The 288,358-nt window shown below is 48.6% G+C and overlaps 4 protein-coding genes and 1 non-coding gene across 16 annotated transcripts; all 5 read left to right on the top strand.

Moving 5' to 3' along the window:
* Window positions 1-149,841: 149,841 nt before the first annotated feature.
* Window positions 149,842-237,780, top strand: CSF3R (colony stimulating factor 3 receptor). 7 transcript variants are annotated; one of them, XM_012439378.3, is made up of 18 exons: window positions 221,706-221,870; window positions 221,962-222,041; window positions 222,664-222,877; window positions 224,654-224,737; window positions 227,930-228,226; window positions 229,719-229,842; window positions 229,984-230,171; window positions 230,933-231,102; window positions 231,228-231,381; window positions 231,480-231,553; window positions 231,988-232,201; window positions 234,044-234,226; window positions 234,628-234,729; window positions 235,650-235,796; window positions 235,908-236,048; window positions 236,219-236,312; window positions 236,555-236,636; window positions 237,034-237,780. In XM_012439378.3, exons 4-18 carry the CDS (start codon window positions 224,674-224,676, stop codon window positions 237,502-237,504), a joined length of 2,505 nt encoding a protein of 834 aa, XP_012294801.3. In that variant the 5' UTR covers window positions 221,706-221,870; window positions 221,962-222,041; window positions 222,664-222,877; window positions 224,654-224,673; the 3' UTR covers window positions 237,505-237,780. The 7 variants fall into 7 exon arrangements, with proteins under 7 accessions (XP_064219760.1, XP_012294809.3, XP_012294770.3 ...); XM_012439386.3 differs by lacking the exons at window positions 221,706-221,870; window positions 221,962-222,041 and adding an exon at window positions 221,071-221,298 and having other exon boundaries at window positions 222,664-222,718; XM_012439347.3 differs by lacking the exons at window positions 221,706-221,870; window positions 221,962-222,041 and adding an exon at window positions 221,071-221,298.
* LOC105709268 (large ribosomal subunit protein uL14-like) lies at window positions 157,085-157,543 on the top strand. The gene has a single exon (XM_064363710.1). It carries the CDS (start codon window positions 157,085-157,087, stop codon window positions 157,541-157,543), a length of 459 nt encoding a protein of 152 aa, XP_064219780.1.
* A 2,135-nt stretch (window positions 237,781-239,915) lies between the features above and the next one.
* MRPS15 (mitochondrial ribosomal protein S15) lies at window positions 239,916-248,148 on the top strand. The gene is made up of 8 exons (XM_012439407.2): window positions 239,916-240,155; window positions 240,447-240,488; window positions 242,115-242,190; window positions 242,969-243,017; window positions 243,500-243,584; window positions 245,943-246,001; window positions 247,580-247,771; window positions 247,993-248,148. Exons 1-8 carry the CDS (start codon window positions 240,026-240,028, stop codon window positions 248,128-248,130), a joined length of 771 nt encoding a protein of 256 aa, XP_012294830.1. The 5' UTR covers window positions 239,916-240,025; the 3' UTR covers window positions 248,131-248,148.
* A 4,818-nt stretch (window positions 248,149-252,966) lies between these two features.
* Window positions 252,967-284,486, top strand: OSCP1 (organic solute carrier partner 1). 6 transcript variants are annotated; one of them, XM_012439455.2, is made up of 11 exons: window positions 252,967-253,167; window positions 259,931-259,960; window positions 264,666-264,820; window positions 270,671-270,778; window positions 271,319-271,399; window positions 278,935-279,038; window positions 279,817-279,945; window positions 280,483-280,552; window positions 282,078-282,217; window positions 283,351-283,414; window positions 284,140-284,486. In XM_012439455.2, the coding sequence occupies exons 1-11, from the start codon at window positions 253,056-253,058 to the stop codon at window positions 284,254-284,256; spliced, it is 1,110 nt and encodes a 369-aa protein (XP_012294878.1). In that variant the 5' UTR covers window positions 252,967-253,055; the 3' UTR covers window positions 284,257-284,486. The 6 variants fall into 6 exon arrangements, with proteins under 6 accessions (XP_012294878.1, XP_012294850.1, XP_012294841.1 ...); XM_012439427.2 differs by having other exon boundaries at window positions 270,611-270,778; XM_012439418.2 differs by having other exon boundaries at window positions 270,608-270,778.
* On the top strand, window positions 283,803-283,931 carry LOC135269550 (small nucleolar RNA SNORA63). The gene has a single exon (XR_010337808.1). It is a non-coding gene; the product is annotated as a small nucleolar RNA SNORA63 (small nucleolar RNA).
* Window positions 284,487-288,358: the final 3,872 nt, after the last annotated feature.

The raw sequence follows: 288,358 nt of genomic DNA, 5'->3' as shown, positions 1-288,358 counted from the left end.
GCCCGAGCAGGGAGTCACCCGGGCCACAGGCACCCATGGCACAATGGGACAATGATACCCCACAAGGCAAACGGACTTGCCCAAGGTCATACAGTTATTAACTATCAGAGTTAAAACACGATCAGACATCTGACTCCAATACCCTAAATTCAGGAATCCCCTCTCACTGCCCAGGTGGTGCTAGATAGTATTAACTGGTCAGCTTAGGGGTCTTCACAGATTGTAGCCCCACCCCAACACACATGCCATCAACAAGTTCTGCTCAAGTCCTTCCTCCCAAGAACTCATTCATCCCTGGACTTTGTCCCAGGTCTCTGAATGGCAGTTAAGACCCCTTGTCACTGAGAGGCATGGGGGAGAAAAGTGCCTGGCTGGCTGGGTGCGGTGGCTCACACCTATAATCCAGCACTTTGAGAGGATGAGGCAGGTGGATCACTTGAGGTCAGGAGTTTAAGACCATGACGAAAACCCGTCTCTACTGAAAATACAAAAATTAGCCAGGCATGGTGGTGCACGCCTGGAATCCCAGCTACTCAGGAGGCTGAGGCAGGAGAATTGCTTGAACCCGGGAGGCTGAGTTTGCAGTGAGCTGAGATCACAACACTGCACTCCAGCCTGGGCGACAGAACGAAAAGTGCCTGGCTTATGAAGCAGGTGATCACCGACCTCATCAGCACAATTTTCCAGAGAATAAGCCATTGTGAACATGCCCAGATCCCAGCCAGGTCAGGAAGCCGGCTGAGCATGTGATGTGGAGAGCTGAGGAGGCCAGACAAGAACGAGAGAGATGAGGCAGGGAGAGGCAAAGGGGGCCCAGGAAGGAAGATGAGGGGTGCCAACAACACGAGTTCAGCCCCTCTCACGTGCTGGGTCCCTCATAGATGCATCCCTATGCTCTTCACAGAGAGGAAAAGAAGATGGGGGCAGGGCAGAAACTTGCCAGCCTCTTAGGATCTATTCTCTTCCCTACACTCCCCGCCCTAGGAGAGACAGCAGACCCAGCGAGAATAGAGATCCCATTTCAGAAGACCCCAGGAGATGGGGTAAGAATAAATGCAGTGGTGTTGCAGGACAGCCCCTAAAATAAAGAAATTAAAATTAGGGGAATGAAAGATGGGCAGTTTCAATTCTCCCCAAGCCGCCAGCAAGTGTTCAATGAATTGACCTCTCACTTCTGGCACTTTCAAAGGTGGCGATTTGTCACTTTTTTATTTCCTAGTCAGTGATGTGCAAGTCTAATCACTATTCTCAATTTCTCTCTATCACCTGGGCAGTGGAGAGGGTACTAATACTTAGAAATCATTTACATATTTACTTTACAGCCAGGTCTTGCTCAACCTTGTGGGGTCAGGAAACGCAACCCCACCAAGTGCCCGGGGTACTGAACTAGAAATACCCCTATTACACCATAGGGAATGAGTCCTCTGATGGGAGATTTGGAAGAAGAAACGTGGGAGGGGGATGGGCCCTGAGACTACCCCCTGGGGAGAGGCCTGCCGTGGTCCAGTTCTGCTTGTGCCTGGAGGGTAAGTGTGGAGAAGGAGGTCCTGGAGGCCCAGTTATGACCACATTTCCAAGCCACATTCTCTATGACTGTAGCCAGGAATCCCCTCTTACTGCCCAGATGGTTTTCGATAGTATTAATTGGTATTGGTAATATTCATGGTAAAGGTGATACTTTGATCTCCATCTGCCTCATTCCTGTGTAATTGTTTAGCTTGTCCCAAACCAGCTGGGGGAGGGGGAGGGAGGCAGAGTCTGATTAATTATCATCCCAAATAACTAAAATTAAATTCACTCTTGTTTCCTCCTCCACTCAAGGTGAGACAGTAACAAACAAAACTTGAAGACAGGTCCTGTACCGATAAATACGGGTGGGAAATAGGAAAGGGAGAGAGACAGGATGGGACTAGAAAGATGCAGGCTGATGTTGGATAGGAAGGGACGGGGTGGGGGAATGAGGCCAAGTGGCAGAGGCTCCTCCGTGCAAAGCTAGAGTCTCACCTCAGCACACACCCTCACAGCCCGTGGCGCTGGCCAGACTGGCTACAACCAGACAGCCCCTTCCCCGATTGCTCGGCAGGTGCCAGAGCCAGGAGAGAGGGAAGGAAGCAAATGGCTCTTCAGGAGGCTGGCACGGGTCCCAAGCAATCTGTTCCCAACTTCCTCCTGCGTGGGCGGTGGCGGCACGTCCCCAGCCAGCCCCCGCGCCTCTCACCAGCCATCAACGCGCCCTCACTCTCTCCTTGTGTGTGTTGTCAAATCTTCCCAATATAGCAGCCCGGAGTCTGTCAACAGTTCTGTTCCGTGCCCACTTTCCCTCCCCAAAGGATGCCAAGTCTGCTGCCCCCTCCCCAATGGGTGCATCTCTCCTCATGCCTCAACCTCAGCACTGGCAAGTGGAGACCCCCACTGTCTCCTGAGAAGAAGCTTGCTTGGAGAAGCCCTTCGAGCTTCCATGGTCTGGCTTACCTGGCACAGGTTTGGACCTGTGCCAGGGTGTATTTGAATGATATTAAGGAAAAGGAATCTAAGAGACTTGGTGATTGATTGGATTTGGGGCAGAGGGGGAGTGGAACTTGAGGGCGATGCTCAGATTTCTGACTGGAATGATTTGGGAGAGATGCCTTCCACGGAGAGGGCAGACCCCCAAGAAGGAGCAGTCTGGGGAAAGGAGGAAGAGCTGACGGGTTGAGAGCTAGGGAGTCTGAGCTGCCTGCGGGCTTTCTAAGGGGATGTTCCAGATGCAGATGCACATTGGAGCTCAAGAGCTAGACCTGGGTGTGCAGAAGGCGCCCAAAGACGGATGCAATCATCCGCAGGAAAAGTCAACATGCACCCACTTGCTCCAAGAGCATTCAGCAGTGGGGAACCCTCAGTGCAGCAGCCTGGGGGACTCACTTTACAGAGCTGCCCTGCACTCAGGGTGCTGCCAGGCCTGGACCTCAGTGCTGCCTGCCAGATGGGCCTCCATCCCCAGGTGTCTAGGCCTGTGTCTCAGCAGCTGCCTTCTTTTTTTCCTGTTCCAGATGCCTCTGTTCCACCTTCCAGAGAACAGAGAGTGGCCTGGTTTGGGCATCAGGAAACCTGAGTCCCAGTCTCAACTCTGCTGACTGACTTTCGATTTCTAAACAAGCCAGTGTCTCCTCTCTCTGTTTCCTCAACTGTAAAATGGAACCAAAAGCTGGTGGGGTAAAACATCGTGGTGCATTTGAATGCTTTACACATGTAAGGAATTGGGTAAAAACTGCCCTAAAGTCGGCCAGGTCTGGCCAGGTCCCTCAGTCCTGTGCCAGGGTGTATTTGAGTGATATTAAAGAAGGGGAATCCAGGAGACTCGATGACTGATTGGATTTGGGGCAGGTGGGGAGTGAAACTTGAGGGCGATGCTCAGATTTCTGACTTGAATGATTTGGGGAAGATGCCTTTCCCCGACCACCAGACTCGTGGCAGATCCCGCACCAGATGCGTGTGGCACCACTCTCCCCATCTTTAGTTGCCTCCTCCTCCGGGGGCTCCAGGACACTGCTTGGGTCTCCTAAAATCTCCACAGACCCCCTATCATCTTTGACTCACCAGATAACCCAGCAGGTCAGAAGACACCAGAAATAATGTTCAGATGATGACATTTATTGCAACGCTAGGCAGCCCCTGCTTAGCTTTCAGGGCTATCAGGAAATGTCGGGCACAGAGTGATTCACTCTATACAATGCATCTTGCAGAACATCTAATTTGCTGATCCTAATTGAGGCCTCACTGAGGTACTCGGACCCCTTGTCTACTCTCCTGCCCTTCAGCTCAGGCACTCTCTCATGATGACCCCTTCCTCGAGCCCACTTTCACCAAGGCAGAGAGGTGAATTTAAGACGGAGAGGCACAGCCAGGAGTGGTGGCTCATGTCTGTAATCCCAGCACTTTGGGAGGCCGAGGCGAGCAGATCACCTGAGTTCAGGAGTTCAAGATCAGCCTGGCCAACATGGTAAAACCCATCTCCACAAAAAATACAAAAATTAGCCCGGCGTGGTGGTGGGTGCCTGTCATCCCAGCTACTCGGGAGGCTGAAGCAGGAGAATCACTTGAACCCAGGAGGGAGAAGTCGCAGTGAGCTGAGACGGCACCACTGCACTCCAGGCTGGATGACAGAGCAAGACTCCCACTCAAGAAAACAAAAAGAAAAAAAAAAAAGATGGAGAGACACGCTTCGGTCCTCCTGGGACACTGTCCCTTCATTTCAGGAAGTGGAGGTGGGTGAAGTTGCCACCCTGATTTCTGAAAGTCAGTTCACAAATCTGAGACATGGGCTGGTGCCATTGTGCCGAAGGGAAGGTGTTGGACCCCGCGGCAGGCTGTGTTGATGTGAATGGCTGTGTCTGCTCAGCGCCCATCTATTCCTCCACAGAAAGGGCCCTTCACTTGGAGAGCGCTCCGGAGGCAGCCCTAGCTCCCAGTCAGAGGACACCACCCCAGCCACAGAGTGAGAGCAGGACTGCACTCCGCTGGGACAATGGAAGTCCCGCCCCTGAGGTTGGTCCCATCAGAACTCAGGGAAAACAACAAATCATGGAACATCCGAGCCAAGAGTTGCTGGTGGCGGTGGTTCCAGTCCCTGGAAAGAACCAATCTGCAGGCAGAAAGGATACATCCCACACAGACAGAGGAGGGAGATGATCCTGATAGCATTGGAGCTCCCGGTTGCAGTTCTCCCTGGAAGCCGCGCTCCGTGAGACAGAGAGTCTTCTTTTTGCCTTGCCTGGTTCAAACTGAGTCTCCGTCACTTGGAACCACCACGTTGTCACACCGTTACTGACATGTCCTCTCCACCGGCCTTCTGGAAACAGTTCCCACATCTTTGCTGTCTAATCCAGGCCTGCCCAGAAAGTGTGGCCTGGAGATCTGGGGCAGAGCAGACCCAGTGGCCACGGGCTTCGCCCAGGGCCCCTCTCCGCAGCTGCTGCACCACCCACCCGCCCTCTCTGCTAGCCCCTCATGCTTCTGGCTCTGCTGCCCTCTGCTGCCCCCCACTGGCCACAGGCATCACTGCGCTCAACTCCTCAGGCCCAGCACGGATTGGGGCCTTTATCACAGGGACTGGAATTAGGAAGCAGAAGAGGCCGCAGGTCCGAAGGGAAGCAGCGTCTCCCAACTCCAGTCCCAGGTAAAAAATGTATCTTCGGAAATGAGAACTCGAGAAAATCTTTACTATTACATGTGGGCTAAAAACACTCTTGTCTTCCCTAGGGGTGAGAATACTCGTAATGTACGATGGGAGTTGTTGCCGCAGGTATTTTCTTCCAAGTGTGGACTCTAGGCAGGGTTCCCAGGAGATTGGGGCAGTGGGAGAGAAAGACGGAGCCTGGGAGAGGGAGCCTGGAGAGTCTGATAGGCAAACTAAGTCAATAAAACAAGAGGGACTATGGGGACCGCATAGTGATGCTGGATGTAAAGGAGCCCACGAAGAAGCAGGATTGAGCCCCAAAGAGCAGCGCAGCCTCTCTGGGCTCATATTTTCCACAAATACTGCGAGAGGAAAGAACCATTTATGTGTTTACAGTTTCCAGGATACTTTAGCACATAATATTGCATTTGCTTTCACGCCACCTGAGATAGTCGGGATGTGTGTTCCCTCCAAATCTCATGTCGAAATGTGATCCCCAGTGCTGGAGGTGAGGACTCATGGGAGATGTTTGGATCACGGGGGTGGATTCCTCATGAGTGGCCTGGCGCCCTGCCCACACTCACCGGTGAGTTCTCCCTCCGTTAGCCATCGCGAGATCTGATTGTTAAGAAGAGCCTGGCACTTCCTGATCTTTCTCTTGCTCCCTCCCTGCCCATGCGACACACCTGCTCCCCCTTCACCTTCTGCCATGAGTAAAAGCTTCCTGAGGCCTCACCAGAAGAAGGTGAGGGTGCCCTGCTTGTACAGAGGGCAGAACCATGAGCAGAATAAACCTCTTTGCTCTATAAATTATCCAGTCTCAGCTGGCCACTGTAATCCCAACACTTTGGGAGGCCAAGGCAGGCAGATCACTTGAGGTCAGGAGTTCGAGACTAGCCTGGCCAGCATGATGAAACCCCATCTCTACTAAAAATAAAAATAAATTAGCTGGGTGTGGTGGTGCATGCCTGTAGTCCCAGCTACCCGGGAGGCTGAGGCAGGGAATTGGCTTGAACCCAGGAGGTGGAGGTTGCAGTGAGCCGAGATTGTGCCATTGCACTCCAGCCTGGGCGACAAAGCAAGACTCGTCTCAAAAAAAAAAAAAAATCACCCAGTCTCGGATATTCCTTTATAGTGACACAAAATGGACAAACACACCTTCTAATGTGGTCATACTGTTGACACTTTTTTTCTCAGAAGGAAACAGAGATTCTGGGAGATTTAGTGGCTTGGCTGAGGCTTATTTTTACAAACAGCAGAGCCTAAACTCAAAGCCAAGTCCAACTCCAAGTCCAGGGCTCTCTCTTCCTGCACATGGGTGAGGCTGTATTGCACAACGACCTAGCCACGCAGGCTGCAGTCACACCACCCTGAATGCACCTGATCTCATCTGCTCTAGCCATACAAAGTAAAAGCACAGGCTTCTCCTACATCAGGGAACCAGGGTGCAAAATGTGGCCCTCCTATTTACAAGCTGTGTGCCTTTGGACAAGTTACTTAACTACTCTGAGTCTCCCACAGTGTGTCTCCACATGGGTGTGTCTCACAGGGTTGTTTTAAAAAGCAAACATGAAGCAGGGCATAACACATAGTAGGTACAATTATGACGGTCACAAAACTTACCACGTGCATGTTTCCCAGTGCAATTTCCCCATCATGTTTAGTCTGATTTTGTGTTTTCCTAGTAAATTCAAATTCAGCCCCATTTTGTTATTTCGGCTGTAGGAGAGAAGACCCCATGGACGCCTCATCTCCAAAGCAAGTTGGTTGCTTTAATCTCTATTCTACAAATGGGGATCTGAAGCTCAGAGAAGGTAAGTCATTCCCTCGAGGTCACACTGATAATACATGGTAGAACCAGGATAGGAACGCAGGTTTGACTTTGAAGCCCCCACTCTTTCCAAGTCCCTGTGGTCTGTAGCTACGGGAAGGATTGTGGAGGCAAGCGAGGAAACAGGGACCAGCTTGGCGTGATAACAGAGGAGATGGTCAGAAAGGGGTAGACTGAGGGTAGGTTTAGGGATACAGCTTGCAGGCCTAACTGATGGATCGGCCTGCTGAAGGGTTTTTGGCTTGAGGGACTGAGTAAGGATGCTGTTTTCTGAAATGGAAAGACCAGAGGAGAAACACATTTCACGGAGGGGACAATCAAGGATCCTGCTTTGGTCTTGTTAAGTTTGGGTGCCTATCAGTCACCCACGCAGAGCTTTTGGATAGATAGCTGGGTAAGTGCATCTGGATCTCAGTGGCAAGGGCAGGTCAGGAGATATTAGCCTAGAGATGACACTTGAAGCTGGCGGATTCCACAAGCTCCCCCGGGAGAGAATGAATACAGAGAAGAGGTCCAGGACTGAGCCTCTGGGCCCTCCAACATTTGGAGATCCAAGGTGGTGGGGGTACTAGTGAGCTGGAATGTGGTATCCTAGAAGTGCACAGGAGTCAATGTGTCAGGAAGGAAAGAGTGGACAGTTCAATGTCCATTAGAGGCTGTGTGAGAGGAGGACCTGGAAGCGGCCAGTGGAGTCTGGCCTATGACCTTCATTAGTGCAGATGCCCCCTGAGCCTCACCCAATCCCCATGTTCACCCCATTCCCTGACTTTTTATGTACTCTTTGGGGCTAGGCCGTCCCTCTTGCTACTGTTTTTAAGACTGAAAAGACATTTCCACTTTAACTCTCCTTCATGTCATGATTCAGCAAATAAACATTATGCAAATAAACATGCAGGTCCTATGTCGGTCACTGGGGACATGGCCATAAGATGTGGCCTTGACTTGACGCTGGGAACTTTAAAGGGAGAACAGATATGTGGGCGGTTCCTTACAGTACATTCTGCTCATGTTCTGATAGAAACACATCCTGGCGACTCTGGGAACACAGAGAAAGGCCAGGGAGAGCTTCACAGAGGAGGTGATACTTGGTCTTGGCCTTGAGGGATGAATAGGAGTTCAGCCAGTGGGTAACAGGGTTCCCTTTGCCCTGACAGAGGGAATGGAGGCACGAGAGAGCACGGTGATTGGGAAACTGTGCTTCCTTGGGCAGCTGGAGCAAAGAGTGAAGGTAAAGGGCATTGAGAGGCTCAGGGCCCAAGTCTTTAGGAACCAGAAGCATAAGGCTAAAAAAACTTGGACTTTGTAGGCCAACATTTCCCCAAGAACTGCCTCTAACCATAAATCCCAAGTTTGATCTGCAAAATCAATAAATCCCAGGGTCAAATACACGGGGCCTGCTGCAGAGGAGACCCTTCCTCCTGGAGATGCTCTGTGTCCATTAGCATTTAAAAGGCCAGACAAACACTACAGGGGAAAAAGAAAGAAAAGAAAAGAAAGGAAAGGAGAAGGGAGGGAAAGGGCAGGAGAAGGGAAGGGAAGGGAGAGAAAGAGAGGAGAGGAAGGAGAGGAAGGAAGGAAAAAAGGAAGTCAGGAAGAAGGGAAGGATGAGAGGGAGGAAAGGAGGGAGGGAATTTACCTTCTGATTTTCCAAACATACATCCCATGCGACCCTTGGTCATGTAATGCATACTGGCATCCCCACACAAGTAATGTTGCCCAGTCACACAGTGGGAAAAGTCGTGCCAGGGCTGGGGATCGTGCATGGTTTAAGCAGGAGAATGGCTCCCCTGGAGGCATGAGAGTGGAAGGATGACCATTCAGGGGCCTCATTAGCCCTGGAACCCATAGATGAAGACCAAGTTCATCCCTTCACCCTGGGGCTAAGAACACCTTCATTTATTTCTTCAGCAGATATCTATTGAGCACCTTCTCTAGCCAGCTGTGCTGATGCCGGCAGAACAGTGCAGAAAAAACTCAGGCACAATCCCTGCCTCATGGCGCTTTCTGGCTTAAGACACTATTCACATAATCACATAGATTGAGATTTGGAGGAAAATACACAGTCCTGTGAGAAAGGAACCTGGCATCCAGGATGGTTTTCCTTAGTAAGCCATACCTGGGCTGAGATCTGAAGGACAGGCAGGAATAGGCAAAGAGGAGAGGTGTTGGGGGAATGACATTCTGAGCAACACATGCAAAGGCCCTGGGGCAGAAAGAAAAATACTGCAGCTGTGATACAAAAGGGAGAGACAAAAATGGTTGCTTCCTGATCCCTTAGCAACTTCTTATCTACGCCTGGATATGCCTGGCCACACATTAGAAGTCAAGTGCCCCCCCGTATCGGAGATTTGAATGCTCTAGAAAGAACATCCAGAAAGCTAACCAGAGGAACAGCAGCCTGCACTGGCATTTTCTGCTTAACAAAGGAGAGAATGAGGAGTGGAGAGGGCTCCCAGAGGCCTGGCAGGTTAGCTCAGGGGCTTCAAATTCAGCTCTCTGAGGCTACGCTTCCGTCCTCTTGTGAGTGCCTGGCTTTGCACAGAAAACTTCCTTTCTCAGAAGGGGCCTTCTCTCCCATCTCTTGAGCCAGGAGGGTGAGTGAAGTACTGTGCTAAGTGTCTCCCACACATAAATTCAAGTTTCCAGGCACCAGGATGTCCCTACAGGGTCCAGTCTTAAGGTTCACCCTTCACCTAATATGTGAGCAAAACGGTCCCCACACGCATCCCACATATGGTAGGAAATCCTGCAGCCCCGACAAGCCCTGAAGAGACTTATGTTTCTCCTCAATATCATTACCATCCAGTTTCTCCTGTGGCTGAGTCTCTGTCTCACTGGGGTCTTGCCTCCTGTCAGCAGAACCTTCTCTCTCCCCTGAGCTAAACCAAAGAACTCTGCAGCCTCTCTTTCCATTCCCCAAAGCTCCCGGGAGCGCAACGCTGTCCCATATGAGTGAGTTTCACTGGAGGTTTGAGGATGATGAGAGTGGTCAGACAGCCCAGCACATGACTGAAAATCAAACCCACGCTCTTGAGCCTCAGCCATTCCTGGTAAGGTTCATTGGCCATGTCTCATATTCAAGCCTATCAGTTCCCACCACGTTGCTCAGACTCCCGGTCTCTCAAAGCCCTTCTTACATCTCTTCTCCTATATCTTGGGGAGACACCCATCATCTTGGATGTCTTCAGCTGAATTCACCAAGAAGGAGACCTGAGGTAAGGATGTGAGTGCAAGTCATTTTTTCGGAGGTGCTCCCAGGAAGCATGGGTAGGGGAATAGGGAAGACAGAAGGGAAGGGGAGGGAAGGGAAGGGAAGAGAAAAAGAGAGGAGAAGAGGGGGAGGGAGGGAAGAGAAAGGGAAAAGGAAAGGAAGAAAATGGGGGGGAGGGGAAGGAGGGGGGAGGGGAGGGGAGGGAAAAAGAGAGGGAAGAGGGAAGGGGAGGGGAAGGGAGGGGAAGAGAGGGGAGGGGAAGGGAGGGGAAGAGAGGGTAAGGGAGAGGAGAGGGGAAGGGAGACAGAAAAGGAAGGAGGGGGGAGGGGAGGGGGAGGGGAGGGGGAGGGGAGGGGGAGGGGAGGGGGAGGGGAGGGGGAGGGGAGGGGGAGGGGAGGGGAGGAAAGGGGAGGGGAGGGGAAGGGAGAAAAGGAAGGGGTATGGGAAGGAGAAGGGGAAGTGAGCCAATACAGAGTACTGATGAGCCATCACTGTGGGCAACAGGGGCTCCATTTCACTGGAACCTCTGTGAGATGGTGTGGAACACATCTCAGAGTCAGCCCACCCAAGGGTCAAAGAAGCTGTGTTTAGCCTCCAACTTCCATCCACTATTGGCTGAAGGCTGCTCCCAGTGGCAGTGACTCCCTGGCAGGTCCAACCCGCCTCTTGGGCAGGCCCTGAGAAAGCCCTCATTTGGAGGATTTCGGAACCCCGCAGAGGCTGAGCTTGGAGGGCTGGGGCACAAGGGCAGCAGCAGCATCTGCTCCAGTGGAGCGGGCAGGGCTGCCCTGCCTTGCCACGGCCTGCGGAGCCCATGCTCTTGGAGGAGGGGAAGCATTTTTCTCTCTAAAAGCAGCCATCAAGGCATGTTGCTAAACAAAGGACAACCCACCCTGGAGAAAAATTACGCCTCTTTCCCAAAAGACAAAGGGTCTGCACACAGCGGTGGTTTGAACAAAGCAGTTGCTTCTGTATACCATGAGGTAGATCCTGTTATTACCCCCATTTCATAAATTAAGTAACTGAGGCAGAGGGAGGCAGTGAGGGAGTAACAAAAGCCGAGATTCAAACTCCGGTCTCCCTAATGGAATAATCACACGCACTCCCAACTGCTCTGTAGGGCCTGGGAGCAGGGCTTGGGTTAAGTGTATGAATGCACAAGGCTTTGCCTTTTATAATCACATCCTTCTCCCGCCTCCTGTGTGCGGGGGGTGGAGCTGCTCTTGTTGTGGCCATTTTACTGAAGAGGAACCAGAGGCATGGACAGATTTAAGTCATGTGTCCAAGTTCCCATAGACTTGAACCACATCTGTCTGACAGCAAGTTGTTGAAACCACCCCCTTTAACATCCTTGAAACACAAGGTTCCAAGTGCTGATGGCTCCAGGCGAATCCATCCCCACCATCAAAGGCTGCAGCTGCACCAGAGCGGGAACCAGAGAGAGGCGTGATCTTCTGAGACGCCTCTCTCGTAGGGTGATACCCTACGTGTCCCCATCATCACCACCATCATTCCCATCATGCATGAGTGGCGGGCACCGCCCAGCCTTCTGTTGTTGAGTAATCAGTAGATTCACAGAAGGAAACTGGATCTGAAGAAGAGATGGCCATGAGCCAAGAGGAGGGACTCAGAGTGGTGAAGAGCACAAGCTGCCTGGGTCTGAATCCCAGCTCTGACATCTGCCAGCTGTGTGAGCTTGGGCAAAGTACTTAAGTGCTCAATGCCTCAGTTTCCCCATCTATAAAACAGATAATGCCATCTATCTCAAGGGTTGCTGGGAGACTGTGTATAGAGGGAGGCTAAAATGCAGGGTGTGCCATGGAAATACCAGCAAATATTAAATTGGTATTCAGGGTAGACTCCAGTCCCTTTGGGAATTGTGAGAGCTAAGCAGGGAATCTGAGGCAGAAGATAAGTCATATGGAGTTAACTTGAGACAAAGATTGAGGGGAGAATGGCTGGGACCTCCCCAGGCACATGGTTAAGACACAGATTTCATGCCTAGTGAGACAGGCCTCCTCAAGCCCTCCCTCCCCAAGGGCGCCCCTGGATTGAGGACTGAACATGGATGTCCTGTGGGTAACCAGCCTCTGTAGGTAGAAGCGTAAGCGTAGCCAAGAGTCTGGCCTTTGGAATCTGCTAGAGCCAGATCTGACTCCCAGCTCTACCGCAAGTTATTTCACTGTTACATCTGTGAGATAAGAACAGCAAAGGCTTCCTCTGAGGGTTGACCAGTAGGCGGTCCTTGTGGTCACTCTCCCTTGAAGTCCTCTCCTCTGACTGCTCCCTTCCAGACTCCAGCATGGCCGCCTCTTCATGCCCCACCTCTCAATACAGCATCCCTGATGGCGCTGTCCTGGGCCCTCCCCGCTTCTCGGTCTCACACCATCCCTCTGCAATCGCGTCCACACCACGGCTTCAGTCACCAACTGCAGCACAGGTCCTTCCAAGTCCACCTTCCCTGCACAGACTTCCATCTATCCCTAGCTCCAGGTCCTCCTTCCGACTGCCCACTGGACATCTCCATCTCCCAAGCAAACTCAACATATTTAAAACCAACTCATCAGCCAGGTGCGGTGGCTCAGGCCTGTAATCCCAGCACTTTGGGAGGCCGAGGCAGGCAGATCACCTGAGGACGGGAGTTCAAGACCAGCCTGACCAACATGGAGAAAACTCCTCTCTATTAAAAATACAAAATTAGCCAGGTGTGGTGGCGCATGCCTGTAATCCCAGCTACTCAGGAGGCTGAAGCAGGAGAATCACTTGAACCCGGGAGGCGGAGTTTGCGGTGAGCCGAGATTGTGCCATTGCGCTCCAGCCTGAGCAACAAGAGCGAAACTCTGTCTCAAAAAAAAACACAAAAAACTAACTCATCATCTTTTTTCCAACCTACTCCTCCCATCTCAATAAACAGCATCACCTTCCGCTTAGCCACCAGGGCTAAAACTGCACTCCATCTTCCACCACTTCCTCTCCCTTAGCCAAGAAACTCTCTCCAAGCCATCCACTGCCTTAGACCAGGCCACCATCATCTCTTGCCTCCATCTGCATCCAACCTTCATCCTGCAGCCAGAGCGATCTTCCCAAAACACAAATGTGAACAACATCTCCCAGCTCACACTCTTTTACGACTCACCAGTGTCCTCAGGATCAAGGCCAAGCTTCTGAGGCTGGAATGTGTGATTTTCACCACTAGGTTCTGCCTCTCTTGCTGGCCTTATCTCTTACCTCCCCATACAGATACACCCTGGAGCCAGGATTTCAGCTTGGCTGCTCCCAGGATATGGCCACCCTACACCCTGCCAGGTAGGGCCAGATCTGAGTCATCCCTGCATCTTCCGCGGCCAGCAGGGAGAATGAATAACCTGCATTGTGTCTTTCTAGGTGAGAGGGTTTATGAAGCCCGGGAGGCGTAGAGGTAGTGACTGGTGGCACAGATGTGGCTTCTGTAGGATGTAGTCCTGGCACTTTGTCTTGAAGGAGGGAGGCTGGCGCAGGAAGGACAGGTGCTGTCAGCAAGAATGCCACCTCCCTCTCGTGACCTTTACCAAAGACATTTTCTCTGAATGTCAGGTTCATTAGACACAGGATGGAGGGTGGAGGAATTGCTGTAAAACTGAATGAGAGAGAGGACAGACAGACAGACATTACCTAGATTGTGATAAACCAGCCTGTAGGGTGAGGAGACAGCCCCTCTACAGGCATGTCCTCCCTCCATTCAAGGGACAGAGCCATGCTCATCCTCCTCAGACTGAAGGGCTCTGGGTCAGGGCCACGTCTCTCCTTCAGAGTGGAGTTTCTGACCAGGTGCAGTGGCTCATACCTGTAATCCCAGCACATTGGGAGGCCGAGGTGGGCAGATCACCTGACGTCAGGAGTTTGAGACCAGCCTGACCAACATGGAGAAACCCCATCTCTACTAAAAATACAAAAAATTAGCTGGGTGTGGTGGCGCATCCCTGTAATCCCAGCTACTTGGGAAGCTGAGGCAGGAGAGTCAGTTGAACCCGGGAGCCGGAAGTTGCAGTGAGCGGAGATCGCACCATTGTACTCCAGCCTAGGCAATAAGAGCGAAACTCCATCTCAAAAAACAAACAGAGTGGAGTTTCCGCCACCTCCCCTCACCTCCATATTGTTCTCTGCCCCAGGGTCTCAGGGAAAGCACCAAGAGTGGGGCCTCAGTCCATAGTGCTCACCAGCTGACCCATTAAGATTTGGTTTCGTGATTCTCAGAAGGGGCAGCTACACTTACCCCACCACCCTGCCCCTCCCTGGGACATTCAAAATAGGTCCCTGGACCTGAAGCATCTTTTCCTGCCCAACCCTCTTTCTCTTGCCCAGTCCATCAGCTGAGGATCTGTGTGTCTGACTCAGAAACCCACTCCAGGTTCACCTCATGTTAGACATTAGAGAAATAAATCACATATTTGCCCCACTCTCAAGGAGCTCCTAGTCTCATGAGGAAGACACACAGATATATAAATATTACCAAGTGGTGGGCTCGGTGTCATGACATAAACAGGTGCAAGGTAGAGATGTGCTGCAGAAGAGAGTCCCTGTAGGTGGAGAGTCATGAAGGGCTTCCTGTGACAAGGTAACATCTGAGCTGGGCTTTGAAGGATGAATAGGAGTTTGTCACTTTGTTTGTGTGTTCTTTCTAGGAGACTTGGTTTCTGAAAACAGAACAACCTGCTTCTGTGAGCTGTGAGCTCTCTGAAGAACACAAGGTGACTCTGAGTCACTGTCCTTCAGGCCACTGTCATTCCTGTGCAGCATGGTCAGAGCCCTGGAGAGCATGGAGCCCACAGATCTCACTCCTGCTCCCTGCCTCCCAGTTCCCCTCCAGAGCCCTCAGCATAATTGACAGTGCAGTGATGCATGCTGGGTACCTTCTGCTCCCAGACTAGCAGCTCTCTCCCAGTTTGCTGCCACCAGAGCTCCCAGAAAATGGGCTCCTATAACATCAGCTAGGGTTTCATGTGTTAGTTCCCAGGCACATGCTGGGTTGGGGGAGTCAGGGACAAGACCCAGAAGAGCAGGCTTCTCCTGTCTGGGAGCTTCCAGGCTTTATACACACATACACGCGCCAGCCTCAGAACCTCATCCCCCACCCACCCCGTCTCCACCTCCCTGAAGACCTTGGTCCTCTCCTGGGGATAACTGACCCTGACCCCACAGCTCTTCCCAGCAGCTCTGCCTCCTCTTCCTCTTCCTGCCCCCCGAGGGGCTCCTCTGCCTTCCCAGAAGCCGCCATCGCCCATCCTGAATGCAGAGCAGCTCCACTCGGTGCCTGGCTAGGAACCCTCACAGTTCCTCGGCTGCCAACTCCGTCTTCACGCCTCCCAGAGGATTGGCTGTCGGCTGGTGCTGGGGATGGGGGAGACAGAGACAGGGAGAGATGCAGTACAAGGAAGGGAGAAACGAAGAGCAGAGAGACAGAAGGAGGAAGGCAGAGGCAGAGGCTGGGAAAGAAGGGCAAGAGAGAGAGCCAGAGGCTCCATGAAGGGGAAGTGGAAAGGATAAGACAGGTGAGGGAGAGACAGAGAGAAAGGGAAAGGCTGGAACAGAAGAAGGCGGCAACCCTGAAGGCGACTCATCTGCCAAAGTCCATTCCTGCCATTAGAAGTGACTGAGACACAAAAACTCAGGTTTTTACACTCTGTGCAGAGAAGACAGGGAAGACATGACCTGCAGTGCACCAGAGGAGGGGCTGGGTTTCCAGGGAGGTGGGGGAGCGGGAAGAGCACTTAGAGTTTAGCACACGAGCAGCACAAATACACACCCATGCACACGCACACACACAGAGATATATACATATACACATGCATGCACACACACAGAGATATATATACATATACACACACATGAACACACACAGAGATATATATACATATACACACGCATGAACACACACAGATATATATACATATACACACACATGAACACACACAGAGAGATATATACATATACAAATGCATGCACACACACAGATATATATACATATACACACACATGAACACAGAGATATATATACATATACACACGCATGAACACACACAGATATATATATACACACACATGAACACACAGATATATATATATACACACATGCATGCACTCACACAGGTATATATATACACATGCATGCACACACACAGAGAGATATATACATATACACACACATGAACACACACAGAGATATATATATACATATACACACGCATGAACACACGCAGAGATATATATACATATACACACGCATGCACACACGCAGAGATATATATACATATACACACGCATGCACACACGCAGAGATATATATTCATATACACATGCATGCACACACACAGAGATATATATACATATACACATGCATGAAGGCACACAGAGATATATATATACATATACACATGCATGAACACACACAGAGATATATATACATATACATATGCGTGAACACACACAGAGATATATATATACATATACACACGCATGAACACACACAGAGATATATATACATATACACACGCATGAACACACACAGAGATATATATACATATACATACGCATGCACACACACAGATATATATACATATACACATGCATGCACACACACAGATATATATACATATACACACACATGCACACACAGATATATATACATATGCACACACATGAACACACGCAGAGATATATATACATATGCACATGCATGAACACACACAGAGATATATATACATATACACATGCATGCACACACACAGAGATATATATACATATACACACGCATGAATACACAGAGAGAGAGATATATACATATACACACACATGCACACACAGAGAGATATATATACATATACATATGCATGAACACACACAGAGGTATATATACATATACACACGCATGAACACACAGAGATATATACATATGCACACGCATGAACACACACAGATATATATACACACGCATGCACACACACAGAGAGATATATACACACACACATGAACACACACAGATATATATATACACATGCATGCACACACACAGAGGTATATATACATATACACACACATGAACACACAGAGAGATATATACATATACACACGCATGCACACAGAGATATAAATACATATACACACGCATGAACACACAGATATATATACCTATACACACGCATGCACACACAGAGATATATATACATATACACACGCATGAACACACACAGAGATATATATACATATACACACGCATGAACACACACAGAGATATATATACATATACACACACATGCACACACACAGATATATATACATATACACACGCATGCACACAGAGATATATATACATATACACACACATGCACACACACAGATACATATACATATACACATGCATGCACACACACAGATATACATATACACATGCATGAACACACACAGAGAGATATATATACATATACACACGCATGCACACACACAGATGTAAATATATATACACACATGAACACACACAGATATATATACATATACACATGCATGCACACACACAGAAATATATATACATATACACAAGCATGAACACACACAGATATATACATATATACACGAATGCACACACACACAGAGATATATACATATACGCATGCATGAACACACAGAGATATATATACATATACACATGCATGAACACACAGATATATATACATACACACTCATGTACACACAGAGATATACATATACACACATGCACACACACAGATATATATACATATACACACACATGCACACACACACAGATATATATACATGCATGCACACAGAGATATATATACATATACACATGCATGCACATGGAGAGAAAAAGATATACATATACACACACATGCACACACAGAGATATACATGCATGCACACAGATATATATATACATATACACACATGCACACACAGATATATACATATACACACATGCGCGCACACACAGAGATATATACATATACACACAATGCACATGCACAGATATATATATACACGTATACAAAGAGAAAAAGATATACATATACACACACATGCACACACACAGAAATATACATATACACACATATGCACACACAGATATATACATATACATATGCATGCACACAGAGAAAGATATACATATACACACACAATCACATGCAGAAAAAGATATACACACACATGCACACACACAAAGATATACATATACATGCAGAGGCACACACACAGAGAAAGATATACACCCAGAGGCACACACACACAGAGAATGATATACACCCAGAGGCGCACACACAGAGAAAGATATACATATACACCCAGAGGCACACACACAGAGAAAGATATACATATACACCCAGAGGCACACACACAGAGAAAGATATACATACACATCCAGAGGCACACATACAAACATGCATGCAAACATAGACACACACACACAGAGATCTTGTCAGAGATACACATGCAAACTTAGACACACATACACATGCATACAGCACAGACACTCATATACATCAACACATGCAAACACAGACACACACATCAACACAGTCACACAGGTTCTTCAGGGACTGAGTGGGTCAGTGGCCCCACTCTGGGGAGGCTCAAACCTGTCTGTAGCCCGGAATGAGGGATCTCTTCTCCTCCAAAGAGGTCACAGAGGCCAGGTCAACCCAGGTTCCCCCCTCCCTTTAGAGGGTGTGTCCACGCAAGATGCAGTGTACCCCCAGCCAAACAGTTTCACACCAATCCGAATCCAAGCACCCATCATGACGGAGCTGTCCCCAAACCCTTTTGTGCAGAGGATAAGGAGGCCTAGATAGGGAAGGGACCTGCCCGGGATCCCTCAGCCCAGCTGCACCGGGCTGGCCCTGGAGCCTGAGCACCTGACCCTTAACCCCATCTGGCTCTGCAGCTTCAGGGATTGCAGTGGGAACTGGGCAGGCTGTGGGCACAGGAGGTCTCCTGCTACTCACACCCCGCTCCCAGGAGAAACTTCTTTTCCAAATCCCAGCACAAAGGTCCCAGCCAAGTGGAGCCCCGACCCACTGCACCCTAAGAAGAGTGCAGCCTGGCCCTCTCTCTTGGCCTGTCTCAGGTCAGGAGCTCTCTGGGCTTGGTGAGGCTGTCGCTGCCAGCAGGGCAGGTGAGTGGGAGGCATACCCAGGCACCCAGTCTTGTCCCCCACCAGTCTGGATGAATTCTGCTCTCGGACCAGCTTTAGGGGGGTTTTGAGATACTGGGAAGAGGGGCCTCTCTACCCCTAGAGATGGTACAGAAGGGAAGAGGGGGCTCCATGGTGAGAGAGAACCCACCTAGAGGCAGGAAGATGAACAGGGTGGACCACAGAGAAACTGCACCAGAAGCCAGCCCAGAAGACTCAGAAATGCAAACTAACAAGGTCTTTCCGATGTTACTTGTGCAAGGCCTCATGCTGGGAGATGGGGGCAGAGATACTGATGATAACAGCCACCCATTACTGACCACCCACTGACCCAGGCGTGCCTGTCATATCTCTTTTGACCCTCACAATGCCTTGTGTAGTGTTACTAACCCATTTTACTGGAGGGAAAGCTGAGTCTCAGAGAGGTGAAGAGCCAGGCCTGAAATTCCAACCTGAGCAGCATCAAAGTCCACCTTCTTTCTTCCACACTTCTCTGTCTCCCTGTGTGCATAGAGAGATGAACAAAAAAGGAACAGATTAGAGCAGGAATTGCCCTTAAGCAGAGATCACATGTTTGTTGGGAAAAGATTTTCCATAAACTCATGTAGATGTAAGTTTAGCCTCAGTGCCTGGAGCTAAGGTTTCAGAAGAAGCCAAGGAGTGCAGTGGTAGAATTCCAGGCTCTGAGACCGTACTATCTGGACTGTCTCCTGTATCTGCTGCTTCCTGGCTGTGTGGCCTCTTCCCTGGTCCCCCAAATGGCAATAGCAAAAGCTCGTCCTTGCAGATGTCTCATGAGGTTTAAATGCGGTGATTCTATAAAGTACCTAGAACAGCTCCTGACCCATAACAAGCACTTGATAAATGGCAGCTACCGGTGTGGCTCAGAGAGATGCTCCTCTGCTTCGCCAAGGGAGGAGAGGGACACTTGGGGAAGAGTTGGAAAGCAGGAGGGGAGAGGATGGGGAAAGGAGCAGTGAGAGAGCACCGTGTGCTGACGGACCCTCCCCAACAACACCCCCACTGCCACCACTCAAGTGTGGGCACATCCTGAATGCTTGGTGAGACCAGATTTGTTGTAAAAACCAATGAAGTAGCAGCTGAATTCTTCAGCCCAGTTGGACTCAGAGCAAAGGGATTCGAACCAGAGATCTCAAGTCTCCAAGATGTCATAGCCATCCCAGGGAGGGAGTGGGACTTCTCCAAGTCATAGAGACTGGAAAGTTCCTCCAAGTCACATGTAAGAACATGGAAGCACCCAGCTGGCATTTGGGTTATACAAGCTAGTGAGGTTTGTACAGTGTCAAGGGGTTGGTGTAATAATCACCTCAGCTGATACTCGCTACATGCCTGCATTATTCAAAGCATTTTACACACTTGATCTTTCTTAAGCTTCAAAACAATCCTGTGAGGTTGGCATCATTATTAGTCTTGTTTTACGGGCTGAATCCAGAGAGGTTAAGCAGACAGCCTAAGGTTACACAGCTAACCACTGACAAGGCTAGGAGGCAGAAACAGGAAGTCCAGCTCCAGAGTCTGTATTTTTAGCCACTACTCCTATTACTTCTTGAGGGGAACCAGTGGGAGAGAGCCACACTGGGCTTCCAGGAGAGTGCCCGTTGAACCTGCCTCATCTCAGGTCTGCAGGTGTGGTCACAGCACAAAGGTGACCCATATTGTAGATGTGATAACCCAGCCAGGACCCCTCATATTCCTGACTCTGGGCTCAGCATCTCTCAGAGGCTCCATCGAGCTCAGAGTCCACACCACTCCCTACTAGGCACTGATCCATGGGAAGTGACAAGTGCCAGGACTGGGGCAACAGTGCCAACCTCAGCCAAACCTGTCACAGGCCAGCAGCTCTGAACCTACCAGGCACCAACCCTCCAGCCTGAGCCATGCTCTCCACTGAACACTTGGCTGACCAAGCCTGGCCCACCTCTCCCAGCACCCCTCTCCTGGCTCCATCCCACTGCTCAGATAATGCCACCATCTGGGGCCCATCTGCAGGGAGCCTGCCTGCTTGTTAGAGAGGGGGCATCTTCCATCTGCATCCTGTGGGAGCATCCTAGGACTCCATAAATTTCAGGTTGGGCAGAACAGTACCTGCCAGCAAAGGGCCAGGGCATGAAACAATCCTGTTAGCCTCCTTCCAGGGAGGACACAGGCCATGCCACACAGGGTTACTCCAGGCAATCAGAAAGGCAACTCATGTAGTGGAAGGAGCAAGCTCTTTGGAATGGGATCCTTCATTGGAGGGGGCTTCAGGCAAGCCGGTTCAGCGATCTGAGCCAGTTTCTTTATCCATAAGATGGAGATAATATAGCACAGATGTCACTGGAACTCCATCTTAGTCATTTGCATATCTTTTACACTTAGAATAGGGCATGGGAAAGATGCTGTGGAATGAGTGGATGCAACCAACCTGATGGCCATCCTGCCTTCATTCTTGCTAGCAGCACCCTGCTTCAGGCCAGAAGACAATTGTGCCTGATGGCTTTGAACAAGTCATGGCAACCCTGTGTGTCCCTTTGTGGCGATTGGTATGGGCGGGGGTGGTATGTGACCCAGTTCTAGCCAATGGGATATAAGGGAAAGTCTGCTGGGAGTTCTGGGACAGATTTCCATCCCTGATCAAAGAAAGGAGGTGTGTGAGGAGAGCACGCTTGCTCTTGAAGCCTCCTTCCTGCTGTCAAGATTGCTAAGGAGAGTGAGGGATTTGGTGACGAAGTAACCAACTGGCAACCACTAGTGGAAACACTACCATCATCTGAGGATGACAGAAGAGAAGGAAAAGAGCATGGATCCTCAATGATATTACAATACACTGCGCTGCCAAATCAGCCCCATGACCGCCTACCATGAAATTTTTAGTTAATTAACAATAAATGTCCACTAAGTTTGAGCCATTTCTAGTTCCTACGCAGATGCTTGCAGCCCTAAGCATTCCTGTCTGATACAGCGAAGGAATGAATAAATGTCTTGTAGCTTGAACAATGCTATGCAAATGTTTGTTATTCTTGACAACATTAATACGGCAACACCTCATTTATTTAGCATTATCAGCAATGGGCTTTGCTCAGAAGGAAAGGTTCAAGATAATTGAAGTTTATCCCCTTTAGGCACCAAAGTATTATTTTGATTTTAACTGATTCTGATTTTTTAAAAGCTGAAATGTATCACAGCCCCATCTATCTCTCCCCTCTCTCTTTACCTCCCGCCTCCTCCTGTGCTTACACCCATACACAGAATGCTGGTGAGAATTCATTGAACTTGGCCTGGATACAGGGCTCACCAACAAATGCACATCACCAAAGTGAGATGAACCTAGCAATTGCCCTGGAGCCCACAGAGGTGGGGGTGGGGCTGCGGGTGGGGCGGGGTTGCACAGTCTTGCTCTGATTTCCAGAGTCATTGCCCCTTCCAGTCATGTCCCATCAAGCTGCCGTCACACAATGACTGCCTCTTAGAACTCTCCCCAGCTTGGACAGATTTCTCAGTTCTGAGCTGTAAAGCCAGACCACCATGCTTGCTAGACTTGTGTCCAAAATGGATTCTTGCAGCAAGCTCTGACCAAGGAACTGCCCTAAGATACCCAGGTGAGGAAGGCCAGGCTTCACCCCAAAGAAGGGATCATTCACTCACTCAACAAATCGTTACTCAGTACTTATTAATTGAGACAATAGAGGCTACGAGCCAAAGACCTGAGTGCAAATCCCAGTCCTACTGTTTACAAGCAGTGTGAACCCGGGCAAGTTACATCTCCTCCCCAAGCCACAGTTATTCTCATACATATAATGGAACTAAAAATAACCCTTCCACATAGGAATGAGGCAATGAATAAATAAGTTACTGTGCCTAATGCCCTTAGAACATAAGCTTTTGTTTTTTTTTTTGAGACTGAGTCTTGCTCTGTCGCCCAGTCTGGAGTGCAGTGGTGCAATCTCGGCTCACTGCAACCTCTGCCTCCCAGATTCAAGCGGTTCTCCTGCCTCAGCCTCCCAAGTAGCTGGGATTACATGTGCCCACCACCACACCTGGCTAATTTTTGTATTCTTAGTAGATAGGGTTTCACCATGTTGACCAGGCTGGTCTCAAACTCTTGACCTCATGATCTGCCCACCTCAGCCTCCCAAAGTGCTGGGATTACAGGTGTGAGCCACTGCACCTGGCCCCAGAACAGCAACTTCTACTTGTAAAGGTAAAACAAATGTGAGTGATTGTCACCATTCTTACCATATGCTGGGCTTTTTTCTGTGCACCAGAGCAACAATGGTTAACAAGAACAGCGTGACCTCTGCCCCAGGAAAGTAGCAGTTATTCAGCTAGATAGATGTATTTCTAACACATACGAATATGTTCTAATAGGAGAACTTACTCCTTCTTCACCTGCCAGGGAGATGTCAGAAGCCCAAAGGAGTGGCTATACCCCAGACTAGAGAGGCCAGAGGAGGCTTCCCAGGGGTCCAAGCTGGGACTAAAAAGTTAGTATGCACTTAATTTCCTGGGGCTGTCTTAATAAACTGCCCCAAACTGGGTGGCTTATAAGAGATATTTAGTCCATCACCACTCTGGAGACCAGAAAAAGTCAAGATATCAGCAGGACTGTGCTCCCTCCGAAAGCTCAAGGAGATGAGAGGCCTCTCCTGGCCTCTGGTGGCTGATGGTCTTCCTTATGATTGCATCACCCCAATCCCCACCTTGGTCTTCACATGGCCTTCTCCATCCGCTGTGTGTCTGTGTCTTCTTCTGTCTCTTATTAAGACATTTATCAGATTGAGTTTGCCCAGGGCAATCCAGTATGATCAATCTCATCTTAAGATCTGTAACGTGATGACATGTGCAAATACGTTTTTTCTAAATAAGGTCACGTTCACAAGTTCTGCGGTGGGGTGGGGGTGAGCAGGATGTGGACATTTCTTTTTAGAGAACATCATTCAACCCACCATGGTGGGGGTGGGCCAGGCAAAGAGAAGCAAGATGTGGGCCTCCATGATAGAACCCTGTGGGAAGTAGAAAATTTCCTTTTTAAAGTTTTCTTTCTTGTTAAAGAATAAATTATAACTGTGCTAATAACTTTGTTAAGCCCTATCCTATGTAGCTGTAAAACATGCCATGCTTACAGGCACGTAGTACACTCTATGTCCTTGTACTTTAACCAAGACATCTGTGCTGGACGTGCTCACAGGCATGTCCCAGCTCTCCATTGCGTTTACCTGTTTAGTAAAGTTTTAAGTTGTTAGCCAATTGGGTTTTAGTTTAGATTGTGAGGTCTGGCTCCAGCCAACAGAGATCAGACACAGCAGTAAGGACGACCCCAAATGCATAAGGGTTAAATTTGTGTGTTTCCCTTTGTTCATTGTACTCTTGTGGCATGATAGCTAGCAAGGGTACCCTTCCTGCAGCCCAGGAAGTAAAATTTGCATTGAAAGATCCTTTGTCTCAGTGCTAATTTCTCTTTGTGGCACCAAGCATCTATTTCCAACAAACCCTCAGCAGACGGTGAGAAGGGCTATGTGAGAGGGGACGCTGGGCAGAGAGGAGCTCGCCAGGCCTGGGCAGACAGACAACATAGAGGCAAGCAACCTGAAGTGTCAAGACTCAGAGAAGACACTGGGTGTTGGCACCAAAGTCTGCAGGGAACCCCAGACCAGACCAGTTATGAGAGGTAGACACTGGGGAGGGCTGCAGCTTGGTGGGCTCATGAGTGCCCAGGGGATGGCTTTGGACACTGAGGTTGCCAGTTTAATTCTAGACTCTTCTCCTTCCCCAACACCTGGAATGGGATTGGACCTCTGCTTTTGTGACAGTCCTGACTGCCTCCCTGGCACTGAGCATTGATGTCTAACTGTAATACCATGAAAGCCTGGTGACTCTGACCCGCTCTGTCCCAGGCAGCCCTCCAAGCATCCACAGGGCTCTCCCCTCCTCAGCATCTACCAGGAACCAGCTCCACAGGCATCCACATCCCAAACAGTTTTTTCCAGCCACCTCTGCCAGTTCTTTTAAAATGGCTACAATGTTTGCATTTGGCATGTTTGTTATAAAGTATATTTCTGTATCACTGCACTAATATTTTACATGTATTATAAAACATAATTAAAATTATTTAGACTTAAATTGACAGGATGAAGATAAAATCTTTTAAATCATTTTATTGCACATAGTTATTAATATTAATGGTTCAAAGCATTTTTGCTCTCACTAAAAGAATAAATGAAGGCAAGGCGCAGTGACTCACACCTGTAATCTCAGTACTTTGGGAGGTGGGCGGATTACCTGAGGTCAGGAGTTTGAGACCAGCCTGGCCAACATGATGAAACCCCATCTGTACTAAAAATACAAAAATTAGCCAGACGTGGTGGTGGGCACCCGTAATCCAAGCTACTTGGGAGGCTGAGGCAGGAGAATCGCTTGAACCCGGGAGGCAGAGGTTGCAGTGAGCCAAGATTGCACCACTGCACTCCAGCCTGGGTGACAAGAGCGAAACTCCAGCAGGTCAAAGGCCTGGTTCTTAATTTAGATGGTTTTGATACTTGGTTTTACTGCTGTTATGGCTTAGGGTGCAGGGAAAGATAACTTGCAAAGATGCATTGTTCTAAATGGAAAAACAGCAATGCTGGCTGTGCTTACTAAATAGTTATTTTTCATTCTCATCCACCAATTATGCTAAGTTTTTTGTTGAAATTCAGCAAGCAAATTTCCATCTTCCCTGACGTCAATCAGTGACTCTTGCAAACTAATCAAAAGGTGTTATATTTTTGTATTTTTAGCAAATCAGTTCTGAAACACTTTGGAAGATTTTTTTTAAAATAGGTTAAAATATTGTTTCCAAGTTTTTAAAGTTTGCATATATAGGGGTCGTTATCGGTGATATATATATAACATTTTTCATCACAAAAATCACCAAATAATGACAGCATTTCCAAATGTTTGTTTAAAAAAAATGCTCTCCCCATAGCACTAGTTGCTTTCAGAAAGTAATTTCTCTTTCAGTCACTGTTCACATGTCAAATGTACCATGAAGAGACAGAAAATGTGTGTGCTTTTTTTTTTTCTTTCAAAATCTCTGTTACCTAAATGCAACATGGTATCCTGGATTGGATCCTGGAACAGAAAAAGGGCGTTTGTGGCAAAACTGGTGAAATCCAGAGTCTGGAGCTTTGTTAATAGTAATGTACAGTGCACATTCTTAGTTTTCGCAAATGTATCATGATTATGTAAGAAGTTACATTATGGGAATCTGGGCACAGAGCACACAGTTACTCTCTGTACTATCTCTTCAACTCTTCTGTAATATAAAATTATTTCAAATTTTTTAAATTCGCTTTAAAAATTTTTGGGCCAGGTGTGGTGGCTCCCACCTGTAAATCCCAGCACTTTGGGAGGCTGAGGCAGGAGAATCACTTGAGCCCAGGAGTTCAAGAGCAGCCTGAGCAACAAAGCGAGACCCTGTCTTTAAATATATGTGAGAGATATATTTATTTATTTATATTTAGATCGGGCGTGGTGGCTCCCACCTATAATCCTAGCACTTTGGGAGGTCGAGGCAGGTGGAACACTTGAGATCAGGAGTTCGAGACCAACTTGGCCAACTAATGAAACCCCGTCTCCACTAAAAGTACAAAAATTAGATGGGTGTCATGGCGCATGCCTGTAATCCCGGCTACTCAGGAGGTTGAGGCAGGAGAATCACTTGAACCCAGGAGGCAGAGGTTGCAGTGAGCTGAGATTGAGCCAGTGCACTCCAGCCTGGGCGACACAGGGGGACTCCATCTCAAATATATATATTTATTTATTTAATGTTTGGTTGTATAGCATACTTTTGACAGCCATTTATTTAAATGGTCAGCAAGTTTACAACACTTCTTTTTTTGTAAAAGAAAATGTATAACATCTTAAAATTCCACATTTCAGTATTTTGCCATAAGATAACCATCAAACTTCTTTATCTCGTTAAAAATAATCAAACCTTTATATCCTCATTATAAAATATTGTAAGGATTCTACTATCTATTTAAGGTCTTATTTTGATAACATAATCTCATCAATAACATCCTGCATTATTTTATACAATTCTGGCCTCAATTTCTTTTCTTCAACAGTTAGTTTTCTGATGAATTTCACATTTGGAATAATCTCAATAACTTTAATCCAGGCTACTTCATGGATTGCAGTTAAGCATCCACTCTCTCAATGGCTATATTTATATTGTGTTTCATAAAAAAAGTTTTTATTAAGTAAGTCATTGGTTATTAAAACTATATCTTCTTCAGTACATCTCATAAAAAAGTAATTCTTTGTGTATTTCATTATTGAAACCCAAATCTCGTGCATACCATAAGCTGAGACATGCTAGAAACATCTGTACTTTCATTTGATTGTGGAGCAGGTCTCCTACACTGAATAATTTGTTCAGGTACTTGTTTCTTCACGTGTTTAACAGTACTCGCTTTGCATCTTCCAACTACATTTGCTGACAAGGGAATGCATTTTAGTTTTTCTGTGGATTGTGTTCTGTGGATTATTTCATCCATTTTTTCTGAAGCAGGAAGAACAAGCATTTCTTGATGATATGTGGCTTTTTATCTGTCACTGTTAAAAACAAAAATCTCAAAAGAGGCATCTAAACATTTGTGACAAAGTATCAGAACTTATGTAAAGAACCAGCAGGAGCATCACATAACTTTAGATATCACTGGAAAAAATTAGGGGTTTGTCTTTGTGTTCTGGATGCTTCATTTTAAAAGATATTATTATATTAGTCAGAAGGGACTTGGTTTTGCTGTGATAACAAGTATTCCCACTAGCTGTGCCATAAAACAATAGAAGTTTGTTGCCCACTGTGTGCACATCACAGGCAAGCTCTGGCTCAGCCTCACTCTGGAACCCAGACTGACTGAGCTTTTTTCCAGAACATTGCCAGTCCTTGTGGCAAAGGAAAAAGGGAGGATGATAAACAGCACATTGGCTGTTAATGCTTCTGCCTGGAAGTGACACCCATCACTCCTTCTCATATTTCAATGACCAACACAAGTTGTATGGCCACACTTAACTCCAAGCAGACCAGGAAGTCAATCAATCAAAAATAATCAGAGAAAGTGTGGTATATATATTCCATGATGTATATATCATGGAATACTACTCAGCCATAAAAAGGAAGGAAATAATAACATTTGTAGTAAACTGGGACCATTATTCTAAGCAAAGTAACTCAGAAATGGAAAACCAAATACCGTATGTTCTCACTTATAACTGAGAGCTAAGCTATGAGGATACAAAGGCATAAGAATAATACAATGGACTTTAGGGATTTGGGAGCAAGAGTGGAAGAGTGGTGAGGGATAAAAGACTACACACTGGGTGCAGTGTACTCTGCTTCAGTGATGGGCGCACCAAAATCTCAGAAATCATACAAAAGAACTTAGTGTATTCACATAGCAGACACCACCTGTTCCCCAAAAACCTATTGAAATAAAATAAAATAAAACGATCTTTAAAAAAGAATCAAAAATATCTGGTGCATGCACCAATGACATCCACACATGCTAATTGCAGACACTTCATATTCTCATTAGCTAATTTCTCAAGGTTTATCATGAATGGTCACATGTACATAGAAAAATCTTCTTAGATTTTTCCTCCTTTTTTGGCTAATTTCTTACTGGGTATGATTAAGTAGTCATCATTGGTCCATAGCTTTCTATTTGGAGTAGAAGTATCATGCTTTCCATTTTCTTGCTGTTTGATGAAGTCTTGCATTTATTAGTATTATCTTCAACTCATGGTATCTTTGCAGGAAATTTGTAAGCCATCTGCCCATCTTGTGAGGATTATTTTAATTAAAAGTAAATTATCTCATAGAAGGACATGTATAAGAATGTTCTTAGTGGCACTATTTATAATATCCAGGACCTGAATGCACCCAAATGTCCATTAACAGGAGGATGAATGTATGCATCCAATGCAATGTTGTGCAGCAATGAGAATGAACAAACTACAAAGTGGTGTGACTGGATGAGCCTCACAAGCATAATGTTGAATTGAAAGAGTCATTCAAACATATTATTTCATTTATACAAAGTTCGATCACATGTAAAACTCATATGTGGTTCTAGAAATCAGGATAAGTGTTACCCAGGGGTAGGTAGTGATGGGAAGATGTCATAGAAGTAACTTCAGGGGTGCTGGAAACTTTGTTACTAATCTGGATTATATAGTTATAAGGGATGTGTTTACTTTGTGAAAATCCTGTGACTGGTAGCCTTATTTTGTATACCTTTTTGTATATAAATTATCCTGCGATTAAATCTTTGCTTAATGTCAAACTAAACTTCATAATCCATGAATCCCTTAGTCAGCCACATGTAAACTGGAATTATATGACCAGGAGGGGCATATGAGGGTAGATACCACCATTAATCCCATTGCTCTGTGGAATGCCATCCTCCCTCAGCACACCTTGGCCTCCCATGTACCCTGACTACCCAATATATAAGAGGACATCAATATCAATCCACACATTAAATACTACTAAAGCTGAATTTGGACCTCTTTAAATAGATAAATCACTGTAAATCATCATTTTTATATTTTCTTTTCACTTCCAAAGGATGATCTTGAGAACCCCACACTGAAGAGAGCTGATCCTATAGAGCTTGAGTCCACATCAGGACCACGGACAGGGCCCACAGTCGCAGGTGATGAGAAGCAATGTAGGACCTTCCCCAGTCAGTATGTCACAGGGGTCCCATGCTACCCAACAAGCATCAGAAACCTGTGAACAGATACTCTGATAATTTTAAGTATATGGGAAACATGGGCTTCAATAATGTGAAACTAGAGGTCCTCACTAAACACCATGCACTGGGAAACCTCTGGTATCTCAGCAGATCATGAAATATATGCTCTGGTGAAGCACATATTCTGCACGCTAGAATTTATATGCATAGATTATCTATCAGTTTTAAAGAGCAACATGAAATGCACTTTAATACCACACTAGTCAGGGAAAAAATGTTTTGGACGATGCAGAAGATATTTCGGAAACTTGTAGTGCTTTAAAACACACAATCCATAAGAAATTAAGTTTGCGGCTGAATCCATGTCTTTCTGGCTCCAAAGCTCATGTTCTTTTCTATATTATGCTGGGTTTTTTTTTTACATAAGTGTTAAAGATAGAAAATTCAGAGGACTCCAGAGAAAGAAGGAAAGGAAAATATACCAATAAATCTAGGCTAATATGGTTCTTGTTTCAGTTCATGTTTCCTCCCAAACAGACTCTGAAACAACACTTTGGGTACAAGTAATTTATCAGAGGTGATCCCAAGGAGAGTGTGAGGAAGTAGGAACACAAGGAAGGAAGAGACCCAATGAAGATGTGTTCATGAGTGGGTTATGCTCTGAGCAGCTGGGATTCAATCCTGCTGGGGATCTGCTGTGAGGCTGTAGAACAAACCACAGAATTGCCCCATAAATGGGACAGGGGAGCTGAGACATATATTGTGGCAGGCTGCATCACAGCCCCTCCCAATGGTGTCCACATCCTAATCTCCAGAATCTGTTAACAGGTTACCTTAGATAGCAAAAGGGACTTTGCAGATGGAATTAAGTTGATTTCATTTACAAAGAATATCTTGGATTACCTCAGTAGGTTCAATATAATCATAACTGCTCTTATAAGAGGGAGACAGGATGGTCAGAGTCAGATAGAGAGAGAGAGATTGGGGGATACTATACTATTGGTTTTGAAGGTGCGAGAAGGAAGCACAAGCCAAGGAAAGCAGGTATCTTCTAGAAAAGGCAAGAGAGCAGATTTTTCCCAAGGAGACTCCAGAAGGAATGCAGCTCTGTTAACCCCTTAATTTTAGCCCTTAAGATCAATTTTAGACTTCTGACCTCCAGAATTGTAAGATAATAAATGAGTGTTTTAAACCATTGTTTGTGATCATTTGTTGCAACAATGACAGCATATATATATATATGAAATCAATATCGGCATGTTTGGAAACTATCAGCATGTGATTGAATGGTAAATTTGGGTGTAAGCTTCCCAGTAACCATGGAAAACAAAAAAGAAAGGATTAAGTTTCGGGGGTCTCTCTCATAAAATGTCCTTCATAATTTTTACTTATCACTGAATTCTTAAAAAAACTGATCAAATAAGATCTCATGTAGGGGACAATGTTTTCAACAAGAATGTAAAAGAAAGTATAGAAATTCTTTTCAGGTGTTTGTTTCTCAACCAGCTCTATATAAAAGTAAAAGGCAGAACATTCACCCCTAGTTTAGGGAAATCATCTCTGTGGTGGGTGAGCTATGTGGGTCTCTCCCTAAGGTGGAGCTTCGGGGACATTCGGGAGTGAATGTCAATGACTTTCTTTTGCAAATATCAAGTGTCTCTCTGATTTGGGACAGAGACTAGACATCAAAAGCTAATTATTTTGAGGCTGAGCTGTCAGCAAGACCCAAGAAAGCAAATGCTCTGGGATGTATAGGACGGAGGCCAACAAGCTGGGGTCCCCCATGGAAGCTTTGTCTGGCCTTCTCCCCCAAAGGGGATCCTTAATCAACAGTGTTTGGTTGCAAAGAATAGGACCCCCATCAGACTTTCTCAAACAAAAGCAAGGGGCATATTATAAGGAAACAGAGGTTTCATTGAGTTCAAGGACAGAAAACAAAGTTCAGGCAAGTTTTATGGAAAGAGGAAAGCACCCGGAGCCAGTCCACTTCTCTCTTTGCCTCCTTTCTGTACTTACACAGTCTCTCCATTCTCTATTTCTCTCTGAGAGTCTGCTCTGCTCTCTCATCATGATCTCTCGGTTTCCACTCACCACTGACTATTCTATCACCTCTGGGCCCAGATTTCAAATTCCCAGTAGAAAAATGTGGTGGCCCAGCTCATTGTCTGGCGAAATCCTACAAGGCTCAGATCACTAGAAGCCAGTGGATAAGCCCCTTTGGGTTAGGTGTTCACCTCTGGGCCAATTATCCAAGGGAAAGAGGCATTTATGAGGATTTGAGACCAGAAAATGGGCTCCGCTGCCCATGTGGATACAGGTCTCAGGTGTGCAGGGTCAGAAATCAGCCCAGGATACAGCTTTGGCTCTGCTAAAGGATCCAAAGGAGGCAGAGGCCCCAGCAACTCTCCCTGAAAAGCAAGTGTAGTTTTTCCTCAATCCTCCACTCTTCTCTGAACCAAAACCTTTGCAATTTGACTTTCCAGCCCCCTCCATCAGGAAGTAGGGTCTGTTTTCTCCCTCACTGAGTCTGGGCCGACTTCGTGACTTGTTTGGATCAATAGAATGCAGCAGGACTGACAGTGCCCCAGTTGAAGCTGTGGCCTCAGTAGGCTTTCACATGCAGCTTGCTACCTCCCTCTTTCTCTCTCTCTCAGAATCCTGATGCTGCCTTGGAAACAAGCCTGCTAGAGGGATATGAGAGATAAATGGACAGAACACCTATTTGAGCCAGTTCTCCCAGCCAGGACCATCCTAGACCAGCCAGTTGACTGTTGAGGTATGAATATGTCCAGCCAAAGCCAGCCAAGGCTATCCCAGATCAGAACCATCCACTCGACCCATAAACTTATGAGCAACAATAAATGTGTATTCCTTAAGCTTTGGGATATTTTATTACACAGCAATAGCTAACTGATATAGCAAGTCCAGGGAAATGTAACTATGAAGAAGGTGGTCTGTCAGTTTGGCTTTAGTGGACACCAGCTGCCCCTACATAGTTATTCATCTTCCACTGCAGCCCCAACGCCAGCCAGGTTGCAAACACAACCAACATCTCCATACAAAAGGAAAAACCAGCCTATACATAGCCTGTTTGAAACTGACTTTTGGGGGCTTTACAGAATATTGGTCAAAAGGATTTTTGCTCAGACAAAGATGATCTCCTCAGCAGAAGTCAGATTAGCCAACAGGAGCAGCTGGACCTCAAAACCATGATCAAAAAGAGATACCCTGTTTGCTCCAACAGTATGGAAGACTAGGTCACCTAAAAAATCAAATCAGAGTCCAGTAAGCAGGAATAGGACCGGGGCACCAGCCTGGATTATGCCTGGCTGTGGATGGAAGTCTGATCCCTTAAGAGATTATTTCTCTTTTCTCTGATTCTCAAGTATTTGAATCTGGGACATCTGAACACTAAATATCAGACCAGAGGTAGGGCTACATGGATGCAGAATTTTTTCCCCTTATAAATGCATTTGGGAAGGTTTTTGGTTTTTTTTCTAAGAAGAATATCCATAGCTTTCATAAGATTCTCAGAAAAACTGTAACCTGAAAATGTAAGAACTCCAACTGTAGAGAGAATGCTGGAAGCAACATTGCCTGCTCTATATCAGTGTTCCTACAGGTCTGCCTCTGCGCATTACTCCATCCATATGTTATTGGACCTACACATTATAATTCCTGTAAGAAAATGTAACCATATAATAGGATCTATGTATTTCTGTAGTTGTCTATCTTTTATAAGGAATGTCACTCTACCTGTGACTCACCATATCTATTTTAACTCTAAGTTGATGTATCTATAGATTACTGTAACATATATATATTACTATAGTTGTGTGATACTGTATATTGATACTACAGCTGTTACTTTGTTATTTATCATCCTTAGTGCAGCTAAAAGTTATTATCTGCATATGTAACTGTGGCTATACATTATTGAAATTACACTACTACGTTTGTATGTTACCATTTCCATGCAACCATTCTGTTATTGTGTGTAGGACTCGAATGGTATTACCATAACTATGTGTTACCATATTTATGTTATTGTATCAGATGTTACAGCATTTAACACTGAAGTCATGCTTTACTGCAACTAAATGTGACTGTGAATATGCATTTACTCCAATAATAAAACTTCAGTAGCTACCATTCCTTAAGCACATTCTGGGTATTGGACCCTCTTCTGCTGCATGCTTTACATACAATGACCTTATTAATCATACAGTATGATATTGTGCAGGTCTATATTATCATACCCATTTTACAAGTCAGGAAACTCAGGTGCAAGTCGGCTAAGTTACTTGCCCAAGGTCATACCACCAGCATGCAGCAGTGGAGGGCAGGGGAATGACTTCAAACCCAGGTCTAGCTGACTAGCTATTTGTGACAGCAGCTGTGTAACTCTATAGACCATTCTGTGTTTAGGGGCCAAGTACAGAAAATGGCTTATTGTTAATGATAGGAATGGTACTTGCTGGACATAAAATAAAGGTTTTTAAACTATCAACTTCATTTTCTGACATTTTTGTTGAGTTAGGAGTAATACAGAAACAATTAAGTTGCTAAAAGAACCTTGACTGAGTTAGCAGACAATATATTTAAAGAAGAATAAAATTCATTCTCCTAAATTTCAATGAATTGACAGAGAGATGGTTACATGAGCTTAATTGTTGATGAGCTCTGTGCTTATGAACTTTATCGATTCTAAAACTGCCTGCAGGTTGGGAAACCCTCAGGCCTATGAATGCTCTCCAACAAAACCACCACCAGCAGCAATGGAGCCCCTTACTCACACCCGGCCACTCACCTCCTCCCCACCTTGAACACTATACGGACTCAGGTTTCCAAGGAGACTCCAAAAATCCCCTTCCACTTTCAGAGCTTCCAATGCTTCTGACCCCAGCCAATTCCTCTTAGCCTTTGCTTCCTGCCTGTTTTCTACGTCCAGTTCTATGTGCAATCTGTTAGGAGTGAGGCCAATATGGCCAGGGCCTTCTGCTGGAGTCTACAGGAAGAAGTAGTTCCTAGGGAAGAGGCTTCCTGTGTCCCAGCCCCAGCACTGGTCCTCCTCTGGGCAGAGCCTGCCCCAGGCACACTTACAAGATTTTCTCCCTTGGTCTCATTGACTACTCCCCCAACCCCAAGCCTTAAAACTCACAGATAATCCTCCCATGCCTGGCTGCTCCACAGCATCTCATCATGCTTGCCACCCTTGCCACCTCCCTGGCTAGGTGTCACCCCTCATATGCTTCCCAGTCCCCTTCTAGGTTCCACTCTCTAGAACCAACGTCCCTTACCCCTTCATGGTGACCAGAAGCTATATTTACAGGTATCTGGGACAGAGCTATGGAAGATCCCTCTCCCCCTCAAACCCAGGTAACACTGAAACTCAATGAGTAGGGCTTCCTGGGACCAATGCCAAGATCATGTCTGTATTGTTAATGAGTCTCATTCTGAACATGCACAGCACTAAACAACTTTAGATCAAGGTGGACCCCTTAAAAATCAAATGTCTAGCTTAGGGATGGCAAACACAAGAAATGCTGCATATCACTCCTCTATCCCATGTCTGTTGCAGATATCACTCACCAATCACAGACACTCTGTCCTACAGTGCCTGGACACAGCCTCAGAATCCTTCTCCATGTACATCTCCAGCTACCACCAGCTGATCTGCAAAGGCATATGGAATAAAATCCATTTCCCTTCTAGGCCAACTCCTTCACTGTGCATGTCGAGAAACTGAGGTCCAGAAGGAAAGAAAATTACCCAGGTTTACACAAGTCAGATGCAAAATCAGGATAAGAGCCCAGAGTTCCCAGCCTCTAATCACAGCCATTTGCACAGGACATGCAGCTACACAGCTGGGCAGAGCTGGGGACATTTGAGTCTCACTCTTTTTTTTTTTCTTTTTTTAGATGGAGTCTTAGTTCTGTCACCCCAGCTGGAATGCAACGGCACGATCTTGGCTCACTGCAACTTTTGTCTCCTGGATTCAAGCGATTCTCCTGACTCAGCCTCCAGGGTAGCTGCAATTACAGGCACGTGACACCACGCCCAGCTATTTTTTGTATTTTTAGTAGAGATGGAGTTTCACCATTTTGGCCAGGCTGGTCTTGAACTCGTTGAGTCTCACTTCTAAGAAGCCCCCAAACTGCCGGTCAAAGAGCAGCCAATGAGAGCCTGCTACTCTACCCCATGCTTTCCACAGCAAGCCTCTGGTCTCCTAGTTCAGGGTGAGGAGAGGGAATATAGCTTCTAAAGTGTTCCAGTTCAGATAAAGGATGAATGAAACCAAGCCTTTACATATATTAACATACCTGTACTCATCATAACCCTGTGAGTAGATACTATTATTATCTCTACAAATGAAAAAAAAACTGAGATATGGAGAAACGAATGACTTGCCCAAGCCCACACAGCTGGCAAGTGCCAGTGTTGGAATTTTAACCCAGTCTGGCTTCAGAGTTGATGAACGTAACCACTCATACTACCAAATTGCATGCACACACACACATGCACACACACACACACACACACACACACACACACACACCAACTACCACATGAGAGCTCCTTTTTCCCGCAGCATTGCTATGGCAAACGCTTTTCCATTTTTCATCTATGTGGTAGGTGAGAAGTGGCCATCTGTGGAAGACTGGTCCTGGACTCAGTGCAGACTGTGGGCTCACATTGGCAAAGAGCCCCCACCAGGGTACAAGTCCCAAGGCCTAATGGTTTATCTATACAAGAGAAGGGGACAGAATGCTCCTGCCCAGTGGGCTGGGGTGGGTTCTGCATCTGCAGAGAAAGGCCGCTTTTCCAGAGACCTGAGCTGGGAACAATAGATCATCCGTTCACTGGGATTAATGAGGCTTCCCCATGTTTGTGAAGAGGTGATTAAGGAGCTTGTAGCTGCTTCGCCTCCTGTCAATAGAACAAAAGCCTCTGCAGCCACTGTCTTCAGAGGCTTTGCAGGGAGGGGAGCACAGGGAATAGGGTTCAGGGGTGCACCTTGCTTTACTTTGTGCTTTCTCTCATGGGCACCTAATGCCGGGGCATTTGTCCCATCTCTTCCCAATCTAGAATTCCTCCCTACTGATGCCTGGGTACTCCACAAGTATTTGTTGAGTCCCTAACATATACCAGTCACCATGCCAGGTACTAGGGACACAGAAACAACCAGGACAGAGACAACCCCTGCCTTCACAAAGCCCACAGTCTGGCAGGAAGATAGACATTAAATAAATACATGTATCATGAGTTATTGATTGCAAGTTGTGACAAAGTGCTGCCCAGGAGAAGCACAGCAAGCCACACATGCTTAAAGGCCGGGGGCCCTGCCTCTCTAGACGTCAGAGAAGGCTCCTGGGAGATGTAGGAGAGAGAGGTGAGGTCTCAGCCAGGTATCTTAGGAAGGTCGACTTGACGGGAATTGACAACTGATGATACATCAGAGGCGAAGATGAGATTTCTGACCCCAGAAGCAGGATGAACTGCCCCACTAGCCTGCATACAGAGCACAAACAGTAGAGCAGGCTTGGAGAAGGCAGGACGATGGGTCTGGGCACCCCACAAAGTGCCCAGTGGGCAGTTATCTAGATGGGCCTGGGGCACAGGAGCTAGGTTTGGGCTGAAGACGCAGATCTGGAAGACAAGGTAGAGATCACACAAGAGTTAGTGTTGTGCAGTTAGATGTCATTTCCAAAGAGGGAGTTAAAAGGGGGCTAAGACCAATCCCTGAAGGGAGCTTCCAGAAGCAGAGAAAGGGACTAACAAGAGAGGTGGGGGAGATCTGGGCAAAGAAGACATTTCAAAGCAGGGGAACAGAGAGGCGCAGAGCGAGACAGTTGACAGTGTCAGCTGCTGCCAAGAGATCTCGTAAGATATGGGCTGAGACATGTCATTGGATTTGGTAAGTGGGTCGCTAGAATCCTTGACAAGAGTGGTTTAGTGGAGACGGAAGCCGGAATGGAGCTGGTGAGGACAGCAAGCCTGGTGAGGAAGCAGGAAAGGAGTGTTGCTGGGAAGGGAAGGGAAGAAAATGGGGCAATCGCTTAGGAAGTATTTAAAGGGCTTTCCAGTTGGGAAAAGTGTGAGCAAACGTGCAGACTGAGGGCTTAATGCAGAGTTGGAGAAGGAGCAGGGGATGTTGAATGAATGAGCAAATGAACAAAGAAATTAAGATGTAGGAAGCTAATTGTTGGAGGAGGGTCTTGGAGCCAGTTGGAGGCAACATGATCTAGGGCACTCTGGAGAGGAAGGAGGATGATGGGACAAGAGGAGGGAGCCCCTCCCTCTGAGGTAGAACAGGGGAGGACACTGAGAGGGATGGACAGAAATCGAGGGAACTCACATCTGATGACCCTGATCTATCCAGTAGAGGGCAAGTCAAGGTTTTCTGCAGAGCATGACTGGTATAAGGAGGGTGGAGGTCGGGGAGGGTGGAAAGGTTTGGTGGGGACAACTGGGGAGATGTGATAGGCTGACAGAGCTGGCTATAATGATGGCCAAGGAGCAGTAAGGGCCCAGGTGATGTTGGAAACCATTCTTGTTACCCACAACGACTACCATAGCTCCCATCTGTTGAGGTCCTGCCTATAAGTTACTTCACTAGAGTCCAGTGACAGAGGCCTCATTATCCCTTATGTACAGACAAAGATACTGAGATTCAAAGAAATTGAGTAACTTGTCCAAGATCACGCAGCTGCTAAGGAGCTGGGATTTGAACATGAGCCTGTCGATGCCAAACCCCATGCTCTTTTCACTGACCTAGGAACCAAACTCCGTAATTATCCTCAGCACCACTTAGCAGCCCCAGAGTGAAAGGGGAAGCAACAGGTGTAGAGTCTGCTTAGGGCTGGGGACTGTGCTGGCCAATGATGTCATGGGGCCAGGAAACCGGAGGAGCCATGAGATCAGGAGAGGACGACTGCCCAGGGGTCTGGGCCAGTGGGTTGTTCCTGTGTGGTGGGTCTGTGGTCTTGCGCTCTGCTATTGCTCAGAGAAGGACATGTGGGTTCCTACAATTCAGGGGATGTGCTGCCGGCTGGCAAGGGACTATGAAAGCAGGGGTGAGCAGAAGGGCCTTTGACCACATGGACAGTTGTGCAAAGGATAGGAGGGAAGTGGGGAGAAGCAATCAGCACCAAAAACCTTGGAGACAGGATCAGAGCATGTCACACTGTAAAACTGAGGCCAACAGACTTGACCTAAGGGGAGGAATTCAGACAACCATTTCATGGCTCAGACAGATCTGGGGTCTGATACCACTCTGTCACCTTCCTGTCTCTGTAATAATGGCCAACTTGCTTAACTTCTCTGGAAATTTAAAATATTTTCTCCTATGTATACTATAGGATCAGTAACCCCTACCGTATCCTATACCTGGAAAGTAGAACCCATCAAAGGCTTCCCATCCAAGCTCCTGACCATGCCTTGACAGCTGCTGCAGAAACTGGCCCTGCCCACCTGTCCAGCCTCATCCCAGTCCCCTGGCCCCGTGGCTCCCTCAGCTTCCATGTATCAGTTTAGTTAGTGCCACAGTCATGCCCCAAACTCAGTGACTTACAACAAGCATGTCTGTGGCTTCACTGGGGTTTTGCTCATCTAGTCTGGGCTTGGCTGATCTTAGCTCTCAGCCACCAGTTGAGTTCAGGTCTCCTATACATGTCTCTCATTCTTCAGGGACCAATGTGCCCCTGGGGCATCTTGGGACGTGTCCTTCTCTGAACAATAGTAGAGCACAGGACCATAGACCCAACCACACAGGAACAATCCAAGTTTCTACAATTCAAGATGTCTCCCAACATCTCGTTGATTAAAGCCAGTCACATGGTCAAGCCCGAATTAAAGCTGTGAAGAAGTGTGCTCCTGCCACCGTGAGGCCATGGCAAGTCTGTGGGTGTGCAATGCAATTACAGGGGAGTGATGAGTTGGTATCAACAATTCCACCAAAGAAATCCAGTCATCTTTGTCTCTGTCCGTGCCCAGATCCAGCTGTTGCCTCTTTATTTTTTATTTATTTATTTTTATTTTTTATAGAGACGAGGTTTCACCATGTTGATCAGGCTGGTCTTTAACTCCTGACCTCGTGATCCACCCGCCTTGGCCTCCCAAAGTGCTGGGATTACAGGCGTGAGCCACCGCATCATAGAGCTTTGATCCAAGCTGTTCCCTCTGCCTGGAATGCCCCCTCCCACCTCCTCCCACTCATCATTTGGCTGGCGTCTTTTCATCTTTTGAGCCTCAACTTAAACACTATCCCTTTGAACAGGCTGGGAAATGTAGTCTTCCAATTTGCCCAGGGAGGGAATGAAATAGGATTTGGTGAGCATATCCCATTGTCTCTGCCACAGCCCTCTGATTATACACAACAGGGGCCTCCATCTGCTGAATAAAAAACAGCCACCAAAAATGGACAGAGGATGAGGCAGAGCCCCCAAGAAAGAAGTCTGGAAGTTAGAGACCAAGAAACACAGACGTGAGAAACAAAGGCAGGGAAAGGAGGTGCGGGGACAACAGGAGGATGCTCAGAATGTAGACAGACACAGGCCAAGGGAGGCCCAGAAAGAGACAGCGGCCAAGAAAGGGTCACAGAGCAAGCGGCAGAGGCCTTTGCAGTCAGAGAAGTCAAGGGGCTGTCGGAGAGAGGACGAGCGAGCGCTTCCTCGCACAAACGCGACGTCTGCAGCTTCCTCCTTGCTGTTTCATTCCCCTCGGCCTGTCACCGACACACAGCTACGGAATCCGAAATCTAATTTGGCCCTTGTCAGCTCCATAAATGATGTTCTTTAGGGGTGATTCTCTGGTAAATGGACAGAAATTCTAAATTGGAAATCCGCATCGGCCGTGCGGGACCCGTTCTCCTGAACTCCGGGCATGGGAATGCAGCGGACAGGTCATCCTGTGAGCACTAATGCTGGTGACAAATGGGAGGGCGCCCTTACTGCTTAGGCAGCGACTTCAGACAGCCCAACTGCTGCTGGCCCGGGAGGTCTAATCAGCTCAGGTCTGGCCCCCACTGCCCCCACCCACCTCATTACTACAGCAGGGAAGTAACTAGGCCCCAGGAGGACAAGAACCTGGAACTAATTATCAGAGCAGGGGAAGGCGGGTATTGGCCTTCGAGGGGCTTGGGGTTCGGACAAGGCACTTCCTGCTCCCTCTTCCTGGGGCTGTAGCAACAACCTCAGCTCCGCCGCTCACTCCTGCACTCAGACCTCACTAGTTACCAGAAAAAAAAAAAATCTCTAACATGTACAGGCTGTGTTCCTTTCTGCTCAAGTCTTGATAGCAGACACCTCTCAGCCCAGTGTCACCTCATCTAAGCCCACCTCTGATGGCTGTGAAGGGCAGCTGTCTGCAAGCTCCAATTCATCTTGTACTGAAGAGTCCCACCTCGAAGAGCCATTCTGGGTATCTTTCTACTGCTGCCCCAGAATCTTCCAGAACCTTCCAGGAGCCTGGGAAATAGCTGGGTTGTAGGGAAAGTTCAATTTAGAAATGCAAGAAAGAGCCAGATGTAATGGCTCACCCCTGTAATCCCAGCACTTTGGGAGGCCAAGATGAAAGCCTCGCTTGAACCCAGGAGTTTGAGACCAGCCTGGGCAACAAAGTGAGAGCCTGTCTCTACCGAAAAAAAAAAAAAATGAAAAAAAATTAGCCGGTATGGTGGCATCCACCTGTGGTCTCAGCTACTTGGGAGGCTGAGACAGGAAGATCACTGGAGCCATGATCATGCCAGTAAATCAGCAACAGAGCCAGACCCTGTCTCAAAACTGGGTGACAGAGCCAGACCCTGTTTCAAAAAGAAAAAAAAAAGAAGAAAGAAATGCAAGAAAGCTAGAACCCCCAAGGGCATCCTTCAACCAATGGAGTTGGGGGTTGGTAGAGAAATGCCTCAGCTCTCAGTGTTTCGGGCAGAGATTCTGGGGCATTCCCAGGAGGTTGGGTGGGATCATGATCCCATAATCCCCAGAAACAACTCTGACAGCTTACTCTTATGTCGGCTTCTCCTCCGCCCCGTCCCCCCTCCCTGCTCTCTCACTCCTGCTTCCTGGGGTCAGGTAAACCACCTGTACCCAGGTCCTTGCCTCAGGCTCTACTTTCAGTGTTTTTCAGGCTGTATACCTCAGAACCCCAGGGCATCTTAGGATGTGTCTACCCCTCTCTCACCTGCATTTGATTTAATGCTCTGTTGTCATCATCTTGAAATGTTTAATAAATTTTGAACAAGAGGCCCCATATTTTCATTTTGCATTGCACCGCACAAATGACATGGCTGGTCATCCTCTGAATTTCTAGTACTTTATACCAAGCCTGGCACTTGGACGCAACTGAATTGAATTGAAGTGAGCTTTGAGCCTCTTGTCCCTCCCTCTCTCCTCTCTTGCTCCGAGCTCCTTCCCTGCTTCCCTCCTGACCTGGGTCTTAAAGGTTGCAAACAGCAACAAGAGCAGCTCCTCTGCTTTTCCCCTGGAGCAGGAAGGAGCAGGAGCCTGTGGCCTGTGTACTTGATAGTCCCAAAGCCCCCTCAACGAGACGGCATCCCTCACCATCTCAGAGATCCCCCACGGTCACAGCTCCCTATGAGGAAACCGTACGTTTTCCTTTTTCAATGTCATTACACAGTTCTCATGATACTTTAAAAAGCTAAGTCTGAGATAATTTGGCATCGCCCTAACTCTAAACCCTGATAACAGAGAGCAATGTTCCACAGAGAAGAGGTCACATGAGCCAGAGCCTTACAGAGACACAGGTCAGTGGATGACCTCGAGAATTAGAAGCAAACATATTTTAGACAAGATACAGCTCCAAAGGTGGACGAGTTTGGCCAGAAGAAGGGGTCAGGGTGAGAAAGTGTTTTTCTTAATTGGAAAAAAAGACTGCCCTAGGAAAATACAGCACACGCGTAGCATGATCTCTTTCTCTCTATTGAGTTTCTCTGTGAAAAGGAGAAGATGTAGGGGCTGCCAGCACAGACAAAGGGGACCAGGGGATTTGCAGAAAGCAATCACAGATAAGGTTCTTCACTGGGGCAGTTAAAGCTGCAGAAAGGAAAGGCGCCAGGGTTTAATACCGCATCTAGCTGACCAGGGGTCTCAGGGGGTCCAGAGAAGCCTCCGAGAGCCAACGTTAAATGGCTCTGAGAATGACAGAAGTTAAGAGTCAATGGAAAATTAAGCTTAATTATTAGCAGTTAAGGGCTAATGAGGATGCCCGATTTACCTAAATGTTGGGCTATTTCTATATCTTGCTCTAAATTAGCTATCGCATTTTATATGTAGTCATTAATTAGATTAGTTGTTATGCTTTGTTATTGAATAAATTCTGCTACACACACACTCCATATGTCTATAGGTTATATGTGTAATATGTATTACATACATATATTTTGGCTTTTGTTTTCTGTTTTTGCAATGCATGTATCTGAGAAAACATTAAAGGTCCACAATTATCCACACCATGGAGAGGTTCTTTGTTCAAGGTGACTCTAGCCCAGACACTACAGTCCACCTAATGGCAGCTATCCAGATTGCAGGCATGATGTCCTAAAAGACTAGAACAGCCTCTAATGGGGGAGGCGGGCGTGAAAAGACAGAGGAAGAGGGAAAGGCGCTGCCCCCGGGCCGGAGGGGAGCATGAGGTAGTCATCGGGGTGATGCTTCATGGCTGCTTGTGGAGGGTTCTTAGAGGCCAAAGAGTTTCCAGTGACTACGAGGGATCAGAGGCAAAGAAGCCACCAGAACCAAATCAGCCTTCCTTCTCCTGGGCCCAGGGACCAGAGTGGGGGCCCTGGCTGAGCAGCAGGGAAGAGGGAAATGGTGAGATCCCAGAGCCCAGGCCCAGCATAGGGAAACTGCATCTCCAGGAGGACTCTGAGGAGCCAGAGTGAGGAGAGGTACGGGGAGGACTCCTGGGAGGGGTAGGAAAATGGCCTAAGCCAGGCCACGGGGAGGCAGGAGTTGGAGGAAACCAAGTTTCTACTGACTTCATCAGTTTCTACTGACTACACCAGACTTGGTGTAGAGAGACAGGGAGGGCCCTTAGTCATCAGATGAAAGAGAGTGGATAACACACGTGACCCAGCAAGGCCCTCGCTCAAGGCACCCAACCTCCCACACTGTCTGCATCCAACAGTAGATCTAATCCCAGCCACAGCCGAAGCCACCAAAGTGCAAAGTTTTGGGGGCACCTGGCTTCCTGGGTAGACACTACTAGCCAGCCTGAACCTTAGTCACTCTCATGGTGGCTCCTTTTTGAAATTCAGTGACTCTGTCGCTTCGCAGCTCTGTTATCGTGGGCAGGTTAGTGCACCTGGCCACTATCAGTTTCCACATCTGTGCACTCAGCACAGTCGTTGGTAGAGAGGAAGTCGCCTATCATAGTGGCTCAAAGGCGAGGGGGAGAAACAGGAAGGGGAGAGAGATTCAAAGATACCCAGAAACGAGCATCCTGAGGACAGAGACCCCAGACAGCAATTTAAGCCCGCAAGACTGAGGCAGAGGTGGGTTTGCCAAGGGGGAAACAGCAGGAAGTTTTCGGGAGAAGACAGCAGACGGGAGCGAGTTGGTTCTCACGGCCGCTGAATAATTCACAGGGCAGCCGGGATGGCATATGCTTCCTCTAAGCCCTCAGTAGCAGGAATGCCAGCCTCCCTCCCTCTCCTCACTCACCACTCCTGTCGTCGCCCAGGAAACCAGCTACCTCCTCACGAAGGAAAGGCCACCTGGGGTCAGAGAACTGGGCAATGGAGGGGGAAATGGAAGGGAAGTCATGCCCCCCAACCCGCCAGGCAGATCCCAGTGGTGAGAAAGTCAGTTCTGCTGACACTGCCAGGCGACAAGGCAGGAAAGCCTAGGTAAGGAAGAAGCAGAGATGCTGGGGACCCTCCCTCCTCAAAGCCACCAGAGATGCTACAAAATGAAATAATAAAGGTACAGACACAGGGACTGAGGACAGTGAAGGCTCAGCAATGAGGCTGGTTTGGGTGGCGCATCCAGGGACAAAGGTGTGCTCAGGGACATCAGTCTGTTTGGCCTTAACTCACTTCGATGCCTTGTGTCCGGCCTCCCCCTGGAGCCAGCTCTTCCCTTTACCTTGTGCTCGGCTCTAGCCCTGTGGAGAGCCGAGTCATCTCTTAAGCTTAAAGTAGATTTTCAAGAATACATGCTGGCTGGGCATGGTGACTCACGCCTGTAATCCCAGCACTTTAGGAGGCTGAAGTGGGCAGATCACGAGGTCAAAAGGATTGACACCATCCTGGCCTACACGGCGAAACCTCGTCTCTACTAAAAATAGAAAAAATTAGTCGAGTGTGGTGGCATGCACCTGTAGTCCCAGCTACTCAGGAGGCTGAGGTGGGAGAATCGCTTGAACCCGGGAGGTGGAGGTTGTGGTGAGCCGAGACCGTGCCCCTGTACTCCAGCCTGGGCGATAGAGCGAGACTCCATCTCAAAAAAAAAAAAAAAAAAAAAGAGCCTGCCCAGCTCACCCCTTGCACACATCCTGCATCATCTTTGGCCTTTTGTAGACCAATACGGGCAGCCCCTGGCCCAGGGATTCTGCACCTCCTCTGTGTCCCTCCCTTCCAGCTGCCCTCCCCATGGGTATCTGCCCCCAGGGCCCTACCTACTACCTGAGGCCTGGCTTCCCCAGTCTTGCATCCTCAAACTGCCTCCAGGGCTCAAGACCCCTGTCTTGTCCCTCCCCTAGTTCCTGTAGGGTCCCAAGGTGCCCTCATGTTCTCAGCTTACTTCTCAATGCTAAAGGAAACCATAGCTGCCTCACACAGTAAACAACACAAAATCCAAGGAAGAGAAACTTCTTTGGCCTGGACAGTGCTGATGACAGAAGTGGATCCCTACTGATAGGTGAACTGAGGTTCAACTCTTAATGCATCTGAGAGCAGCCAGGTACTGGTTGTAGGACCTTGTGCATGTGGCTTAACTGCTCTGATCTTCAGCTTCCTCATTGTAAAATGAGACTATTTTAAGGATTAAGTGAAAAGGGAGTATAGCAGCACCTAATCAGTCATAGACGTGCTGTTTAGAAGTATTGCTAATATTAAGTATGCTGCTTTATTGTCTATAACATACATGCACGTGTGTGCTGTGTGTTCATCATTCTTCCTGGTTCACTGATATTGTTTTCTGTTCATCTCAGTGGAGCACATACTTAAAGTGCAGCTGCACAGAGTTTCATTTATCACAAAGCCTAAAACACCGAAAACTTCATTCAATTAGCAAATTTATCATTATTGTCTGAGCAAGCTATAATTTTTGATTGAATTTGCCAAACATGATAATTTTATTGAGCAAACCAAATTACATAAGGTTGCATTTGCACTCCTAAATTAAGAGAGTGACTTTAGATATGAAAAGGGTGCTACAAAAATAAGTATTGCATATGTTTCAAAATTTCCCAAAATTTCTATTTTTCCCCATAAAGAAAAATAAAAGGTTTGGGTTATTTTTTTTTAACCCAAGCTTTTCAAGTTCCCAAAAATGTTGTATTTCACAGCCCCGTAAGGTGAGGAAACTATGCCAGGAGCACGGGATTGCATTTCTAGGATGCCCTCAAGCTTGGCAGCCCCATCTCTGAGTCACCCTACCCATTGCTGAACTGTGTAGGGTTGAGCTAGAAGCCCTAGTCCCCTCACCCCCAGGTCAGGGCCTCAAAAAAGAAGCCAAATTTTGCCTGGCTCCTGCCCCAGGCAGGCCCTGGTCTTCCCTCCCAGTCTTCAGTTCTAAGCCTTTTCTGTCATTGTGGCTTCTCATATCAACTGTAGTTGGGTGAATGAGTCCCCAAAAAGATATGCTGAAGTCCTCATCCCCAGCACCTGTAAATGTGGCTCTATTTGGAAGTAGGTTTTTGCCGATGTAATCGAGTTAAGATGATGTCATACTGGATTAGGGTGGACCTTAAATCCAAAGACTGTATCCTTATAAGGAAAAGAAGATTGAGAGAGAGAGAGGTGCACACACACACGGGGAAGAAGGCCAGGAGAAGATGGAGGCAGACACGAGTGATGCAGCTACAAGCCAAGGAATGACAAGGGCTGCTGGGAGTGACCAGCCAGGAAGAGGCAAGGAAGGGATCCTTCCCTAGATCCCTTCAAGGGAACATGACCTTGATGACACTGATTGCAGACCCCCAGCCTTCAGGACTGTGTGTGAGAGAGAGTGTGTGTATGTGTGTCTGTGTGTGTCTCTGTGTGTCTGTGTGTGTGTCTCTGTGTGTGTGTATGTGTGTGTGTGTGTGTGTGTGTGTTTAAGCCTCCTGGTTTTTAGTCATTTGTCACAGCAGCCCTAGGAAACTAACACACCAGCTCAAGGAAAAGCAGGCAAGCATGACTTCCCTCCATTGCTGGTGGACAAACAGAGGCAGGGAGGCTGGGCACATCCTCCAGAGAAGGCTTCAATCCAGGTCTGCTAATCACCCTGGGGGAGATGAGATGAGCAATAGATTTGAATCAGAAGAACTGAGTTTAAGTTCTGCTCTTTCTGCTGATTTGCTATGATCAAGAGAAAGCCACATCCCCTCTTGGGGCGTTGAAACTTAGATTAAATCGCCTCCATCTTTTCTAGCCTAAGATTACACCAGATAAAGACTGGAAGCCCCAGGATCCACTGCCCTTAGCCTGGGGCTTCTGCCTCTCCACCTAACATATACAGAGAAAGATACAGATGGACCAGTGGGTGGGGAAGAGGTCTGTGAAATGGGTGTGCCCTTCAGACTTTCCCCATGAACCAGTCTAGAGAAAGAGAGGCATGCAGGGACTTCTGTGCATAGGCCTGAAAAGCTGGCTGGGGGTGGTGGCTCATGCCTATAATCCCAGCACTTTGGGAGACCAAGGTAAGTGGATCGCTTGAGCTCAGTTCGAGACCAGCCTGGGCAACATGGCGAAACCCCATCTCTATAAAAATTAGCCTGGCGTGGTGGCACACACTTATAGTTTCAGCTACTCGGGAGGCTGAGGTGAGAGGAGTACTTGAGCCTGGGAGATTGACTCTGCAGTGAGCCATGATCATACTCCCGTACTCCAGCCTGGATAATAGGAGAAGCCCGAAACCCCAACTTATCCATGCAAGAAGCAGGAGGTTGGTGATAAAGCCCAAAGGAGTCAAGCAACTTGTCCAAGGACACAAAGTGAGAATGTGGCTAGGTCTCCCTGCCAGACCTCTAGCTGAACACTCTCATCTCAGACCTTGCAAAGAATCTTCCACACACTCACTTGCTCACTAAGTGGTTGGAGACTCACTCACCAAGGTGCCAATTTTCTTACCATGGTAACAAAACCAACTAAAAATTAATCTGCATTTTATTATCATGCACAGAGACCAATCTAAAAATGTCAGTGATAAAATATATCTCCGTCCAGAGTAGATCGCTCCACGGCTACCCTACCTCACCAAGCCACTGCTGCAGGTATGCTGATCTTTTCTCTGCTCCTAGTTCACTTCTGCCTCGGGGCCTTTGGACCTCTGTGGCTGGCTCCTTGTCTAATTCAACCACTGCCTCCCTAGTAATGCACTCTCTGACCACTCAGCCCAAATTAGCCACCACTCTGCTCCTATCCAGTTTCCAATGCATCGCCCTGTGATGCTTTCCTCACAGCATTTTCATCTCCTTAAAATCATCTTGTTTGTTCGTTGTGTCTCTCCCTCCACCCACCACTAGAATGTAAGCTCATGTGGACAGGGATCTTTGTCTGCTTTTGTTTACCGCTGTACCTCAGTATCTTATCCTCAAACCACAATTTGCATACAGGAAGCCTAAATAAATATTTGTTAAGTAAATGAATTACACTCTGCCAGGCCTTGTCAGGCTACAGGGACATGTTAGACATGGTCTTGAGCTCCCAGACAGTGGGAGAAGCTGACGAAGACACTGATCATGATGACACCCTATCATGCGTGTTCTGGCAGAGAAAAGAATGAGCTGGTGCAGGGCTCAGCAGAGGGGGGCTCTGCTGGGACGGGGTCAAGACAGCTTTACCAAGGAGAAGACCAGTGAATGGGCCTTAAAGGATGACTAGAAGCTCCCTGGACCCAGTGTAGTTTCCCACGGCGTTTGCCATGCAGAAAATGGTTGGCCCTGCACCGGAAGGAGATGGGGATCTACCAAGGGTTTCAAGCAGAGGAGTCACAGCAGGACTCGATTCGCACTTCAGAGCCATCTTTCTGGCTGCTGTGAGTGTGGGATGGTTTGGAGGGAACCGCCAAGGGTCTGCAGTAACAACCCAAGTAACAGATGACGAGGCCAGAACCAGGAGGGTATGTTGTCTGGGACAGATTCAGCTGAACGAGTGGCCTGTTAGACACTGGACGGAATGAGTGGGAAGGGGAAGAAGTCCAGATAACAGGGCAGAGCTCATGGCATCATGTCCAGGAGCCTGGTGGGATGAAGGTGGGCTCCAGGCTCAGCTGTGTCCTGATGGGCCCTTGATTTGGCTCATGCAGGTGTGTCAGAACATCACATCTCATCACCTTCCTGGCTTCCAGGCTGGGCAATTTGGGGACATAATCTCCATGCTGACTCAAGAAAGGAGAGAGGGGTTTTGCTTTTGCCAACCCTCAACCTGGGAACTGGGTCTGAGATGTTACCGTGGAGGTTACTGGTAAGGCACCAGGAGCAGCTCAACATGGAGAGTGGGGACAAAAGGGCGGAAGATACCGTGAAAATGAGTGCAGTTTGCCTGTAAAGGAGAAGAGGATGGAGAGGATGAGGGAGAAACTTAGATGCATTTTTAGACTAGAGGGAAAGAAACAATAGAGAGGAAAGGACTCGTGGCACCTCAGGGGAGTGTCTGGGGAAACAGATGGGAAGGGATACAAGGCAGAAGCAGCAATATTTGTCTTGGACTGAAGGAAACAAAAAATATAAGAACAAAGAGATGAACTGTGTCTGGGTGAGAAAGAGCACAGCATTAAGGCACATTCCCAACTACCAGCCTCTTTGTCTAAGGAGGCTGGAGGGGGGTGTGTCTTCTGAGACTCAGGGGATAAGCGGGGACAAGGGATCCCAGGAAGGTCAAGGTGTTTGGTGCAGCCAGTGAGAAGAATGGGCTGCCAGGAGGAGGCAGAGGGGCTCTGATGGTGGAGGTCCTGAGTGAGTGAATTCCCCACCAGTGCCCGGGGACCCAGGGTACAGGGTAGAGGAGGTATTGCTGGATTGATCTGGGCTTGGTCCTATGTCCTACAACCACGTTTAGACTTGTCAGGATGTGTGTCCTGATTTTTGAGTGGGAAAATCTGTTGCCTGCTGTATCAGTTAGGGTCTCAGCAGGAAACAGATGGCACGCTCAAATTGGGTAATTTAAGGAGAGTTTATGAAGGGTCTATTTACAAAGGTGTGGGCAGGGTGTGGGGGAGCCATGGGTTAGTGCAGCTTCCTCAGGCTTGTATGGGGAGAGGGGACCATGACTCTGCTGCCACCCTGGGGCTGAAGGAGCAAGGGGAGGGATGGCCATGGGACCCAGAGGTGGAGGAGGCTGGCCAAGGGGACCAAGACCTTTGGTCGGCCAGCAGGGAGGAGCCAGGAAATAACTACCCCAACCCCCTCTCCTCCCTCCCTCCAATCTCCTGCTAGGCTCCCCATTGGCTGAACCCCACAGAAAACCTAAGGGCAAAGGAGCTCATTGTCAGGGCCAGAGGAGTCAGCAGGGTGGAGGAACCAGAGCAGGGTGGAGGGACCAGAGGTGGGGGGTGGGCAGAAAGTGGGTCCAGAGGGACAAATAGAAGGCACCAATCAAACCCGGCCGTAGGGATCCATGCCTTCAGAGCCACTGTCCTACCTGTGCAAGAGGGAACAGACTAGTCCTTGGGGCCCCAGAGGGCTCAAAGGAGGAAGGTATGTTTTTGTGTGTGTCAGGAGGGGAGGGTGGAGTGAGGGGGCCAGGAGAGGCTGCTCATCTTCTCTTCAGTATCACAATCTGTCCCCTCTCCCTGCCCTCCCCAGCATCTGATTTCTAAAGTGGAGGCACTCCTGTTTAGAAAGAGGTAGTGATCAGATTCTGTGATTAGGAGGTTAGTGTGGGAGCCAGAGAGAGAGAAAAATAAAATGCTATAGGGGGTCAGAACCTCTGGGGCTCAGTGGACAGCCAGATGGACAGGCAGATGGACCAAGGCCACCCCCCACTGACCCCTGCCCTGCTTCTTGTCCTATCGAGTACACTTGAGTCAAAGGTGCTAATAGATCCCTGAGAAAGATAGATGGAGTAATCAGGGTAAATGAAATTAACATGCACAGGGTAATCAACACTCATTAAGCCAATTTAGTCAAGTGATGACCTCAGTCAGCTTTTATTTAATCATATACTTAAATGTCAAATCAATATGCAAATTTCACCCAGGCCTTTTCCAATTATAACCCATTAAAAACTTTCCAGTAAATCAATGCCACCAGGCAGGGCGAGGACGGCAAGGCAGCAAGAGCAAGCTGCCCAGATGACTGGACAGTGGACCTTTTGTCTACAGCAGTCCCCCTTCCCCTAGGCCCTTTTCCTAGTCCCCACCATCCACCATCAAAACTCACCCATCCAGGCCAGGTGCAGTGGCGCATGCCTGCGATCCCAGCACTTTCGGAAGCCAAGGCGGGGGTGCGGGATCACTTGAGGTCAGGAGTTCCAGATCAGCCTAGCCAACATCATGAAACCCTGTCTCTACTAAAAATACAAAAATTAGCTAGGCATGGTGGTGGGTGCCTGTAATCCCAGCTATGTGGGAGGCTGAGGCAGGAGAATTGCTTGAACATGGAAGACAGATGTTACAGTGAGTCGAGATTGCGCCATTGCACTCCAGCCTGGGCAACAAGAGCAAAACTCCATCTCAAAAAAAAAACTCAGCCATCCTATGCCCCCTTACTGCCACCACTATGGCTCTAAGGAATAGCAGCCCACAGGCTGACTCTTCCCTCAACAGTCACATAATCACCTCATTCACACTCCTGGGTACTCAGCACCTTGTTTTTGGCACTGAGCATCAGTGCTCATTATCTTCTTGGAACCTACCAAAACTCCTAGCAGGTAGACATCAATATCCCCCAAAATAACAAATTACAAATGACCAAAGGGAAGCTCAGAAAAGTTTGGACGCTTCTTCCAGGATACCAGCTCATCAGTAGAAAATGGGGACTGGAGGCAGCACCCTGAAGCCGTGCCCTGCCTGGAGGCCAGTCTGCCACCCACATTTAGGCAAAAGGAAGAGGTGAAGGTGTGAAAAGAGGCCTCTCTTCCCTTCCAAGACTGAGTCAGCCAAAGCCCTCAGGCCCCACCTCCAATGCTCTAGTGAAGCTGGGATGTGATTGGTCCACATTTAAAAGGCTCTGTTGGAGATGAGGACAATCCATTGAGTCCAGGAGTTCAAATCTAGCCTGGGCAGCATAGCAAGACCCCGTCTCTAAGATAGATAGATAGATACATAGATACATAGATAGATAGATAGATAGATAGATAGATTAGATAGATAGATAAAAGGCTGTTCAAATTAGGTTAACTTGTTCCTTGAAACAACTCTAGCAGGCAGGTGCTATCATTCTCATTGTATATGGAAGTGAAGAACATTCAAATATATCATCTCATCTAATCTTCGCAACAATCCTAGCGGGCAGGTGCTATCATTTCCATTGTATAATCAAGTGAAGAAGCCCAGGCTCGGATCGATTAAAGAATTGACCAAAAAAAAACCTGTTTTCTGGAGAGACTTTGGCCAATAACTCACCCCTGGGGAAACAACAGTGAGTGGAACAAAGGGGCTTACCTGTGCCAGCCCCTGTGGGTCCAGAGAGAAGAAAAGCAGGACTTAGTCTGATAAATGCACCTCCTCCAGAAAAAGGCAGACTTGAAAGCATCTTCCTCAGAGAGAGATGCAAGCGCCTGTCTGGATCTTCAAAGGGGAAGACAGCAACAGAATGGGGACAGAAATATCGCAGTCAACCAGGACCTAGAGGTGTCCTGGTAGGGAAGGACAGGCAGGTCTGAAGGAGTCTCAGGAAGCAGATCCCTGGTAAGCCCAGATGTAAAGGGTTTCTGCACAGACAGCAGGGGAGTGCTGGCCAAGCAAAGAGCTACATAGACCACAGGAAACCAGTCCCAGGGCTGCCAGAAGCTCCAAGGGGACTGAACTGTAACCAGCAGGTGCTTAAGACGCATCTCCAAACCCCAGAAAAATTCCTATCTGAGAGATGAGAAAGCCAAGAAATCCTGAAGGACAGAAGACAACAAGAAAACTCCAAACGAGCAAAATGTCTTCATTCTGGCAAATGTAGAAAAGGAGCATTTTCCTAACCTGACCTTCATCCTGCAAGAGTCTAAGACATCGGTTTGCGTGCACAGGGAAGGCAAGTCTTGGAAAGAGACCTGCCAGACCCACCTCATTTCTTATTCTATCAAGGGGACCACCAACCTAGTGAAACTCCAAGGGTTTGAAGACGTCTCCCAAACTCCCTGTGAATCAGACAGTAAGGGGGAGTTGGATGGCGGAGCTGCTTGGGGCATTCATAATGGCTCGGTGGGCAGGGTCAGCAGGATTTATCCCTGTGGTTCTGGGACTCAGGGGGTCACAGGGAATTCCAGGCAGAGAAAATGGCAGAAGCAAAGGCATAGCAAGTGGGAAACAGAAATACTTCCTGATCCTTCCCCCCTGAGTTGTAACAAGGCAGCTTCCTGCTCGAAGGCTGTTATACTCAGATGTCTCAGCAGCTTGAACTTCCCGGCTCCTATGACACTCATTTACCTCCTTCCTCAAATGAGCATGTATGGAGCAGTTGCTATGCCAGGCATGGTTCTAGGCACTGGCAAGCAGCCATGTATGCGGGGCAGACAAGGGCCTTGCTTTCATAGCACTTAGAGGCTAGCAGAGAAGATGACGCTGAGTAAAAGAAACCCCACTCTCTCGGGAAATTCCCACCCAGCCATGCAGATTTAAATGTTCGTGTACACTGATGACTCCGAATTTGTATCTCCAGCCCAAATCCCTCCTCTGAACACCAGATGTGCACTTTCCGCTGCTTCCTTAATACCCGCACTTGCATTTCTAAAAGCCTTTTAAACTCATAGTCCCTAAGACAAAATGAGTCCACAAACTTCTCCCTCCACAAAACCTGTTTCTGCTCTTTCCTCAGCCTTTCTCCCCAGTTACTCAGGCGAAAACCTGGCAGTCATCCTACATTGCTGCCATCGTGCCTGTGCATGCATGTGTGCATACACACACATGCACACGCACATGCACATGCACGTGCACACAATCCAATCCATAGCCAAGTTCTTCTGGTCCTAATGTAGAAAAGAAAAACAAATCCCAAATTGGCCACCTCTTCCGACTGTGTTCCACAGCTAGCATCCTGGTCAAAGCTACCGTCGTCTCTCTTCTGGACCATTAAGCTAGTCTCCTCACTGGTCTCCCTTCTTCCCACAACTTACCACCCTAGGATCTGGTAGCCACACAACATCCCGAATGATCTTTTTAAAAATCTAAATCAGACCATTGCTCTTCCTTGCTCAGAACCCTCCACAACAAGCCATGCTCGGGTCCCTCCATCATGAGAAAAAGCACTGTCCCAGGCCAACGCTTCATCTGCCCCCCTCACAGCAGGGTGTTTAACTGTCACTCTCTTTACTCCCTCCCCTGGCAATCTCCCACCAGTCAGCCTCCAGCCTCCAAAACCTCTCTCAGCAAGATGACCCAAAACTAGATCCTGGGCTCACCCTTCAACCTCCTGGCTCTTCATCCTCCTTGGCACTGTGCCCACAACCCTGCCGACCATTCATTTCCTCCCTGGGGTTTCTGCCCTCTAGCTCCTCCTGTCTCCTCTCTGACTGTTTTTCTATCACCTTCTCAGACTCTTCTTTCTCCAGCTGCTCCATACATGGTGGGGGTTCCTGGGCCCAAAACTTGCCCTCTTTTCTACTTATTGTAAACACCTTATCTACTGTTACTAACTCATCACTAGTTCACTATCACTAATTCTCTGATGGTTCCCCAGTCTGTGTCTTCAAGCCCCAGACTTGTAGTTATCACTTTGTCCTGGCGAGAGCACTGCAAACCAACACAACAAAGCTTGTCATTGCCTGACCACTTTATCCACATGCGCACCTTATTCTGATGCAATTTCCAAAGCCAGAAATTTTGGCACCATCCAAATCTCCTTTGACCCCTCTAATGTGTAACTTAGCTTTGTTGTATGGTCTGCCTCCTTAACACTGCTTGTATCTGTCTCCTCCTTCCCCTGCTCCTGCTTTAGGGACCTCAACACCTCTCACCTGGACCTCTGCCTGCAGAATCACCTCCTGCAATCCACCCTCCAGCACTTCAACACTGAGGAGGTTTTCCTAAAGTGCAGACCTGGCCACGTCACACTCTTCACTCCCCTATGAACCCTCATTGGTGTGTCAGTCAGCTGCCACTGCCGCATAACAAACCACCCCAAAATTCAGTGGCTTCGAAGACCTGTCATTTGTTTTTGTATGATAGCTCATGCATTTGTGGGTCCGCTGCATCAGCTGACCTTGGCTGAAGTCACTAGTGATCTGTGGGTGAACTGGGGGCTTGTCTCTAATCTGGGCTTCTCTAGGACACAGTGATGAGTTTACTAACTCATCACTAGTTCACTATCACTCATTGCAGGCATCATCCAAATCTCCTCTCTCCTTTGACCCCTCTAATGTGTAACTTAGCTTTTTGTATGGTCTGCCTCCTTAACACTGCTTGTATCTGTCTCCTCCTTCCCCTGTTCCTGGTTCCTCCTGGAACCAGCAGAAACGTGCAAGGTCCCTTGAGACCGAGGCTCAGAATTGTCACCTGGTCAATCCACATCACTCTATTGTCCAAAGCAAGACACATGCTGAACTAGATCGCAAGCCAGGAAAATATACCTCTCACCTTGATGGGAGAATGTGCAAAGACACCTAGCAAAAGCCCGGACACAGGGAGGGCTGAAGAATTGGAGCCATTCATGCGATTCACCACAATAGCTTCCCATTGCCCTCAGGGTCAAGTCTCAACTTCCTGACCCGAAGACCCTCCATGAGCTACGCTAGCCACTTTTCCAGCCCCCTCTCTTATTGCTCTGAACTTCTGTCCACTCCCTAACTTCCCACAGCTCCTCAAGTATGCCTTGTTATTTCACACTCCAGGTTTGCCTTTGCACCTGCTGCTTTTTGTTCCTAAAGCCCTCTCCTCCTTCCCTTTGCACCACTGCCCATCTGGGAATCCTTGCACATCCTTTGCAGTATAGCTCAGCAAGCAGCCGCTCCTCAGGGAAGCCTTGGCAGCATCTCCCCAACCCTGCAGGGTCGATCACATCCTCTGTTATGCCCCTCCCCCTCCTGCTGTACCTATTAAAACACCAGTCCCTGTGCAAATGTGTCCATTTTCTCCCCTAGTTGTTGAGCGCCTTAGGACAGTTATATTCGTTTGCTGTGGCTGCTGTAACAAGTTGCCACAAACTTAATAGTTTAAAACGTGACCAATGTATTCTCTTACAGTTCTGGGGGTCAGAAGTCTGAAATCAATTTCACTGGCTAAAGTCAAGGTGTTGGCAGAATTGGGTCCTTCTGGAGTCTCTAGGGGAGTATCTGTTTCCTCGCCTGTCTCGGCTCCTAGTGGCTTCCTGTTTTCCTTGGTTTGTGGCCTCTCCCTCCATCTTCACGGAGAAAGACATCCTTCAATCTCTGCTCACATCACCATCTCCTCTTCTGCGCCCAATCTCCTTCTGCCTCTGCCCTTTAAGGAGCCTTGTGATACCACCAGGCCCATGTGGATAATACAGAATAATTTCCCCCTCTCAAGATCCTTAATCACACTTGCAAATTCCATTTTGCCACATAGGGTAAGATTCGCAGGTTCCAGGGATTAGAACATGGATATCTTTGGGGGCTATTCAGCCTATTCAGCAATTTTCACGTCTGTTCTTCTGGCTCAGGATCTGGCACGTGATGGGTGCTCAATACTTTTGATGAGTGGGAGAATGAATGCAGTACCAGGGTGGCCACTAGAGGTGCTAGAGGTCCCCAACAGGCTGGCTGCAGAGTCAGCAGGAAAAACTGAGGCCCCTGGAACTCCATCCCCTGCACTCACCATAACAGAGAATATTCTCTGTAATAAATAAGAGATCAAACCAGGCAACTCTGTGCAATGCAGGCATCAGGCTGCCTGAGCTAAAAAGGAAAAAGATTCCTCCCTGGAAGTGCAGAGACGGAGCTGTGTGCTCACTCCATGAGAGCATTAACCCCTGCTCCTCCTCATAACTGCACAGATGGGTCAGAGCAGGTTCCACATGAACATTCACCCCTGTCCTTCTGTTAATCCTCAACAGAGAATCATGGAGACTACTCTGCACTCATCAAAGGAAACAGGGTCTTGGCCCTCAAGGGGGTGCCAGTCCAGATTCCTTATGAAAATCTTTTGAATGGCCAAGTTTCAACCCACAACCAACTTCCAAGCATGCTGGAGCTCATGGGAGCCCCAGTCCTTGACTTTCAGAGCTCTTCCTGGGAGGGCTCATCTACTTACACGCAAACACTGAGCACCAACAATGTCGCAAACCCCATATCAGGTTCTTCATTCATGTGAGGCTGGTCCGTGAGCTTCCCACTGGCCACCGGCTGACATTCCCACAGGACTTCTACAGGTCTTCAGCCTCGTCCTGATCATTTCCTACCATATCAGGTATTGCAGAGAAGCTGGGAGGGTGCCTGGGAAGGGCGTGGCCACTGGGAAGTCATTGGTGATTCAAACCAATGTCAAATATTGCAAAGAAACTGGGAGGATACCTGAGAAGGAAGATGGGGAATGGCCATTGGAAAGTCATTGGTGATTCAAACCAGAGAGGTTTTTGGTCAGGTGGTGGGTGTGGCAGGAGAAAGCCAAGCCGTAGCTGATTGAGGATAACACAGAAGGGAAGGATATAACAACAATGATAACCATACTAACCAATTATTCAATTAGCTCTAATTATTTAATTAGCCCTTACTATCTTCCAGACTGCACTATGTGCTTAATGGATGATGTAATTTAATCTTCCCAACATGCTGTTAAGGTAAAGAATAGCAAGCCCAGTTTACAGATGACGGAACCAAGGCACAGAGATATCAAGGAGCCTGCCCAAGACACACAGCTGCAAGTGAAGCCAGAATTTTATTAACTACCTCTAGGCTATTTCTTCTAGAAATTTGACTCTGAAGGAAAGGTAAGCTATGTATGAGGGGGAGGTGCTATGTTCAAGAAACTTTGTGTTTGAGGGAAGTTGTTTTCTAGGTAAAGAACATAAACATGTTTGTATATAAAATGACAGACGGGGCCGGGGGCACTGGCTCACACCTGTAATCCCAGCACTTTGGGAGGCTGATGCGGATGGATCACCTGAGGTCAGGAGTTGGAGACCAGCCTGGCCAACATGGTGAAACCCTGTTTCTACTAAAAATACAAAAATAAGCCAAGTACAGTGGTACATGCCTGTACTCCCAGCTATTCGGGAGACTGAGGCAAGAGAATCGCTTGAACCCAAGAGGCAGAGGTTGTAGTGAGCCAAGATCGTGCCACTGCACTTCAGCCTGGGTGACAGAGCAAGACACTGTCTCAAAAAAGAAATACATAAAATAAATTTTTAAAAATAACAGACTGGAAATGCACTGATGGGTGGGGGCTCAACAGATGGAGGGAGCAGGATCCAGGACATGCATGCGGGCTGGGCCAAGCCCAGGAGAGGAGGAGAAGGTGGTTGATGACCAGAGGCCAGTAAGGAGGTCAGAGGGCCTGGGGGGCAAATGCAAGGTCAGGGGCAAAGGGCTTTACTATTCAGCATTTATAATGGCCCTCATACACTCTTTTTTTATCTCCGTAGGTTTTTGGCATAATCGGTGGTATTTGGTTACATGCATAAGTTCTTTAGTGGTGATTTGTGAGATTTTATTTCACCTGTCTCCAAGCAGTACACACTGAACCCAGTTGTAGACTTGTATCCCTCACCCCATTCCCACCCTTTTCCCGAGTCCCCAGTGCCCATGGTATCATCTTATGACTTTGCATCCTCACGCTTAGCTCCCATGTATGTTCATACACTCTCTTGATAGATCTTCACAACAAACTAAGAATACATTTAAACAAAACAACAGAGGTTCAGAAAGGTGATATGATTTGTCCAAGGTTGGGAAGTTGGTGACAGAGCTGAAACTCAAACCCACAAACACTATTCTACATGCCTGTACTCCCAGCTATTCAGAGTACTAGAATAGTACTATATTTCTAGAAGAAATACAGCTATACTGTATCCAGCCTCATTCTGCACATGGGTCAGATCCTGTGCAGAATGAGGCTAGATACAGGATACTCAGACATAGCCTATCCTCTGGGAGCCCCTGATCCAGCGACATGAAGCCACTTCCCTTCTGAGAAGGAGTTCCTCATCAACGAGTGATGGGTCCCTGAGCAGTTCAGGGGTCCAGGCTCTAACCCAGCTTGAAGTGGAGCGTGTGATGGTGTGGGATACACAGCAGCCTGCACACTTTGCATTCTGTAAAGCATCTTCTACCCATCATCTCATCTAAAGCATGGGAGGCATGATCAGCCACACCTACAAATGCCCAGAAACATTAAGCAAGCTGCCCAAGGCCTGAACCTGACTCTAAGTTCAGTGTTCATTCACCAGTTCCAGGTCTTCCTCAGGTTGAGGAAGGTAACAGACAAGAGGTCCTAGGGTCCTTGGTCTTTCTGGGGACCAGCCTCATCCTGAAGCTAGCTAGGGTTCTCCAGCCACCGGTCATCTTCGTAAAGGTAACAGACAAGAGGTCCTAGGGTGTGGGAGAGATAAACCATTGATGTGGCCAATCTTGAGACAAACGCCTGGTCTGATGGATCCTGATTAGGGGCAGGGGGCACATTCAATGATTGCAGGTCCCCAAGAGACATCTCTAGGGGGTGAGAGGGTAAGAGACAAGCTCTGCTCAGAACGGGTAGTTACAGAACCCCAAACCTTGAAAATGGGGCAGCTCAGGGTGAAGGTAGAGTTCAGTGGGCATGAACTCTGCAGTCACACAGGCATGGGTTTGAATTGTGGATCTCTTGCCCATTCTGTGTGACCTGAACCATATGACTCCATCCTTCTAAGCCTATTGGCATCTCACAGCAACCCTATGGGGTGAATACTGCTACTCCTGTCTCTATTTTGCAGATGAGGAAACTGAAACTCAGATTGGCAACGTAACTGGCCCAAGGTCACACAGCTAATACACAGAGTAGCTGAGTTTAAAATCCAGGACTCCAGGGTTGCAGGGGCTAGATTGGACAGTGAGAAAAGGCTAAGAGAGACATTAAAAGTCAGTAGAAGAAAGGAGACCACCTGGGGATCTCTCAGTGGCTGCAGACAGACTCATTCCTTACTTCAGGGAAAAGGGGATTTGTTGAAATTACACAAGTGTATGGGTACGATACCAAAGTCAATACTTGGGTCTTTGTCCCAGTTCCTGGCACACAGCTCCTAAAAGGCTTGGCATCTCCAGAGTGAAAGGAGTGTCTTTTGTATGCTAATTAGATGACTGGTGGCTGGAGACCCCTAGCTAGCTTCAGGATGAGACTGGTCCCCAGAAGAACCAAGGCATAATTAGAAATTTGGAAATTTCAGCCCCACTCCCAGACTCTGGGGAGGGGAGTTCAATCACCAACTGCCACTGATATAATCAACCGTGCCTACCTAATTATAGCTCCATAGAAACCCCTAGATGACAGAGTCTGGAGAACTCCAGGTTGCTGGGAAACGCCAGGATAGTGGCATACTGGAGAGGGCACGGAAGCTCCACGCTCCTTTCCTCCATACTGTGCCCCATGCAACTCTTCATGCAGATGCTGTACCCTGAGCTGTATCCTCTATCATAAGCTGGTAAACACAAGTAAAATGGTTTTCTGAGGTTTGTGAGTCATTCTGGCAAGGGATCAAACCTGAGGTGGAGGTCGAGGGAATCCCAATTTCTATCAGGTCAGTAAGAAGTCAGGAGGCCCAGAACTTGCAACTGGCATCTGAAGTGGGGTAGTCTTGTAGGAAAGAGTCTTTTAGTCTGTGAGATCTGACGTTAGCTCCTGGTAGATAATGTCAATTGAATTAAATTGTCAGACACCCAGTTGGTGTCCAGAGAATTGGAAAATCAGTTGCTGGTGTTGGAAAACACCACACTTTGGTGTAAGAAGCATTGTGAGTAAAAGCTATTCAGTGGGTCACGACCAAACTATGGAAAGGCGTCTCTTACATAAAGCGCCCATTTATGGTTGGTTGTGAGCCGGGGCAGCTCCTATGGCCCTCTGCACACGCAGCAGGCGGTGGGGGTGAGTGCTCCCCTAGAAGGTGCTGTGAGCAGCCTGAACCCTGTCTAGTGCACTGGGGCCTGTGGGAGAATTTAGGGGTAAGGAGTGGGGACGTGGCCCAAGGGTGTGGGAGCAGGATGGGGCAAGGTCAGTGCAGAGGGCTCTAGTGAGGATGAGCAGACTGGATTATGGAGGTGGTAGGCAGGCGGCTTGAACATGTTAGTGACACATGGAGAAAGAGAGAAATGAAATTTCAGTGAAATTGAAGGGTTGACCAACCCTGACGTTCCAATAGGAAGGTCAGCACATGGAAGGGTCAGTATATTCAAGCCCCGAGAGCATCCAGGAGGCAAGACACAGTGCGGCAGGGTGCGGCTGTGGCCAGAGTCTATGTTTCTCCATGTCAGTTCCGTGGAATTTTGCTGCGGCAAATTGTTAGCGAGGCGGACAGCTGACGCATCAGAATGACAGGGTGGCAGAACGCCTGTGTGTCAGAAGGGCAGCGTGGTGGAAGAGCTGCATATTGGAGTGTCAGTTGAGGGAATGCTACTTTGACGGGCTGTCTGTGGATGGGACGTCAGCAAGGCTTGACCTCTATTCCCTGGGACCAGGGCCGGTAACACAGAGGCAGGAGCTTGCTGTGCTCCTAGCATCAGGGAGGCAGCCCAGGAGGCATTGCTCTCCCATCCAGAGCAGGGGTTTGAAAAAGGGAGAAGGCAGTGTCTTAGTTTGCTAGGGCTGCCATAACACAGTATCACAGACTTAAGCAATAGACATGTATTTTCTCACAATTCTGGAGGATAAAGTCCAAGATCAAGGTATGGGTAGAAATGGTTTCTTTGGAGGCCTCGCTCCCTGGCTTGTACATAGCCATCTTCTTCCTGTGTCTTCACAGGGTCCTCCGTTTGTAGGTGTCTGCGCCCTAATCTTCCCTTCTTATAGAGCCTCCAGTCATACTGGATTAGGACCCACCCTAATGAGCTCATTTTACCTTACTAATCACTTAAGACCCTACCCCCAAGTACAATCACATTCTGCAGGTGGGACTTCATCGTGTGAATTTGGTTGGGGAGAGGCCACAATTCAGCCCATTACAGGAGGCAATTAGGAAAATGGGGCTATCTGATGTCAGGACTGAGCAGAGAGACAGGCAGCCACCAGGTATCAAAGGCTCAGTCAGGAAAGACCTCTTGGGGGAGGCAAGATGGTAGACAGACTTTGGTGTGGACCCGCAGAGACTCCAAGCAACCCAAGGGTACATGGTCCATGGAAAACCACCCCTAAATGTGGAGACACAGAAAATTCAGGAAGAAGCAAGCACCCAGAAAGTTCTACTCTAGGGGTTACCTTCCAAAGGAAGCCATAGGGGACTGAATTCAAATCTCCTCAAAGTGGGGCTAGATGTAAGAAATGGTAACGCTTTTATTCCCATTTTCAAGAGACCCTGAGGTACTAAGAGCGTAGAATTAGGGATCTGACCCCTATGGATTCCAGTCAGGGCTCTGCCTGTTACACCATGGACAGTCATATGACTTCATCGAGCCTCAGTTCGCTCACCTATTCAATTGTATAATTCTACTCCAGACCTCCCAGGGTTATCATGAAATTCTTGAGATGTCATTGTGGAGATGCCAGGAAAAGATCATGGTGGGTAACAGCGCTCAGTACGTGGCGGTGGGATGATGAATCTGTCGGTCTTTGATTTTATCACTCACCCCCCAGCTCTAAGACCCCACAGAGGAGTCTCATCTCACCATGTGCCCTCAAGCCAGAGGAGTCCACCAGCACCCGCCTGGCCCTCTCCTCCCCTAGGAACCTACGCGACTCCCTCCTGCCCTTCCTTTGAGTCCTAGCTCACATCTCTTCCCTGGGCCATGCTAATTAAAGCTGCAACCCTTAGCCCTCCCTACCCTGCATCCCAGCTTCATTTTTCTTCATGAAACTTGTCACATCTCACATATTCTCTATTTTACTTATTAATGTTTGTAGTCCATCTCCCCCGCCTCCTAGAATGATGGCTCTAGGAGTACAAGGGTTTTTATACGCTATGTTCCCCAGCACCCAGAAAAAGACCTAAATCAAAGGAAGTGCTTAATAAATACCCATTGTCTGAGTGAGTGGAAGTGGCGTGCCGATGCCCTGAGGTGGGAGCTGCCCAGGCCGGCCGTGGGAGGCCACGGAGTCCTCAGGTCTGTGGGAGCCAGGAGAGGGGATGGTGTGCCTGTCCTCTCTTTTCCCAGGGCTTAGGGATGAGCAAGGGGCTGTGTACCCCAAGTCTGCCCAGGCCTCCCTGCGTCAGGCCAGCCAGCATTTTGGGTAGGGCGGAGAGCAGTGGCTGCTAAGGTGCATAGCCTGTGGCTGGAACAGCTGTATCTGAAAAGCAAATCACCCTCTCTGTGGCTTGCACATTTCTGGCTCAGGGAACTGAAACACCTCATTTCACGGCTTCTGGTTACCAGGGGACAGCTCAAGATGGGAGGCTGCAGTGGTCTTAGCCCAGGACACACTTCATCCCTGCCCACACCCCTGAGCTGAGTAGAGAGAACTGCCCTCTGTACCCAGAGCTGGTGACCACTGAGCCTGCCCTCCACAGTACCCAAAATCTTCCCTCTCTGCTCCCTCCATCATGAGTCCCTCCTACCCCAAATCACCAGAGAAGAGGTGACTTGGGGTGGAAGGGACTGTCTCCACTGGAGACTGTGTGTGTCCCTCCTATGACTGGGACTCAGGAGTGGCCCAGAGCCCAGGTGTGCTCTGAGAAGTGCAGGTTCAGAAGTATGTGCAGACACGACACAGACGTGCATGCATTCAGATCTTCACATACACACCCACACACCGAGGCACCCGTGCTGCCCTGGGCCTCAGGGCAATATCACAAGGCAGGCTGCTGCCCATGAGAAGTGACCTTCACACCAGGAGGAGACCAGCTCCAGCCCCTCAGCCCACAAAGAAGGCTGGGAATCTGAAAGCACCCTGGCAGAGCAGGCTGGAAGTGGTCTCAGGGTGCACAGACGGACTCTTGCAGGGATGGCATAGGAGTTGGCAGTCTCCTGTTTGCAGACTTGGCTGCTGTGTGGTGGGACTGAGGAGGCAGAGTGAGTCCTCAGATGAACCCAGAGAAAGTGAGCCCAGGGTTCTCAGGCTACTGTGGCCAGAGATCCTAGAGCCATCAGACCCCTGCAGGCTAGAGATGGATTGGGCTTGTGGCTGGGAATGGAACTGGGTTGAGCTGACTTTGGAGCTGGGACTGAGATTGACGTCAGGGCTGGAGCTGGTGTGTGCGCAAGGCCCTGAGTGTGTCCTAGGAAGCAGACAGACGGCCTTGAGCGTGTCCTAGGGAGCAGACAGAGGGCCCTGAGGCTGCCGGCTCCAGCAGAGCTGCAGAGCCAAACAGCAAGCACTTGGTTGCAATCAGCCCAGCTACACAGTAAGTGGAAGCTGATCAATGACTTGATTTTTTCGGCTAATGAGGTGAAATAAGACTGAAGCAATGACACCCTGAGCCTGGGGTCTGCCCTGAAACATCAACAGCAAAGAAGCCAACCTCTAGCCAGCCCACCCCCTTGCCTACCCCGAAGCACGTGGTTGGGGCAGTTAGGCACCTGCAGTGCCTACCCAGGAGTGTCTGTGACTGAGAGCAGCCCCGTGTCCCTTGACCCTCCCGCTGACATCTGAGGGAACAGCCTCCAGCTTTCCCTATCCCAAGAACCACCAGCCCAAGACTCATTTCTCTCTCCAGGAAGAGCCCTGTAGGCTGGGAATCCACAGTCCTGGGACAGAAGAGGGAACTAGACGGAGCAAGAGTCAGAAAGACCTGGATCTAAACTCCACTTCCACCAAGCTGTGAAAATCCCATTAGAATATAAATAAACACAAACAAACCAGCCATGTGACCTCTGGCAAATCACTTAGCCCTGCTGAGCCTCAGTTTTCTCATCTATGTAATGGGAAAAATACTCCTCACCTCTCAGACCCTCCATGCTCCTGGGGTGGAGGGCCACATTCAGATCAGGAACCCCAGATCCCACCACCCCAGCTGGTCCTTATTCCCATTTTCAAGAGACCATGAGGTATTAAGAGCATAGTATTAGGGGTCTGACCCATCTGGATTCCAGTGAGGGCTCTATGACACCTTGGACAGTCATGTGACCTTCTCGAGCCTCAGTTCCCTCATCTATTCAATTGGAATAATCCTACTCCGGATCTCTCAGGGTTATCATGAAATTCTTGAGATTGCATCTCGGAGATGACTGGAAAAGATCATGGCAGGTAACAGAGTGAGCTTGAGCCTCAGGAGCAGACAGCCAAGGCTAGAACAGGTGTCGAAGTGGAGGAGATGGGAGAACTAACTGCTTTTCATCGCCTTTCTCTTTTTTAATTTGATTTTGAGACAGGATCTTGCTCTGTCGCTCAGGCCGGAGTGCAGTGGCACAATCACGGTTCACTGCAGCCTCAACCTCCCCAGCTCAAGCGATCCTTCCACCTCAGCCTCCTGAGAGATTACAGGCACGCACCACCACACCCGGCTAATTTTTCATATTTTTTGTAGAGACCAGGTCTTGCCATGTTGTCCAGGCTGGTCTCAAACTCCTGGGCTCAAGGCATCTACGCACCTCAGCCTCCCAAAGTGCTGAGATTCCAGGCGTGAGCCACTGCACCTAGCCTCACCTCCTTTCTCAAAAACATCTAAGATCTGTAAAGGAAGAAGGCAGGGCCAAGTTCAACAGAAACTGCCCCAGAGTCTTGCTTAGAGATAAGAATTTGTGTCATATCCATATAAGCAGCATTTACTGAGCATGCCCTGAGCCTGTCCAGTGGTGTACATGGGGAGCTCAGACATGAACAAGACAGGTCTGCCCTGTAATAGCCTCAGGAGAGAAAGGAGAGGCGCAGACTCAAATGACCAGTACACAAGAAAGACTAAGCAATGTGGGCCGTAAGGTTGACAGCTAAAATACAGGACATTCAGTTAAATTTGAATTTCAGCAAATAACTTTCTGGTGTAAGTATGCCCCATGCAGTATTTGGGATATAATTATGCTAAAAAAGTGATTCAGTATGTATCTAAACTTCACATTAAACTGAGCATCCTATATTTTTATTTGCCAAATCTGGCACTCTAGCCATGAGTGAGATAGACGTGATGTGACGAAATCATGCACGTGGGTCAGACATTCTCAAGTTCAAATCCCAGTTCTCCCTCTAATTGGCTGTGTAACCAGGAGACAATCACTTACCCTGTCTGGGCCCATGTTTCCTCATCAATCAAATAGGTTCTCTTTTTTTATTTTTCATATTTTATTTTGAGAGTATCACTCTATCACCCAGGCTGGAGTGCAGTGGTGCGATCTCAGCTCACTGAAACCTCCACCTCCTGAAATTCAAGCAATTCTCCTGCCTCACCCTCCCAAGTACTGGGACTACAGGCATGTGCCACCACACCCAGCTAACTTTTATTTTCTGAGAGATGGTGTTTCACCATGTTGGCCAGACTGTTCTCCAACTCCTGACCTCAACTGATCTTCCCACTCAGGCCTCCCAAAGTGCTGGGATTACAGATGTGAGCCACCACACCAAACCAAGTTCTATTTCTTGACCTGGGTGGTGTTTACATGGAGAGCTGCGTTATCATTACTTGTTATATTGTACATTTACATATCAGGTACTTTTTGTGTACGTGTTAAATTTCTCAGTCACAAAAATAAATAAAAATTACGTATTAAATGAGAGAATGTATGTAGAAGTCCCTGGATGAGGCTTCATACAGAATAAGTGCTCAATTTTTTAAAAAGAAACACACATAGTCTACTAGATGTTCCAAAGGTTGTGACGGCACAGAAAAGACAGAGTCCTTCCTGCTGGGAAAATCCTTGCAGACTTCATGCAGGTGGTGACGTCGGAACTGGACTCTGCAGGAGGAGCTAGATTTCACAAGAGGGAGGCAGGAGGAGGGTTCTGCCAACAAAGCAGGCTGCACGGGCAGAGCCTGGCTGAGGCTGACGGGCACCAGGGTTTCTAAGCATTGGAACGTAAATGTTGGTAGGTGGGATGCGCGCTCTCAGTAGTTTGCTGTGGTCACCATCACTCCCTGCTGCCATACGCCCAGACCGCTTCACTCTGCAGACCCTGAGTCTGTTACCCGGCTAGAGGCAATGAAAGGAAGGAATGTTCAAGGCCCCTGCATGGGCAGATGGAGGCCTGGGAGAGAACATTCCAGAACCCAAATCTGGAGCGGTCAGCAGGGACAGGCCATGCTGGACCTTGTACGTCAGACTAAGGAGTCCCCAACTCAAGACACTGGAGAGCCAGTGAAGGCTGTTAAGCAGAGTAGAGATGTGATTGAATTTGCATTGCCAGTTCAGTGCAATCCGCATTTAATGAGCACCTACTAAGTGTCTGGGGGCAGGATCCTCAGATCTCACCCTCCTGAGCTCAGTCTACAGAGGACATCAGCTGGTGAGCAGGTCATGTCAACATGACAACACGTGTGCAGTGTGAGAAGTGCTGCAACAGGGGAGTTTTGAAAGATCATGCTGGCAGCCATGAGTGGAAAGAGATGGCCTGGAGTGAGCGGAGACAGGAGCTGGAAAACTGCTGGGGAGCTGGATGGGAGAGAGCAGGGACTGCAACACTGGGCTTGGGGGGGAACAGTCCAGAGAAAAGGGAACAGAGCTGCAGGAGTGGGGCCGATGCGATGGGGGTGACAGAGAGGCTGGGGGATGCACGCATCAGGACACGAGTGCCCAGAGAAGAAATGCCAGAGGCAGAAGGGACCCACCCTGCCATACAGCAGCTGTGGCCAGGGCCTGGTCCGTGTTCCCCCAGCTCACTGCCAACCCCAGTGACTGGCTGGCTGGTGGAAGGAGCATGCTCCAACCACACGCAGGGCCGGATAGAAGTAATCAGAGTGATTGACAGCTAAGGACTGATGCAAACATCAGTTTCTTCGCCCCCTGATTGGGATAACGTCAAGACATGTTCCACATTGTGTCCAGCAGAATTAAGCTCCAAGTGCCCACAGCAGCAATGTACTTGCACGGCACTCTGTATTCGCCATGAGAATCCAGCCATGCCCCAGGAAGTGGCTGTGCTGGGAAACGCTCACAGTCTTGCTGTCTTTAGAAGTCAGAGCCAGCAGGATTTGGTGACAGGGCAGATACAGGGATCCAGGGGCTGAGAGAAAGAGGAGAAAAGGATGACACCAATGTTTGGAGCTGAACAACCAGAAGGGAGCAGCACCATTAACCATGATGGGAAGACTGCAGGAACAGCTTGTTCCAGAAGGAAGCCAGGATTTCCCAAGAAACGAAGAAAGGCGAGAGCATAGAAGGGCCCAAACACATATGATGTGGGCTGGGGGCCCCGTGTAACTGTGACGGTTTGCTAAAGCCTGACAGCATGGTGGGGGTGGGTGGGAAGTGGCTGGAGATAACGCTGGAAAGGTCAACTGAGGCCAATTTGGAAACGAACCTGAATGCCACACAATGCATTTTTGATAGAGCCCATCGGAGAGTGGGGAGCCTGCCAAGGTTCTAAGCAAGATAGTAAACATGGGCATATTTTCTTTTTAGAACCATCACTCTAGCCACTGTACAGAGGCCTCACTGGGGAGGCTGGGGACAGCAGCTAAGTAGCAACCGCTGGGCATAGCATGGCTGGGTGGGCAGGAGATGGTAAGGCCTCAACTAGGGCAGCAGCAGTGGAGGGAGAAGAGGCACCAGAAGCAAGCTGGGTGTCAGAGGCCTCTCTGTCAGGGACTCTGAAGGGCCTGGTGGTCTGAGATCACTTAAAGGAAAAGGAGGAGATGAGCCAGCCATTGGGGATCACAGGTCACGAGTGTAGGCTGGCTGGGAAACCACATGGCATTTCCCAAGGCGGGCATCCCACAGGGCTGAGCAATGCCAGCTTGGGGTTCTGATGCAGGAGACCCACCCTGCCTACCTGGAGAAGAGGATGCTGAAGGGGCCTTGGTCAAATGGATCCTCAGCCCCAGAAAGTCCAGGCCTGCAGGGGATACCGGACTGGGCCACCCACACGGTGTAAAGGTTCCATTTCCAAGGTCAATTTCTGGCCCTGGCAGGACCCCCTCCCCTGCTTTCATTTCAGGGAATAAACTAAATGGCGCTGGGCCTGTGTGTTCTTCACATCAGCACAACAAGATGCTTAGTCAATAAAATAGTTGAGCCAAGTGAACCCAGCATGCGACTCCAGGAGGAGTTTTTTTTCCAGGGGAAATGTTATCATTTTCCATTCCTGTTTAATGAATCATGGGAATTATAGCAACATTACAAATGGCTTTCTGTGCAGGCTATTACTTTGTTTCTGCAGGGTTCTAATGGCAAGCCTGCTTCTGTGAGGGTTCAGCCTGCTCCCGGCTAAGGAGAATACTAGTATTGTTATCAGCGGTTCCCAGTACAAGGCTCCAGCCCAGGAGGGGTGGTGGCCCTGCACCTTACAGATTGGGTCTGAAGTGGGAAGCCCCCAGTGATTGATTCGGGAATTTCCTGGAGAGTCCTCACAGCCATCCCAGGAACTTTCTGCTAAAACCGGGCACAGCTAAGCTGGGACTCCCAAGGCTGAGTCAGGAAAACCCAGGGTCTAGAAGAGGAATGGAAGTGAGAGAGGTTTGTAGGCCTCTTTTCTGAGCTATAGAATCAGGGGAGGGCCAGTGAACCAAACAGACTGGGTCCCTAGGGGCATGGGGTGGTCAGAGATGGAGTGTGGGGAACAGATGCATCACAACCCTCACCATGACTGCCCCTGGGCTGGCTTTTGCTGTGGCAGACAGCAGAAAGAGCAAGACTGGTCCCTGCCTGTGGAAGCTTCCAGCCAGGGCAGGTACAGAAGACATCAGAAAGGGGAGATGTCCAACCCTCTCCCCCAGGCCCTGGAGAGGCAGGTCTGGTGTAGGGAGAAAACTGATGGGGTGGGAAGACCTTCCCCAGCCCCCCTCCTCCTGCTCAGAAGCGGAGGATCCAGACAGCCTGGGGGACTCAAGATGAACGAGCTGCTCCTGGGAAACACCCTGGCTGCCCAGAGCCAATGCTTTCTGTCTCGGTGACTAAATGGATTCAACCACGCATTATCTCTTGGAAGCCCACTGCCTGCTTTCTGCAATGTCAATCCAGAGCTCATGTGTGTCTTAAAAAGCAATTCGATCATTGTAGTAAAACTCACTGCCAGCTCACGAACCCCACCTGGCCACAACCAACTGGCTTAGAGGTGGACACCTAACCCAAACTGAGCCAGTCAGGTTCTGCCCCCACTACAATGTAGGATGCAAAAGAAGGATTTTTGTCTCCTTGGATGGCTACTGTATCCTTAATGCCAGAATTCTGACTACCACACAGTAGGGGGGCTCAATGAATAATTAATGAACAAATGAATGAATAAACAGGTCTTCATGAGGAATTTGGAACTTTTCACTTGGAAACAGAGACTGGGGGCTGTGGGAACGGACTCCCACTAGCTGTATAAGCTGAAGACCCACCTCTTTCTACTTCTGGGTTCCTTGGGGCTACCTCAGTCCTGACTCTTCCCAAGCTGGTTGATCTCCCCTTAACTTTGAGACAAACAGCCCAACATCCTGATCATAAACCCTCTTTCTTATGTCCATTTCTGTTGCAACCAAAAAACCTTCACCAACATGAGAAATTTTGCTGCCTGAGAAGTCACATTTCCCTACCCTGTGAGCTTCTCCAGGAGTCACACAGACTCTTGGCTGTGCCTTGAGCTGCACCCAGGTCTACCCACTGCCACCACTGCCAGTTCTGGTAGGCTCTGGTTCTGAGGGGCCCAGAGGCAGCAAGGGGTGGCATGGTGGAATACTGGGTCCTTTAGGGCAGGGCGAAGGGGGTGGTACTGTGCCCTCTCCTTTCAGGGCCCCTCATCCCACCCCAGCCTCAGGTGTGGGCTCTTAGGTCCCTCACTCAGGCCAGAGAGTCCCAATTCCTTATCCATTCCCACCCGACACACACAGAGGGGTAGGGGGTGCTGGTGGAATCAGAGCCCTGAGAAAATCTGAGTTACAAGCTGCAGCTGGAGGAAGGGGTGCCCAGCCCCCAGCCCTACAGAGGCCGCTCTCCGCCTGGCTGGATCAACTCTTCCTTTCCTTCCTTCCACCTCGCCCCGGGTGCCCGGATACTAATTATAATGACCTGGTGAGTTACAAGACGGTGAAATTGCTTCCACCTGAGGTTGTCACGGGCTAGGAAGAAATACCAGGGCTGGAAATTAAACTGTGCCAGCAGGCCTGAAGGGGTGGGAGCAGGAGGGAGGGCGGGAAGGGGGTGGGGAGAAGTACCTGCAGCTTATAATGCAGTGTTAAAGGAGTGTCGGCAAGAAGTGTCCTTGGCCAAGACACAGAAACGATTGGAGGCTGGTCACTGGTCACAAAGTGCCACAGCGGATGGTAAAATGACCATGAAAAGGCAGAAGCCTCACGGCCTCCTGGAGACCCAGAGACAGAGAGAACAGCAGGCTACCGTTGTAGATGGTGGGCAGACTCAACTGCCCAAAGGAGGAAGATAGGCAAAGGGTGCTCGGAGCCCAGTCCAACCCCCGCAGCCTACCATACACCTAAGCCCAGCCCGAGGAAATGTTCTCCTCCAAATCCAGCCCAGTTTGCCCTGGGTTGTGTCTGCACACCCAGCTTCACTGTGACCTTTTCATTTGAAATGTTTGTAGGCCCACCCAGCATGGAGATCCAGGATGGTGGGAGAGAGGACCTGGGGGTCCGCACCTCTGAGGTTGGTCCACACCCCTGAAATTGTCCTGCTAGATGAACTGCAAAGGTCACAGAATCATCTGAGTCATCGAGACCCTCTTCCCAGGTACCAGCAGCAGGTGGAGGTTGGCACCCTGGAATTCAACCAAATCTTTAAGGAATGGATCTCTCTAGTGCTATTTAAACTGTTACAGGGCATAGAAAAAGGGAAGTTTCTAGATTTTTTTATGAAGCTGGTGTAACATTAACACTAATACCAATACCCAACTGAAAGAGCACACACAAGAAAGGGAAAAAAAGAATAATCTCACTTATAAATTTCACTGCAAAAACTCTAAGTCAAAGAGTAGCATGCAGAATCTGGCAGCACAGAAAAAAAGAAGAATATATCATGTCAAGTGCAGTTAAAGAAATGCTAGGAGGTTAGTGTCAGAAAATCTATTAATTTACCATATTAGAGGATTTAAGCATTGATTATCTGCATAAATCAGCAATCATTCTTAATTCCTTTAAACTCTTATGAAATAAGAACAAACAGCTACTTCTTAACATGATAAAATATATCTGTCTTAACTCCCAATGAGGAAATATTAAAAGCATTCCCATTAAAGTCAGAAACAAGATTGGGACATCCAATATCTTCATTATTACCTTGCTTTGTTCTATAGGTACCAGCTGCTGCAATAAAGTAAGAAAAATAACTACATAAAAATTGAGAAAGGAAGGTAAAATTATTATTTGCAGAAGATATGACTGTATGCTTTGTACACCAAAGAGAATCGACTAAAAAACTATTACCAAAAATAAGGTAATTCAATGATGTGACCAGCTACAAAATTAATACGCAAAAATCAATGGCCTTCATATTTTACAATGGCAACCAGTTGGGGCATATGTTGGAAGAACAGATGATGAGAAAGATAAAATGCCTAGGAGTGTGCAAAACATAAACCCAAAAATGCTGCTGAGGGACCCAAAAGATGACTTGAACAAATGGAATGCCGTATCATGTTCTTGGACAGGACTAATCAACAACACGAAGTTGTATCAGTGTTCTCTTAATCTATGACACTTACATTTTCCAATAAAAATATCAACAGGCACCTTTTTTTGTTTTGAGACAAGGTCTTGCTCTGTCAGCTGGGCTGGAGTGTAGTGATGATCATGGCTCACTTCGGCCTCAAAATTCTGGATTCAAGCAGTCCTCCCACTTCAGCCTCCTGGGTAGCTGGGACCACAGTCTTGCACCACTATGCCTGGCTAATTTTTTTTGTAGAGATGGGATCTTAATATGTTGCCCAGGCTGGTCTCGAATTCCTAGGCTCAAGTGATCCTCCCACCTCAGCCTCATAAAGTGCTGCGATTATAGATGTGAGCCACTGAGCTTGTCTCCAATAAGAATGTTGTGTGTAATCATGCAACTTTGAAGTTCGTATTTTAAAAAAGAACATGCAAAAATAGCCAGAAAAATTCTGAAAAGTAATGAGACAGGAGACTAGCCCTATCAGATTTTTTTTTTTTTTTTTTTGAGATGGATCTTACTGTGTTGCCAAGCTGGGGTACAGTGGTGAGATCTCAGCTCACTGCAACCTCCACCTCCCGGGTTCAAGCGATTCACCTGCCTCAGCCTCCTGAGTAGCTGTGACTACAGGCACGTGCCACCACGCCCAGCTAACTTTTTGTATTTTAGTAGAGACAGGGTTTCACCATGCTGGCCAGAATGGTCTCAATCTTCTGACCTCGTGATTTGCCCGCCTCAGCCTCCCAAAGTGCTGGGATTACAAGTGTGAGCCACCACACCCAGCCCAGATATTTAAACGTATTATAGATCTGCACTAATTTGAATAGTATGGTAGTAAGTTGTGAGTAGACAAACATGTCAATGGAACAAAACATTTTAAAATGTGAGCATTCAAAATCATTAAGGATCAAAAGAAGATATACAAATGGTCAACGGGTATATGAAAAAATTCTCAACATCACTAATCATCAGGGAAATGCAAATTAAAACCATGAGATACCACTTTACATCTGTTAGGATGACTGTTATCAAAAAGACAAAAATAACAAGTGTTGGCAAGGATGTGGAGCAAAGGTAACCCCTGTACACTATTGGTGAGAATGTAAATCGGCATAGCCATTCATTATGGAAAACAGCACCGAGGTTCCTCAAAAAATTAAAAATAGAATTACATAGGATCCAGCAATTTCAAAGAAATTTGGATCAATTCCAAAGGAATTGAAATCAGAATCTTGAAGCAACATGTCCATTGCAGCATCATTACAATAGCCAAGATATAGAATCCACCTAAGTGTTCATCGACAGACAAATGAATAAAGAAAATGTGGTATCTGGGCCGGGTGTGGTGGCTCGTGCCTATAATCCCAGCACTTTGAGAGGTCGAGATGGGCAGATCATTTAAGGTCAGGAGTTCAAGACCAGCCTGGCCAACATGGGGAATCCTCGTCTCTACTAAAAATACAAAAAATAAGCCAGGTATGGTGGCGCACACCTGTAATCCCAGCTACTCGGGAGACTGAGACAGGAGAATTGCTTGAACCCAGCAGGCGGAGGTTGTAGTAAGCTGAGCTCGTGCCATTGCACTCCAGCCTGGGCAACAGAGCGAGACTCCATCTTAAAATGTAAATCAGAAATTAAGAAAATGCTGTAAGTATATGCAATAGAGTACTAGTCAGCCATAAAAAAAGAAGGGGAGCTTGGCATTTTTGGCAATGTGGTTATACCTGAAGGACATTATATTAAAGTGAAATGAGTCAAGCACAAAAGACAAATACTGCATGACCTCATCTATATGTGAAATCTAAAAAAGTTTAACTCATAGAAGCAGATTGTGGAATACAGGGTCTGGGTAGGGAGAGGGAGGAATGGGGAGATGTTGATTAAAGAATACAAAGTTTCAGTGAGATAGGATGAATAAGTTCTGGAGATAGACTGTATAGCGTGGTAACTACATATTTAATAATGTATTGTGTACTACTGTATACTTGAAAATTGCTAAGAGACTAGGAGTTTAAGAATTCTCACCACAAAAAAAAAAAGTGAGGTGATGGATATGTTTATCAGCTTGATTTAGTCATTTTGAAACATATCAAAACATGTTATACACCATAAATACAAACAATTTTTCATTGTCAATTATACCTCAATACAGCTGTCGGGGGGGGTCATGGAGGAGAAGATGAACTATTCAATCACGTTATTAGGACAACAGGACAACCATTGAGAAAAAAATTAAAATTAGGTCCATTCCTCACCCCTTATACCAAAATAAATGCCAGATGAATTTGTTAAAATTCGAGGACTTAAGTATGTTTAAATGAAGTAATAAGCAGCCTAGAAGAAACCATGGGGAAGTTTTTAAAAATAATCTTCATGTGAGAAGGCCTTTGACAAGACACCCAGAAGCCAAAAAAGAAAAGGACTGCTAAGGTTTGAGATATAAAAATGGAAAATTTCCTCATGGCAGAAATCACCATTAGCAAAGTCAAATGACAAACAGCAAACCAAAAGAAATATCTGGTGCTCATCACAGGTAAAGGGTTCATTTCCCACTCGGGTAAGAAAGTCTTACAATTCTATTGAGAAAAAGACCAGTAACACAAAAGAAAAATGAACAAAGGATATGAAATACTTCCCAGCAAAGGAAATAGATAGGTCTTGAACATTTGAAAAGATACTCAACCTCACCCCTAAGAAAAACGTGAAATAAAATCACCTGATACACCTTTTACCAATCAAACTGGCAAAGATCAAAAAGCTTGCCAACATACTGTGTTGGTGAAGATGAGAGGAAGTTGGCATCTCACATTGTGCCTGTGCAATCTCTATGGAAAGATAGGCAATTTGGTAATGTCTATCAAAAGTACAAATGCATACACCCTTTGCCATAGCAATTACACTTCTAGGAATTACACAAAAAGATATGCATGAACAGGTGTGAATTGGTGAGTGTGCAAAATTATTCCTAGTATCATTACCTGAAAGAATTGTTTGAATGGGAAAATCCTTAATGTCCATCCATAGGTGATTGCTTAAATAGTGGGGTATGCATCCAATGAGATATAGGTAGCCATAGAAAGAATGAGGAGTGACCCCTCCCTCTGTCTCAAATGCCTCAAAAAGATGAAGGTCAAGGGATGTAGGGCATAGAGAGACATGGGTTTGAATTCCAGTCTACCACTTTCAGACCGTGTGAACTTGAGCCAGGCAATTCACCTCTCTGAGCCTCAGTTTCCTGCCCATCAGCTAGGAATGTGAAGAGAAACCATCTCATAGGACTTCCAGGAAGACAAATAGGATCATGCATATACAGGCACCTAGTGGTCAGTGACCACACTTAATTACCCCCATTTTGCAGATGAGAAAACTGATCCTGAAAAGAGAGCAGGGAAAGCCCAAGGATCTGCCACCTCCGTCTCCTAACCCCTATTAGTGAGGCTCTCCCTTTGCCCCGAGGTTGGGCCAACCTGCCGAGGCAGGAAAGCAGTCTTTGGAAATCTGGGCAACATACCTGTTTTCATAATCTCTATACTGATTGCCAGTTTGAGAATACCCATGGGAGCCCTTTTTTTTATGGAGAGGCACAAGGAGGATGTGCAGGCCTGGCCACTCCTCACTGGTGCAATTTTTGGCCCTTGATCTGTGAGCTCCAGGCACTCAGGCTTCTTTTGAGAACAGGAGTAAAGGCAAGCCGAGGCACTTGGAGACGCTGAGGCTGATTTCAAAACACACCAGCCTGGCAACCCATCCTTTCCCCAGCAGACCAGCCAAGGTGACCCAGGGCCCAGCCACCGCCTCCCCTGGCACTGGGACCCAGCCTCCTGACTCCCAGCCCTCTCTGATTCCCCTGTCAATCCTATATCTGGGCCCAGGACTCATTTTCAAACCAACCAAGAATCAGAAAGTCACACATCAGGCTTATCTCTCCTGCCACTCATCTCCGGAAAGCCCTTCTCCCCGTCCCCATCATTCTCAGACAAATAGAATCCCTCCCCCGACCCCCAATACTAATAAATGTCTGCGCTCAAGGAGTGGCACCAGCTGTGCAAAGCCCCCAGCCACCCCAGCTGTGCTGAGTCTAGATAGCAAATCCAGAGCAGGCCCGGATGAGGTAAGGAGCCCACCTGAATGCAAAGAAAGTCATCATTCCTCTCCCAGCCCCCTACCTCCACCCCAGCTACTCAAAACTATGCTCTGTCTCTATCCACAGACCACAAGAGGGGCTGGGGTGGGAATGTTAGCAGCTCAGATTTAATGCTGTTCATTCCATAGCTGCAATCGGGCTGAAACAGATTCACTGGGACCCCAGGCCTGAGGCTTCCTCTACACAGGAAGACCCCACCTCTGGACACGGCATTAGCCTTCACAGAGACAGTCAGCGTTGCTGCACGGGCCACAAGTAGGTCATAGGGCTTTTTGTTTGTTTGTGTTTTTTGAGACAGTCTCTCTCTGTCGCCCAGGCTGGAGTGCAGTGGCACAATCTTGGCTCACTGCAACCTCAGCCTCCCAGGTTCAAGCGATTCTCCTGCCTTGGCCTCCTGAGTAGCTGGGACTACACTCACACACCACCATGCCTGCCTAATTTTTGTACTTTCAGTAGAGATGGGGTTTCACCATGTTGGCCAGGCTGGTCTCATACTCCTGACCTCAGGTAATCCAGCTGCCTCAGCCTAGGTCATATTTTTTGAACCAAACAACCCAGTTGGAATCCTTGCTCTGTCCATATTAGCTATGTGGCATTCATTCATTCAACAAATATTCGTTGTCTGAGACACACAAGGGAATAGGACAGACAAGATCGCTGTCCTCATGAAGCTTACACTTTAGCAGGGGAGGCGGAAGATAAACAAGGAGAAAATAGAAAATGGTGAGATGGGGAAGGAGAGGGGTGGACTGGAAGAGGGCATAAGAGAAATAGGCAGTCGGGGAAGGAGTCTCTGAGAAGACGACATTTGAAAGAAGACCTTGAGCGGTTACCTATCTACCCAAAAAGCTGGGGTAATTTTAATCACGTGTATCTTTCCAGGTTGATAGAGAATTAAATGTGTTAATATTTTAATCCTAAAAATACAAAAATTAGCCGGGCGTGGTGGCACATGAGTGTAATCCCAGCTACTTGGGAGGCTGAGGCAGGAGAATCGTTTGAACCTGGGAGGCAGAAGTTGCAGTGAGCCGAGATCACACCCCTGCACTCCAGCCTGGGCGACACAACGAGACTCTGTCTCAAAAAACAAAAACAAACAAACAAAACCCCCCCACGAGCTGCTTGTGTTCCCTGCGGCGATGCTGACTATCTCTGTCAAGGCTGAAGCGTAAGTGCTGGCCCAGGGCCTGACGCATAATGAGTGCTCAATAGACTGTAGCTCCGTGTCTAGTTAAGAAGAGAGGGACTTGTAGAGGCCCTGCAGGCCCTAGCCCAAAGGGAGGCCTTGTGGCCTGGTTGCATCCAGGCCAGCTTCCTGGAGGAGGCTGTTGGCAATGGCCAGCTGCAATCCTGAGGCCAACCCAGACCTCTACATCAATAATGTTCTTGTTAAGGCAGAGAGGGCTGGACTGCCGCAGCCTGGACCGCTGAGATCCATGATCCCAGGAGGCCTGAGTCACAGCCTCTGATTACCTGCTCCTGGACCCGAGCTGCTGCCTCAGTTTCCCATTTGGCCTGGAGTCTGTCATGAGCCCCCATGTTCCTGCTGTGAATGACGCAGAGCCACAGAGTTGAAGGAATCCAGAGTATTAAGGACCTGTTTCAGGAGCACCTGCTCACACAAAGCTCAGTGCCCTTCTGAACGATGGCCCCACTGCCCTGCCACCCCTGCTCCCGGCTCAACCCCTCCATTTAGCCCAGCCCCGCCTCCCCTTGGCCACTCATCTCTCCTCATCCTCCTGGCTGCAGAGTCCCAACCAGAGGAAAGAGCAGACAGATCTGAAGGACAGTGGGCAGCCCAGAGCATGCAACCACAGAGGAAAGGCACGGCGGGTCCCTCCTTCCCCTCCCAGGCCTCAGCGCTGCCCTACAAATGCCACCCCTTCTGACTGATAGCAGGAAATTGGTCCCTGCTAAGCCCGTCGACGCAGGAGGACTGATAAATCCTCACAGAGAGTGGAGCAAGACTTGGGGAGGGGAGCAAGATGGAGCAAGGGGAGGGCTTATGGGGGGAGGGGCACAACACCCTCTTCCCAGAGCCAGGCACTTATGGGGCTGATGGGGAGGGGAGAGGCCCTGCTCTACTAACATAGCGACCCCCCATCACCCCAGTCCTCAGAGCCTCCCCCTTTTCCTCTACCAGGACTGTGGTGGGACAGTGACAAGCAGACAGCCAGCTCCTATGCCTCCTTTTATAATTATGAGCATTCCCTTACCCTCTCCACGCACTAAAGTCCTTCGCCTCCTTCATGGCCTAGCTAGCATCCCCACCTCCTCCCAGAGGCCTTCTCACATCCTCCAGTGGGATGCTAGCTCCACGGCTGAGCACTTGCTGTGCGCCAAGCCTGATGCTAACCATGTTATATAACAGTATCTCATCCACCCTTCCAACTCCCTAAGAAGCAGGAAGTGTTACACCCATTCCACAGATGAGAAACTGAAGCTCAGAGAGGTTAAGTGACTCACGCAAAGACACACAGCTGGTACACAGGTGGAAAGATCAGGCTTTGAGCCAGGCCTCTCTGAGTGCCTCACCATGACCTTCTCCTGCCCTTGGTCTCTTATCAGCACCTTTAGCCTCTGTTATAAACCCTGGACTTAGACTTCATTATGTTACAGGTTGTCATGACTCTGTCTGCCTCCCCCATTAGACATGAGTTTTTCAAGGATGGGGCCATGTTTCACATCACCCATATAGCCCCAGAGGCCGTTTGAATCTTCACATCATAGGCGTCATTCCTTTTTTGTTGGACTGGATCTGACCTAGGCCAACAGAGGTCAGCATGCGACAGAGACTGCAGGTGCACATGTCCTCCGCCCTCCCCAACAGAGCAGGAACTTCCCCCGCCCTCAGCACTCCCCCCACCTCCATCTCAGTGCCCGCTAAATGTTCCTCGCAGCTTTACTGAGACTCCCTTACAGTGTTCCAAAATCTCCACAAGCCTTTGCATTTTAAGCAGACGCAGTTGTATCAGATTTCCCCCGTCTTTCCAGCGGCTCAGCTCTTCCCAAATTTGATGAACTGATCTCAGCTAGATAAATCGCATCAGCTGTCGGCTTTGCTGAGACTCAGGGAATGACATTTCCCTGGTTTGTTCAGGTTTAATGCGAAGGAGCCGTTCCTGCCGCAAACCTTCAAGGCCAGGTGAGATGAATAAAGAGTTTTACACAAATAGTCCCACTCCACCAATCTAGGCCATCCCAGCTAGCTCCTTAGTCCCTGTGGTTTCTGGAAGGCTGGGAGCCTGCAGACAGCCTACTGGGGAGGGCATGCCAGGGGATGCAGCCTCCTCTCTTGGCTTGATGGTAATTGGCAGCATTTCCATGCATTTCCATGCGGGATTATGCCATAAATTTACTGGGCTACAAATAGGGTTGTTCCCAGCAGAGACTGCAGTAGGGGAGAGGGGAGGGGGTGATAGGGGCGTCCTCCCAGATTCTATGCCTAAGCATCTATAAGACACCCCCAACCCCTTCACCGCAAAACCCTACTTCTCCCTAATCCCACAGGCAGACTTGTTGCTGGCTGATTCTCCCAAGGGTAGGAGTGAGGATGGGGGTAGGGGTCGGGGCACAGCCTGAGGATCTGCAGCCCAGTCAGAGAAGCAGAGGGGCCCCAGGTGGAACAAGGAGGGGTGGAGGCTCCCAGCATGAGGAGGTGGCACACAGGTAAGGCGACACCTGACAGGCTCTTTAAATCCTCAGATTGGACCCAAAGGATGGCCCGGTAGTGGAGGCACTGCTATCCCCTGGCTTCTCAGCTGGTTGGGGTACTGTCCTTGCCACAAGATCCAGAGCTGGGGACACTAGGCAAGCTGGTGCTGAGCAATGGGCACCAGACAAGCAAAATGCCAGGCAGAGGAAGGCTGATGTTTCCCTGCAATTTGGCTCCATTAGAAATAGTGACTTGTGAGAAAGGGAGGAGTAACCGGCCTCTCAAGGACCCCCTGGAGATGAAGAGGTTGTGTGAGCACAGACACAACATGACACTCACACACAGGCACCTTCACATTCACTGCAACCCACACGCACAGCACACCCCCTCGCATTCACCTGCACTCCCACAACGCATCTGCCTTCACAGCACACACAAGCACAAACTTAGCAAGGACCTGTGTTTTGTCTGTGATTAGTTTGGGTTTTTTAAATGAAGATTTTTTTTTTGCAAAACTCATTAAGAGGAAGCACAGAGTAGAGCTAATGAGCTATGCAAATATCCTGGCATCAACCCCGCTGGTGAAGTTCGGGGATGTCTTAAGTCAGTCAGAGGGAGGAGGTCCCATCCTGCCCAGGGTTCTCTGCAGCCTGGAGATTCAGTATAGGCCTTGCAGCCTCCTCCCTCAGAGGAGCCCCCAGCTGGGAAGGAGGAGGAACCATGTGGAAGGCATAGCAGTTCTCAAATTTCAGCATCAGTATCACCTGGAGGGGAGGGCTGGCCCCAATGCCTGAGTTTGATTCACCAGGTCTGGGATGGGGCCTGAGACTCTGCATTTCTGAAACGCTCCCAGTGGCTGCTGCTGGCGCAGGCCCTCCTCTCTGAGAACATCTGCCTTCAAGGCTTCTAAATGCAGCCTCTACTCTAAGAACACGCCTACCTGGGACTTGCGTTCACAGGGTTTGCATGAACAAGGGGTTGGCACCAAAGACTCTGCAGACCCTACCCTTGGATAAGAAAAGGCCCATCTCATCAAAGAGGACTCCAACCCTTCCAGGAGACCAGTGAGTATAGAGGGCCCCCAGCTCTCGCCCATCCCCACAGCAGCTGAAGCGCATCCACAGCCATTAGCTTATCTGAACCTACACAGCTCTGGCACCCCTTCGACCAATAAGGAAACTAAGGCTCAGGGAGGTAAGTTATGTGCCTAAGGTCACCCAAGGGGAGCTGGGATCTTCACCGGGCTCTCTAGCTCTCCTTTCCAATGAACTCCCTGCTCTGTCTCTGGAGGGTTCAGAGAGTATAATGATGAAATACACTCCCATCCCCCCAAAAAAACATGGCATGAGTAGCATGAAGCTCAAGGAACACGGCTCCCAGCTCTTCCCACTTTGTCCCTCTAAGACCCAGATGAACTGGAAAGGAAAAACCCAACTCCCCACAACCTGCAGCCAGGCCGTGGAATCACGCTGCCCACATATGCCAGGGAGGGAGGCTGATACAGTCAGAACAGAATCTGCCCTGCAAACCCAGGCAATTTCCCCTCCAACTGCCTAACTCGCCCTCCAATCACCTGCCCTGACCACCAGGTGAGATGCATTGATCTCTCCCACCCTAACACCTGCCTGCAGAACGCGGCTGTCACCAGGAGCAGCAGAGAAGTCCAACAGGGCAGCGATGGGGCTGACAGGAGGGCACACAGACAAGACCCATCTCTGTGGTTCTGAGACTCACTCGGATGAATGTCAGTTGCCCATGCAACTGACTTGGGAATGGCAGAGAAGGGAGACAAAACTTCCCCCTCCTCACCTGCTCCCTCAGCCGTGCCTCCAGGCTGAGCCTGGCGGGAACCCAGGTTCCTTGATGTGTAAGTTAATCATTATCGGCTGGTCAAGTCAATGAGTGCAGTGAACTTGGCTGGGCTGAGGCAGGAGACAGGAAAGAGCTTGAGCTCCATGAACATGACTGAGCCTACAGAATTGGCCATCCACGCTCCCCACACATCAGACCTTTTTGGTGCCAGACTTCTGAACATGGACACCCACAAACGAGGATTTTTGCTTACTGTGTATTGAATACCCACAGCCTGCCAAGCACCTCACAGGCATAATCGCCAACAATCTTTACAGTAACCCTGTGGAATAGTGGTTTTGTAATTCCTAATTTACAGGTAAGGAAATAGCCCCAAAGAGGAGAAGTGACTTGCAAAAGCTCACACAGCTAGTAACGGAGCCAGAATTTGAAACTATGTCATTTTTTACTTCAAAGCTTGTGTTTTTGTACTTTGCCGCACTTTCCTCATGACTTGTCTTCCTCAAGAACTTCTACTGTGGCCGGGTGCGGAGGCTCACACCTGGAATCCCAGCACTTTGGGAGGCCAAGGTGGGTGGACCACAAGGTCGGGAGCTCAAGACCAGCCTGGCCAAGATGGTGAAACCCTATCTCTACTAAGATACAAAAAACTAGCCAGGCATGATGGCACACACCTGTAGTCCCAGCTACTTGGGAGGCTGAGACAGGGAAATTGCTTGAACCCAGGAGGCGGAGGTTGCAGTGAGCAGAGATTGCACCACTGCACTCCAGCCTGGGCAACAGAGAAAGACTCCGTACCCTCCCCCCCAAAAAAAAAGTACTTCTATTCCTCTTTCAAGACCCATACAGTGTTACTTCCATGCAAAGCCCTCCCTGGTTTTCTCTCTCTCCCCCTCACCCAGGCAGAGTTAGTCATTCGTACTAGTATTCTAACTGAAGTTTTGATTTAGTAGGTGGCCTTTGACTGGAGATCCCAGGAATTCATGCATTTTGTTCTGCTAATTATCCCTCCTTAAACTACACACCCAAGGAAAAACAGCAAAATGTCCACTCATTCTTAGCTGGGTCAGTATCCAATGTCCTAACCCTAAGTCTAAACCTTTACCACATTAGTGGCTGTAGTGGTTTTTAAAAATGTCCAAGAAATTCTTGCTATTCCTTCCTTCAAGTGACAGAGCCAGCCGGGTGTGGTGGCTCACACCTGTAATCCCAACACTTTGGGAGGCTAAGGTGGGTAGATCACTTGAGCCCAGGAGTTTGAGGCCAGCCTGGACAACATGACAACATCCCTTCTCTACAAAAAAGCTGGATGTGGTGGCACACACCTATAGTCTCAGGTACTTTGGGGCTGAGGTGGGAGGATTGCTTGAGCCCGGGAGGTCAAGGCTGCAATCAGCCATGATCGGGCCACTGACTCCAACCTGGGCAACAGAGCAAGACCTTGTCTCAGAAAAAGAGAGAGAGAGAGAGAGAGAGCCAAATTTCCTTCCCCTTGAGAGTAGGCTGGATTTGGTGACTTGCTTCTAATGAATACAATGAAGTGACATTGCCAGTGAGCAACTTCACTGACTAGGTCACAAAAGGCACTGTGGCTTCCTCCTCATTCATTCCTTCTGGATCGCTTGCTCTGGGAGAAGTTATCTGACATGTCATAAGGATATTTAAGTATAAAGAGGCTTGTGTAACAAGGAACTAAGGCCTCCTCCCAGTAGCCAGTGAGGACTGTGGCCTCCTGCCTGCAGCCATGTGAGTGTGCTGTCTTAGAAATAGGTCCTCCAGCCCCAGCTGATGTCCTGACTACAACCACGTGACGGGCCTGGGCCCAGGGCCACACTGGCTAAGCCAGGGGTCCCCAACCCCCTGGCCTGTTAGGAACCGGGCCACACAGCAGGAGGTGAGCAGCAGGCAAGTGAGCCAAGCTTCATCTGTATTCACAGCCACTCTCCATCATTCACATTACTGCCTGAGCTCCGCCTCCCATCAGATCAGCAGCTAGAAGCACAAACCCCACTGGGAACTGAGCTTGCGAGGGAACTAGGTTGCACGCTCCTTATGAGAATCTAATGCCTGATGATCTGTCACCGTCTCCCATCACCCCCAGATGGGACCATCTATTGCAGGAAAACAAGCTCAGGGCTCCCACTGATCCTACATTATGACGAGTTGTGTCATTATTTCATTATACATTACAATGTAGTAACAGAAATAAAGTGCACAATAATAAACGGAATGCACTTGAATCATCCCAAAACCATCTCCCCGACCCGTCTACAGAAAAATTGTCTCCATGAAACCAGTCCCTGCTGCCAAAAAGATTGGGGACAACTGAGCTAAGCCATTCCCAAATGTATGAACCCCGGAAGACTGTAAGGTAAAACATGTTTGCTGTTTTAAGGCCACCAATTTTGGGGTGATTCGTGATGCAGCCGTAGAGAACTAACACAGTGGTCAAGCCCAAAGCAATGGAGACTCTGCAGAGAATTGCTTGAAAACAAAGTGAGGCTTGATGCCTGGCCCCAGTCTTGGTTCCAGGATTTCTACATGGGCTTAGGGTTGACATCTCAGTCAGAACAGGCAGCCGGAGGACTTATTTTGAAGGCATGTTTGAATAACAAGCACACTGTTTTGATTTCAAATTTTATTCCATGCCACTTCAGAGGGGAAATACTGATGGAGGGGGGTGTGCTGAAGTTCCCCCAAAGCCACCCCATAACGCTGACACTGCTTGGCTCAGCTTTTAATTCCACCATGAGGACCAGAAGAGAGTTTGTACCATGCGCCTGGCCTCCCATTCACAGGAATCCTGCCCTCTAGTAAGCAGGACACAACATGTGAGTCTAACCGAGTCAGCACGCCTTTCCGGGAAGCCATGTTAGGGATCGGACATGTTCTCCCCCAACGGTTCTCCCCCCGTGGTTCTCTGCTCCACTGCACCTTGTTAATTCCTCTCTCACTGTGTTCCTTCTCCTTATCCAGGTCCATGTCTCACCCATCTGCATGTCCTCAGTGTCCAGCCCAGGGCCTCGCCTGATGGAGAAGAGACAGTGAGGGCAGATTTCAGGGGATGGGGATCAAAAGATCTGAGTAAGAGGTGGAAGATCCTTCTAAGAAGTCAGAACCAGCATCTTCAAAGGCCACGAGGGGAAAAGGAACAAAGAACAGACTTGAGATCAACATGTCTGGAGAGGATAGGTTGGAAGCAAGTAGGACCTTCTAAGCAATGAAAAGCACAGGCTTTCTATCCCTGTAGCTGGGAGAGGCACAATCAGATTCCAGAGGTTGCAGTGGCTCTTTGTAGGGAATAGATCAGAAAGTGGCCAGGGGGATGCAGGGAGACCTGAGCACTCCTGCATGTCCCAGTCAAGGCCTGGAGGGAATCGGTGGCAGGAGTCGCACAACAATGTGAATGTATTTAATGCCACTCTATCAAACACTTAAAAATGATACATTTTATGTCATGTATATTTTACCACAATTTAAAAATATCCTACACTCTGGAGCCAGCCAGACTACTGTATTACTAGCCAGCTAATTATTAGCCAGCTAATTTTTTGTAGAGATGGGGTGTTTTCATGCTGCCCGGGTGGGTCTCGACCTTCTGGGCTCAAGCGATCCACCCACTTTGGCCTCTCAAAGCGCTGGGATTACAGACTACACTAACAGAGGCTCACCCAAACTCTCATCTGGAAGGAGGCTCTCAGGCAGCAGCACAGGGTGGTTGGACCAAGCTGTCCAGCCCTTCCATGAGGTTCCCCTTCTCCTCCTAACCTCGCTCTTGGGTTCCCTCTGCTTCACCACACAAGCCCCAAAGAGCTCCACCTGCCGAGCCTGGTCCTCCTGCAGTTCCCCACTATTCACTGTTCAGTGATGGTAAACAACAGGGGCAAGGCACAAGCAGCAGAGGCACGTGTGACCCATGCTTTCCCAGGGATGCGGACAGCCCATCCTATGACTCCAGAGCACTGGCCCTGCTTCACAGGCCCCCAGGTTCTGGCCTGCTGCTAATAAGGATAATAACCAACCACAAAGCATGTGATACATTCTCAACACTGCACAGATACTAACTCATTTTATCCCCTCGGCAGCCCTTAAGATAGGTATTATGAAGGTATCCATTTGACAGATGAGATAACCACATCGCAGAGAGAGGTTCAGCAACTTGCCCAGCATCACACAGCTTGTTTGTGAGACAGCTGAGATTCAAATACAGTAGTCTGGTTGCTCCAGAGTATCTTATTTTTTTAATGGTGGTAAAATATGCATAACGTAAAATGTATCATTTTAGGTGTTCGATACAGTGTCATTAAATAGATTCACATTGTTGTCCAGCTGTCACCACCATTTATCTTCAGCACTTTCCCATCCTCCCAAACATGTATTCACATATTCATTAAACAATGACACGCCTCTCCTGCCTCCCCCCAGCTCCTGGCAACCTCCATTCCACTTTCTGTGTCTATGAATCTGACTACTTTAAGTACTTCACTGAAGTGGAGTCATACAGTACCTGTCCTTTTATGTCTGGCTTACTTCACTCAGCATAATATCTTCAAGGCTCATCTATGCTGCCACGTGTGTCAGAATTTCCTCCCTTTTTGAAGCTACGTAACATTTTATTGTATGTATACACCACATTTTGTTTTTCCATTCATTTGTTAATGGACATTTGCTTCTATCTTCTGGCTGTTGCAAATAATGCTACGAGGAACATGGGTGCACAATGTCTATTCCCGTTCCTGCTTACAAATCGGAAGACATGTACCCAGAAGCAGAGTTCAGAGTCTTAATTACCGTGTAGAACCATCCCTAAACAGTGTACATTGCAATCAAGGCAAAGAAAGGTGCCCCTCTGTCCCCGATCGACTCACCGGAGCTGGTTTCCCTCCCAGTTCTGGTTTCCACTCTTCATAGATCCCTGTCTCCAGCTTAAACCTTCCTTCCTAACTCCAGACTTTGGTCTACAACTGCCTCCTGGACATTTTCACACCCTGTGTCTCGAATGCATCTCAAACTTGACATGCCCAAATTAGAATTTTTCACTCCTCTCTCCATCTGAGCATGTGCTCCTCCTCTTGCTCTGCAGTCTCAGACACTGGCACTTCCAACAAGCCTGAAGCCAGAACCAAAACCCTGGAGTCATCCTGGACACCTCCATCTCCTGCCCTCATAGGTACCGCCCACCACCAGTGCTTGTCAATTCTAACCTCAAATTAGTCCTTGAATTCTCTTTACTTCTCTCCATCTTCTCCACTTCCCACCACTGGGCCAAGCCAACACCACCCTTGCGTGGACCACTGCATCAGCCTCCCCTCTGATTTTTTTTGCTCAGCACAGCAGCCATGATCAGATGGGAACTCTCCCTGCCTTCTGCTGCCTGCAGGGATCCCAAGCCTTTGTCATGACCTAAGGGCCCCAAAGATTTGGTGCCTGCCACTTTTCCAGCCTCCTCCCTGGCCTTCTTGCACTTTCTCCAAGAAACCTGCTCTGTTAGAGTCTTTGCACATACTGTTCCCTCTGCCTGAACACTCTTCCTCCCCCGACCCATCTGCTCTACCCCTTTGCCTAGCCGATTCCTACTCATTCTTTAGGCCTCAGCCTAAATGTCACTTCCTCAAAGAACCCCTTCTTAACCTTCCCCCGCCCTCAAGCTAAATGAGAACCCTTAGGTCTCATACAACCATGACTTCTTTGCCTTCATAGAAACTATCACAAATTATAATAATGTAATTATTAGGCTATCCTATAATTATTATTTCCTCCCTGTCTTTTCCACATGACTGTCAGCTCCAGGAATGCAGATTCTTTGCCTGTTTTGTTCCTCACTGTATCTGCAACATCAGTGCTCAAAAAATTATGTTTGAATGACTGTTCTTGAACACCCAAGTGCCCGACATCAGAAATGACCTTCAACAAGGAGTGAATTCCACCACCGCCACTCTGCCTCAACAGGAGTGTGGCTTCTCACCAAAATACATAGCATCAGGCCCACACAGGTGCCTGGTGACATGCACACTTTGGTGGCATGCACACATACACACGCGCACACATACCTGCACAGGCACACAAGACACGCTGTCACACACAGCCATACACAGGCATATGGAGCCACTTGACCATACACAGCACATAGAGCCATGTGGTTCTTCCCAGACCCACACACTCACACTCGTAGGCATGCATGTGCATGAACATATGAAATCACCCAAGAGAGCCACCCACGACAGTCGTATATTGTTACAAGGGTGCTCATGCACCCACAGCCATAGTCACACACTCACATGCAGACACTGGTACACATGTGCCCCACCTGTAACACACAGTGCCACTCACACCATCTCACACCCGTAGACACAGCATGTGCTTACAGGATGACACGCCTCACCCAGTCACTCTCCTAGATCCCCATGTGCACTTCTACACACACGGCCAGGACAGCTGGCTTCGAGTGATGTCTGGGAGGTAGTTTCTAGAAACCTGAGGATGAAGATAACCCTTCTCAGCCCTTTTTGTGTTTGGTCATTTTCTTTATCCACTCTTAAATGTGGGTCTTTTTGCAGGGACTTTCAGGAGCTTCTGCCTCCTTCCAACACATTCTGCCCCTTCCCTTGCCTATCTGCCCGGCAGCCCAGTTCATTCAGCTCCCGGTTTTAGGTTCGAGGCTGGAGCAGGAGGACGTGAAAGGCATAGCTAAGCATGGATAGGACCCACTCAGCAGAACTGTTTACTACTCCACACCCACTGGTAATTATTGTTTTTTTATACATTTCCATATAAAATTACTCATTCTGATTGTCGGGATGAATTCAAATCAGAAAACCCCACAAACAATTAAACTGGATGGATAATGAGGACCCATTGTCATTTCTCTGGATGTGAGCACTTCTCACCCCAGAAAACATGGATAATTACATCCAGAGCCTGATGTGGGGGTGGGGGCACGAGGAGAACTGAAATCAGGAAGGGACCCAAGTGCCTCTGAGAGAGATGGTCTTGCTCTGAGTGTGTATCTCAGCATGTGTGTTTGTGGCATGTGTATCTAAGCATGTGGGTTTGTGGTGTGTGTGTATCTAAGCACATGTATTTGTGGTGTGTGTGTATCTAAGTACATGTATTTGTGGTGTGTGTATCTAAGCACGTGTGTTTGTGATGTGTGTGTATCTAAGCACATGAATTTGTGGTGTGTGTGTGTATCTAAGCATGTGTGTTTGTGGTGTGTGTATCTAAGCACACGTGTTTGTGGTGTATGTGTATCTAAGCATGTGTGTTTGTGTTGTGTAACTAAGCACTTGTGTTTGTGGTGTGTGTGTATCTAAGCACGTGTGTTTGTGGTGTGTGTGTCTCTAAGCATGTGTGTTTGTGGTGTGTGTATCCAAGCATGTGTGTTTGTGCTGTGTGTATATAAGCATGTGTGTTTGTGGTGTGTATATCTAAGCATGTGTGTTTGTGGCATGTGTATCTAAGCATGCGTGTTTGTGGTGTGTGTTTATATAAGTATGAGTGTTTGTGGTGTGTGTGTATCTAAGCATATGTTTGTGGTGTGTATATCTAAGCATGTGTGTTTGTGGTGTGTGTGTGCTGATGTGAGTATGTGTCTACTCCAGTTCTCTGTAGCTGCATAACCACTCCAAAATTAAGCAGCTAAAGCATTAATCACTTAATCATAGCTCGTGGTTTTGCGGATCAGAGCTCCAAGATGGGCTCGGCTGGAAAATTCTCCTGTGTTCCATGGAGTGTCAACAGAAGTGGCAATATTCAGTTGGAGAACTGCATAGTCTAGAGGGTCCAAGCTGGCTTCGCTCACTGATCCAGTGCCTTGGCAGAGATAAGGAGAGCTGGACTCAGCCAGAACTTTCAGCTAGAACACCTAGGCATGGCCTCTCCAGCAGGACAGTCTGAAAACTTTTTGCATGGTGGCTCAGAGAGACAATTTCCTCATGGACTGGAAGCTACGAGGCTTCTTACGGCCAGCCTCAGGAGTCTCCAAGCCCAGCCCAGATTCATGGAGAGGGGAATTAGACTCCACCTCTCAACAGGAAAAGTGGTGGAAATTTTGCAGCCATCTTTAATCTACCATCACGTGTATCGCACTGACAGTATAGTGAAAAAACCCTGGATTTGAGAGGGTTTTAGAGATGGGTTTGAATCCCAGTGGCTCCATTCACAAGCTATGTGACTTTGGACAACCTAAATAACTTCTCTGAGCCTCAGTTTCCTGATCTGTCAAATGCTGTTGTTGTGAGCATTGTATACATAAAGTTCATTATTCATAAAGTCTATACTAAACTTTATGTATACCACTTGTACGGCTAGTATACATAAAGTTCAGCCATCAGCATTTAGTGAGCACCTAATATACGCTAGGTGCCCAATGCATGTGCATCTCCTCCTGTTTTCCCCTGCCCTCCTGCCCTGGGGCCACATCTTAGGAGGCCCTTAGGATGTGGATGGATAGGAAAGACAGACACTCCCTTGAGGCACTGACAGCCTTCTGCAGTCACATCAGGACCCAACCCGCGGCAACCTGCTCTGCCAGCCTCCTGGTGATCCTGTCTACACCAGCGCCAAGGGCCAAGGTGAGCCCAGAAAGCCTCCACCATCTGCTGCAGCTGGGCTGGCTAGAGGCAGCTTCCTCAGCTCGGGAGCATCCCTGGCTAACAATGGCGTTAATTTTTCATTTGTTTGTTTGATTTTCTGCAGCAAATGAGGAATGTTGGAACAACATCTGGAGCTGCCCCAGGCTGAGGGACGCAGAGCACAGTGGCAGCGATGACAGCTCAGAATACAGCACTCTTCTGGTGTGCACAACCACATCCACAAACATACGCAGACTTTGCACACACATGCACATCTGCACATGCACACACATATGCATACATAGATGCTCCTGCAATCTACAAACACACCAACCCTATAAACATGTGTCTGCATGCATATAAACATGTGTGTTTGTACACATACCTTCACACACCTGTAAGCCTGTATGCCTGTGGGCACACCTACATGCATATACACACACAGACCCACAAACACGCATAGACACACACACTTGCACACACACACACTAACATGGCCACCTCACCAGGACCAGGTGAAGGACTCCTGGTCCTGAGTAGGAGCTTGGGAAGGCCACAGCCCCAAGGAGGCTCCTGCAAGCCCAGATTCTCTGTGCCAGATTCAGGCCAGTGACAGCTAGGCTTGACTGATAGCCTGCAGCAGGAGTCCAGCTTCCACAGTTTCTCCTGCTTCTGACCTGCCAGGAGCCTTGCCATGGCCCCTCCCTGTCCTGGAGCCCACTTGCCACAGACCATGCTGGAGACCGGTCACCTCCCTTCTCCCCCATAATTCTTTCCCCAATTATAAAATGAGAGGATCACTAGACAACAACACCTGGGGGCCACCAGCAGGACCCCTCTGCCAGGACCCCTTCTGCACTCAAGCTCAGCTCATGTCAGAGCCCAGGGCAGTGTCTGAATGGAGCTGTGTGTCTGTGCATGTATGTGTGCCCAGGTGCATCTGCACCTGTGTGTGCGTGTTCATGTATCTGTGCTGCCCATGTCTGCCTTGGCATTCAGTGAAGGTCTGCACACCTATCCACATGCATCTGTGAATGTCTGGGTATTTGTGACTCTCCGTGCACATCTGTTACCTGCATTTGTGTGTCTGTGCATTTCTGTGTCTGTGTTTGTGTATTTCTGGATCATCATGTCTGTGGGTGTTCTTATACATTTGTGTGAATCTACATAGCCATGTATGTTGGAGCATGTCTGCATATGTATGTCTCTATGCTTCTGTACATATGTAAGTGTGTCTGCACCTGGGTATCTGCCCTGTGTGTGTGTGTAAGCACAGCTGCATATATGTCACTGTGTGTGTGTATGAGCATGGCTGTGTATGTCAGTGTGTAGTGTGCATATGTGTGTATGTCATGTGTGTGTTTGTGTGATGACCATATTAGTGTCTGTGTATGTCAGTGTATCTGAGTGTGTGTCAGTGTATGGGGCTATGTGTATGTCATTGTGTCTGTGTGTCACTGTACCTGTGTGTATGTCACTGTGTGTATCAGTATGTCCGTGTGTCTGTGTGTTGGGGTGCATCTGTGTCTGTGTGAGTGTGTGTGTATGTCAGTGTGTCCACCTGTGTGTTGATGCATAAGTGTATGGCTGGGTGTATGTCAATGTGTCTATGTGTGTGTGTCAGTGTACCTATGTGTGTGTCACTGTGTGTATCAGTATGTCTGTGTGTGTGTTGGGGTGGGTCTGTGCCTGTGTGAGTGTGTCTGTGTGTATCTCAGTGTGTCTGCCTGTGTGTTGATGCATATGTGTATGTCTGTGCATATGTCAGTGTGTCTGTGTGTGTCAGTGTACCTGTGTGGATGTCACTGTGTGTATCAGTATGTCCGGGTGTTGGTGTGTGCCTGTGTCTGTGTGGTGAGTCTGTGTGTATGTCAGTGTGTTCACCTCTGCAGATGTCACTGTATGTATCAGTGTGTCCGTGTGTGTGGATATTGATGTGTGTCTGTGTCTGCATGAGTGTGTCTGTGTAGATGACAGTGTGTTCGTCTGTGTGGATGTCTGGGGTCAGACATCCACATCCCTCCTGACGGCAGGAGGCAGATCAGTGTCCAGGCTTGAGCACTGGCTTTTCTCCTGATCCAGCTCCATCCAGCAGACGCCATCCAGCCAGGTGGGTGGGAAGGAGGCAGCCAGAGAGAAGGAAGCTTCTCCAGACTGGAAGAGGACCTCTGCCCAGCTGGGCCTTGTGGCCACAGAGGCAGAAAGGCACAGGGGCTGGGTCTATCTGAGTCCCCTGCTGTAGCCTGGCCATCTGCAGACCCTTTGACCCCCACAGGTAGCAGGTGGGCAGCCTCTGGGGCCGGTGGCCAACGGGGAAAACCTCGGACTTTTGTTCTCTGTGTGCCCTGCGGTGTCCTCCATGGGTCTCCTTGCTGCTCCCTCTGCTGGGGGGGCCTCTCTTGACTTTCCCGCATTCTCTCTCCCTCTGCACGTAGGTGCGTGTCATTGATCAACTTTACGTCTCTCTCACTCGCTCTTTCTCTGTCAGTGTGTGTGTCCATGTCTCACACACAAACACGACCCACAGACTATTGATCTCTTTGTCCTACTCACACTCCTTGTAAAATACTCTGTCACATACATTTGATTGGACCTCCATTGCTGTCTCTTTCTGTCCCTGGCCCCTTCATCCTCCTTCCCCTCCCAGCGCTGGCAAGGGCAGGAGCCTCTCCTAACAGCGGCACGAAAGGGTTTTGGATTGCTAGAAACAGAACCTGAAGGGCACACACAGGATGTTTTAAAAGCAGAGTGTTATCAGATGTAGGGGTGTTTATGAAACCCCAGGACAGGACCAGAACCCAGCCTCAAAAGGACTGCAAAGCTGATGGGAGCCCTGACCTTCTCCATCTATCTCCCCTTCCTTCTCTTTCAGCTTCTCCATGCACAGTCTAACCAAAGATGGCTGCCTCCACTCCTGAGCCTAGAGTGTCTACGTTCAAAGAGCACCCCAGACTGACCAGTATCAATCAGCTCCAAGACTGGGAGAGAAATCTGAGTGACCACACTTGAGTCAGTTGTCCAACCTGGTCCAATCACCAATGAATGGCTGTGGGGGTGGAGTCATGCAAAACGCACCTTCGGGTACGCTGGCAGTTCTCGGACAAACAAGTCTAAAGGACAAAGGTCAGCGTCAGACTGGCAAATGAGGCGCCCCAAGTCAGCCAGGTGTGGTGTCCTGCTGGACTCAGATGAGCAGGCCTGGAACTCAAGAATGCACCTGATGGTGGGTCAGTCTGTGTCAGAGTCATCCTAAGGTAGGTGATGCCAAAGCTATAGGAACTGTGGGATCACCAGGGCTAAGGATGGGACCTGGAGGACCGCACCGAATGACCCCCATCCCCAGGAGCACTCTTAGTTTCTAATTAGACTCGTACCCTCCACAGCTTAGAGCAGCCTTGGATGCTGCCTGCACAGCCCCATTCTCACCTGGCTGCCTCTGTCCTAGCATACGGCTCCCACCCTCCCATAGCCTGCCCGCAACAGCATCTCTTCCTCATTGAAGACCTGCGGTCCACAGAGTCTTCCGGCTTCATTCAGCCCCTCATCGCCACCTTCCCCAGCCCCACCCTCCTGCATATCATGATCTAAGAAATCTCCCAGATCAAGGACCACAGATAACTGGGTTGAAACAGGCACGCGTGCCCTCCCAGGCAGGTGATCCTGTTACTGGGATCTAGAACCCCAAACCATGGCGAGAATGGGAAGAAAGTCTTCTTGCATTCAGAGGTCCAGTCACTGAATGTTCCTCCCTTAGATGAAACAAAACAGTGAGAGACTCAGAGTCCTGCTCATGGCTAGGAGCACAAGTACATTGGTTCAGGCCCCTCCACCATATATGCTTCAAAACAGATGAAGAGCTCTCAGCCTCAGAATCCCTAAAAGCAAGCCGATTGATAGAAAACTTTCAATGTATCCCGGAGAACACTTACTTTAAAGTACATGCTCTCTCCAACATTGGGTTAAGAACTGGGTTCACTGGTTTGCCAAGGATCATTCTGGCAACTGATGATAATAATTATCATAGCTGACATTTAATGAGCACTTACTATGTACCAGGCACTGTGCTAAGCACTCTGCAAGCACTGTCTTATTGAATGCTCACAGCTGCCCTGTGGGTAGGTTTTATTAGACCCATTTTTGGATAAGAAAACAAAATCAAAGGTTAGGTAACTTGCCTAAGGAGCTTCCAGGACTCAAGTAGAAAATCTGTCCAAATTCAAAGGCAAAACCCTGGACTAGGACCTGCATATGTGGCTGAAACAATAGTTAAGGACAACTGTGCATACTGAATGACCCACCCTCTGTTGCCAACAGCTGACAACTATAGGTACTGACCAGACAAAAGCTACCCATTCCCTACAAGAACAAACAAGTTCCAAGATCAATCCAGAGCCCGCCCTTACTATTCGGCAATTCTATGCAATCTTGTTCCCTGCTTTACGTTTTTTGTTTCCAACTGAACTATAATCCCCTGGAGGGCAGGACCTGTGTTGACTTTTTCACCCACACTCCCCAAGGCTGCACAAGGAATTCAATACAGACTTTCTGCATGGTTTTCTACTGGTGGGTTAGATGAATGATGAATTGGTTGCTTGGATGCTTGGATGGCCAATTAGTCAAATGTTGGTTAGCTAGTTGGATGCTGTCAGAGTGTGGGGTGAGGTTAGGGAGGTTCCCTGAGTGGGAAATCTACCACGTAAAACCCAATGGGGGTTCTCTTTGGTTTCTAAAAAACTCTCTCAGGGAATAAAGAAAGCTTCAAATCCTTCCCCCTTTCCTTCTTCCTTCCCTCTGCCCAGCCAAGCCAGAGCTTGCAAGGAACAAGGAGGTGCTCCTTTCCCATCATCAGCCCCGATGAGGAGGACCCAGTCCATGGAAGGGGCACCGAATAGCCCGGCATGGCCGCCCCTGGGAAGCACACAGGTAACTGCCATCCTTGGTTGATTGTGTAGGGCATCGGGTGGGTGCCTAAAGGCTAGGATGCCGCAGTGTGGAGAATAAGGAGCCCAGTGCTTCAGAGCAGCTCGTTTCATCCTGCCCGGGAAAAAGGTCATGTGCTCTGATATGAGTAATTAATTTTCTCCGAGCTGCATTGAAAAGGTTAACCTGATTTATAGGACGCAATTGAGTGTAGAATGGGTTGTGTATCTTGTAAAAGGCCCGTTCCAGCGTCTGGGTCTATAGACTCACCCGTGGCTGGGCATCAGCTGGGAGCTGGCCCTACCTTTTATGCCTTTATGTAGAATCCAGGTGAAAAACCCAAAGAGAACCCCACTGACCAGAAAGTGGCTTCCTGAGCTCCAAACCGTAGTGAGAGGTCACTGGAGCATGCTGAGAAGGGTGTCTGCTGCTCCAGTGACAACCCCAAACTCGACAGCAGCCTCAGCCTTTATCCCCATACAACTCAGGGCCCAGGGAGAAATGCCTTGCACTAAACTTGAGTTCTGAGTTTGAGGTCAGGCTCCTCCACTGACGCTCTGGGATTGGTACTGGGCTATACAATTTCCCCATCTCTAAAATGGGATGAAGAATCCTTGCCCTCTCTCCTTCCTTTTCATCAATTCCTAGCTGTGTGAGCTTGGGAAAATTGCCTAACCTTTCTGTGCCTCAGTTTCCTCATCTGTAAAATGGTAATAATAATAGTAACTGTGTCATAGGATTGTTACGAGGATTACATGAATTAATATTTGTAAAGAACTTACAACGGTGGCTGGCCACACGGTATGGTGCATAAGGGTTTGTTAAATAAATTAATAAAGTCTGGATCTCCTCAGCAAGGTGTCAAGCAAGGCCAGCACCTGGTCAGCCCTGTCACCTGAGGCTTGGCTCCTGGTTGAGGTGGACACCGATGGTCCTAGGGCTCCAAGGCTATATTGAACCGTGTTAGACAGAAAGGAACAGATGGGGAATGGGGATGTTATGGCCAGACATTTTTTCTTTCACGTATCTATTCTTCACCCACTGTATAAGCTCTGCTCCCCAAAGTCGGCCAGGACTCCGCCCATCAAGCCACAGATGCTAGTCTAGCACCACCTAGTGGAAAGACTGCAGTCCAAATGTGGGTGACTTTCAGACCCCTCCTTGCAGAGGGAAGAAATTTCTTGGACTTACCCACCAGCCAGGCACTAGAGGAAGGAAAAAAGAAAAACACTCCACCAGAAACCTCCCTGAGAAACCCACCCAGTTGAGAGCACTTCACTTCGTGCCCCTGCAGTATATATGGTGGTGTAGTATTTTGCAGAAGTTCAGTGGTATGCAGGTCAGCTGCATATATCACACATGTGTATGTCTATAGGAATACCAATTAAGTGAGTTCATATGTATGAAAAACTTAGGCCAGTGCCTGGCACATAGAAAGCATTCAATATATGTTTGTCCTCATTATGATTCTGGGTATAAATGTGCATATACCTGTGCCTGAGTATTCAGGTAAATGTGGATGTACAGATTGTTTACATGCCTCTGTGTTTATGGGTGTATGCATGTATATGTGTGTGTGTATATGTGTGTGTGTGTTCGTGTGTACCTAAGTATTCATATGCCCTTATGTCTGTATACATGTTTATGTAGGTAAATATGAGTATGGTGAGTGTGGTAGGCATGTAAATGGAAATATGTGAATGTCTGCATGTATATACATCTATGTATGTGTGACTGCATGTATATACGTCTATGTACACGTGAACGTCTGCATGTATGTACGTCTGTGTACACGTGGACATCTGCATGTGTGTACGTCTATGTACACGTGGACGTCTGCATGTGTGTACGTCTATGTACACGTGGATGCCTGCATGTGTGTACGTCTATGTACACGTGGACGTCTGCATGTATGTACGTCTATGTATATGTGGATGTCTTTGAGTATATTTGTGACTTTCCCTGAACAGAATGCCTATGCATTCATTTTCTACTGCTGCACAGCAAATCACTACAGACTTAGCTTAAAGCAACACCCAATTATTATCTTACAATTTCTGTGGGTTGGGAGTCCAGACACAGCCTCGCCCATCTTCTGCTTAGGATCTCACAGGCTGCAGTTGAGGTGTTGGCCAGGATTGCAATCAAATTTGAGGCCTGGGGTCCTCTTCCAAGCTCTCGTGGTTGTTGGCAGATCGTGTTTCTTTATAGCTATAACCTCATGGAAGCTTTTTCAAGGGCAGCAGAAGACACCCTCTGACCTATGGAGCCTCTTTTAAGGGCTTACCTGATTAGGCAAGGCCCACGCAGGAGAATGTCCCTCTTGATTAACTCAAAGTCAAATGATTAGAAACTTTAATTATATCTGAAAAATTATTTCATCTTTGCCATAAAGCATAACCTAGTCACAAGAGTAATATCCCATCATTTTCACAGGTCCCACCCACACTTAAGGGGAGGAAATTATACAGGGAATTCTGCCCTCCACAGTGTATATTATATATATATTTATATGTTATACACACACAGACGTATGTCTGGGTCTATGCATACATGTAGTTGTAAACTGGGGTGCATATTTGTGTGTGTGTGTCCATGAGTGCATATATGCACTCCAATATGAGACACACATGTCCATGAGACACACACACATACATATGTCCAGGTCTATACATACATGTGATTGTATATTGAGGTGCTTGTGTGTGTGTGTGTGTGTGTGTGTATGTGTCATGGACATACACACCCACGTCTGCCTGGCTCTATGCATATGTGGTTGTATATTGGGGTGCATATTTGCATGTGTGTATGTCCATGAATGTGCTTTTCTGTGGGCTGTTTTCTTCCCAATGGGATTGCAGATTCCTTAAATAAAGATTGGGGCCCCTGAAGTCCAGAACTCCATCAGACCAGGGACTGTTTAATGTCAGGATTTCAGCTCTCCTGCTGATGGGGAGTTTCCCAAGATGGAGTCCTGTACTCTGTGTCATGTGCCACGTGCAATGTCTGGTCTGCATCTCAGAGGTGCTCAGTTATCATTGTACCTGGCTCACATGCACACATATGTGCATGTACACAGGTGTGAACACACACACACACACACTGGCATAACTCACTCCAAGGCAAGATCAGCCTGACTAGGGACAGATCTCACTCCTGCTCTTTGAAAGAAGCCACCCCCTGGCATCTCCCCACCCCAACCTGCCATGGGATTACAAAGTCACTGCTCTCTCCAAAAGGAAGTCAGAAGGCTGAGACACGTCTGCCCCCAGGTCGGGCTGAGATCCTGTTTGGGACCCAGATGGCCTTGCAATCAGGTAATGAGCTTACAGGCCTCATACCAACATTATCCAAATGGAATATTAGCCCAGGAGATGCCAAGGCCAAGATGAACTGCAGCTAGAAAGTTGCCTGTGGCCAAATAAGTCATGAAGCCCTGCCTGCTTCAGCCTCCCCACCTGCCTTGGAATTCTGCATCATAGATTAGCAGAGCAAAGGCTCTGAGAAGGCCTGCAAGAAAGTGGGGCAGGAATAACATTCAGCACAGACACAGATAGGAAACAGATGCCCACTCTTACTAGCTCCAGGTCTGCAGTTGTTGTGGAGAAGTTGGCATCTCCAGACTGTTTTCCAACCAAAAGTCTACGCCTCAATAAACAGCAAAGGTAAGATGCCTCCTGCCATGAAGGTGGGGGACAGGAGAATGTTCCAGCTTCTCCAGGGACAGACAGATGAAGGGAAGAGTGCAGCAGCTGAGCTGAACCAACAGAAATACTTAGAGCTAATTTCATGTGTGCAGAGAATAAATCTGGGGGTGGAGCTGTGAGCCAGAGCGGGGGTGTGGGGTCAGGATGCAGGAACCACATCTGTGCATCTCCCCGTCATCCTGCATTTCGTATTTACTTCTGTTGATGAGATTTCGTCATGCTCGATTACAATTCATAGACTCATGTTTCCAGATTTTATGCATCAAAATGCTCTGATTTACAGAGTCACCCTAAGCCTGACACCAGCCCCTCAAGGTGCTATTGCTAAGCATGGGCACTGAGGCTTGTCCCGGGGTCACCCGGGGGCCTCATTTCTGGGTACAGTGGCCTCTGAAGAGCCTCAGGAGGCGGTGCCTGAGAGAAGGCCTCTTGGAGTCTATGCGGGAAATGCAGAGGGGTGGGCACGGATACCGAGGTTCGTGTCAGGCCCTTGCACAGGCCGGAGGAACAATGGGGCCGTGGGGGCAGCCCCTGGCAGCCATGGATAGGCCCAAACTGACCCTGCACCTCACCCTCCCCTCCTTCGAGCCTCTCCCCAACAAAACATCACCAACAGCACTAGGAACCTTCCATAGCAGGGTGTGGGCCAACTGGCCCAGGAATAGAAGCAGGTCTCTGAGCCCCTATTCATCACCCAGAAATGCTCCCATCCCCCCGCCATGCAGCCCCATCTGGAGGGGCTGTGAAAAAGCAGTCACTTACTGGGATGGGCCAGCCCAGTTCAGCCAACCCAGTGCCCAGGGATGGTGCACTGCCGCTTGGCCTTGTCTCTGCACATGCTCCCCTCCCTAGTGGGTGTGTGTGTCTCTACGTGTGTTCACATGCACACACATTTGTTTCTCTGTGTGGATGTGCCTCTCTGTGTGTCTGCTTGCATTTCTCACTGTGCTGCCTCCGAGTCTGGGTTCCCATGTCTGTGTATCCTTGTGTGAATTGGGTTCTGTGTCAGTGTGGACCCAGGCCTGTGTCTCTGCAGGTTCTCTCTGTGAGTGAGTCTTTGTCCCCTGTCAGTCGTGTGTCCCTGTGTCTTCCTGTGCATTTCACTTTATGCACACATACAGTGTGTGTCACTCTGTTCTGACCTATGTCTGGTTGTTTCTCTTCCCGCATCTTCCATCTGCTTCTCCGTCTCTGTGTTTCTCCATTTCTCGCTGCCTTTTGTCTATAGGTCTCTGCGCTTCTGCATCTCTTAGCTTTGGTTTATGGTAAGAAAGCCCTGTGCCTGCCCCATCTCTGCCTCCCTCTCCTGTGGACTAGGTCCTTGGGCCACCCAAGCTGCTGCAGAAACTCCTTCTCCCACACACACTCCCAACTGTACTTGCCTATCTTCAACCACTCATCCTCACTCTTTCCAACTCCTCTAAGAGAAGAGACATTCAGTGAGTGATTTTCCCATTTATAGTTAAGGAGAATGTGGCTCCAAAGTGCACCGATGCTGCTTTCAAAACTCCAGCAGTCTCTGAATCCATGCAGCTGGTGTGATTCAGAATCATGTGGACTGGGCTTGGAGATCAATCCTTGGGAGCCAAAGGCCCAGGGCTCTGGGGGGAGTGTGTGTGTTTGAGTCACATAATCTTCTCTCCTTTCTGTACCAGGGTATGAGGACCAGCGGGGCTAGTCAGGGCCATGGAACCTTGCCCCACCAGGGACCGGGGCAGGGCAGGGCCAGGCCCCACACGGCATTAGGCAAGTAACCAGCAGACTAAAAATACAACAGTAATAACACAATCCTTATGGAGCACTTCCACATGCCAGCACTGGACTCAGTGTTTCATATACTGTTCCTCGCTATATGCGTCTATTACCACATAACCATATCGCTACAAACTTAGCAGCTTAAAACAACACACATTTTTTCTCTCCTGGGGTCTGTGGGCCAGGAGTGTCGCAAGGCTGCTGTCAAGATGCCAGCCAAGACTGGGCTGGCACCTGGAGGCTGACCAGGGAAGGGTCTGCTCCCAGCTTCACATATGTGTTGGTTGAATCCAGTTCCCTGAGGTTGCAGGACTGAGGGCTTTAACTTCTTGCTGGCTGGTGGCTAGAAGCCACCCTCAGCTCTTTGCCACGTGGGCCTCCCAGCATGGACACTTGCTTTATCAAAGCTAGCAAGGGAGAGAGTCTCAGGGCAGGACGGCATTACCACCTTGTGATATTAAATACAATCACAGAAGCAATGGCCTATCCATTTCACATATTCTCTTGGTTAGAAGCAAGTCATAGATCCAGCTCTTGCTCCAGAGTGGGGATTATGTGAGGGCATGAACACCAAAAGGCGGGGGTTATGGGAGCCACTTGGACTAGAGTCCGCAACACTCAATTCTCATAGCAACTTTGAGAATTGGTAACACCACTCCCATTTTACAAGAAAGGAGACTGAGTCTTATCAACAATAAGGACATTACCCAAGGTCACACAAGCAGAAAGAGGCAAGTCTAGGACTTGAACCCTGATCCGTTGGCTTCCACAACCTGAGCTCTTTGTCACAGGGCAATGCCACAAAAGGGAAACCCAGATGTAAGCCCATAGCTACCTACTTGGCAGGAACAGGTCCTGCCATTTAGGGATTATGCAGCACCCTCAGCCTGCCCCAGGACACAAGGTTCTGAGCCTTTTTAAACAAGAAAGACTCAGTCAGGCACCCAGGTCCTCAGTCACTGATCTGACTTTGACACCTAAGGGTACAAAAGGCTGCTAAAGCCCAGAGCCAAAGGCTGGGGCTGCCAGGCCCCAGAGGAACAGAGGACATTTTCCTCCCCATCCTCAAGCTGGCATCTGGACCATGACTGCAAGGATGGGCCCCTCTTAACTTTGCTAACTTGGAGCTCTTCTTGCCAGCTCTTCCTGGGAACAATATGATGAGTCTGTCCCTTGGCTCCTGCCTACCTCTCTGCATCCCAGATCTCATAGCAGATCCACTTTTCCACTCCTGGATAGGCTTGGGGACATTTGTGAAGGAAGGTGACCTTGAAGAAATTGAGGATGTCACCCCTACTGAGCACCTATTTTTTGCCTTGACACACATCAGCGTATTTAATCCTCTCAACATCCTTTCAAGATAGTTATTATTATTCCAGTCTATAAAGAAGGAAACAGAATCTCAGGCTAAGTAACTTGCCCAGGATCATATAGATAACAAGAACCTGTATTCACAGCCAGGTCTGTCTGGTTACCAAGCCAATGCTTGTTCTACTTTCCCAGCCATCTCCCTTTGAGTGTCCTCTCATCTCCCGCTTGGCCTCTCCATCCAGGTTCAAGACTCCCCTTCTTTCTAGCATATTTAGGGCCAGGTTCAATGCTGTTAGGATCTGTAGAATCCCTCCCCCTTCATCCACCCTCCCGTGCACTTATCCATTATTTTGGGGAATCTTGAGTTTGTCTCCATGAGGCAGGATGTCTCCATTCTACATTCTGCTTTAAGCCAAACCACACAGACAGATTGTAACCAAGCCATGGGTTTGGTTACAACCCATGGGTTTGATGGGTCCCTTCCAGCATCACTGTTCTCTGTCCATGGTGCTATTCTGTATTTCTCTAATTCCCAAAGCCCAACCAGAGCATCTTCCTGACCCTTGGATATGGTGAAGGAATCTGGTTTCCAGTCTGTGGAAGAAATTGGCCCAATTTTACAATTGGTTTTTGGAATCCCTGTTGCCTGCTCAGCTCCCTGCTTGGGATCCTGATTCTATCCAAGCTGTTTCCCTGGTATCCCAGTTTTGCCTTCACAGACTTTCAAGGCCCAAAGGGGCCTTCAACACCCCTGGACTGCTGAGCTGGTGACTCTCTGACTAGCTTTAGCCAGTGGTTCCTTAAAATGTCTCTTCCAACCATGGACAACTCATAGGGTTCAAAGTGGCTCTGCCTTGGCCATCCCCTATGGGTGATAACCATCACACCGTAGTTACTATCACCAACATCACCTCTCACATCCCCACCACTGCCACCATCACCACCAACAAAACTGCCCCTTTAGTCACAATCCCCATCACCTTCACTACTCCCAAAACATCAACACCATCACCTGTAACTCCCCATAATCATCATTATCACCTTTTCCTCAAGTCACCTCTGTTGACAGTATAACCCCCCAACACCACCATTCACCTCCTGATCACCACTGTTATTCAATCCGTCACTACCTTCACCATTCCTAGCACCACCATCATCCTTGTCACTTACTAGAGCACTTAGTGTCCAGATATCTTTTTTTTTTTTTTTTTTTTTTTTTTTGAGACAGAGTTTCGCTCTTGTTACCCAGGCTGGAGTGCAATGGCGTGATCTCGGCTCATCACAACCTCTGCCTCCTGGGTTCAGGCAATTCTCCTGCCTCAGCCTCCTGAGTAGCTGGGATTACAGGCACGTGCCACCATGCCCAGCTAATTTTTTGTATTTTTAGTAGAGACGGGGTTTCACCATGTTGACCAGGATGGTCTCGATCTCTTGACCTCGTGATCCACCTGCCTCAGCCTCCCAAAGTGCTGAGATTACAGGCGTGAGCCACCGCACCTGGCGTGTCCAGATATCTTAAAATGGGACCTGAACTCAGTGAGAAAGGCAGAGGGGCCCATCTCAGACACTGCCTAGGATGATGCTCATTTGACACCAATCCAAGATGAGTCTGCCCACCCCTGTGCCGTGCTCACTTACATCCCCCACACTTCTGCACAGACCCCCGCCCAGGCTATCCTTTATCCTCAAGCAAATAAAATCCTCATCTTTTCTGATGCCACAGCCACCCTCTGACTTTACACCTTTCCGAGAGGCAGTTGCTCAAACGCCAACCTCCCAACATCTCCCCTATCTAAGTGGGAGGCAGGAACCCCAAACAGATCAAAGCCATTCCTGGGCCAGGCCCTCCTGATCCCGGCTGTCACTACCACTTCCAGTTTTTCCTGGAGCCCAGGAAAAGCCATACCTATGCCACTCCCACCCTGGGCAGCCAAGTGTCTGGCATTGATTACCAGCCCCATAATTACTCTGCAGGCACTGGCAGGGATTTCAAGGCTGATTGACTTCAAATGAGAAATCCATGGGGCTTCGGAGAGGGCGGGGGACCCTTTGCTGTGGTGGGGGTGGGGGCAGGGGGAACTGCCCTCACCTGCATGGGCCTCTGTGTCTACAACCACGGCTCTGACAAAGAAGCATCCACACACCTGGTTGATACCTGGGAGGCCTCACCTTGAGTCTGCAAGGGGAGGCTGTAAAATCCTCCTAATCTTGCTTCCAGCCTTCCTAGGGACCCATGCAGAGTGCTGAGGATGGCCAGGCCAGTGGATCAACCAAAGAAGGCTCCGTGTCCACTGGCACATCAACCCTTAGAGAGAAGCCATCCCGAGGGAAGCAGGGCAGACTTCAGGGAGGTTGCGGGGAGATGCTGGAAAAACCTCTCTAGAGTAGCCAAATGCAGGATCTCTTCTCCATGGGCACAGGGGAAAGCTAGAGGGGTAGGATGAAGGTTTGAGGGATAAGTGGCAGCTCCAGAAGACCACCCAAGACATTAAAAGAGACTGCTCCTGGCCCAGGAGAACTCAGAGGTAAGGACCCATTGAGAAATGCCCTCTGAAATAAGACACATAAATACTCATAAATCCTCTGATCTCACACATATTTACAAGCCTGTGAATTTACTCTGGGAGCCTGCACACATATTCATGCTCATGAACACACTCATCCACCTCCCTCACCCATACACTCTCAAGCTCAGAGGCAAAAACACAAAATGAAGGTCATCACACTTGTGTACATCCATACATGCATGCATGCACACGTGCACACACACACACACACCCCTAAATCTGTATCTGCATTCCCCATCCCCACACATGCACACCGACACACTTCACACCATCACATATTCACATCCTCATAGACATCTAAGTTCACACATCTTTAAACACATTCTCACATACTCCAAAGCCAAATACCCTGAGAAAAAGAGAGACATCACTTACACACTCATGTGCTTCTCGAGAAATTGCGGAACGAGGTGAGCCGCTTGTTCTTTTCTCCCTCTCCCCCCTTGCAGAGGGGTTTTCATTTAAAAGTTGCCTGAGCCCAAGCTTTCAGATTACAGTCTAGACTATATAGGTTTCCTAAAGATAAGGCTGAGAAATTGATTTCAATTACCAAAGTAGAGAGGCTGCACTTCTCAGCCTCTGAGCAGAGCATTAACCCTGGAGAGCCAGGACCTGGAGAAGAGGAATCCAGCATGGCAGGCACTCATGGAGACAGCAAATCTGCACTTGCAAAGACTCATTCACACCCACCTGAGCAAAGAGCCCAGGTCTAGGGTCAGGAGGCCTGGGTTCTAGCCTCAGCTCTGCCAATATTTTGCTGTAATCTTGGACAATCCCCTTTCTCAGCTCTTGATTTCTCTTCTTGGGCCACATTCCTGCTCCCCAGGGCTCATGAGACCTCAGCCTCACTGCTGGCTGAGCGCTTTCTCTGTTGAAAATCCCAGGAGGCCTGAACAGGCATTCAGATGCCTTAGAACCCAGTCTCTGTTCCATTCTGCCTCCAGGATGGAGGTCCCTGCACCCTGGTAGCCACAGGGCCTGTGTTAGTCTGAGGGAGCATCATTAGCTGCTTCAAGAGGCTATGATATACTTCTGGCTTAAAAGACTTTTTTCTTTTTTTTAAGAGACAGAGTCTTGTTCTGTCACCCAGGCTGGAGTGCAGCAACATGATCATAGTTCACTGCAGACTCAGACTCCTAGGTTCAAGTGATTCTCCTATCTCAACCTCCATAGTAGCTAGGACTACAGGCATGCACCACCATATCTAGCTAATTTTTTTAGAGACTGGGTCTCATTAAAGAGAGACCAGGCTGATCTTAAACTCCCAGCTTCAGGTTATCCTCCTGTCTTGGCCTCTCAAAGTGCTGGGATTACAGGTATGAGCCACCATGCCCCGCCAAAAGTTTTTTCTTATGTACACGAAGTCCTAGGTGGGTGTATTAGTATTCTCTTGCTGCCATAACAAATTACCACAAAAATTAGTGGCTTTTAAAACAGTACTCATGTATTATCTCATAAAAGGTGAAAAGTTCAGGCTGGAGTTTGACTGGTTCCTCTCCTTAGAGTATCACAAGCCCAAAATCAATGTGAGAGCCAATAGGTCTTGTATCAGAAGGCTCCGAGAAGAGTCACTTTCAAGCTCATTCAGTTTGTTGGCAGATTATAGGACTAAAGCCTCCATTTCCTTGCTGGTTGTCACTCAGGAGTCAATTTCAGCTTCTAGAGGCTATCTACATGACTTTGTTCACGCCCTCTTCCATTTCCAAAGTCAGCAATGGCATGTCATTCTCACACTTTGAATCTCTCTGACTTCCTCTTCCACCTTCCTCTTCCTCTTTTAAGGATTGATGTGATTACACTGAGTTTACCCAGATAATCTAGGATGATTTCCCTATCTAAAGTCATCTGATTAGTAACCTTGATTATACATGCAAAGTCCTCTTTGCCATGGAATATATTACATAAACTAAAGAGCAAAGATCACTGGGGCCAAACTTCTGCCTACCCCAGTGGGTTGAGTGGCTCTCCCCCAGTGGTGACTCAGGGATCCTAGCTCCTCTATCATGTAGCACTGCCATCCTCAAGGTATGGCCTTCACTGTTGCCACAGAAAAGGAAAAGAGAACTGGATAATTTCATGAGATGTTTTCAAAAGCCATCCTGGAGGACTCATCTCATTGGCTAGAACCAGTCACAAGGCCTCAGCCTAACTTGCAAGGAAGGCTGAGAACGAGCAGTAGCACATGGGTATTTGGAGCACACAACTGGTCTCTATCATAGAGCCTGAGTTCTAGGGACTCAAAAGTCAGGGAATTGGGAGGTAGAGAATAGCCTCTCTTCTCTTTACAAAGAGAAGCTACAGAAACTAGTCTCAGAACATTGTCTGTGGTTCTCCTGTTTAGGGCCTCCAAGCAGGCTCTTCAAAAATATGCCAGTCTGCAAATATGCCAGTTTCCATGGGCTGAAGGTTCCTGAGAGGGAGAGAAAAGAGGCTAGCTCCATACATTGCCATCCTCTCCTTAGTTCAATATGAGAGATGTATAAACTCAAGGCCACATCCGGGGCATAAGACAGAATTGAGAGGACTCCTGGGAGCACCTGATGTGGAGCACCTGGGAGGTTCCTGATGGTACCAATCCCCCAGGTGGCCCAGTGGGATCTTCTTAGAGAGTAAGCCTGGCCCTGGATAGAAGGTCGTTCTACTGACCACACCATTTCTCTCTCCTCCCTATGTCTTCCCCCGGTTCTCGGTAACCATGACCTCTTCTTTCTTCATCCTTCCTTCCATCCCCCATCAAGGACCGATGATGAGGGGCAAATAACTCATGGAGCTGTGTGGGTCAAATGGACCTGACCTTAGTAGAGGGACAAGAAGGGGAAAAATGCCCAGTCCCCTTCCACTCTGTCCCAATCTAATTCTCTTGAGTCATGACCATCTCAAGGAGAAAAGCACAAGGACCACCATAGCTACTGTTCATGAGCCAGTTAGTTAGAAAGCTCTCCTACCACCACCCAAGCTGCTCCATTAAGGAATTCTGCTAACAATGAGAAACTGAGTCACAGTTCAGAACACTCAACAATCAGCAACATAATCAGTGGGCAGAGTTTGAGGTCAATCAGGACCGATGATTTGGGTTTGAAACTGGAAACAAGATTATGATATGTAAAATCTGTTTAGGGGAGGGCTGACCAAATTACTTAGGATGGTACCTTCAGCTTTAAGGTTCCTGGGCAGCTGTGATGGGGGAATACGACCGAGAAAACCAATCAGGAGGAGAAGACACAGGTGGTGGTTACACTTGCAAATGAAAACTGAAATCAGTCATAGGGGAAAGTTGTTAGAATAACAGGAAAGAGACTAGCAGATAGTGCCCAGGCCAGAAGATATTCTTTTTGCTCCCTAAACTGACTGAATATTTTAAAATCCTTTCCACTTCTACAGAAGGCGTTCCAAGACAACACAGGAGTCATTGCTTTGGGAGGACTCTGTACAATCACAGCTCGACACAGAAAGAAAAACCACGGGAATAAAGGCAGAGAGATGGCACGCCCCGGGCAAGGTAAGCAAAGATGGTTTGTACTTAAAGAAATGGTCTTAGCTTGTGCCCCCACCTGCAGAACTAAAATCTGAAACAAAGGTTTGCATGCAAGCCATTTATTTTGGAAAGTATCCCAGGGAACAGGAGTGGGAGGCTGAAGAGTATAAAGCAGAGAAATATGAAAATTCAAGACAAAGGTCACTATCTGACCAGCCATTGCTGTGGGAAACTGGAGCTGGACTCTGCTGGGGCCTTCTGAGAAGGGGCGCTGTGTAGAACACACCTCAGAACGATCCATCTGAAGAATGAAAGGGGAGAGTATCCAGCACCCATTGGTATCGGCTGGTCTCAGAGGCTGAATGGTAACGCTGTCGAGCAGCGTGTTGGTAATTCGGCTCTTGGGGTGACGGGGAGACTGATTTGTATTATTTGCCAATTCCCGTGGTATAAATACCCCCACCATAGTTCATTTCGAGCTGTCACTGGTTTAACACCTGTCTAGTAAATTTTCTGAATCTCTAACAGTCAGCTCTTGCAAGCTAGTATGCGCTGGCTCACTGACTCCCACTCCCAGGTTCACATATATGTGGGTGCTGAGTGTGTTCCTATAGGAATCTCAAACTCTGCACAGGGAAGCGCCGGGGCAGAAAGTGAGAGAAGTATGCTATAGCTGCCCAAGGTACAATAGCTTGAAGTTGGTTGTGGTAGCAATGGCTGGAGTGAAAGGTGGGCACGGGAGATGCCCATACAAGATCATACCCGGAACAAGAACAGGCAGACGGGCAGCAAGGACCCTGATAAGCTTAGCAGGAAGCAGCCCGGCCACATCAGATGGGACATAGGAGTGAACAACGTAAGCGAGAAACCCAGACCCCAAGAGGCAAGTGGAGGGGGGGCTGAGGTGGGCACTGGGAAGAAAACTAGCCTTGAGACCGCTGACTACAACTCAGCCCATACCCTAGTGAGGAGGGACGAGAGGTCAAGGTCAGAGCTACACTGTAGTTAACCTGTGGGTGACCAGCAGGGGACAACAGCGCTACACGACTTAACAACACAACTTAAAGGTGGCCATGGGGCTCGTGAAGGCTGACAGTTTGGTATCAGTCAGGACAGAAGGCACCAGGAGCCAAGGAAGCAAGAGATACCCAAGTGTCAACAGCCAGGCTCCCAGAGGAAACAGTCACACAGGATACACACAGGAAGAACCTCGGGGGGCAGGGGAACTTCTCAACAGCCCAGAAAATTCTGGCAATAGGTCTTCCAAGTGTAGGATGCATTTACATGTGGGCACTCACCTTCCCAGCACACTGAGCCTAAAGGGCAGGGAAATGTGGGCCCTGAACCAAGCCACTTCCTCTCTGCAGCACAGAAGAGGAGCTCCCTTCTGTAAGCATTTATAGTCATAAAGGGACATAAAACCAAGAAAGCTTTCCTTACCTGACAGAATACACTGTCATGGAGGAAATTTAGGTCCAGGAGGGCACTTTAAGGCAGGGTGCTTGCTGCTTATTACTCCTCCTCACTGTCCACAGCCAGGGCTGGGCCTGCTTGGGATGGTGGTGGGCTGGACAATAAAGAATGGGGGCCGGGCGCGGCAGCTCACACCTGTAATCCCAGCACTTTGGGAGGCCTAGGTGGGTAGATCACTTGAGGCCAGAGTTCGAGACCATCCTGGCCAACATGGTAAACCCCCGTCTCTACTGAAAATACCAAAATTAGCTGGGTGTGGTGGTGGGCACTTAAACTCCCAGATACTCAGGAGGCTGAGGCAGGAGAATCGCTGGAACCCGGGAGGCAGAGGTTGCAGTGAGCCGAGACTGCACCACTGCACTCTAGCCTAGGTGACAGAGCAAGACTCCAGCTGAAAAAAAAAAAAAAAAAATGGAGCATTTACATTTGTGGCAAGCTGTAGCTTGGGCCCAGACTTTAGGGCCCCTGTAGTTTTCTCATCTTCAGCACCTCCCCCTCAGCCTCCTGCAGAGGAGGCTGCAGCCTGAGCAGAGGAGACTCAAGTCTCGCGGACTCTGCAGCTGCCCGCTGCCTTCAGAGGGGAGATACCAGTGCAGGGAGGACACAGTGTTCCCTTTCCGCTCCTCTGCGCCTTAATTAAGTGCTTTCATTTCCCTCCTTCCTCTCCACACAGGCCCGACTGAGATAAGGCATTGATCCCCTCCCAGAGGAGGAGGAAGCCAGCGGGAGGCTTGCCGCTCTCTCTTTATGGGACAAGATGGATGGCTTATTAGCGAGCCCTTAATTGTGTGGTTTGTAACTTGGGGAAGTTCAAAGAGAAAAGAAAAGAAGTCTGAACCGGGGGCTGCCTGGGAGTCCAAGAAGTGAGCCATTTCTCCCCTCAATGGGGGTTCTGCTCAGCCTCCCTTACAGGAGAGCCCAGCCCAGCCCAACCCAGGCCCGTTACAGGAAGAGGACTCAGAAGTGATCTCACTAAAAGGGGCCAAGGAGATCCTCTCACATAGCCAAAATGATGCTCCTTGTCCCCTGATGCAGCCAAAGATGCAGCCCTGAGCTGGGAGTCCAGAGCCCTGGGCCTAGGTGCCAGCTGTGCCACTGGGTTAGCTGACTGACCTTGACCAAGGCTCCTCAGTTCCCCTTCTCACCAGATGAGAGGGTTGACCCACATCCACAGTGCTTGAACTACGTGCTAGGACTGTGTAGCAGGGAGGGGTTAAAGGGAAAGCCAGAGCCCCCATTTCTTCTTTAAGGCCCATTTAGATCCTCCTCATGTATGGGAATTTCACATAAGCTCTGACATTAGGAACATTCTTTTTTTTTGAGGCAAAGTTTCACTCTTGTTGCCCAGGCTGGAGTGCAGTGGGTACAATCTTGGTTCACTGCAATCTCCCACTCCCGGGTTCAAGAGATTCTACTGCCTCAGCCTCCCAAGTAGCTGCGATTACAGGCATGCGCCACTATGCCTGGCTAATTTTTGGTATTTTTAGTACAGATGGGGTTTCACCATGTTGGTCAGACTGGTCTCGAACTCCTGACCTCAAGTGATCCACAAGCCTGGGCCTCCCAATGTGCTGGGATTACAGGTGTGAGCCATCATGCACAGCTGACATTAGGAACATTCTTTAACCTCCTTGTCTCAATTGCTTCAGCTGCAAAATGGATATAATGGTAGAATCACAGGATTATTGAGAGCTGAAATTGTTTCCAGGCCATAGTAAGAATTCCATCATTATTACTTATTTTACAAACAGTTTCTTGTTTAAAAAAAAAAATTTTTTTTTTTGAAAAACCAATGGACTCCATAATCCCTTTTTGCTCTGGTGAGAAGGGGCTGAGGACAAAGGAGAGCATCAGCACAGGTACGAGCAGCGGGGCCAGGGATCCCGTGCAGCCCTGCCTCTCCCAACCAGCAATCCTTCCAGCCAGCTCCGTAGCCTTAGCAACCAGCCCAGGGCCCAGGGCTTCAAATCAACATTTGTTGAATAAAAAATGAACACGTGGAGTTAAGGACTAACAATTATAGAGCCTTTCTTATGAACCAGGAACCTGGTCAGTCACCTGCATGCCCTTTCGTTCACGGAATCTTACAACAACCCTGGTCATGCTGTGGGGCCTGTTTCAGAGGTGAGCAGGCTGAGCTTAGCGCCGTTAATTGCCTTGCCAACAGACACACAGCTGCCCCCAACAGCCCAGGGCTGAGAACCCAGGAGTCCTTCCCTTTCCGGGATCCAGAGGAGGGGAGGAAGTCCCTCACAGACTGGCTTCTACTGCTCACCGAGGGGAAATGCTGACACTGTCCAGCTAGAGAGAAGGCACGTCCCAGAAGATTCCAACCCACTCAGAGGCTTGATCTCTTCTTGACTCTTTCTTCTGAAACCTAAGGGCAGCTTCTCCATCCTTTTTTTTTGTTTGAGATGGAGTCTCGCTCTGTCACCCAGGCTGGAGTACAGTGTTGTGATCTCAGCTCACGGCAACCTCCGCCTCCTGGGTTCAAGTGATTCTCCCTACCTCAGCCTCCTGAGTAGCTGGGACTATAGGCATGCACACCACACCCAGCTAATTTTTTGTACTTTTTTTAGTAGAGACAGGGTTTCATCATGCTGAACAAGTTAGTCTCTATTCCTGACCTCAGGCAATCTCTCCACCTCAGCCTCCCAAAGTGCTGGATTATAGGCATGAACCACCACGCCTGACCCTGTCCTTTCTTAGCCAATGCTCACAGTGGAAGGGGAGGCAACAAAGCAGAATCCCAAAATTCTGGTTGGTTTCCAAAACACTAGAGTCCAAACTTCCAAATCTTCTTCCCCAAATGCAGATATCTGCGGAAGTTTTTTTTTTTTTAACTGGGTGCCATAGAACCCTAGGGTTCCTTGAATGAGTTTCAGGGGCCAATCAGAGCGTGGGAGGCCACGAGACTCAGCTCCTGCCAACCTGCCAACCACACTTCCATGGAGCGTCTCCGCTTTATCTGTTGTCTATGTTAAGTTTCTGTATTCGATTCTATAACTTTTTAAAAGCTTGAAAATATCAATTTACTGGGAAAGTATGGAACAGGGAGCTGGGGAGCCTGTTTCTAGCACCAGCTCTGACCTGTGAACTTGGGCACGTCCTTCCTCTGTCTGGACCCCTGTCTGTTTCCAAGGGGCATTTCCACCTGTGGGTCTCTAACCCAGTTTGACTCTGGGCTGCTCTGCCTGGGGAGCGGGTGAGACCAAGGAGGAGGTGAGCCCACCCCCATCAATCCTCCCCACAGTCTCACCAAAGCTACCAGAGGACTCATAAAGCCTGGGATTGTTTTATTTGTCATATCACTCTGGAAATATTGATACTGCCTTGCCAAACAGAAAAGCAATTCTTCTCTCCTTATGGCAAGAGAAGGGCAAGGAAAATGAACCTGCTCATTAGCAAGGCAGGCCTGAGACGCCACTCCCCTGTTCTCCAGGATGGCTTAGAGAGTCGGAGTAAAACACAGATGAGAGATATCCATCTGTTTGCATTTAATTTGAGGCTGAGTTCCCAGCTCTTGACCACGGAGAGCCGCATTCCAACATACAACACCAGGACAAGGGCAGCGGAGGAGAGATTCCTGCCTGTGAGGTGCAGTAATTCTCAATTAAGGGCTTCTCAGTCGTATCTGGGTCCCTTCACTGTTTCCTTGGTGATTAAAGTGGCACCGATAAGTCAGGGCAGAGTGGCTGATTTAGAGGGGCATCAGTGAGGACTGGCACTTCCTAGAGCTCTGGGAAAACCCTGTCTCCCATCAGTAATAGAATACAACAGCTTTCCTGTATCAATTGCCTACTATAAACCAAATTCTGAGTTCAGAGCATTATAACCTTTATCTCAATAAATCCCTGCAACCGTCCTGAGGCGAAATGGGAGAGTGACAGCCCCATTCTACAGCTGTGGAAACTGAGGCTCAGAGAAGGTTAGTAATTTGATCAGTCACAAAACTTGAGCCGGAGTCTAGCCAGATCTGTTTTGCTCCAAATTCCATAGCCCATGCTCTTACAACCCCCGACTTTCCCCCAGATTTCAGAGCACGTAGATTAAGAACAATAATAAATGGTCACTTACTGATATTGACTGTGTGCCAAGCACCTTGTTCGTAGTATTTTTGGTTGTCTCATCTATTCTTCTCAACAATCTATGCGATATTAGTGTGCCCATTTCACAGATGACAAAACTGAAGCATGAAGAGGCCACATCATCCATCAAGGTCACACACCAAGTTAAGGATAGAGCTGGGATTCAACATTCTGTAGTTTACTCAGATTGACGATTTACTATCAGTCTTATTGCCTGACGGCCAGTGTGCAGGGAAGGGCTAAGGGGGCCCCAAGGGCTCCCCTAGATATGGCTGGCTCCGGACACCCTGTTGCCAACCCTCCCAGTCATAGGCAGGAGGCAGATACGTGTCATGCATCGGGAGTTTTAAAAGAAGTTTTCAAGGAGGCACCAAGATATGACACTGCCTACCAAAGTGTGGGGCCTGCCCAAAACTCCATCCTGGAGTCTAACTCCTACCTTAGGCAGGAGACTATGGCAGAGAAGCAGCTGCCCTGCGGGTGGTCTGCATGCCCAGTGCATGAAGGGACAAAGGCTGTGTGCTCTCTGCAGAGCCAAGGAAGAGAACAGCTCGGGATCACTTTGAGTCCTGCCCAAGGGGACTTCCAGGAAGAGCTGGGACTCAACAGCAAGAGCCTGTGTGGAGAGGATCCGTCAGAGACGCGGAAGCTGAGGGGAAACGGATGAGATGTGTATCGTCAGCCAGCACCCGAGAATGAACAGAAGGGAAGTTCGCTGCCCTCCTCCCCTCCCCACCCCCTCCCCTGGCCCTGGAGGGCTCAGTTACAGCATGCCCTGTCCCCTACAATCTGTCAGCTGTTCTGGCTTGTGGAGGGAAAAGATTCAACATTAAATCAGATCCAAAATGTGGATTATTGTCTGGGACTATACATCCTCATTTTGTGACTAAAACCTATTTTATGCCTGAAGTGACTTTTTAATGGACTTCTTACCTGAAAGTGAACCAATAAGCCCTGAGGATAAAATGTAAAAGCACAGCAGGAGACACAAATAATTTTGCATTTTGTTTACGTCCAGAAGTTGCGATTTGCCATTTTTATCGGTTACCCTACCAAATCCAGGATTCTGTGGGATAAGGCAGCCGAAAGTACAGAGAAAGATTGTGAAGCCCAGTCCATAGGGGAAGAAAGGGATTCACCCCCTAATGAACCATGCAAATGAGCCAGCCCCTCTGGCCCAGCCCTGAGCCAGTGTGTGTCCAGATCAGTAAAAATGTAACCTTGAGCACCTCCATAGCAACACTGTCATGGGGTTGCCCTGTCCTGGCTCTTGCCTTGAGACCTCTTGTACCCTGACTAGCCACAAGAGGCTAAAATGAAAGAACTCTGGAATTCAGGGGGAGCCTGCGCTGAGCTTTATTCTGCAGGCAATTACAAATCATTAAAAATGTTTAAGCAAGGAAGTGGCCTGGAACTTCAGGTACCTGAGACTCCACGGGGACAGGAGGGCTGGAGAAGGCTCCTTGGTCTCTCAGGGCAGTGACTTGTCTCTGTTTTAAGGCCACACCCTCCCGCCCGCCCTCCAGCTCCAGGTTAGGAACTTTTGTCATATCCCACAGCCAGCTTGAAGGCACACTGGGATCTCCCCCAGCCCAGGAGTAGGAGACGGGGCTACCCATGACTGAGAGCACGCTATTCCTGATGCAAATGCCCTTGCTGCTACCAGCCCCTTAGAGCAGAACACAGCCCGGACCTGAATATCTCCTCCCTAAATATCTGACAAGCAGACTCTGTCCTGGACCTCAGTGGAAGCAAGTGGTCAACCATCCAGGCAGGGTGAGCCAGGAGTGGTAAAGGCAGACCATCTCTCAGACCTCCTAGCCCTTGAGACTCCAGTGAGAGGAAGGGATCCCAGGAATGTGAGCTCCATGTCTCCCCCATAAGCCTACTGGACACAAGGAAGAATAGGGAGTGTTCTCTGCAGGCGTGAGTTCCGGGCAGCACCCGTCCACAAAGCTTCAGCCAAGTCTCCACATCAGCGCCAGCTCCTGGTTGTATCCACTTCCCGTGTAGCGCCGGCGCTGCCCTCTCTTGCAGCATGGTGGTAAGCAGCGCTGCCGGGGCTCCAGGCTGCCTGGGTTCAAATCCCTACTGCCCCACTTAGTGGCCCTGTGACCTTATGCAAGTGGCTTAACCTCTCTTGGGGTCTATCTCCTCATCTGTCAAATAGGCATGATAATAACACTACCCAATAGGCCAAGGCAAGGCTGATCCCTTAGATTACCAGGACCAGGGCTAGCACAGTTTCCTCTCTGGAAGCGTTTGCCTTACCACCATTCTAGCACTGCCTCCAGCCCTCTCCAGGTTTCCTGGCTTCCTGGGCTCAGATAGCTGATTTAGTTCCCTCGCCTCCCCTCTCCCTCTCCCTCTCCAGGGTGGATTGGTTTGAATGCGATCTGTAATCTCCCGAAAGGCCCCAGAGGGACCCATCGGCTCCTTCTAAGGAGCATTAACTCAAACCGTAACCAGCTCTCCAAGCGTGCTGGGGAGGCCAGGTCCTCTGGGAGTCCTTCTGACTGCTGCGGAGGAGCTGGCGCTTCCAGGTGGGGAGGAGGAATCGCATGGCCTCTGCCCTCAACTCAGCTCATGCCTGCCCAGGAGGCCCCTACTCCTCAGGAGCCCCCTGCCCTGTGTCCAGCTGAGTCCACCTCCCACAGGTGGTTTTCTATGAGGGGACATGACTGCAGGGCCACCTTCAGCCTCCCAGCAAACTGATTCCCTATAGGTTTGACTGCAAATCCTTTACCCGTGCCCAGGAAGCCCTGCTTCCCCGTCCTTCTCCTGGGGTGGGGCCCTCATGTCCTCAGTAGCAGGGACAGGGGTCTTATCTGGAAGATGCTGCTGGGGCCTGTGAGAATCCCTCGAGTGAACCAACAGGAGTACAGAGTACAGAGATGAGCAGGGAACATGGGCAGGGAGGGGCTGGGAGGGGCAGGGAGGGGGATGGGAGGGGCAGGGAGGGGCTGGGAGGGGCAGAGAAGGGTGGGGAGGGGGGTGGGAGGGGCTGGGAGGGGCAGAGAGGGGCAGGGAGGGGCTGGGAGGGGCTGGGAGAGGCAGGGAGGGGCAGGGATCCCTGGTGCTGGGAAGGGCAGGGAGGAGCAGGGAGGAGCAGGGAGGGGTTAAGAGGGGCAGGGAGGGGCAGGGAAGTGCTGGGAGGGGCAGGGAGGGGCTGGGAGGGACAGGGAGGGGCAGGGAAGGGCTGGGAGGGGCAGGGAAGGATAGGAGGGGCAGGGAGGGGTAGGGAAGGACAGGGAGGGGCAGGGAAGGGCAGGGAGGGGCAGGGAGGGGCCTGGAGCACTAGCCCCACCAGGACTGACCAGAAGTCCTCACTCACCTTTGTGCTGGGATCATCGGGACTGGGCTCCAAGAGAGCTCAGGGGCGATCCACCGGGGAAGCCAGAAAGAGAGGATTGGGAGGAGAGGGGGAACAACAGAAGTTTCTGCCATGTCTCTCCTCAGACAGGGCTTTTCCGGGGTTGGAACACGGCTCCCCTCACACTGGGACTCCTTCCCTCAGGCTGGGGCTTCCTGAGAACAGAGCTGGGTCTTTCCTCAAGCAGAGCATCTCATACCGTTTACTCACTTACTGGAGACGAGTGTGCCCTTTATCACTCACCGAGTGCCTACTGTGTGCCAGGCCCTGAGCTGGGGCCTGGGATTTGGTGGTGAGCAGGGCAAATATGGCCCGGCCTTCATGGCATGTCGCCTCCCTCTGCACACCACAGGGGGACCCGTGGCCCCCACCCTGTGCCATGGCTCCCATTAAATCCTCCCCGAAGCCCTCCACGTCCATACCTCATTACTGTCACTCTCGGGTTACAACTGAGGCACAGAAAGTTCAGGAGGCTTCCTAAGGGTGCAGGGCTAACAAGAACACCACAGACGCAGAGTGTGGCTCTCACCTATGACATCCTCCCCGAGCCTCACAGGGCTCTTACAGCCTTACTGTCACCGATTCCTCCAACCTCCCCATGTGGCGCGCACTGTTCCTGTCGCCGTGAAACAGTGAGAAAGCTGAACTGAAGCTGAGGAACAAATTCCTATGTAAACTCCATGAAGGCAGATCTGACTCCAGTTAACTGCCCCCTCTATTCCCAGGCTCCTAAGCCATACCTAGTATTGAGTAAACACTCAAACACATTTCTTTTATGTATGTATGAATGAATGAAACAACGAAGAAACAAATGAATAATTGCTTCTGGGGTCAGCAGTTGGCCTCGTTGCAATCATCCTAGTTGACAGATTATCTCCCGTTAACCCCAAGACTCAGGAGCCTGCACGGCCGCACCAAGGCCCAGCCTACGGCCCCAGAAGGTCTAGAAAATGAGAACATCTAGGCTGAGCTGGGGCCTCTGTGGGGTTTGATGAGTGTGGCTGAAACAGAAGAAAATGCAGTGGAATCGATGCCCTGAAAGCCAGTGTAGCGGAGAAGCGCTGAAAGCGAGGCCCCTTTGCCTATCTTGTCTGAGAGTGGGGAGTGGGGGTGGGGACTCTGCCCAGCAGCAGGTAGGCCTGTTATCTGTCCACTGACTCCTTGGTCAGGGCCTGCCCACCCCTCGCTCAGCTCCCCTCGGAAGGAGGTCAGAAGCTGGGCCTGGGGAACCCCTCCAATCAGTCCCTATGGTGCCCAGAGCCCCCTATCTCTTACCCCAGGCCTGAGCCAGGGTCCTGCCTGGCCAGGAAGGAGCTGAGCCCCAGGGAGGAGAGAGAACAGAGAAAAGTAAATGAAAGCCTGCCCCGCCCCCTCTGATATGCACAGATGCAGGTTGCCACTCAAAAAGCAATCTCTCCAAACGTTTAAAAACTGCCTGCAATTTATATCTTGTGCTTGACAGAGCATCTCCAAGTCATTTCCTGGCTCATAGACGTGCAGACTCCCAAGCCAGGGGGCTGCTCCACCCCCAGCTTAGGTCAGTCTGTTGGGTACCTCCCCATGGGGGAGAGGAGGAAACAAAGAGAGAAAATTCTCTTTCATCCCCTCTTCAGCCTCAAGAGAGTCACGGGGATATCCCAAAGGCAACAGCTGCAACCCCAGCCAGGAGTCCCCTGAGAAGTCAAAAAGCCATAGACAAAAAAGGGATCTCCTTCTTGGACTCATCAACAGACATTGATGAATAAGGCCCCACCTCCGGGAAACATGATTTTAGTGCAATGCATCCTGAGCTCTAAGAGAGGAAGCCTGGGGATGGAAGGACTCAGAGGAGGGGGTGTCAACTCTGTCTGAGAAGGTCTCATTTTAGCTATGTCTAGAAGGATGAGCAGGAGTTTGCCAAGCTGAAACAGAGAGGCATTCCAAATGGAAGGCATAGCCTGGGCAAAGGCGCAGTGCTGTGAAGAGACTGGATTCTGGAATGCAGAGCTGGAAAGGCAGCGGCAGGTGAGGCCAGAGGGTGGAGGTGGGGACGAGGAAACCCTGGCCCCAGGAGCTGGCTGTGCCCCTCGGGAGATGGGGACGAGGAAACCCTGGCCCCAGGAGCTGACTTGAAGGTGTCAAGCAGAAAAGGACATTGACAACGGGGTCAATGTTGACATTTGACAACACGCAAAGAGGACAACCCAGAGAAGAGCAAAGCCACTCAGAGAAGAGGTAGGGTCACTACTCCCACCTCATCTCCTTCTCCCCTCCCCTCACACGCCTTCCAGCCACACCCCGACACCGTCTCCCCTGCCTAGATGGCTGGCTTCTCCGCTGCAAGTCAGCGACCAAATGCCACCTCCTCTGGGACGCCTCCTCTGACTTGAACATCTAACAACGCCTCCCCAGTCCCTCTGCCCCACCAGCCTTTTCCATTGTCTTCAGAGCATTTACCCTCTGAAATTAGCTTCATTGTCATCCCTGTGGGATTTTAAACTCCAGGCCAGCGAAGACCTTTTTAAGACAAGCAAAGGCTTGTTCTTAGCGATAGCTCCAAGCACCTAGGAAAAAGCCTGGCACATAGTGGGCCCTCAACAAATATCTGCCGAATGAATGAACAAGTGCTTCATCACCGCACTGGGGCTCTGGCTCCGTGTTCAGAGCGGGGTCCTCCGCCTGCAAACTCCAGCCCTGGCTGTTGTCTGTGCACTTCCTTCTGCAATTAATCATGTTCTGTCAGGTGATACCCTTTGTGTTGTCATTAGAGGCTGCATCTCATTCATCTCTGTCTCACCCCAGGGCCTAGCGCGTAGTAGGTGTTCAATCAGGGGTTCCCTGTCGTTAACCCTCCCCACCTCCCCTGCAACAGTGATGTGCTCAGCAGAAGACATCCCTGGAGCAGAAGCAGCCAGCCACCCCACCTCCATGGGTCCCCTGGGGCAGAGTGGAGGGGCCAGAGGGAGCGCTGTGGGGAGCAGCTCAGAAAGGCGCATCAAGGACTTCGCCATTCTTCTCCGCAGGAAAACTCTCTTCTTGGACAGGAAAGCAGTTGCTACAGCCAGAAGGACACCGGTCTTGGTCTCAAAAAGACCTGATTCCGGCTCAGGAAAAAGCTTTACCACTCAGGAGCTGAGTGACCTTGGGCCAGCCAGTTCACCTCTCTGAGTCTCAGGTCTCTCATCGGAAACAGCGCTGTGTTGTTGGGAAGATCAAATGCTGTCCTGAACGTTGTGTCCAGCACAGCACGCCTAGTGAGGGCGCAATAAATGAACACAGTGAAAAGAACCAGAGTAACAACGATTACACATCAATGTGCTCACTGGGTTTACGCTTACTCAATGTTCATCACTTTGCTCTCAGTGCTGTATTTAGAACTCACAACAGCCCTGATACACGTACGATTCTTAATACCATTTTGCAGTTGAGGACAGGGTGATCCAGAGAGGTTAAGTAACTTGCCCAAGACCACACAGCTGGCAAGTGGAAGAGCAAAGTTTCAAAACCAAGAAGTCTGGCTTCCGAGTCCACCCTCTTAAGTTTACTATTACTATAACAGTGGAAAACTAAAGCATAGCCTTGCCTCTCTAAGCCTCAGTTTTCCTGCCCATAAATGGGTGGGATAACACTGCCTACCCAGAATGATGAGGGTAGACAGCATTAGGAGGATTGGATAACATGCAAGCAAGCGTCTGGCACACAGTGGGTGCTCAGTAATTGCGGGTCGCCTCTCCTTCTTACACCCAGAGGGACAGCAGCCCACTCGGAGTGCTCTGTGCAGAAAGCCGCGTGGAGAAGGAGCCAGCTGATAAAACAAGTGTCGGCTGCTCATTTGGTAAATGAGATTTGGTTAGAAAGATGAACGCTGCCACTTCTGGCTAATGTGTCATGTAAATTCTAATGATAATACAGCTCCCGAGCCCGCACCCACCCCGTGCCCGCCGCCTCTGCCGCCGCCACTCAATTATCTCCCCGGGCTCCTGGCAGAATCCATGCTTCACTGGGATCCTCGCCCCAGCCTGCCTTCCCCAGCCGCAAATAATGAAAACCCGCCTCGTCCGCGAGATTGCTCACTTACATTTTCTATTAATTCTTTCCTTTCAGAGGAAAAATGAGAGGAGCTGGGGAAGGAGGAGGCAAGGTAGGGGGTAGGGCTGAGCTGCAGCCTTTCAAGGCCAATCAGCTCTGTCCCAGGGACCGACACTCAAACAGTCTGGAGAGGGTGGTCAGGACTGGAAAGGTTCCCACGTCAGGGCCTCAGTCATCCAATCCTTGAAACAAAGGAAGCGCACCAGTCAGTGAGGTCCAGAGGTCAGAACCAGGACCTTCGGTGGGGAAAGGAGCAGGGATTCCAGTTCTCTATTCACTTGCTGTGTGACTTTGAGCAAGTCACTTAACCTCTCTGGGTGCAATTCTTTCATCTGTGAAAGGTGAGGTGAGCTGGTTGGCTGGCAACCAGAGCCCATCCTGAGCTGACTGGATGTGATTTCCAGTATCAGGGACAGACCTTGGCTCTTTGCAAGGAAGGATTTCCTAGCAGGCAGGAAGGGGCTATGTGAGCGGTGGTGAGTTTCTCATCCAAAACGGCCTTCAAACTATGACCAAGATATGCAGAAACCACCACTCTCTCTGACAAGGTTCTGAGACCACCTGGATATCTATGCAGGACCCATTGTCTGGGGCAAGATGGAAAGAGGGGGAGGGCAGCAAGAATTGTCCCCATTCTAAAAAACAGAAGGGGCGGGGGAGGGGAACAGCCCAATCCAGGTCCCATCCTGAGTCCTGAATCTGCTTGGGGCCAGCAGGAAGCTGTACTCATTTTCGGAGCCAGTGTCTTCCAAGTGCTAGAAATGGTAGGGACAGATTTGAACCTGACCCCAATGTTTGTTTTCAGGGAGCTGTTTACAGTCTGCTGGGAGGTAGTGGGGGGACGCACAAACAGGCCATAGCTCTGAAGGGACACATAGAGGAGTGAAAAGAGCACAGAAGTTCATAGCAGCAAGAGAAAGACCCCCATTCACCACTACCCAAGGAAGGCTCCCTGGAGGAGGTGGCATTTAATCCAGGTAGCACTAGATCATCTGGTATACAGCAGGCACTCAGTAAGAGATAGCAGTGCCCTCCCCCTCAGCTCAACTGGGGAAACCGGGGAGGGAGGCCCACAAAAGAGCCGTAGGGAAGAACGCAGGATCAGACACGCGGCAGTGGTTCAGTGCCCATCTCAAAAGTGAATGGGTGAGTGGGCGACTGGGCTACTGGGGCAGGGGAAAGGGAGTGAGTGAGTGGGAGGATGAGTGAGTGGTGGGTAGGTGGGTTGGGTGGGTGAGTGAATGAGTGAGTTGGTAGGTGGGTGGATGGATGGAAAGTGGACGAGTGGTTTGCAGAACTCTCTTCATAAACAAAAACATGATCCCATTTTTATAAAGATGTATCATAAACCCTCTGGCCTCATTTGTATGTATGCGGAGAAAGGTCTGGAAGAATACACACCAAGCTGCCGACTGTGGCTGCTCCTGGAGGACGGGCCTGGGGGAGGGAGGAACATTCACTCTGTTCTCTACACACTTCTGTGTTTTGTTTTTTATAGTGAGAATGTCTTATTTTTGTAACATTAAAAACGAATTTTAAAAATGTTAGAAATGTTTACGCTTTGTCAGCTAATTAAAAATTAAATATATATCAGAAAATAGTCCCTTGTCCTCCACTCTCCCGTGCAGTGACTGCCTCTGCCAGGAAGTCCTGTCAGACCTCAAATCTAAACGCTTCCTCACTACTTGGGCTGTCTCCAGGTGAGCGGGAGGCAGGAGCTGGCAGGATTCTCCGCCCAGCCATTAGTCTGATGCACTGGCCAAGGCCTCCCTGCTGGCTGCCTTGGGACCTGCCCCCACCCCCATGGAAATGATGAGGAGGAGAGGGAACAGGTTTGCCTGGCCTCATTCTGGGGAGAGCTCCCCACCTTCAAGGAGGAATTTTCCTGGCAGAAGCAGCAGCCCCTTCAGCTCCCAGGACGCGTAGGATGCCTTCAGGCCCAACATATGTGGGATCTTCTAAAACAGGGACAGGAAAGGAGGAAAAATAAAGTCTGTTCCCCCAGGTCTGTTGTCTCAACAAGCAGCGGCCTCCAGAAACGCTTTCCACAGAAGCAATGGGGGGCCAAGATTTAGAGGCAGAGTCCCAGTGTACAGATGGGCAAACTGAGGCCCACCAGATGAGAAAAGACCCATCCTGCATCACCCTGCACAGTGGGTTAGAGGCAAAGCCAGGACTGGAAATTAACACCCCTGGATTGGAGCATAAGATGGAGAAGGTGGGCCTAAGAGAGGATGAGCAGGGAAGGGCAGAGACAGAGACAGAGCTGGAGAGGCTGGAACTGGGTTGAAGAGGGGAGGGGAGGGGCTGCCCCAGGCTGGCTCTCTAGACGGCTCCCATCAGGGACATAGTGGAGCTCCTGGACCCCATGGTCACATGCAGTTGGCAGAGACTGGACGTGACTGGTGCTAGGTACCTAACATTTCCAATTCTGCCCCTTCTTGGCAGGTGGTGAGATTCGCTTCCTATAGGTGGAAGCGAGGCATGCAGCTAGTTCTGGCCAATGACTGGGAACAGAGTGGCGTGGTCACTTCTGGACCACAGCATTTCAGTGGCAGTGCACCTCCTGAGTGCTTGTTCCCTCGGCCCCAAAGCTGACAAAAGCCAAGCCAGGTCCTGAGTGACTAAGATGAGCAGAGATTCTGCTGACCCTTGCTGGACACGTTGCAGAAACAAGAAATCAATCTTTTTTGTTTTAAGCCACTGAGACTTGGGGATGTTTGTTAAGGCAACGTACAATCTGGCTGATCCTGACTGATACACAAAATATGAGCTTTGGAACCAGATCGCTCAGACTCAAATCCCAGAAACCCGCTGACTCTCTCATGACCCTGAGCACATCATTTTTCCTCCAGGCCTCCGTCTTCCCTTTTATAAAATAAAGGACCCAAGTATGAGATTACCTCCAGCTCCCAGAACTCCAGGACTCTCTAGACTTGTCTTAGAACTTTCCCTACTCCTGGCCAAGATCACAGAGTCTTGAGGATACCAGAGACAGCACATCTCTGGGGATCCCCAAAGAGAGAGGTCTTTCTATGGACGTGCAATATTCTCTACTCAGGTTCCCAAACCTGGCTGCTTATCAGAATACTAAGGGAAGTTTAGAAATGCAGATTCCTTGGCCCCACTCAGAGAAGCAGGTCTGAGCTAGCACCTGGGGATCTGATGCAGGTCTACAAGTCCCAAATCAGAGAACCTCAGATAGATAGCCTCAGACCTAGCAAGAGAAGACTGGACCCTGAATCCCCACAAAGCCTGCTCCCCTTCTTTTTGTTTTTTTCAGGAGTCCCTGCCCCCACCACCCTCCCGGCCCTCCCAAAGGGCCTCCTTCTCAGCCAGTCCTCGCTACATTTTAGATAAAAGTGGAACAGGGCACTCAATAATGCAGCTCAAACCCAGCTCACCTGCAGCAGCCACATGTCTCCCCAGCCGGGTGCCAGCTAGATGAATCTAGCCCCAGGCCTGACTCCTCCCACCGGCTCCCTCCCCAGCCTCCTTCCTCCTCCCTCATAGTCCTCCCCAATCCCCCAGCCCGCCAATGGGAGAAAAACACCAAACGGTGAATTTCTGATTAAAAACCAGCCTCTGCTTATTGCCTTGGCTGTTCTTGCGAGGGGGGAAGGGTTCGGCTTGTGCATGTATGCGCGTGTGTGCTAAGGTATGTGTGAGTTACTGATGAGCGTGTGTGCCTCTGAACAGATATGTGTGAGCCTGGGAGTGTGAGAACGTGTGTACCCATATGTCTGTGTGTAAGTACATGGTTTGGGTGAGTGCATGTATCCATGTGTACATATGTGTGTGCAGGGTTGTATATGTGCAGGGGTATATATGTGTAAATGTGTGTACGTGGATATGCGTATGAGAGTGTGACTCCACGCGTGTGTGTGTGTGTGCACGTGTGTGTGTGTGTGTGTGTGCTGATATGTACTGACAGAAAAAGCCTTCTGGTTAAACTAATACAATTAGTTTGAGTAGCGGGATAATCCAAAATATTGGTTCTGGGGGAAATTGTAAAAAAATACACAACATCAACATTTTCTTTCAAAAAGCATATGTTTTTTACCTTTTTAATTTTCTCTAATGCAGGACAAAGTATTTCCTTTGCCTATGGTTCTGATGATTGGAGCTGTGCCCTCTTTCTCGGGTAAACCAAACCCCACAACACTTCATCCTCGATTTCCAATTTCAATTTCTCTAAAGTGGAACAAGAAGGTAAAAAGACTCTTGTAAAGGGATATGAGTGCCACATCTTCCAGGTTTTCACAATTTTGTTCCCAGTCTTATCTTAGAGTTGCTTATCCACACCGAATTTGACAGCAATTTTTTTTAAGCAATTCACCTTTATAGAGTCTTTCTAAAGACTTCAATTTCGTTTTATAGAAACAACAACTTTTTGTGTGCTCACAGTATTTTGGTGTATTTATTATTTAATTAAATTGTAGAATTTCACTAACAAGGGCTAGTGGCATAAACCAATTTGGAAATAAATACAACTGACTCTTAGTAAGCCCATAACTCAGCCTGAGGAAGCAGAGGCCCTCGGGCTAGCTTATTAGAGAGCAGCCTTGTGCATGATGAGGTCTGCGTAGGGTGGACACCAGGCTGTGTTTTACAGAGAAAAGGCGAAGCTCAGGCGAGGGTCGAGGGGAGATGCGTTAGAGGAGCCTCCTATCTGTGTGGGTGTGTGCATCTCACGTGTGGGCTGAATGCGTGTGGATCCATCCCCAGGTATTTATGAGAGCACATTTGAGTGTCCCCATCACTTACCCCAGCAGACAAGCCTCAGCAAGACCACCACGAAATACGGATTATCCAGCCTACCATCCGTCTGCAGCAGATGAAGGTGACAAGTGAGTTGGGCCTGGCTGTTGGGACGTCGATGTCCCCATCACTTACCCCAACAGCCAGGCCCAACTCATTTGTCTGAGTCCCTGGCCAGGAGATAAAGCTGAGGGCAGGGCACAGCCAACATGTTCTGAGTGTCTACTCTCTGCCATCTCTCTGCACACTCACAATGACCTAGGGGATGTCCATCCTTTTCTCCCACACTCACAGATGAGGAAACTGAGGCCCTAAGAAATTAAGGACTTCTCCAGCTGGACAGTGGCAGCACTGGGCTGTAAACACAGGCTATTCAGGCCTATCACTGACCAGGGCTCCCCCGCACACAGGAGGTTTCAGTGATTACTGATTTCCTGTGAATTGTTAAGTGAGAACCCTTCATGGATACCAGCCTGTGCCTGTGGGGTGATGGTGGGCAGGGAGGCTCAGCAGTGGGTGCCCAGGAGATGGAGACAGGGCTGGGGTCAGGCTGGCAACCACCAGTAACCGGACTAGGGCTCATCTTGGCAAGGCTGTCTGGATTATTCAAAAACACAACTAACTGGGTATTGGATACTGTGTCATCCCTTAGGAGGTCAGAGGAGGAGGTGGTTCTTCCCATTTGACAGATGAGGAAACCGAGCCCGAAGAGGCAGCCCTAGCAGTGAGTGGCAAAGCTTGGGCATGATCCACACACATCCCCGCTCTCTTCCACCCAGTTCTCATCTCTCCTTCTCCAGCATAATTCCTGGAAATTAGTAAACGCACAATGCAATGCATTCTACTGACCAGGATTGCTGATAAACAATACGTAATTCTTCAGTATAGATAGCTCTTAACTATTGCATGGAACATACTTATAAATTTATTCGTCGTTTGGCATCCTGGATATTTAACTAGGCATCCTGGATTTTTATTGGCTAAATCTAGAATTCTACGATAACCCCTCTTCCACTCACCCACTGCTAAGCCTCCTGGAAAGGCATTGGGAAAGAAGCGTCAGCCTCCACCCCCACCAACCCAGAGGAAGAGCAGAAAACCCAAGGGAAAGCACAGGGGAGGAGCGAGGCCGTGACTTCAGACAGTGCTGGGTCTCAGTTCTTGCCCCTTGGTGTGTGACCTTGGCCAAGTCACTCGCCCCCTTGAGTCTTTGTTTCTCCATTGGGGGATTGTGAGCATTAAATCAGATAATCCACAGAAAATGTTGTATCTTGTGTAAGCGTTCAATGGAAGTGAGCCGTTATTATTATTATTGTTTACCAGATGGTGAAATTAAGGCTGAGAGAGAGAGTGAGTCGGTGAAGGTCACCAGGAACTGGCAGCTGACCAGACACCCACACTCAGGCCTCAGGCCTCCTGTGTCCGAGCCCTGGGCATGGCATTGTGCAGCTGCCTCCTCGCTTTGTGGCCAAGATGCCAGAGGCTGGCTGGGCGGTCAGGGCTCAGTGACCAACCCCAAACATTCTCCTTCTAGAAACAGCTGGGGCCGTGGCAGGTGGCTCAGGGCCCCACAGTCTAGACTCACCCGTTGTTTCCTCCCCAGAGCACCTACAGACCAAAGATGGTCTTTTTTTTTTTTTTTTTTTTTTTTTTTGAGACGATGTCTCGCTCTGTCTCCCAAGCTGCAGTGCAGTGGTGCAATCTCGGCTCAGCTCACTGCAACCTCCGCCTCCAGAGCTCAAGCAATTCTCCTGCCTCAGCCTCCCAAATAGCTGGGAGTACAGGCGCCCACCACCAAGCCCGAACTTATTTTTTGTATTTTTAGTAGAGATGGGGTTTCACCAAGTTGGTCAGGCTGGTTTTGAACTCCTGACCTCAAATGATCCGCCCGCCTCAGCCTCCCAAAGTGCTGGGATTACAGGCGTGAGCCACTGCACCCGGCCCCAAAGATGGTCTTTAGTCCCCTCTCCCTTGTGATCTGGGAGTGCTGTAAGTTCCCACCCTACATCAAATCTATCCCTGGCCTCCCAGCCCCCAGCCCAGGGAAGTTGAGAGCTGGCCTGGGATAACCGGGGTGAGGAGGGGCACTGCTATCCAGCCCGCACCAGCAGGCCAGGCCCTGGGAAGAACGGAGGATGCCTGTGAGCTTCTCAGCCCCCTGAGCCCCCATCTCACCTCCAGATTACTACCAGATGCAGCCTCCTGGAGAGGCTGGGGTTTCTCCCAAGCCTCTCACCTGGTTGGAAAGGAATTGAGAGGAAAGACTACACCGCCCTCCCACAGTAGTCCCTGCCTGGGACTCCACAGGGACCTGGCCAAGAACTCTGCCCTCTCCAACTCCTCTCCTCCCTCTCCCGCCCCAGCACCCCATCTGTAACCCTAATGAGTTGCTGACAGTTCCCATCTGCTCCTCTCTGGCTTCCTGGGGAAAGGGAGAGAGGGGAGGGGATGCTGAGGAGGGGAGGGCAGAGCAGAAGGTGGGTTCCTCACACTGGGGCTGCTAGGCATCCCTGGCCGCATGGGTGTCCACTGCCCTGCTGCCAGAGACACCGTCGCGCCCACACCCTGGAGGTCCTTCTCCTCAGGGTGTGAGGGTCTTTGAGAGAAGAGGTTCCAGCCACAGTGTCCTGCCCAGCTGTTGACTTCCAGATTCAACAGCTGGAAATCCAGCTCTCAGAGGGACTGTCTCAGGAAGAGAAGGGATCAGCCTGACTCCCCAGTCCAGGAATTCCCAAGGTGCCTTCTTCCCTCACCCCACCCCCACCCAGGTTCTGCTCTCAGACCTTGGGAGAGGGTGTAGGCTTAAGGACAGGGTTTGCAGTCTTAGACCCCGGGCCCAGCCCAGCCCCCTCCAACCTCTCCCACCTGGCTCCTGCTCGCCAATGCTGCCATCTAGAGGTCATCTGGGGCACCACAGGATCTGATGCACCGTCCAGGAGCCCCCGGGATCCGCACTCCCAGGCCCACCGTGGAAGGTTGGACCAAGGATGGAGTGCCCAAACACCTTGCCTGGAGGTGCTGGGAAGTCATTTCATCCACCCCTACTTCCAGGCAGCTGTATGGCCATGAGCTGTTTCCTGGGTCCTTGCTCACGGAGTGACCCTCTTCATGGAAGTTTGGGCCTATTGGAAGGGAACATGAAGTCCCTATAAGAAGGGAAAACGCAAGGAAAAGCCCGGGGCCTATAAGAAGGGGAAACGAAGTGCTAGGCCACCTCATCTCAGACTCACTGAAGCTGCTATGTGGATAATAGCACCCATTTAAACGTTGAGGACACAGGCACAGGCAGATAGAGGGAACCCTTCATTTAGAGTGATCAACACATACACCCCGACACAGAGTCTTCCTGGCTTGGTTTTCTGGAGTGAATCACTTCATCCTCAAAGGTTCGCTAATTCACGTGCCAGTCCTGTGCTGGAGGGTGACCTATTGTGTGTTGGAGTCTGTGCCAGGTCCTGGGAAACCCAGAGATATATCAGATGCTGCCTTAGGCACACTCCCCAAGGGGTTAGGGGCATGGGCAGGACTCCCAGCTACACCAGGAAGTCCCTGAGAGGTGAACCATGAGGTCCCTGTGAGAGTCACCAGCTGTGACAGCAGTGCCAGTGGAGCCATCCTCAGCCAGGGCAGACCATTTGGCAGCCTATGCTTCTTAGGCAGGTCTCTGTCCTGAGCACTGCTTCAGAGACTTCCCCATAAGGGACTAGGAGAGGCCACCATCCACCAGTCCCCACAGCCAAACAGCCCTCTCCTCCAGAGGAACCAGTCTCTCCCAGAACCAGTGATGGCCACCCCAGTACCCCCCAGCCAAGCTAGAGAACCCCCAAGGCCTGACACATAGCAGGTGCTCAACCTATGTTAGAAGAAGGAAGAAATTAGACACTTAAAGGACGGCTCACACGAGAGCTCCCAGCCATATAAAATCAGATTCACCGCTCCTTCCCCCCCTGGCTGCCCTTGTCCCAGTGGCCAGTACGTCCTTAGAGTAGAGGAAACCCAGGAGACTCGCCTTCTGATTCCAATGCTGCATCTCACTTGCTGCATGACCCATGGCAAGCCTCGCCTCTCTGGGCCTCCATCTCCCCATATGTATAAGGGGGAATTGGACCAGACAGGTGGCATCTAAGACCTTGGTAGAGGGGAGAGTGACCTAACCCTACCAGCCACCCTAATTCTCTTGCCCTTTCCACACCTCCTCCCCCAGAATCAAAGGTGAGGCCATACGCAAGTACCACATGGAGAGCTAGAATTGCTGCGCAACCCGCCAACATACACAAAGTATGCACATTACATACAAACATGCACACATGTGCATGGAGCCACATACATGTGTGCAAGCATTACAAGCACCCGCTTACACACCTACCTGTGTCTGCACATCACACACTCAAACACATGCCCTGTGCTCAGTGCTGCAGAGCCTCAGGAACAAGTTTAGGGACACGCCAAAGTTATGAAATTGATTTCTCTGGGAACAGTTGGAATTAGTTTTAATTATCTTTATCTTTCTTCCAATTGTGCTTTCAGCCTTCCCCTCACTGCGTAATCCATTGCTATTGACTTCCCCGCAGGCATGGGGATGGGGGAGGCTGGGTGGGGGAGGCAATATGTTCATTTCAGTACAAATAAACAACGGCAACAATCACCTCCCACCCATGTCTCCCTCTGCACCAGAGGAACCAGCCTCTCCCAGGGGGACAGCAGGACTTCCTGCTCACATGAACACACTGACAACGTCCCAACCTCATTCTTCAAGGAAGCCCTCCCTGGTTAGGATGAGAAGGTGCTGAGACATGTGATCTGTTCATATCTCCACACCTCATAAGTTTGGGCCTTCAAAGTGGTCTCCTGAGGAGGCTGAGCTTCATTCAGGAGGCTCAGATGCCCTGCTGAAAAGCTCTTTCTAGCTCATCCTCCAGGATGAGCTAGAAAGAGATGTCCGCTGTACAGCATCTACTATGTTGAGGGCAGGACCTAGGTCTGATTCATCTCTAAGATCAGGCACATAGTAGGTGATCAATAAATATTTGTTGAATGAATGAATGAGTCAATAGAAAATTCCTTTTTGAAACCTGCCTTTAGAGTCTAGCACATCTACCCATTCATTCAACCAATACTTAGCACCAGTGCTGTTTCAGGCCCTGTGCCAGGCACTAAAGATACAGAAATGAATCGGAGCTGGTCCAATCCTTGTACAACACACCACCTAGGAGACAGAACAGGGTGGTGGGGTCCTCAAGCAGAGGTGGGGTGAAAATATATCTGAGGGAGAGAAACAAGGGCAGAAGCTTTTATTTTAAGAACTCTTGATGAAGGTAGATCAGTTTTGAGGAGCAGATTGCCCCTAGAACTGGGGGGACTGATGGGTAGGATGCCCTGTCCTTTGGGGGCTCTCACACTGTGCCCAGGCCTGGGCCAATTCCACAGAAGGCAAGCAGGAGGCTCTGCTGCCCTGGGTGTGGGGGAGGGGAATATCGGCCCCTCCTCCATGGGGCACTCCCCCGGGACCACGAAGGGGAGGAGGCCATCTCTCAACAGCAAGGTGCCAGTGCTAAGTGCCCTGCAGCTCTAATATTTTATGATTAAAAACCATTAAGGTTTAGACCGTGAAAATCCGAGGGACACAAAATCAATGGCCCAATATTGCTTCCCCCGGTAAGTTGTGTAAATATTGTGTCTTTTATTGTTTGGCCGATGGCAAGAGCAGAGATACAGGTGCAGATTATACTAACGAATCCTGTCCTGTTCCAGCCCTGACCTGGTGGAATTAACATCCTGGCTGAGAGAGGCCAGGACAGGCCTGGTGAGCTGGCCGCAGGGAGGTCCTGGCTGGCCCATGGTGGAAAGTCACCCTATTCCCTCCTCCACCCCTCTCCCACACCCCCATCGGACTCCCCAGAGGCAGCAACACAGCCCCAGGTCCCTCCCCCACACTGTGTCCCCACACTAATCACACAGACACACATACATCTCATGGTGACGTGCTCTCCTGACAGCCGGTCCATCACCCAGCTCTGCCATCTGCTTGAATTTGCATATTTAATCAGGATCTGTCTTTTCTCTTCTTGGGGCTCCGATGAGGATGGAGAAGATGATTCCAGGAGTTGTTCCTGTCGAGATCGGGCCGGAGATGTTGTGGGGGTGCCTCTCCTACCTGGAGTTGAGTGACTGTGGAATGTTTGGGCTCCCTTCTGCCACTCCGGGAATGGGGTCGTGCCAAGTACCCCCCAACACCAGCTTCAAGAAGGAATGGTGATGATGTTGGGGTCCCTGCTGGCCCTAGGGGACAGGGATGCCCGAATGCCTCCTTTCTTCTTCCAGCCATGGGTGCTTCCTCCCCGTGCCCTGTCCCTCTCAGGGAAGAGCCTGGTGTGACTCTAGGATTAGACACCACAAGCCAGGCCCCTGGCCCCACATTGAGGAAGTAGGAGTAGAGCAGGGGCACCCTCTAGCAATGCCCAAGAAGCCACCGGTGGGACCCAATAAAGTCTTTTCGCTGAGAGGGCGCCCAGACAAGAGAACCAGTGCACCTGTGTAAGGGGAGACGCACCCGCGACAGGGCCAGTGCAGGTGATGTGATGGGAGAAGAGCTGCGTGGATGTGGAAGGCGGCATCGAGGCTGACCTGAGGGGGATGAGCTGGGCAGCTGTCGGGGAGAGCCGCTGAGCAAAGGGGTGGGAGTGCCTGGCCTGGGGCAAGAGCAGAGCCACCGGCATAATAAAAGGAAGAGCTGGCGGGCACAGGAAACTGCTGAACTGATGGGGAACAGGTGGGTGGATGTGAGAGCACGGAGAAGCTCATGTGCAGAAGCCGCCACGCTCCGTGCTGCTATGGGAGGACTTTGTGACTCATGTTGAGGAACATCTAGGCTTATAATACTGAGAGAGTAGTTGGATAAAGCTGGGGAGACAGCTGGGCTGAGGGGAGGGCACAGCTGGACTGGGGTGGGGACAGCTGGGCTGAGGGGAGGGCACAGCTGGACTGGGGTGGGGACAGCTGGGGTGAGGCGGGGGACAGCTGGACTGAGGCTAGTGACAGCTGGGCTGTGAGGGGACAGCTGCAGCTGGGCTGAGGCGGGTGACAGCTGGGCTGAGGCAAGTGACAGCTGGGCTGAGGTGAGGGGACAGCTGCAGCTGGGCTGAGGTGGGTAACAGCTGGGCTGAGGTGAGGGGACAGCTGGGCTGAGGCAAGTGACAGGCTGAGGCGAATGACAGCTGGGCTGAGGCGGGGGACAGCTGGGCTGAAGTAGGGACAGCTGGGCTGAGGCAAGTGACAGCTGGGCTGAGGTGAGGGACAGCTGGGCTGAGGCGAGTGACAGATGGGCTGAGGCGGGGACAGCTGGGCTGAAATGGGGACAGCTGGGCTGAGGCGAGTGACAGCTGGGCTGAAGCAAATGACAGCTGGGCTGAGGTGGGGACAGATGGACTGAAGTGGAGACAGCTGGGCTGAGGTGGGGACCGCTGGACTGAGGTGGGCACAGCTGGGCTGAGGTGGGAACAGCAGGATTGAGTGACCGCTGGGCTGAGGCGAGTGACAGATGGGCTGAGGCGGGGGACAGCTGGGCTGAAATGGGGACAGCTGGGGCTGAGGCGAGTGACAGATGGGCTGAAGCGAGTGACAGCTAGGCTGAGGTGGGGACAGTTGGACTGAAGTGGGGACAGCTGGGCTGAGGTGGGGACAGCTGGGCTGAAGTGGGGACAGCTGGGCTGAATTGGGGACAGCTGGGCTAAGGTGAGGGACAGCTGGGCTGAAGTGGGGACAGCTGGGCTGAAGTGGGACAGCTGGGCTGAAGTGGGGACAGCTGGGCTGAGGTGGGAACAGCTGGGCTGAAGTGGGGACAGCTGGGCTAAGGTGAGGGACAGCTGGGCTGAAGTGGGGACAGCTGGGCTGAAGTGGGGACAGCTGGGCTGAAGTGGGACAGCTGGGCTGAAGTGGGGACAGCTGGGCTGAATTGGGGACAGCTGGGCTGAGGTGGGGACAGCTGGGCTGAGGTGGGGACAGCTGGGCTGAGGTGGGGACAGCTGGGCTGAAGTGGGGACAGCTGGGCTGAATTGGGGGCAGCTGGGCTAAGGTGAGGGACAGCTGGGCTGAATTGGGGGCAGCTGGGCTAAGGTGAGGGACAGCTGGGCTGAATTGGGGGCAGCTGGGCTGAGGTGGAGGGCGTCTGGGCTAAGGTGAGGGACAGCTGGACTGCGGTGGGGACAGTCAACTGAGGTAGTCAGGACACCTGGCCATTGTCACAGCAGCAGAGACACTGGCAGTGGACAAGTCCTCATATGTTTTCTGTTTGGACCACATCCTACTTTTCAGAATGCTTTGGGAAGGCCTGGCCCGGCCGTGGCCCTGCAGCCTCCAGGCCACAGTCGGGGTGGGTTACAGGTGAAAGCACTTTTTCCCACCCTAGCCCCAACCACAAATGCACAGGCAATGGAGTGGTCAGGCAGGCGACTGGCCATGTGGGCCTCGCCTTCCACCACTGCCCTCAGAGACTTCCCCAGGGGCTGGGAATGACCCCGAACTCTCGGGTTCCATGGTGTCCAAATGGAGCAGGTCCTTGAGGGCATTGACCCAGGCCCACATTTTACAAGTGTGTCAGATGACCTTCTTAGCTCCATTTTTCAGATGGGGAAACTGAGTACTAGAGAAGTTAAATGACCTTCCTACGGTCAGGCAGAAGTGGTCCGGGCTGAATAGGGACGGAACGTGGTCAGTCCAGCCTGGTTTCAGGCTCTTCATCACTGCGGCTGCGCTTTTCCAGAATTTATCTGAAGAAGTAAGACCTTGAAGCCCAGCTCACTGCTGTCTTGATTCCTGACTCACTTGTCCTCCTCTGTTTGAGAAAATCTGTTTCTTGGCCGTGTTACTCCCCCAGGCCCTGGTCCCTGGGAGAACCCAGCTGCAATAAGGCAGCCATTGCTTGGGATGTGGAAAAAAGTTCTAGAGCAGCCGGGCGCGGTGACTCAGGCCTGTAATCCCAGCACTTAGGGAGGCCAAGGCAGGCGGATCACGAGGTCGGAAGATTGAGACCATCCTGGCTAACACAGTGAAACCCCGTCTCTACTAAAAATAGAAAAAATTAGCCAGGCGTGGTGGCATGCACCTGTAGTCCCAGCTACTCAGGAGACTGAGGCAGGAGAATCGCTTGAACCTGGGAGGCGGAGGTTGCAGTGAGACAAGATACCGCCACTGCACTCCAGCCTGGGTAGCAAGAGTGAAACTCCATCTCAAAAAAACAAAAACAAAAAACAAAAGTTCTAGAGCACAGCAGAGGAAGGGGACCGGGCGACTGAAGACTAGGCCCAGGAGAGCTGCTCTCTTCAGTGGGACACCTGCCGGCCCCGGCATCCCCTCCTGTGGCAAAGAGTTCCCAGCCCTGCTGCCCAGAACTCCTCTCCAGGGATTTTTTCCAGCATGAGCTGCCTCTCCCCTCTGGGGTGGGTCAAGTAAAGTCCTCCAGGCACACAGCCATCACAGGAGAGTGACCAGGTGCCAACAGGGGTGGATTTCCCCCTAGTCTGTGGATTTCACAGACTGTGGGTGCAGACCATGGGTGTGTGTCTGTGTGAGTCTAGGCCTGTGACGGTGCCATGTGGGTTTTTTCAGCCAGAAGCAGGTGTGACGAAATGATCTTTATAGAAGTTACACTGAAGACTCTGGAGCCTGAAGGCCTGAGTTCAAACCCTAGCTCTACCACTTCAAAGCTGTGCAACTTTGGGCAAGTCGCTTAACCTCTCTGTGTCCATGTCCCTCATCTACAAACTGGGGCTAATAATAGAACCTACAGCCAAAGGTTGTGAAGACTTGTGTTCTATGTGTAAAGCGCTTAGACCAGCAAGGGGCATATGATCAGTGCTGTAGATGAGTCTGCTGTAATTATGATGTGGTTCTATGTACTGTTTGAGAGCCCCTCCTCCCCAACCAGAGGCAAAGCTGCTCGAAAGCTGAGACTGAGTTTTACTCTCCTGTCCAGCCCCAGCGCCCCAGGACACAGCAGGAAGAGCGATCCATAATCGATCCATAATGACCAGGCACTGAACACAGGAAGCCGCCAGTGTGCATGTGTGTGTGTGTGCGCGTGTGTGTGTGTACAAATGCACACACAGTGTGCCTCGATATTATGTATAGGTGTGTGTGTTTTGTGTGTGTGCATCATTAACTTGTGTGTTAGTAATAGGTGACAATTTTCTAGGGCAGTATCCCTACTGTGTTTGTTTCTGCTGGCGTTAGGCTACCGGCATGGCACATGTGTCTCTTGGATGTGGATGCTGGTGGGTACTGGGTGTGTTTGCAGTATGAGGTCCCGTGAGCATGCGTTTATGTACGTAACAGTGTTAGGAGGTGTCAGTATTGTGGATGTATATGGGTCAGCATCTGGCATTTCTGTGTGCCAGTGCTGTACGTGGTATCAGCATCTGCATATGCGTGTCTGTGTCGGCATTGTGTGCATAAGTGTGTGTCAACATTGGACGTATATGTGTGGCAGCCTTGGGTGTATATGTAGGTCCATGCTGGGTAAGTATGTGTGTCAGTGTTGTGTGTATATGTATGTAGCATCGTGTGTGTATATATTGATATATATATACACACACACACACACGTACACACACATATAGAGAGAGAGAGAGAAGGAGAGAGATGGAATCTCACTCTTGTTGCCCAGGCTGGAGTGCAATGGCACAATTTCGCCTCATCACAACCTCCACCCCTCGGGTTCAAGCGATTCTCCTGCCTCAGCCTCCCGAGTAGCTGGGATTACAGGCATGCGCCACCATGCCCAGCTAATTTTTTATTTTTTATTTTTTTTCCAGTAGAGACAGAGTTTCTCCATGTTGGTCAGGCTGGTGTCAAACTCCCAACCTCGGCCTCCCAAAGTGCTGGGATTACAGGCGTGAGCCACCGCACCAAGCCTTATGTGTATATTTTGTCCATATTGGGTGTACGTGTGTCAGTGCTGAGTGTTTGTGTGAATTTTTGTCAAAGTAGGTTCACATGTGTGTCAGTGATGGGTGTATGTGTTGCTGTGTGTGTACTCATGTAATCTGCATCAGCATTCTGTGGGTGTGTACTGTGTGCGTATATGTGTGCATCAGTGTTGTATGAGTACACAAGATAGTGTTGTGTGTGTGTATATATATCTGTGTCAGTGATTTATATAGATGGGAGTCAGCACTGTGTGCATGTGTGTGTTGGCATTGTGTATGTGAGTGTGCCCATGTCAATATATATACACATGTCATCGCGGTGTGTTCTGTGTCAGCATTGTGTGTTTGGATGTGCCAGCATTGTATGCATATGTGTGTCAGTGTTGTGTATATGCATGTACTGGCATTGCATGAGTGTGTCTATCAGTTTTGGGTGTGTGTGTCAGTGTTGTGTGTCTGCATCTGTGTCAGCATTGAATGTGTAGCTGTGTGTAGACAGTGGGCTCGCTGTATGTCAGTGATGGGTAGAAGTGTCACTGTGTGTCAGCATGCTTGTATATTTTTGTGTCAGCATTGTGGGTGTCAGTATTGTGTGTGTGTATGTGCATCAGCATTGTGTGTATGTGTGCATCAGTGTGCCATTTGTGTCATTCACCTTTGAACCCTTGTCCCCCATCCGCCTTGAGAGGGGAGAGAAGGAGAGGCTCCCTCGGACGCTGGGTCTGATCCTGGCTCCCCAGGACCCTGGAGGCCTGGCTTGCCAGCCCCGGCGCCTGCGCCTGCCCAACCCCGGCCCCCACCCCAGCCTCTCCCTGACTGGCACCCAAGTTAATAAGTGTTGCTTTTCTCCTATTCTACTCAGGCTTGTGATGGAAAATCCTCAGGCTGGAAGTGAGCCCCGAATCGATAGTCCATTCCATTTAACAGGGTGGCTGTCACCATAACGAGATAAAAGTGGATTAGCTTCTGCGCTGCTGCGCGTCTACAGGGAGCCCATCTGTTCTCTGCACAGCCAGCCTGCCTCAGAGTGGCCATGCAGCCCGGCCAGACCTGGTCATGGGGGCCCCCACCAAAACCTGGGACGGGGAGAGTAAGGGACACAGAGGCCTCAAGAGTGGGACCCAGATGGGGCTTAGAATGGGGCTCAGGATGGAGTAGATTAGGGTGTGCTCAGGATGGAGATGGGACAGGGAGGAGGACAGCATGACATCAGGCCAGCTGTGAGCCTCTGCATCCAAGCTGACAATCTGGTATGTCCTTCTGAGAAGTCTGTGCCCTCTTGGACCTCAACTGTGGCTGAACCTCTGGCAATACATGCAGGGGCCAAGGCCTCCTGACCTGGACACTCTGGAGGCCACACACTGTGTGTGAATTTATTTCGAGGAAAGGCCCTCCCAATCCCCTAAGAACTGAAAGACAGAAGAGGCTCTTGTTGCCAGCAAGAGGAATGCAGGGTGGACATCAGGAAGAACTTCCTCGTCATAAGGGTAAGTAAGCACTTTGACAAGTAGATGACCAAATGCTTATTTGCCTTTTCATGATATGTTCTAGCTCTTACTGATTTTTTAAGTATTTGATACTAGGTGTCCCGAGCAAATGAAAACAAAGGTTAATTCACCTAAACCCCATTCAACTTATTTGTGGTGTTGCTGATCTGCAGTATACACAGCCAATATATTTCCCACTTCATCTGCCTTTTGACTTTGGGATCCTTTATTTTTATTTTTAGTTTGTCAGTTCTTAGTGTCTTATCTGTGGTCTTTCCTCTCATTTTTATGCTTGGAAAAGCCCAACTCATCGTGCAGTAATCACCTTTGTTTCTTCTAGCTCTATTTATTTATTTATTTTGAGACGGAGTCTCGCCATGTTGCCCAGGCTGGAGTGCAATGACACAATCTTGGCTCACTGCAACCTCCGCCTCCCAGGTTCAAGCAATTCTCCTGCCTCAGCCTCCTGACTAGCTGGGATTACAGGCACCTGCCACCATGTCCAGCTAATTTTTCTATTTTTAGTAGAGATGGGGTTTCACATGTTGGTCAGGCTGGTCTCGAACATCTGACCTCAGATAATCCACCTGCCTTGGGCTCCCAAAGTGCTGGGATTACAGGCATGAGGCACCACGCCCAGCCATGATTTTATTTTTTATGTTAACATTTTGATCCACTTGGAATTTGTGTGAAGTAGGTGAGTTTAAAATAGTTAACTAATTGTCCACCATTATTTCATGACTAACTTGTCTTTTCTACACTCATTTGAAATGCCACTTTTATTATTCATTAGGGTCCTATTTCTGGTATATCTGTTAATTTGTTAATTTTTGTGCTAACCAGTACAAGTTTTGTTGAATGTAGCTTTGTGATATATTTTGATATGAGAACGTATTTTCTCCTAACACGGATGCCCTATATCTTTACAATGTTGTAGCTATGTTAGTGCCAAACTTTATTTAACGAAAGTACCAGAAAAATATACCATACCCGAAGAGGCCTGTGGCAACCCCTTTTCAAATGTAAATAGCAGTCCCCAAATGCTGTATACAGTCGGGTTTTCTGGATCAAAGCCCACGGGCATTAGGAATACCTCCCTTTCAGTAGCAGCAAGAGTTGGAGCATTAGGGATGTGCTCCCACCCCACCCTCAACCTGCACAGTCCTGAGAGGGGCCTGGCCGAGTCGGACGTACACGCAGGTCAGACAGAGTGAGTCCTCCTGGAAGCAGACTCTGAGACAAGGATTTGAGTGCAATCAGTTTGCTTGAAAGGAGATCCCGGGAAACACAAAGAGGGGCGTGGAGAAATGAGGAGGGAAAGAAGGCAGCTGGCAAAGGGAGCCTTGATCAAGCCGGTTCCTACCATGGAAATGGAGCTTCACTCCACAGGGACCTCAGACATTCGCAGGGTAGACCATGGGCCTCTGACTCCTACCCAAGTGGAGAAGCTGGGGTCTTTACACACCAACTCCCAGCAGCCATCGGTTGAGAGCAGCTCTGAGAAGCAGGGAGGGGCATTAACTCTCCAGCACTGCCTGCCTGCCTGGATGGAGGGAGCAGCTGCAGCCCCAGAGAAAGGCTACAAGCATTTGGCATGGGACAGGCAGGCACTCTGATGGGAAGGCCCAAGGGCACCTGAGCAGGACATCTGCCAGTGAGGAAACAGATGTGGTGGCCCAGCACGAGAGGGTGAACCCTAGATGGGGGCAATGGGGATGGGGAGGAGACAGTAAAGTCAAGAGCCTTTTAGGAAGCAGAATAGACATAGCTTGGGGACCTGAGCCCCTGAAGGCGTTGAAGAAGAGGAGGCCAGGGTGACCCTCGGATTTCTGACCTGGGGAATGGGATGGATGATGGAAGGAGGCACCAGATGAGGGAGCATCGCACTTCAGAGAAAGAGGCAGGGCCGGGCATGGGGAGGAGTTTGGTTTGGGTCATGCTGGATGAGGAATAGTGAGCATCTCTCTGACAGATGTCCAGGAGACAGCTGTGTACATTTCTGGGCTCAGGAGGCAGAGTTAGGAGGCAGGTGGAGAGCAGAGAGTCATCACCGAAGCCACTGATGCTGGGGGCGTATACGAGGTTTGACCGATGCTGAGGAAGTTTCCAGGTTAAGACCAGAGGGGTTACAGGGAGCATTCCACAGATGTGCAGAAGTGACTGAGTGAAGCTTGAGTGGCTTGTCTCTTCCCTATTCCCCAGTGACTCAGAGGCCCCTCCCATCCTTATGGAGTGGGGAGGGGGAATGTGAGGGAAAGGATGGGAGGGAAGGGAGGAGATGGGGTGATGGAAATTCTAAAGGAGCCGACAGCTGTCAAATAATATAAAACCTCATATGTTAATAATTCTTACAGTTTTGCCAAAGACTTAATGGCTGGCCTGTCAAGAGCAGTGACAGAAGCTATTATGGAAACAAGATGGGAATATTTTGGTGGCAGCATCAAGAGCACTGCCCACTGCCAGGGCTCCGAGGACAAGGAGGAGGACAGCCAGACCTCCTGCCTGCCACCCCCAGGAGGTCCATGTGCTCGGCCAGAGAGGAGCCGGGTCATTGAGGATTCAAGCCACTGACCATGGATTGATCGCCTCTGAGGACATTTTAATTAACCGCCAGTTCCCAGAGCTGCCCCATGCCTTCTTTCCCCACCCCCACCCTGGTCTTGGGCCACTATCATCCCCGACACAGAAGCAAGAAGCAACCAGTCAACAACACAATACAGTGAGAAGGACCGCTGCAGGATTGTAGATGGGGGACAAGCAGGGGAGAGGCTCCAGGACCCCGGTGGCAGCCTGGTCTGGCAGAGCTAAGAGATCTCACACAGAGCTAAGGGGTCTCGCACTGGTCAGGGACTCAGGGTCTGACAACTAGACCCAGTTCTGTAGCTGACTGGTTCCACGAGCTTGGACAAGCCCTTGGTTTTGAAATGCCTCAACTTCTTACTCTGTAAAATGGGAACAAAGCCAGGTGTGATGGCTCATGCCTGAAATTCCAACACTTTGGGAGGCCAAGGCAGGAGGATAGCTTGAGGCCAGAAGTTTGAGACCAGCCTGGACAAGATGGCAAGACTCCATCTCTACAAAAAGTTGGCCAGATGTGGTGACACACATCTGTACTCCCAGCTACCCAGGAGACTGAGGTGGAAGGATCTCTCGAACCCAGGAGTTCAAGGCTGCAGGAGCTGCAGTGGCACCACTGAACTCCAGCCTGCCAACAGATCAAGACCCTGTCTCTAAAAAAATGAGCAAAATAAAAATAAAGTGAGGTGGGAACAATAGCAGGAACAGCACATAAAACATGTACAAAAATGTTTTCAGAGCTTCAAGATCTCAGGATCACTTTCCACAATTCTCTGAAGCACCTTCTGCTTAATCTTATTTAACTCTCAAATCAACTCCAAGAAATGGCACCATTATCTCCATGTTAATAGATAGGGAGCAGGAGGCAGGGGAGAAGGCTGAAGTGGGCACAAAATACTAACTTGCAGAACCAGGATTGGAGCCACAGTCTTCTCTCTGCCTCAGTATGAGGGATTCTTATTAGACTAACAATCGTGGCAGCTCCCATCGCCTTATACCAGGAGTTACACTCACGCAGATCTTCTCAAACTTCACCGCACGTAGGGAACTCCTGAGCATCTTGTTGAAATGCAGATGCAGATTCAGCAGGTCTGGGATGGGGACTGAGTTTCTGTGTTTCTAATAAGTACCAAAGTGACACTGATGCTGCTGGTCCAAAGACCACACCTTGAGTATCAAGGTGCTAAGGCTTTGTCTCATTCAGCTGGCACAGTACCCAGTAAGGCAGAACTATTATTATCATCCTTGCTTCACAGAGGACACTGAGGCTTAGAGAGATGGAAGAAGTTCCTCACCATCACAAAGCTAAGCAGAAGAACCAGGGCTGGGACCCAGGTCGCCTGGCCTAAGTCTGCCCACTGGGCCCCAGTGCTAGACTGTCTATCTCCCCAGCGTTCGCCTAAGAAGTCAATGACCTGGAATTACATGAGCCACACCATGAGTGAGGCCGTGAGGATGGGCAGGAGGGCTCAGATGATATAAGAGCAGAGGGCATTAGGACATACAGATTTCTTCAAGAGAAACCATGGCCTCAGCAAGGGAGGAAACTGTAGTTTGGAAAGCAGATGTTGCTGTATCTAGAAGAGAGAGCTGCTGGTTCTGGAAAATTCTCTCACTTTGATGAGAGAGCTCTGAGCTGCGGATGGTTAGCTTCGAAGAGAAGAATTTTTAACTGGACTGGTAAGAGGTCCTGGAGCCAGGATGAGAAGGAGGAGCCCCAGCCTCAGGGATGAAGAACTGGGAAACTTGCCCTGGCTTCGGGCTCAGGAGATGATCTCACAAGGGCCACAAGAAAAAATACAAATGTGGGAAAGTGAGCAGGCCTAGAAGGGGTGCAGGGAGAGGAAGACAAGAACAGGGGTTACGCACTCAGGTGCCAACCGGTGCCAGGTAGGTGTCTAAAGTGAGTGAGGTGGCCCTCTGTCACCAAAGCTGATTCTTCAAGTGAAGTGGGAAGTTTACGCTCAATGGGAAATCTCCATTTTTTCAATGCTACCAACTATTTCCAAAAATCCACTTTTTTATGTTACCTACTATTTCAAAATATATATGTGTGAGACAGTTCAGACCTAATAAGATATGTCTGTGAGCAAGATAGGCCCTTGGGTCACCATTTTGCAACCTCTGGGCCACAACCAGCACAGGCTGGGTTTGGTGGGAAGGAGGAGTTTGTGGGAGTCCTGAGACAAAGAGGGGAGAGGTTTGAGGGACAGCAGCTGTGCATGATAGATAGATAGATAGATAGATAGATAGATAGATAGATAGATAACAATTAGCTTAGATATGTAGACAAATAGATGATAACAAAAATTAGCGTTTTAAGATGAAATGCTGGCCGGGCATGGTGGCTCATGCCTGTAATCCCAGCACTTCGGGAGGCCAAGGCAGGAGGATCACTTGAGGTCAGGAGTTTGAGACCAGCCTGGCCAACATGACGAAACCCCGTCTCTATTGAAAATACCAAAATTAGCCAGGCATGGTGACACACACCTGTGATCCCAGCTACTTGGGAGGCTGAGGCAAGAGGATTGCTTGAATCCAGGAGGCAGAGGCTGCAGTGAGCCAAGATTATGCCACTGCACTCCAGCCTGGGCAACAGAGCAAGACTCCAAAGACTCCATATTAAAAAAAAAAAAAAAAAAAAAAAGATGCAATGCTGCTTGTTATGAACAGAATCTTAGACTTTGATAAACATTCAAGTGATTTTTCCATTTTTTGGCTCCCAAACTGGTGTGTCTTTGACTGTGACAACGAGCAGAGACGGAGATGCAGCTGCTCACTCTTACATAGGTTCCACAAGAAGGCCAAACCACAGGAAGCTGGAGCCCAGAGGAACCACAGGCTTGGAGTGGAGGCCTTCCCAGGGCACCAAGAAGCATGTCAGGACCCTGAGCCACTACAGACCCATCGACACCAAGGGGAAAGGCCGTTAGTACAGACTCCCAGTGGCAGCTGCCCCCAGGTGGGGCAAGCTGCCTCCTCTTTACAGGTACAGGTCTAAGGCAAAGGATCTGAGCAGACGGAGTGGCAGGTATAGGTGGGAATTCACCTATGGATAGACATGCAGGAGGAGGACGAGAAGGAGAAAAAGGAGAAGGAACAAGAAGAAGAAGAAGAGGCAGGGCGTGGTGGCTCACACCTGTAATCCCAGCACTTTGGGAGGCCCAGGCGGGTGGATCACCTGAGGTCAGGAGTTCCAGAACAGCCTGGCCAACCTGGCGAAACCCTGTCTCTACTAAAAATACAAAAATTAGAAAGGTGTGGTGGCACGTGCCCATAATCCCAGCTACTTGGGAGGCAGAGGCAGAAGAATCGCTTGAACCTGGGAGGCGGAGGTTGCAGTGAGCCGAGATTGCACCACTGCACTGTAGCCTGGGAGACAGAGCAAAACTCCTTCTCAAAGAAAAAAAAAGGAAGAAGAGAAGGAGGAAGGAGAGCTAAACATTGTTGAGCATGAAGCGCTACTTGCGTTGTGTCATTGACTCTCCGTAACATTTTTGGCACTTGATCTTCTTATCCCCAGTTTGCAGATGAGGAAACTAAGTCTCAAGAAGATAAAGTGGCCTGAAGGCACCTGCTAGAAGTGACAGAATAGAACTGTGATTCCAGGACTGTCTGGGTACAGAACCCAGCCTCTTAACCATTTATGCGACATAGGCCCTCACCCCAAGTACAGCCACCTGCACACTGGGTCACAGACAAGGCTGAGCGCCTATGTCACGTAAGTGGTTATAGGACAAAACTGAGGCCACCATAACCAGTTTTACTCAATACTGCCAGACCCGCCAAGCAGGGCCTGTAGCAGCCAAGCACTGAATAGACCCTATGACCTCGGTTAGATAAGGGCTAGAGTTTGGGAGCCTCTCCTGGTACAGGACTAGGGTGCTTCCCATACATGACACCCCCAGGGACCTCTTTCCCACAAAGAACAAAACCAAAAAGCTCCAGACAGCCCAGGGCCCTGTTTCACGTGGCCAGGAAATGCTGGAGAGGAACCCTCACTGGGTCCTCCCGGTCCCCACCTGTCCTTGTGCCGGGTCCCACTGTGCCTGTGCCCAGCCTGCTGGGCTGCCCGAGCCCACACTGCCTGTAGCCACCCGCCCAGGAGCATTAATTGAAAATTAATCCACTCGGTACGTGCCGGCATGCAAATCAAAGCTAAGTGTCTCAATTAGGAAGAGAAATGGAGTCGGGCACTCTTCTCAGACACTGGCTTATTTACGGGGATAATATCATTTTTAATGAGGGAAGCTACTAAAAGGCACAACAAATGCAACATTTAATAGAAAAATATTACAGCATTCCATCAGCAGAACACAGCCGGGAGAGCGGGCTCCAGGGAGGCAGGAACACGAGGGTGTCTCTATGGTTGTGCAGGCACCTTGTACGAGCATCTGCGTGTGCACATGTGTCTCTGTGAGCTCCCGTGTCTGCGTGCACATGGTATACGGATGGCTGCATGCATATCCTTCTGTGGATATGTGTGTATGTGAATATTAGCGTCTGAGTCTGGTCTTTGGGGAGTAGTGAAGCTTTCCGGTGTTTTTGCTGCAAAAGATGAATTTCCCATCTGCTGCCTAAAGAACCGTCATTCTGGGCCCCAGGCCAGCCAAATAAAAGTCTAAGGTATTTTCCAATACTAAGGAGTCCTGGTCCGTTTGGTCCCTGGAGAAGTGCAGTTCTCTGGCACCAATCTCCATGGAGGGTCTTCAAGTGCACGTCAGACCCTGGGCCTCGGCCTCCTCTACACTCCTTCTGCCACCCGTGGGCTATGGTTGCCTCAGCCAGGCACACCGCTAACAACTGCAGGACGAGCCCCTCTTGTCATCATCCCTCTGCCCCAAGCTGGCACTTGGGCCAGCTGCCTGCTTTGCCCTTGGTCTCAGGTTCAAAAGTCAAGGACTTTATTTGGCAGGCCAAGTCCAAGTTCCTGGGCCTGTTTTCCCATTCCTCCACCCAGGTGCGGCACACCGGCAGACGTGGGCTCTGCAGCTCCAGCTCAGGATGGCCTCAGCTCTAGCATCTGTGGAATGAAGAAGTGATTTCATTGGGGGTGGCCAGCTCAGAATCTAGCCCGGCCTCACCCTAGCCCAGCAGAGAACACCTTCCCAGCCCCCAATCCAGCATCCACATATCTGTGTCTTTGCTCACGTGCAACCCCTACTAGAATACAAGTCCCCTCACGCCTGTAATCCCAGCACTTGGGGAGGCCGGGGCGGGGGGGATCATGAGGTCAAGAGATTGAGAGCATCCTGGACAACATGGTGAAATCCCATCTCTACTAAAAATAGAAAAATTAGTTGGGCATAGTGGCACACGCCTGTAGTCCCAGCTACTTGGGAGGCTGAGGCAGGAGAATCACTTGAACCTGGTAGGCAGAAGTTGCAGTGAGCCTAGATCGCGCCACTGCATTCCAGCCTGGTGACAGAGCAAGATTCAGTCCCAAAAAAAAAAAAGAATGCAAGTCCCAAACCCTGCCTTCGCTCCCACACTCCAAGCAGCACCTCACTAACACAGTACTCCCCAAGGAAGCGTCTGTGGCCACCTCACCCTCCTCAGACTCCTCCCGAGACCCTGGTGCCATGCCTCAGTGTCCTCCCCACGGGAATCATAACAGGTCCTGCCTCACCAAGTGAGCTTGGTGCATCTGCATCAGCACAGGGCGTGGCCCAGAGAGGCTCCCTGTTAGGACTAGTTTGACCGGGATTGTGACCAGGTCAGAATATCCACCTCTGTTACCTCTTCCCTTCTATACAAACCCTGGGAGGCACAGAATGGGGATTTTTCTCTCCGTTTTTCCAAACCTTTTTGAAGGAAGCTGAAGCTCAGAGAGTTTGAGACATTTGCCCAAGGCCACACAGATCTCATGTTGAATGAGGAGTAATATCAAAAGGTTTGCAGAGGTTCCACAGGGCACCAGATCCCAAGTATCCTGGAATCAAAACCTGGGCTCTCCCATCCAGAAGAGCCTGAGGACTCTAAGCCCAGGATTCAGGTGTAACCAGGTGGTCTCCCATCAGCTGGGTGACTCTGGACTTGTTACTTACCCTCTGTGTGTCAGTGTTTTCATTGATAAAATGAAACAGGTGATAACGGCACAGGCTTCGTGGGGCTTTCTCTGTTGGGGTTAAATGAGCTAATACTCACGAAGCACTTAGAATCAGGCCTGGCGCATGATAAATGTTCAGTACGTATTGAGATGTCGTAACTAATATTAGGCCATCCTACCCCCAGATCATTCTCTCCCTGGTCAGGCAGCAAGAACCATCCATCAAACAGTCTGTGAAGGTCCCCAAGGCAGGGCCTTCCCCTCCGTCAAATGCCCAGCATGGGAGTGGATGTTACATTCCTTAACCCGGAGCGTGCGCATTCATACACACGGTCATCAGTCATTGAGCTGTGGGTTTATGTTTGGTGCACTTTACGTTTGCACGTTTTGCTTGAATTTTTAAAGCAAAATAACAATGATCATCAAGTAAACCAAGCGGAGGTCGGGGTTTAGTGCCAGGCAGAGGGGCCTTCACTGGGAGGGAAGTGGTATTGGTGGCTCCTCGTTTCATCTCTGCCTCCTTCACATGACCTTATGCGCCACGTGGGCAAGGACATCTGGTTCCCTCCCTGCACTGTCCCCAGCACCTAGAAAAATGTCTGCGCATGGCAGCTGATGAATCACCATTGAAAGAGGGAGGGAGCTGATGGGGACTGAGGCAGGAATGGAGAGGAGATGGTATTACGCCCTCACAGTGGCCACCCTGCTGCCCCCATAGCTGGGGAGAGGTGGGTCTTTGCTGGATGGAGATCTGAGCCCTTGAACCCCCAGTCTCAGGAGTGGAGACCCCAGCCCAGACCAAGAGCCTGATGGGAGGCTCCCCCTCCCTCTCAGACCCCAGTACCTCCAGATTGATGACATTTGAAAGTTATCTTCCCACAAAAGTCACTCTCCAGGATTAATATTTATTTCTTATGAAATTTAAATTCTTCAGTGTAATTAAATTTTTATTCATCCTGAGTTACAGATAAAAATATAACTTTCCCTTTCCCGCCACTGAGGATGAGGCTTGGATGGAACCAATTGCCCAGGCCTCCTCCTGGTTACTGTTCTGGGATTGGGAGCGGGGGTGGGAGCCTCAGAGGGGCTGGTGGGGTGAGAGGTGGCATCTGTCACCCCAGTGACTCCACCCAGGCAACCCCAATGTCCGTCTGCTTCCTGCATTTAAGCAGGAAAAGTCATGGGTAAAAAGGGAGGGCCTCAGACCCAACCCACACCCCTAATGTCTTAGTCCATTTGAGCTTCTATCACAAAAATACCATAAACTGAGTGGCTTATAAACAACACACATTTATTTCTTACAGTTCTGGAGGCTTAGAAGCCCAAGATCAAGGCGCTGGCAGATTTGGTGTCTGGTGAGGCACACACCTGATCTTCCATTAATGGTAGAGAATCCCAAATGGTCTGTCCACTGACGGGGAGCTCACTACCTTACAAGGCTAATCAGCTTGGTTGAAAAATCCATCCTCTCACTAAATCTGAAGCCTGAACTCTTAAAAACGGGGCTAACTGGACCCTCTTTGATTTCACGTGTGTCTCTGGAACACAATTCTCTCAGGCCTTGGAAGATCAGAACCCACCCTCAAAGCTCTCACCACCCATGCTAGCAACAGGGCTTCAGATACGCCCACAAACTCACTGCCTTCCTAGGAGTCTGCTTGGCTTCCACATGGCCCATGATGCAATCACGTTACAGGCCACACAACAGCCTTCCCCGAACAATGACCTGTGATACGCACCATCAACAGGGCTACATTAAAAATCAAAGAGGGCCTGGCATGGTGGCTCGCTCCTCTAACCCCGGCATTTGGGAGGCCAAGGCGGGAGGACTGCTTGAGACCAGGAGTTCAAGACCAGCCTTGGCAACATAGTGGCACGCAGTCTTTACAAAAAATTTAAAAGTTAGCCAGGACTGGTGGTGCACACCTGCGGTCCCAGCTACTTGGGAGGCTGAGGCAGGAGGATCACTTGAGCCTGGGAGGTTGAGTCTTCAGGAAACCGTGATCATGCCCCTGCACTCCAGCCTGGGCAACAGAGCCAGATCTTGTCTCAAAAATACACACACAAGGCCAGGTGTGGTGGCTCACACCTATAATCCCAGCACTTTGGGAGGCGGACACAGGCGGATCATGAGGTCATGAGTTGGAGACCAGCTTGACCAACATGGTGAAACCCTGTCTCTACTGAAAATACAAAAATTAGCTGGGTGTGGTGGTATATGCCTGTAATCCCAGCTACTCAGGTGGCTGAGGCAGAGAATCACTTGAGCCCAGGAGGCAGAGGTTGCGGTGCGCTGAGATCGCACCACTGCACTCCAGCCTGGGCGTCTGGAAAACACACACACACACACACACACACAATCAAAAGAGACGCTTGCCACACCCTTCTTGCCCCTTCCTCCCATGTGCCAGTGTCCCAAGATCTGGGCTGGATGAGGGCATCTCTCTAACACCACGGGGGCAGAGACCGAGCATGCACTTCCTCCTCGCTATACTTGGAGCTACAGTTCGTGCTCACTAATTAGACCTGTCGCCAGCCCTGAATCATTCCCAGGCCAGGCTGGGGAGGTCATTAAGCCGGAGATGGATAAGTGCTAAGCCGCCCCGCTCCGGAGATTTACAAGGCTCAGGCTGGGGAGGATTTATAAGGTTTGTTAAATTTCTAATTGAGTTTAGAGTGCAGTGCCATGGTCTCAGTGACCAAGCCGCATGGATGAGAATTAAAACAAGTGCACCCATCCCTCACGCTCCAGAAAGACTCCAGGCGTGGAGATCTCCCCACCATCCCCACACACCAGCCTGGCTGCACATGCCAAAGCCTGCCGAAAGGCAGTGTGGTCCGGTGGGCAGCCACAATCAGGCCACTTGGCACGCCCCACCCAGCCCAGGCCCACAGACCAGCCCAGGACAGAACTGCAGGCCCCAAGTCTGTTTCCGGTTGATTGGTTGGTTGCTTGGTCATCTGGAATTGTTGCTTGTTCTTTTTCTTTTTTTTTTTTTAGTAGTTAATATACTCATGTGGCTCAAAGTTTTTAAAGTGCAAAAGAGGCCAGGCGCAGTGGTTCACATCTGTAATCCCAGCACTTTGGGAGGCTGAGGCAGGCAGATCACCTGAGGTCAGGAGTTTGAGACCAGCCTGACCAACATGGAGAAACCCCATCTCTACTAAAAATACAAAATAAGCCGTGTGCAGTGATGCGTGCCTGTAATCCCACCTACTCAGGAGGCTGAGGCAGGAGAATTGCTTGAGACCAGGAGGCAGAGGTTGTGGTGAGCCAAGATCGCGCCATTGCACTGCAACCTGGGCAACAAGAGTGAAACTCCATCTCAAAAAAAAAAAAAAAAGTACAAAAGAATACCTAGAGAAAATTTCTCTCCCACTCTGCCTTCCAGCTACTACCCAGTGGAGAAAACAATGATGTGATCAGTTTCTGGCAAATCCTTTTAGTTTTGCACACAAGCAAATTTCATAATATGTGTAGATTCTTTCATATGTGTGTGTACGTATATATATTCTTTTTTCCCTTTGATATGCACCTTTATGCACCTTACTTTTATCACTTAATAGCAGACCTTAGGAATCTAGAGAGAATGTTGATTGGTCAGCATCAAACAGCCTTGGGTTTGCCCCACGGTGTGCTGAAGCAAGCTCATTCGTGTTCATAAGAGCCAGCTGTGGGCATCGCTTCCCAACTCCAAGTTCAATGTCATGTTGGTAACTTGAAAGCCTGTGTAGCATCACAGACATGAGTAAACTCCACATATGGAAGCTTGTACGTGTTTGTTTGGAGAGCTGGTTATCCAGCACTTACCAGCACACCACCAGCTTTACCACTTGTGAGCTGTGTGGCCTCAGGCAAGTCATTTGATCTCTCTGAGCTCCAATTTGTTCATGTCTAAAATGGGTATGAAAATAGTATCACAGCGTGGCCATGAGGATTGGGAGAGAGCGTGCGGCACCATGCCTGGCACGTGGTAAGTTAGGTGCTCTGTTGAGTTATCTCACTCTGGGCAACCCTACTGAAGAGGTAGAGAGGGCAGGGATTGCTAGATGAGGAGTCATATTGGGGTGATGAGGATGACAAGTTTATCCTGAGAGATCCCTGAGAAGAGAAATCAACCCAGTCTCAGGGACCAAACTCACTCAGTATCACTACCACACCTACGGTGTGCTGCCCCCATGCTGGGCAGGAAGGATAAAGAAATGAACAATGCAATGGCCGGCCTGCTGGGGGCTCCAGTATCATGGGAGGGGATCAGACAACACCAATGTGCTGGAGATACATGCAGAATAGAGACACCCCAAAGGAAGAAGAACCTGAATCTACACATATGGGATGGGGATATAGCTTCCCAGAGGAGGGGCACCTTACACTGGGCTTTGAATGGTGACCACGAACCCTAGACAGAAAAGCTGAGCCTGGGAGGGTGGAATTTCAGAGCTAGTCCCAGGAAAGCACAGTTCTCAGAGTTCCTTTCTTCCTAACTCAGAGAGAGGAAGTCACTTGTCCAAGGTCACACAGCCCAGAGGTGACTGAGCCAGGATTCAAATCCAGATCTTCTTGGCCTGAAACACAACTCCTTCTCCTGCTGCAGCCATCGTCTGCTCTCCACCCAGTCACCAAGCGATCCTGCAAGTCAGCACTCTTGGCACTAGGAGGGCTCTTAGGAGCACTGGGCACTCACACACAGGTGGGTTCCCTCTGCAGCTCCTAACAAGACAGGCCCTCTGACCCTCTCACAAAGGGTAGTCATTGTGGCTAGATGGTCCATGTACACACTTAGCCTGAGTTTTGAAAAACAAAGATATCAACACCTCTGCATCACAGGTGTGGCCAGCCATATGATGTAAATCCTTCCTTCTCTCAAATCTTGGTTTTGGCTGTTCTTAAATCAAATACTCCATGGTTGCCTGTCTGAGGGGCATCCCTCTCATGGGATGTCAGAACCGCAGACAGGGAAGTAAGAACCCCAGAGAGAAGTGGGCACAGCCGCCCCAGAGCATCATGGAGCCTGGACCTCCAGGAAGGGCTCAGGTGTGACTCTGTGCTATTGAGACCTTGTCTGGGGACCCACATGGATGACAAGCAACTCTCCCTCCTCTCACTTACTCATTCAATACCCACGGGTCTCCTCACACTCTATGTCATAGGTGAAACGTGGCTAACTGGGGAATAAGTTGGGCAAAGTCCTTGTCCTAGTGAAGCTTTCCTTCTGATGGGAAAAAACAGAGCATAGACTAGAAACCAGGAAACTGGCGAATTTTAGATAGTGATAAGTGCTCGAGAGGAAATAAGACAAGCTGGTGAGATAGAGAGAGGCAGGGTGAAGTCAGGGAAGTCCTCTCTGAGGTGACATCTGGTCTGCTGCCTGAGTGACTTGAAGCAGCCAGGCACCTGAAGATCTTGGGGAAAGATGTTCCAAGCAGAGGGAACACCAAGTACAGAGGCTCAGAGGCTGTGTTTGAACTGGGAAAGATAACTCTCTGGACAGGGAATGGCCCAGAGGGGCACTGGGTACACGCAAAACAGAGGGAGCAGTGGAACCAAACACGCCACACCCTGATATGTGACCTCTCACTGTCTTTCCTACTTTTCAGGCCGCGGTATCCCCATTTGCATGTGAGTCAATAGCAAAAACACTGCAACTAATTGAGAGTATGAAATGAGCTTGCATGTAGGTGAGCCTCTCCAGTCAGAAGGCAGCGCCTCACTCCTCCCTGAGATTGCCCTGCGAGAGCCCTTGGAGCCTGAGAAACAGGCTACAGTCTGGGGAAGGGGGTCTTCCTTGATCTGTGGAGGGGCCACGAAGGGCTCAGACCTAAAGGGGGCCGAGAGGCCGGGCCAGGTTTGCCGGGTTTCTGGCTCCTTGGAGGGACCCCCAAGGACAATAGGGTCCCCGTGCTCAGTGATGCCAGAAGGGTTACTTGTCTAACCCAAAGCCACAAGGAGATTTGGGGATCTAGGGCATGTAGAAAGCCACTGAGAACCCCCCAAACTGTTTCCATGCTGGTGGACTCGCTTTTCTCCTTCCCCAGGAAGACACAGGTGAAAATTTTCCCCCGGGTCTGTCTGTGGGTGAGGAGCAAGCATGGAGGCTGAGGAGCAGAACTGAGACTCCACATCCTGAACCCCAGAGTCAGGACTCCTAGAAAAGGCCTCCCCATTCCCCACACACATTTACACACCTGTCATACCCAGGTCCTAAATCCAGTCTCAGTGACACTTCTACCAACCCGTAGTCCCTGGTCCGTAATCTGAGCATCGAGCGCCCTCTGGTGGTGATTATGACTACCCGACGCCCAGAGCCTCCAAGTCAGCCTCCAGATGGCCAGCGTCTGGCCCAGCCCCTCCAGTGTGGCGCTTAGTACGGTGGGAAACTGCACAGCAAAGCCTAGGGCTTTCAGCCAGCACCCACTTAAAAAAGGCATGCCCTGGCCGGATGCCGTGGCTCACACCTGTAATCCCAGCACTTTGGACGACCGAGATGGGCGGATCACCTGAGGTCGGGAGTTCAAGACCAGCCTGACCAACATGATGAAACCCCATCTCTACTAAAAATACAAAAATGAGCCAGGCATGGTGGTGCATGCCTGTAATCCCAGTTACTCGGAAGGCTGAGGCAGGAGAATCGCTTGAACCCAGGAGGTGGAGGTTGCAGTGAGCCAAGATTACACCACTGCACTCTAGCCTGGGCAACAAGAAAGAAATTCCATCTCAAAAAAAAAAAAAAAAAAAATGCCTGAGATAGCAAAGGACTTGTCCAGAGTCACATAGCCAGTCAATTGTACCTAGTGGCCAAGAAGAGCACTCACTCATTCATTCATTCAGTCTGCTTCATTGGGCACCTACTGTATGCCAGGCATTGTTCTAGGCACAGGGAACCCAGCAGTGACCAAGACAAAGCCCTCACCATCATAAGGCCTACATTCCACGGAGAGAAGGACAATAAATACACGAACAAGTAAATCTGTAGAGTGTCAGGTGGAGAGAAGTTCTATGATGAAAAATCAAGCAGAGCAAGGGGGAAGCAGCAGCAGGGAGCTATCTTAGATCAGACAGCTATGGAGGGCTCTCTAGAGGGGTGACTTTGAGCTGAGATCGATGAAGAGATAGGGAAATGTGTAGGAAGAAGCAACTCTGGTCCTGGAAAAGGCAGTGGCCCCTGACACAGGAGGGTCTTGGCATGTTCAAGTGACGGCGAGAAGGCCTGGGTGGTCAGGGTGGAGTGAGCAAGAGAGGCAGTGGAGGCCATGGCAGATAGGGTCCTTCCTGTACACTGTGACCCGGATCCGGGGCTTTGTTCTAAGCTGTGTTAGGAAGCCAGTGGGGGGTTTTGAACAATCATGAGGGGTCTAAAAATTTTAAGGGCTCACTGGCTTCTGAAGGAAAAACAGATGGCAGGAGGGATGAGGCATGAAAGCAGTTCGTTCAGAGTTAGAAAGCTATTGCCCGAGACAGGTGGATCACGAGGTCAGGAGATTGAGACCACCCTGGCTAACACAGTGAAACCCGTCTCTACTAAAACTACAAAAAATTAGCCAGATGTGGTGGCTGCATCTGTAATCCCAGCTACTCAGGAGGCTGAAGCAGGAGAATCACTTGAACCCGGGAGGCAGAGGTTGCAGTAAGCTGGGATCACACCACTGTACTCTAGCCTGGGCAACAGAGGGAAACTCCATCAAAGAAAGGAAAGAAACGAAGGAAGGAAGGAAGGAAGGAAGGAAGGAGGGAGGGGGGAGGGAAGGAGGGAGGGAGGCAGGGAGGGAAGGAGGGAGGGAGGGAGAGAGGGGAGAGAAAGAAGGAAAGAGAGAGAGAAAAAGAAAGAAAGAAAGAGAAAGAAAGAAAGCAATTGCAAGGTTCCAGGTGAATAATGACAGGAGCTTTAACCAGTGGTAGGGTCTCAGATTTGAGATGCATTTTGGAGTTCAAGCCAAAACGAGTTACTGAGGTAGTGAAATAGAATGTGAGAGAAAGAGAGGACAAAAGGGTAAGTCCGAGGTTTTCTGCCTGAACATCTAGGTGAGGTTTCCTGAGATGGGGACGGCAAGAAGGAGAGATTTGATGAGGGGGCAATGAAAACTTCCATTTTGGACACGGTGAGTTTGAGGTGCTGGCCATGACTATCCCAGGTTGGATATAGGAGTCTGAAGTTCAGGGATGAACTTGGCAGTCATTACCATATAGATGGTGTTTAAAGCCATGGAGAGAGACACCTACTTCCAGCCAAGATGAAGTAACAGAGGCCAAATTTATCCTCTCGCCTGAAACAAACAAATAAAACACACACAAAATATATAATACAACAGTTTTCAAGATACTGGACATCAGAAAACAAAAGATAGAATCCCTTAGAGACAGAAAACAAACAAGGAGAAGCCTCAAATCATCTCAGCTTGCTGTCTTGGTAGAGTTTCTAGGTTGCATCACAGGAAGCAGGAATGGAAGGAGAGCCTGGAAAACATCCTAAATTGAGGAGATAGAGCTAGGGGTCCAGGGAGACAAAGACAACTAGAATTTGCAGGACAGAGCACTCAAAAGGAGAGACCTACAAAGAGAGCCAGAACCCCGGACACCTGCGGAGGGTCCCCCTCAAATATTCATCAGAGCACTGATTAGCACAGGTGTATATGGAAAATACCCAAGGCTGAACAAATAATCCTCCAGAGGTATAGAGGAAACAGTACCCAGCAATCACACAAGGCCTGGAATAACATCTGTACTCACCAAGACTAGAAAACCTCACAATGAATGCGGGATGGGGTAGAATACTCAGAAGATGCTCGCCTCAACAATGAGGAATAATTAGCCCCAAATTTAAATGCTGCTGTGGTCCCACCTAACAAATCTTCAAAGCAAGACCTAAAGGGATCAAACTCTTCCTGCAAATAAATTAATTGCATTCCAGAACAAAGTTCAGAATATTTGTAGAAATGCAAAAATAACCAGGAATATAAAGCACACCTAATGTATATGTAATTGGAGTATCCAAAGGAATGCAAATATACATCTGGCATCTAATCAAAGATTATCAGGTATGCAAAGAAACAGGGAAATATGTTTCATGATGAAGATAAATTAATTAATTAATTGAAACTGACTCAGAATTTACATAGATGTTAGTAATAGTAATTAAGCAGAAGCATTTGAGATATTAAAAAGATGCAAATCACTAATTTTTTTTCCTGCTTTCCGGCGTTCAAGATGTCGAAGCCAGGACGTGGTGGGTCCTCTGGTGCGAAATTCCAGATTTCCCCGAGTCTTCCAGTAAGAGCTGTGATCAACTCTGCTGACGACACAGGAGCCAAAAACCTGTATATCATCTCTGTGAAGGGGATCAAGGGACGGCTGAACAGACTGCCCGCTGCTGCTGTCGGTGACATGGTGATGGCCACAGTCAAGAAAGGCAAACCGGAGCTCAGAAAAAAGGTACATCCAGCAGCGGTCATTCGACAACGAAAGTCATATCGGAGAAAAGATGGCATGTTTCTTTATTTTGAAGATAATGCAGGGGTCATAGTGAAGAATAAAGGCGAGATGAAAGGTTCTGCCATTACAGGACCAGTAGCAAAGGCGTGTGCAGACCTGTGGCCCCGGATCGCATCCAGTGCTGGCAGCGATGCACGATTCTTTAGTATATTTGTAAAAAATAAAAACCTTTAAAACCATTTAAAAAAAAAAGACACAAATCGAACTTACAGAGATCAGAAACAATCTTAGGGGAACATTACACTGGATGGGAGGAATGACAGATTGGACATTCCAGAAGAAAAGATTAGTGAACATAAAGACATAGCAATAGAAAGTACTCAAAATGAAGAAACACAGAAAGAAAACTCTTTTTTTTTTTTTTTTTTTTTTTTTTTTTTTTGAGACAGGGTCTCACTCTGTCACCCAGGGTGGAGTGTGGTGGTGCGATCTCGGCTCACTACAGCCTCCACCTCCAAGGCTCAAGCAATCCTCCCACCTGGGCCTCCTGAGTAGCTGGGACTACAGGCACACATCACTATACCCAGTTAATTGTTTGTATTTTTGTAGAGATGGGGTCTCGCCATGTTCCCCAGGCTGGTCTCCAGCTCCTGGGTTCCCTTGATCCACCTGCCTCTGCCTCTCAATGTGCTAGGATTAAAGGCATGAGTCACTACACCTGGCAAAAAATTAAATTTTTTAAAAGGGGACATCAATGATCCAAGGGACAGCATTAAACAACCTAATATATGTGTGACTGGAGTATCCAAAGCAAGTTAGGGGGTCAGCCTGTGATTCCAAATCCAGCAAAACTGTCTTGCAAAAACAAAAACAAAAACAAAATGAGACTATTTCGGATCAAAAAAGCATAAAGAATTCATCACCAACAGACTTTTGTTATAAGAAATATTAAAGGAAAGGCTTTAGGCAGAAGCAAAATAATACCAGTGGGAAATATGGATCCAGGGAATTAAAAGCACCAGAAGCGGTAACTACGTGGGTAAATATGAGTTTTATTATTATTTCAAGCACTTTAAAAGATAATTGACTACCTCAACAATAACAATATATATTGTGGGGTTTGTTTGGTTTTGTCGTTGTTGTTGTTGTTAATTTGGAGACGGAGTCTCCCTCTGTCACCCACGCTAAAGTGCAGTGGCATAATCTTGGCTCACCACAACCTTCGCCTCCCAGGCTCATGAGATTCTCCTGCCTCAGCCTCCTGAGTAGCTGGGACTACAGGTGCCCGCCACCACCACCCGGTTAATTTTTGTATTTTTGGTAGAGTCGGGGTTTCACCATATTGGCCAGACTGGTCTTGAACTCCTAACCTCAAATGATCCACCCGCTTCAGCCTCCCAAAGTGCTGGGATTACAGGCATGAGCCACCACACCCGGCTGGTTTATTTTATATATATGTAAATTAAATGTATGACAACAATACAATAATGACTGAGAGAGGAAAAGCAGGGATGTGCTATTGAAAGACTGTTGCACTATACCTGAAGTGGTATAACATTCTTTGAAAGTAGACTGTGATAAGTTAAAGATCCATATTATAATCCCTAAAATAACCACCTAAATAACAATATTAGAAGTTATAGTTAATAGATGAACAATAGAAATAAATTGGAAACATTAAAAATACTCATTTTACCCAAAAGAAAGCAAAAAAGATAAAAAGGGGAACAAAGAGTAGATGGGACAAATATAAAATCACAAGGTTATAAACTTACACCTAGCCATGTCAATAATCACATTAAATATAAACGATCCGAACTCCCCAATTAAAAATTTTTTTAAAAATCAGGACCCAACCATATGCTCTTTCAAAGATATGTCAAATATAAAGGCACACATAGGGTAAAAGGAGAAGGATGTCAAGAGGTATAGCCTGCTAGCACTAAACAAAAGAAAGCTGTAATAGTTACACTAATATCAGACAGACTAGATTTCATAATCTATTAGGACCATAAAAATATTACTAGAGATAAAAAAGTTCGTTTTTTTTTTTGAGACGGAGTCTTGTTCTGTCGCCAGGCTGGAGTGCAATGGCACAATCTCGGCTCACTGCAGCCTCCACCTCCCAGGTTCAAGCAATTTTTCCACCTCAGCCTCCGGAGTAGCTGAGACTACAAGTGCATGCCACCACACCCGGCTAATTTTTGTATTTTTAGTAGAGACGGGGTTTCACCACGTTGGCCAGGATGGTCTCAATCTCTTGACCTCATGTGATCTGCCCGCCTCAGCCTCCCAAAGTGCTGGGATTATAGGCATGAGCTACCGCGCCCAGCCAAAAGTTCATTTTATAATGATCAAAGGGTCAGTCAACCAAGAGGGCGTACTTCAAAATGCTTACGCATCTAATTAAATAGCTCCAAAACACATGATGCAAAAATGGATACAACTGCAAGGAGAAATAGACAAATCTACAAGTACAGTTGGAGATTTCAATACTCTTCTCTCAATAATTGATAAAGCAAGCAGACAGAAAATCACTAAGGATTTGGGAGATTTGCATAACACTATAAAATATCTTGGCCTAATTGACATTTTTAGAACACTCCACCCACCATCAGAATACACATTATTTTCAAGGGCACAGAGAATATTTTTAAAGATAGATCATACTCTGAGCCACATAAAAGGTCTCAATAAACTTAAAATAATTCAAGTCATACAAATGAAGTTCTGACTGTAATAGAATTACATTAGAAATCGATAAGAGAGATATGTAAAAATCACCAAATACTTGGAGACTAAAGAACACACTTTTAATAATCCATGGGGTCAAAGAAGAAATAAAAGGGAAAATTATAAAGTATTTTGAACTGAATGAAAATAAAAATACAACACAAAATTAGTGGGATGCTTCTGTAACAGTACTTAGGATATTGACAGTAATAAATACCAATAGTGAAAAGAACAGTTTCTGAGCAATGACTTCAGCTTCTGTCTTAAGAAACTGGGAGGGGGGAAGAGCAAATTAAACCCAAAGTAAGCAGAAGAAAATAAATAATAAAGATTAGAGCCGAAATCAATGGAATAGAAAAATAATCAAGAAAACAAAGACGAAAGCTGGTTCTTTGAAGAAATCAATAAAATTGACAAACCTCTAGCTAGATGGATCACAGAAAAAGAGAGAAGACACAGCATTACCAATATCAGGAATGAGAGAAATTGTATCACTACAGATTCTACAAATATCGAAAGGAATAAAAGATTATCTATTAAATACGTTGAATTTGTAGTTAAAACCTTCCCACAAAGACACTTTCAGAACCAGGTGATTTCACTGGGGAATTTTAGCAAACCTTTAAGGAAGCTGCGTGATTGTAAAATATATATTAGTCTTTGTACCATTTCCTGTCGCTTAACTCCTAAAACCCTTGGAATCGCCAGAGTGGCAGGAGTGCCTTTTGTATACTATCTTAGTCCATTCTCATGTCTATAATAAAATAACTTAGGCTGGATAATGTATAAATAGGAGAAATGTATTTCTCACAGTTCTGGAAGGTGGGAAGTCCAAGATCAAGGTCCTGGCAGATTCAGTATCTGGGGACGGCTTACTCTGTGCAGCACAGATGGTGCCTTGCTGCTGTGTTCTCACACGGTGCAAGGGGCAGAAGGGACCTGGCACCTCCCTCCAACTTCTTTTTTTTGGGGGTGGGAACGGAGTCTCACTCTGTCACCAGGCTGGAATGCCATGGCGCTATCTTGGCTCACTGCAACCTCCACCTCTCAGGTTCAAGAGATTCTCCCATCTCAGCCTCCCGAGTAGCTGGGACTACAGATGCCTGCCACCACGCCCAGTTAATTTTTGTATTTTTAGTAGAGATAGGGTTTTACTATGTTGGCCAGGATGGTCTCGATCTCTTGACCTCGTGATCCACCCGCCTCACCCTCCCAAAGTGCTGGGACTGCGGGCCTGAGCCATCGCACCTGGCCCCAACTTCTTTAATAAGGGCACTAATCCCACTCACCAGGGTGTAATCCTCATGACTTAATCACTTCCAAAAAGGTCCCATCTCTTAATACTATCATCTTGGGGGTGAGGTTTCAACATATGAATTATGGGGGTACACTAACATTCAGACCATAGCATATGCTAACAAGATGACTGGTGGCTGGCAGGCCCTAGACAGCTTCAGAATGAGAGCTTCAGAAACACCAAGGCATGATTAAAGGGTTGAGACTTTCAGCCCTACCCTCAAGTCTCCAGGGATGAGATAAGGCCTGAAGGTTGAGTTGAGCACCAATGGCCAGTGGTTTAGTCAATCATTCCTGTTTAATGAAGTCTCCATAAAAACCCCAAAAAGACAATGTTTGGATGAGCTTCCAGACTACCAAATGCATGGGATTCTTGGAGGGTAGCATACCCAGAGAGGGTATAGAAGCTCCACGCCCCGTCCCCCATGCCTTGCCCTATCTGTATCCTTTGTAATATCCTTTATAGGCCTGATGCAGTGACTCATACCTGTAGTCCCAGCACTTTGGGAGGCAGAAGTGGGAGGATCCCTTGAGCCCAGAAATTCAAGACCATCCCTGGCAACATAGTGAGACCCTGTCTCTACAAAAAAAAATAAAAATAAAAAATTAACTGGGCATAGTGGTATACACCAGTGGTCCCCGCTACTCGGGAGGCTAGGGCAGGAGGATCACAGGACCCCAGGAGTTCAAGGTTGCAGTGAGCTATGATCACGTCACTGCACTCCAGCCTGTGTGAGAAAGTGAGACTCTTGTCTCAAAAAAAATTATTTTATTTAAAAATAAATTTACATTTTTAAAAATCCTTTATAATAAATTGGTAAATGTAAAGTGTTTCCCTGAGTTCTGTGAGCAGCTCTGGCTAATCACTGAAATCTAAGGAAGGAACCCTGAGAACCCCTAGGTGGCCGAAAGCACAGGTCATACTCAGGGCTTGCAACTGGCATCTGTGGTGAGGGGGAGTCTTGTGGGACTGAGCCTTTAACCTGTGGGTTCTGAAGCTATCTCCAGGTAGACAGTGCCAGAATTGAACTGAATTAGAGGACTCCCAGCTGGGGTCCACTGGAGAATTGCGTGGTGTGTGGAGAAACAACCCACACACATTTGGTGTCAGAAGTATTGTGTTGAGTCGTGTGTGAGAGTAGAGAAACACTTTGGGTTTTAGCCATAACACCAATTCAACACACACTCTCCCAGAAAATTAAAAAGGGAAGAACAATTTCCAACTCATTTCATGAGGCCAACATTACTCTGGTGACAGAGCCAGCGAAGACATTACAAGAAGACTACAGACCAGTATCTTGAACATGTATGGAAAATTCTAAACCCAAGTTTAGCACATCAAATCCAACAATATATAAAATGGATAATACATGATGACCAAGGAAGTTTATCCTGGAATACGAAGTTGGTGTCACGTTCAAAATTAGATCAATGTAATTCATACTAATTTCCTTCTGTTATGTAACAAATTACCACAAACTTTGTGGCTTAAACAACAAAAAATTATCTTACAGTTTGGAAATCAGAAGTCCAAATGGGTTTCATTAGGCTAAAATCAAGGTGATACAGGATTGCATTAATTCTGGAGGTTCTAGGGGAGAATATATTTTCTTGCCTTTGTGGGTTTCTAGAGGCTGTCTCCTTTCCTTAGGTCATAGCCCACTCCTCCATCTTCAAAGCTAGCAGCATAACATCGCCACGTCTCTCTCTCTCTCTGTCTCTCCTCCTCGCTCTCTCTTTCTTTTTCTTTTCCTTCTTCTTTTTCTTCTTCTTCCATCTCTTAAGGATTCTTGTGATTACGGTGGACCCACCTGGATAATCTAGGATACTCTCCCCATGTCAAGATCCTTAATTCAATCATATAAGCAAAGTTCTTTTTGCCATGTTAGTTTCATAGGTTTCAAGAATTAGGGTATGGACATCTTTACGGGGCCATTATTTGGCCTACCACACACACAAAAAAAAGAAAAAACGTGATCAGATAAATAAATGTAGAAAAGAATTTTACATAATCCAGTATTCATTTATGTTTCTTTTAAAAAACTGAGCAAACTAGAGGTAGAAGAGAACGTCCTTAGGCTGATAAAGAGGATCTGCAAAAAACCTACGGTATCATTATTCAATGGTTAAAGGCTGAAGACTCTCTCCTTAGGACTGGGAACAAGGTAAGTATGTGTACTCTCTTCACATCAAATCAACATTGTACTAGAGATCTTAGCCAGTGTAATGAAGCAAAAAAAAAAGAGTTTAGGGGGTAAAAAAAGCATTCAGATTGAAAAGCAAAAGGTAAATATTTTCTTCACAGATAACATGATTATGTACATGGAAAATACAATGAATCTACCCCAAAAAGCTACTAAAATTAATAAGTGAGTTTAGCAATATCATAGGATAAAAGAAAAACATAGAAGTTCAGGCATAGCAGCTTATGCCTGTAATCCCAGCACTTTGGGAAGCCAAGGTGGGCGGATCACTTGAGGCCAAGAGTTCGAGACCAGCCTGGCCAACGTGGTGAAACCCAGTTTCTACTAAAAACACAAAAATTAGCCAGGCGTGGTGGCACATGCCTTTAATCTCAGCTACTCAGGAGGCTGAGACATGAGAATCGCTTGAACCTGGGAGGCAGAAGTTGCAGTGAGCCAAGATCGCACCACTGCACTCCAGCCTGGGTGACAGAGAGACTCAGTATCAAAAAAAAAAAAAAGAAAGAAAGAAAAATACAGAAAAAAGGTGCATTTTTATATACTAGTAACTAACATTTGGGAATCAAAATTTAAAAACTGATACTACTTACAATAATATCAAAAGTTCTTAAATAATTAGGCATATATCTGACAAAAGATAGATAAGCAAAACCTATACCTTGAAAACACAAAATATGGCTGAGGGAAAATAAAGAAGACTTAAATAAATTGATGCATCTTGTTCATGGGTTGGGAGATTCAAGAAGACTTAAATAAATTGATACATCTTGTTCATGAGTTGGGAGATTCAATATTATTAAGATGGCAATTCTCCCCCCAAATTAATCTAGGAATAGAAGAGAACTTCCTTAGCCTGATAAAGCGCATCTGTGAAAAAAGCCTACTGTACCATAATACCGATGGTTAAAGGCTGAATACCTTCTCCCTAAGATTGGGACTAAGGTAAGTATGTCCCCTCTCAAAATCAAATCAACAGGATTTTTTGTAGAGGTTGAAAAACTGATTCTAAAATGTGTATGAAAATGCAAAGGACCTAGAACTGTAAAAACAAATTTTAAAAAGAATAAAGTTGGGGCTGGGTGCGGTGGCTTACACCTGTAATCCCAACACTTTGAGAGGCCAAGGGGGAAGATCACCTGAGGTCGGGAGTTTGAAACCAACCTGGCCAACATCAAGAAACCCCATCTCTACTAAAAATACAAAATTAGCCAGGTGTGGTGATGCATGCCTGTAATCCCAGATACTCGGGAGGCTGAGGCAGGAGAATGGCTTGAACCCGGGAGGTGGAGGTTGCAGTGGTATTGGAGTAACGATAGACATATACAACCCTGGAACAAAATGGAAAGTCCACAAATATATATGTGTGTGTGTGTGTATGTGTGTGTGTGCAGCAATAGCTGCCAAGGGTACACCTGAAATAGGAAGATCCAGCTTCCCTTCCAGCTCCCCAGAGTCTCCAGGACCCCCTGAGGGCAGATGGGAGATGGAGGAGCCCCAAACCCAATGGACATTTAGCAGAGTGTTTAAGACTCTAGCTCAGGACCCCAGTGTGAATTTAGCATTTAGGCTTTCTACTTATTAGCTGTGAGACTCTCAGTTAAGGCATTTCACCTCCCTGAGTCTCCATTTCCTGTTCTGTAATTCTGTAAAATCATATATATATGTTATACCCGAGTGAGTTAGAAGGAAAGCACCACACTCTGAGTTCCAATTGAGAGTCCTTTATTGCCGGCGACCGAGAGTCAGCTCTCGCTCAAATTCTCTTGGCCCCGAAGAAGGGCCTTGATTCCTTTTTATACCTTGCTTAGCAAAGGGGGTGGCAAATTGGAATTTTACAGAAGCAGAACAAGCAAGTTAGATAAGGAAGCTGGTGACCAGAGGGTAGGAGGTTCCCAGGATTGTTGGTTACCAAGGGGGGTAGCAGGGGGGACTTTCCATGCAATCAATGAGTCACCAAGCGGGGTAGGTTATTCACAATAGCAGGTAGACTCACCAAGCAGGATGGATTACAAGGGTTACAAGGTACTGGGTACTGCGTGACCCAGCTGTGCACCCAAAGGAGAAATGGGAGGGAGAGGCTAGGATGGAGTTTGTCAGGCTCACATCTAAGATGGAGTCTGTTAGGCTATCACATATATATGGCAGAATTAAACACTCCATGTTTGTTTAATGAGGGAGATGAGCCAGTAGTAAATAATGTATCTATAAGGATGAGCTATCACTTAGCCCAGCCCCCTGCACCCAGGAAAACATGTACACAAACCCCAAAAGATAGCAGTCTGAGGACTGAATTCAGAGCCATCCACCAGTCAGAGATTGGGAGGAGAAGGGCCTGCCAGAGACTGAGACGGAGCAGCCAGGGATGTGGAAAGAGAAACGGGAGAGGGGTTCCTGGAAGCTGAGTGAAGAGAGTGCTGTTTCAAGGAGAAGAGAATGATCAGCTCTCAGACACCACCAAGAACTGAGAACTGATGACTGAACTGGCAGCTCAGAGGTCACTGGGAACCCAGTAAACTGATGGGGGCAAAGTCTCACTGGAGTGGGCTCAAGAGAGAATGAGAAGGAGGAAGTAGGTGATGGAGAGGACTGGAGATTCTTTTCAGAGACTCTGCTAAGAGAAGAGAGAAGATACAGTGCCAAGGAATTTTTTTTTTTTTTTTTTTTTTTTGAGACGGAGTCTTGCTCTGTCACCAGGCTGGAGTGCAGTGGTGCAATCTCGGCTCACTGCAACCTCCATCTCCTGGGTTTAAGGGATTCTTCCGCCTCAGCTTCCCAAGTATCTGGGACCACAGGCACCTGCCACCATGCCCAGCTAATTTTTTTGTATTTTTAGTAGAGATGGGGTTCCACCATGCCAGGATGGTCTCGATCTCTTGACCTCGTGATCCACCCACCTCGGCCTCCCAAAGTGCCGGGATTACAGGCATGAGCTACCGTGCGCCCAGCCACCAAGGAATTTTTTTAACAACAGAATTAATCCTATACCCCAGTGGGTGAAGGTCAGACAGGACTTAGAAGACAGCACAAAGTGCCCCCACCCCTGCTGGGGCTGGAGTGATCCCCCGGGGCTCAGGCCACTACTCAGCCAAGCAGGGGCAATGGCTGAAACTGTGGGGCCAAAGCGGGGAATGGACTAAGAATGTTCCCTTGAATGTTCTCCTGCCCAGAAGAGTCCCAGACACCCAGGCACTGCTTAGGGACCACTGTTCCTCCACCCCACCCCAGGTTCAGCTCATGCTCCACCTTCTGGTTTAACAGAAGATCCTTGTTTGAGAACGTGCCTTCCAGGGGCAGTGGGAGCCCAGCAGAAGCAGCTGGTGCGGAGAAAAGTATCCCGGCTTTAGAATCATAAGGACCCAGACCTGGACTCAAGTACCAGTTCCAGCTCAGTGGAGGACCCTGGGCAAGTCCCATCACCACTCCCAGCCTCCACTTCCTCATCAGTAAAATGGGAGTAATAATTCCATCCTCCCAGCATTGTGGTGAGGACCGCAGGGGAAAATCTGAGTGCAATACCAAGTATGGGGGGCAGCCCGAGGCATGGGCGATCCTTTCTTTCTTTCCCTTCCAGCCTGCTCCCTGGGACTCCTGAGGGGCTCTCCTCCCCGCTAGCCTCCTCCCCTCGTGGGTCCCCATTTGGCCCTGGAGGTCTCCAGCTCCTCTCCTCCTTCTGCCCTGATGTGACAGAGTTCTGTGGTTGGGGCCAGCCAACCCATGACAGCTGCAGAGGCAGCAATAGCTACCAAAGGTGTCCCTGAAATAGGAAGTCCTCCAGCTCCCAGAGTCTCCAGGACCCCCTGAGGGTGGATGGGAGATGGAGGAGCCTCGAACCCAAGGGACGTTTAGCAGAGTGGTTAAGACCCTAGCCCAGGACCCTAGGTTGAATCTAGGCTTCCTACTTACCAGCTGTGAGACTCTCAGTAAGGCGCTTCACCTCCCAAAGCCTCCATTTCCTGTTCTGTAAAATAGTGTCTACTTCACAGAGTTGCCATGCGGATTAAATGAGATAATGCACGAAGGTGCTTTGTCCAGCACCTGGCCCATGCAGAGCACAGTACATATGGGCTATGCTGCTGTTATCAGCTCCCACCCAGCTTTCCTAGAGGCTGGTGACCCCACCCACCTGGAGCCCGAGTTCCTGGGAGCCAAGCCTGGGTTCAGAGAGCCAGGTAGAGGCAAGGTCAGATGCTGCTCCTTCCCCTAACATAGTCCCACCTGCATCCACAGCTCAGGTAGGGGCTTCATAATAATAGAAATCCCCTAATCGCCTGCTCATCACCTCTCCAGTATCTTGGATCTGCACCTCTCCTAGCCAGGGCCCCTCTTGCATTCTCCCTGCTACTCCTGGTTTGGGAACAAGATGCGACCGATAGAGGGGCAGACACCACCTCTGTCTTCCTCAGCTGGTACAGTCCAGCAGTTGAGAGTGTAGACTGCCTGACTCTGTCTCCTCCTAGCTCCGTGCCTTCAGGCAGGTTACTTGGCCTCTCTGTGCCTGTTTCATAATGTATAAAATGGGGCTAAGAATGGTACCCCCTCATAGGGTTATTGCATAGATGAATCAATGTAAAGTGTTTATAAGGGTGTCTGGCACCACTAAGTACCATTTAAGTATTCACTACTCTTCTTACTATTATTGTATTTATTCAGGACATGTCCAAGTGCACAGTAGGTTTCAGGACATGCTTGCTGCATGAATGGATAGATGGATGGATGAATGAATGAGCGAGCCAGCCAGCCTCTAAGATCCTTAGTTCACTGATAACTGATAACAAAGGCTGTGGGTTTTGAGCACCAAGTAGGTGCCAGGTGCTCCATGCCACATCATCTAATCGAATCCTCGCCCAATGAAGTGGGTATGATTATGCCCATTTCTGATAAGGAAATCATAACTTAAAGGTTCACTTGTCCACAATCCATAGTCATTTTTCCTCCCTTTTAATTTTTTTTTTCCTGAGATGGAGTCTCACTCTGTCGCCCAGGCTGGAGTGCAGTGGCACAATCTCGGCTCACTGCAACCCCTGCCTCCCGGGTTCAAGCAATTCTCCTGCCTCAGCCTCCCGAGTAGCTGGGATTACAGGCTCACATCACCACACCTGACTAATTTTTGTATTTGTAGTAGACATGGGGTTTCACCATGTTGACCAGACTGGTCTCAAACTCCTGACCTCGTGATCTGCCCGCCTCAGGCTCACAAAGTGCTGGGATTATAGGCGTAAGCCCCTGTACCCGGCCTCCTCCCATTTAATTTTTAATTATACACATGATACAAAATCGCCAAAAAAATTCTAAAAAGAGGCAAAATAAAAACAATAAATGTAACATCACCTGAGATTCCACACCCAGAAATTACCATTGTCAAGAGTTTGCTGACTATCCTCTAAACTGCCTTCATGCAAATATATTTTTTTAACAAAGATGGGCTCGCATTATGCATAGGCTGCACTACAGTAGAGTGTGGCTCTCTCTATGTCGATAAATACGTACCACCGGCAGCAGCTAGGGTTCCGTCAGAGAGCCAGACCACAATTTATTTAACCAATTTGCTTTTGTGGGATATTTAGCCTGACCCAATTTCTCACCATTTTATGTGATGAATATCCTCCTCATCCATACAACTTTATGAACTTGTTCAATTATTTCCTGAGCATAAATTCCTAGACATGAAATTTCTGAGTCAAAGACAGTACACATATTAAGGACTTTTCATATGTACATACTGCCAGATTGTCTCCCGGAAAGGTTGTACCAATTTCCACTCCCACTGGTGGTGAATGAGATACAGGCTACTAATACTGAAGATATGAAAAACAGATCAGAAGTGGCATCTTAGTCGGAAGGGCCAGGAACACGCTAACCTCAAAATCTCAGTGGCATAACACAACAAAGATTTCTTTCTGGCCCACGGTGCAGGCTCGACCTGGTTCAGCAAGAGAGTCTCTGCCTCCCATAGTGGAATTCAGGGACCCAGGCTGACAGAGAGCAGCCCTGCAGTTGTAGCTGTGCCACCTGGAACATGGGACCTCCAAGGTTGCCCCAGAGTGGGAAGAGTGAGCATCCAGCTTCTTAAACGCCTTGCTCAGAAATGAGACACATCCTCTCCCTCGCTGCATTGGCTGGAACTATCTCGAGGCCCTGTCTAACTGCACGGGGGCTGGGGAGTGTGGGGTCCCAGGTGTCCAGGAAGGAAAGACGAGCCTGTTACACACAAACATCAGTCACGTCTACTACAAATGGTAAAGGTTAACATCACGGAAGCCTTCCTTCGGCAAAAGAAACCTGAGTTGAATCCTCTTGTGACCTGTACTGGCCCCAGTGTCACCCACTCTGGTGTGGCTTTCCTTAGGAAAGAATTGTTTCATCTCAGTGTAATGAACACAAGTGGGGGACCAGGCTAGTGAGTCGGGCAGTGGGCTGATGACAGCTTCTCTCTTCCCTGCAAGGCAGCTCACCTCCAGTGCTTGTCCTGGGCTCCTCGCCAGAGCTATGTGGACTCCAGGAAGGCTGAGAGTGAAAGGCTATGCAAGGCGGTGCAGGAGCAGAGTCCATGAGAAGTCCTGTCTCTTGTAGCCCACTCAGCCAGCCCCTGACCTGACAGCAATAGAGAACAGTATGAGGTCACCCGCCCCAAGGTCAGGTGCAAACAGGAAATAGTGGTAAAAATGAGAGATCTGGAGTGAGACTGCCCGGCTTTGCAAACCGGCCAAGCCCCTTACCATTTCTGCTGCCTTGCCCAAGTTGCCTAACTTCTCTCTACTTGTTTCTTTATCTCTACATGGGGATAACAAGAGTAACTACCTTCAAGGGCTGGCATAAGGCTTCCTTAAGTTCAATATGCATTTCTTCATTGAACAACGGCACACAGACACCCTTATATCTGGCACTGGGGATACAGAGACTAGCACAACAAAACTCCTGCCCTTAAGGAGTTCAATTCTCTTAAGGAAACAGGCAGCATATAAAAAACTACAAATAGCACAGGAGTTCAGGCGGTAATAAGTGCTAAGAAGAAAAATTAAGCAGAAGAAGGGGGATAGACAGTGATGGGAAGTGCTTCTATTTTGTCCAGAGTCTTTGCCTCTGTAACATGCTTTTGAGCAGAGATCTAAATGAAGTAAAGAAGAGAACCACATGGCTATCAGGGGAGTCATGTCCAGACGGGAGGAAGGGTGGGTGCAAAGGCCCTGGGGCAGAAGCATGCCCACAGTGGCAAAGGAGCAAACATCGCTGGGGAAAATTAGCAAGAAGCATGCCAGGAGACTAACCCAGAGAGGTGTCTGCGGCCATGAGAAGGACTTCAGAGTTCACTGCAGACAAGATAGGGAGCCACTGGAGGGTTTTTTATGGTGTTTAAAATACCATGTGACTGGCCAGGCCTGGTGGTTCATGCTGTAATCTCAGCCCTTTGGGAGGCTGAGGCAGGTGGATCATGAGGTCAGGAGTTCAAGACCAACCTGTCCAACATGGTGAAACCCCTGTCTCTACTAAATATTAAAAAAAGTTAGCCTGGCATGGTGGCAAGTACCTGTAATCCCAGCTACTCAGGAGGCTGAGGCATGAGAATCACTTGAACCTGGGAGGCAGAGGTTGCAGTGAGCCAAGATCATGTCACTACATTCCAGCCTGGGCAACAGAGTGAGATTCGGTCTCAAAAATAAAATAAAATAAAATACCATGCAACCTTACAATACCAAATGCCTGGTACATACATGCTCAATAACTATTTTGATTGATAGCAGTGATTGTGGTGATAATCGTGATGACAACCCTGATGACGGCCAAGGTAGGGTGTGGTTAGGGGCAGGTGCTGAATCTGCATATACCATAGAGGTGGAGACAGAAGTCTGTGAAAACATAAAAATGTCTTTCCATGAACTCAATCATTCTTGGTCCTTCCCACCCTCTACCCATCCTCATCCTGTCCTTCCTCCTGATCTCAATCCCCTAACGTAAGTTGTTAAAGGATGGGAGGAAAATAAAGATTTCTCTTCGGGTGTTAAAAGCTATTTGCAGTGGGAATCAAGCAGTATTGATGGGGGAGAGAGGCACAGCCAGGACCAGACATCTGACAAGATGGAACTCCGGATGCCAGTTTCCCGTCACCTCACTTAGGGGACTAGAGGCAGGGGAGAAAGAACGAGAGGAAGAAGAGAAATGGGAGGCTATCCAGGAAGAAAGGGGAGGGGCAAGCAAGGGTTGAGGGGAGGGACCCCAAGTCTGAGGAGGCTGGCATTCTCCAGCCACTTAGAGGGCACCCAAGCCCAACAGGGGTAAGGCTGTAGGACCTTGCCTAAGGTCATCCAAGTCATCTGGGCACAGCATCCTCCCCACCTACAGTCCCAACTGCAGACGTGTTGGGCAAGGGAGCAAGAGGGCATTCCTAATGCCTGTACCTCCCCAGTGCCTAGATAGAGAATAGGACTAGGAGTGTTCCCTTGGCGGCTGGGGCTTCTGTTCCCTCATAAAGCTTCCTGCCCCTCCTCCCACTGGATTGGCCCTCCTGATCTGCACGCATGCATACACATGTGTGCACATACAAACATGCTTACAGCTGTGAGACAATGGAGGCTGCCAGTGAAAAGTGAAACTTCTGAAGGCACACTAAACTGGTTTAAAATCTCACTTCTGCTTCTCATTGCTGTGTGATCTTGGACTAGTGACCTCTCCTCTCTGAACCTCAATTTCCTCATCATGGGTTGTTGTGAGGATTAAATGAGTGAATCTGTAATGGAAGAATATAGAACAGTACCTGGCACATAACAATAAGTGTGTGCTACCATTATTATACATATCGACATAGACTTTCATACAGACTGCCCGGCTTTGCAAACGGCTGAGCCCCTTACCATTTCTGTGGCCTTGAGCAAGTTCTTAACTTCTTTGTATGTATTTCGTTATCGCAACATGGAGATAACAAGAGTAACTACCTCCAAGGGCTGGCATGAGGCTTCAATAAGTTCAATATTCATTTCTGCATTGAACAACCACACACAGACACCCTTATGTCTGGCACTGGGGATACAGAGATTAGCAAAACACTGTGAGTGTGCACGTGGGTTCAGTTTTTGCTCTCAGAGCAAAACCTGAACCCACGTGCACACTCACAGTTACGCAGACATGCACAAATGGACACAAGTGCCAGCAAAACCCAGCACACCTGCACACCCCAAAGCAAGAAGTCAATAGGAGGTGTTCCTTCCGGCCCCAGCAGGAATTGTCCCTTATCAACCTGCAGAGACCCAGCCCACAGGGCACTCTCCCACTGGCCCCTCAGCCAGCACGGTGGCCCAAATCCCCCAGCCCCACCCCAGGGTCTGCCATCCAGTTTTCTTTCCACTGGTAGAATGGCTCCAACCCAGCCGCCACACACAGACAGAAGGCCAGGAGCCCCCAGTGGGCCTGGAGGTAGCAAGGGTGAGTGCCTGAGTTTATCTTCTGTTGCTTACAACGGAATACCTAAAACTGAAAAATTTATAAAAGAAAAGAATTTATCTCTTACAGTTATGGAGGCTGAGAAGTCCAAAGTCGAGGGGCAGCATCTGGTGAGGGCCTTCTTGCTGGTGGGAACTCTCTGTAGAGTCTCAAGGTAGCACAGGGCATCACATGGCAAGGCGGGGGGCTGAGGTGCTAGCCCAAATCTCTCTTCTTATAAAGCCACCAGTTCCACTCCCATGATAACCCATTAATCCATGAATGGATTAATCCATTCATGAGAACAGAAACATGATGACCCAACCACCTCTTAAAGGCCCCACCTCTCAACACTGCCCCATTAGGAATTAAATTTCAACATGAATATGGAGGGGACCACTATTCAAACCACAGCAGGGACTTCCTCTAGTTCAACTCCTTAGACCTCTGTTCCAGCACAGGAAGCCCTTGATCAAACTCCCCTCCTTCCCACCTCCATCCTTCCCATACACCAGATTTGCCTTCTCAGATCCCTCCTGTGACCTGTCCCCCATCGACTCAAGAGCCTGCAAGGAATCCCCAAAGAGTTGTAGGGGTAAAAGCCATATTTTTTCTTTTTGTTTTTTCTTTCTTTTTTTTTTTTTTTTTGACAGAGTCTCACTCTGTGGCCAGGCTGGAGTGCAGTAGCACAATCTTGGCTCACTGCAACCTCTATCTCCTGGGTTCGTGCAATTCTCCTGCCTCAGCCTCCCAAGTAACTGGGATTACAGGCAGGCACCACCACGCCCAGCTAATTTTTGTATTTTTAGTAGAGACAAGATTTCACCCTGTTACCCAGGATGGTCTCGAACTCCTGACCTCAAGTAATTCGCCCACCTCGTCCTCCCAAAGTGCTGGGATTACTGGTGTGAGCCACCGTGCCCCACCAAAAGCTACATTTTAACCTGGTATTCAAGGTCCTTCAGACCAGCTCCCAAGCTGCCCACCAGCTTGGTGTCTTAGCCTGTGTCACCAATGTAGTTGCTCTTGATACCTGCCATGGTTCCCCACCTCCTGTTTTCTCTGCCTGCAGTCACCTGTCACCTGCCTACCCACCTTAACCTAAGGAAGCCCTTAAGGACAAGCTCAAAACCTATTCACTCCATGGAGCTTCCCATAAACCATGAAGGCCTTCCCATAAACACCTGCAGCCCTTAGCCACCTGCCGCTGTGCTCTACCTGCCCCAGGCACATCACTTACTTCTCCACAGCCCACTGCCTGCAATTGACCTGTAAGTCCACAGGACAGGGACCTGGTGCCCTTTGCTCCAAGATCCCCGGTCTGGCAACAAGGAGAAGATACAGAATCATCATCATTATTATTAAATAGTTGTGTGAGGAAGAAAAGAAGGGGTAAAAGAGGCCAGATGTGATGGTTCATGCCTATAATCCCAGCACTTTGGGAGGCTGAGGCAGGTGGATCTCTCGTGCCCAGGAGTGTGAGACCAGCCTGGGCAACATGATGAAATCCCATCTCTAAAAAACTAAAATTTTAAAAAGAAGAAGAGAGGAAGGCAGGGAAGAAGGGAGGAAGGCAGGTAGAAAACAGATCACTATGGACAGAGTCAAATCTAAAGGCTGGCCTTAGGAAGAATAACATTTATTGAGAACTTACCTGCCAGGCACTGTTCTCATTGCCATTCCTATGAAATGAGTGTTGTTATTCTCTCAGTTGTATAGAGGAGGAAACTGAGGCACAGAGAGGTTGTCGGAAAGCACTCATCAACCTCTCTCAGTAGAAAGACATGGAGACAGGATTTGAACTCAGGAAGACTGGCTAGGATCTGTGCTTTTACCATCACTCTTGATTGCCTGTTGAAAGACAGATTTCTTTTTAAAAATTAGAGAACTGGGATTTCCCAGCCTCGTAGCAGAAACTCTAGGAGGGCAGCAGGTTAGTTCGCTGGGAAGGCATGCCAGGCTAAGCTGGGTGACCCAGCAGGCACTGCCTGGGGCCAGCGTGCCTGTCCTCCACAGCACAGAGAAAGCCCTCTCCCTCTGTGTGACTTGCAGCTGCCCTATCTGCCCAGTCTACACAGGGCTGAACAAACAAACGTGGCCAGGAGAGAGGGAAGACGGGAGCTCAGATGGAAAATGCGGCTGGAAATGAGCTCCTCTTCCCAAGCCAGATGAGTGCAGACTCAGGGGACTGAGTGCGTGAAGACTCAAGCATAGCTGGTGTCAGCTGCCAAAGGACTCAGGCCTGGAACGGGTGGTGGTGTTCTCATGAGGGGCTGCAGAGGCAGCTCTGGCTCTCCCAAAGGAGGGGCATGGATTCTAGAAACCAGAGGCCAGGGGCTTACAGTTCTTGGCACCATCAGCATCAGCAAGGACCTTGCACACAAGGGCACATTTGCCACCTTGCATAGACCCAGAATGTGCTGGGGACTTTGGGAGAGGCAAAACCGAGGGTTGCTCACAGAGACACTGCTGATGGCTCCTTAAGGATACTAACTAGGACAAACCAAATTCAAACAAGGACCCAAACGATGCTGTGCTGGGAAATCCATACAGAATGAGGAACTGGATTTAAAACAATTCACGGCAGTGAGCAGGCCTGGTGAAATAGAGCAACCTTCGCCAACAGGCTCAGGGTAGGGAAGAGTCTCTACCAACACTGAGGTGCCAGAGCTCAGCTAAAACTCAACTAAAGGGAGCCAGCCGTCACTCATCCCCCCAGCTTTGGGCCAGGGGTGGCACATAGGAGTTGATGGGAGAAGACCAGAGAATAAAACAAGCAGAAATAGATTTTCCCACAGAGCACCGTGGGAGCCCAGAAGAGAGAGAAGTTAATCCTGCAAAACGCCAGCAAACTCCAAAGTGGATCAAAGAGCTAGACTGCGAGGGCTCTGAGACGCTGTGACCACAGCTCAGCCAGTGACTCGCATTTGCTATTTTGGAGCCACCAGGCCATCAGGGAAAGCTCCAATCTTCAGGCATATGAATTGCAGAGCGCTTTTAACACAAAACCTCATGATCTCCTGTGGGAACTGGATCACAAAATGGAGGTGGTGAGAAAATAAAACCTTTGATGACTGTCCATCTCGTGAAGCACCCTACGCTAGGCTCAGGCTGTGTGGGTCATCACATGTGGATCCAAGTCATGCACATGTGGATGTAGCTGTGGCTTGGATATAGTCAGAAAAGGTGCCCTAATTACATCCCCAGGGGAGAGGAAAAGGTGCCCACAACAGCAATGCATGTTGGCAGTGGTCTGAGAAGCACCATTTGGCTGTGATTGCCATGTCCCAATTGGGACTGCCAGTGCTGGCCTCACAGAGGTCCCAGTACACCAAGCTATCTGGTAACAGAGTGGTCTTTCGGCTCTGTGTGAGTTCAGCTGGGATCGGTCTGCGTGAGTTCAGCGGCATTCAGCTGACAAATGGATTTGGCTGGAAAGTCAAAGAGATCTCATTCACATGTCTGGTGCGTCAAAGCTGCTCCACATGGTCTCTCTCTCATTCCTCATGGCTAGCTTGGGCTTCCTCACAATATGGCAGTAGGATAGTCAGACTTCTTACATGGCAGCTGCCTTCTAAGAGCAAGTGTTACAAACAACAAAAGTGGAAGTTGCAGATCTCATAAGATTTGGCCATAAAAATTACACAGCCTCACTTCTGTTATTGGTAAAAGCTGTAAAAGTCCAGCTCAAATTCAAAGGGAGAGGAAATACATTCTACCACTTATGGAAGGAGAGGCAAAGAATGCATAGCCACCTTTAACCCACCACAGAGACCCAGACACTTGATGGGACCACATTCTAAGCCCAGAATAGTTGTTCAAAACCTCAACTTGTCCTGTCCAAGGTAAGGAAAACTGACTAGGGAAAAACTCATGTGAAAGCTGGGATAAGGGGCACAAATATTACCCAGATTCACAGCTGGAGCCTTAGAGAGAGGTGGAGTCCAGATGGCTTCTCCCTCCTTAGCTTCCCAGACCATGAGAGCAGGAACTGACCACCTATATCTTCCAGTCCACCTGCCCCAGGGCTAAGTCTGGGTTGAATTTGAACACACGGGGCCAGAGATGGGGCATGCAGCAGGCAGTGGTGGCCATTGGCGTTGGGACCTTTCCCAAGCCAGGCTCTTCTCTGCCCAACTTTTAGGGACTGCTGAATTGGGAAGGGCTTTTACTCTCATTGCTCAAAGCCTGGAGTGACCCACTCTGAGGGTTAATTTTATGTGTTAACTTGACTGAGCCATCGGGTGCCCAGGTATTTGGTCAAACATTATTCTGGGTTTGTCGGGGGTGGGCAGGTAGGTGTTTTCTTAATGAGATTAACATTTTAACTGAGTGTTTGAGATAGGAAAAAAAAAAAACGTGTTTTCTACTCTCACACACAGTTAACAAAATACTCTCAACACAGAACACTGTACCTCTGGTCATCAAAAATCCCCGCACATACCCCTGCAGTGGAATCCTCTTATTCGATTCAATTCTGACACTGTCTACCCGTAAATAGTGTCAGATTCCACAGGTTAAGAGCTCAGTCCTACAAGACTGCCTCCACTCCAGATGTCAATTGCAAGCCCCAGAGCATTTCATCTGTGCTTCTGACCAAAAAGTCATAAATCAGGGTTCCCATGATCCCCTCCTCAGGTTTAATTTGCTAGAGTGGCCCACAGAACTCAGGGGAATTATTTATGTTTACTGATGTATTATAAAGGATATTACACAGGACACAGATGAACAGGCAGCTGGAAGAGATGCGCAGGGCAAGGCATGTGGGAAGGGCTGCAAAGCTTCCATGTCCTCCCAGGTGTACCACCCTCCACGTGATCAGCAATCTGCAAGCTCCCCAAATCCTGTCCTTGTGAGCCTTTATAGAGACTTCATCACTTAGGCATGATTGATTAAATCATTGACCATTGGCAATCAACTCAACCTTCAGCCCCCTCCCACTCCCAGGAGGTCGGAGATGGGACTGAAAATGCCAACCTTCTAATCATGTGGTTGATTCCTTGGCAACCAGCCTCCATCCTGAGTGAGGCTATCAGGGTCTGAACCCCCAGCCACCAGACATCTCATTAGCATTCAAGAAGGTATCTATCACCTAAAAGATTCCAAGGGTTTTGGAAGTGTGTGCCAGGAAGCTGGATGAAGAGCAAATCTATATTTCACAACACCACACTGAGTAAAGCAGATTGCCTGCCCCAGTGTGGTGGGCCGAATCTAATCAGTTGACGGCATGAAGAAAACAAAAAGTCTGCCTCTTCCTCAAGTAAGAGGGAACTCCTACCCAACTGTCTAGAACTGGGACATGGGTCTTTTCCTGCCTTCAAACTCCAACTAAAACACTAGCTTTCTCTGGTTTGTTTTTGTTTGTTTGGATTTTTCTGAGCCTGCCAGCTTTCAAACTGGAGCTACACCGTCAGCTCTCCCGGGTCTCCAGCCTGCTGACTGCAATCTTGGGGCTTCTGAGTCTCCATAATCACACAAGCCAATTACTTACAATAAATATTTTTACATATATGATTATATATATATATCTTTATATATGTCTCTTCATGTACCTCTATATATTTATATTTTATATTATATATTTCTATACATAAAATAATCTCTATGTATAATATATATTATATATTAAAAGATTTATTATAAGTAATTGGGGCCAGGCACGGTGGCTCACGCCTATAATCCCAGCACTTTGGAAGGCCAAGGTGGGTGGCTCACGCCTGTAATCCCAGCACTTTGGAAGACCAAGGTCAGGAGTCTGATACCAGCCTGGCCAACACGGTGAAACCCAGTCTCTGCTACAAATACAAAAATTAGCCAGGTGTGGTGGAGCACACCTATAATCCCAGTTACTTAGGAGGCTGTGGCAGGAGAATTGTCTGAACCTGGGAGGCGGAAGTTACAGTGAGCTGAGATCACACCACTGCACTCCACTAGGCAACAGAGTGAGACTCCATCTTAAAAATAAATAAATAAACAAAAGTAATTAGTTATACTTACATAACCAGCTGTAATTGTTGGTTCTGTTTTTCTGGAGAACCCTGGATAAAACACCCACACACCCATCCAGAGCTCAATACTGCACAGACCTCTGACCCCAGGACCCCCATCCCTTAGAGCCCAAGGCCCCATCTCTCGTCCCAAGTCGCATCACCAGAATTGCCCAGCTTCCCAGTTACAGCCCAGAGCCCAGCCCAAGTCTTTGTATAAACCAAGATTTCTCTCTGCCCAACACTTGGAACCCAAAGCTTCCTCCTAACAGGACTTTTCAGGACTCCAAGGCCAGATGCTAGTCGGGGTGAAGCATTCTGCCCCAAATTTACCTGAAGCGTCATCCCAGGTGTGGCCTCCAAGCTCCAGCCCCAGCCTGCTGCTGCCTCCCCACTGGACACGGAGATGCCAGGCCCCTGATGGGCACCTGTCCTGATTCTGGGCGAGGCTGTATCCAATCAGCATTGACTCCCAGCGCATTTCCCCCCAACCCCCCCCCCCACACACACACACACACATTGACCCCCAGCACGTTTCCCCCCAACCATACACACACACACATTGACCCCCAGCGCGTTTCCCCCTCAACCCCTCACACACACACACACACACACACACACACACACACATTGACCCCCAGCACGTTTCCCCCCAACCACACACACACACACGCACGCACGCACACATTTCCCTAGCTCCGGATCATTCTGGCAAGTGTATTAATCAGGGCTCTGGCTGGAAACAGACTGCTCAGGACTCCAGAGAGAGTTTCACGCCTGCCCTGGTTGCGGAGGTGTGGGCAGGGCTAAGGGGGCTACAGGGATGGGGAAGCCTCGGGCTGTCCCCTCACAGAAACCTCCCGTTAGCCAGACCCAACTGGAAGCCAGAGGGGGCTCTGCCCTCCACAGGTTCTGCATTGCAGGGTACACAACAGCGCAGAGGAGGGGAGGAGACCTGGCACAGGGCGGGGGTGTGGCAAAACTGGGGAGGGTGAGGGAACTCCTGCTTCTTAGCCCTCCCATGCCCACGCTGCTGTGTGCCCAGCACTTTCTGGGCATCATTGCCTCTTCCTGGGCTTTCCTGGACCGGAGACTGAGGCAGGGCAGGGGCAGGGAGGCCTGTGCCAGGTCAGCCCAGGGACGAGGAGCATGGGAAGTAGGGGTTCTTCCCAGGCCTGAGGGTAGGGTTGCTCCTGACCCTGATCTTCAGAGGAGGTTGGGACTTCTGCAGCCGGGTGCCCCACCCCCACCCCTGATGGGCCACCCCATCCTACGACTCAGGACTCCTCCCTCACTGCACCCCTGATCCCTCACTCTCCCAGCCAGGCCCCACCCATACTGGCTTAATAAAGTTCCCAGCTGACATCTCCTAATTCCCTAATGATTAACTTCCAGTGGATTAGAACCAGGACAGCTATTTAATTAACATGCAGGTCTGAGATTACTCGGGATTCATTAAGACTCTGTGATTGACTTGTTAACGTGCAGGAATTCAATTACTTGCCTGGCACTGAACTCCTGGCCAGGGCATGAGGGAGCTGCCACAGAGCCACAAATGCACCACCCTGGGAGCCCTAGTCTGAGGGAAGAGACCGTCCAGCCCAGGGGCAAGGGGCTGGGAAGGTCTAGTCTAAGAGAGGAGGCAACCCTGTCCCAGAAGAGCCCTAGCACAAGGGAGGAGACACAAGTTGATCCCAGGGGAACCCCAGTTCCTCTGAGGAGAAAGACACAACCCTTGTCTCTGGAGAGCCCCAGACTGCAGGAGAGAAGATACAACCTCTCTCTGAACATCTCAACCTTGGGGAGAGAAACATTTCTGACCCTCAAAGGGCTTCCTAAGGGGGAAGTCCCAACTCATGTCCTTGGGGGTCCTGGTCTGGGGAGGACCTCCCCAGGTCCTCTCCTTGGACACCCCCCATTCTGAAAGGGACATCCTCTCCTTGGACACCACAACCTCTCCTTGGACACCCCCCATTCTGAAAGGGACAGCACAGCCCTGCGCTGGGATAGCCCCTGTCAGAGGGGGCCGCCTTGCACATGTTCTGGGAAGGCTCTGTTGGGGAGGCAGCCTTGTCGTTGGAGGCCCTGATCGGAGGGGACGTGAAGTCAAGGCTGGAGGAGTCTAGTCTGAGGCAGGACATGTGGTTCCTTCCAGGGGATCCCCTAGTCTGAGAAGGGTCCGGGCAAAGGGCCAGTGTCTCCACAGAACAGTCCCAGAAGCCCAGAAAGACCGCAGTCCATCAGTGCTGGCAGGGGTGTGTCTGGGAACCACTCTCCTTTCAGAGGGGCCAGGGAACACTCCCTCCTCAGAGGACAGAGCAGGCCAACCCAGAATTTCTCTCTCCAGGCCTCAGCCCCTCCATCTGTCGCTGCCTGGGTGTCTGGCTGTCCCACCCCCAACCCACACTAATAATCTCAAGGATGGTCAGTAACTAAGCTCGCCCACCTCTCCAGCTCCAGCATCGCCCTGCCCAGCCCAGCCCAGGACCTGACGTGTGCCATTGGAGAGAAACTAATCAAGGAAATCTATAAGAGAGCAGGGACCAGGCCACTAAAGTTTGACAAAGGAGGCTGGGATGATGGTGCATTTACAGGGCACCTCCTTGACATGGGGCATTTTTCCATGCATCATCTGTAATTCTCCCCACTGCAGAGATGTAGAGACTGGAGTTCAGAGAGGTTAAGTAACTTGTCCAAGGACACACAGCAGGAAGGGATGAAACCCAGCTGGAATCCACGAGGCCTCACCCTGAGCCTGTACTCTTAATCATTACCCTTCACTACACTGTCCCCAATCCCCATAAGTCCTGTGGGCTGCGACTGCCAGACTCACACCTGCTGCTACAGTTCCTGTGAATTAAAACTCTGTCCACAAAACTGCACTGAGAAGACTCACCAGGGAGGAGTGTGGGCCACCCAGCGAGTGAAGCACCCTCTGGAGCCCAGTGAACAGGAAACCCCATCAAGACGCCTGGACCCCTGTGCTAAGCAGGCCCAGCAGGGTGGCGGTTATGCCTGGGGCAGAAACTTTGGGCCAGTCCCTGGCAGGACTGTACAGCACATTATTCAGCTGATGTGATAACACCAGCAAAGCAGCATGGCTCTGCTTCCTACAAGCTGTGTGGCCTTGGGCAAGTTACTTCACCTCTCTGAGAGTTTCCTTACCTGTAAATTGGGAATGGCAGTAGTATCTTCCTCATAAGGTTGTTTGCCAGGGTAAACAACATAACTGTGGGAAGTAGAAAAGGTCCTCTTTAAAGTTTTCTTTCTTGTTAAAGAATAAGTGTGCTAATAACTTTGTTAAGCACTATCCTATGTAGCTGTGAAACATGCCATGCTTATAGGAACATAGTACACTCTTTGTCCTTGTACCTTAACCAAGACATCTGTGCTGGACGTGCTCACAGGCATGTCCCAGCTCTCCATTGCTTTTACCTGTTTAGAAAGGTTTAAGTTGTTAGCCAATCGGATTTTAGTTTAGATTGTGAGGTCAGGCTCCAGCCAATGGAGATCAGACACAGCAGTAAGGACGACGCCAAATGCATAAGAGATAAATCTGTGTGTTTTCCTTTGTTCTTTGTACTCTCGCGGCAAGATGACTGGTGAGAGTACCCCTCCTGCAGTCCAGGAAGTAAAAATTGTATTGCTGAAAGATCCTTTGTCTCAGTGCTAATTTTTCTCTGCGGCACTGAGCATCTATTTCCAATATAACGTATGTAAAGGGTTGGAAACTGTGCCTGACAGGTGGGAAGCCCTCACTACGTTCACCTTTGTGTGGTCATCATCATCTGTTAACACCTCAGGGAGGAAAGCGAAATCACCAGGAATTGACAATGGTTCACTTTAAAAGGTTACATCCTGCTAACGTCCACTTCGAGCAACATTTCTGGAATGATGCATCCAAGCACACTAGAAATAGTTCAGAAATGCGTTTGGCGCTCTCCCGAGACAGCAATGTTGATTTCTGTAAAATGCAGGCTGGGTAAAATATTATCATATGTTGGTTGAAGCTGTGATGAGTGTTGATTAATGGTTCAGAGGCAGTGTCATTGGAAAGGGTCATTGCAGATTTGCATGACAAAAACATCTGAAGATGAAGAGATGTCATAAAACTGGAAGGGCCAACAGAAGAATGTGACGTGACCCCCAATGTCCAGAACAATACATTTAGACCAAGAGGGATGACGGGAAACAGCAAAAGGTTAAGTCTGCCCTTTGAGACTAACAGAGAGTTCAGACTGTGCGCAGTGGCTCATGCCTGTAATCCCAGCACTTTGGGAGACTGAGGCAGGCAGATCACGAGGTCAGGAGTTTGAGACCAGCCTGGCCAACATGGAGAAACACCGTCTCTACTAAAAATACAAAAATTAGCCAGGTATGGTGGTGGAGGGTTGCCTGTAATCCCAGGTACTCAGGAGGCTGAGGCAAGAGAATCACTTGAACCCAGGAGGCAGAGTTTGTGGTGAGCCGAGATCGTGCCTCTGCATTCCAGCCTGGGCAATGGAGCAAGACTCCATCAAGGAAGGAAGGAAGGAAGAGAGGGAGGGAGGGAAGGAAAGAGAGAGAGAAGAAGGGAGGGAGGGAGGGAAGGAAAGGAGGGAGAGAGGGAGGGAGGGTTCCACCATATGCTGTTTAGCAAACAAGAGGGCAAACACAAGTGAGGGCTGGGGAGGGGAGAGAGAGAGAGAGAGAGCACAGGTATGTTAAGATAGCCTTGGCTGGACACAGTGGTTTACTCCTATAATCCCAGTACTTTGGGAGGCTGAGGCAGGTAGATCACCTGAGGTCGGGAGTTTGAGACCAGCATGGAGAAACCTTATTTCTACTAAAAATACAAAATTAGCTAGGCATGGTGGTGCATGCCTGTAATCCCATCTACTTGGGAGGCTGAGTCAGGTGAATCACTTGAACCCAGGAGGCAGAGGTTGCAGTGGGCTGAGATCACGCCATTGCATTCCAGCCTGGGCAACAGGAGTGAAACTCTCTCAAATAAATAAATAAATAAATAAATAAATAAATAAATAAATAAATAATGAGGTATATATTATATACCTTTAGGCCAGTCACCATGGCTCAAGCCTGTAATCCCAGCACTTTGGGAGGCCAAGGTGGGTGGACCACTTAAGGCCAGGAATGAGAGACCAGTCTGGCCAACATAGCAAAACTCCGTCTTTATTAAAAGTACAAAACATTAGCTCATCATGGTGATGCACACCCGTGATCCCAGCTATTCTGGAGGCCTCCTGTGCAGGAGAATCACTTGAACCCGGCAAGCAGTGAGGTTGAAACTTGAACCTGAGGTTGCAGTGAGCCAAGATCAAGCCAATTGCACTCCAGCCTGGGCAACAGAGCAAGACTCCATCTCAAAAATAATAATAATAATTTCCTTAAAATCTTTTAAAACAAACATAATATCTTCAAAGACCTTAAAATAACTTTCCGTATCTTAAAATATCTCTGGAAACATACGTAAGAAATGAATGAATTTTTAAATCTGTGGGGAGGGAACCTAAGGCCAGAGAACACAGATGTGGGAGGAAATCTTCACTGAATAATACCCTTTTATGATTTTTAATTTTGAACCCTGCAAATGTATTGCCTATTCGAAAATTAAATTAAAGAATGTGAACTCTGGTTATCTCTGGTTGCTGGGGTGATGGGTGGTTTTGCTTTCTTCTTCTTCTTCCTGTGTTGTCTGAATTTTTTTAATGACCGTGTATTACATTTTTAAATCAAGAAAAATAATAGAGTTGTTAACGTTTTTCTTTAAAAAAGTCCGCCTCGCTTGTATAGGCTGGGCTACAACTCATGTGAGAAAAGAAGTACTGGAGGCTTGCGGGTAAAAGGGAAACAGTTTAGAAACGGGAGCAGGTGGCCAGGAGCGGTGGCTCAAGCCTATAATCCCAGCACTTTGGGAAGCCGAGGCAGGCGGATCACCTGAGGTCAGGAGTTCAAGACCAGCCTGACCAACATGGAGAAATCCTGTCTCTACCAAAAATACAAAATTAGCTGGGCATAGTAGTGCATGCCTGTAATTCCAGCTACTCGGGAGGCTGAGGCAGGAGAAACGCTTGAACCGAGGAGGCAGAGGTTGCAGTGAGCCGAGATTGCGCCATTGCACTACAGCCTGGGCAACAAGAGCGAAACTCTGTCTCAAAAAAGAAAAAAAAAAACAGGAGCAGGTTTGCTGTGTGGCCACAGAGGGCAGAAGGAGAAACCGTGGGCAAAATGACTCGGGGAAGCTCAGGGCAGCAGCCAGAAAGGGTGTCCTGTCAATGTCACTCTGGGAGGAAATGATCTCCCTGTCACTGGAAGGGCACAAACTTGGCAAGTGCTTGTCAGAGGTTATGGAGAGAATTCCTGCTTAGCAAAGGAGTTGGAGAGTCTAGGAGTTATGGGTTCAGGATCATCTCCTTTGGTGCATATGTGGGGTACTTTATTTTGTGTGTGTGTTTTTGAGACCGAGTCTCACTCAGTCGTCCAGGCTGGAGTGCAGCGACACAATCTCAGCTCACTGCAACTTCCACCTCCCGGGTTCAAGCGATTCTCCTGCCTCAGCCTACCGCATAACTGGGATTACAGGCAACCACCACTAAGCCCTGATAATTTTTGTAGGTACTTTTTAATGTCATCAGTGCTGATCAGAAAGTCCACCTCAGGGGCTTGAGCCTCACTCACAGTCCCTGGCTGCCCGAGCCCACCATTCATTACAGGTGCAGCCTCAGAGATGCACCTGCCTGCACATGTGCCCACGTGGGGATATGGAGGTGAGCATGCACTGAGCTGAGTGCACGCGTGTGAGCACAGGTCTGACATTAAACCACAGGTGTGGCTATGGGGGGGCACATATGGGCACCCAGGTGGGTGCAGTTGTCCATACATTGGTGTGTGTGTATGGACACACACACCTGGCCTTGAAACAGAGAAAGACCCTGTGCTGTGCATACACACACACACAGACACACATGTGTGCACATCCACAGTGGACTCCCTTCCTGTGTGCCAGATGTCTTGGTGTGTAAAGCACTTCTGCACCACCCTTGCATCTAACGCCAATCCTGTGGGGTAGCCAGAAGGAGGTTAGTCATCCTGGACAAACAAACGAGGAGTGCATAGTAAGCACTCACTAAACATCACTGAAGTTATCACTATCACTTTTATCCCAGTTTGCAGATGAGAATAGGCAGCAGGGCCTGCTCAGTGTCACAGACGTACTAAGTGTGTGGTAGAGAGGCAAACCAGACTCACAGGATCTGGTTCTCATCACATGCTCTTGGTTATGTTGTGCTGGTTCACATTATCCTCCTATTTCACTATGTGGATAGTATGCACTATTTCACATTCATGCCTCCGCGCACAGGCGTCCTCGTGCAGGCACCCTCACAGCTGTCCATCACATACACACCCATGCGTGGGTGCCTGTCACATGTACACACACACAGCGGTGTCCATACACATCCAGACCCATACACACAGGTGTTCATCACATGCACACACACAAGTCCATCACAACACACACATAGGTAGTGTTCCTCACACACACACGTCTGTCACATACACACAGACACAGAGTCATCCATCACATACACACACGTATCCATCATGTACACATGCATGTGTTCATCACATACAAATACACACAAATGTTCCTCACAAGCACACACACACAGAAGCATTCATCCCACACACACACACACACACGCATGCAGACACCTGAATGTAACAATATAATACTAGCGAATATTTTGCCCCACAATGAACTGAAGATTTTATATGCATAATCTCATTTCATACTCAAAAACCTTGGAAGTGCTATTCTTGTCTTACAGATGAGGAAACTGAGGCACTGAGTGACTGAGTCATGTGCCCAAGGTCACCCGCTGTTCAGCAGAACAGCAACATCTGTGCTTTTGACCCCTCTGCTCCCCGCCTCCCTGCGAGCACCTTTGTTCTGTCTTCCCTTCACTCTGTTGAGGTATATAATTATTCAGCATATAATCGTGTAATATTAAGTGAAATTAACAGCGACCTAGGCGTGGGCAGACACTTTCAAACGTGGCTTCCTCCCTCATTCTCTTCCAAGGAAAGCTGCAGTGGTTTTAAACGATCAGACATCTGCATAATGGCTTCCCTTTGTTCCAACTAAATTGGCCAGAATACACATCTCTATTCCACCTAGAGGCCTCCAGACCAAGGCCTAATTATTACATCCTGGTCTGTAAGCAAGGCTACGGTTGGGGAAAGTGGTAATGTCCATTTCCCTCTCTCTGTCATGTATAGTCACCAATTCAGGAATATTCAAGTGGAAGGTCAACTGCTGGCCTATTTGGAAGATTAAAGGTTGGACCAAGAGCCTTCAGGACGAAGAGCAAAAGTTGTGGCTGCAAACTGTCTCTCCTGCCTAGAAAGTCATATTGAGATGGAGATGAAATCGGTAGAAGGAGACGTGGAAGTTTTCACTTCTTTAGGGCTTAGAAAAGTTATGTGAAAACCTTTCTCGGATAATCAGTCTGGAGCCAGGACTTTGCTGACCCCTGTCCCGTGGAATATGTTACCTGTCTACAAATCCTCCAGAACATTCTGCCAGCCATGCAATCTCGGCCTTAATTTTTGTCACGACACATCCAATGCTAGAAGCCACAGATGGATCCTGTATCATAACACATTCATGAAGCAAATATTTACCAAGCAGATATTCAGTGCGTGGAGGTAGGGCTATCACTGTGAAGAATCCAAACCCTCATGGGGTTCACAGTCCTGGTAGGCTCTGTATCGTGGGTGCCCCACTGCCTGGGGGCAGGTTGAGACCTCCTTAGGAGCCGAGATAGGCTCTGTCCCAACCCACAGCCCCTCCTGGGACTAGCTGCTGCCTGAGAGGCAAGACAGATGACAAGAGCTCCCCTGTGTGTGTGTGTGGTCTCTGCACACGACCTAGAATCCCCGAGCGCAGACAGAGATGCAGGAAGATTCCCAGAACGCGCCGCGGAAGGCCCATGGCATCTCTGACAGATAACCGAGAGGACCCAACTGGAGGGAAGAGGAAAAGGAATAGTCTGCCTCTGTGCCTTTTCCACAGCCCTCCCCTGGAAGGCTGTTACTACCTCACTGAGGTCACAGCTAGTGAAGTTAGCAGCTGTGGGATTTGAACTCAGGTCTCCAGAGCTAAGGCTCATGCAAACTTCGCTCTGCAACCTCCCCTGACTGAACACACATATGCACATACACACACGCACACATACACATACACACATGCACACGCACACACAGATACACACATATACACATGCATGCACACACACATACACACATGCACACACATATACACACACATGCACACACACATTCACATACACACACACACATTTCAACCTCTAACTCTAAGGACAAGTGGCCACCCAAAAAAATAAAGAGGTGAAACAAAGATACCAAAGTCTCCCCCACGCAGCTGGCAGACCCAGAGAGGACCTGGCACTCATGGCCAGCACCAGAAGACCCGGCAGAGGTGGCGTTTGGCTCCACAGGTGCTGGATGCGGGCCAGGCGCTGCGCAGGCGCTTCCCATGGCGCCTCATGTATCCTCACCACACCCTCTGGGCAGGGCCATGATAACCCGCCCTGCTATTTCAGGAGAATTTAGCAAGGCACTCCTTGGCCTAACGATTAGAACAAGGTGCCACCTGGGAGGGCACATGGCTGAATGACCAGAAGGCAACTTTGTGATTTTTTTTAAGTGTCCTGTCAGCCCCTAGCCAGAGCCCTAAGCAGCGCCCTTTGTGGAAGCTGTTACTACCTCACTGAGATCATGTCTAATGAAGCAGATGGGGGATTTGAACCCAGGTCTCCAGAGCTAAGGCCCATGCAGGCCACTCTGCAGCCTCCAAATCTGCAGCCAGACATGCATTCCTGAGTGTGCAACACAAATATAAACCAAGCAGAGGGTGCTCAGCGGCTCGGGCTTCACGGGGAGACTCAGCCCTCTCTTGCGGGGTCTCCCCATCTCAGGAAGCATCCTGCTCCGGGGAGCCCAGAGAGGAAGGCAGAACTCTCCCCGCTGGAGATCCAGTCTGAGAAGGGAGACATGGCCCCGTCCCAAAAGAGCCCAGTCTGAAGAAGGAGACCGGGCCCTGTCCTGAGAGAGCCCAGTCTGAGAGGGGACATGGGGCTCTGTCCCAAGAGAGCCCAGTCTAAGAGAGGAGACATGGCCCTGAAAAAGCCTGGTCTGATGGAAGAGACATGACCCTCTCCTGAGAGAGCCCAGTCTGAAGGAGGAGACAGGGCCCTGTCCTGAGAGAGCCCAGTCTGAGGGGGGAGACATGGCCCTGTCCTGAGAGAACCCAGTCTGAGGGAGGAGACATGGTCCTGTCCTGAGAGAGCCCAGTCTGAGGGCGGAGACATGGCCCTGTCCTGAGAGAGCCCAGTCTGAGGGCGGAGACATGGCCCTGTCCTGAGAGAGCCCAGTCTGAGGGAGGAGACATGGTCCTGTCCTGAGAGAGCCCAGTCTGAGGGGGGAGACATGGCCCTGTCCTGAGAGAACCCAGTCTGAGGGAGGAGACATGGTCCTGTCCTGAGAGAGCCCAGTCTGAGGGCGGAGACATGGCCCTGTCCTGAGAGAGCCCAGTCTGAGGGGGGAGACATGGCCCTGTCCTGAGAGAGCCCAGTCTGAGGGAGGAGACATGGTCCTGTCCTGAGAGAGCCCAGTCTGAGGGAGGAGACATGGTCCTGTCCTGAGAGAACCCAGTTTGAGGGAGGAGACATGGTCCTGTCCTGAGAGAGCCCAGTCTGAGCGGGGAGACATGGCCCTGTCCTGAGAGAGCCCAGTCTCGGGGGGAGACACGGCCCTGTCCTGAGAGAGCCCAGTCTGAGGGGGGGGGACATGGTCCTATCCTGAGAGAGCCCAGTCCAAGTGCATGTAATGGGGACGGGACACAGCCCTATTCTGGGCGCTCCATCTGAAGAGAGCCATGAGACAAGGTGGAGGGGTGGAGCCCTGCCAGGTCCCCTCTGCCCTTCAGTCCTCACAGGCTATAGAAACGGGTTCTCCCAAGTCTCCCAGGCTGTGATCGGGGTGTGTGTCTTCAGCCCCAGGGTCTCACAAGGGAGAGCCAGGCAGAGAGGCGGGAGCCAGCTTGGGGCTGTCACTCAACCACACAGCTCCCCAGGGAACACTTTACAACTTCACCTATTCTGCGTCGCCTGCTTGACAGAGCATCCAAAGCAATTCCAGGACTATATTTCATTGTCACATTTATTCGCAAGGGGTGTCAGTCAGGACCCGGAAGCCAGTGCCCTGCTGCTCCTTGCTTTTTGTCACACATAAACACACACAGGCACACACTCACTGGCACCCACCTTCAGGGACACCTCGAGACACACAGAGGACACCCAGAAACACAGAGTCATACACACGTCACAGACATGCAAAGTTCAGGACCGTGAATCAGGGCCACCACATCGCACAACTCCAGGGGGCACCATTCATGTATCACTGTTATATACGTGGTCATTTATATGCACACAGCATGGTTCAGAGTGTCCCTTGTGCAAGTGCACAGACACACACACACACACACACAGAAGGACACCTCGGTCACACACAGATTCCTAGAGAGTTGCAGTCCTCAGGCTAAGGGCACCACAACGAAGTCCTTCCCAGGCAGGCTGGCGGGAGGCCCATCACACTCCCAGCCTCCTGGAGCCCGTACGATCAGGCGACAGGAACAGGAGAAGACTGGGGAGCTTTCAGAAGGCCCTCTCCACACCCTATAAGTTTCTGGAGCTGAGAAGTTTCTGCTACCCAACCCCTAACACACACACACACACACACACACACACACACACACACAGCAGGAACCTCTCCAGCCCCAGAGTGAAAGCCTAACCATTAGCACTAATTACCACACTTGTTGGGAAAGGGATTTAATTAACTCTTCGCTGGGGCTCGGAGGCAGGGACCAGGGCAGGCCTGCTGAGGCTGGGCCACCTCCTCCATCCTGTGGCTTTTCAGGTGTGGGGAAAGAGCCTTGGGAGAGGGTGTGGGAGGGGGTCACAGGTCTGTACATCTGAATATGTCCTGATACCCATCACACACATTCAGACTATGCACCCAGGTGCACAGACACACCTGGAAGTCTCCACATACCTGTGACCCCACACTTAAAAGCAGATGATGGGGCCAGGCGCAATGGCCCATGCCTGTAATGCCAGCACTTTGGGAAGCCAAGGCAGGTGGATTACTTGAGGTCAGGAGTCTGTGAGCAGCCTGGCCAGTATGGTGAAACCCCATCTCTACTAAAAATACAGAATCAGCCAGGTGTGGTGATGCATGCCTGTAGTTATAGCTACTCAGGAGACCAAGGCAGGAGAATCACTTGAACCCAGGAGGTGGAGATTGCAGTGAGCCGAGATTGCACCATTGCACCCCAGCCTGGATAACAGAGCAAGACTCCGTTTCAAAAAAAATTTAAAAAGATGGATGGATGGATGGACGGATGGACGGATGGACGGATAGATGAACATGAGTGGGCAGGTGGGTGATGAAGGCGTGGATACATGAACCTACAACCAAGTACACGCAGGACACATGCAGCCGTATACCACACACAGTCCTGCCCAGGGACACACGTTAGACGTGCTCACATTCTTCCTATGTGCACATTCTCTTCCTCTCCCTGCCTTCTCCCCTTTCTCTTTCCAGTGAAGGAAAGCTTTATAGAGTCGTGGTTGAGAAATGAACTCTGGAATTCAACTACTTGGATTTGAATGGTTGAAATTTTCCAGCTATGTGAACTTGAACATTCTTCTGAAGCTTTCTATACCTAAGCCTCTTCAGCTATGAGAAGGAGAAGACAGTACCTAAATACAGGGTTTGTGTGAGGAATAAAAGAGATTAAAAATCCTTAGAAGACACGGGAAGTACTTGGAAGAGTATCTGGTATGCAGTAAAGCCTCGGTACACCCTGGCTATTATTGCTGAGGTAGGTATTTCTCCTGCAGCGAACAATCTGGAGATCCCAGAAATTTCCAGAAAATGCCCATATTCCCAGGGAAGGAGGTTGAGACCTTTCTTCTCCTCCCCAGCACCCCCTGCATGAGAGTGTGTGTGTGTGTGCGCATGCATACACACATACACACACACACACACACACACACACACACACACACACGAGACCAGATCCCAGACCAAGCCCCAAAGGTGGGGAGGGAGTTCTCCTGGAGATCCCCTGGAGCCCACAATCAGGCTGAACTAGGCCCAGGAATAAGCCAGGGAGAGCCAGCCTCCAGGGCGCCAAGCCCCCAACCCCAAACAATGATATATATTCTCAATTTTCTCAAAGATTATATATTTTATTCCTTCAGACGTTCATCTTGTGCTTTTTGACCAGGATAAACTGAAAAATAATAGAATCCAGATGGAAAAGAGATACTCATTCGTCCTGTACAGATTGTGGTGCTGGCACCAGCCCTCCCCCCATAGCTTCACCCCAAGGTGGGGGGAGCTAAGGAGCCATTGGTCAGACTGGAAGGGGAAGGTGGATTAGGGTGCGGGGCAGCTTGCAGCCCCCACTGGCCTCACAGCCTGGTGACATGAGAAGGTCTGGGGTCCGAGCCCAGGGACCAGGACCTTGTCTCTGTGTGACCTTGGCTGACTCACTCCCCTCTTGGAGACTCGTTCTCTCACCTGCAAAATGGGGATAATAATTTCTCAGTTGTCCGCCACAATGGGTGGATGAGAAATTTAAATGAGCTGCACATGGGAGGGCTTTGTGAGCTGTGACCCTCCTGCCGCACCCCACACACACACACAAAGCACTGTCTATAACTGAGCTGACTCAGGAAACCAACCCCAGCATGAAGGGTCCTGGCTTCCCCCGCCCACACTGGGCTTCTGGCCTGGGTCTAACACATAAGCAGGGCTCTGGGCTTCAGGGCTGGGTCTAATATATGACCTGCCTTATCTCTTCTGCAGTTTACTTTGTCAAGCCTCCCTGACTCCAGCATGTCCCGTTCTCAAATTCCACTGGATGGATTCCGTAGCACCAGCACCTTGTGTAGCTTAGAAAGACTGCCAAGAGGACCCCTCTTGTGGTGAAACACCATCCAAGGGAGAAACCACAAATCTCAATCATCTGTCTTAGAGACAACTCCTTTGGGAAGTCCTTCCTAGTGTCTAACTAAAATTCACTTTGTAGCAATGTGTTTTCCCTGCAACCTCTGCCTCCCGGGTTCAAGTGATTCTCAAGCCTCAGCCTCCCGAGTAGCTGGGATTACAGGTGCCTGCCACCATGCCTAGCTAATTGTTGTATTTTTAGTAGAGATGGGGTTTCACCATGTTGGCCGGACTAATCTCGAACTCCTGACCTCAAATGATCTGCCCGCCTCGGTCTCCCAAAGTGCTGGGATTACAGGCGTGAGCCAACTTGGCCGGCCTTGTTTACTCTTACTGTGGCCCAAGGACTATCTAGTTGACCAAGGTCTATCATTTTCTGGCAAACAAAATAATTTCTCATGCCCCTTTCTCATGCCCCGTTCACAGAGGAGGGGGCTGCCTAATGAATTTTTAAAGCATTGGGAGTCTAGAGTTCAAGGACCCACCCCACCCCTTACTGGTTACTTGACCTTGGGCGAGTTACCTTGAGGACTACATGGCAGCTCCAGCTCCTCCCCCTCACCCCAGCTCCAGCCTCCCCACTAGGGGTGAGACTTTATCTCCCAGGAGCAGGAGGGAGGTGATTTGAAGGAGACGAAGAGTTGCTCACTCTGCCCAGAGTAATTGGTGGTAATCCCACAGCCGGGCCTATCACCTCACTCCCAGCTGCGGGGACGCTGTGGCCTCATCATCTGTCATTAGACGGGCTCTTCTGGCGGCTCAATTGTAGAACACGATTTTAATAACCCTGGCAGGAGGGGATCATTTTTCTTTTGTCACTTAACTCCGATTCTGTTGGAGAAAGACAGAGGCATGAAAAGAGAGAAAGACAGGCTGACGGAGTAAAAGGGGGTACTAGGGACAGAATCTGAGAGGGAGACGCATCTAGACAGCTGAGGAAGAGGAAGAGAGCAGAGAGCTAGGGAGAAGCAGGGTGAGGAAGAGGCCTGCTGTGAAAAGAGCGGACAGAGAGAGGAGATGGGCACTCCTCCGCCCTGTGGTTCCCAGGGTCGCTCTCTAGCCCTGGTCCCCGTCCCCTGCACCAACAGCAGAATGGAGTTGTCAGGTTACGACACCCCGCAATCACACAGGCTTAGGCTGCCCCCTTGGGTTCAGCTTAGGGCCTTGAGTGAGTGGACAAAGAATCCCAGTGTTGGGGTGAGGGAGGCTGGGAGAGCTCCTGATTTGGGACTCTTAGCCCAGGAGCTATAATTCCTCCAGAACGTAGCTACCCTCCAGTGCAGGGATTAGCAACACACGTGTGAGTCTGACAGGCATGGGCTGCACGCTGAGCCCTGCCACATGGTAGCCAAGTGGCCTTGCTGGCCTTTCCTGCCCTTGGTGTTCTCATCTGTACAACGGGCACCTACTTCACACAGTTGCTGGTGAATATAGGAGCTGATGGGCTTGCTGCGCCTAACACAGTGCATGGTACAGAGAACAGAGCCTGGGCAGCCGGGAGCCTCTCAGACAGCTTGAGCTGTGGCAGGGAGCACACCGTGAACCTGTGTTCAGACTTCTTCAGCTCTGATTCCGCTAGCCCTGGGAGGTATCCCACCCCACCAGATACCACCAGCAGAGGCAGGAAGGAGGCCACAGGGGGACTTTGGGGGGATTCAGGGGGCCCTCCAGGGCTGCAGCCCGGCCCCCTATCTGGGCAAAGCAAACTTACAGGGCTGAGACCTGAGGCCTGCAAAACTGGGAGCACAGCACCACCTGCTGGCCATTGGGAGGAAGCAGCAAGAGACCTTTGTCTATTTCTCCCAATGGCCAGCTAGGATGGGGAGACTGGGACTTCAGGGAGGCACCAGATTGGATCCCTGGGTCCTCCTCCCTGCCTCAGAGCCCACCAAAGTCTCCTGGACAGGCCCACGGGAAGGTGGTGACCAGGCTCACAGGGCAGGTCACAGCTCTCTAAGTCTGCATGTTTCCCTCCAAGCCCCAGGGTCCAGGCCTAGCCCTGGAAAAGAAGCATCTTTCATTCAAGTCTAAAAGACTTTTCTGTGGACTGGGGGCCACAGAAAAGAGGGGGATCACCCAATTTCTAACATGGGGGAGCCACAGTCTGGTTGAGGAGAAGAGGCTAAAAGCAGCGCCTGGGACTCAGGAGGGTTCTGAGGCATGCAGGTGGGGCGGGGCAGACAAGCAAAGGCCTGCCTGGAGGAAGAGCCTGGACCTGCGGCAGTCGGGGTGCAGCTGGGGGCGTTGCAAGGAAGAGGGACCCCATTACGAGCTACTAGCTCAGGGAGACTCAGTTTCTCTGAGGGCCAGGCCTGTGGATGGGTTAGCCCCAGCACCCTCTGATGACCTTAAATATCACCCCCTCCCTAGGTATGTGAAAAGGGTGTGATGGGACGAGGTGGGACCCCAGCTCTGTGTCCTGGGCCCAGGGCTCATAGCCCAATGGTGCCACCTCTGATTTTTGCTTTCTCATGTCTAGGAGGAAGCTGTGCTGCTCTGAAACCTGCCGGTAATTCCTCTTTCCCAGGAAAGGCAGGCAAGCCCTGCAGTGAGCTCAGACTCTGGGCAGGAAAAGGGGCAGGTCATGAGGGGAGGGGCTCTGATGTCCATCAGAGCTGAGGTCTGAGCAGGAGTGGGGACGCACTGACCAGCATAGCCACAGATCAGGCAGCAAAGGCTCAAGGTCTGTAGACCAGTGGAGTGGGGTCCCTGTGCCTGAGGAGAGGGGGTCAGGGTGTCCCAGGACCCTGGAGAGCTTCCGGGACCAGACCGGAGCACAGGTGTGTGGCCAGCTGAAGCCTTTGTCCTCAGGCTCAGGCCAAGGCAGGCCTCACCCTTATCAGACTGGGCCCAGAGCTCCAAGGGCTCATCCACACCCTTCCACCTAGTGTGGGGTTCCTCTGGACACCCCCACCTGCCCCAGGACTCCAGGGATCCAGCAGCCGAGAATAGGGTGGGAGGCAGCCTCCACAGCCCGGCGTGCCCTCCCCTAGAGCCTGCTCTCCTGGAGGCTTCTCTGAACTAGGCATGACGTGTGACATAGGGACTTGCCCTCAGAAGCCCCCAGGGGGTGTGGCTGCCCCCATCACACATGAGTACCTGGGGCCATCGTTATTTCCTCCTCCTATTTGAAGGAAAATGTATCCCATGTCATGTGCCCCTGGTCGCATCCAATCAGTGTCTAAGTCCTACCGACTCTCCCTCCTTGAAATCTCTCAGATGCATGATGATTTTCTCTCATCCTATGGCCTGGGCCACCTACAATCGCCTCTGTGAATTATTCTCTGCCTCCCTCCACAACACTACAGAGGTACCTTCCACCTGCTGCGCCCCTCTTCAGCCACAGAGGACAACTCCAGGAGCCCCTCTGCCACCTCTCCCAGGCCCACCAGGTCCCTGTGTTCCCCTGAGGATTTAGGGCATCCTGGAGGGTCACACGCTGGTGGTGTGTAGGGACTGCATGCCTGGGAGAGTCAGACACTCGTGGTGTGTAAGGACTCCGTGCCCAGCAGGGAGCTCATTCCCTACCAAGGAGCAGAGCACCCCAAAGACACAGCAGGCATGGGGCCAAGTTAGTCCTCTGATCCCAGGCCTTGGCAGGACACTCCAGCAGCCCATGGGCAATGCCCTGCTATGCACCACAGTCAGGAGACAGCTGCACCCCCAGCCTCCCCACCAGCTCCTCCTCCTGTTCCTCCCCATGTCCATGCCAGACCTGTTGACCCGAAGAGCCCCTCCTTGCCCTTCCTGAACTCTGTAGCGGGGGCTGATCCCTGCAGGCTGTGTGTCCCAGGCTCCTGCTCTGCGGGCTTCTGACTGGATTTGGCCAGTAAGAAAGAGGCCTTGGTGGGAGATCAGAGGACGGGAGGAAGGCCCAGGGCATTTTGCAGCCTCCCTCCTGCCTCAAGTAGCACCTCTGACAACCATGTTTTCCTCCTCATCTGCTCAGCCCTTGCGTTCCAGGAACGTGGCCTCCTCCTTTGTCTCTCCTGCCTAAGAGTGCTCGCGGCTTCCAGCTGTTCATGGCCTCTGGGTTTGCCTCTGTCCCCTGGTTGGTCCTTCCCTCTGTAGGCCTGCCACACATACAACCCTAGTTCTGCTTCTTTTCTCTCACAAACATGCTTGAAAGAGAGAATTTAAAGGACCATCAGAAAACCCCCCACGACCTCCTCTCCTCCCAGCATGGCTGTGCACATGTACACATTCAGTCCCTGAGTGCTGAGGAAAGCCTGACCCTTAGAAACATGAGGGGTCCTGGCTCCTCCGTGGAGGTAAAGGAATATCTTTTCATTTCTTCCTGCTGATCTCCACCGCTGCTGCTGCCACCACCACCCCGCCAGGACACGTGAAAGGGCTCCGGAAAAGAAGAAAAATGCTCCCACCCTGTTAGACCATCTGCAAGCTATAATCTCAGCACCCTGCAGAGCATGCCGACTGCTTCTCCCATCGGCCCTGGAAGGAAAGAGCAAAAAGGGGTGGTCATCCAGGCTGGACACCAGAGTTCCTGTCCTCAGCCAAGTCCCCCAAGACAATTGCTGCCACCCAAAACAGAGGATCCCGTAGTGTGGCCCCTCCGCCCCGAGGCCACGGGGAGGAGAAGGATCCTTGCTGGCTTTTTGGCTCCCTGATCTGAAGGCCTTTCTTCATTCTCACTGTGAGGAAAGACTCCTCTATCCGCTGTGAGTTCCCCTATTTTCCCATCCACCTAGGTGGGCACTTCCGTTCAAAAGGGTTAAGCTGACTGGGCAAGGTGGCTCACGCCTGTAAATCCCAGCACTTTGGGAGGCCAAGGAGGGTGGATCACTTGCTGTCAGGAGTTTGAGACCTGCCTGGCCAACATGGTGACATAGGGACTTGCTCTCAGAAGACCCCAGGGTTTCTGAGGGCAAGTCCCTATGTCACCATGTTTCTACAAAAATACAAAAAAATTAGCCGGGTATGGTGGCATGTGCCTGTAATCCCAGCTACTCGGGAGGCTGAGGCAGGAGAATCGCTTGAACCTGAGAGGCAGAGGCTGCAATGAGTCGAGATAATCCCATTGCACTCCAGCCTGGGAGACAGAGCGAGACTCCGTCTCAAAAAAAAAAGTAAAGCCACTGCACAGAAAGCAGGAGGTGCCCAGCCTAAGAGGTCACTGCCCCTATATCACAGCCCTGACTCTCACAGCCTGTCTTCACCTCCCACTCCCTATAGGGTTGGGGTCACAGTTGTCGGGTTCTGTCTGGGGTACCCCCATTATCCACCACGACAGGCCTCATCCACCCTGAGCTGCTCAGAGGCACTTTCTCATCCCCTGGGCAGTTACTGTGACTCACCCCAAGCTGCCCTGTCCACCAGCCCCTTGAGCACAGGCAAAGTCCCAAGTCTCCCTACCACCAGGTAAGGGGCAACTGCTAGTGCTGGGTAGCTCTGTGCTTCCTGGGCAGCCCCAGGCTCCGCAGCAATGCTCATGGCCCTTCTGGCAGTGACTGGCATCACCTGGGCTTGTCCTGTTTAGGCTGCAGCAAGGGACACTCAGAGCCCAATAGCCCAGTTTCTTAGCTGACCCCAGAGGTTGGCGGCCTGGCTAACCCACCCCCCAGCCAGGTGAAGGGCAGCAGCTGAGTCCTGTGGGCAGCAGCCCCATGTGGGTGACAGAATAGTGCAGGAGATGAGAGCACACATGTTAAAGCAACTGTCTGAGTTCCAATCCTGGCTCAGCCACTTACTTGCTATGTAACCCCAAGTTTTCCACTTAAGCTTCCTTGTCATCTATAAAACAGGAGCCAGCCGGGCGCGGTGGCTCACACCTGTAATCCCAGCACTTTGGGAGGCCGAGGCAGGCAGATCACCAGAGGTCAAAAGTTCCAGACTAGCCTGGCCAACATGGTGAAACTCCATCTCTACTAAAAATACCAAAAAAATTAGCCAGCTATGGTGGCAGGTACCTGTAATCCCAGCTACTTGGGAGGCTGAGGCAGGAGAATCGCTTGAACCTGGGAGGCGGAGGCTGCAGTGAGCTGAGATTGCGCCACTGCACTCCAGCCTGGGCAACAAGAATGAAACTCTAACTCAAAAAAAAAACAAAACAGGAGCCACTATTAGCTGCTCCACAGATTCTTGAAAAGGTTAAACAAGTTAATCCATGGAAAATGCTTAGTTGGAATGACTAACACATAGCAAACAACATATGAACATCATATGAATAAAAAATGTGGCAATGGGTCCCATTGTTCTTTCTGTTGAATATGTCTTCTACATATTTATCAAGATTCCATTAAACTCCCCCAGTTGACACATGAGCCGTCCTCCCACATAAAACTCACATGTCCCAGCCTCTCTTGCAGCTAGGTCTGGTCATGTCACCATGCCCCTGGATCTGAGTATTTTGTTCTTTGGAGTTTTGGGGGAGTGATTGGGGAGAAGGGTCTTTCTCTGTCACCCAGGCTGGAGTGCAGTGGGGTGATCATGGCTCACCAAAGCCCCTAATTCCTGGGCTCAAGCGATCCTCCTGACTCAGCCTCCCTAATGGCTGGGATTACAGGGGCACCACCCTCCCTGGCTAACTTGGGGTTTTTTGTGTTTTCTTTTTGTAGATATGGGGTCTCACTACGTTGCCCAGGCTGGTCTTGAACTCCCAGCTTCAGCCTCCCAAAGTGCTGGGTTTACAGGTGTGAGCCATCATGCCCAACCTGGATCTGAGTGATGTGTGGTAACTTCTGGAACCTACTGCAAAGAAGGCTGGGGCTGGCCTTTTGCACCCCTTCTGCATCCTATCCTCCAAGCTGTTTCTGGAGCTGGCTGCCATCTGCAACCACAGGAAAAAAGCCACACCCTGGAGATGAAAACAGTAAGCCAGAAGGAGCCTGTGCCCAGGAACACTGCAGAGCCCCTCTCCAGCCCTGGGCCGCTCTGACTGGGCTTCTACATGACAGAAAGAAGCTTTCCTTTTTGTTTAAGCCCCTAAGCAAATACACTTTCCCAGTAGCCATGAAGATGGAAACAGCAGCCCCAGACAGGCATTCCAGCTGGTGACGGTCAATGCCAGTTGGGAACCCACGTGCCAAAGGGCAACTCTCTCACACCGCAGGAGCCCCTGCACATGCTTTCTGAACCCCGGAAGGACAAGCCTGGGCATTGTAGGCTAGCAATCCGCCCCAACCCATGGGCTTGACACTCACAAATGAGAAATGTAAGTAGTCGTCCTCTGCAGCTCACTGCCTCAACAACTTTCTCACGTGAGCCTCTGCCTTTAGAAGTCAAGTTTTGGCTGGGTGCAGTGATTCACACCTGTAATCCCAGTCCTTTGGGAGGTGGAGGGCAGGAGGATCGCTTGAAACCAGGAGTTCAAGACCAGCCTGGGCAACATAAGGAGACCCCTGTCTCCACACACACACACACACACACACACACACACACACACACACACAAACACATACACACATAATTTATCCATAAGTTATTGGGGTACAGGTGGTATCTGGTTACATGAGTAAGTTCTTCAGTGGATCTGTGAGATGTTGGTGCACGCATCACCCGAACAGTATACACTGCACTATATTTGTAGTCTTTTATTCCTTCACCCACCTCCCACTTTTCCCCCCAAGTCCCTAAAGCCCATTGCATCCTTCTTATGCCTTTGTGTCCTCATGTGCTCATAGCTTAGCTCCCACATATCAGTGAGGACATACAATGCTTGGTTTTCCATTCCTTTTTAAAAATTAGCCACACGTGGTGGCATGTGCCTATGATCCCAGCTAGGGAGGCTGAGACGGGAGGATCGTTTGAGCCCAGGAGGTCGAGGCTGCAGTGAGCTGTGATTGAGTCACTGTACTCCATCCAGCCTGGGCAACAGAGCAAGACCCTGTCTTAAAAAGAAAAAAAAAAAGAGGAAGTCAGGCTCTTTCCCATTTGTGCTTGACATTCTCTGCCATCTGGGCACAGAAAAACTGAGGCGGAACTCGCTGGAGTTCTGTTCCTCTTTAGATGGTCAAAGTCATCTTGTGGGCTCATAAGGTCATGCCGGGCACGGTGGCTCACGCCTGTAATCCCAGCACTTTGGGAGGCCGAGGCGGGTGGATCACGAGGTCAAGAGATCGAGACCATCCTGGTCAACATGGTGAAACCCCGTCTCTACTAAAAATACAAAAAATTAGCTGGGCATGGTGGCGTGTGCCTGTAATCCCAGCTACTCAGAGCCGCTGCTCTGTCCTGCTGGACTTGTTCACAGGCCACTCACGGAATCCCCAGGGTGAATGAGCTCAGGAGGCTGAGGCAGGAGAATTGCCTGAACCCAGGAGTTGGAGGTTGCACTCCAGCCTGGGTAACGAGAGAAATTCCGTCTCAAAAAAAAAAAAAAAAAAAAAGGTAAGGATGGTATTTGGGGGCATCTCCATTATTCCAACCACCCTTGGCACAGTTTCTCATTAGTGACTTCGTCTGCCCCAGTGCCCACAGTGACACGGCAGTGTGCCTAGGGAGAGTCCTGAGCCTTCTGGCTGGGCCCCGTTACTCGTTTTGAGCCGCACACTCAGAACAGAGGAGAGCCTAAGGGGCCTGGCAGCTCTGAGTAGCTGCTGTCTGACCACTCCTGAAACTCTCCCTCTTTCTCTCTTTCTTTTTTTTTTTTTTTTTTTTTTTTTGAGATGGAGTTTCTCTCTTGTTGCCCAGGCTGGAGTGCAGTGGCGCAGTCTTGGCTCATGTCAACCTCTGCCTCCCGGGTTCAAGCCATTCTCCTGCCTCAGCCTCCTGACTAGCTGGGATTACAGGCATATGCTATGACACCAGGCTAATTTTTGTATTTTTAGTAGAGACAGGGTTTCACCATATTGGCCAGGCTGGTCTCAAACTCCTGACCTCAGGTGATCCACCCGCCTCAGCCTCCCAAAGTGCAGGGATTACAGATGTGAGCTACTGTGCCTGGCCAACTCTTACTCTTTCAAGAGCTCATTCACCCTGGGGATTCCGTGAGTGGCCTGTGAACAAGTCCAGCAGGACAGAGCAGCGGCACCCCCATTCCCGAGCCTACACTGACATGTTTGACAGCCCAGGAGTTTGCTGGACCTAAGCACTCGCAGTTCCAGGATGCCCATCAAGTGAGTGGAACCATCACCCTTCCGTGTCATGAGACCTCACCCACCATCCTTCTAGTCCTCACTTGAGTGGAATCCACACTCTCTGCGTGTATCAAGTCCCTGCCACTTAAATTCTTTGGCCTCCCTAGAGGACAGTCTGGCAGACTTGCCAGGCTCTCATACCCTAAAGGTATCAGCGGCTACTAGGCAGGGGGGCTGGAGGGGAGGGTCTCTGTATCCATCACAGGTGCCACAGTTGGGCTGTTAGGGCACTTGAGGATCCCAGGGGCTGTCCAAATGATCATGAATGTGCACATCTTGCCACCACTCCTTATCCTGCCCGTCAGCATCCCCTGCGTGGAACCATCCTCCTTGCTTCCTTCAAGCTGGGCTTTTGATCACTAGAAGACAGGGGCAGGGCACGGGCATGGCATTATTCATGCTGTGCTGCTGGCAGGGAATCAACTAACTAGAATAATGTCTGGGAGAGAGCAGAGACATGCAAACTCTCCACTGGCGCTAGTTTGTGGCAGGAGGCGCTAGCCACCAAGTGGCTTGTAGGGCTTTATGTGAGGTGTGTTGGGCTATTGGCCCCATAAACCTACTCAGGAATCTGTTAAATGGGAAGCTGTGAAAAGTGAACTACAAACTTCCCTGTTGAGGTGGTGAGATGGTTTGGCTGTGTCCCCGCTGAAATCTCATCTTGAATTGTAGCTCCCATAATTCCCACGTGTCGTGGGAAGGACCTGGTGGGAGATAATTGAATCATGGAGACGGTTTCCCCCGTTCTGTTCTCATGGTAGTAAGTCTCATGAGATCTGATGATTTTATAAGGGGAAACCCCTTTCGCTTGATTCTTTCTCTCTTTGCCTGCTGCCAGGTAAGACGTGCCTTTTGCCTTCCACCATGATTGTGAAGCCTCCCCAGCTGAGTGGAACTGTGAGTCCATTAAGCCTCTTTTTTTTAAATAAATTACCCAGTCTTGGGTATGTCTTTATTAGCAATGTGAAAATGCACTAATACAGGTGGTCCTCCTAAAAAGGGTGATCTCATTTCTGGCTGACAGGGGAAGTTTTGTTATATTAATTCATAGTTTGTGTCTTCACAGAGACACCACTGCACCAAGACCTTCCTCAGAGAAATTATTCCTCTTGACTTCCCTCTGCCTACAGACAGATGTTTGTAGGGAATATTGAGGCTATTTTCTTTTTTCCCCTTCAACTCTTAGTCTGTTGCTTGTCTTTTAACTTTGGTTATGGTGTTATTTGTCTTATTGAAGATTTTTATTTTTATGAGGTCAAACCTGAAAATACTTTCTTTTATGGCTTCTGAGTGTGTGCCCTGCTTAGAAAGGCCTTCTCCATCCCAAGAAGACATTTTTCAAGACGAATCACTCCAGGTCCAGGGGAGGCCCGGGAACCCTGTCCAGGGCAGACAGGCTACCGAGATGCTGCAGGGGGCTGCCCTGGGACATTCTGGAGGTTGATGGAATGTCTCAGGGGCCTAGAAATAACGACAGTGATTGTAGCAAAATGTGCATTCTTCTTTTCAAAAAGCTTTTTATTATGGAAAATTCCAGACAGCAGGGTAGCAGAGAACTCTGAACTCCTATGTAATCCCTGCCCCGACAATTCTCTGGGCAGGTAAAGTCCTCCTCACGTTACACACCCTGCCCACACTCCCCCTCAGAGTCTATCTGTAATGCAGTGGCTCACACTGGCCTTCCTGCTCAGATCCACTCTGACACCCAGCTCTTTTTCTTCTCCCCTGTGTCCTGCCTGAAAGCACCCAATCTCTGCCCTAGCAAGGACCTCTCTGATGGTTTTGTTCTTCACATGTCACGTGTTGGAAAAAATCTGCCTCCTCGGCACCGGGCTTGGGCCCAAAGGGACTTCTGATCCCATTCTCAACTTCTCAGAGTCACTCCACCACCCCCCACCACTCCCACCCTGCCACACTGCCAGTCAGAGGAGTGTCCCATGATGGTCTTCCTGGTTTCCTGGATCCCCATCCACCATCAGACCATGACGAGCTCGCAGCCATGGGCAGTCATTGGAAGGTCTGGGGCATGGGAGTGAGCCCCTCCGCTGGGCACTGGTGATAGGGTAGGGACTGTTGAAGCAGGAGCAGAAGGACATAGGCCTGATCTTCTCTGTCAGCCCTCAACTCGCCCTTCCCAATACAGCAATCTTTCTAAGTGAACCCCTTCCAAATGGGGTGCACAGTCTTCTACCTCAGTACTCAGCAGGTTTGAAGGGCACCTACTCTGGACCACACACTCGGGGGACGGGGCCACACCCCAAATTGCCTCTGAAACAAATCACCTGCCCCATCACCCACAGCTTCTCTGTTTCCTCTGAGCCTGGCGTGGACCACACCCCTCTGTTCTACTCCCCAGGGTCCTCTCCTGCCTCTGAAACCACTTGTACCAGAAACCTTCCTTCAGAAATCCAGCTTTGTTTAGCTGCCTATCTCCTCCAAATCCCCTGGGCACTTAGGGACTCAGCCTATGGTGACTGCTGCCGACTCCCTCCAGAGACTGCCTGGGTCGCCAGTGAGACTGCAGGTTGTCCTCCAGGGCAGTGGCTGCCTTCTACCTCCCACGCACCTGTCCCCTCAACTCCATTCCCTCCACCATCGTCCCCACGCATCTTGGCCACACCACTGAAAGAGTCATCGGTGCAACCATAGCAAAATCAAAAACCAAACCCAAGGCCAGATGAGGAGTGACTCTGACTCTCCATTATCCACCCTTACAAGAAAGAGTGGCCCAGCCAGGAATTCCAGGTGAGCTGAAGAGTACAGGCTTGGAGGGGCAACTCAATCCAAATGCCCACTCCCACACCCTGTCTAGCAGGAGCTCTGAACTTTCCCTCTGCCTCTCCTCCCCTCCCTCCCCTGCCCCAAGAGTTCAGCACCTGTGACTCCCGATTCCTCCCCTTCTGTGCCCAGAAATTGCCTAAGTCACCTGCTCCTCACCAAAGGCTTTCTCTTTGTCTTTATTCTCCTTTGCTTCTCTTCAGAATTCTAAGAACTTATCTTACAAATGTGCTGAGGCCCAGAGGGGGCTGTAACTAGTTACTGGTTCCCTGGTACATGCGCTGAATGGCTGGGGATCCACCAGACACTCGCGCACAAGCCCTAAGTGAGTGAAAGGCAGAGCTAGGATTTGCACACAGGCAGTCTGGCTCCAGAGCTCCAGCTCTCAACAGTATCCTACATGGCTTCCACTGACCATCCTGTCGTCATAATTTTGAAACGCATGCATGCCTCATCTTTTTCACAAAAGGACATGAAATGGCCTTACAACAGGAAAGATTAATTCATTCAATGGATTCTTATTGCTCAAGAGAAAAAATAGCAATCTTAAGGGTTGCCGTAGATGCTGTCATTAATCTGGAAATTTGGATTTGAGTTTCCCAGCAACCAGGGCAAAAACTGAAACACTCTTACTATCAGAAAAGAGGAAGGAGATCAGTTCCTCCACAGGGACAAATATTTCCAGGAACAAATTCTGAAAGAGGCTTCTCACATGGGGCCTCCTGTGTGACATACATGGTGTGACATCATAAAATCTTCTAAATCTGCTAAACAATTTGACAACAAGAACAGATGGAGGATTTTCAGTGTAAGTAGAGAGTAGGCACTGTGTCAGGCAAGCTTGGTGACAACAGATTCAGGAACCCCGGCATATGGACTGCCTGTCGGCTAGAGCTCAGAAAAGCTAGAATTTGCTCTACATGTTTCAGCTCCTGGCTAGATTTTATCTTTTGAGAATAGACAACTGTAGTTGGTTTTCTGACAGCCTTCAAAGTACTGCCAGGGGCGGGTGGGGACCGCAGAGCCCCAGGCTATAGAAACTAGAGCTGCCCCAAGAAGGGTGGTTCTGTTTGGGAAGGTGAGAGGTCATGTACACATTTACCTATCAGATCTCTATTAAGGCTCTCTTTGTGCCAGGTGTTGCACTAGGTGGAGTGGAGACCAGTGAAATAAATAACACAAGGCTCACACCTGTAATCCCAGCACATTGGGAGGCCGAGGTGGGCGGATCACCTGAGGTCAGGGGTTCAAGACCAGCCTGGCCAACATGGTGAAACCCTGTCTCTACTAAAAATACAAAAATTAGCAAGGGGTGGTGGCGCATGCCTGTAATCCTGGCTACTTGGGAGGCTGAGGTGGGAAAATCACTTGAACCCAGGAGGCGGAGGTTGTAGTAAACCAAGACTGTGCCATTGCACTCCAGCCTAGGTGACAAGAGTGAAACTCCAACTCAAAAATAAAAATTAAAAAATTAAAAATAACACAGGATTTCTAACTTCAAATGATTAAATCCTTAACAGGAAAAAAAACATATTTTTAGAGCAGTTACTATGTGTCAGGCATCGAGCTGAGTGCTTTGCATCTAGTATGTCATTTTTTCCTTTTTTCTTTTTTTTTTGCTACAGCCTGTCGCCCAGACTACAGTGCGGTGGTACAACCTCAGCTCACTGCAATCTCCACCTCCCAGGCTCAAGCAATTCTCATGCCTCAGGCTCGTGAGTAGCTGGGACTATAGAGGTGCACCACCACGCCCGGCTAATTTTTGTATTTTTAGTAGAGATGGGGTTTCAACATGTTGGCCAGGCTGGTCTTCTGCTCCTGAGCTCAAATGATCTGCCTGCCTCGGCCTCCCAAAGTGCTGGAATTACAGGAGTCAGCCACGGCGCCCGGCCCCATTTAGTATTTCTAACAGTCCTATACAATAAGCACTATTATTGCTACCCACAACACAGCAACAGACAGCAAACAAAGCCACTCTGAAAGACAGCATCTCCAACTTAGGCACTCAAGATTGCCAGAGAATATACAGTTATTCCTTGGTATCATGGGGAATTGGTTCCAGATACCAAAATCTGTGGATATTCAAGTCCTTATCTTAAGTGACATAGTGGGCTGGGCATGGTGGCTTTATGCCTGTAATCCTAGCATTTTGGGAGCCCAAGGTGAAAGGATGATTGAGCTCAGGGGTTCAAGACCAGCCTGGACAACATCATGAGACCCCCCAAAAAAGAAATTAATAATTAGCTGGGTGTGGTGGTGTGCATCTGTGCCCCTGTAGTCTCAGCTACTTGGGAGGCTGAGGTGGGAGGCTCACTTGAGCCTGGGAGGTAGAGGCTGCAGTGAACAACTGGATTGTGCCACCGCACTCCAGCCTGGGTGACAGAGTGAGAGTCTGTCTCAAAACAAAACAAAACAAAACACCATAGTATTTCCATATACCTACACACATCCTCTCGTATACTTTATCTCTAGGTTACTTATAATGCCTAATACAATTCGTACATGTCACTTTGTTCTGATGGATTCAAAATTGTACTTGGCACACAGCAAATTCAAGTTTTGCTTTTGGGAACTTAATGGGATTTTTTTTCCAAGTATTTTCCATCCTCGGTGGGTTAAAGCCAAGATGCGGAACCCACAGATACAGATGACCAACTATCCATATAAATCCACTATTTTTTAAAATCACCAAACACATAAGAGGCAATTGTTAGCAGAAATAACATACAATAGATTTAGATCCCTAAGTATAACAGAAATTGCAATTATTATAATTACAGTAAATGAAATAACTAAAAAATGAAATCACAAAACTGATCAAATCACAAGAGATAATTTTTTTAACTAGATCTGGAAGAGAACAGCATAGAACTTTTAGAAATGAAATAACTAGTTGAAACCAAAAATTCAACAAATGGGTTAAACAGCGTATTAGACACAATTGATGAGACAGAATGAGCTGGAAGATTAATCTGAAGACATCACACAATTTTCAGCACAGAGACAAGCAAATGGAAAATATGAAAGAGAGGTTAAAAGCAATAGCAGACAGAATGAAAGTCCCAGAAAGAGGATAGACAAAGAAAAAGGGAGAGGCAATATTTGAAGAGATAATGGCTGAAAATTTTCCAGAACTGATGAAAGGCATGACTTCACAGACACTGGGAGCGTAATATACATCCAACAACGTAAATAAAAGGAAATCCACAGCTAATCACAGTGTGGTGAAACTGCATAACACCAAAGACAGAGATCTTAAAAGCAGCCACATAGAAACTACATACCACCCACAAAGGAAGGATAATTAGATGACAGCACACCTCTCAAACGCAACGGTGAAAGCCAGAAGATAAGGACGAGCTTCAAAGTTCTGGGAGAAAATAACTGTCAACCTAGAATTGTGAACTTAGCAAAGCCATCTTCCCAAGCTGACGGTGAAATGGAAACATCTGGATTTATTTCAAAGAAAAGCAAAAAGCATTTACCAAGAACAAATCTTTTCTAAAGGAATCGCTGGAAAATGTGCTGCAAAAAAAAGGGAAATTATCCCAGAAGGAAGGACGGGCATTTACAAAAGAATAATAAGAAAAGAAATTGATAAACAGATAAGTCTATACAAATGTTATATAAAATAATGACAAGAGGTGGGAACAGAAAGGAAAGAACTCAAAAACTTCACCAAAAAGAGAGTATGTAAACCTGTAGGGGAAGATCACAGTCAAAGGGTTCAAAGGTCCTTCTATTTTATTTGGGAAGGGGGTTGAGATACTAATAACCTGAGACTTCTTTAGGTATGCAGGATAGAATTTCAAAAGCCATCAATAGTATCTATCTATTTCAATAGAAATATAGAAGCAATCTATTTCAATAGAAATATACAAGTAGGGTATATAAATTTCAAATCAATAAAGGAGGTAGAAAAGGATAGCATAAGAAAATAAACAAACTCAATAAATCCAAAGGAAGGAAGAACAAGTAGGAGGAGAAAGAATGGGTGAGGGTGGGGAGTAGGATATGAAAGAGTACAAAAATAACTCAAGATGTATCAATAATCACAATAAAATTTAAAAGTCTCCATGCACTATTTAAAATACATATTGTTAGATGATTGGATTTTTTAAAATCCAACTCTGTGCTGCATATGGTGGCATCTCTAAAACACTGAAACATAGGGAGATAGATCAAAAGACCACACAAACGCTAATCAAAAGAAAGCTGGTGGTCGAAAGCGGAAGCTTTCACTTGTAATCCCAGCACTTTGAGAGGATGAGGTGGGAGAATTGCTTGAGGTCAGGAGTTTGAGGCCAGCTTGGGCAACACAGCAAGAACTTCATCTCTACAATTAAAAAAAAATTAGCAGGCATGGTGGTGTGTGTCTATAGTTCCACCTACTGAGGAGGCACAGATGGGAGGATTATTTGAGCCCAGGAGTTTGAGGCTGCAGTAAGCCATGATCACACCACTGCACTCCAGCCTGGGTGACAGAGCAACCAAGATCCTGTCTCTAAAAAAAAAAAAGATTAAGAAGTTAAAAAAAAAAGAAAGCTGGGAAAGCTACACTAAAATCAGAAGAAAAACATACTTTAAGATTCAAAGCATCTAAAAAGGGATAAAAAAAGTTAGCTTTTTCTGGAAAACACAACAATTCTTAATCTACATGTAAAGTAGCCTCAAAAATTAGAAATCAGCAGTTGATGAGACTGTAGGGAAAATGCAAAAACCCACTCTCATGGACAGATTTGAATACTCCCCTCTCCATAATTGGCAGGTCAAGCAGAAGGAAAATTAGTCAAACAGGATTTGAATAATATTTAACAAGCAAGGTGGAATAGAAGTTTATGGAATGCTGCATCTAATACCTGGAGACTAAACTTCTCAAGCACACATTTTTTTAAATTGTTTTTAAATTGTTTTTTCTTAGAGACAGAGTCTCATTATGTCGCTCAGGCTGGAATACACTGGCACAATCATAGATCACTGTAACCTTGAATTCTTGGCCTCAAGCAATCCTCCCACCTCAGCCTCTCAAGTGGCTGGGACTACAGGCACACACCACCATGCCCAGCTTATTTTTTTTTTTTTTTTTTAGAGACAGGGTCTCACTATGTTTTTTTGTTGTTTTCCTTTTGTTTTTTGTTTGAGACGGGGTCTCCCTCTGTTGCCCAGGCTGGAGTGCAATGGTGTGATCTCAGCTCACTGCAACCTCCGCCTCCTGGGTTCCAGCAATTCTCCTGCCTTAGCCTCCTGAGTAGCTGGGATTACAGGCATACGCTGCCACGCCAGGCTCATTTTCATGTTTTTAGTAGAGACAGGGTTTCACAATGTTGGCCAGGCTGGTCTCGAACTTCTGACCTCCTGATTTGCCCACCTCAGCCTCCCAAAGTGCTGGAATTACAGGCACAAGCACTCGGACAGGGTCTCACTATGTTGCCCAGGCTGGTCTCAAACTCCTGGCCTCAGGGAATTCTCTAGCCTCATTCCCAAAATGCTGAGATTATAAAAATTATTTTAATTGACCATGTACTAGGTTATAAAACAAGACTCAATTCCAAAGAATTATCATCACACACATCATGTTCTCTGACTGTGCTGCATTTAAATTAGAACTCAGCGAGAAACAGATAAATTTAAAATTCACATACATTTGGAAAGTTTAAAGCTTTCTTCTGAGTAATTCATAAGTCAAAGAAGATATATATTTTTAAAACACTTAGAATAGAATGATAATGAAAACAGTGCTTACCGAAACTGAGATAGACCCAAAGCAGCACTTCTAATAAAATGTAGAGCCTTGAAAGTTTAGCCCAAAAATTAATAAATGAAGCCGCAACTTAAGGGTTTATAAAAAGAACCAACAAATAAGTCCAAAGGGAGTAATAATAAAGCTAAAAAGAAAAATTAATTACATCGAAGCAAAGACGCAGTAAAAAAAAAAGGTACACACACAGCAGTCAAAAATTGGTTTCTTAAAAAGACTCATAAAAGACAGACCTCTGACAAGATTGATGAAAAATAAAAGAGAGAAGTCACCAAAAACTCTTATTAAAAAATCTTGAGGCAACGTATTTACAGATCCAGAAGATATTAGAAAGATAGAAAGTAAAATACTATGATCAGCTATGTCAAGGAACACTCCAACTTAAAAAAACCCTTACAGAGAACAGAAACGGACAGAGCACTTCCCAGCTCATTCCACGAGGACAGTGTAATCTAGATTCCAAAATCTAACAAGGAGAATATGAGAAAGGAAAATCACAGGCCAATTTAAGTCAATAGCCTAGACAAAAAAGTCTTAAACTAGGTAATAACGACTTGAATCTACCAGTGGATAAAAATGACAATATTTTATGGCTAAGTTGGGTGTATCCTAGAACTGCAGGGTAGTTTCAGTATTATAAATCTATAAATGTACTTATCACATTAACAGGCTACATGAGAAACACTACCTTATTTTTTCTTTTTAAAACTTATTTAAATTTTTATTGTAAATTGACAACTTATAATTGTATATATTTATAGAATACAAATTGATGTTATAGTTTACAAATACAATGTCCAATAATTAAATCAAGCTAATGAACATATCCATCACCTCAAATACGTAACATTCGTTGTAGCAAGAACATTGAAAATTTACTCTCTTAGCAATTTTGAAATATTCAATATATTATTATTAACTGTCATTTCAATAGATGCACAAGTGTTTTATATATGATTTAAAATTCATAATTTAAAAAAACTCCTGGAAAACTAAGAATAGAAGGAAAAAAAATTTTTTTGAGACAATGTCTCACTCTGTTGCCCAGCTGGAATACAGTGGCATAATCATAGCTCAATGCAGCCTCCATCTCCTGGGCTCAAGCAATCCTCCTGCCTCAGCCTCCAGAGTTGGGGCTGAGACTACAGGCACACACCACCATACCCAGCTAATTTTTTTTATTTTTCATAGAGATGAGGCCTTGCTATATTTCCACGCTGGTCTTGAACTCCTGAACTCAAGCTATCCTCCCACTTCAGCCTCCCAAAATGCTAGGATTACAGAAATGAGCCACCAAGCCCAGACTGAAAATGTTATTCTTAATGGGAAACATTATCATTCCCTTTAAAATAATGAAAAGGCAAAGATGCTCACTACTGCTGCTTCCCTTCAAAGCCAGACCAGTAGTTCTAGCCAATGCAGTGAGACCAAAAATAAAACATAAAAAGGCTGGAGGGGAAAAAATGTGCACCATTCATGGATTCTATGTTTATTTACCTAAAAAAACCCAAAATCAGGCCGGGCATGGTGGCTGACGCCTGTAATCCTACCACTTTAAGAGGCTGAGGCGGGTGGCTTGCCTGAGGTCAGGAGTTCAAGACCAGCCTGGCCAACATGGTGAAACCCCATCTCTACTAAAAATACAAAAATTAGCCCAGCATGGTGGCAGGCACCTGTAATCCCAGCTACTTGGGAGGCTGAGGCAGGAGAATCGCTTGAACCTGGGAGGCAGAGGTTGCTGTAAGCAAAGATTGTGCCATTGCACTCTAGACTGGGCGACAGAGCAAGACTCTGTCAAAAAAAGAAAAGAAGAGAAAACCCCAAAATCTACAAATAAAGTGTTAGAATAAGAGATTTAACAAGTTGCTAGATTTTAAAAACAATATATAAGAGGGAAGGAGAAAGATACCTTTAGTTAAAGCAATTATATTTAAGAGATGCATTTTGAAAATACATATCATCTACAATTTCAACAAAAAATAAGGAAGCCAGGAATAAAGCTAACAAAAGATATGTAAGACCTGGATGGAAGGAATTATAAACCTTAGAGACACAGCTAGGTGCAATGGCTCACGCCTGTAATCCCAGCACTTCAGGAGGACAGGAGGGCGGATCGCTTGAGCTCTGGAGTTGGATACCAGCCTGGGCAGCATAGCAAAATCTCATCTCTAAGCTGCAGTGAGCTATGATTATGCCACTACACTCCAGCCTGGGTGACAGACTGTCTCAAAAAAAAAAAAAGAAAAAAAATTAAAGACTATAAATAATAACGTTTAAAAATCCTTCATGAATAAGGAGAATCAATTTAGAGCGATTTCCTCTAAACTGATCTATAAAATCAATGCAACTCCAATCAAAATCACAACAGAATTTGTGTGGATCCTGACAAGCTAATTAGAAAATACCTTAGGAGAACAAAACGAGAATAGGCAAAACTGGAGAGAAAAACAAGGTGGAATAGCATGCCCTAGCAGATATCAAGACTTATAAATATAATGTAATTGAAATAGAATGATATTGACACAGGGATGATTAAGTAGACCAATGGAATAGAATGAAGAGCCTCAAAAGGAGCCACAAGCATGTGGAAATGTGATATATGACACAGAGGTAGCATTGCAGATCACTGGGGAAAGGAAGAGCTATTCAATAAATCAGTCGTTCAATATCTACACAGAAACACATAAAATCGAATCCGTTCCCCAAATCCTAAGTGCTGTCTATTCCAGGTGGATTCAAAACTTAAACAGGAAAGGCAAAACTTTTAAACTCATAGAAGAAGATACGGAAGAGTATCTTTATGGCCTCAGAACAGGAAAGGCTTTCTCCAACAAGATAAAAAGTACCAGCCATAAAGAAAATATTCATAAACTCAATACATTAAAACTAAGAAAATTTCTCTATCAAGACATAATAAAACGAAAAGACAAGCCACCACTGGGAGAAGTTACCTGCAACGTACACAGCTGACAGCTCAGCTGAAAACAGGAGCAAAGGACGTGAACAAGGGCATGTCTCAGAAGTGGAACACAAAAGACCAGTCAGCACAGGAAAAGAAGATGAACTTCATTAATAATCACGAAAATGCAAATTAAGACACTACGAGATACAATTTTACACCCACTAAGTTGGAAACATGAAGAAAGACCATGCCCCTCCCCAGCCATACCATGGCAGGCCGGGACCAGACAGCACAGATAAGGCCCTCCTGGTCAGAAGACCACAAGCAGGGGATAAGAGGGAGGGGAAGTCTTCCCTTCTGCCCACTCAAAGCTAGAATTCTGTTTCCTTCCCCAGAGGCAGGCCCCAAGAGAGCATCTGGGCAGTCATCCCAGCCTCTCTGCAGCCTGGGGAGAGAGCCTGGGGTGTTTTGCCCACCAGCATTCAGCATCAATTATGTCCTAATTAATTCATTTCTTATTTGGGGCACCAATCAAAGGCAGAAAATCCTGCTCAGCTGAGCACCAGGGAAGAGACTTAGCTGCCACGTGTTGGAAGACACTCCTCCAGACCGCTCAGTAGGTAACTGAAGAGCCACAGGGGCCCCAAAGGCCTGAAAACCCAGGTCCAACATCCAAGCTGTACAGCAACCTTTCACCGACATCTCCTCCATGCCAGGCCCCATGCTGCGTATTGAGGTTACAGATCCATCCCAGACTTCACAGAGCATCTGGGAGCCCAGGTAAGCAACACCTAATGCAGCCTGGGAAATCTGGGAAGGCTTCACAGAAGAGGTGACATGCCAGCTGGATTTTGAGGGATGAAAGAGATTTCTTCAGACATAGAAATAAGGGAAGGGCATTTCCAAGCAGAGGGAAACTACAGGAAAAGGCCTGGAGCCGTGAAAAAGGCAGCACATGATAAGATGATGATGGTAGGTGGAATGGTTGAAGCATCAGGCTCATGAAGAGGAAGAGGGCCGGGCACAGTGGCTCAAGCCCGTAATCCCAGCACTTTGGGAGGCCGAGGCGAGTGAATCACCTGAGGTCAGGAGTTCAAGACCAGCCTGGCCAATATGGTGAAACCCTGTATCTACTAAAAATACAAAATTTAACCAGCCATGGTAATGGACACCTGTAATCTCAGCAATTGAGGCAGGAGAATTGCTTGAACTGGGGAGGCAGAGGTTGCAATGAGCTGAGATCGAGCCATTGCACTCCAGCCTGGGTGCCGCATCGAGACTCCGTCTTAAAAAGAAAAGAAACTGGGCGTGGTGGCTCAGGCCTGTAATCCCAGCACTTTGGGAGGCCGAGACGGGCAGATCATGAGGTCAGGAGTTCAAGACCAGCCTAACCAACATGGTGAAACCCCGTCTCTACTAAAAATACAAAAATTAGTCAGCTGTGGTGGTGTGCGCCTGTAACTCCAGCTACTTGGGAGGCTGAAGCAGAAGAATTGCTTGAACCTGGGATGTGGAGGTTGCAGTGAGCCGAGACTGCGCCACTGCACTCCAGCCTTGGCTACATAGTGAGACTCCATCTCAAAAAAAAAAACGGGGAAGAGGAGATTGGGAAAGGGAGTATCAAGAGATGAGTATCAGGAGATTATGTTGGATCTACCCAGATAATCCAAGATAATCTCCTCATCCCAACATCCCTAAGCTTAATTACATTTTCAAAGTTCTTTTGACATGTAAGGTGACATATTCATAGGTTCCAGGGATTAGGACCTGGACCAAAAAGAGAGAGAGAGATGAGGCTCCAGGGTGAAGAGGGATTCAGGGTCTGGTTTTGAAGGGCCTCAAAGGACATGAGGAAGACTTAGAACTTTATCCCATGGACAGTGAGGAACCAATGGATTGATGATTTTCTTTTTTTTTTTGAGACGGAGTTTTGCTCTTATCACCCAGGCTGGAGTGCAGTGGTGCAGTCTCAGCTCACTGCAACCTCCACCTCCCAGGTTCAAGCAATTCTCCTGCCTCAGCCTCCCGAGTAGCTGAGATTACAGGTGCCCACCGCCACACTCAGCTAATTTTTGTATTTTTAATGAGATGGGATTTCACCATGTTGGCCAAGCTGGTCTCAAACTCCTGACTTCAGCTGATCCGCCCACCTTGGCCTCCCAAAGTGCTGGGATTAGAGGCGTGACCCACGGCACACAGCCAATCTTCAGCTGGGTGGTGACATACTGGAATTTGCAGTTGGGAAGAAGTGCTCCTTCTAAGTATAGCAAGGGTGGTATCCCAGGAATGAAGGCAGGGGGGCCAGGAGAAAGCTGAGATGCCATGCAAGGAGACGACTATGGTGGCCTGGCTTCCTGCAGGGGCCGTAAGGTGGGAGAGAAGGGGCAGAACCCACGGGAAGGAGCAACAGACCAGATGTTAGGGATAAGTGACGGGGAGGTGTTCAGGAGCAGTTCAAGTTTCTGGATCCACCAGGACAGAAAAGCAGGTTTTCAGGAGAAAACACAGAGGAGCTCAGCTGGGAGGCGTGTTTAGTTTGGGGTGTGTGTGGAGCTTCCAGGGGAGTTAGGGGTCTGAGAGGCAGGACTATGAGGTGCTGCTCAGGCTCACGCAGCATCAATGTCATCTGTGGGTCTAGAATGCAGGCCTTCCCTCCCCACCACAGCCATTCCCAGGCCTGGGTCACCTTCTACCTCTGTTATGGCACCCATTCCAGCCTCCATGTCTTAGTTCTCTGCCCAGCATACCTCCATCCTCCATATAAGTACCACCCACCCCTCCAGTTCCCACCTCAACCCAGGGGTGAGAGCAAAGGTCCAAGGTCAGAGGTGGATGGGGCCTGAAAGAGGGGTGGTGAGTGTGGCAGAAAATGCAGAGGCCTGATTGAGAGCCCAGCTTGGCCTCAAAATGGCCGTGGGACATGGGCAGGTCACCTTCCCTCTCTGGACCTCAGTTTCTCAACCTTTTAGAGGTGAATAAGGAAAGATCCTTGAACTTGCAAATCTGTAAAGTTCCATAAGGTAAAACACGATCAGGACACTAAAGGGACATCACAGGACACACTACAAATGAGGGGAAAGCTTATGAAAAAAGACTTCGTGGCTGGGTGCGGTGACTCATGCCTACAATCCAAGCACTTTGGGAGACTAAGGCTGGTGGGTGGCCTGAGGTCAGGAGTTCGAGACCAGCCTGGCCAACATGGTGAAACCCCATCTCTACTAAAAATACTAAAATTAGCCAGGTGTGGTAGCATGCACCTGTAATCCCAGCCACTTGGGAGGCTGAGACAGGAGAACCGCTTGAGCCTGGGAGGAGGAGATTGCAGTGAGCGGAGACTGCACCACTGCACTCCAGCCTGGGAAAGAAGAGCAAAACTTCATCTCAAAAAAAGAAAAAAGACTTAGTGGCATTTTCTCTGAACCTTGAAGAATAAGTTGAGTTTCAACAAGTTGAGGTGGAGGCGAGGGAGGGCACTCGAGGCGGAGGGGACAGCCTGAGCAAAGGCCAGGAGGCAGAAAGTTCAGGCTGGGTTCAGGGAAGAAGGAGTGTCCAGAATCTCTCTAAGTCAACAGCTCAAGGGCTTTTGTAAGCAGGCTGCCCAAGCGGGGCAACCTCCAGTAAACACCTGTTTGCACAATCCGGGTCACACACAGGGGCGCGTTTGCACAATGACCTGTTTGCACAATCGTAGCAGCCTGTTGTATTCCAGCCAACCCCGGCCCTGGCAGCTGAGCACCACAGCCTCCACCTCTGGACACTCACCCCAGCTCACCCACCTGGCCCCCACCCCGGCCCCTCTGGAGCGAGCTGCTCCTTGACCTACCCAGAAGCCCCACACATCACAGGGAGTAACAGAGACAGAAATAACCCAGGCCTCAGTAGCTAGGCTGATGAGAATAGGGTTCCCTACCAGGACTCCCTTACTGGGGGTTTCCAACTCAGAGAGGCCTTGTCTGATGGAGGCGGGGCGGGAGGCAGGACAGCTGGAGGAGGAAGTATCCACACAACAGACACTGGGTGTGGGTGGAGGGGATGACTCCGTGTCTGTCTCCTGCTTCTCAATGCACCATAGTAAACCCTTATTAAGCATTTACTATGCCTGGCTCTGTTCCACAAGCCTTACGATCACTGATTTCTCTCAAGAATCCTATGAAGCCAATACTTTTAGCCCTATTTTACAGATGACGAAACCGAGGCTCAAAGAGATTAAACACTTGTTTGGAGCCACACAGGTAGCAAGTGGCAAAGCCAAGCAGCCTGACTCCTCAGCTCACCCTCTTAACCTCAGTACACTCTAAAGAAAGCTCTTCCTTAAATCTAACTTTCATTTCCTTAAATCTACTTTTATTTCAGCTGCTGCAGCTCCATTTCCTGGTGTGGGTCCTCAACAGAGAATGGAGCACAAAGGAGATCAGTAGAACCTCACTCCTAAATACTGAATGATCCAGAGGGGAGAATAAAAGGAAAGCAACTTTATTGAACACCTACTATGCACTGGTTACCATGCTAGGCATTGTATTTCTGATAGCTCATTTAATTATCACAAAACCCCGGGGAGGAGTTATTCTCACCGTGACAGATTAGGAAACAAGGCTTGGAAAAGGTAAACACCATCTCCAAGGTTCTTCAGCCCAATAGATATGCAATGAGTATCCTCTGTGTATCCAGCACTGTACTGAGGCTGAAGAGGCAGAGGTAAGAATGTGGTTTCTGCCCTTAGAGAGTTCACAGTCTAATGGTGGAGACAGGCGGCCAATAGCCTACTGCAGTATTACAAAGTTGAATGAGAGGAGGGCCCCTGATTCAGCTTCACTAAGGTGTGGAAGCCCAGAGGGATGCTGAGCTCAGGCTGGATGCTTGAACTGGGTCAGGAACAGAACTCGGCCCAGGGGGAGGTGACAGGCACTCTGCAGAGGAAAGGCACAGGGTTGTTCCAGAGCCTGGGGCAGGCAGGGAAACCCTAGTGAATTTGGAATGACTGGAGCATGACAGCTGCATCTGGGGAAGCACGGGCCGGTGAGGCAGGAGAGGGAGACCAGGGTGCTCCAGGAGCACATTCTCTGAACGATGAACAAAAGGCCCATTCTCCTTCATTAAGAACTGACTGGGGCCGGGCGCGGTGGCTCACGCCTGTAATCCTAACACTTTGGGAGGCCGAGGAAGGCACATCACTTGAGGCCAGGAGTTCAAGACCAGCCTGACTAACATGGCGAACCCCCATCTCTACAAAAAATACAAAAATTAGCCGAGCGTGGTGGCACGCACCTGTAATCCCAGCTACTCAGGAGGCTGAGGCAGAAGAATCACTTGAACCCGGGAGGCAGAGGTGGCAGTGAGCCAAGATTGCGCCACTGCACTCCAGCCTGGGTGGCAGAGTGAGACTTCATCTCAAAAACAACAACAACAACAAAACCTGACTGGAAGGCCAGGTGTGGTGGCTCACGCCTGTCAAACCAGCACTTTGGGAGGCTGAGGTGAGCGGATCACTTGAGGTCCAGAGTTCAAGGCCAGCCTGGCCAACATGGTGAAACCCCTTCTCTACTAAAAATACAAAAATTAGCCAGGCATGGTGGCACGCACTTGTAGTTCCAGCTACTTGGGAGGCTGAAGCATGAGAATCACTTGAACCTGGGAGGCGGAGGTTGCAGTGAGCCAAGATCATGCCATTGCACTCCAGGCTGGGTGACAGACCGAGACTCTGTCTCATAAAAAAAGAACTGATTGGACAGGGGAATGTGGAGAAGGTGTTGTAAGGAATGACTCCAGAGTCCCTGAGCTGCGTGACTAGGGAGAGGAGGGGATGGTGGTTAATTCACCATGATGAGGTACGCGGGAATCGGAGACACGTTTGGTGAAGGGGGGAAGAGTCATCCAGTTGATCATTCATTCAACAAACACATATGGAGGCCTTACTGTGTGACAGGCAGTGTTACAGACACTGGAGATAAAGTTTGGAACAAAACAGACCAAAACTGTTGTCCTCATGGAACTTCTAGTGGGAATTGAAAAGCAACATAGGGGAGAGAGAGAGGGAATGGGAGGGAAGGGGCTTGCAAATTTTGAAAAGGGTGCTCAGAGAAGGCCTCAGTGAGAAGGTGACATTTTAGCAAAGACCTGAAGAAGGGGAGGGACGGACCCACGTAGCTATTTGCAGGGTCGTGGGGAAGAGTCCAGGCAAATAAAACAGCAAGTGCAAAGGGCCTGAGGCAAGAGATGGCGTAACAAGTTCAAGAAGCAAAGAACACAGAGTGCCTGGAGCGAGGCAGCCAGCGGGAGAGTAACAGGAGAGGGATCCAGGACATAACGCGGGTACCAGGTTGCGTAGGGCTTTGTAGATCATTGGAAGGGCTTTGACTTTGACTCTGAATGAGACAGGAGCCATTGGAAAGTTTGGCACAAGGATGACCTGATCAGACTTCTGTTTAACTGGTAATGCACTGGCTGTTGAAGGAGCTACAGGCAGGTGGGAGAACAAGGATGAATAGAAGCAGGAGAGCAGGGAGGGGGCTATTTCGACGACCTAGACAAGAGATGAGGGTAGTTTGGGGCTGGCTGGCATTGGTTTAAGTGATATTTATATTTTCCAATATATTATCATAAAAATATTCACACGTAGTGCCAAGTTGAACTTTACAGTGAATACCCAGGATTCTGGTTCTATTTTGAAAGAAGAGAGTCCCCGGGATTCACTGAGCGAGTGGAGCCTGTGGGATTTCTTGGGAGGGCTGCAGCAGGCAGTCGGGTCATTTGACCTGGAAATAGAACTGCAGCCCTGGTCTGCAGCATCACACCACGCCGAGACGCCTAGAAAGGATCCTATGTTAAGGACAGCCTGTTGGCTGTACCTCACCTTTATTGGGTTATGAATCCAATAAACTATGGGCAGTTTGAACCTTTCTCAGAAAATGCAAAGAAAATTATTTGTAGTTGCTGGGGAATCATAAATACAGACAATAAAAGACATAAAATATAGTCTATTTCACCCAATTACAAAATATTCAGTGTTGCAGAACGACTGTGGGTAAACATTAGTAATTTTTAGTGAACATAGGAAGACCCCATGCCCCCCCCCACAAGACATCCTCCTGTCTTGCCTCTAGAGCTCCTGTTTCTCCATCCATCTGGTCTATGGGCAATGCAGAGATATGTAATGAAGACGGGAGCAGTAAGTTTTGGGTTATAAAATTCCCTGGAACCTGGAAGAACCCTTCTGAGTACTGTGAAGACGTGGGCCCCAAGGCTAGAGCTGAGAAGAGGCTTGGGGCCGGGTGAGGCTTCCAGCCAAGGTCTGCCTACAAGTGATGCTCCCCGAGGGCTGGGGGCATGGGGATGGCACCCAGCCAGGTGGGAGCCTGGGCCCTCCCCAACCTCAAAGCTTTGAGCTCAGGAAATCCGGAGGCAGGGGAGGGGGACATTGTTGCCACATTCCCCAGCCCTTTAAGACCCCCAAGGCAGGAAGACTGCCCGGGCCTCAGCAGCTTCCCTCGCAGGCTCCTTCCTGGGAGGAAGGGGCTGCCTGTGCCCTCGAAGGCGCAAGGGAGGGTAGGAGAGAGGCTCGGAAGGTGTTGCAATCCCCAGCCCCTGGGCCTGTCAGAAGCCAAGCCATTAACGACAGAGCTTGGGGAGAGAAGCTGGACTGCAGCTGGTTTCAGGAACTTCTCTTGACGAAGTGAAGAGAGACCAGGGAGGCCAAGCGGGTGCTGGACCAGAGGCTCCAATGTGAGTAGGGGATCCCTAGAGAGGGGCTGAGCCTTGGGCTTGATGGACAGCTGGAATCCTGGGGCCACTCCCCACAGCTCCGCCAAGTGTTCATGTCCGGGGTCCTAGGTCTGGGGCCAGGGATTCCTCCTTTGGAAACTGCAGCCCTGGACACTGACTCTCTTTTCACAGGATGCCCCTACTTTTTGGGGTATTGCACCAGGGAAGTCACTCACAGCCAAGTTTCTCCTTGGGGACACTGAGCTAGGCTGGCGACAGACAAAATGGTTCTCCCCCCACCATGCCTCTGTCTCTCAGAACCTGTGTGTCTGTGAGTTCCAGCTCCATCTGGGCCTCTGTCTATTTCACTCTCTGTTCCCCTATTTCCTCCTCAGCTTCTCTCTGGCTTGCTGTCTCTCTGAGTTTCTCTATCTCACATATTTCCTGCTATCCCTTGAATCTTAAACTCTTGGTAACAGACTGCTTCCCGGGCTCCAGGCCACTGAGTGCCCCCTGCTCTCTGAGTCGGCATACTTGTCTCTTGGGCCCTTTTTCTTTGTCGCTCGACATCTCCAGCCTCAATCTTCCTCTCGGTGGGTCTCTGTCATTTTGGTCTGTGTGGATTTCAGTCACCGCCTTGCTCTGTTATTCTTTGTGGCCTTCTCTTCTTTTTTTTATCTGCAGCACAACTGGAAAGGCCTCTCCCTCTGTTTATTCCCAGCCCCCTCCTCCCTCCCCACCCTTCCCACAGAAAGAATCTCGAGGTGAGAGTAAAAACAGCAAGGGAGCAAGGGGTGTGAACTGGGGAAGAGAGTGTGAGGTGAGAAGGTTGAGTGTGATGGAGGGAGAAAGAGCAAGAGGGGGTGCAAGGGCAGCCGGCCCAGGAGGCATGGAGGTGTGCTGGGCAGCCGGCCCAGGAGGCATGGAGGTGTGCTGGGCAGCCGGCCCAGGAGGCATGGAGGTGTGCTGGGCAGCCGGCCCAGGAGGCATGGAGGTGTGCTGGGCAGCAGCCTTGAAACGAGCTCCTACAAAGCCCGGCGGCGGAGAAGGCCACAGTGACAGGAGGGCCAGCGGACCAAGGAGCTAGGAGGAGGGGATCCAGAAAGGGGGTTTTGGAACTGTGCAGTGTGGCACAGATAAAATCAATGTGGCAGTCCGGGGAGGTGTGGCCACGCAGGCTGTGAGGGAGGCAGGGGTGAGGGGAGAACTGAACTGTGCTGGATTCCGTGAGCTGATGACCCACTTTGTGGCTCGTGAAAATAACCTACAGTTGCTGAGTGCCAATTCCATGCCAGGCACAGTGCTAAGTGCCTTTACCATAATCATCTCATTTCATCCTCACAACAACCCTGAGGCGTGAGTGCTAATGTTATTTATTTTCCACAGATGGGGAAACTGAGGCTCGGCTCGGAAAGGTGAAGGAACTTGTCCAAGGTCACAAGTAAGTGGTGGAGCCGGAGATCAAGTCAGGTGACCTGAATCTGAGCTGGGATCCAAACCTCTCTGCATATCAGCCCCGAGAGAGTGAGACGATGCTCCAACAGGCCCCAGGCCCTCTCAACCAAGGTGGGGGGTGCCCAGGGCTGCAGTGACGGACCAGGTACTGAGGCCAAGCAGGCCATCACCCAGCACCCAGCGGGAGGAGGCCGGGGCCTCTTGGGGCTAGATTGTCTGCTCTGGACAGGAGCCAGTGAAGGCAGATAAGGTGGTACTGCACGGGGCATAGGCTGGGCCTGAAGCTGACCCTGGCTAGGGCAACAAAGCTGGAATATGATCTAAAGCACATGGAGATGAAAACCAGTGTCCCAAAATATTGGGCTTGGAGGCTAAATCTTCCCCAACCACTGTTAAGGGGGATAATCTAACTGGTGTGCTGTAGTAAGAAGGGTACCAACCATCGACGCGTACAGATGCTTGGGATAGTTGTGCAGGTTTCTCACTGCACAAAACTGAGGAGTAACTGGAGCCGAAATCCAGGCTGTGCCCTAGTTGCCAGGTCCTAGTGTGGTGCTGCATCTGTCCCGAGGAAGGGGTGCTTTCTTTCTGATTTGCACAAAGGAGACTTACAGGCTAGTGTCCCTGGGTGTTCTGATACTGCAATATATATGGATAGACTGGGGGTCTGGATAAGGCCCCTGTGAGCAGGAACAGCCTTGGGTATCTGGACAATTCTTATCCACACCTCTGTCTGTGAGGGAGAGGAAAAGATTCTCCTGCCTTTCTCCCTGCTGAGCACAAGTGATCTGCTGGGACACCACCTGCATATATATGTGCATATACATACATGCAGGCTGGCCAGCGATTCCCACTGATCTGCCACCAGCAGCACCAACTCGTGCTGGAGGATCAGGTGTGGGCCCCAAGACCCCAACGGGAGCAGGGTGAAGATTAGGCTGGGCACTCACCCGAGTGGGAGAAACTTCAGCATACTTGCTAAGACTGGAGCCAAGGCACCCTCTATCCAGGCGCTATGGCCATGACCACATGATGCCCGACCTCAGAGGGCCGCCAGAGGTCTGTGCCCAGAATCGGGGGGCATACTGAACCCCTCGGTGCCCTACTTTGTATCCTCAGCCCACATGGCTGAGGCAGCCAGCTTCCTGCCGGTGTAATCTGACAGCCCCTTGCCTCAGCCGCTCCATAGCGTTCTCCCTTTCTTCCAGGGAGCATCCCTCACAACACCGGCATGGCTTCCCCAGGAGAACCTGCCTAGTACTCATGCATGCCCAACCTGGATGTGCCAGGGAGTGAACACCTAAGAGGCATCCCTTGACCAATGAGGGGCAGGAGTCAGTGGGTAAATCTTCCCATCCAAGGGATAAATTGACCCTTGGGTGGACAGTTCTGAGAAGTGCCTACATGGCTCTTCAGAAGGTTCCAGCAGGCTAGAGCCCCAGTCGTCCAAAGAGGTGACCAACATGATGACGTAACCTTGCATTGGCTTTCTCTCCTTCCCTGTTTCATTCTCCCTAGTCTCTTATCTGCTGCTTGGATCTTCTCAAAATAAACTACCAGCATGCAATTCCTCATCTCAGGTTCTGCTCTCTGCGGGGAGCCCAACTTAGATAGCCAGGAAAGGGGAAGAATGCTGTTCCTCACTGCTCCTTTCCCTGCTCTTTCCTGGAAGGCAAGTATAATAACAGTGGCTGTCAGTCATTTCCTATGTTCCAGGCACTGTGCAAAGCTCTTGACTTGCATCATTTTGTGTCTTCCTCCCAAAGTCCCATGCAGTACAGAATGCTGTTACTTCCATTTTTCAAAGAAACTAAGGCTCAGAGAGGTCAAGCAACCTAGTCAAGCTGAACAATAGCAGACAAGGATTAAGGTCAGCTCTGACTCCAAAGCCCATGGTCTTAAACAACCCTCCTGCCTCCAGGTGAACATCAAGTTGGCGCTATGGCAAGGCTGGGAAACTTCAGCCTGACTTGGGCTGCCCTGATCATCCTGCTGCTCTCCAGAAGTGAGTATGGCCAAGGATAGGGGTGCAGTGGGGAGGGGGAGTTACAAGAAGAGATATTGAGAATCATTTCCTTGCACTGCCACAAGCCTCCTGGGATTCCCAGAGAATCCCAAAAGACTCAAGACTGAGCCGCAGACGTGGGGTAGCTGATCTCCCACCCAGACTTCCATAGGCAAACCACACCCAAGAGGAATGGTGAGATGATCTGGGCTGGTCAGCCTGGAAAAGGCCAGTGGGACACAGATCTTGTCCGCAAATCTCTACCAAGCTGTCAGAAGGAAACTATGGGTCCTATGCAGCCTTGGTGGACAGCAAAGGGATCAGGATGGAAGCGACAAGGGGACAGGTTTCATCCTGAAATACAGAAGTCCAGGCAGAGCTTGGTTTCCAACCATGGAAACTCTGTCTTGAGAGGTAGAGAACTTCCCATCCCCAGGGGTGTGCAAGCTGAGGCCAGGATTCACAGAGATGCTACGTAGCAGGAGTTGACAAACTTTGTCTGGCAGTAATGTTTAGGCTTTGCCGGCCACATACTGTCTCTGTTCCACGTTTGTCTGGTTAGTTGGTTGGTTGTTTTTGAGACAGGGTCTCCCTCTGTCGCCCAGGCTGGAATGCAGTAGCACAATCACAGCTTACTGAAGCCTCAACTTCCTGGGCTCAAGCCATCCTCCCACCTCAGCGTCCAAGGTAGTTCGGGGCATGCCACCACACTCAGCTAATTTTCTTGTAGATGTAGTTTTGCCATGTTGCCCAGGCTGGTTTCAAACTCCTGGGTTCCAGCAATCCGCCCGTCCTGACCTCCCAAAGTGTGGGGATTACAGGTGTGACCCACCATGTTTTTTGAGATGGAGTCTCTCTCTGTCGCCCAGGCTGGAGTGCAGTGGTGGTTGATCTTGGCTCACTGCAAACTCCACCTCCCAGGTTCAAGCAATTCTCCTGCCTCAGCCTCACGAATAGCTGGGATTACAGGCGCTTGCCACTATGCCTGGCTAATTTTTGTATTTTTAGTAGAGATGGGGTTTCACCATGTTGGCCAGGCTGGTCTCAAACCCCTGACCTCAGGTGATCCACCCACCTCGGCCTCCCAAAGTTCTGGGATTACAGGCATGAGCCACCACACCCAGCCCTGTTGCATGTTTTTATTTGGTTTTTGTTTTGTTTGTTTTGAACACTTTAAAAATGTAAGGCAGATTCATAGTTGTTAGACCATACAAAAATAAGCCATTCAAGTCCTGCTGTAGAGGGCAGAGCATCAGGTGGAATTTTGAAGCAATAACCTTGTAAAGTTCCTTCTAGCCTGAATTCCTGAGCCTGTGAAGCAGCGGAAGCCCTTCGTTGAGAATCATGAACTTGCTCTGTGACCCTGGGCAAACTGCTTCTCCTCTTAGGGCCTTAGCATCCCCACCAATAAAACAGGCCTAAGAACACCAGAGAGAGGAGAGAAAACATTATGGGCAAATTGCATGTTTATTTATTTATTTATCAAAAAAATTTTCACCAAGGTGATACTCTGTACCAGGCACTGGGAATACAGTAATCAGCAAACAGCCAAGGTCTGCTGGCCTCACAGAATTTGTAATCTAGCTGGAGTGATAGATAAGTAAATAATCATAAGACTCTATAATTATGAAGGATAATAAGAGCTTTGAGGAAGTACAGGGGCTTTGGCCTGCTCCAGTTTGTTAGTGCCTGGTCTGGCTTCTTGAAGACACCTAAGCGTTAACCAGGTGAAACAGGGGTGAGAGGGAGAAAGAAGAGTCCCTCAAAAAAAGAACAGCAGGTCAGGCACAGTGACTCACACCTGTAGTCCCAGCACTTAAGGAGGCTGAGGCAGGAGGATTGCTTGAGCACAGAAATTCAAGATTAGCCTGGGAAACATAGTGAAACCCCATCTCTACCAAAAAAAAAATCAAAAAATTAGCCAGGTATGGTGGCATGCACCTGTAGTCCCAGCTACTCGGGAGGCTGAGATGGGAGGTCAAGAGTGCAGTGAGCCCTCTTGTTTGTTTTCAACTCTTTTAAAACCTTCCTAACAAGGAAGATTTTTAGTTGTTAGGCCATACGAAATACAAAAATAGGCCACTCAAGCCCTGCTGTAGAGAGCAGAGCATCAGGTGGAGTTTTGAAGCAAACAACCTTGTAAAGTTCCTTCCAGCCTGAAATCCTGAGCCTGTGAAGCAGCGGAAGCCCTTTGATGGTGCCACTGCACTCCAGCCTGAGTAACACAGCGAGACCAAACAAAAAGCCAGCAGGTCCAAAGATCCAGAGACTAGAAAGATTATGGAGTTTTCAAAGAATAGCAAGAATGAGCCAGAATGGCCAGAGCAGAGAGACGGTATAATCTGCAACTCAGAGGGTCAGGCAGGGGCCAGGCCACAAGAGCTATGTGAAGGATTTGAGTCTTTATCCTAATGATGGCAGCAAGTACTCACATGCCAGACACTGCTCTAAGTGCCTTCCATATGTTATCTCATGTAATCCTTCCAGCGACGCTAATGTAGGGGACAATTTTTATCCCTATTTTACAGATGATAAAATCGAGGCACAGAAAGTCTCAGTAACATATCAGGGTCACGTAATAAGCCACAGAACCCGAATTTAAATCTAGGCAGTCTAGTTGTAACATCCACCCTCATCCATCACACCATACTGCCTTTCAGAGCAATAATGTGCCACTGAAGTGCTGCGATGGAGATGGGGTAGCAGAATCAGATTTGACTTGTGAAAAGATTGCTGCAGCTATGGGTTCTTATCACTCTAATCACTGCTTGCACCATCCTTGGGGAAGATACTGGGAGTTATCAGTCTTTATCTGGTGGTGTGCTGGTGCTGGCTTGCAAAAACTAACTGTGCACATCTGTTCCCAACTCCCCGATCAATGACATCACATCAGTAGCTTGAAATCAGCTAAGGTGAGAGTATTCACACCGTGGAAAGGGGCACACACTACAAACCAGGGTCTTTTCTCAGTCGAGCTGGCTGATAAATTTACCAACACACTACTATCTCTGCCTCAACCCTATAGCGTCTCAAAGTCCCTGTCCATGTCCTTCAATTTCCAGCCCCCATGTCTTGAAGGATGAGACAGGAAGGTGAGGGCCCTGAGTCTAGGAGTTCAAAGGCCTAGATTAGATTATAGCCCAGCTCTGCTAGGCAGAGGAGTCGTTCCTGGCCCATTCTCTTCCACCTCAGGTCTGGAGGGGTGTGGGCACATCAGTGTCTCAGCCCCCATCGTCCGCCTGGGGGATTCCATCACGGCCTCCTGCATCATCATGCAGAAATGCAGCCATCTGGACCCGGAGTCACAGATTCTTTGGAGACTGGGAGCAGATCTTCAGCCTGGTGGGAGGCAGCAGCGTCTGTCTGATGGGACCCAGGAATCTACCATCACCCTGCCCCACCTCAACCACACTCGGGCCTTTCTCTCCTGCTGCCTGAACTGGAGCAACACTGTGCAGATCCTGGACCAGGTTGAGCTGCATGCAGGCTGTAAGTCCCTCCAGCCATCCAGCTACTCTGCTTCCAATACCCTCCTGCCAATACTAATAAGAATATTACTGGCCAGGGACGGTGACTCATGCCTGTAATCCCAGCACTCTGGGAGGCCAAGGAAAGGGGATCAACTGAGGTCAGGAGTTTGTAAGCAACTTGGCCAACATGGCAAAACCCCGTCTCTACTAAAAATACAAAAAAGTAGCCAGGCATGGTGGTGGGCACCTATAATCCTAGCTACTCCGGAGGCTGAGACAGGAGAATTGCTCAAACCCAGGAGGCAGAGGTTGCAGTGAGTCAAGATCACGGCACTGCACTCCAGCCTGGGCGACAAGAGTGAAACTCCATCTCAAAAAAAAGAATATTACCTATTGAGCTCTTGCCTAATAAGCACTTTATGGGCATAATATCAGGTAACAGTAGTATCAGTTGGTACTATTATTTAGCCCCACTTTGCGGACAAGGAACTGAGATTCGAGGAGGGTAAGCAACTTGCCTGTCACATATTAATAGGATGGAGGCAGTGTGGCTCTAAAGCCAGTGTGATGACCGCTACTCTACAGAGCCCAAGTCCTCAGCCATCAGAGGGTGTCTCCAAGAAGAACATTCTCTACCAGCTGGGCTTGTCCTCTGCTTCTCCTCCACCCCCGTTTCAACCTTCCTTTCATCTGCGCCAAGCTGAGGCATAAGAAAAAACAAAGACCGAGCTTCTTGTTTAAGAATCAGTAATGGGCCAGGTGCAGAGGCTCATGCCTGTAATCCCAGCACTTTGGGAGGCCGAGGTGGATGGATCATTTGAGGTCAGGAGTTTGAAACCAGCCTGGCCAATGTGGAGAAACCCTGTCTCTACTAAAAATACAAAAAATTAGCCAGGCGAGCCGAGATCACACCACAGCACTCCAGCCTGGCTGACAGAGCAAGACTCCATCTCAAAAAAAAAAAAAAAAAAAAAAAAAGCATCAGTAATGGCCACTGCTAAAACTTACGTGGCATTTCCTGTATATCAGGCACTGTTCTGAGCACTTCAGAGTGAGTCATTTAGAGTGACATTAGAGTGAGTCATTTAGCCCTCACAATAACACTGGGGGGGGTATTTTATCATTACCCCCATTTTACAGATGAGGATGCTGAGGCACAGAGCAGTTAAATAACTTTAGGATCACAGGGCTAATGAATGGCAGGACCAGGATAAAAACCCAAACACTGCACTGTCACTGACAAAGGGTCTGAAGTTGGGGGGCTTGGAAATGGGGCACCACTGTGCTGCTGGGGGCCTGTGATGCTTGCCCCTGTGCATGCCTGTAACTTAGCTTCCCCCAGGGCTGCCCTTCCAGAGCTACTCTGCCTGGAGACGGCGGGGACCAACAAGGTGATGACAGAGGAACCGAGCCTGGGCAAGGCAACACGGCCAACTGGTCCCAGAGGGAGCTTTCTGAGTGTTCTGAGTAGTCCCACCCAAAGTCCTCATACTCTTCCCACCTACACGCAGACCCTCCAGCTGTACCCCACAACCTCTCCTGCCTCATGAACCTCACAACCAATAGCCTCAATTGCCAGTGGGAGCCAGGACCCGAGACCCACCTACCCACCAACATCACTCTGAAGAGCTTCAAGTGAGGAGGGGCCCCCACCCCAGTCCCCTCCCGTCGGGTTCTGGGATGAGCCATGGGTAGGATGGTGGGCATGCCTCTGGGAGGGAGAAGGGAGCCTCACTTTCTTCCTCTGTTTGACACCCAAGCCTGAACTATTGGCAGGAGCCGGGCCAACTGTCAGACCCAAGAGGACTCCATCCGGGACTGTGTGCCCAAGGATGGGCAGAGCCACTGCTCCATCCCACGCAGACACCTGCTGTTATACCAGAATATGGTCATCTGGGTGCAGGCAGAGAACGCGCTGGGGACCACCATGTCGCTACAACTGTGTCTTAATCCCATGGATGTTGGTGGGTTATGCTGGGTTCAGGGGAGGGAAGGGGTCCCCAAAACGGGCAGACAGAGAGAGGAATGGAGAGGGAAACACAGGCCCAGTGACAGACAAGGAGACACTGGAAGATCTAGAGACAAAGCCAGAGAAGAGAGACAGAGAAAGAGGGGTGCAGCTGAAGACAGAGAAATGGGGACACAGACCCAGAGGCAGGAAGAGACACAGAAGCAAGGAGACACATTCAGTCATGCTTTCAGCGCGTTTCCTGAAGCACCCACTAACTGTAAGGCACTGCTCTAGGTACTGGGGATACAGCAGTAAACAAAGCATCCAAAATCCCACCCTCAGAATGTTGGATTCCAATGGGAAGTTAAATAAGATAGAATGTCAGATGGCAATAAGCAGAAAGGAGAAAGTAAGGAGGAGAAGGACACAGAGAGAGGGGAAGGGGAGCAGTGGCTATTTCAACAGGTTGGTCAAGAAAGGCCTCACTAAGAGGGTGACAATTAAGCAGATCCTTGAAGGAACTGAGGGAGCAAGCCGCTGGCTATCTGGAGGGAAAACATTTCAAGCAGAAGTAACAACCAGTGCAAAGGCCCTGGGGCAAGAGCAGGAAACAGAGACCTAGAGAGAAACAAAGACTCGTAGAGACCGAACCCCAGAAACCTGCCATGGCAACGTGGGCAGACGGTGAACCACAGACAGGGAGACGAGAGGGAGCTAAGGCGGAGCCCTCTAGGTTGGGGCAGGGAGAGCTTCTGACAGCCCCACTCCTTGCAGTGAAACTGGAGCCCCCCCTGCTGCGGACCCTGGACCCCAACCCTGAAGCGCCCCCTCCCGAGCCAGGCTGCCTACACTTGTGCTGGGAGCCATGGAAGCCAGGCCTGTTTATAAATCAGAAGTGTGAGCTGCGCCACAAGCCACAGCGTGGAGAAGCCAGCTGGGCACTGGTGAGGCGGAGGGCAACCTGGAGAGCCTGAGGTGGTGGGGGTAGGGGGCAGGGTAAGTTGGGCTCGAGCTGACCCCGGAATGGCCCAGAGATCCAAGGCTCAGAATCATGTCCACCCCCCACCAGGTGGGCCCCCTGCCCTCAGAGGCCTTTCAGTATGAGCTCTGTGGGCTTCTCCCAGCCACGACCTACATCCTGCAGATACGCTGCATCCGCTGGCCCCTGCCTGGCCTTTGGAGCAACTGGAGCCCCAACCTGGAGCTGAGAACTACTGAACGGGGTAAGGAGGTGATGAGGGGCTGGGAGCAGCCCTCAGTATCCAGTCCAGACCCCAGGGCCCTCCCCGACTGGCACCCTCTCTTCTTGTTCCATCCACAGCCCCCACTGTCAGACTGGACATATGGTGGCGGCAGAGGCAGCTGGACCCCAGGACAGTGCAGCTGTTCTGGAAGGTGACTCCCTCTGAAGGCCACCCCTCTACCTTGACACCGCCTCCAATCCAAATAGACCCCTGCAAACCGGGGCTTAGGACTCCGACAGGTCTGAGAAGTGTGGATGCATTTATACGTGATTTGCATGCACTTTGCATGTGCCTCGGGAGCTGAGTTCGCTTTTGGAGAGACTACAACGCAGGGCACAGGGCGGTTCAGTGAATCATTAAAAGCCTGCTGTGTGCACTGACTTGTTTCTCCCTGCCCTCCATCTTCTTCCTACCCTCCTTCCTAGAGCCTAGCACAAGGGAACAGAGGGAAAAGGGGAGGGGTGAGAAGTCTGGCCCCCAGCCTAGGGAGGCTCCATTGTATGATCCATCCACCCCACTTAGAGGCTCTCCCCTACTCAAGATGAGCTGCACATCCCCTTCTCTTTTTCCTCCTGTGCCCCATAGCCAGTGCCCCTGGAAGAAGAGAGCGGACAGATCCAAGGTTACCTGGTTTCTTGGAAACCCTCAGGCCAGGCTGCGGCCATCCTACCCCTCTGCAACACCACAGAGCTCAGCTGCACCTTCCACCTGCCTTCAGAAGCCCAGGAGGTGACCCTTGAGGCTTATAACTCAGCTGGGACCTCTCGTCCCAGCCCAGTGGCCTTCTCAGAGAGCAGAGGTAAAGGGGGCTGGCAGCCAGAAGAACACTGTGGTCAAGTGTGTCAATTCAAAGGCTAGATTGCCTGGGTTCAAATCTAGTCCTATTGGCTGGGCACAGTGGCTCACGCCTGTAATCCCGACACTTTGGGAGGCCAAGGCAGGCAGATCACCTGAGGTCAGGAGTTGAAGATCAGCCTGGCCAACGTGGTAAAACCCTGTCTCTACTAAAAATACAAATATTAGCCAGGCATGGTGGCATGCGCCTGTATTCCCAGCTACTTGGGAGGCTGAGGCAGGAGAATTGCTTGAACCTGGGAGGTAGAGGTTGCAGCAACATGAGATCACGCCATTGCACTCTGGCCTGGGTGACAGAGGGAGACTCCATCTAAAAAAAATCTAGTCCTATCACTTGCTAACAGTGTGACCTGAGCAGGTTACCTCCCTTCCCCGGCCTCTTTTTCCACATCCAGCAGATGGGGATGATAATAGTGCCTACTGAGGTGTGGCATGGGGAGTACCTGAGTTAAGACAAGGGCCTAGTACAAAGTAACTGCTCCACGTGTCTGCTGTTATTATCATTAGCCAGAATGAGGTGAAGCTCACACACACACACACACACACACACACCATTCTGCCAAGAAAGCTGAGAGAGAAAGCCCCAGGCTTTTCTCCCTGGAACATGGTCTGTGACTTCATTGTTCATTCTCAGGAGATCAGCTGCCACCTTCCCTAAATATGGGTCCTCAGAAGGTGGAACTAATCACAATAACAATAATAATAGCTAATATTCCCACTTACTAGCTGTGTGATCTTAGGTAAGTTTATTAACCTCTCTGTGTCTCTCAGTTTTCTCATTAATAAAATGGGGACAAGAGTAGTACTTCCTGGGTGTGACTATTAAAGGGCTCAGTAAATTAAAATATAACAAGGAGTTGGGTACAGTGGCTCATGCCAGCTTTTTGGGAGGCTGAGGCAGGCAGATCACCTGAGGTCAAGAGGTCAAAACCAGCCTGGCCAACATGGCGAAACCCCATCTCTACTAAAAATACAAAAACTAGCCAAGCGTGGTGACAGGTGCCTGTAAACCCAGCTACTCGAGAGGCTGAGGCAGGAGAATCGCTTGAACCAGGATGGCGGAGGCCCTTCAGTATGAGCTCTACAGGCTGGAATGCAGTGAGCCAAGATTGCACCACTGCACTCCAGCTTGGGTGGCAGAGCATGACTCCACATAAAAAATAAAATAAGGCCGGACTCAGTGGCTAACACCTACAGTCTCAGCACTTTGGGAGGCCTCGACCGGCAGATCACGAGGTCAGGAGTTTGAGACCAGCCTGACCAACATGGTGAAACCCCATCTCTACTAAAAATACAAAAATTAGCCAGGCGTGGTGGCAGGCACCTGTAATCCCAGCTACTCAGGAGGCTGAGAGGAGAAGAACTGCTTGAACCCAGGAGGCGGAGGTTGCAGTGAGCCAAGATCGTGCCACTGCACTCCAGCCTGGGTGACAGAGTGAGAGTCCATCTCAAAAATAAATAAATAAGTAAAATAAAGCAAAGTAAGGTAAAGTGTAAAGTAAAATAAAATACATCAAGGATTACGCCTGACACATACCAAGAGCCATACACCACTACTCTATGCTCTTGTTCCATGCATCAAGTCATTTAATCTGCACTGACACCCTATGAGGCAGGAACTTTTATCATCATTTCCACTTTACAGATGAGGAAACTGAGGCTCAGATGTTGACCTACCCAAGGTCACCCAGCCTGTAAGTAGCAAAGCCAGCATTTGAACCCAGGCTTCTGGCTCCAGGGCCTGTGTTCTTTTCACCTTCATTCTACCATTTCCCACTATCTCCAGGCCCAGCCCTGACCAGACTCCATGCCATGGCCCGAGACCCTCACAGCCTCTGGGTGGGCTGGGAGCTCCCCAGTCCACAGCCTCAGGGCTATGTGATTGAATGGGGTCCCCCCAGCACAAGCAACAGCAACAAGACCTGGAGGATGGAACAGAGCGGGAGCATCACGGGGTTTCTGCTGAAGGGTGAGACTGGCCTGGAAAGATGGGCAGGACCAGGGACAAAGGGAGGCAGTGCTTGTCTGACAATAAGCACGGGGCAGCCTGAACTGCCCTAGAGACATGGATTCTCCAGCCTTTCTTGATCCTTCACTGTTCCCATTTCATATCCTCATAATCAGGAAGTTCTCCCTACAGTCTAACCTAGTCCTTTTTCTATAGCCCTGACCCTGCCACCCTTTTAGCTCTCTCTTCCATTTTTCTTCCCTAATTCTCATCAAATGATCTAAAGAAGAGATTGTGGATGTTAACCTCAAATCATGAGGCCAGGGTAGCCCTGACTAGGGGCTAGAGGTCTGAGGCTAGCTCCTGATCATCAGCACAGGTTAGCCCTTAACAGGAATGCCTACCCTATTTTCTCTCTACAGAGAACATCAGGCCCTTTCAGCTCTATGAGATCACTGTGACTCCCTTGTACCAGGATGCCATGGGACCCTCCCAGCATGTCTACGCCTACTCCCAAGAAAGGGGTTCGTCAACCATCAGGCCCCTTTCCAGAATCCTCTCCTCTCTCTCCCAAGGCTCCGCATGGTCCCCAGCAATCAGGAATATAGGGAACACTGCCTTCTTACCATACTTCTGGCCCTGGAGAGGATCTCTCCCAATCCCCTGGCTTACACTTGATCCCTACAGCTGGACAGAAATCAGGTGCTGGGATAGAAACTGAGTAGGGAGGTAGCACAATTCAAGGAGCAAACCTGGCAAAAATCAGTCCATTTCCCAGACAAAAATAAGGTGTTAATATGTAACAGAACTTGGACAGAGGGGCCGGGCGCAGTGGCTCACACTTATCCTAACACTCTGGGAGGCCAAGGCAGGCAGATCACCTGAGGTCAGGAGTTTGAGACCAGCCTGGGCAACCTTGTCTCTACAGAAAAATAAATAAATAAACAAACAAACAAAAAATTAGCTGGGTGCAGTGGCGCATGCCTATAGTCCCAGCTACTTGAGAGGCTGAGGTGGGAGGATCAGATCACTTGAGCCCAGGAGGTTGAGGCTGTAGCGAGCCAAGATGGAGCCACTGCACTCCAGCCTGGGTGACAGAGCAAGACCCTGTCTCAAAACAAAACAAAAGAAATTGGACAGAGGACCTGGCATAAATTCAGAGAGTGAGTGGCAGAAATCAGAGAGTAAATCAGATGAAATCAGGCCTAGTAGAAATCAGAAAGTGAGAATTTAGAGTCAAGCAGAGCCAGGTTCAAATCCTGGCTCAGACACTTATTAGCGGTAGGCGGAACCTGGATTAAATCCCGGGAAAATGAGGCTTGGACATGACTCCCCTTGGGCTCTTTCTCATCCACCCTGCAGTGGCTGGGAAGCCACAAGAAGTCCAATTGAGCTCTTGCTCTGCCCCACTCCCTTTACCCCCTGCACCTCCTTCTTCCCACAGGCCCCTCCCGTGCCCCAGAGCTTCATCTAAACCACATTGGCAAGACCTGGGCACAGCTGGAGTGGGTGCCCGAGCCCCCTGAGCTGGGGAAGAGCCCCCTGACCCACTACACCATCTTTTGGACCAACGCTCAGAACCAGTTCTTCTGTGAGTCTATCCTCAGTTCCCCACAGCCCCAGAAGGGCCAGAAGGGGGTGCTCAGCTGCCATGGAGGCAGCTTCGGCATCCAGGCCTAGGCTGACCATACACCCCTCCCAGCCGCCATCCTGAATGCCTCGTCCCGTGGCTTTGTCCTCCATGGCCTGAAGCCCACCAGTCTGTATCACGTCCACCTCATGGCCGCCAGCAAGGCTGGGGCCGTCAACGGTACAGTCCTCAACCTGATGACCTTGACCCCAGGTAAGGGGAGATGGGGTCTGGGCAGAGACGGCTGTTGGGAGGGTACCCCAACCAAAGGTTGCTGATTTTGAGAGTAGAAGGGGACTGACTTTGAATCCCCTGGTCGGAGGGAGGAGACCCAGCCTTCCCCACATGCATTCTAACTTCTTCCGGCTCTCCCCTCACTGCAGAAGGGTCTGAGCTACACATCCTCCTGGGCCTGTTCGGCCTCCTGCTCTTGCTCACCTGCCTTTGTGGAACTGTCTGGTTCTGCTGCAGCCCCAAGTGAGTCCCTTTGAACAACCTGAGATCCTGCTTCCCCCACCCACAGGGAAACTCAGGTCCAGGTGGACCCATCTAAGTCCCTTCCAAGCTTCCCAGACTTTGGGGCCCATGTCTGAGAGTCCCAGCCCCAGCTTCTCTGTGCACGAAGCGCAGCTCCACCTCTTCAGGTGGGATGGGTGGGACAAAGGGTGGAAAGATCGGAGGGTGTGTCTGACCCAGCCTCCATCTGCCCCCTTTTGCAGCAGGAAGAATCCCCTCTGGCCAAATGTCCCAGATCCAGCTCACAGCAGCCTGGGCTCCTGGGTGCCCACCACCATGGAGGAGGTGAGAATCCAAGAGGGAGAGGTAAATGGGGTGGGGATGTTGACCCAGGCTCAGTGAAGGGACACCTCCTAAAGCCAAGTACTCAGGCCTTCCTGTCCCTTCCAGCAACATCCCCTCCCTTTGGGGTGAAACAGACCCAAAGAATCCCAGCTCTGTCCATCTCACAGCCTCAGTCAGCTCCCTGTGATATGGAAAGACTGACCATGATGAGTCAGAACAGTGCGTGGCATGTGTCATGCATGTGTCAGGAACATAACAGTGCTTTGCAAGTGGAACCCTTTGTGTTCTAGCAGTAACAGCAGGAATGTCCCCACCACTGCCAGAACCCAGACAGGGACGGTGGCTGGGGCAGACATCTGAAATGAGCCGTGCCCTCACCCCACATCCTTGTGTGCAGGAGGCCTTCCAGCTGCCCAGCCTCGGCACGCCACCCATCACCAAGCTCACAGTGCTGGAGGAGGAGAAGAAGAAGCCGGTGCCCTGGGAGTCCCATAACAGCTCAGAGACTTGTGGCCTCCCCACTCTGGTCCAGCCCTATGTGCTCCAGAGGGACCCAAGAGCAACTTCCACCCAGCCCCAATCCCAGTCTGGCACCAGCGATCAGGTCCTTTACGGACAGCTGCTGGGCAGCCCCACAAGCCCAGGGCCAGGGCACTACCTCCGCTGTGACTCCACTCAGCCCCTCTTGGGGGTCGTCAGCCCCAGCCCCAAGTCCTATGAGAACCTCTGGTTCCAGGCCAGCCCGCTGGGGACCCTGGCAGCCCCAGCCCCAAGCCAGGAGGACGACTGTGTCTTTGGGCCACTGCTCGACTTCCCCCTCCTGCAGGGGATCCAGGTCCATGGGGTGGAGGGGCTGGGGAGCTTCTAGGGCTTCCTGGGACTCTCTTCTTGGGCCTGCCTCTTAAAGGCCTGAGCTAGCTGGAGGAGAGGGGAGGGTCCAAAAGCCCATCTCTAAAAACCACCCCAGCCCAGGCTCTCCCCCATCAGCCATCAGCGTCCCCCTCTCCTCCCAATCTCCATAGGGTGGGCTTCCCAGGCAACCTGCATACTTTAAGGACCAGATCATGCTCCATCGGCCCCACCCAATGGCCTTTCGTGCTTGTTTCCTATAATTTCAGTATTGTAAACTACTTTTTGGTTTTGAGTTTTTGTTGTTGTTTAGAGACACTCTTGAGTGTAACTGAGTCTCTGTTATTGATTTTTCAAGGCCCAGCAGTCAGGGAGAAACTTCTCAAAATTCCCTCCTTTATTCTTTCTTCCCTCCCTCCCTCCCTTCCTCCCTCCTTTCCTTCCCTTCCTTCCTCTCTTCCTCCATTCCTTGCCTTCCTTCCTTGCCTTCCTGCCTGCCTGACCCCCTTCCTTCTCTTCCCTCCTTCCCTTCCCTCCCTTCCTTCCCTCCCTCCCTTCCTTCATTCCCTTCCTTCCTTCTGCCAGCTCTCAGGATCTAGGCCCTGTGCAAATGACTCAGCTCAGTTCACACTCAGAGAGCTTCACTCTAGTGTTGGAGACTTGAAAACTGATCCTTAAGGCACAGTGACATGGGTTACATGGTGGGAGTGAGAGTGCAGTGGGACACAGTGAAGAGATCTTGGAAAAAAACTAACTCCTGTTGGGGAAATATAATCGAAAACAAAATCCCCTGCCAACCCAGAAAACCCCTCCACAAGGGTAAAAAAGAAAGTGTTATTATTGAATAAGCATTAAACCAGAATGTGATACACATCACAAGCAATCCACTAAAGAGACTTCAAAGACAGAAAAAAAATTACCCTTTTATATAGCCAAGTGAATACAACTTATTGTGTCCATTTTCTCAAGATAAACAATAACTGGTCCTCAATTAAGAGGACTTGGCGCACCTCACTCTAAATTTACCTAGTAAGTGGCAGCCACCTGCGTCTGCTAATTGCCTTTATCCAAAGGAAAAATCGATTTCCCCTATCTTAATGACAAGAGGTAGGTTGCAACTAAGAGCTAGGCACCAACTGAAGTTAGGCTCCTACCCTCCCACAGGAGCTGAGAGAGAGAGCATTATCCTCCTCAATTGTTACATTTCAAAGGGATAGCTCCCAGGTCCTAGAAAAAAACATTCCGGGGTTGTAAAACTGTTAAGAGGTTTATTTGCCTTTTACAAAGATTTACATTCATCGCAAAGCAGTAGAGAAGGTAGTCACAATTACAAGTTTTCTAAAGTAAATGCTCTCAGAAAAGCGAGGGAAAGAAGTCTTTTCCCCTGTTGCGCCATGGAAAATTAAATTTTCTTTTTCTTCTAATTTGTATTCATTCACCCTTACACCACTCATTTCACAAATAACATCACCATCAAGATTTACTAAATGCTCTGGGAGAATGCTTGTCAATGTGTGCATTCAACTTCCAGAGTAAAAAAATAAAATAAAATAAAATAAAAAAGATTTACTAAATGCGGGCCGGGCGCGGTGGCTCACGCCTGTAATCCCGGCACTTTAGGAGGCCAAGGCGGGTGGATCATGAGGTCCGGAGTTCAAGACCAGCCTGGCCAAGATGTTGAAACCCCCGTCCTTACTAAAAATACAAAAATCAGCCGGGCGCGGTGGCAGGCGCTACTAGGGAGGCTGAGGCAAGAGAATCGTTTGAACCCGCGGGGCGGAGGTTGCAGTGAGCCGAGATCGTGCCACTGCACTCCAGTCCTGGGTGACAAGAGTGAGACTCCGTCTCAAAAAAAAAATAAAACAAGATTTACTAAATGCTCAGTATATCAGGTGCTCTGCATACAACTGCCTCAGTTAATCCTCTCAACAACCTGAAAGAGAGATATTGTTATTACCATCCCTCCAGGGCCCACAAAGGTTAAGTGACTTGCCCACAAGATCACACGTTGAGTAAATGGCTGAGTTAGGATTCTAGACCCGGGCTGTGCGATTCCAAAATCAGCGACTTTAGTCTCCAGGCTACGAGGCTGCCAGAGATAAGGCTGAAACCTAGTAATAGTTCTTACAGGGCCCTATCCTTGACTTAGGGACTGAGGGGTGCGGTAAGGTATGGAGAGGGGATTGGGTTGGCGGTAAAAGGCTACCCCAGGCGCCGTGGAACTCCCAAAATAACCCCGACCCAAGACCAGAGAGTACTGAGAGATAAAGGACAGGTTGCACGCCCTCCAAAAAGCGGCATTTTAGAATTTATACAGCACCCCAGCACACAGTTAAACGTGGGTACACGACCACGCCCCGATCTCGCGCAGCTGGAACGTGCACCCACCAATCCATTCTCTCGGTCTTCGTCTGCTCCGGTATCGCAACTGCCTCGATTGGTCGAGCCTGGGCCAGCATGGCGGCGCCCATGAAACCCGGTCTGCGCCGCAAAGGGAACGGCGGCCGCGGCGCGGGCCCCCAGGGGGTTAAGAGGTCACCATGCTAAGGGCCGCGTGGAGGGTGCTGAGTTTGATTCGGACCCAGGCAGTCACTCAGGCCCCAGGCCCCGGGCTGCCGGGCTGTGGGAGCGCCAGGTTTCCTTCCAACCAGTTTGGCCTGCAGCCTCGAAGTGAGGAGCTGAGAAATGGGACTGCGGGCGTAGGGAAACAGGGTTCGGCGGAGATAGGGGACAAGGGAGCACAGGAATAGGGGACATGTAAGTGTCAGGATGAGGGAGAAAGGGTGGTGGTTGCGCTAGAGGTGAGACAAGGTGTGAGACACAAGGGGTAGGGAAGAAATGGGGCAGCGGTTAGGCCCAGAAGCGCATAGACCGTGGCGGACGGGTAATGCGAGGGGCACAGAAAAGAATTGAGGGTGGACTATTTAAGCAGATAGGCCTCAGCCCTCTCTCTTCTCTTAGGTCTCCTCCAGGCCACGCGCAGATATGTCATCCAGAAACCAGGTAGGAGTTCCTGGGGTGGGACTTGGGGCGGAAGAACGACCTCCTGTAAGGCTTAGGGTGGGTAGGGGCACCGATGTGGCGAGTTAGACCCACTAGATGGGGTAAGCCAGAGGTCCTGAGCAGAAGACCCCACGTCCACCTTACACAAGACCCTAGGCCTGCAGCCTGTATGGGGAGAGAGGGGTGTGAAGGGCGGGAGCAGGAGCTTTACAGATGAATGAGTGAAAATGAACTTGCTAGAGGGAGTGCATGCATGGCTGGCATCACCCAGGCTCTACCTAGAGTGTGGCATTTTTTGTCTGCACTTCTGAGATGCAGGATGTAGTTTCCCATTGCAAGTCAGTACCCGTAGTAATTCAGATCCCTCTTATTAGGTAAATGCTATGGGGCGAGGTACTTCCTGTTTCTGATTGTTATTTCTAAAGTGAATGTGAAAGTATCATTTGCAAGGAGGATTCAGCGATAACACATGAAAAGCATCCTTAGCACTATGCTCAGTTAAATATATTAGTAATATATATTAGAATTTATTGTCTGGGCCAGACTCAGTGGCTTATGCCTGTAATCCCAACACTTTGGGAGGCCGAGGCAGGCAGATCACTTGAATTCAGGGGTTCGAGACCAGCCTGGCCAACATGGTAAAACCCTGTCTCTACTAAAAATACAAAAAAAATTAGCCAGCTGTGGTACGCACGCCTGTAATCCCAGCTACTCAGAAGGCTGAGGCAGGAGAATCACTTGAACCTGAGAGACAGAGGTTGCAGTGAGCCGAGATCGTGCCACTGCACTCCAGCCTAGGTGACAGACCCAAGACTCCATCTCAAAAAAAAAAAATTATTGGCTGGACATGGCCCCAACACTTTGGGAGGCCAAGGCTGGAGGATCACTTGAGGCCAGGATCAAGACCAGCCTGGGAAACATAGCAAGACCCTGTCTCTACAAAAAATAAAGTAGGTAAAATTTATTGCTATTAATATATTTTAATAATTTTTTTCTGTCTCCCTATCAGAACCAACTTGAGCTGTTACAGACAGAAGAGGCCTGATAATGTTATTTGCATAGCAGGGTCTGACTGGAGAGGATAAATCCATCTACCCCTCTGCCTCTCCCTCACCTCCAAGGGACAGCACGGGTGCACACATCAAGACTGAGATTTTCCTGTGATCTCTACTTGGTGCTTACATTTCAGGCATCATACAGCTGGCTGCCTTTCCTCAACCCCCTTATTTCATTTATGCAGTCAGCCAGCAAGTGTTTGTTGAGTGCCTTGTCTAGGCTGAGCCATGGACTAGACTATGGTGGATTCTAAGGAGGTCAAACTCTGTCCTGTCCACAGGAGGATGCATCCTAGTGGAGGATCTGAGAACTGTAGAGCCAGATAGGGGTGTGAAAGGACAGGCACAGTGTAGGGTCTTGGGAAAAGCCATCAACTCCCAGTATGAAATATCAAATCAGGTGCCCCCAGAGTTTGCAGAGAAGAAACTGAGCCCAGAGATATCCAGTGCCTTGCTTGAGATCCTGGATGTCTCTTCCAGAGTTGGAGAGTGGGTGAGAAGAGCCAAGTCTGGGAGGATGAGTGGCAAGAGTTGATTCTGGGTGTTTTCTATCCCTATATTTACTTAACAGTCCAACCCAGGCAAGATGATGACCCGCCTCCTTCTACACTGCTCCAAGACTACCAGAATGTCCCTGGAATTGAGAAGTAAGCAGGAAGAAACCTAGTAGAGGAGTCAGGGGACCCTGGGAGGACTGTCGGGGAGTGGGGAAAGACAGTGGCTTTGAGACTTGGCTTGCTGTAGCTGAAGCTTGATATAGAAGGAGGCAGGGGCTCAGGTGTGGTGCAGATGGGTGGTCAGCAAGGCAGATGGTACTCCTGGAGCTCGGCTACTTGGAGGTTTTTTGTACTGTAGATGAAGACCCTGTACTACTAGATTCCAAGAAGCTAACATGCTTCACAGGTCTTTGTAGAAATCTCTCATCTCTTGTTCCTCACAAAAGTTCTATGGATCCATTTTATAGATTTTCAAGCTGCCCAGTGTGATACAGTTCTAAGGGGCAGAGGTAGAGTTGGAATCCAGGGCTGACTGACACCAAAGCCAGAGGCCCTCTGCTCAGCTCCTGTCCAGTGTGGTGGGAGCTGGTCAGTCCCTCCAGTCCTTCTCACTGTGCAATTTAACTTGAAATGTCTCAAAACAGATTGAACCATGTTCTAGCTAAAATGGAAATCCTCTCCTTGCCCTCCCTGTGATGAGACCAGAACACTCGAGCTGACAGCCCCAGTTTCTATAGTTTTCAGCCCAGCAAGCCAGATCCACACTGACTTTTAATCTCTGGGAAATGGCTCCCCACCTCCAGGGAGATTGATTTGCTGCAGAAGGAATTTTTCAATCATCTTTGCTTTTCAAACTAAAATAAAACTAGCATTGCTTCCCACTCCCCCTCCCCTCCATGTCTGTCTCATTGCTGTGGTTTTTCCACAGGGTTGATGATGTTGTGAAAAGACTCTTGTCTTTGGAAATGGCCAAAAAGGTGAGCATCCTCTGCCAAGCCTCAGCCTCCCGCAGTCTTCTCTGGGATTCCCTCCTACCCTGGTTAGCAACCCCTATCCCATGCTTCTCCAGTCACAGCACTTAGCCCACTGTCATTCTGTGTCTACTTGTCAAGATCCCTAGACAGAGCATCTTCATGGAAGGGACACTTTTGTTCCCCCGCCATACCCCTAGTACCTGACAAACAGGTGCTCAATGAATGAATGAATGAGCATGAATGAATGAGCAAGCTTTGGGAACATTCATGCAACAAGTCATTCCCCTGTCAGTGACTTTGGCTTTGGTCTCACCTGGATGTGGATAGCCATGTGGTTGGTCAAGGCCACAGTGAGCAGAGTAAAGTCAGGCCCTGAGCCTTATGTCCCTAGTTGCTGTAACTGTAGGCAGGGCCTTGGCGGGAGGAGGGCTAGTTCTTAGAGGGTGGCAGACTGCACAGATTTTCTCTGTCTCTGTCTTCAACAGAAGGAGAAGCTAAAAGTCATACAAGAACAGCTGATGAAAAAGATTGTTGAAAACCCTGAGGACACCAGATCCCTGGAGGCTCGAAGTTGGTTGGGGACCCTTGGGGAGTGGGGGTGCAGAGGAACCCTAGCTGGGACCTGATCTAGGGCTCTTGTCTACAAGCACACTCACATGTGGCTTGGGAAAGCGGGGGACATGAAGGACCTAGGGCAGTGAAAACTAGACTCTGTATCCCAGGCTCTGATGCTGGAGTCAGTGTCCAGTTGGGCCTTGTACCTCTGTGTGAGCTTGGGTAAGTCACCAACCCTCTCTTGGAGCCTCTGCTTCCTTGTGTGGAAATGGGGAAATAAGGGAGAGCAGGGCAGAGGTAATGTTACCCACCTCATGGCAGCATTGTGAGAGGCAGCTAGAGGATGTAAATACACCTTGGAAACTAAAGCTCACAATGTGTGATAATAATAGTAAGACTAACATTTACTGAACCCTCATGTGCCAGACAGACACCATGGTGCATTCCCAAGGGAATAATGTTCCTACTTTGGTTGGGGCTGGAACTGGCAGTGGTCCTCATTAGATGTGAGTGAAAAGTGCCACCACTTTCCCCTCTCTTTGGGTGCAGTTTCTTTTCATTGCCCACAAGAGCAAGCGAGGTAGACTAGCAGACCTCCCTGGGGTCTACACACTCTCTCCTTTGCCATTGGCCTTTATTACAGCCTCCTCCTCCTCTTCTACCCTCCTGCCTTCATTCTTTTCTTCTCCCTCTGCCAGGGATTAAAGTCTGCTGAGTTCATCTTAGATACTAAAACCCCATTGAGAACTGGACTCCAGGGTCCTCCATAGCCCCTTTTGAGAAGAAGAGTTTCAGCTTCCCTTGCCCTGCTGAAGCCCTGGGCTAGGGACCATCTCAGCCACAAAGGCCTGCTTATCTTTCCTCACCTGTTTCTGCATTATCACTACTGAAATCCCCAGGCTGGCAGGAATAAGTATCCTGGACTGGCAAGGTGGTTACTGGGATCCTCTTTTTTTTTTTTGAGACCAGTCTCACTCTGTCACCCAGGCTGGATTGCAGTGGCGGGCGTGACCATGGCTCACTACAGCCTTGACTTCCAGCGCTCCAGCAATTCTCCTACCTCAGGCTCCCAAGTAGCTGGGACAGGCATGCACCACCATGTCAGGCTAATTTTTGTATTTTTGGTAGAGACAGGAATTTGCCATATTGCCCAGGCTGATCTCAAACTCCTGAGCTCAGGCGATTCACCCACCTCAGCCTCCCAAAGTGCTGAGATTACAGGCATGAGCCACTGCGCCCAGCCCACAGGTGTCAATTCTGCCTTTCCGTTAATGCTGTTTCGTGAAGGCCAGCTGCTTCTAGCATAGTGTCTGTTTTAGAGAACCCCTCAGGAACCAAAGCCCATCTTTGTGTTATTCCACTCTACACCTGAGGTGGTGTGATAGAGCCATGTGGTCAGGGCCAGGGTTCTCACTGCACTTTGTGCCATGCTCCCAGAACTCAATATGTGTACTGGGAAGGGCCTGCTGCCGTGACAGCCTCTTCAGGGCTAGCTTCTGCTTTTGCCCCATCTTTGCAGTACAGGGGGGAATTAAATAAGAGGATGCCTAAAAGAAGGATATTCCAGATTCTTGAGAGACAAGTGGGAGCTGATAATTCTGAAAACTCATTAATCAAAGCATGGAGATAAAGGTGGCAGCAGGAAGAGGAGAGGCAAGGAGTAGACCCTTGACAGTTTTAGAATCTTACTTGTGCCAAAATACTTTACTACATTGGCTTGGACCTCTAGTACAGTGTTGAATTGTTGACCATGAAAACATTGTATCCTAGTCTAATTCCTGAATTGAATGGCTAGTCTTACCATTAAGAGTGCTATTTGTGGCTGGACACGATGGCTGAGGCCTGTAATCCCAGCACTTTGGGAGGCCAAGGCAGGCAGATCACTTGAGGTCAGGTGTTTGAGACCAGCCTGGCCAACATGGTGAAACCCCATTTCTACTAAAAAAAATTAGCAGGGCATGGTGGTGGGTGCCTGTAATCCCAGCTGCTTGGGAGGCTGAGGCAAGAGAATCTCCTGAACCTGGGAGATGGAGGTTGCAGTGAGCCGAGATCGTGCCATTGCACTCCAGCCTGGGCAACAGAGGGAGACTCCGTCTCAAAAAAAAAAAAAAAAAAAAATGCTATTTGCTATGATTTTTGGATGGTATCTTTATAATACTAAGGGATGCTGCTTCCTTGAATTTTGCTTTTTAAAGGAAAGATAATGTCTAAGATAAGCCTTTGAAATCCTAAAATTCAGAGTGCATTGGGATTTATAGAGAGCTGTACAGAGCATTGGTAATTGTTACTACTTGAATTCTTAAAACGTAACCCAGGCCTGGGCCCTTCCTTCCTCTGTGCCCAACTCTCATCCTCTGTGGTTTGTGGTTTCAGTTGTTGCCTTGACCATCAAGATCCGCAGTTATGAAGAACACATACAGAAACATCGAAAGGTAAACCCTGGGCGCCATTCACAGTTAAACAGCAGCAGCCTTGCGGAGAGGGGTCTGGGAGGGGAAGGGCTCTGGGTCCAGAGAAAGAGGCTTAGAAGCCAGTGGGCTACAGCACCAGAGTGCCCACCCCTCAGCTTCCATGGGAAACATGTTTCTCTCCTCCCGCCAGAGGACTTGGAGCCTTACAAGCCATGCTGAGTGTCACCAGGGGTTAAGAACACAAACTTTAGAGCATGATCACTGTGTCTGGCACATGCTGAGTGCTCAGTAAATATGTGTTGAATGCACGAATGGAGTCAGATTGCCCTGAGTTCAAATGCCAGCTCTGCCACTTACACTTAACTCGCTGTGTGATGTTAGGGAAGTTACAGGTCTCAGCCTCAGTTCTCTTTTCAGTAAGATAGAGATCACACGAATACCTGCTCACAGGATTGCAAGGATTATGTGAAATAATAACATCCAATGTGATGCATATAAAGTCTTCAGGCTCTGTGTCTCATTTGACTCTCATGACTATCTTTTTTGTTTGTTTGTTTTTGGTTTTGGGGGTTTTTTGAGACAGGTCTCACTTGTTGTCCAGGCCAGAGTGCAGTGGTGCAATCTCAGCTCACTGCATCCTCTGCCTCCCAGGTTCAAGTGATTCTCTTGACTCCACCTCCTGAGCAGCTGGGGCTACAGGCACATGCCACCACACCCAGCTAATTTTTGTATTTTTAGTAGAGACAGGATTTTACCATATTGGCCAGACTGGTCTCAAACTCCTGATCCCAAGTGCTCCACTTGTCTCCCAAAGTGCTGGGATTACAGGCGTGAGCCACCACACCTGACCTCATGACCATATTTCTTTCCCATCTTAATGAGGACTAATCTAATCATGGAGTGATTAGGTTATTCCTCAAGGCATACCACGGGGAAGTAATGTGTGGAGACCTTGAAACAAGGCAGTCTTGCTCCCGGGCCCTTATTCTTAACCATTATACCGTACCTCAGCAGTGTCTGGCACAGAGCTGCTGTAATTAGGCAAATGCTGTTATTTTTAATAAACACATGATGGTGAATATAGACTGGTCTAGCACCACGCCTGGCACCTGAGGTTAGTGTTCCCTGGAGCCTACTTCTTGGAGATCATGGTTTTGCTTATTTGGGGTGTGGAACAGCAGCCCCACTGCAGGGACCCCTCACAGGGCAGCAGCCAGATGTGGGTAGGCATTGCCAGGAAGAGCACAAGGCCTTCCCTCCTCTCTACCCCAGCTGACAGTTGGCTAAGCTGTGGAGAGTCTGAATGGGTGGTGTAAGAGAAAGAGCATGAGATTTGAAGTCAGACCAATAGATAGAGATTCAAGACCCAATCTCAGCACTCAGTCCTAAGGACCTTTTGTGAATCAGATAACATCTTTAAACCTTTATTTTCGCATCTGTAAAATGGGAATAACAATGACAATGCCTTTCTCAGAATTGCATTAATATTTGCATAAGATTATTGAGAAATTTCAATGAAGTGATAAAATGACCACCCTTTGTTGCTGTGAACAACAGTAACACTTATGTAATATTAAAAATAATGAGACTTTGTTACAGGACAAAGCCCACAAACGCTACCTGCTGATGAGCATCGACCAGAGGAAAAAGATGCTCAAAAACCTCCGTAACACCAACTATGATGTCTATGAGAAGGTATGCAAGGAGCTGGGGATTGAGTACACCTTCCCACCTCTGTATTACCGAAGAGCCCACCGCCGATTCGTGACCAAGAAGGCTCTGTGCATTCGGGTACGAGTCAGAATTGCTGCTTTGCTTGGCCCCCCTGAGGGACTGGGATGGAGGAAGAAGGGAGGGGGCCCTGGAATGGATCCAAGGAGATCACAGGCCACCAACCCCATGGAGAAAGGCTGGGGTTACCATCTGAGGGAGATAGTTCCCACCCCACCTGTTCCAAGTCTTAGATTTTGCATAGGATCATGAGATCTTTTGCTGCCCCTTTTTACCCCCAGGTTTTCCAGGAGACTCAAAAGCTGAAGAAGCAAAAAAGAGCTTTAAAGGCTGCAGCAGCAGCCCAAAAACAAGCAAAGGAAAGGAAACCAGATAGCCCTGCCAAAGCCGAACCAGAGATACTTGGAGACAACCAATAAATTCTGTTCAATCATTGCTTTCTGTCTTGAAGAATGATAGGAGAGACAATGGGGCTCTTTTTTGTCTGAGGAGGAGGAGAAATTTATTCTTTGATTCAGCTCTGGGATCCCAGAGTTGTGTGAGGCAGAATCCCTGCCCTCACGCACCAGGGGACACACACTCATGACACACCTCCCACACACTCATACAATTACCTGTCATCCAGGTCATATGTTTCAGTGGAGGCAAGACAGAGTACGTGACAGCACAGTGGAAGTGTGGCTGTATGGGTGAAAAGAACAGCTGTAAGAGATGCCTTCCAGACTGGGCCCTAAAGGATAAGTAGGAGTTCACTGGATAGAGATGGGAAGAGAAAGGCTCCTGGGCAGAAGGAATTGCAAGTACAAAGGCGAAGTCTAGAGAGAGAGGCATGCTGTATTCAGAGACTGGGGAGAATAAAAAATAAAGCTTGAAAAGCTGAAGCTGAGGTGTGAGAGGCTTTATATGCTAGACTGAGAAGATTGTACCCTGTCCACTAGGGAGTGGGGAGACAAAGTTTTGAAACTGAAAGAATGGCTGGGCACGGTGGCTCATGCCTGTAATCCTAGCACTTTGGGAGGCCAAGGTAGGCAGATCACGAGATCAAGGGATTGAGACCATCCTGGCCAACATGGTGAAACCCCGTCTCTACTAAAAATACGAAAATAAGCTAGGCATGGTGGCACGCACCTATAGTCCCAGCTACTCAGGAGACTGAGTACTCAGGAGAATTGCTTGAACCCGGGAGACGGAGGTTGCAGTGAGCCGAGATCACACCACTGCACTCCAGCCTCACACCTGGCGACAGAGCAAGATGCTGTCTCAAAAAAAAAGAAAAAAAACTAACTGAAGGAGTGATGATAATAACAGGTCTGTGTTTTAGATAGTTAAGCAACAGCTGTGTGGAAGGTAGATGGGAGGAGGAGAGATCAGAGCAGTGTATTGTGGGTGGGGGATACTGGCATTCACATAGAGAATCTGATCAAAACTACAAGTCCTACCCCCAGGAACCTGTACATACACAAAGCATTGCTTATAAATTCTAAAAAGTTGTGGATACCCGCTTCCCCATAAAGCCCATCCATTTACACCAGGTTAAGTACCAACGCCTTGAAGTCTGAGCATGCTTGGTATGTTTGAAGAACCCAAGGAAGACTGTGTCTAAAACAGAGCAAAGAGAATAGTGAGAAGATAGGAGGTCAGAAAGGTAGGCAAATACCAGGTGATATAGAGCTTTCTGGGTATTTTAGTCTGCTCAGCCTGCCATAACAAAATACCATAGATTAGGTGACTTAGGATTTTTATTGTGAGTTCATTTTTTCAGTTCTGGAGGCTGGGGATTCCAAGATCAAAGTACCAGCCAATTCAATTTCAGGTGAGGACTCTTCCTAGCTTGGAAAGGCCACCTTCTCAATGTCATTACATGGCCTTTCCCTCCTTCCATGCACTGGGGAAAGATCACGCTCTCTTATAAGGCCCCTAATCCCATCATGAGGACTGTACTCATGACCTTATCTAATCCTAGTTACCTCTGAGAAGCCCCATCTCTAAATAACGTAACACTGGAGTTAGGGCTTCAGCATATGAATTTGGGGGGACACATTCAGCCCATAACACTGCAGAAATACGTTGGACTTCACTAAGAGAAGGGAAGCCACTGAGGAAAGTCAAAAAGGGAGAAAGGCATATTAAAGTGCTAGCCAAAGAGCAACTAGAAGTTTAGATCTAGGACTCAGTAGAGGGGTCTGGACTAGAGAGGTTTACAAGTTGAACCCATGGGTGTAAATGAAACTGCCCAGGAACAGAGTGTACAAGAAAAAATGGGCCAGGCACAGTGGCTCATGCCTATAATCCCAGCACTTTGGGAGGCCAAGGCGGGTAGATCACGAGGTTAGGAGTTCAAGACCAGCCTGGCCAAGATGATGAAACCCCATCTCTACCAAAAATAGAAAAATGTGGTAGGCTCCTGTAATTCCAGCTACTCAGGAGGCTGAGGCAGGAGAATCGCGTGAACCCAGGCTGCAGAGGTTACAGTGAGCCGAAATCATGCCACTGCACTCCAGCCTGGGTGACAGAGTGAGACTCCATCTCAAAGCAAAAGGGCTACATCTGGATAAGAAGGATGATCCCTGAGAGCTTAGCCTGAGTCAGAAGGAGCAGCTGAGCTGGAGGAGGTGATGGAGAGGTAGAACAGAGAGCCTAGGAGTGCAGAAATGAGAAGCTCAGAACTAAAGATGAACTACTCAGATAACACTTCCAGGAATCGTAGGGAAGGCCACGGCTAATTGGAGGTACTGTGTCAGAGGGCCAGGTGCCAACAGTTAAGGGGGCTAGCCCAGGGGAAGGAAAGAAAAAGGAACACATTTTAATGGATCAGGCCCTACTGCAAAGGCATTTGTGTGTTTTGGTTTGGTTGCTTTTTTTTAGAGACAGGATCTTGCTCTGTAGCCCCAGCTGGAGTGCAGTTCACTAACTTCAAATTCCTGGGCTCAAGCAATCCTCCTACCTCTGCCTCCTAAGTAGCTAGGACTATATAGGACTATATTAAGCCACTGTGCCCAGTTAATTTTTTTATTTGTTGTGGACATACAGTCTCACTGTTGCCCAGGTTTCTCAAACTCCTGGCCTCAAGCAATCCTTGGCCTCCCAAATGCCTTGGCCTCCCAGAGCACTGGGATTACAGGCCTGAGCCACTGCATCCAGCCAAAAGGCATTGTTTTAAGTGCTACCTTAGGGACATAATCTAATATTCACAGCGACCTTTACTCCACACATTGGCTAATTATCCTCATTTTAGCCAGAAGAGATGAGAGAGCCCTGAGCCATGAGAGAACTGAGACTCAGAGAGGTGAGGTAACTTGTCCAAATTCATATAGCTGGGAAGAGAAAGGTCTAGGATTCAAAGCTGACTCTGTCTTGACTCAGAACTCATGTCCTGTTCACTATATCACACTGCTTAGGGACCAAGAAAAAGGTCTGAGAAGCTAAAGGAAGAGTCTACACTATAGCAAACTCAAAAGCTTTTAGGAGCCAGGCAGGCAACAAAAATGCATGAAGGCCTAACATGAAGTAATGATGCTAAAACTAGACAGAGTTTTTGCTCTGTTCCCCAGGCTGGAGTACAGTGTTGCAATCTCAGCTCACTGCAACCTCCCTGTCCCAGGTTCAAGCAATTATCCTGCCTCAGCCTCTGGAGTAGCTTGGATCACAGGTGTGAGCTACCACACCCGGCTAATTTTTTTGTATTTTTAGTAGAGACGGGGTTTCACCATGCCGGCCAGGCTGGTCTTGAACTCCTGACCTCAACTGATCCGCCCGCCTCAGCCTCCCAAACTGCTGGGATTACAGGTGTGAGCCACTGCGCCTGGCCTGTATTACCTTTTAAAACAGAGCATAGAGCAGGCAAAATAACAAAATTAAACAAAGCCTTGGGCCACCAGTAGTGGGATACTGTATAATCCTAATGCTGAGGTATCAGTTAATGAAAGGACTAAGAAGTATTCATGGTGAAGCAGTTTCAGTGGGGTTCAGGGAGCATAATACCAGTTGCAATGAGGTAGGGAGTGAGGATATTAAGGAAGTTCCAGTTGTGAGTGTTGTCAACTTGTTTAAAACACTTCACTGGAAGGATAGGAAGGAAAACAGACTAGCGGGAATATGAGATGGAAGGAGAATATTAATATGGGAAGGACTTGAGCTTAGTTATGTCAGGGCAACACTTTCCAGTGGTGTGGTTATGAGGAAGAGGCAGCCTGCTAATGAGTTCAACTGGACAGCAGAGAGGAGGTAGCCAGGTGTAGGAGACAGCTCTAAAAAGGTAGTTGGTGGGGCCTTTAATCCCAACGACTAAGGAGTCTGAGGCAGGACAATCACTTGAGGCCAGGAGTTGTAGGCTGCATTAAGCCATGATGTTGGGAGTTCAAGACCAGCCAGACCAACAAGGAGAAGCACTGTTGCTACTAAAAATACAAAAAACTAGCCGTGGTGGCGCATGCCTGCAATCCCAGCTACTTGGGAGGCTGAGGCAGGAGAATTGTTTGAACCCTGGAGCCAGAAGTTGCAGTGAGCCGAGATCGCACCACTGCACTCCAGCCTGGGCGACAAGAGCGAAACTGCGTCTCAAAAAAAACAAAAACAAAAAAAAAAAGAAAGAAAAGAAAAGAAAAAAAGGGGAAAAAATGGTTGGGAGGCCTTCGGAACAGCGTTGAGGAGGGAACTTCCCGGAGTCCCCAGCGCACAACCTCTGGGAGCTGAACACACCGGGACGGGCCTGGGTTGCAAACGACTCAGAACTTCTGATCCTTGCCCCGTCTAAAAGAAGTCAGTTACCATTTTTATTGAGTGCTTTCAGGGCGTTTCCATGATCTCACTGACTCCTTTCAGCCGTCCTGTGATGAGTGCCAGCTCCATGTTACATAAGAGGAAGCCAAGGCTCAAAGCCTGCCCGACGTCACACGGCAAAAAATCACGAGCCGTGATTCCAACCCAAGTCCGAGCCTGCTCTAAAGCTGTTCTGCCTGGGCTTTCCTCTCTCATAGGCACCTGAGGCCCCGCGCCAGCGCCGGGGTCCTGAGCTCCAGGCTGGCTGTGTCAAGGCCACCCGCAGACACTGGCCCGTCCCTCGCCCTTACGAGGGAGGAACTAGACTCAAAAGCACACCTCCTCAACTGCGGCCAACGTCGCGCCAGCATCCGGCTCGGAACAGTCCCTCCGGAACACTCCGCCACTCAGACCAATTAGCGCCCGTTCTCAGGGCACTTCCCACCAAACCGCCTTCTGATTGGCTTCCTTTTCCCGTCGCGGCGTTGCCCTAGCAACCAGACTACTGGGACGCGGCGGCCTGGCCTTTAGGACGCTGACCGCTGAACCCTGGGGCTGTTCGCCAGCCCAGCTCGCTTCCAGCACCATGTCGGTGCGGACGCTACCGCTGCTCTTCTTGAACTTGGGCGGGGAGATGCTTTATATCCTGGACCAACGGCTGCGGGCCCAGAACATCCCGGGAGACAAGGCCCGCAAAGGTGAGAGGCCCCCGGCCCACTCAGCCAGACCCGCAACCCGCAGCCCGGCCCTCTCACCATCGCCCTAACACCCACAGCCAGACCCGCACCTCTACACATTTCACTCTTATAACCAGGGACCTTTCTTACAAGACACAAACCCCATCCAGTTGGAGCCCCTCAGGAGTCAAATCCCCCAAAAGCTTTTTTCGCAGCAGAGGAATTTAATACTCCCAGTGGACCTTAGGGTGCCTCATCTCCCTAATTTCCCCATCTCTTCAAATGCGAGAGGTGATTTCCCAATCTCTTTTATCAATCAGTCCTTTCCAAATGTACGAGTCCCAGCTGCCCACCATCTGGCATCATACCCCTTGCTAGTCCAAACACATCCTCTTTACCCCCAAGGAAGAGGTTCTGATTTGTTTTTTGTTTTGTTTTGTTTTTTTGAGACAGAGTCTCACTCTGTCACCCAGGCTGGAGTGTCGTGGCACGATCTCAGCTAACGGGGCAACCTCCGCCTCCTAGGTTCCAGCGATTTTCGTGCCTCAGCCTCCCAAGTAGCTGGGATTACAGGCATGCACCACCACGCCCGGCTACTTTTTGTATTTTTAGTAGAAATGGGGTGTCGTCATGTTTCCCAGGCCAGTCTTGAATTCCTGGCCTCAAGTGATCTGCCCGACTTGGCCGCCCAAAGTGTTGGGATCACAGGCGTGAGCCACCATGCTGGGTCCAGGTTCTGATTCTTCATTCCTTTATGGTAATATCTTTCCACATAAGCTGGAGATTGGTCTTACTCATGTCAGAAGCTATTTCTAGAAATTTGGAGTTCTAAAATAATATAACTAAATACGAAAAAGTGAGAAAGTTATAAATCTTTCTCCTCACAAGTATTGGAGGGGAATACAATTGTGAAAATAATTATATGAGAGCTTTGAAAATGCAAAATCTGGGCTGGGCGCAGTGGCTCACACCTGTAATCCCAGCACTTTGGGAGGTCAAGGCAGGCGGATCATGAGGTCAGGAGTTTGAGACCAGCCTGGCCAATATGGTGAAACCCCATCTCTACTAAAAATACAAAAATTAGCTGGGCATGGTGGTGCACACCTGTAATCCCAGCTACTCAAGAGGCTGAGGCAGGAGAATTGCTTGAACCTGGGAGGCAGAGGTTGCAGTGAGCCGAGATCGTTCCATTGCACTCCAGCCTGGGCAACAGAGCAAGAGTCCATCTCAAAAAAAAAAAAAAGAAAGAAAGAAAATGCAAAATCTGGCTCCCATGGACACCACACTAATCCCCAGAAAAATGATGACTCAGAACACTCTGCCACTCTGTTCCTTTTCCTTTTTTCCTTCCGTCTCAGCAAAAACTGCTTATACCAAATTTCCTAGATTAAGTATGAAGGAAATATTATATTTCAAAGCAAAGGAGGAAAAGTTGAAAAGGCAATTGACATGGCCACCCACCAATTAGAACATTCTCTCCACTAATCTTTTTTTTTTTTTTTTCTGAGATGGAGTTTCACTCTTGTTGCCCAGGTTGGAGTGCAGTGGCACGATCTTGGCTCACTGCAACCTCCGCCTCCCAGGTTCAAGCAATTCTCCTGCCTCAGCCTCCCAAGTAGCTGGGATTACAGGCATGCACCACCACACCTGGCTAATTTTATGATTCCAGTAGAGATGGGGTTTCACCATGTTGGACAGACTGATTTCAAACTTCTGACCTCAGGTGATCCACCCACCTCAGCCTCCCAAAGTACTGGGATTACAGGTGTGAGCCACTGCGCCCGGCCCTCCATTAATCTTTGTATGCTCAATTAAAAATTGAGCATACATATTCAGATGCTAAGCATACATATTCAGATATTAACTATTGTGTGTATGTAACTGAGTCCAAGTTCGTGCATAAAGAGCTAAAAAGGACTCCCTATAGCATACCCCCTCCATTCATTCTGCACATTGTGGCCAGTGAGCTTTCTAAAATGCTTATCTGTCCATACTTGCCCCTGCCTAAGGGGGCAAGTCACCTTTTGTCACCTTTCCACTGCCATCTGGGTTAAGACCAATTCCTGCACAGGACATTTCAAGGCCCTTCCTGATCTGATCTCTGTCTTCCTCTGCAGTCCCATCTTCCACCACTGCCTGCCTTCTATTTCCCAATAATACCAAACTGCTTGTAGATCTCCACTTAAACCGTGTTTGTTCATGTTTCCATGCTAGTAATTCCCATCCCTACATTCTTCCCCTTCAATCCTACATTATTCAGCTTAAGAATTATCTCCTTCAGGAAGCCTTCCCATATGCAGAAAGGGCCTGCACATGCTCTCATAGCACCCTGTGCTCCCATAGCACCCCATGCCTGCCTCTCGCTACCTTATCCCTGGCCATACTATACTGAAATGATCTGTGCATATGTCTGTCTCCCACTTGATTGTCTTACTCATCTTTATACTCCAACACCTACCATAATTCCTAGACCAGAATAAATTAGTGATCAGTAAATGTTTGTTGAGCTGATTATCTAAATTGGCAGTTTTATATAGCATTGTCATTTTTTCTTTGAGAGGATTCTGTTTTCCTTGGTGCCTGTGTGATCTGACTTCACTCAGGCTAGTGGCACCAATGAGGTAACATGCTGGCATCCTCAGACTGGTAGGTAGCCTGCATCTTGGAAGATAATGTCAATCGGCAATTAAGAACATACTTTCTGGAGGCTTACAGACCTGGGTCCCAATTCCAGCTTCACCATTTAACTAATTGCATGACCTTCAGGTGTAACCTCTATAAACCTGTTTTTCCATAAAATGGTAAATATATATATATACCTTAAAGCAAAGTTGTAAGGATTTAATGAAATAATGTATTTATTATGTTTAACAGAATGAGTAATAGGTATCTTTCAACAGGAGGTCTGGGCAAGGCCCTCTGAATACTAGGGGACAGCTTTACCTTTAGGAGTTACAGCCTTTATTCTGGTTTTGCTAAATATGGTTTTAGGGAGTTTCAGCCATCTTTAGTAATTTACATTAGCACACTCATTCATTCCACAGTTTTTGATACAATGTCAAACACTATGTGAGGTACTAGATAGAGCCTGATGCAGCCCTTCTAGACGTTCACTGGAGGTAGGGCTATTGATCAGTCTACTCCAGTCACTGACTAAATGACAACAATCAACAATAAAATGATGAAAAATTAAGCACTTACTTTGTACCGAGGACTCCTCTTAAACACCTTTATCCTCCCAACTATTGTAATCCATAGGTAATATTACTATCCCCATTTTACAGATGGAGAAACTAAGACTAATTTGCTCAGAGTTACATGGGTGGTAAGAGGAAAAGTAAAGGATTTGAGCCCAGGACATCAGGCTCCAAAGCTCGTACTCAGCCAGTGTCCCCTAAACCACTATACTCTGCTGCCATACCTCGGGAACGATATCAGAAGCTTTGTGGGGGTTGGTAGGTCAGGAGGAGAGGGAGGAGTTTGAAAAATATATACCCAATATACTCACTGATTTTATCAAAGAAATGACAGAAAGTAGTTGGCTGATGGAGATTTGTAGAAGATAGTGTGAGATAGGGTAGAGAGCATAGGATTCAAAGAGCTGAGAAACACTCCTCTTCCACCAATTCCACCATTTTGAGTTGTGTGGCTGCTGGAGCAGGAGCCCCTGTAACAGATCCCTGTACACAGGAGCCTGTAAAACACTAGACTTGGTAAACTAGTCCTCTTCGAAGCTTTGAATGGAAATCATATTTCTTCTAGATGTTTTCATGATCTTATCCAACTAATTGGTCTCCTGGAGGCCATCCCTGTTCCCGCAAGGCCAAGGCAGATGTTGCAGCTTCCCCCCACAGCACAGCCTCTAATTTAACATTCAACAGAAAGGAAGTGCTCGCTCTATGGGGCAACTATCGAGTGTTGCATATTGAATGTTGTCTCCTGTTTTAAGCAATAGCGAGAATAATAAAAGCTACCTTTGCCTCTTAAAAATATTTACAAATAAGACCTTTTTTTTTTTTTCTTTTGAGACAGAGTCTCATTCTGTTGCCAGGCTGGAGAGCACTGGCATGATCTCGGCTCACTGCAATCTCTGCCTCCTGGGTTCAAGCAATTCCCCTGCCTCAGCATCCCGAGTAGCTGGGACTACAGGCACACACTACCATGCCTGGCTGATTTTTTGCATTTTAGTAGAGACGGTGTTTCACCATGTTGGCTGGGATGGTCTCAATCTCTTGACCTCGTGCTCCGCTTGCCTCAGCCCCCCCAAAGTGCTGGGATGACAGGAGTGAGCCACCACGCCCGGCCCAAGACCTTATTATATTTTGCTTACATTCCTCATTTTACAGGAGCGGAAACTGAGGCATGTGGCCACAAAGTGATTTTTCCAAGACATGCCAATCACAGTGTAGTATGAGCAAGCAAAGGGCAGTGAGACTCTGTTTTTATTTTTCTAGTTTCAGTTTAACGACTAGCTCTGAATAGCCTTGGGCCTGCCCCTACTCAAAAGAGAACTAAAGTGGAGTTGTCACAAATAAGTCATCCTGAGAAATAATAGAAAAATAGGGTGTTTCTCTTCCCTGGATTCTCAGGAGGAAAGGAGTGGGGAGCACACAGCACTACAGAGACCCCTGCTGGCGCTCAGCCTGCTTGCCTTCAGGAGCATCTGCCAGTTCCATTTTATCAGTGAGAGTCACTGTCCTTTAGAGCTGACCCCCTTGCAGCACCACTATTCCCAAATACACCTGCATGGGGATTAAAACTCCACCTCCCTGAATTCCCAGAAGTGTATCATACTAGATCACCAGTTAAATAAATGCCGCAGAGGCCAGGCCCAGTGGCTCATGCCTATAATCCCAGCACTTTGGGACACTGAGGCGGACGGATCACCTGAGGTCAGGAGTTCAAGACCAGCCTGGACAATGTGGTGAAAACCCATCTCTACAAAAAATACAAAAATTACCAAGGTGTGGTGACACATGCCTGTAATTCCAGCTACCCAGGAGACTGAGGCAGGAGAATCACTTGAACCTGGGAGGCAGAGGTTGCAGTGAGCCAAGATCCTGCCACTGCACTCCAGCCTGGGCGACAGCCTGGAGGCTCTGCCTCAAAATAAATAAACAAATAAAAAATAAATGCCACAGAAAGATAGATGTGGACATTGTACCAAAGAAAACAGTATATGCCAAACTCTTGGTGCTGCTCTCTCAGTATTTTCTTTTCAAAAGCCCATTACTCTTGATGGGGGAAGATGATGAATTTTCCCAGAGGAATGTGACCTTGCAATGGAAACCCTTTGCAGCTGGTTAGGACATGGCACCGGGCATGCTCTCACACTGCTCTGTTGGGAGCTGTTGGTATTAATGCATTGAAGCCATGTATATGCTTTAATTATAACTTCAGAAATCACCCCTAGTGCCACAATCTAGTGGCAAATATTTCCAAAAGAAACTATTAATTACAAAGGTTTTGGGGGGATTTTTTGTTTTTTGAGACAGAGTGTGGCTCTGTCACCCAGGCTGGAGTACAGTGGCGCAATTTCCACTCACTGCAACCTTCACCTCTTGGGTTCAAGAGATTCTCCTGCTTTAGTTTCCCTAGTAGCTGTGACTACAGGTGCACACCTCCACACCCAGCTAATTTTTGTATTTTTTGGTAGAAATGGAGTTTCACCATGTTGGCCAGGCTGGTCTCAAACTCCTGACCTCCAGTGATCTGCCTGCCTCGGCCTCCCAGAGTTCTGGGATTACAGGCATGAGCCACTGTGCCTGGCCAAAATGTTTTAAAATACAGATATGTATAGAACTTTTTTATCTGGGGTGGTTTTTCTAGATTGAAATCTCTGCAAAAAATGAAGAAAAGGAAAAAAGTCATCTTTCATCCTTTATGGGTGTTATCTAATGTCCCTCAGTAGAGGAAGCAGAACTTGAAGGGAAGCCAGCTAAGCATTTGATGTGTGTTATGCCTTTATCCCCACAATAGGCCTGTGAGGTAGGTGCTATTATGATCCCTGTTTTACAAATGAAACTGAGATTAAACAGGTTGCTTGAAGTTTATATAGCTAGTAAGTAGAACCAGGTTTCAACCCACAGAGTCTTGACTCTCACCGATTTCTCTAGCCAACTGCATTTTTCCTTATTTGGTCTCCTCTTGGGATCTCCCGGACTGCCTTTGTCCTCAGCAGCTTTCTTTATAGTGGTGCTATCATTATTCCTTTCTTTTTACATGGAAATCATGCATCTATATATATATAAAGTAAAACAGAAACAAACGCTGACATGTTTTCCTTTTAATTCACATTTCAAGTTTTCTAATTTGAGCAGTTCCATCTGTACTCTACAAAGGGAAATCTTACATTAATAAAGAAAAAAACTCAGATTGTACACAAAGAAACTTTTTTCTCTGCCTGTTCTTGGAATTATTCTTCCTCATGGAGGCTAGCATCTTTAAAAGCCTACTGCTGAATGATATGTTTTCTCATAGCATTAGAGAGCACGATTTCTTGAGCCTTTCAAGATGAACCACAGGATAGCTAATCCTCCTCAGTTTACGCTTTTAGCCCACTCCCTATAAGACATAGCCTTTCTTGAGCTTTTTTGAAGTAGGTTGTTTATTCATCATCCTTTTAAAGGTTTCAAATAGAAGGCAGTGTGTTCACGTTAGACATTAAATACAAACGTGAAAAGTTTCATAGATAAGATCATTGAAATTGGTATGTTTAAAGCCTCCTTGAAAATAACGTTCTTGCTTCATGAACTGGTGTTTTCTCTTTATATGCTTCATGTAGATGAATGGACAGAGGTGGACAGAAAACGAGGTATGCTATCTCTGGGCTGCATGTGTTCAGTCTGCATCCACAGGTTCACTCAGGCCTTTATCAGCAGGGTTTAAGGTGGGACCACTCGAAATAGTTCAAAGTAAGAAAACAGGCATGAGTTTGTATTTAACATTTGAATCTTGTATTTAAGAGGAATAAATACAGCATGTAAGATGACAACTAAGCAAACTGACCAAAAAGCCACATTATACCTAAGGGATCTGTCTCCTTTTCTCAGTTCCAAGCTTTGTAGGGACAGCTAGGGCAATAGCTATACTTTGGGGCGTGTCATCCTATTTGGTAGTCCTTAAAACAACTTTGTTAAAGTGTCATGTAACCAAAGAATTGTGCTTCAACATGAGTGACCCTCCCAGAGCCATTCTCCTAAGCACACAGAGCAACCAAGAAAAATGGAAGCATGTAACTGCATGGCTGCCAGGACTGTGGACAGAAGGCATGACATCGTGCATGCAGTGTGGCATCATCATGCGAAAACTTCAGTTTCCCCTTACCTACTACAAGCAGCAAACCTGAAAAAGTTGTCAACTCCTCAGAATAAAGCCTTAGACTTTCTCAGCCTTTAAATATCTCAGGTACCTTCTGTCATTTGACATTTGGGTGTGGTTTGTGCCCATCATCAGCCATACTCTTCAATATTTTAAATGCTCTCACCACACCCAGTATGCTGAGAAGATAGCCCATATAATATTTAAGAGGCTGGGCACAGTGGCTCATGCCTATAATCCCAGCATTTTGGGAAGTGGAGGCAGGAGGATCACTTGAGGTCAGGAGTTCGAGACCAGCCTGGCCAACATGGTAAAAACTGTCTCTACTAAAAATACAAAAATTAGCTAGGCATGGTGATGGGCACTTATAATCCCAGTTACTTGAGAGGCTGAGGCAGGAGAATCGCTTGAACATGGGAGGTGAAGGTTGCAGTGAGCTGAGATCATGGCACTGCACTCTAGCCTGGGTGACAGCAAGATTCCGCTTCAAAAATAGTAATATTTGAGAGCACAGGCATTAAAATCAAACAGATTTCATTCTAATTTCGGGTCCGTCACTAGCTGTGTGACCTTGGACTTTATGATTCAGTTTTCCTCCTTAATAGAATGAGGATAATACAGAACTTGAGGATAAGTGGTCAGGGGGGAAAAAAAAGAATGAGGATAATAATTCAGAGTTGACTTGGAGTTTAAATGAGATAATGCATATAAAGTTCTAAGCCCAGTGCCTGGGACATAGAAAGGATTCACACATGGCAACTATTCAGGAAGGTTTCCTCTCTCTTAATTCGTGGCTCCAGATTTCTTATTTCCATTAACAAGTCAATTTAGAGCAGAGGTAATTGGTAAAAACTTGATTGCTTTCATCAAGATAATTACTTCATCAGACCAGGCTCGAAGAAAAGCCCAATTGAAGTGCTTGATACACTTTTATTATATTTCACAATCATCATTTGACACTTCTCCTTGAGCAATTTTTGACCTACCCCATGATGCATTGCAGAATTTCAGGTGTGAAGTGTGGATTTTTGAGGGCTTTTCATATATATAATTGAATAATTGAAATTTATTTTAACAGAAGAGTTCAAAAATAATGAACAGAAACTGACTTCATAATCTGAAACCAAGACTAGAGGCTTGCTGTGTTAAGAACCTAATTACCAACTTTCTGAAGCTCCAGTGAAAAAACCCTTCCCTCCCCTGCCTTAATCTCTTCCTGATCAAATCTGGCTCCTGGTATATTCCTGCCTCTTGAAAAGTATGCAGAACCCATTTGCATGCCAAAAACCAACACTTAGACTAACGGGTGGGTCTGATTAAAACTATTTCTTCAGGGATGTTAAGGTGAAGGGAAAAAATAACAAACAAATTAAATTTTTTTAAAAAACTGTTTCTCAGGTTTAACTAAAGATGATGTGCTGCTTCTCTAGGGCAAGGATAACATCTTTTTAATGCCTGTGGTGTTGATTTCAGTGTCTGGTACGTAATAGGTCTGCCTCAACCAAGGGCTGGGTTTTGCAAACTGTAAGACAAAAACATGTTAACGTGTGCCTCCATCTTCTTTCCAAAGAATGAAATGAGAAGAGGGGGCCCTAGGTGTCCTGGCCCAACCATTAAACTGCCATTTCCTCTTTGGGGACATTTGCACTCACTGCTCTACCCACAAGGACAGACCCTGCCATCCTCTTCCAGCAGGTGAACTGTCTGCAAGCTCTTGTGCCAGGAGCCATGGTGCTGCAAAGCTTCTTCACTTCCCAGGGCAAAGGCTTCATTTTGTTTTTTACTTTGCCCAAGTAGCTAACAATCACCTTAGGGTATTCTTCGTCCAGAACTGATTTATCTGGGTCTAAGCTATTTTCCTAGCTCCTAATAAGGGCTCAAAGACCCCAGAGTAATGACTCTGCACCTAGGTGAACTGTAGCTCTTTGTAAGCATTAACCTAATGAGAGTTGATGTGATGCTTTAACTTGAATTCTTCTTTGGCACTCCTCCCTGGCTTACATAAGTCTGTGGAAAATTCTTCACATTCCCTCTTTTGAGGACTTATGTGTGGCTTTTCAGTTGTGCCTGTTTCCTCGCAAATGCTACATTTTATGTAGGCTACGGTAAGGAAAAAGTTAGAAAACCCAGTTTATTGCAGGTTCTTTCTTATTGGTCAGGCATGAGGCAGACCTGAAAGAGTTCTGTGTCCCTCCGAGCTGTCCATGCTGGGGAAATGTTAGGGCACATCAAGGGCAAGCTGCGGTGGTTTGAAATTGTCAGATGTCAGGGATATCCTGTGTTGGTAATGGATTTGGTTCTTTCTCACTGAGTAATAGGAACAGTCTAGAGTAAAAGCTAAAGGTCAAATGTGAGTTTAGCGTTTCTGTAAGGAGCCACAGTCATTTCATTTGTGTCACTGGGGGGGGGGATGTATACCCTCTCCCCTCTCTCTGTAGCCCTTCCATTTAAGATTTAAGTACAGGGCCGGGCACAGTGGCTCACGCCTATAATCCCAGCACTTTGGGAGGCCGAGGCGGGTGGATCACGAGGTCAAGAGATCAAGACCATCCTGGTCAACAAGGTGAAACCCCGTCTCTACTAAAAAATACAAAAATTAGCTGGGCATGGTGGCGCATGCCTGTAGTCCCAGCTATTCGGGAGGCTGAGGCAGGAGAATTGCTTGAACCCAGGAGGCAGAGGTTGCGGTGAGCTGAGATCGCGTCATTGCACTCCAGCCTGGGTAACAAGAGCGAAACTCTGTCTCAAAAAAAAAAAGATTTAAGTACAACCAGCCCTGAGCTCCCTCTTCCTCCATAAAATGCATTGAAATGCTTTAAATTACTGGCCTGAACCCTCAGGGTACTTCTGTCAATTGCTTACAGGTAGAGAGTGCCTAAAATAATCACTTCACTGCTCTACCTTGCCTCTGCTCTAAGGATGCATGGCCACAGGCAATCATCTGGAGTGTCCTTTGTGTTCAGCAAAAGAAGGAAAAATTTCCATAATTCAGTAATAACCACTCATGTTTAATAAGTGATTTTGTATAATTATTTTAAGTAACCCAGTTTTCTTTCAGATTTGAATTTCTATAAGTGTATATTCTCAGTATCCACATATGCTCACATTTAGGCCAGGATAACTGGTTTAATTAAGGATAATCTATGTTCAGCCATGTCTGTTCCTATTTCTCATACCTGAGGGTTTTCCTGGCCCTTAACTAGTGATATTTTATTCAGTAGTGCAAAATATCTAGATGAATGAAGACCTGAAACTGTAGACACTTTGATTTGCACACTTCTTTCTCACCAGAGGGAAACTGCATTTGAACAACAGTGTGAGATACAGCACTATACTGTAATATCAATATTACAGATCAAATGTGGAAAGTAAGGCATTCATAAATGGTGCTATTCAAAGTACATGTCTTGTGGAGACATTACAAGGGTTTTAATCTCTAACCAGTGGATAGACTTGTCTATTTTCATGAGATGTTATTAAGAGTCATTGTTGGTCCCATTTTTATAATATTTAATTTTAATTAAAAATGTTTAGATTTGCTTTTAAAAATTATAGGAATTAATTTCTTTCTTTCTTTCTCTCTTTTTTTTTTTTTTTTTTTTGAGACAGGATCTCCTGTTGCCTAGGCTGGAGTGCAGTGGCACAATCAGAGCTCACTGCAGCATTGAATTCCTGGGCTCAAGTGATCCTCCTGCCTCAGCCTCCAGGCCCGCCACCACACCCAGCAAATTGCCTTCAATTTTTTGTAGAGACGGTCTGACTATGTTGCCCAGGCTGATCTCAAACTCCTGGCCTCAAGTGATCCTCCAGCCTTGGCCTCCCAAAGCTCTGGGATTATAGGCATGAGCCTCCACACCCAGCCAGTAATCTTTTTTAAATAAAGAAGAAATATTCCCCTTACCATCAAGTGAGATAATATTTATTTAACTGGTTTATAATCTCCGAACCACAACACATTGGTGCCTTGTCGTCATTTATGTCTGCCCTGAAATGGCATCATATGGCATCATAAAGCACTCTCAGAGCCCTGCTTTCTACCGGGACACCTGTGTGGTGCCCACAGGGAGCTGATCTCACCAGCCACACAGCATCCAATTCTGTACTATACGCGCTTGGCTCCTGTACCCATACACAAAGAGCATTTCGGGATAGGCTTGCTTCAGTACCTTGCTCAGCTGTATTCTCTCTTGTCTCTGCAGTTCTGAATGACATCATCTCAACCATGTTCAATAGAAAGTTTATGGAGGAATTATTCAAACCTCAAGAGCTCTACTCCAAGAAGGCCCTGAGGACTATCTATGAGCGCCTGGCCCATGCCTCCATTATGAAACTGAACCAGGCCAGCATGGATAAGGTGAGCAGACAGCTGCCTTTGTCATTTTGGTTGCATTTTTTGTAGCTTTTGTGGTTGCTCATAGACTGGGCTCACGGGAGATGACGTATGCAGTGGTTCCATGCAAGAAATAGGCATGTGTAAATACTAATAGTTGTTGCATTTTGGAGTTGGGAAAGACCTCAGAAATCATCCACAACAACCTCTGTGTTGTTTATGTCATTCCACCTGCTCAAAGAGAGTGCTGGGTTTTATTTGTTTGTTTTTGAGACAGGATCTCACTCTGTTATCCAGGCTGGAGTGCAGTGGTGCAGTCATAGCTCACTGCAGCCTTGATCTCCCAAGCTCAAGCAGTTCTCCTGCCTCAGACTCCCATGTAGCTGAGACTACCGGCACATGCCACCACACTGGATAATTTTTTAATTTTTGTAGAGACAGGGTCTCACTTTGTTGCCAAGACTGGTCTCGAACTCCTGGGCTCAAGCAATCCTCCTGCCTCAGTCTCCCAAAGTGCTAGGATTACAGGTGTGAGCCACTGCACCTAGACAAGAGTGCTGGCTTTTATGCCCATATTTATGAACCCCAGGAACACATCCCTTAACACAATAAAAGCACTCAACCCTGGCTGGGCGTGGTAACTCACACCTGTAATCCCGCACTTTAGGAGGCTCGAGGCAGGCAGATCACTTGAGGTCAGGAGTTTGAGACCAGCCTGGCCAACATGGTGAAACCCCATCTCTACTAAAAATACAAAACTTAGCTGGGCATGGTGGTGGGCACCTGTAATCTCAGCTACTCAGGAGGCTGAGGCACGAAAATCACCTGAACCCAGGAGGCAGAGGTTGCAGTGAGACGAGATCATGCCACTGCACTCCAGCCTGGGTGACAGAGTAGGACTTTGTCTCAAAAATAAATAAATAAAATTTTTTTTAAAAAAAACACTCAACTCTAAAACTTTAATTCTGCCTCATTCCTCACAAATCTCAGCTCTACAATGCAGAAACCAGATATTTTTTAGAGCAAGTTAAAAAACAGTCTTTACTCATAATGTGAACATATCTATTTCTTTGGGAAACAAATTATTAGAATGCTCTGATTCTTTAAGTAATAATTCCTTCAAGAATGTATCTACCTCTGAATGATAATAATAATAATAATAATAATTGTATATAAATAGCAAGGGACAGACAAGTCTGTTTGGAAGAATTCCAAATGATTTATGCATATACCCTGCCCTGAGGGAGGGAGAGTGTAACTCCCCACTACTTAGGTAGGGGCTGCACTTCAGAGAGTACGGTATGGGAAGGAGGGAAGAAATAGTTAGCTTTACAGTAGAGAAACTTGATAAACTACCCCAACCAGATGGTCAAGGTCAACATCAACAGTGATGAGTCATGTTGCCAGTATGTACCCTGACACGATGTGATGCAAATGGTGCTTCACCTCTGTGGTCTTCCTCCCCGAAACTCAGAACCCCAGTCTAACCATAAGAAAAACATCACACAAATACTGTCAGGCAGTCATGCTTACAAAATACCTGACCAATACTCAAAACTGTCAAGGTCACCAAAATCAAGGAAAGTCAGAGAAACTGTCACAGCCAAGAGGAGCCCAAGAACACATGACAACAGAATGTAATGTGGTGTTCCAAAAAAAACTCCCTGGCTGGGATTTTGGAACAGAAATAGGATGCTAGGGGAAAATAATGAAATCTTTAAAGTTTGGTTTTCAGTTAATTTAAAATATAATAAGAATTCCTTCATAGCTTCCTCCATTACATGAATGAGGACTACCAGGCACAGCGTCTTGTGGCTCTAATTACAGCACTTTGGGATTGAGGCCAGGAATTTAAGACCAGCTTGGGTAGCACAGCAAGACCCAATCTCTACAAAAAAAATTTTAAAAGGCTGGGTGCAGTGGCTTATGCCAGTAATCCCAGCACTTTGGGAGGCCAAGGCAGGAGGATTGTTTGAGCCCAGGAGTTCAAGACCAGCCTTGGCAATATAGCAAGACCCTGTCTCTAAAAAAGAAAGAAAAAATTTTAAAATCATGATGACTGATGGTGGGAGTTAGATTTGCAGAATTAGCACTTACTTATTACTAGTACTTAGGAGACTCAGGGAGACAGACTGCCTTTAACTGTGCCCTCTTACCTCTTGCCACTTACCTTTGGAAAGTTACTTTACGTCTCTGAGCCTCCATTTTCTCATCTGTAAAATGGGGATAATAAATGCTACTTCATCAATTATTGGGAGGATTAAGTGAGAAACATACCTAGGCCTGGCATGTAGCTGTTCAATAAATATTAATTATCTTTTCAGTTCTGCTTGCTATTCTCTGTCTGCCTTTAAAAAAGTTTAGAGACTGAGCACAGTAGCTCATGCCTGTAATCCCAGCTCTTTGGGAGGCCCAGTTGGAAGGATCACTTGAGCCCAGGAGTTCAAGACCAGCCCGGGCAACATAGGAAAACCCATCTCTAATATTTTTTAACTTATTTTACAAAACTATAGTGAGACCTCATCTCTACTAAAAATTAAAAGAACTCACTGGGCACAGTGGCACACAGCTGCAGTCCCAACTACTCAAGAGGCTGAGATGGGAAGAAAGCTTGAGCAGGGGAGACTGAGGCTTCAGTGAGCTGTGTTCACGCCTCTGTACTCCAGCCTGGGTAACAGAGTGAGACCCCCATGTCAGAAAGAAAGAAAGAAAAGAAAAGGAAGTTTAAATTTCCATAGTGGAAGGACACAGAACTTAAAATCAAAAAAACTGAGTTCAAGCCTTAGCTCTACCAGTTACTAGCTGTGAGACCCAATTTACTGAAATACTCCGAACTGTCATTCCTTCATCTTATACCTGTTTTTATCCTTTATTTCTAGCATGGTGTCCTATATATGAGCACTTAATGTTTGATAATGATGGCAGAGAGTCTCAAATCTGTATCTCCAGTATTGTACTTTCCCAATCCCCATGCACACACACCAGGCTATTTCTGTTTTCTTGTGGGGGTTTATTTTATTTTATTTTTTTGAGAGAGAGTCTTGCTCTGTCGCCCAGGCTGGAGTGCAGTGACACTAACTCAGCTCACTGCAACATCCACCTCCCAGGTTCAAGTGGTTCTCCTGCCTCAGCCTCCCTAGTAGCTGGGATTACAGGCATGCACCACCACACCTTGCTAATTTTTGTATTTTTAGTAGAGATGGAGTTTCACCATGTTGGCCAGGCTGGTCTCAAACTCCTGACTTAGTGATCTACCCGCCTCAGTCCCCCAAAGTGCTGGGATTACAGGGGTGAGCCACCATGCCTGGCTGGCTCTTCTGGTTGTATGCCACCTTCTAAGTGGAAATGTTTGGTTGTATTAGGAGAAATGGGATGATGTAGAGGGATCCTGGCAAGTGCCGTAGAATCTGATAGTCTTGAGGTCAAATATCATTCTGCATTTACCAGCAATGTGAAATTAGGCAAGTTTCCTCATTTTTAAACTGGGCTAATACCTAACTCATAGAGTTCTTGTGAAGAATAAATGGGATCAAATAAGGTAATATATATACATGTGCTTGGCACGACACTCAAATAGTAGTTGTTTATAGTTTCAGTCCTGCCCCAGACATGTCCATAAGTTAACTGTCCATCTTCTCTCCTGGCTCCTCCGCTCCCATATCCCCTAGATGTTCTTTCCTCCATCAATAGCATCATTCTGGCCAGGCACAGTGGCTCACGCCTGTAATCCCAGCACTTTAGGAGGCTGAGGCAGGCAGATCCCAAGGTCAAGTGATTGAGACCATCCTGGCCAACATGGTGAAACCCTATCTCCACTAAAAATACAAAAATTAGCTGGGTGTGGTGGCCCATGCCTGTAGTCCCAATTACTCGAGACGCTGAGGCAGGAGAATCACTTGAACCCCAGAGACAGAAGTTGCAGTAAGCCGAGATCATGCCATTGTACTGCAGCCTGGGAAACTGAGTGAGACTCATCTCAAAATACTACTAATAATAATAATACTAATAATAGCATAATTCCTCCCCATCAGCACTAGGCTGAAAAGGCTGCAGTCTTTTCAGCTACATGATGATCCACCCTGATCATCATGCCCCAACTCCAGGTAGTCACCACCTACTGACAGCTTTTCCTTCTAAATATTGTATGATCCTTTCCCTGACTCTCCATTCCCACTATCTTTTTTCCAGGCCTTAAGTCTTGATTACTCCAACAGCATTCTTTCATTCCTGCCATTAGTAGATAATTATTGTAATCCTTTTAGGAGCCAGGTGTTAGCTATTCTCCCTAACTCATCTCTCCCTTCCCTCATATCTCATGGTTGCCAGATCTCATTCAGGCACCACTGTGACCATGTCAGCTCAGAAAACTAACCCCCTAACTTCTACCACATCTAGTCGAAATTGTTTTGCCTACTCTCTAAAACCTTTATTCTGTTTTTAATAATTCAGCTTTTAGTATATATTCAGGAGGTCCATGCACAGGTTTGTTACATGGGTATATTGCGTGATGCTGAGTTCAGGGCTGCAATTGAGCCCATCAGTCAGGTAGTCAGCATAGTACCCAATAGTTCCTTTTTCAGTCCTTGACCCCTCCCTCCTTCCCTCCCCATTCTTGTGGTCCCCAGTTTCTATTGTTGCCATCTTTATTTGCCATACTTACCCAACTTTATTACCTGCCATCCTCAACATAAACCATCCTCAGGCTATTCTCCTCTTTCTCCCAGAAAAATAACACACTCATTGCTGCCTCCAGGCCCTCACATGTACGTTTCCCTCAACTGGAATGCCTTTCCTCTGCCCTCAGCCAGTTGAAATCCTGCAGCCGCCTCGAGGGCTATGTAAGGCCACGTGTGCCATGAAGCCTGTCTTCACCACATTGGTCCCCACCAGTTCCTCCCTTCTGATCTTTCATGGATGGTCGTACACACCTATGTGCAGAGGGCTTGTTGATATCCACACAGTTCATCACTTGAAATGATTCTTACACAGCTATAGAACTCTATACTGGCCACTTGCACACATATTGCCTCATGTATTCCTCTCAGCACCTCTGCAACATTGGGAAATTAGAGAGTATTTTTTTACAGATGAGAAAACTCAGGCCCAAAGTTAAGAAACTTGGTCAAGGTCATACAATAAGTTAGGAGGAAAGGAGTTCTTGAATTTTCATTTTCTTTCTCCAGTTCCAGTGCTCAGTTTGGGACTCTACTGCTACCGATATTATTTCACATATATCCCATTAGCAGTACACATCAGGTGACCGGAAATCCTGGTTTGCACAGGAATGTGCTGGCTTACTCCTGTTGTCCTGGCTTAATTATTATTATTATTTTTTTTTTTTTGAGACAGAGTCACACACTGTCACCCAGGCTGGAGTGCAGTGGTGCGATCTCAGTTTACTGCAAACTCTGCTGCCCAAGTTCAAACAGTTCTCCTGCCTCAGCCTCCCAAGTAGCTGGGATTACAGGTGCCTGCCACCTCATCCAGCTAAGTTTTGTAGTTTTAGTAGAGATGGGGTTTCACCATCTTGGCCAGGCTGCTCTTGAACTCCTGACCTCATGGTTACCCCCATTAGCCTCCCAAATCTGGGATTACAGGAATGAGCCACCATGCCCAGCCCTGGCTTAATTATTAATAGCACCCGCTTTGACTCTCAGAAGTGTCTTGGTTTGGGTGATAAGTTATATGGTTACCCAAGCTGTATGGCAAGCCCAGAGTTGGTTTTCAGTTAAATCCTTGACTGAATCACTGTTTGGAGATTCTCTCAAACCTGATTTTTACCCCATTTCTTTTGCTTGTGTGTGGGGTTAGCAGCTCTATGACCTGATGACTATGGCTTTCAAATATCAAGTATTGCTGTGTCCCCGACCCAAGGATGTGCTGCTGGTCACTTTCAACCATTTAGATACCATCAAGGGATTCATCCGAGACTCCCCAACCATCCTGCAGCAAGTGGACGAGACTTTCCGGCAACTGATAGAAGTAAGAGTGCCATCAGTTTCTTGCCTTTTAGCCCCAGTACTTTTTTTCATCCCTCTGTTAAGAACAGGAAGATTCTATGACACAAAGAACAGGATGAGAAATGGCAAAGCCTGCCACTCTCCCAGAATGTTCTGAAAATCTATCTGTGTCCATTTTGGTAATGTAATAGGGATCATCATCTTACACCCTCTTCCTGTTGCCTTCACAGTTGAAAAAGCAATCATACAGAGCATAGCCATTTTCTCCTCACTTCTCTGAAAGGGAGATGGTGGTGGATGTTCTGCTAAATCTTGGGGAACAGCCTCTCCAGGTCTGTGGAAAATGGGAGAGAGGAAGCATACCCTTGCTCAGGTGTGGGTAACAGGCTTTGCCACCCTAGTGAGGGAGCACTGCTGGTCCCCCTGCTGCCCCTTCTGCCCAGCAGCCCAGTCCTCTCCTTGCCTATCTGGCTCCCATCCCTGAGCACCCACCCGCCCCACCTGTGCATACTACTTATCCCTCTTTGAAAGTGAAGTTCTACTTTCTGCTTGCCTTTGGCAGATATATGGTGGTCTTTCTGCAGGGGAGTTCCAGCTGATCCGGCAGACACTCCTCATCTTCTTCCAAGACCTGCACATCCGAGTAAGTCAATGGGCAGCCCCGGGAACACCCAGGAGCTGCTGTACCAGAAAAACAATGCTGGTAGTCATCAGGGCAGACAAGGACAGAGATTTTGACCAGTTAATGATGTCCTCAGGGTTTGCCTCCCTAATGATAAAGATATTGATAATAAATCTCAGCAGTTTTTAAATGGACCAAGGAAGACAGTGATGCTGCCATTCTTTTCTGATTACCTTGTGAGTTTCTTTGAAATATGGTTTATTGTCTTACTTCTCCAGAGGAAGTGTGCTTTCAAGTCACCAGCCTGATCTCAACTGCAAAACTGTTTCTTGAGCTTTATTCTCCTTGACCGCTCCAGTATCTGACACTGTCAGGAGGCTGCCCCTACTCCATGGAACTCTCACCTTTCCAGGTCTTTCATGGTTCCATACCATCCTGGCCTTCCCTTCCCTGCCCTCTCCCATCTCAATGCCTTTTACTCCTTCCTCTCCCTCCACCTGTCTCCAAACCTTCCTCCTGTCTCTACCCACCTCCTGCTAATTAGGGGTCTCCTTCCTTGCCCTGTTGTCTACCAACTCCCTGCCTGTGCCTTCTGAGTCTAACCTCTAGTCTACCCTGGCCCCACCCCTGCCTTCCAGACCCATATCTCCACCACCTTGCTGCTAAAACTTCCCACCAGGATGCCCACCAGTGCCTACAACTTGATGTCTGTAGCTAAACTAATCTCCACAGTTCAGGTGCTGCCCTGACTTTCTCATTTCTTTTCAGGGCACCACCACCATTCTCCCACACACTTGGCCCAGAACCAGAATGTCACCTTTGATTCCCCTTCCCTGATCTTCATCCAATTGCTTCTAAGACCCATAGAGTCGGCCAGGTGTGGTGGCTCATGCCTGTAATCCCAGCACTTTGGGAGGCCGAGGTGAGTGGATCACTTGAGGTCAGGAGTTCAAGACCAGCCTGGCTAACATGGTGAAACCCCATCTCTACTAAAATACAAAAATGGCCAGGCGAGGTGGCTCACGCCTGTAATCCCAGCAGTTTGGGAGGCCAAGGCGGGTGTCTCACCTGAGGGCAGAAATTCAAGACCAGCCTGGCCAAGATGGTGAAACGCCATCTCTAAAAAAATTAAAATGAGCTGGGCATGGTGGTGGGTGCTTGTAGTCCCAGCTACTTGGGAGGCTGAGGCAGGAGAATTGCTTGAACCCAGGAGTTAGAGGTTGCAGTGAGCCAGGATCACGCTGCTGCACTCCAGCATGGGTGACAGAGCGAGACTCCATCTCAAAATAAAAAAGACTTACAGATTTGGCCTCGTGAATATCCACACCTTCTTTTCCTTTTTTTTGAGACAGTGTCTTACTGTGTTTCCCAGGCTGGTCCCTAACTCTTAGGCTCAAGTGATCCTCTTCCCTCAGCCTCTCAAATTGCTAGGATTACAGGTGTGAGCCACCATGCTCTGGCAGTCCTTCCTCTCCATCTCTGTTGCCACCATCCTGGCTCAGGCCCTCATACTCTTGTGGGCTATGCTTCCCAACTGGCCCCCTCTCCTCCTGCCACGACTACATAGCCAGCCAATTCTACACTCAAACTTTTAAAAACACATTTTCTGGCCAGATACAGTGGTTCACGACTATAATCCTAGCACTTTGGGAGGCCAAGGTAGATGGATCACTTGAACCTGGGAGTCTGAGGTCAGCCTGGGCAACATGACAAACCCCATCTCTACCAAAATACAAAATTAAGTGGGCATGGTGGTGCGTGTCTGTAGTCCCAGCTATTTGGGAGGCCGAGGTGGGAGGATCACTTGAGCCCAGGAGGTCAAGGCTGCAGTAAGCCAAGATCATGCTACTGTGCTCCAGCCTGGGCTGAGACCCTGTCTCAAAAAACAAACAAACAAATAATAAAAATAAAATAAAAACACATTTCTGTAGCCTGGGTAACATGGTAAAACCCCGTCTCTACAAAAACAAAAATTAGCCAGGCATGGTGGCATGCACCTATAGTCCCAGTTACTCGGAAGGCTGAGATGGGAGGACGGCTGCAATGAGCCATGATGAATCCACGATTTGAGTAGATGTTAGAGTGAGACCCTGTCTCAAAAAAAAAAAAAAAAAAAATCTGAGCTTCTGAATTTTGAACCTATCTCTCTTGGACAGGGCTTTGTTTCTTCCCACTATTTAACCACATGATATGGGAAGGATGGTATGATATGGTAAAACAAGCCCAGGCTCTGGAGCCAGACCTGTTTCTCTTTTTTTTTTTTTTTGAAACAGGGTCTCACTTTGTCGTCCAGGCTGGAGTACAGTGGCACAGTCATGGCTCACTGCAGCCTCAACCTCCTGGGCTCAAGTGATCTTCCACCTCAGCCTCTCGAGTAACTGGGACTACAGGAGCATGGCACCACGCCTGGCTGATTTTTTGTATTTTTTTTTTTTGTAGATACAGGATCTTCCTATACTTGTCCAGGCTGGTCTTGAGATCCTGGGCTCAAGCGATCCACCTGCCTAGGCCTCCCAAAGTGCTGAGATTACAAGTGTGAGCCACTGTGCCCAGACGCACCTTTCTTTTTGAATCTCAACTCCAGAGCTGGGCATAGTGGCGAGTGCCTGTAGTCTAAACTACTTGAGATATTGAGGCAGGAGGATTACTTGAACCCAGGAGTTCAAGACCATCCTGGGCAATAGAGTGAGACTCTGTCCTTAAATCTTTTTTGAGACAGAGTCTCACTCTGGAATGCAGTGGCGTGATCTCAGCTCACTGCAACCTCCACCTCCCAGGTTCAAGTGATTCTCCTGTCTCAGCCTCCCAAGCAGCTGGGATTACAGGTGCCTGACACGACGCCCAACTAATTTTTGTATTTTTTTTTAATTTTGTATTTTTAATAGAGATGGGGTTTTACCATGTTGGCCAGGATGGTTTCGAATCCTGACCTCAGGTGATCCACCCACCTCAGCCTCGCCTCCCAAAGTGCTGGGATTACAGGTGTGAGCCACGGCACCCATCCAAAATAAAAAAATTTTAATTAAGAAAATGAATCCCAACTATAGGACTAGCTCCATGACCTTGGGCAAATAACTTAACCCTTAGTTTCTTCATCTGAAAAATGAAAATTACAATAACTAATTTTGTTGGGAGGATTAACAGAAACAGCATATATAACATATATGTGTTTGTATATATAGAGAGAGCGCTTCTGGAAGCATATGCAAGAAACTGGTCACAGTGTTGCCTTCCAGGAGTGGGGAACTATATGGAAACAGGAGTAGGAGAGACACTGACTCTTCATTATGTTTACCCTTTTGAGACTTTTGAATTTTGTATCTGGGCAAAATACAATTTAAAAAAAGGGGAAGCAGCTGGACACGGTTGCTCACGCCTATAATCCCAGCACTTTGGGAGGCCGAGGCAGGAGGATCACAAGGTCAGGAATTCAAGACCAGCCTGGCCAACATGGTGAAACCCCATCTCTACTAAAAAAAATACAAAAATTAGCCGGGTGTGGTGGCAGATGCCTGTAATCCCAGCTACTCGGGAGGCTGAGGCAGAGAATTGCTTGAACCCAGGAGGCAGAGGTTGCAGCAAGCCGAGATAGTGCCACTTCATTCCAGCCTGGGCGACAGAGCAAGACTCTATCTCAAAAAAAAAAAAAAAAAAAGGAGGGGAAGTAGTGCCTTATTATATTTCCCTTCCATGGACAAAGGAAGATAAATAGATTTCAATTCCGATGCCAATTTTATTTTTAACTCTCATGAATAATTGTATTTGCTATGGATGAAGCAATAATAACATCAATATAAATTAAGATCTCTGTCACTGATTAAAATAAAAAAATGAAAGTACAAATAAGATTAAGTTTTTCATTAAATATAAAATATAAATTTTGAAATATTAAAAATTCTGTATCATATTGTTATCAGGGCTGCATATTTTGGGATTATTTTATGGATTGGTAGTAACATAAACAGCCATATTTATTTCCCAATTCTGGCAAGATAAAACTCATTATACTGAAAAGGCTTTCCTGGCCAGGTGCAGTGGCTCACACCTGCAACCCTAGCACTTTAGGAGGCCCAGGCAGGCAGACTGCTTGAGCCCAGGAGTTTGAGACCAGCCTGAGTAACATGGTAAAACTGCATCTCTACAGAAAATTAGCCAAGCATGGTGGTGCACATCTGTAGTTCCAGCTACTCAGGAGGCTGAGGTGGGAGGATCACCTCAGCCTGGGATGTTGAGGTTGGAGTGAGCCATGATCACGCCACTACACTCCATCCTGGGGGACAGAATGAGACTCCATCTCCAAAAACAAAAAGGCTTTCCCAATAATAAGGTAATAAAGCTGTACTAGAATTCTTAAAATTTATTTATTTATTTATTGAGATGGAGTCTTGCTCTGTTGCCCAGGCTAGAGTGCAGTGGCGCGATCTCAGCTCACTGCAACCTCCACTTCCCAGGTTCAAGCAATTCTCCTGGCAACAGAGCAAGACTCTGCCTTTAAAAAATAAAAAAAAATACAGCAGGCAAGAAGGAAGGCAGGGAGACCAGACAGGAGGCTTCTGCAATGGGGTAGGCAGGAAACAGTGAAGGCCTGCAGCGGGGAGCAATAGCTGGGTGAAGAGGAAAGACTTGGCAACCGAATAGATATGGGAAGGTGATGAGAGGGTGGTGCCTATTGCTAACTTGGGGACCTGGTGGTGCCATTCACTGAGATTGGGAACTCCAGAGGAGGGGCAGGTTGGGGAAGACAAATTCCCCCTGTTCTGAGCAGGGGGAATTTGAGGTGCATCCTAGGGAACCCGTAGATGGAAATGTGTGACAGGCAATGGGACGGATGGGTCAGATGCAAGGGAAGGAGGTGGAGTGGGACCTTGAGATCTGGGAGCCATCAGCACAGAGTTGAGCCCTAGAGTATGGGAGGAGACACAGCCACCTGGGAAAGGAAAAGGTAGAGGGAGAAGAAAAGGCCAGCAGAGGGGCTGGGCAAGCAGACAGACCCAACAGTCCTCTCCAGCCACTGGCAGAACCTCAGGTCAAACACAGACACACACATGACCTAAATTTGTACATTTCAGATCTACCATGCCATAATCAACCTCATAAAATTAAGCTAACAGAGGGTCCAGCACATATAAATATTCCCACTTCTCCCTCCAAATTTTCTTTCTCCCTTCCTGTCCTCACATCCCTTGTTCACAGAATTTCAAAGTTAAAAATGTCTTAAAGGTCATCCAGCAAACCCTCTGACCAAACCAGTTTATACTTTCCCCTGGAAAGGTAACTTGTACCTGCTCATCTCCATCTCTGAAGTGTCTCTATGCCTACCTTCTTCCTCCAGGCTCAGCTCCAGACCCACAGTCATGCCTGCCTCCCCACAAACTCTCAGCATGCCTGCAATCATTCTCCTCAACAAGCTTCTATGCACCTGCTATGTAGCATGTCCTGCTTGATAGTGTTATTTTTCTCTATTTTATGTTTGTTTCCTGGGTCCAAATAGACTTGTAATAATAAGAGTATTAGCTGCCATTTATTGAGCACTAACTATATGTCAGGCTTTGCTTTTTATACATTGTCTGATTTAGTTGTCACAGTAACCCACCAAGTTATTATCTATTATTATTACTGTTATTCTCCCCCATTTACCAAAGGGAAAACTGATGCACAGAAAGGTTGTGTAACTTACCAAAAACCCAGAGTGGCCCATTCGATATTTAAGCCTAGAGAGTCTAACATCAGTATGCCAAACTGCCAGCTTACACATTCTTATCACTTTTCGTTTTCACTACCTTGCCCACAACAAATGCTTTGTCTTTTTTCTTTTTTTCTTTTTTTTTGGAGACAGAGTCTCACTGTCTCCCAGGCTGGAGTGCAGTGGCATGATCTCGGCTCACTGCAACCTTCACCTCCTGGGTTCAAGCGATTCTTGTTCCTTGTCCTCCTGGGTAGCTGGGATTACAGGCATGGGCCACCATACCCTGCTAATGTTTGTATGTTTAGTAAAGACAGGGTTTCACGTTAGCCAGGATGATCTTGAGCTCCTGACCTCAGATGATCCGCCTGCCTCAGCTCCCCAAAGTGCTGGGATCACAGGCGTGAGCAACCAGGCCCACCTAACATGCTTATTCTTGATTATATTACTAATATAAACTTATAGAATATTAGAGTTGAAGAGATTTTCAAGCTCATCTCTTATTTTATAGATAAGGAAGCCAAGACCTAGTAAGACTGATTAACTGATACAGTCTTTCTAAGGTTTAATTTGTGAGTGACCAAAACCTCTACATAAAGTACACAAACCCAGGAGGAGAAATAAGTGTAATGTGTTTCCAGTCACATGAAAGACCCTCAAACTTGAATGCCAGCTGGATCCCCCCGCCCCAGCCCCATCCTTTTTTCTCGTCCAGGTGGATAAGGTTCAGGCTCCAGAGCCAGAATCACAGGGGTTTGAATTCTCAGCTCTGCCTCTTACCAGCTGGCTGACCCTGAGGAGGCATCTTAACCTGTGAGCTGTCTCATCTAGAAAGTAGCCATAATGAGGTTCTTACAGCTCAAGACCTGCAGCTGCATGGAAAGTAAGCAGGGAACCACAGAATGGGGGCAGAATTTGGAGTCACCCATGGTGTCGAATCCTGGCCCTGCCTCTTACTGCTGTCTTTGGGCAAGTCACTTCACTCTCGACTTTAGCTTTCTTGTCTTTAAAATGGGGGTAGTGTGACTCACCTGGTTTGCTGCACTGCTTAAAAGTAGTTCTGTTTGTAGCCGAGTCCGGTAGCTCACACCTATATAATCCCGGCACTTTGGGAGGCCGAGGCAGGCAAATCATTTGAGCTCAGGAGTTCGAGCCTGGCCAACATGGTGAAACCCCATCTCTATGAAAAATATATGGTGAAACCCCATCTCTATGAAAAATATAAAAATTAGCCAGGCACAGTGGCTCACACCTGTGGTCCCAGCTCCTTGAGGAGCTAAGACAGGAGAATCACATGAGCCGAGTGGGGCTGAGGTTGCAGTGAGCCAATATCATGCCACTGCACTCCAACCTGGGTGACAAAGTGCATCCCTGTCTCAAAAAAACAAAAAATAGTTCTGTTTGTTAAAATATAGTTAACTCTGCAAGTATAATTTTTTCTCCCTTTTTTTTTTTTTTTTTTTGGTTGAGGGATGGAGTCTCACTCTGTTGCCCAGGCTGGAGTGCAATGGTGTGATCTCGGCTCACTGCAACCCTGCCTGAGTTCAAGTGATTCTCCTGCCTGAGTCTCCTGAATAGCTGGGATTATAGGCACCTGCCACCACGTCCAGCTAATTTTTTGTAATTTTAGTAGAGACAGGAGTTTTGCCATGTTAGCCAGACTGGTCTTGAACTTCTGACTTCAGGTGATCTGCTTGCCTCGGCCTCCCAAAGTGCTGGGATTACAGGCATGAGCCACTGCGCCTGGCCTCTCCCTTCTTATTGTTATAAACTCATAGGTAATATTCCCAAATGATTATGTACTTTCCACCCTCAGAATATTGATGTCTATGAAAACATACCAAGAAAAATGACAATAAATGTATTTTTCCAGGTATCCATGTTTCTAAAGGACAAAGTTCAGAATAATAATGGTCGCTTTGTGTTGCCGGTGTCCGGACCTGTTCCCTGCGGAACTGAACTTCCGGGACTCATCAGGTGAATTCTCAACAATGATCAGAGCTATGTTTGGGGTGCTAGGAAATCAGCACACGGGCTGCACACAGAAAGCCGCACTGCCGAGCCACTCACAGTCTGCCCAGCCCTTTTCTTTCTTCAGTAAAACAGCTGTTGAAGAAGTTGGGTTCTAATCCCCACCTTGCCACTTAGCAGAGGGACTTGAGGCAAGTCACCCAGTTACCCAGGACTAACTTCCTCATCTGTTAAATGGTTACTATGTGGATGAACAAGATAAGAGTGCTCTAATGTGCTTACAAAGCAGTTGGCACATACGTATGCTCAGTAAATATTATTATTGTGGCTGGGCATGGTGGCTTATGCCTGTAATCCCAGCACTTTGGGAGGCCAAGGCGGGCGGATCACGAGGTCAGGAGTCAGACCAGGCTGGCCAATATGGTGAAACCCCATCTCTACTAAAAATACAAAAATTAGCTGGGCATGGTGGCACACACCTGTAGTCCCAGCTACTTGGGAGGCTGAGGCAGGAGAATCACCTGAACCTGGGAGGTAGAGGTTGCAGTGAGCTGCGATCACACCACTACAGCCAGGGCAACAGAGTGAGACTCTGTCTCAAAAAAAAAAAAAAAAAAATACACACACACACACACATATAATTATTGTATTATTATTATAACCAGCACGTTTATCTTGAAGGAGTGCATGAATTCCTTTTTGTTCTGTAGTACAAAGAATAAAGAAGCCTCTAGGACTACCTAAACTTGGGGAACATTCCATCATGTCATACTTTGTATTGTAGAATGTTCAACAACAAAGGTGAAGAAGTGAAGAGGATAGAGTTCAAGCATGGTGGAAACTATGTCTGTGCACCCAAAGAAGGTTCTTTTGAACTTTATGGAGAACGAGTCCTGAAACTGGGAACTAACATGTAAGCAAATTCTCCTTCTCTAAGTGAATTCAAGTCCAAGAGAGGTCACTTCATTTTAAAAAACAGCCTGACTTCTGCTATGAAAATCCCTGCTGACAATAGGAGTAATTTCCCCTTAGATACACTGCATACAGAGACCTGACATTTCAGAGGGCATCCAGGAACACCAAATATAAGGCAACTCAACAGAATGAAAAGATATATGATGTGAAATAGCCATGGAAGAGAACTAGCCAAAATCTGTTGCAGTGGAAATCCAGAAAGACTTATCCTTTCTGTAACGCTGCATGTCTTTTCATTGATACTTGTTGCTCTTCACAAGAGGAGGCATTGCCAGCCAGCCTCCCCAGGTGTTTTTCTTTGGGAAGAAGTGAAATTTGAGTGGTTAACACTCACTTAGTTGCATTCTATACCCACAGCACCTTTCTGGATGCTATTTAATGTGACAAGATAAAAGCTACAAACTGTACTTACAAGTTAGAGGGAAGTCCATGGAAAGGGGCTGCATGATGTCACCATTTTCTGTTGTCACACCAGGTACAGCGTGAATCGGCCTGTGGAAACCCATATGTCTGGATCATCAAAGAACTTAGCCTCATGGACCCAGGTGAGCTTCTGCCTTCCTTCCCTACCCTCACAGCTTCTCTTTGGATACAGACGTCTACATAAAGAGAGAGTGGGAGCTCTTTAGATTTCCAGCTAGCCAACACTTCCCTTGTTGTTTGCAGTCTTCTCCATTCCGCCTTGTAAGTACACAGGTTTTAATAGTAGCTTTTCATGGAGACTTCCAGTGATCTCACTAATTAGGTAATTTTAGACTTGGCTCAGCGACCATAATTAAGAGGAACCACACACCAGGACATGTGAAGTGGTGCAGTACCAGTGCCATTAGGTCCATGATGGCTGACATCAGCACTCGTGTATTCTGATCATTAAAACATTTCTTTTTAATGTTTCCCTATATAGCACTGTGGTAGCTAAGTCAGAGTGGGGTTTCAGTTTCTCTGAATTCCATCTTTACACGTTTTTGCTGAACTAGCTTCCAGCTAGCTGTAAGAGAGATCATGGAATATTAAACTATTCAACAAACATTTATTAAACTGCTTCTATGGGCTGGGGACCCAGGGACACAAAGCTGACATAGATGTGGTCCCATCCTGAAGGGGCCTGTAGTACCCTGGGAAAGACGGCGATAGAAACAACTCGAACGAGTTGGAAGAAGGGCTGGCTGGGGATCCTGAGCAAAGTGCTGTGCCAGAGGAATGCACTTCTGTCCAGTGGACGGGGATCAAGAAGGCATTTCAGAGGCGGGGATATTGAAGTGGGGCTCCAGAGCAGGTAACCTATGAAACAGCAGAGAGGGAGAAATGGGCACACGGACCAAGGTGACAGAGGGACAGGAGTGTTCCCTGGAGGAGGGTCTTCCTTCCCATAAGCCACAGCGTCTTCCACAAGTCTCATGTAATGGATCACAGCGTCATGGAGGCTGCTGGAGGCACCTGGACAGGGACACTGGGGCCTGAACAGGAAGGGGCATAAACTATTTGGACTTTGTTCTTTCGACGGGAAGCAGAGGGGTTTGTTTCAAGCCAGGGAGAAATGAGACAAAGAATGTATTTAGGTAACTGGTGGTGGAGTGAGGGGAGAGGCAGAACAGGGGAGGCCAGGTTAGAAGGAAGGGGCGCAGGATGAGGCAGGATGAGGATATGAGAGGAGGAAATGGACTCGAGGATGTGTTCCCGGCCTCACCACCTGAGGGCAGTGTGGTGGCACCTCTGGAAGGAGACTGGACTGAGGTCACTCGTAAATGCTAAGGGAACCCGATTGACGGGAAAAGAAGCCGTACTCTTCTCCTTCAAGGAGAAAGGTAGTGAGAGGAGAAACGTGGATTCCTGCAGCTTCCACTCATGGGGACAGTATGAAAATCCCTGGTTTGCAAAGTTGCTACATTCCCTCCGACGTGATTGTTTTGCTTTTGGTTAAGCCTGCTTTCTACGCTTTGTTTGGATCCAGAAATAATTTAAACAACGATTGTTTCACCTTGTTTTATAATACCTACCTGTGTCTCTGGGGTTTTAGCAGGAAACGTGATCGCCTTCTTGTGGCTAAAAATCATGCAACTGTTTCTGCAGGAAAGCATTGCTCCAAACCCTCTTGCCAAAGAAGAGCTGAATTTCTTGGCCAGGCTAATGGGAGGGATGGAGATTAAGAAACCCAGCGGCCCTGAGCCTGGATTCCGGTTGAATCTCTTTACCTCCGATGAAGAAGAAGAGTATGTTTTAAACGTGCTTCGTTAAAGACATATAAAAATCCCAAGTGTGACAAGACCCAAAATGACCATTACAAACCAGTGGCACTTATAAATATTTGTGTAAATACCACAAATAAAATACTGACAAATTCAATAACCTAGCTAAATAACCCACCAGGATGAAATGACCTGAACTTTCTGGAGTCGTTCAACAAAAGAGGTGGTGTGATGGTGTGCACCTGTAGTCCCAGCTACCCAGGATGTTGAGGCAGGAGCATCGCTTGAGCCCAGGAGTTTAAAGTTAAGCAAGCTATGGTTGTGTCACTGCATTCCAGCCTGGGTGACAGAGTAACACCCTGTCTCTAAAAAATGATAATAATAAAGAAAGCCATAAAGGAGTTACAATGTTTTACTTATCAGAGCATGGCTGAATAAGCAGTGTTAGAAGCCAGGATGACCAGATAAGACGGTGTGTTAAGAAACCAGAGTGAGGTCGGAGCTTGATTTCTCTGCGTTAGACAGTATCACAGTATCACTCAAAACCAATAGCAATAGTAAATCAGCCACAGTGATTTGCAGTGCTTACGGTTTACAGAGCACTTTCGCACGCATTATCTTGTGATCCTCCTCACAACCAAGTATTTGGGGTGGGTGTCACCTTCTATTTCCCATTCATTGAACTATTAATAACTTCTTTTGTTTACTTCTGTGTGACAGGTACTATGTAAAGTCCTGGGGACAGAAAGATGGAGTATAAGACCTAGAGTCTGTCCTCAGGAAGCTCTCAGCTTAGTGGGAGAATGAACATGTACATATATAGGTTATTTCAGTGCCATGTCGTGAATGCTGTAATTGAGGACAATGACTGACTCTGCACTGGCAGATTGAAGGAGTCGGCGTTTGATCTAGGTCTTGGAGTTTGCCAAGCAGAGGAAGGGAAGAAGCATTCTTGGCAGAGCTTAGTATGTGCAAAGTCACAGAGACATAAAAGAATTTGACTTTCTAGATTGTAGGGCATACTGGTTGGAGATGGGGTAGAAAGTTTAAGAGAAATGGCAGAAGATGAGGCCGAAACAATAGGCAAGAGCCAGTTTGCCATGCTGGCAGGGAGAGAACCCTAACCTTGCACCCATTTTCTTTACCATCTCATCCAGACAAGCAGCGCTGACTAGGCCAGAAGAGTTATCCTATGAAGTTATCAACATACAAGCTACCCAGGTGCGTACAGGGGATTACACAGGGTCCATCTTATTCCCTTCACCTTTTTTTTTTTTGAGACAGGGTCTTGCTCTGTCACCCAGGTGAAGTGCAGTGGCTCAGTCTCGGCTCACTGCAACCTCCACCTCCCAGGTTTAAGTGATTCTCATGCCTCAGCCTGCCTAGTAGCTGGGATTACAGGCACCCACCAGCATGCCCAGCTATTTTTTTTTTTTTTTTTTTTTTGTATTTTTGGTAGAGATAGGGTTTCACCAAGTTGGCCAGGCTTGTGTTGAACTCTTGACCTCAAGTTATCTGCCCAAAGTGCTGGGATTATAGAGGTGAGCCACTGTGCCCAGCCTCCCTTCCTCATCTTATATAATGCTGAACTTCAGAAACCCTCTTTTTCAAGCAGGAATCAGACTACAATATAGCTGTTCCGTGCTGTATTGTCATTCCCCCTGCTCAAATTAAAGTTGTTTCTTAACTACACCTGTCTGCTATTCTGTAGCAGCCAGGGATGCTTGATTACATACATGTTGATTAAGGAAAAAAAAAAAAAAAAAAAAAAAAAACAGACCCTCTTCATCTCTCTGATCAGCCTGTAACTACAGTCCCTTTTCTGACGAACAGGTGGGCAACTGAAGCGTATCAGTGGTGGGACAAAAAACTAAGTTCCACTGTACAAAGAGGCAGCCTGCCAGCACAGCCTCCTCATGCCCTTTTACCTCTCATTTCCCTAATAGGACCAGCAACGGAACGAGGAGCTAGCTCGAATCATGGGGGAGTTTGAGATCACGGAGCAGCCGAGCCCGAGCATCAGCAAGGGGGACGATTTGCTTGCCATGATGGATGAATTATAGCTGTTCTGACAGGCGTCCTCTGCTCCCTGGGAGAGGCTGCTGGATGGTGACCACTGGGGAATGCCCCAGGCCCAAAATGATGCTGCTAGTTTTCTAGTGAGTGAAGCCATTACATCTAGTTCTTGTTTATGTTGTAAGGAACTGTGTGAGTCTCCCTTGGGGAGCATTCTCTCTCGAAGGCACACACATACACATATTTTCAGTGAAATATATTCTGACTTTTAAACTTGTCCTTTCCCATTTTATTCTTTCTGTGTCAACCACCGAAAGCCTCCAGAGCCATAGGCGTGAGCCCCCAGAGTGGGTAAGGGGTCACCCCACTGTCATTTTCAGGATTACTATTTCAGCTTCCCTGTGGGGATCTACGAGGGCCTGTAAACATTAACAAAATCCTCGGTTTTCTGAAATATATTCTGCCTTGTAGGCAAGTTGGAAATCAATGACCGTTCGAGGCAGTTGCCATAAACAGTAAGGGCTCAGTGTAGAAGGCCCTCTTCTCCCTGGCACACCAGGAACCGTAACCGCAGATGCAGATTAAGCAAGGCCACAAGAGGGAACATTCAGTCCGCCCCAGGCAGGACATGCCAGCGTCTGTGCTTCCCTGCACATCCATCTATCCATGCAGATGTCAGTCTACCCTATACTGAGATGTATACCAAGAAAATATTTTTTTTTCAGCATGTATGTACTCCTGACCCCCAGGGTCTCCCTCTACCCCGAATGTGCTTGCCTTCTAAAGACACCCAGCAGGATGCTCTGTGACATCCGCCTCCCCACGTCACCATGAGTCACCAAGCAGCACCCTAGGCTGGGTGCGTGGGAGACACGTGTGGTGTGCCCCTTTCCCTTCCACCTTCCAGCTGAGCTACTTTCCTGGGCAGGATCAGACTTTGCAGGATGCAGCAGGAGGCCGGGTCTCACTGGAATCCATGTAAAATGTCTCCAGCCAGGGCTGCCCTTACTGCTTCAGAAAGGCTTGGCAGCCCTCTGCCATAGGCCCCCTCCTGGGACTGAGGAACTGGCTGGTTCAGGTCTGTTCAATCCTATGGAAGGAATTTCCAGAATGGCAGAGGGCCAGAGAGAAACTAAGTTGATCTGGTCATTGCCTGAGACAAGGCCAACTACAGGAACCTCTCCATTCCTTCACACCTGGGACGGATCAAGGTGAACATCATTCTAGAATGTAATGGAAGCTGCCCTTTGGTTTTTCCAAAGGCAAAGTGTTTGAATACAGCATGTAAATCACCAAGGGCTGGGCACGGTGACTCACACCTGTAATCCCAGCATTTTGGGAGGCCTAGGCTGGCAGATCACCTGAGGTTGGGAGTTCAAGACCACCCTGACCAACATGGAGAAACCCCATCTCTACTAAAAATACAGAATTAAGCTGGGCGTGGTGGCTCACACCTGTAATCCCAGCACTTTGGGAGGCTGAGGTGGGCGGATCACCTGAGGTCAGGAGTTCGAGACCAGCCTGACCAATATGGTGAAACCCCGTCTTTAAAAAAAATTTTTTTTTAATATATATATTTTTTAAAAAATACAAAATTAGCCAGGCATGGTGGCTCATGCCTGTAATCCTAGCTACTCAGGAAGCTGAAGTAGGAGAATCACTTGAACCTGGGAGGTGGAAGTTGTGGTGAGCCGAGATCGCACCATTGCACTCCAGCCTGGGCCACAAGAGCGAAACTCCATCCTCCCAAAAAAAAAAATGTAAATCACCAAACAAATGCTAATTGCTTCCTTCTCATTAAAGTTACACTTTCTTACCTGTAAAGACACCCTCCCCCTCCACATACTCATGAAAAGTCTGTTGGGGAGAAGAAGCATATTGTGCTATAAAACACCTGTTGCATCAGATGTACAACGTGCCTTTGGTTTTAGTCTCTTTTAAGCAATCTGGCCACCATTTGGGGGGCCTGACTGGGTGATAGATGAATGGGAAGGTTCTGACCTGTTTTGAGTCCGGCTCCCATCTTGCTGTCACATATGGGAATGTCACTGCTCTGAGTGTGTCCTGGAGCCTTGGAGGTGGGCTGTGAGCAGCCGCCTCCTTCCTCCTGTCCCAGAGCTATACTGGTGATTTCAAACATATCTGTCTATCAGTAAATAAGATACAGATCTCTGGTACGACAGCTCTATGATGAGGCAATCTGTGAGTTTCATGTCTCCAGACTTGCGCAGATGTTAAGAAAAACAAGTTTATTTGCATGGTGGTTCAGGACTTCCAGAGAAAGCATGGGAGTTGGTAGGAGGCAAAGTGGATAAAAAGTAGGAGGTCAAGGCTGCAGTGAGCCACAATTGTGCCACTGTACTCTAGCCTGGGTGACAGGGTTGGACCCCATCTCAACAAAAATAAAAATTTGGCTGGGCGTAGTGGCTCACGCCTGTAATCCCAGCATTTTGGGACGCCGAGGTGGGCAGATCACAAGATCAGGAACTCAAGTCCATCCTGGCTAACATGCTGAAACTCTGTCTCTACTAAAAATACAAAAAAAAAAAAAAAAAAATTAGCTGGACATGGTGGCATGCACCTGTAGTCCCAGCTACTTGGGAGGCTAAGCCAGGAGAATCACTTGAATTTGGGAGACGGAGGTTGCAGTGAGCCGAGATCAAGCTACTGCAATCCAGCCTGGATGATAGAGTGGGACTCCGTCTCAAAGAAAAATAAAATTCTAAAAAAATTTTATTTTCTGCCTAATATGTGGACAAAGTGCTAAGAACACATTGATTCATTTAAAATTATGGCAAAGGGGCCTAAGAGTGGCATCCACCAGTGTCCAGTGAACTTCAGGGGAAGGCATATGGTCAGAATCACAACACTGCACCCTGGCCCCATTCCTGCCCCCAGTTCACCATGTCATCTTGGACCACTAACCCTCACCACTCCTCAGGTCCCTTATCTATAAAAAAGAAAAAGAACTCAAACTCAGCTTGCCGAGATGAGCTCCTAAGTTTATCGCTTCCCAGGCTCTGCCCCAGGTGGGACCTGAGAACGGGAGCCTTACCCAGGCTGCCTTCCACCCCGCTTTGGGGTATATCTGCTCTCTTTCAACTCTTTCGAGACTGTCCTCAACTAAGTTTCAAACCATCCCACTCTTGTTCTTAGCATGTTAGAATGCCCTGTCAATTAAGCAAGACAACGCTGTAGAAAAGCCAAAAACCAGAGGACGTTAATGGCTCCCAGAAGAAAGAAGTAATAAAAATCAAGAGTGAAGGAGGAAGAAAAAAGGAAGAGAATGTATTTATCTCTGAATTCTAAGAAGGTCATCCCATTGTTCCCAAAATATCAGGCGTTTGGTCTAGGTCCTGCTGCTCTCCGTATAGAAAGCCAATCACTGAGACAAGTATTGCCAAGGAAGAAGGCTTTAATCAGGTGCTGCAGAGGAGATGGGAGCTCAGTCTCAAATCCATCTCCCTGATTGACTAAAACTAGGAGTTTACATAGTAGGGAACAAATATAACAATGTGTAAGAAAGTAAGAACGAGGGAGGGGCAAGAGGGCATCTGGTGCCCCCATCTGTTAAAACACCTGTTGCATCAGATGTACAAAAAATGCCTTTGGTTTTAGTCTCTTTTAAGCAATCTGGCCACCATTCAGGGGAACCTGACTGGGTGACAGATAAAAGGGAAGGTTCTGACCTATTTCAGTTCTCTGATCCTATTTTTGAGAGGCCTGAAAGTCCTTTCCTGAGAAAGGAACTTAGACAAAACAAATACAAGTTTCAAGCTTTAGCAGCAGAAGGATCAATGTCGATATTTATCCAAAAGAACAGTCCATGGGCCCATTTCACCTGTAGTCCCAATAAGTAGCTAACAATTTTTATTGAATTTATTTTTGAAATGGGGTCTCATTCTGTCACCCAGGCTGGAGTGTAATGGCACAATCATGGCTCGCTGCAGCCTTGACCTCCTCAAACGATCCTCCCACTTCAGCCTCCCAAATAACTGGGATTACAGACAGGCACATGCCATCACACCTGGCTAATTTATTTATTTTTTTGTAGAGACAAGGTCTTACTATGTTGCCCAGGCTGATCTCAAACTCCTGGCTCAAGCAATTCTTCTGCCTCAGCCTCCCAAAATGCTGGGATTACAGGCA

The sequence above is a fragment of the Aotus nancymaae genome, unplaced genomic scaffold (assembly GCF_030222135.1).
Source record: "Aotus nancymaae isolate 86718 unplaced genomic scaffold, 86718_ANA_hifiasm-v0.15.2.pri h1tg000053l, whole genome shotgun sequence".
In the NCBI taxonomy this organism is placed as follows: domain Eukaryota; kingdom Metazoa; phylum Chordata; class Mammalia; order Primates; family Aotidae; genus Aotus; species Aotus nancymaae.
Note: the sequence above shows the minus strand (reverse complement) of the source record. Positions and strands in the feature narration are given on the sequence as shown.

Bases quoted from the DNA above. Each gene is read 5' to 3' on its own strand.
- LOC105709268 (XM_064363710.1), top strand. From the start codon at position 157,085: ATGTCGAAGCCAGGACGTGGTGGGTCCTCTGGTGCGAAATTCCAGATT.
- CSF3R (XM_012439386.3), top strand. From the start codon at position 224,674: ATGGCAAGGCTGGGAAACTTCAGCCTGACTTGGGCTGCCCTGATCATC. The intron at 224,738-227,929 runs GTGAGTATGGCC...CTTCCACCTCAG, and splicing joins CATCCTGCTGCTCTCCAGAA to GTCTGGAGGGGTGTGGGCAC. The intron at 232,202-234,043 runs GTAAAGGGGGCT...CACTATCTCCAG, and splicing joins GGCCTTCTCAGAGAGCAGAG to GCCCAGCCCTGACCAGACTC.
- MRPS15 (XM_012439407.2), top strand. From the start codon at position 240,026: ATGCTAAGGGCCGCGTGGAGGGTGCTGAGTTTGATTCGGACCCAGGCA. The intron at 240,156-240,446 runs GTGAGGAGCTGA...CTCTTCTCTTAG, and splicing joins GTTTGGCCTGCAGCCTCGAA to GTCTCCTCCAGGCCACGCGC. The intron at 247,772-247,992 runs GTACGAGTCAGA...TTTTACCCCCAG, and splicing joins AGAAGGCTCTGTGCATTCGG to GTTTTCCAGGAGACTCAAAA.
- OSCP1 (XM_012439418.2), top strand. From the start codon at position 253,056: ATGTCGGTGCGGACGCTACCGCTGCTCTTCTTGAACTTGGGCGGGGAG. The intron at 279,039-279,816 runs GTGAATTCTCAA...TTTGTATTGTAG, and splicing joins GAACTTCCGGGACTCATCAG to AATGTTCAACAACAAAGGTG. The intron at 282,218-283,350 runs GTATGTTTTAAA...CATCTCATCCAG, and splicing joins ACCTCCGATGAAGAAGAAGA to ACAAGCAGCGCTGACTAGGC.